General features: G+C 42.9%; 6 protein-coding genes across 22 annotated transcripts in view; 3 read left to right on the forward strand and 3 right to left on the reverse strand.

Moving 5' to 3' along the window:
• The first annotated feature begins 10,109 nt into the window (after positions 1 to 10,109).
• Positions 10,110 to 63,191, forward strand: SLC35D1 (solute carrier family 35 member D1). 2 transcript variants are annotated; one of them, XM_074265703.1, is made up of 12 exons: positions 10,110 to 10,420; positions 11,418 to 11,451; positions 11,553 to 11,639; positions 12,221 to 12,288; positions 14,691 to 14,762; positions 19,802 to 19,870; positions 21,485 to 21,587; positions 27,089 to 27,181; positions 48,032 to 48,099; positions 51,407 to 51,485; positions 53,658 to 53,740; positions 58,688 to 63,191. In XM_074265703.1, exons 1-12 carry the CDS (start codon positions 10,218 to 10,220, stop codon positions 58,794 to 58,796), a joined length of 1,068 nt encoding a protein of 355 aa, XP_074121804.1. In that variant the 5' UTR covers positions 10,110 to 10,217; the 3' UTR covers positions 58,797 to 63,191. The 2 variants fall into 2 exon arrangements, with proteins under 2 accessions (XP_074121804.1, XP_074121805.1); XM_074265704.1 differs by lacking the exons at positions 48,032 to 48,099; positions 51,407 to 51,485; positions 53,658 to 53,740; positions 58,688 to 63,191 and adding an exon at positions 27,566 to 28,189.
• Positions 63,192 to 64,651: 1,460 nt separating this feature from the next.
• On the reverse strand, positions 64,652 to 122,946 carry MIER1 (MIER1 transcriptional regulator). Of its 9 annotated transcripts, none has more exons than XM_074265695.1 (14): positions 122,807 to 122,946; positions 121,899 to 121,999; positions 112,928 to 112,952; positions 105,656 to 105,801; positions 99,115 to 99,273; positions 96,140 to 96,251; positions 94,546 to 94,610; positions 88,961 to 89,033; positions 81,293 to 81,444; positions 77,290 to 77,371; positions 75,692 to 75,786; positions 73,486 to 73,613; positions 68,930 to 69,066; positions 64,652 to 67,731 (listed from the first exon to the last, which is right to left on the reverse strand). In XM_074265695.1, exons 1-14 carry the CDS (start codon positions 122,838 to 122,840, stop codon positions 67,400 to 67,402), a joined length of 1,641 nt encoding a protein of 546 aa, XP_074121796.1. In that variant the 5' UTR covers positions 122,841 to 122,946; the 3' UTR covers positions 64,652 to 67,399. The 9 variants fall into 9 exon arrangements, with proteins under 9 accessions (XP_074121796.1, XP_074121794.1, XP_074121799.1 ...); XM_074265693.1 differs by having other exon boundaries at positions 96,122 to 96,251; positions 122,807 to 122,945; XM_074265698.1 differs by lacking the exon at positions 122,807 to 122,946 and adding an exon at positions 122,294 to 122,311 and having other exon boundaries at positions 96,122 to 96,251.
• Positions 122,826 to 196,356, forward strand: DNAI4 (dynein axonemal intermediate chain 4). Its single transcript, XM_074265692.1, has 17 exons — positions 122,826 to 123,187; positions 139,936 to 140,122; positions 142,783 to 142,970; positions 144,528 to 144,640; positions 148,978 to 149,131; positions 149,700 to 149,839; positions 150,972 to 151,118; positions 165,988 to 166,179; positions 170,299 to 170,507; positions 173,431 to 173,517; positions 174,979 to 175,130; positions 182,617 to 182,777; positions 183,815 to 183,936; positions 187,664 to 187,762; positions 191,015 to 191,241; positions 193,207 to 193,363; positions 194,903 to 196,356. Exons 1-17 carry the CDS (start codon positions 123,162 to 123,164, stop codon positions 194,948 to 194,950), a joined length of 2,409 nt encoding a protein of 802 aa, XP_074121793.1. The 5' UTR covers positions 122,826 to 123,161; the 3' UTR covers positions 194,951 to 196,356.
• Positions 196,357 to 198,387: 2,031 nt separating this feature from the next.
• Positions 198,388 to 199,885, forward strand: INSL5 (insulin like 5). Its single transcript, XM_074264606.1, has 2 exons — positions 198,388 to 199,014; positions 199,661 to 199,885. The coding sequence occupies exons 1-2, from the start codon at positions 198,843 to 198,845 to the stop codon at positions 199,882 to 199,884; spliced, it is 396 nt and encodes a 131-aa protein (XP_074120707.1). The 5' UTR covers positions 198,388 to 198,842; the 3' UTR covers position 199,885.
• Positions 199,886 to 206,910: 7,025 nt separating this feature from the next.
• Positions 206,911 to 222,605, reverse strand: DYNLT5 (dynein light chain Tctex-type family member 5). 4 transcript variants are annotated; one of them, XM_074265705.1, is made up of 7 exons: positions 222,431 to 222,605; positions 221,664 to 221,869; positions 221,137 to 221,276; positions 219,453 to 219,577; positions 211,669 to 211,760; positions 208,971 to 209,095; positions 206,911 to 207,949 (listed from the first exon to the last, which is right to left on the reverse strand). In XM_074265705.1, exons 4-7 carry the CDS (start codon positions 219,563 to 219,565, stop codon positions 207,746 to 207,748), a joined length of 534 nt encoding a protein of 177 aa, XP_074121806.1. In that variant the 5' UTR covers positions 219,566 to 219,577; positions 221,137 to 221,276; positions 221,664 to 221,869; positions 222,431 to 222,605; the 3' UTR covers positions 206,911 to 207,745. The 4 variants fall into 4 exon arrangements, with proteins under 4 accessions (XP_074121806.1, XP_074121807.1, XP_074121809.1 ...); XM_074265706.1 differs by lacking the exon at positions 221,664 to 221,869 and having other exon boundaries at positions 221,137 to 221,273; XM_074265708.1 differs by lacking the exon at positions 221,664 to 221,869.
• A 1,674-nt stretch (positions 222,606 to 224,279) lies between these two features.
• Positions 224,280 to 288,358, reverse strand: part of SGIP1 (SH3GL interacting endocytic adaptor 1) — a 280,603-nt gene continuing 216,524 nt past the window's right edge. For 4 of the 5 annotated variants that reach the window (XM_074265714.1, XM_074265713.1, XM_074265712.1 and 1 more), the window contains 9 exons: positions 281,959 to 282,089; positions 279,566 to 279,692; positions 253,747 to 253,858; positions 244,961 to 245,116; positions 240,225 to 240,357; positions 239,140 to 239,342; positions 237,623 to 237,687; positions 236,181 to 236,345; positions 224,280 to 234,032 (listed from right to left, as the gene is read on the reverse strand). In XM_074265714.1, the coding sequence (XP_074121815.1) occupies positions 234,010 to 234,032; positions 236,181 to 236,345; positions 237,623 to 237,687; positions 239,140 to 239,342; positions 240,225 to 240,357; positions 244,961 to 245,116; positions 253,747 to 253,858; positions 279,566 to 279,692; positions 281,959 to 282,089 (1,115 nt within the window). In that variant the 3' untranslated portion in view covers positions 224,280 to 234,009. Of the gene's footprint in view, positions 234,033 to 236,180; positions 236,346 to 237,622; positions 237,688 to 239,139; positions 239,343 to 240,224; positions 240,358 to 244,960; positions 245,117 to 253,746; positions 253,859 to 271,164; positions 271,225 to 279,565; positions 279,693 to 281,958; positions 282,090 to 288,358 lie in introns of all 5 variants that reach the window. The other variant, XM_074265710.1, reaches the window with a different exon arrangement.

Consider the following 288,358-nt stretch of genomic DNA (forward strand, 5'->3'; position numbering starts at 1 on the left):
ACTATTAGTTTTGCTGTCTATTTAAATCATACTTCATTTAGTTTTCCCTTTAAGTATTTAGAGATTGTCATTCATGTATTTGTATGTGTGTGTGAAGTAGGTGTATGTGTATGTGTATGTGTATGTATGTGTGAAGTATTAATATTGATTATTTATGGTATGGTTCAACATAATGTAATTTCCCTATATATTTCTTTTAATTAATTAATAACAGATAATATATTTTATATATTATATAGACATAATTATTTCATTACTTACAATTCGCTGTTGCCTTATCTGTGATGTGCCTTGTTGACTTGAGAGAAACTATAATAGATTTTGCCTAAGTCCCTTCTTTGAATATTGTGTGAAACTTTTATGTTTTAAGTATGTTTCATGTAAATATTGTTTGATTCTTCTTTCTAAAATGTTCTGCTTTTTTTTTCTTTTCCATTTTATGGATGATTTCATTCCACTCATCATTGTTACTATTGTTGAATGTATATCTGCCTCCATCCTATTAAAATTTATAGTTTTTGCATCCTATCAACTTTTTTTTGGCAAGGCAATCAAAATTAAGTGACTTGTATAGAGTCATGTATTTTATAAGTGCCAAATGTCTGAGGCCAAATTTGGACTCAAGTCCTCCTGACTCCAGGGCCAATGCTCTTTCTACTGCACCAACAAGCTATCCTCTATCTTTACAAAAAAGAAGAGGGTGGTAAATGAGGGGTGTGCTCAGTACTAATGCTATATGCTGATACCATCTTTTTCTCTATTCCTTTTTTTTTTTTCTTTCCATTACCCAGAATAGAGTAATAGGTTTTTACCTTTTCTTTTAAACCTTTTTTGGGGATCCACCCTCTGTGGTTAGGGTTTGTGTTGTTTATGACAAATCCCTTCCCAAATGTAAACTTCATTGATTTGCTTCCCTCTCATTTTGCCTGAAATGACTTTCTACACAGAACTCTCTGTGTATATTCTATTTTTCTTTAACTAGTTCAGACAAACATGATATTCAAATGTTCAGTATATTTTCCTCCTTTAAAAAAAAATCCTTCACGACCAGTTGATTTTCTGAGGCAAGCAACTAGCATAGTTAACAATACTTGTTTTAAGTCCTTTTCAATAAAAGGTCCCATCTTTTCCTTGTAAATTTTGATTTCCCTTAGGGTTCTTATCAACCATATGGCATCATAATAAATCATTTGCCTCTTGATTTGGAGATGATCTTAGTATATATATATATATATATATATATATATATATATATATATATATATATATATATATATATATATATATATATATATATTTTTTGGGGAGCTTGAACTCCAACACTACAAAATGTTTAGCCGCCCCCTCTGGCTCTTACACCACTGGAGAATGCTGAAGACTCTCAGCTAGTGTTTACAAAGAACCTTTCCTTCACAAAGTCCAATTCAAAGACTGGAAAAGTGGAAAGATAACCAGTTCAGCTTTGGAGGTTGAGGAGGGGTTTTCAGAGCACCAGACTTAGAAAGGATTTCTGAGATCATCTCGTGTAATCTCTCTGTGGCTTCACTGAAAAATTGGACAGCAGAGCACAAACCTTGAATGGAATACAGTGCCACATTGCCAACCTCTCATCAGGTTTCGTTAAAGAGTAAGTCCTCTCCATCAGCTCCTAGAGATTCAGAGTCAGAAAACCCTTCAGAAATCATCCAGTCCCATCCATGTCTGAAGAGGAATAACCTTCTCCACATGGCCAAGTGTTTGCTTGATTGCTGGATAGCAACCACTGTAAGACAGCTAGGTAAAAGGTCTATATTCTCTGGCAATGGCCCATTCTAGTTTAGGATTGCTCTGATTGTCAGAAAATTGTCTTTACATCAGGCATAAATCTGCCTCTAGGCAATTTCCACCCACTGCTCTTAGGCTCAGTCTAATTCCTTTTCAGATTCTTAACTATCAGTGTTGGGCTCCCTTCTCTCCCAAGTCTTTTCTCTACTAAGTACTCTCAATTCCTTCAACTACTGCTTATATTCTAAGTCATAAATGTCCTCACCATCCTGCTCACTCTCCTCCAGCCTTGGAGATTCAAGAAAGCCTGATTCCAACTTGTTAATGTCCTTCCTAAGATGTGGGACCTAGACGTAAATACTATGTCCCATATGTTGTCTGTTGAAAGAAGAATATATGATACTCTCCCCCCCCCCCTTTTTTTTTTTTTTTTTGGTTTTGTTTTGTTTTGTTTTGTTCTGGAAGTCTTGCTTTTGTTAGTTCAGCTTCAGAAAGAATGGAGGAAGTTTATTTCCTCCTGTATTCAAAGATTTAAAACCCCTAATTAGTAACAGTAGAAGGTAGAAGTTATTACATAAGTACGATTTTCTCTGTTTTCTTATAGGCGAAGTTCTTCCAAGGTGTGGTCTTCACGTCCCACTCATCAAATTGGGAGAAAAAAAGGGATCAAAATCAATGAAACCCAAGGTTAGTGGCTTATGTATAAGCAAGCTGTTGTTCTCTTGTGTCCGATTCTACCATCATTCATTGCTATTGAGACTGTAAGCTTGTAAACTCTTTTTTCAGAACAATCAGGTATTGAATCAAAAAACATTTATTAAGCAGCTACTATGCGGCAGGCACTGTGCTAAGCACTGGGGAGTGGGTCAATATGAGAGTGTAGAAGGGTGTCTGCTTGAGAGAAATTTTAAAGTGAAATTCAGAAGCATTGACATCATATTGGATATGGGAGAAGGGCAGTGAGAGAAAATAAGGAGTCCAGGATGACTCCTAAGTTGTGAGCCTGAGGGACTGGGGGAATGGTGTTTCCCTGTCTACAGTAAGAGAAAAATTAGAAAGGTGGAAAGATAACCAGTTCAGCTTTGGATATATTGAGCTTAAGATGTCTATTAGACATGTAATATGTCTGAAAGGAATTGGGGGGTGCAAGACTGATGATCAGCAGAGACTTTAGGGCAGAATAGGTGGATTTGAGACTCATCAGCACAGAAAATGGTCATATCGATAGAAACTGATGAGATCATCAAGTGAAGTCGTACAGAGGGAGAAGAGGAGAGGGCCCAGGACAGAACCCTGAAGAACATTCGTGGTTACCTCTAATCATATATATATTGCCAACATATATGTATATATATATATATATATATATATATATATATATATATATATATATATATATATATATATATATATATATATATATAGCCAACAACCTCCTAGACCATCTGTCAGGGAAGTAGGAGGAAAACCAGAAGAGACTGGCATCCTAAAAACCTGAGGAGAAGAGGGTATTAAGGAGGAGTGATGAAGGTTGCAGAGAAGTCAAGGAGAAAGAGGCTTGAGAAAGGCTGCTTGCTTCTGTAACAAAGAGCTCACGGGTGACTTGGAAGAGACCAGTTTATGAGGGGCTGAAAAGAGACAGAGGAAAATAGTGGAGGTGCCCATTGGAAATGACCTCTTTGAGGAGTTTGGCCACACAACTGAAGAAAACTAGGATGATAGTTAGCTGGGATGGAAGGATCAAGTGAGCTCATAATAAACATTGCAAAAATAAATTGATTGACTAATTAAATATGCCCCTGGGGTATTCAAAATGAATAATTAACAAGGAGGTTTATTTGGTTGCACAGACATTGAGTGTTAAACCACTATCCCTCTCTTCACAACTTTGTTTGTTTGTTTTTAAGAACTGTTATTATTGCATTTCTAACTGGTGTCTGAGTGTGTCCTTAAGAGTGAGTAACAGAAAGAAAGAGAAGACTGGTTGAACAAGTAATACAAAGGGATTGTAATTCTCCAAGGAATTTGGATTTGTATGCTTGTTGATATACTTAAGTAGAGTCAATAATTAGTTTAATCCAGATAGAAAAATACAAAACTTCTGTGTGTGTGTGTGTGGGGTGGAGACAGAGAGAGAGAGAGAGAGAGAGATAGAGAGAAAGAGAGAGAGAGAGAGAGAGAGAGAGAGAGAGAGAGAGAGAGAGAGAGAGAGAGAGAGAGAGAGAGAGAGAGAGAGAGATTGTAACATAGCCAGTTTCTGTCTTAATTTACACGTGCTCATTGGAAAAGTTTGTTCTTTGTAAATCTACGACTCAGAGGATTAACTTGTTTCTTATTTTTCCCTCTTACTCCTAATGACTTCCCCTCTTTCTTTTTCACTCTTGTTTTTTCAATTCAATTCAATTTCAAAACTATTTTCTCTTATTCTTCCTGATAGTTCTATCCATTTATTTTATTTTTGTGTAATCTCAAATATGTATTTATTCCATACTTCTTGTTATGGATTTATTTGTGTGTATGTATATACAAACAATATACATATGTGTATGTATATACATAGATATCTATTTATCCCTTTTTTCTGCCCCATTTCTTTGTACCTACTAAGCTGAACCCTTTGAACTTGAGTAAGCTGAGCTCTCCCTATTCCCCTATTTCATTCTGCTCTCTCTCTTCACTTGCTACTTGCCTCCAGCCTGCCTTGTTTGTAAGATTCTTTCCCCCCCCAATAACCTCCTGGACCATCTGCCATATTCCCAAGGTATCCAGCATTGTTGGAGAAAGTTATGGAACTATGCTAATTGTCAAGTTAAATTCTGCTGCTGAAAATAAATCTCTGTTATCCATCCCCTTTTTTTCCAACCCCCCCCCCCCCCGACATAGCCAAACCCTATTTCATGATCAGGTTGCTTCTTACCTGGAGAGAACCTCCACTATGGCCTCCCTGCCTCCAATCTTCTGTCCATCATAAGGAGGATAACAAGCCATATGATTCCCATACTCAGTGACTTTCAGTGGCTTTCTTGTCTCCATAAAATGTAAATTCCCTTACCTATGTCAATTTAAAGCCTTTCTCAGCCTGGCTTCTCCTATCAACCTTTCCAGGATTATTTCATGTTTTCCCTCTTCTGCTTTCTAGTCAAGATGGCTTCCCCCCGGATAACAGAGAATTATAGACTTGAAAATGGGATGGAATATTAGAGGCTATCCTACTCTTTTAAAGATAAAGAAACTGAGAGTTAACAAGGGTAAGCCACTTGTCCAGTGCCACACAGCTGGTCACTCTCTAAAGCTGATTTGAACTGAGGTCTGATCACTCCAGCTGGCGCCATGGAGCTCTGGTGACACTGGGCAAGTCCCTCAGTCTCTCTCAGCCTAAATCATAAAGCTGAACTCTATGGCCTTAGAGATCATTCCCAGCCCTAAATCTGTATCATGATGCTCCAATCTCCTGAATGAGGGCAGAAGGAAGAGGCAAGGCTTGGAAATGGCTCCTGTAGGGAATGAGAGAGGGATGGAGCCAACCAGACAGGGGACACTCGTTAAGTACTATTGAGAGCCCATCTGAAGGTCAGCTAAATTCAAGCCCAATAGAGGAAGCTGGCTTTGGGCAGAAGTGGGCAGAGTACTGTACTAACCCTCAAATCAGGAATGCCTGACACTCATTGTGTAACCCTGGAGAAATCACTTAACTTTAATCTGCCTCAGTTTCCTCAACTATAAAACAGTGATAATAATAGGGTCTGCCTCCTAATATTGTTGTGAGGATCAAAATGAGCCAATATTTCTAAAACACTTAGTGAAATTCCTGGTTCATAGTAGGTGCTTGCTAAATCTTGTTTCCTTACATATAGAATTTGAACCCAGGCCCTCTGATTTTCTTTATTGAAATCCAATAGGCATTTATTAAGCATTGTGTACAGTTGGCACTTTTTGACTGCTACCAAAATTACAATGAGGGGACTAAACCAAGGTTACGCAGCCCAACTATATCAACAGTAGAAATGAATCCCAGGTTTTCCTGACTTTGAGACCTGCTCTTTATCCACTACTTCTGGGAATAGGGGATGGACTCTATTTTTGTCATCCCTCATGTAGAGAAGTTCGGTTACATTCTGAGCACTCTGGTATAAGGATCTGGTGAGCTGCAGAATGTTTAGAGGGGCATAATCAGGATAATGAGGGCCCCTGGTTCCATGACATTTAATAATGGATTGAAGGAAGTGGGACTGATTTACTTGGAGAAGTGAAGACTCAAGAGGGGACCTGGTAGCCTCTAGGAGGGATAAGATTTGTTGTCCTTGGTCCCAAAGGAAAGAACTAGCAGCAATGGGTGGTTATTGAGGCTGTATTGATATATAACAATGAGGGGCATCTAGGTGATACAGCAGATAGAACACCAAGCTGGCAGGAGGAAGATGAGTTATAATCCAATACCAGTTGCTCTGACTGTGATCTTGGACTTACAAGGCCCTGCTTCCTCAGTTTCCTCATCTGTAAAGTGAGCTGGAGAAAAAAAAAAGGCAAATCACTCCAGTATCTTGCCAAGAAAATCCTAAAAGCAACCACACAACTGAACAACAAATGTAACAAAGAGCTGTCCAAGGTGGAAGAGGCTGCTTCAGGAGATGGGAGTTTCTAGGTCCATGTAGGACCTTCGGTGTCTGGTTGAATCAGATTGTTGAGATCTTGTCCAACAACATATTCTGTGCTATGAGAAATATATTTATGAGAATAATAATGAGGCCCTGTGAAGTTATCTGCCTAAGGTAACATAAGAGTTGAGTCAGGATTGGAATTCAAATTTCCTTATTTCGAACTTTCCTTTGGATTAACTGGCTAAGATTCCCAGTCCTTTGGTCAGAGCCAGGCTGGATCATTTGTTTCACAGAATCTTAGAATCTGAGTTTGAAAGGAGCTCTGTTCTAACCTATGCCCAAAGGAAGAAGCAATAGATGCCCTGAGTTCAAATCTGAATAGACACTTACCAATTATGTGACTCTGGGCATGTCACATAAGCTCTGTTTGTCTCTTTGTAAAATAGAAAAAAAAATAGTACCTACTTCCCAAGGTTGTTGGGAAGACCAAATGAGATAATATTTGTAATGTGCTGGCACATAGTAGGCTCTTTATACATGCTAGCTATTACTGTTGTAGAGCTAATACTTAGTAGTCACTGCTATATGAATGTTCCTCCTCCTCCTCATTATTAAAAGGAATCCCTACTATAATATACCTAATAAGCATTTACCTGTCTGTTATGCAGGTAGGTATCCCAAATTCAACATGTCCAAAACAGAAACCAACATTTTCCCCCCCAATCACTCTTCTTCCCAGCTTCCCTGTTTCTATGGAAAGTGCTGCCATCTTTCTTGTCTGCCAGTTTCCCAACCTCAGGGTCATCCTCATTTCATTCTCATTCACCCCACATATGCAATAAATCTCCAAAACTTGATTATTCTATCTATACCTCCCCCTCCTCTACCCTCACATAGTCTCCACCCTTGCTCCTACCTCCCTCACCTCTGACCTGGATAACAGCAACAGCCTCTTCATTGTTTTCTCTGTACTTTGGATCTTACCTACCCTTTGGATCAAGCTACCTTTCACCGGATTATCAGAGTGATTTTCCTAAAGGCTAGATCTGACCATATTACTCTATTCAATAAAGTGCAATGGCACTCATGACTTCTAGGGTCAAATGTTTGCATTTAAAGTCCATCACAGATGATCCTGACCTAATCTTCTAGTCCTATTAAACATTACCTTCCCTAATGACATTAAAGTCCAATGAAATTGGCCTCTATACATGGTGTTGATTTTCTCCTGTCTGCCTTTGTTTCAATTGTCTCCATGCTTGGAAAATACTCATTCCTCACTTCTACTTTTTAAAATCTCAACTTTTCCTTAAGGAAATTGGCCTTGGGCCAGTAACTAGCATTTATATAATACTTTAAAGTGTGTGCAATGCTTTACAGATATTTTGTCCTCACAACAATATGAGTTGTAGGTGGTATTATTTTTATTTTTCAAATTAGGAAACTGAGGCAAATAGAGGTTTACTGATTTGCTCAGTAGTCACATAGATAGCAAATGTTTGAAGCTAAATTTGAACTCAGGTCTTCCTGACTTTAATTGGAACCTATAACCTTCTGGAAATCAGGAAATTAGCCTTTTCTGATTCCTGTAGGGGCTTTTGCCCTTCTCTAAATTACATTGTGTCAAGGTATGTATATGTGCATGTTCTCTCCCAGTAAAAGCGTAACATCTAGCTACTTTCTTTCCTATAAGTTTGTCCTCTTTTAAGGAGTTGGACTGATGACATATTTTTAAAAGAATACAAATTGATGATCATTGACCTTGGGACTTTGGATCTTACGTAGAGGCTTTATCCCAGAGAGAACTCTCAGCTTTCTGGCTGCCTGACAAAGTCAAGCCTGTACCCATCTGTCAGAAACCTCAGGAGAACTAATCATGGGCCTAGCATGTACAGAGAAACTTGTCATCAACCTTCAAACACAGATTAATTCACTTGTTCTATTGGAATTGCAAAATTGTAGGGTGCTGGATACCCTATCGGCTAAGGGGAGGAGATGTACCTTTATTGGGGAGGAATGTTGTTTCTATATCAACCAATCCTCTCAAATAGAGGAAGAAGACCTTAGTGTTCTAAACAAGCCAGCAGATTTGTGGAATAGGATTCTCTTCCAACGTTACTTTTATCAGTTTTGTACAAACACACCTACATTTACAGCAACTCATAGCCCAAGAAACAGAATAAACTCCAACCATCTCCTTTTATAGATTTGGAAACAGAATCAAGGTGATTTGGCCAAAGTCATACAATTAGTAAGCATTTCCAGGCTCGATTTGAATCCAAATCTTCAGACTCCAGGCCCATCGACTAATCTACTACAGCAGAGATGTTGGACTTGGTCATAAGTATTTCCAAAACCGTATTAAAATATAATTGGGAACTATTTAACAAAATAAAGATCCATTACAGCATAGATAATGTGAAGTTGTGGTTTTCTAAGTCAATATTTGGCTAGCAGGAATCTCTTTTTTGAGTGGGACAATGCTGGTTATCTCTGGTAAGCCGAGGTCCTTGAGAGTAGGGCTTATTTTACTCTTTTCTTTGTATAACAATAGCTTAACACATTGTGTGACACACAGTAGGCACTTAATAATTGGTAGTCTCTCAGAGTTAAAGTGTGTAAGCCTGTCGGGGAGTGCACCTCATCATAGAATTGAGTTGAACAGAGAATCCCTTCATTTTTACAAATATGGAAATTAAGACCTAAGGGGATCTGATGCAACTTGTTCGATTAATTAATTGATCGACAAACATCAAGGTGTCAGGGATGTGTCAGGTAGTATGCTAAGATTGGGGCTACAAAGGAAGACAGCAAACCGTGCCCGACTTCAAGGAGCTTACAATCCAAAGGGGAAGACAATATGCAAACATATATATATATATATATATATATATATATATATATATATATATATATATATATATATATATATATATATATACATATACATATATATATATACACACATATATATGTATGTATGCATGTATATATCTATACACACAGATAGATAGATAGATAGATAGCAACAGACTAAATTGGAACCGTCCTCAGAGAGAAGGCCCTCCGGCTCAGGAGGAATGGGAAGAGCCACCTGAGGGAACTGACAAATTCTATCGGCTCTCGGGGCTTGGGTGTTTTCATTCGTAGAGGGAGGATTTGCTCTTAGCAGGTGCTGGCCAAATCTTCTTAGTTGACTGAGGGAATTAGACTAGATGGTCTCTAAGGCCCCTGACTTCTACCTAGGAGGGGGAGGAGGAGGAGGAAGAGAAGAGTGTGTTTGTGTAGGGAGGAGGAGGGGGAGGAGGAAGAGGGGAGAGGAGAGGCGGAGAAGGGTGTTTGTGGACGTAGGAGGAGGGATGCAGGAGGAGAGCGAGAATGCTCCAATCAGAAGCTTCCCTTCCTATTCTCCCTTCCCATCGGAGATTGGTCCAGAGGCTCCCCCTTTTCCGTCTCTTGGCAAATGAACTGCCGCCCCTGGGCCGCAGAGGGCCGAGGGAGCCCGACCCCGGCCCGAGATGGTGCGGGGGGGGCGGCCCCAGCCGGGGCGCCCAGGTGCCCCCGGCCCGAGGACGGCGCCGGCTCTCGGCCTGGTGGGAGCGGAGAAGCGGGGGCGGAGCCGGCCGCCGGGCTGGGGCGCGTCGGTCCCCGCCCCCTCGTCCTCCCGCTCCCCTGCTCCCCCGCCCCTCGGCGGCTCCCGCCCTCCCGGGCGGCCCAGGAGCGCGCGCCTCCCAGCGGAGGTGCCTTTGCCTAGGCGGCTGTGCGAGGCGGTGCAGCGGCGCTCTCCCCCGAGCAGCGGCAGCAGCTGCCTGAGCCACAGCAGCAGCGGCCCCAGCGGCGGCGGCGGCCCCAGCCATGGCGGAAGTTCATAGACGTCAGCATGCTCGGGTTAAAGGAGAAGCCCCCGCTAGATCCTCCAGTGCCAGAGATGAGGAGGAGCTGGGGATGGCGTCGGCCGAAACGCTGACCTTGTTCCTGAAGCTGCTGGCCGCCGCTTTTTACGGCGTCAGCTCCTTTCTCATCGTCGTGGTGAACAAGAGCGTGCTCACCAGCTACAGGTAGCCGGCGGCCGGGCGGAGGCTGCGGGCGCGGCGGGCGGGCGGGCGGCCGGCGGCCGCGGGGCGGGCGGGAGCCGCGGACTTTGAGCCGCCGCTGCCAAAGTTGAAGATTAACAAAGTTCAGCCGGAGCCAGGGAAGGGGATTTACCTTAACCCGTGCGCTGCCGGGCGCAGGAGCCGCCGCGGCGGAGGAGGCGGAGGCGGCAGCGCCCATCCCCTTCTCGGCGGCGGCGGCGGCGGCGGCAGCCCGGCTGCCATGGCTCAGCCGAATCGTGCCTGCTGCTGCCCGTGCGCGCGCGGGCGTGGGTGGGCACCGGAGGACCCCGAGCTCCCGCGGCTGCCGCTCCGCCGGTGGCACCGCGCGGGGAGCGGGGGGCGGAAGCAAGGAGGGAACCTTCATTTGGGGAAGCTCAGCGTCCATCGCCTTCTCTGCAGAGCCCTTTAAACGGGAAACCGCTCCATGGCGGTGGGACGGATCGATGGCAGGGAAAGTGATCAGTTACTTAGTACCGGGGCAAAGCTGCCGCAAAGGAGCCTTCGGTGTGCCCGGCCCCGGGAAGCGAGCGCAGCCGCGATGGGCATGGGAGTCCAGGGGACCTGGAACTACCGCCTCCCCGCCATTGCCTTTCTCGAGCCGCTCCTTGCGTGCCCGAGGGGCAGGGAGATCGATTCTCTAGTGATTTTCATCTGCTTTCTCGGGACTTAGAGGCGAGTAGATTTCTCGAGGCTGAGAAGGCGCTGAGCCAGCAGCCGTATATCAACTTCCCGAGGGCACCAACTGGCACCGCAGCCTCGCAAGCCCGGACTGGCCGCCACCTCCCCGGCCGCCGCGGTGGCTTCGCCCCTCGGGCCGGGCAAGTTTTTCGGCTGGAAATGCCTTGTTTGTCCTTAGCTGAAGGGCAAAACTTCTCCTTTGCTTACTATTGTGATTGTAATGCTCCCTGACGCTTTGCTGATGTGGTTTTTTCCCTTCTTTTCTTCCCCGCCGGGGGCACAGATTCCCTTCCTCACTATGTGTTGGACTTGGCCAGGTGAGTTGGAATCTCAGGAGTAAGGGGGTAAGGGGTTTGTAGACTTTTCAATGCCCGAGAGCTCTTTCTGCTTGAACAGTGAATGTCTGTTCTCTGCACAGATGCTGGCCACCGTCATCGTCCTCTGGGTGGCAAAGGCGCTCAGGGTAGTCAAGTTTCCTGACTTTGACCGAAATATACCTCGGAAGGTAAATACAAGCAAATGAATGAACAGTGCTCTCCATCTCGTTCCTAGCCGTCTGTTCTTTACATATTGAAAGCAGCCAGCTTTGAACACGTCTTAATTTAAAGTTGCTTTTAATCAAGGTGAAGAATTTATTTAAAAGCTTTTCAAAAAAGAACCAAGCTTTCCTTTTGGATGAGAAAACAAAATGGGAAGTTGGTTCTGTTTTTAATGGGCTCGAAGTTTCTCTAGATGTTTTATGCTTTAAAAAAAAACTGTCTTTTTCTCTGTTTTCCTAATGAAGATGGGATAGCATCCCATTTTATCTTGATATATATAAGCACAAGTTGGATTTTAAGTAAGTGATGAAATTGAGGGTTGTTTTTTTTTTTTTTTACATATTTTGCAACTTTTCACTTTTTCTTAGAGTTGGGGGGGAGGGCAATATGGATTTGTTGGCTTGGGGTAGAAGGAGGCTGAAATCATTTATGCACACTGAAAGGACTTGATCACATAATGAAACATGCTGCTCTTTTGAAAGGCTCCCAGGCTTTCAGCTATCTTACTGATTGATTGTTTTGTTATTCCTTTTTCATTTTTCCCTAGACATTTCCACTACCTCTACTGTATTTTGGGAACCAAATCACAGGACTGTTCAGCACAAAGAAACTGAAGTATGACTTATTTTTCTCCCTGTTTTTTAGTGAGATTGATATAGTGTATGTTCTTTAGATCCTATGGAAGTGGCCAATATGCCAACAGACTGTGGGGCAGTGGAGGGGAATCAGGATGGGAGCAGGATTAGGTGGTTCTTGGAGGCATCATTATTTAGAAAGGATTTCTCTGGTCATTTTTCACATTTGAAGGCAATGAGGAAGGGTGGACTTGATCATTGATCATAAAAATAGCTTTGGAATCACAGAGGTTCCTTTAGAGGGAAAAAACCCTTCTTCTACAGATGTGGAAACTGAGGCATGGAAGAGCACATAGAGGCCATCTACATCATTACAGATGAGGAAACTGAGGCCCAAGAATGTCCTAGAACTAGAGCTGATAGAAATTTCAAAGGCTGGATTATAGGCCCAAAGGATTTATTTATAGATGAGGAAATTGATAAGATGTCTTTCCCAAAATCACAAAGGGAGTAAGCAGAAAAAGTGGTATCAGAACTAGTACTGAACCTGAAATCAGGAAGACTTGAGTTCAAATCCAAGCTCAGACATTTATCAGCTGAGGGATTCTGAGCAAATCACTTAACCTCTGCCTCAGTTTCACCAGCTATAAAATGGAGATAAACATAGCTCCTATTCCCAGGGTTGTTTTGAGGATCAAATGAGTTAAGATTTTTAAAACACTTAAACTATACTCAGAAAACTAAGTGGCTTCACTCATCAGCTGATGAGTTTGGTTTTTTGTAAAAGGAGATTAGATTAAGATGGACTTTGAGGTCTCTCCCAACTCTAGCTCTAGAACTTGGCTTAAAATCTCAGTTCAGTTCTTTGTTGTAGTTCAGTCCTTTCAGTCATGAAGGTTCTATATGAATGCTAGATTAAAAAAAATATTATTGTAGAAGCTAATGTTCTTTCCATTAACTAAAGGTTTTTTTAGGGGAGGAGTGAGTAATCAAAGTACAGGACGATGGAGTTGAGACATTTTCCATTTCATTCTCAGGAAGGTTATTTGGAGTAGTTATTTATTATACTTTGGAGTTCTTGTATCAGTGTATAAAAATAACATTAGGGGAGAGGCTAGTGAAGCTAATCCTGCTCTCCCTTCTCCTCCCCTGCCTCCATAGGGGAATTTAAATGGCCTCATGCAAAGCCCTAATATAAATATCTAATTGCTGACTTATTCCTTACTGTCAGTACATTAGCAGAGACTGCTTGTCCTTGGTGGTGAAGAAAGAGTGTCCCTGTTCCCCCATAGGTCTGCCACACCCATCTGCTATTCCTCTAACTGAAAGGGGTCTGTATGGTTTTAAAGATTCTGGTATTGTGATAGAAAACTCTCTTAGTAAATTTAGGCCTGGGAGGAGCCCCCCAGGCCATTTAGACCATTGGTGTCAAATTCCGAGAAAACAGAGGCTACTAGTAAGGATCCTGATAAATTCGCGTTAAAAGTTTCCTTCTTCCTTTATCCCCTCTCCTTTTCATGGAGAAAGCAAGAAACTGCAAGTTGATTTAGAAAAAAAACATATATTAACATTTTTTGACTATAGTTTTATTTATTTTGCTAAATATTTCCCAGCTAAATATTTAATCTGGTCTGGGCTATATTTAGAGTGCTAAGGGCCAGATGGGATCCATATTTGATATCTTTGGTCTAATCATGCTTCTCAAATGACTGAGGGAGAAACTGAGATAAAGAAAGATGAAGGGACTCACAGATGTGGAAATCTCAGAGACCTTTTAGTCCTTCCCCTTCATTTTAGAGATTAGATGAAATAATTCAGAGCCCATGTTGTCCAATCTCCTTTTAGAGAAACAAAATGATGAAAGTGAAGGAATTTTCTGAGTTCAAATCTAGTACTGGTAATGTTTCCATAGAGTTAGACAGGGGCTTGTCACAGAAAGACCCCTGCATTTCTCTTGAGCATCGGCTGTTTGTAAAGCTCAGATAGGTAGAGGTGAAACATTTACCTGGAGAAGCTGGCCTTTGAGCTGGGGAATGGATGGGTAGATAGGGATTTGGCAGATAGAAGAGAAAGGACAACATTTTAGACCGATGGTATGCTGTGGTCACAGTCACCGAATAATTTAAATAAATGGACAAAGATTAGATGTCAGAAATGGATTCTTCCAGGTTAAATTGAGAGTTTCGCCCTCTTTTAGTACTTCTGACTAGGTGAACCAAATTTATTTTTCAGGTTTTAGGTAAAATTGAGTATGTCATGGGTAGATGGGGAGGGGCAGGAAGCAATATTAGAGTGGGGTACTTTGGGAAATGATTGGGGCAGTGGAATTGAGATTTCCAAAAGGAAAGGAGTCAGTCACCTTAGCAGAACCAGAGATCATTTGCCTTAAAGTATAAAAGAAAAGCACTGCATTTATTTTGGCTTATGGTTTTTCTTTTATAGTTTGCCAATGTTTACAGTCTTGAGAAGGTTCTCCATTTTGTTTACAATGATTGCTGAAGGAGTATTACTCAAGTAAGTTCAATTTCTAACATATTTTTCTGTGTCTTAAGTCTTCTACACATTTTATTGAAGCCATTTGTTTCTCACATCAGGAACTTTTCCCTACACACTCATTCCAGTCTGCCAAACTTGTTACAAAGAGATTCTTTCCATTCCCCTTGTTACAAAGAAAAACAGTTCAGATACACTTGATAACAGCAGCCACATCAGACAGTATATGCAACATTCAGCATCTGTGGTTTCTCATTTAGTGAAAGCAGGAAACTATATTTTATCATCTCTCCTCTGGAAAGGTTAATATCATCAGGATAGAAAATGTATCCATAGCGGTTAAGCTTATTGTTTTACTAGCTATTGCTGTAATGTGGATAAATGTGGATAATAGAGTATTTCCTCCTTTGCTTGGCTGATTTGATGCTGTGCTCTCAAAGTAGAGGTCCTCTGAAGGTCCCTGAGGCCCTTTCAGGAGATCCAAGAGTCAAGACAATATCAAACATTATATGCCTATTAAAATAATCCTCCCTTTCCTAACTATATATCTATGAGGTCAGATTTTCTTCTACTTCAACCAAAACAACTTATTGCAATAGAATGAAGACAAAAACAGATAAGATAATCCAACTGTCCTCTTCTGAGCCAGACATTAAGGAGATTTGCACAATTATATAAAGCCATTTTTCCCACAATTTTTTTTTTTGGAAATGAGGTTTGTTTTTATAAAAAGTATAGTAACATCTAATGAGTTTATTATTGTTTTAAAATGAATATTGATGGATATTTTAAAATTTATCAGGTTTTATGTCTAATGTGGTAAATATTGGTAGAGGTATTACCCATATATACAAAAGCTTATTGGAATCTTCAATAATTTTTAAGAGTATAAAGGGGTCTTGAGATCTCCCCCCAAAAAAGATGATGACCTCTTCTTCGGGCATTCAGAGTCAATGTCAGTGGGAGAGGGCCATAAATTTGGGCTTGAAGATATTAAGAAAGTAGGAGTTACTTTCTAGAGTCAACTGCTCAGAGAAGATGGGGATCATATTCTCATTTTTTTTACATAATTTTTATGCCCTGGCTTCTTTTCTTTTCTAAAAAACAGTATTTTATTTTTCCAAATATATGCAAAGATGTTTTTCAACATTCACCTTTGCAAAACCTTGTTTTCAAATTTTTCTCTTCCCTCTCCCCTTTCCCCAAGACAGCAAGCAATCTGATACAGGTTAAACATATGCAGTTCTTTGGCATTTTTCAATATAATTCCATACAAAAAGCAAGCAAACAACAACAGTGTTGTGCTCCACATTCAATCCCCATAGTCTTTTCTCTGGATAGAGATGGCCCAATCACAATTGTCTTGAATTATCTTATTGTCAAATAGAGTCAAGTCCATCACAGTTAATCATCACATAATTTTGTTGTTGCCATGCATAGTGTTCTCTTGGTTCTGCTCACTTCATTTAGCATCAGTTCATGTCTCTCCAGACCTTTCTGAAATCAGTCTGTTCATTTCTTTTCTTTTTTTTTTAATAAATTTATTTATTTTTAATTTATATTGCTTTATAAGTCATGTTTGAAGAGAAAAATCAGAGCAAAAAAGAAGAACCATGGGAGAGATTAAAAAGGAAAAAAAACAGAAAAAAAGAGGTGAACATGTGTTGACTTACATTCATTTTTCTTAATTCTTTTTTTGTTTCATGTTCTGTCCCAAGTCTATTGGGATTGCTTTGGATCCCTGAATCACTGAGAACCAAGTCGATCACCGTACATTCTTGCTGTTATTGTGTACAATGTATTCCTGGTTCAGCTTGTTTTGGTCCGCATCTGTTCATGTAAATCTTCCCAGGCCTTTCTAAAATCAGCCTGTTCATTGTTTTTTATAGACAGTAATATTCTATTATCTTCATATAGCACAACTTATTCAGCCATTCCCCAATTGATGGCATCCTTTCAGTTTCCAGTTTCTTGCCACTATAAAAAGCTGCCACAAATATTTTTGCACATGGGGGTCCTTTTCTCTCTTATGATCTTTTTGGGATACAGACTGGCTTCTTTTCTTAAACAATGCTTATAGCTTCTTCCCTCTGTCAACACATCCCTTTAAGTACATTTACTATACAAATATCTAAACTCATTTCCTTCGAAAAAGGGAAGGGATAACTCAGGTATTTGCCTTCTAAGAATTCATTTTGCACAAGGATTCACTCCAAGATGCCTTTAAATATTTGGCTCACTCAGGAAGATCAAATAAGCGAGGTAAATACATAAAAAAGGTAATTTAGTTTACCTAAATTCACTTTTCATACTATTTTTCTATAATGGAGCACATATACCTTGCTCAATCCCTCCCCTTACCCCAAATGCAGGAAGTAAAAACAATTCCAGGACCATGGATTTAGAATTGGGAAGACCAAATGGGCCACTGAGTCAAAGCTTCTTTTGTAGAGAGGAAAATGAAACCTACTGGCAGTTGGAGGCATCCTGGTAGTGTTGGAGCTAGTGTATATGGCGAAGTGAATCACTTGGTGTGATTTTTGTAAGTCTCACCTCATGGAGAAGTGCCATGATACTCTATAAAGAAAGCTGGCCTTTGACTCTGGAGAATCTGGGTTGAGATCCCCCCTCTGAATACATAGGCCTGTGTGACATGAGGCAACTTCCAAGACTCAGTTACAAAAAAAAAAAAAAAAAAAAAAAAAAAAAGTGGTCTCGGAATGCTAGGACTTTCTTCATTGGGAATGATGAAACCACAGATCTGGACAAAAAGAGGAATTTATATAACTTGTGAATCATCTTCCATTGACTTGCAACTCAACGCTATATGAGAAATCTCACACCAAAATTTATTAGTGGCCAGAGTAATATTTGCAGGTGGCCTAAAAACTGGGCAATTCTTAGTCTCCTCATGCCATTTCTGTCATTATATTGCAGAAGTGAAAGGACCTCATAAGTCCCCCAAATGGCTTATTTTATTTTATATATATATATATATATATATATATATATATATATATATATATATATATATATATATATATATATATATATATATATATATACATATATATATATATATATATATATATATATATATATAAAATTAAAAATATTTTGTTTTCCTCCAATAACATTAAAATATTTTTTAATATTCTAAAAAAAAAGGGGGGGCAGCTAAATGGTATAGTGGATGGAGCCCCAGCCCTGAAGTCAGGAGGACCCGAGTTCAAATCTGGTCTCAGACACAACACTTCCTAGCTGTGTGACCCTGGGCAAGTCACTTAACCCCAATTGCTTCAGCCAAAAAAAAAAATGTATATATATAATATAAATACATATACATATATATATATATATATATTCTTAAAAAAGTTTTGATTTCCAAATTCTATCCTTCCCAATTTCCTTCTCTCCCTCCTCCCCCTCCCTGAGAAGATATGCAATCTGAGATAGGTTATACATGTGCATTTATGTAAACATTTGTTCACTTTGTACAAGAAGACTCAAATAAAAGAAAAAGAAAGAAAGAAAGAAATTGAAAAATAGGAAGCTTCAGTCTGCATTCAATCAGTATCACTTCTTTCTGTGGAAGTGGAGAGCATTTTTCATCCTAAATCCTTTGGGATTGTCTTGGATCTTTGTATTGCTGAGAAAAGCAAGTCATTCATAGCTGTTCTTTGTACAACGTTGCTGTTACTGTGTACAATGTTCTCCTGGTTCTGTTCACTTCATTATGCATCAGTTCATGTAAAATCATCCTGCTTGTCATTTCTTATAGTACAATGGCATTCCATTATAATCATCTACCGTAATTTGGTCGGCCATTTCACAATTCATGGGCCTCCCTTTGATTCCTATTTTTAGCTACCTTAAAAAGAGCTGCTGTAAATATTTTTGCACAGATAAGTTCCCCCTTAGCCCTTTGTGAGTCTTTAAGTTGTAGATGTAGCAATGGTATTGCAGGATCAAAGACTATGCATAATTCCAAAGCCCTTTAGGCAGAGTTCCAAATTGCTCTTTGGAATGACTGGGTCAGTTCATAGCTCCTCCAACAATGTATTAGTGTCCCACATCCCCCAATCTTGAACATTTTCCTTTTTTGTCATATTAACTAATATAATAGGCATGAAGTAGCACCTCAGAGTTGTTGTAATTTGCATTTCTCTAGTCAATAGTGATGAGGAACATTTTTTCATATGACTAAGTAGCTTTGATTTCCTTGTGTGAAAACTGCCTGTTCATATCCTTTAACCATTCATCAACCGAGAAATGACCTGTATTTTTATTTTAACTTTTAAATGATATTTTAGTTTCAAAAATACATATAAAGATAGTGTTTAACACCTGTGCAAAACCTTGTTTTCCAATTTTTTTCTCTCTCCTCCCCAAGACAGCAAGCAATCCATTATGAGTTAAGTATGTAATTCTTGTAAATATATTTCCATATTCATCATGCTGTGCAAGAAAAATCAGATCAAAAGAGAAAAAAAAAACCATGAAAACGATAAAAATCAAGCAAACAACAATAAAAGGTGGAAATATTATGCTTTGATCCATATTCAGTCTCCATTGTTTTCTCCCTGAATGTGAATGGGTCTTTCCATCCCAGGTCTATCAGAATTGCTTTGAATTACCTCATTGTTGAATAGAGCCATGACTTGGATTTTTATAAATTTGACTTGGTTCTCTATATATTTGAGAAGTGAGGCCTTTATCAGAGGTACTTGCTCAAGGATTATTTTTCAGGTGATCAGGAGCAATTGTGATTATCGCATGACAGTGAGACAGATCTAGGAAGATGCAGAGTTTTTAACCTTTTTGTCTCCTGGACCCTTTTGGCAGGCTGGTGCAGCTCCCTCTTCAAAAACTGGTGTTTGTAAATGCATAAAGTAGGATTATAAAGAAAACCAATCAGGCTGAAATAAAGATGTAGTTTTGTGTACATATTATGGTACATATGTATTTATTAAGAAAAGTAGTAAAATGTCTTCACAAAACAATAGAAGTGTCTTGGACATATAACCACAACTTTTTTTTTTTTTTTTTTTAAATTCTAGGAAGACCTTTTCTTGGGGTGTTAAGATGACCGTTTTTGCGATGATCATTGGAGCGTTTGTAGCTGCTAGGTACGTTTCCTGTTACACAAAAAATAGTCCTTAGACTATCAGTCAGTCAAGAAACATTTATTAAGTGCCTATATGTGCCAGGCATTGTGCTGAGTTCTAGAGATTAGCACATATGACATTATCTCCGGGGGGAAAAACAAAAACAAGAATTTTTGGAGGGAGGAGAATCCTGTTTTTGTAAAGTACAACACACAGACTGTTTTCTAAGAACTAAATCTTATCAACTGCTTTGAGATCGAGGTCACTAAAAAATTTGAATTCACTTGACTCAAGGCTCTGAGAGCTTGGAGATTTAGAGAAAGAACCTGGATTCGAATCCCGGCTCTGCTGCCTCCTGCCCGGGTGACTAAGCTCGGTTCCCGCAAATACAAAATGGAGGGAGTGGAGTCCGTGGCCCTTGAGGTCTCTGTTTTACTCTGAATTAGAATTGCCCAGTATTTTCTTCTATTCCAATAAATTCATGGTGATTCTCCTAACTACACCTACTGGATTCTGCTTTTTGCCAAGACTCACCCACTTGCCACTGGCAGGGTAACGTGGTTTATAAATATGTGAAGAAAGCCTGAATTATAGAAATGGGAACATTAAAAATGAATGACAACAGGCCTGCCAAAAAACACATTTGAATGTGTGCAATTATTAATGGTATAATTTGGGCCCGATATAACTCTACTTCTCCAAATTCAATTATTGTTCATATGCCGATAATATTTGCAAAAAGCACTTAGCTTTCATATTAATTTTTTGTTGTGTTCACTTTGCAATATTCATTTAACTGGCATCTAGTCGGCACTTAATAAAGGCTTGTTGATTGATTGATATATATTCCCATGTATACATATATACACTCACTGCCCCCCATTAGAATGGAAGCTTCCGAACTAAGCTGTACATAAGCAAGATCATGGATTTCTTTTAATAGTCTCTGTATATGCAAATGCTCACATCTGGTGTTTGTCAAATACAGAAGAAAACTGTAAATTTAAAAGAGAGAGAGAGAATGTTAAGCTATTTGGGGGCAGAAATTATTTCCCCTTTGTTCTTGTACCCCAGCCTCTAGCACAGTGTCTGACCCTTTATATTAGGCAGAAAAACTTTACTTCTGGTTCTGCCTGAGATATTGACCATCTGTGGGACCTTTGGTGGCTTCTCTCAGCCTCAGTCTCCTCAACTGTAAAATGGGCATAATTAAGGTATCTACTTTCCAAAGTAGTTTTCAGCATCAAATGACCAAAGATGGGCAAAGAGTTTTTCTTTTTTGGACATTTATTTCAGTTGTGTTCCACAATTTGTGACCCTGTTTGAGGTTTGATACTAGAGTGGTTTGCTGGGGTCCTTCTCCAGCTCATTTTACAGATGAGGAAACTGAGGCGACAGGGTAAAGTGACTTGCCCAGAGTCACACAAATAGTCAGTGTCTGAGCTGGATTGGAACTCGGGCGTTCCTGACTTCTGTACCAACAAACTGTCCTAATTCTGGGAACCTCCTGAGTGTTCTGTGAATGGTTCCTCTTCTGTGATGATTCTGAGGGTCGCCCTGAAGGCAAGCTAAGTAGGAAGTATGTTTTCTTCCCTGGAAATGCCCTGCCTGCTGAACTGCTGTTTACATTTTCAGCTCCGACCTGGCCTTTGACTTGGAAGGATATGTTTTCATCCTGGTGAATGACGTCCTGACGGCTGCCAATGGCGCCTACGTGAAACAGAAACTCGATTCCAAGGTTGGTAGCAGCCCAAGGCCTCTCTGGGAGGGGTTACTGACCCTGGACATGTGTGTGGGGCAGTGGGCCTAGTTGGGGGGGGAGGGAGAGTAAAGAGAAGTGGGTTACTTATTGTCCTGAGAGGGGTAGACTGAATAGCACAGAGGCTCCCTGAGGGCAGGGATGCCTTCATTTTGTCTCTGTGCTCCTAGCTCCCTGGAACAATATCTGGGGCTTCCTAAATGCTCATAAATAGGGCTGGCTTGGATTCAGAGCGGGAGAGGCTGATTGCTGCTGTGATTTCACTGATATATGGAACTCCCAAATGAGAAATAATCTTTCTTTTCCCAGTATAGCTCAGCGCCTCCTGTGAAACAGGAGAAGCTTGGCAAGTTACTGGGGTTAGAGAGACATTAAGTGACTTGTCCAGAATATATGTCACATCACAGACAGGGCCTGGATCCAGGCCAACTCCTTTCCCTGTCTAGAGTGGTCTCTGGTTTAGAGTAAAAGAGGGGAGATTGTGATGACCACATTAGCACCCTGGATGCCTTAGAATCAGCCGGAGTCAGGATAAGCAAAAGTCCTTGGTCTTTATTCTTGTTCTTTAGCAGTAGAAATCAAGGGAATGGACGTGTAGGATCTCACCTCTTCCTCTCTCACCCAGAAGTGACTCTGGCTAGTCTCACTCCACCCCCCAGTCCCTCCTTCAATTCTCTGTATACACCAGCACAGGATAGTGGGAAGGGCCATTTTCCAAGCATATTCTAATAGAGTATTGGCCAATTGGTAATTAGCCTTAAGTGCTGGTTGTCTGACCTCAGTGCTTTAAGTTTTAGCCCTTACAAGAGATAAGGAGCTGGTGGAATAGAGGTCAGCCTCCTCCTCCTGTTCTTCCCTCTCTTGCTGTTCCCTCTCCACTTCCCCCTCTTCTTCCTTCTTTCCCTTCCCTGTCTCCCTCCTTTATTCCCCCTGCTTTCTGCTCTTCCTTTCCACCTCTTCCCTTTTCCTTCCTCTCCCTCCTTCCTCTCTTCTCTTTCTCTCCCTCTCCTTCCTTTTCATCCTCTCTCTCCCCCTCCCCCCCTGGTCTTGCTCTTTCCCTTCTCCCCTTTTTTCTTTCTCCTATCCCTCTTCCCCTCTCCCCTCATTATCAGCTAGCATTTACATAGCACTTTGAGGTTTGCAACACGAGAACACATTTTTTTATCTCATTTAAGTCTTCCATCAGCAGTATGAGATAGCTGGTATTATTATCCCATTTTAAAGATGAGGAAAATGAGGCAGGATAAATAATTTACTCAGGGTCACACAGCTAAAACAGAATCCAAGTTTGAGTCCTGTTTAATTCATGGCTCTCTGTTTCTCCCCCCAGCTGCCCATTGGCTTACCCTCACATTACAGATTGGGAAATTGAGGCTCACAGAGTTGCCCAAAGAAATAAATATCCGAAAGGGAATTTGAACCCAAGCCATCTAAGCTCAAACCTTCTGTTCTTTCCATGTGCCATACTCCCTTCTCTTGGGGGAAAATGAGGTACTTGATTGGGAGCTTGGATCTGAAGCAAGGTATTCAGGCCTTAATGGTTTTTAGTAGAAACCAGGGGATGGGAGGATTATTATTTCAAGCTGAAAGAAGCTGCAGGGGTGATTCCATTTTACAGATGAGGAAACTGAAGTGAAGGAGTCCAAGGTGGGGTGGGCCTTTTGGAGAAACTGAGAGTGGAAGAGCTGGCAAAGGGGATGGAGGTCTCTTGGAAGGTCTTAAGGCAGGGAAGGAGGAGACAGCAGAGAGGCAGCTTTGTGGGCCTGCTGCTGGAAACCCAAGCCAACATGCAGGAACACCAAGCTTGGGGTGCTAGAGTCAGGCCCCGGCTTTCCTAAGTTATGGCCCTTGTAGGGTGTAAGGGGGGGAGGGGGATTCCCACCAGTCCCCAAAGTAGAGCATGTGCATGAAGACGTGGGGGTGATTAGGATGGAGACTCCTCCAGGAAGCTCGCTTTGGGGTAATAAAGGCACATGCATGAAATGTCCTTTATGGAAGCAGTATCTCCTAATGCTTTCCCTCTGTTATTTTTTATTTAGCTTGCTTCATATGTACTTGTGTGCATCTTGTCTCTGCTGGTAGATTTAGGGCTCCTTTAGAGCAGGGAACTGTCTTTTGTCACTTTTTTGCAAAGTGGTGGAATGGATAAATTGTGAATAGATTTCCTGGTGTTTAGTACAGTGCCTGGTATATAGTAGAAGCTTAATAAATGTTGATTGATTGAGGTTGATTTGGTTGATTCTGGTTGCAAATTTTGTCTTTGACTATTACCTCTGGCAGCCTTCTGAGATAAGTACTAAGTTTGTAGCAGGGTTGCACCCCTCCCTGGAAAGGGACTTCCCTCTCCCAGGACCTACTTTTGGTCTTTCCAAGGTCTAAGGACCATCTAGCTGTGCTTGGGGGAGGGAGGCATGATGTATCTGTGTTTTGATGGCAGGATAATAAAATTTGGCTTGTTTTTACCAGCAAAGGAAGAGGGAGGGGCAGCCAAGTAAATAAATGAATGAATGAATTAACAAATGAATGAATGAATGAATAAATGAATGAATGAAGAGGGAGAAGATGAGGATTAGGAAAGATGGCCACAAGAAATATCCTGAGCTTGTCTGTTATCGGTGATAGAAAAGAACTAAATGTGGACCTTTCACTCCTCGAACAAGCAAGCCTAGCTATCTGGAATAATTCTCACAGTAGAATTTACTGTGGCACAGAAGATAGAGTACTGGCACTGGGATCAGGAAGTCCTGGGTTCAAAGATGGCCTCAGACACTTAACTAGCTGTGTGACCCTGGGCCAGTCATTCAAGTCTTATTTACCTTAGTTTCCTTATCTGTAAAATGATTTAGAGAAGGAAATGACAAATCACTCCAGTATCTTTGTCAAGAAAACCCCAAATAGGATCACAAAGAGCAGGACATAACTAAAAAGCAACTGAACAAAAAATTAGTTTACAAAGAATTACATATATATATACATATATATATGAACTAATATGTGTGTATGTATGTATATATGTATATAAAAATTTAGTTTACAAAGTTATATATACATGTTTATATATGTTTGTATATGTACATACATAGACATTTGTGTAGATATGTATATATATATATGTACATAGACGTGTGTTTGAGTTTTTAAGAGCTAAAAAATATATCTCCAAATCCAGGCAGTGTTTACAATTTCAGAGGAGACTCCCTCAAGCCTTGGACTCTTATTATAGATAAAATTCCCAAACAGGCCATTGCCTGCTTCTGGAACCTGCAAGAGTGTTTGTAGTGACTCAGGCTGGAGTGGGGGAAGAGGGTGCAAGAGGCAGGCCAGGTCTGGGAAGCTGTCAGGGAGAGCAGAGACAGGCACACTAGAAAATCAGACCCAGATCTAGGCTCCCTCCACCCAGGGAGCTCAGCATCAGCTCTGCCCCTTTAGTTGCCAGGGTCTCATAGCCTGTCTGCATCAGAGCTGGGACTTGAACCCGGGCTTTTCTGTCCTGAGGAGGCTTCCCGGCATTTCTTCATGCTGCCTTTCAGGTTTTTCACTGTTCAGTGCTCTGTAGAATTATCCTTGATTGGAAAAGTGCCTCTGAGTCATTCAGAAACATTTTAAAGGTCCTTTCTAAAGGTCAAAATGTTGCTGCTTAAAGGAATAAACTTTCAGCATCTGGAAAATTCATATGTGAATCTCTAGCCCATTTCATTTGTCGGAATCTTTTAGAAGGGGAGGGGATCCTCAACGTTGAGTCAGTGGACCCCAAAATGGGTGGGGTAGTTAGATGGTGAATAGGTTTCAGGAGGTCCATGAATTTGGATGGGGAAAAGGACTTATTTTCATTAATCCCAGACAGAAAGTTAGTATTTCCTTTAAGTATGAATTAAAAAAAAATATTCTGAGAAGGGATCCATAGGCTTTCCCAGATGGCCATGACCAAAAAATAAGACAAAACAAACAAACAAACAAACAAACAAACAAAAAAACCTTTTAGAACCTCTCTTTTAGAGGGACTTTTCCAGTAAGCATTGATCTAGTTGAAAAAGTGCTGAATTTTAATCGTGGCTCTGCAACTTATTCTCTCAGCCTCAGTTTCCCCATCTGTAAAATGCAAGCCTTGATCTGGAGTGATTTTGTAATCCAGTTAAATGGAGTTGTATTTCTCAGCTCCTCTGCTGGTAGGACTGGTTACTCTTGGATAATTGCCGTCACACTTTCTCTGTGGATTCGGAAAGTGTTAGGATTGGAAGGAATTTTAAGGGTGTGGCCCCGGAGGCCAGGGCAGCTTCTCGCCTCCTGTGATTGTGGATTGAGCTTATGCTTTCTACCGGTGAAATCCCTGGAGTGCCCGCTCTGCTGAAAGGCCTCTCCTCAGCCTTCCTTGCGCTGGTGGCCAGTGCTGTGTGTGGGGGGATGAGTAATAACAAAGACCCGTGGGATGGAGCATTTCAGAACCGGAGGCTGAGGTTATGGTGGTCATTTTGTTTGGAGTCTAGGGTAGTAACTGGGCAGTTCCTGTTAATCAGGGAGGAGGCCTAGGCTAATTAATGATCACAATCTTAGTCAACAAGCATTTATTAAGCACCTATTGTGTGCGGACTCCATGCTAAACCCTAGGGGTGCCAAGAAGGAGAAAGTCATACTCCCAACCCTCAGGGAATCTCACGTTCTGTGAGGGGAGACAACAAATATATAGATGAATTGTTATTTTTCCTTTGTTCTCAAAAAGGACTCCGACGTCAGGGAGATGAGACCATGACGTGGGAGTGACTTGGATTTGAGGGAGAGAGGGCTGGGCAAGGTCACCTACCTCACTTTCCCTTCCAGAGAGCTCTGGGTCCAGTGGCCCGATGTAGGTCAGGACAATGGAGATGGCCCTGGACAGGAAATACAGATGTTTGAAATAAACAGGGTAATTTATGGTGGGAGAAGGCCTTTTCCCCGCACAGAAATGTCTTTTCTGCTTTGAGGTTTAATGAGCACAGTTCAGCCACCAACTCCTTTTGGGACACCTTTTCTGATCCCTCCGGAGTACCTCATGAAATGACTCCGTATAACTCAGCTGCATCCCCAGAAGCCCAGCTGAGAGGGTCGAGCCTATTTATTTCCACTTAATTCAATGAGCTGCCCATCGTATACCATGCCAGGAAGGGAGACTGCCTCAGGTGTGTGTGTGTGTGTGTGTGTGTGTGTGTGTGTGTGTGTGTGTCTGACTGTGAGTGTGTTGTGTGTGTGTGTGTGTCTGACTGTGAGTGTGTTATGTGTGTGTATGTGTGTGTTATGTGTGTTTGTGTGTGTGTGTGTGTCTGACTGTGAGTGTGTTATGTGTGTGTATGTGTGTGTTATGTGTGTTTGTGTGTGTGTGTGTGTGTGAGTGAGTGAGTATGAAGAGGACGGGAGACACTGGGGGAGGGAGCTTGCTGTGGAGCTGCTCGGGGAGAAGCCCTGGGCTCTGTGGGGCCGAGCTCACCCCTCCCCGTTTGCTTTCCCAGGAGCTGGGCAAGTACGGCCTCCTGTACTACAACGCACTGTTCATGATCCTTCCCACCGTGGTCATCGCCTACTTCACAGGGGACGCGCAGAAGGTAGGACGCTTCTAATCGTGGCCAGGCCCCGGGTCAGGCTTTGGAGGGTTTCTTTCCCAGCCCTGTCCCGTCCCTCTGTGGGCGACCGAGCCAGAAAGCCTCAGAATAGCTGCTGCTGCAACCAGAAATAGCGCCCTGGCTGCCGGGACACTTTGCAGGGGAGGAGGAGCAGGAGAGGGACGGTTCTCTGGAGCTTGAAACACTCACACTGAACTTCTCCATGCCTCAGTGCCTCATCTGAGGGAAACGAAATCAGATTAGGCTGCCCCTGGAGCCTTTTGCTTCTAGATCTGTGTTCTAGAAGTTGTGGGATTATCCGAAGCCCAGCTTCCTCCTATGATTATTTTCTGTTTTAACTGCTGCCCCACAATGCATTGTTTACAGAGCCCGAGCCCCACTAGGTGTCCCGACCACACGAGCGGCAGCAGCCCTTTCCTTGTAGTATCGAACAGTCCTGGTCCCCCGCTGCAGACGTTTGGCTGGCTCCTCACCAGGGCCTCCATAGCAAGGCTGCACAAGGCAGGCAAAGGCCCCCTCGCTGGGAAGGCTCCAGGGTACCTCGGAGGAGACCGAAACTCCGCCTTATTTTGTCTTACCGATATGGCTTGCTTTTTACACTGAGATCCCCCTACCCTTGCCCCTTCCTTGCTCTACCTCTCAATAATATCTTCATTCACAAACTAGTAAACCCTCTGTTCCCTCTTTCTGCTGAGAGAGCGGAAGTCTATTCCATCATCTCTTCTCTAGAATCATCATCTCCCCCCTCCTCCCTTGTTCCCTCCATCTCTTTGTTTTCCTTCACCTTCTTCCCTCAGCCTTTCCTTCTTCTCCCTGTCTTTCTTCTTTTCCTCTTTCTTCCCTTCCCTTTCTCTTTCTCTCCCTCTCCCCTTTTTCCTCATTCATTCCCCCCTCCTCCCCATGCCTCCTCACTGCTCTTGTCTCCAGTCCTTCCAGCTTGATAGATGTGGAAATTCTAAAATATTTGGTGAAGTAAAGTAACAAACCATCTCCTCAGCATCTCCTGTGTGCTATGGGAGAAAAAAATTGCTCTTTAGACCAGCGGGAATTGCTCCCAAGATGATCTGGAGGCTTGTTTATGGAATGATATCTTCTTATATGGAGGCTCATTTGTGGAATTACTTTGGTTTGTTTTTGAAAGCACCATCATAAAATACTCTTAAGACTTTTTAAAATGTGACAACCAATTGGCAGTCAGTCAATCAACAAGCATTTCTTATAAGACTAAGCCCCATTGCTGGGTATAAGGACAGAAATGCTTTCAAGAAGCTTACGTTTCTGTCAGGGAGATGGGAACTACATCTATAGCTATATAGCAATACAAGTGCAGATGATTTGGATGGGAAGGGGCAGCTGGGATTGGAGCCGGATCCAGGAGGGCTTCTTGTAGGAGATGGTGCTTAACAAAGTCAGCCTTTGGATGAATCATCTGAATTCACAGGAAAATGGTCATGGTTGCTCTGGCCAAGGAAGCAGAGACTCTAGCACCTGGCCTTTGTCAGGTACAGTCTGAAGGGTGGCCATTTACCGAGAACAGCTGTTTCCTCTGGCTAGGGGAACTAGTGCAACATTTGAAAATTACATTTGCTGCAGATCTTTGGTTTCTCTCTCACCTCTATTTCCCTTTGATTCCTTCCTGTCTCCCCTCCCGGAAAGCCATCCATAGAACAAAGAAGATTCATGCTCATATTTTTGTGAGACTCTTAAGGTTTGAGAGGCACTTTACATACATCATGTCATTTGATGCTCACAATTATAACACCCATTTTAGAGATGTGGAAACTCGAGTGACTTGCCCAGAGTCTTGAAAGTGAAATGTGTCAAGAGGAGCTGGAGGGTCAAATACTGAAATATGGGCCCCACGAAAGCCTGGGATTTGCCTGTGGGAGTTAAAAAGGGGCAGGCACAAGCAGGGTGTCCAGCTGCCATTCCCCGAATCTACTGGGTTAAAAGTCAGCAGGGTAAAAAATACAGAAATCTCAATGTGCTTATGTGTGAATCGTAAGATGGCAGCTATAAAGGGGATTTGTAGTCAGTCAAGCAATGAGCATTTATTAAGCGCCTGTTCTATACCAGGCATCATGCACGTGCTGGTGAGGGAAAGAAAGGCAAAAATGGTTTCTGCTTTCCAGGAGCTTACAGTTGAAGGGGGTGGGATGGGGAGACACCATACAGCTGGCAGTGGACAGACACATCCAGGTGTTGGAGATGATCTCGGAGAGAAGGCCCTGAGATTCAGAAGGCCTGGGAAAGGCTTCCAGGTGTTTGAAGGGAACCGGGAGGTAGAGAAGGGGAGGGGCAGAGAGCCAGGAGTCACAGAAAATTTCCAGAGCAGAGAGATGGGGGTTTTGGGGGAGCAACAGCCAGGACGTCAGGGTCAGTAGATCCAAGAGTGAGGTATGAGCAGATTTCAGCATGTTGGGGAGGACTTGAGAGCCAGAGGATTGTATTTTTGATCCCAGCAGTAACAGAAAGCCATTGGACTTTATTGGGTAAGTCGTGACTTAGGAAGATCAGGTTGGAGCAGAGGCTGGGGTGGACAGGGACAGGACTGGAGGCAGCCAGATTCCCTTCCACCCTTTCATTATCACAATAGCCCAGGGGGAAAGGGCCCTGCACAGGCTGCTGGGTCAGAGGAGAGAAGGGGGCGGGGGGAGACATGCTAGGAAAGCAAAATCAGCAAGACCTGACCCCAGATTGGAAATGGGAGCTAAGAGGGAAGTGGTGGGCCTGGAGTCTGGAAGATGGAGGTGCCCTCCTCAGAAATAGATTAGGAAGAGGGGAATGGTTTGGGGGAAAGAGAAGGACTTCGGTGGGATGTGCTGAGCTTGACCCGGCTGTGGGATCCCTGCTTGGAGGTTCCAGTTTGGAGTCTTAGAGCCCAACTGGGAGAGGTGAGAGGCAGCTGCATAATGTCCCAGCTCCAGTTCTTAGGAAACCCAGCTTCAGGGCAGCCTTCCCCATCTCCTCCCTCTCTTCACAGGTGCTCAGTGCTTCTCCACCCTCCCTAGGAATTACTGGCTTCTCCTTTATCTGTATTTTGTATTTACTTGTCTTGGTAATTGTAGTCCCCCTCCCCCCTGCCCCCCAGGAATTCAGACTCCTGAGGGAAAAAAATGTGTCTCCTATTCCCCGGCCTTCCGTCCTGCTGGGTACCCAGGGGCTATTTCGTGGATGTTTGTTGATTGATTGATTCCATCCATTTTTTGTGTTTAAAGATATAGAATCATAAGGGAGATGCTTGTGTCTGCTAATAAAATTCCCCAAATTATGGCGGATTAAAAGTTTGTTTTTAAAGAACTAAGTTCAGATAAAAAGGGAGGAGGCTAACCTCTTATCTAGGAGAGCACATGGCAGTGCCAAGGGACCAGGTCCCAAAGCCAGTAAGCACGTTGGCAATCTGTGGTGGGAGCTTTTGTTTCCTTGAATTTCTAGGGGGAAGCTGCCAAGAGATCTCTTTTGTGTCCTTGGGGTTTGTGCTCATAGGTTAAGATTTGCCCCTGGCTGTTATTTTGTGGGCTGTTTGTGGACTTTGGGCCCTGGGGCTGGGAGAAGGGGAGACAAAAAGAAGTGAATTTCACTGACACATGGGGAGACAAAAAGAAGTGAATTTCACTGACACATGGGGAGACAAAAAGAAGTGAATTTCACTGACACATGGGGAGACAAAAAAAAGTGAATTTCACTGACGCGTGGATGTTATTTTCATCCTCCCTATCTTCTTGAGACCTCATTGAAAACTAAGATTGTGATCCACTTTCTATAAATAATAGTAAGAATAATAGTGGCAGTAAGAGCAATAATGTGTATTGGGAGTGAATATAGTATGGGGAAAAGGGCTGAAGTTAGAGGCAAAACACAGGAATTCTGAGCTAAGGGCCTCTGTTTTATTATTTATTATTATTTTATTTATTTATCTGTATGATCTTGTCACATAAATTTGCTGTCTCTGTGATCTCATCTGCAAAATAAGAGTGGAAGTCAAGGATCTTGGTGGTTCCTTTCAACTTTAAAGCTTTGATCTGTTGGGTTGTAAAAAAGAAATTCTCTCAGGTTGATGAGAAGTTTATTAATTAGCTGTCACATGCGGTAGCCATAATGCAGGCAAGGGACTACAGAATTCCCCTCAATTACCCCAATTTCTACCCTGCTCAGACAACACTGGCTCCTTCCCTTTACCAGTCATTGTTCCCCACTTGACATGATGTTGCCATGAGACTTTTTCCTTCTGCTGGAGATATTGTTTTCTAGACCATCCAGAGGTCTCCTGTACACACAATCCTGTAGTTTACCAGCAACTTCCTTGCCTCCTTTTTCTGTTTTGCAACCTTGTAGATCAGTCCAAATCATTCTCCCTTATTACAATATTCTGTCATACCCAGATGCAGAAGTTTTACCCTTCAGATCCTAAATCCTGCTGAAGTGAAGACTACAGGATCTCCCGACCCTTTCCACCTCTAAAATCTCTGAGCCCGAGAGGCAGTGTGGGACAGTGGGATGTGCCATAGATTTGGAGATAGAGGACCCAGATTCAGCCTCAACTCTACCTGGCTTGCTTTCGAGCTCTCTGGGCCTTAGTTTATTCTCCAGAAAATGAGGGTGTTGGACTGGATCATCTCTCAAGTCCCTTCTAGCCCTGACTCCGAGATCCAGGCAGATAAAATATAGCTCTGTACTCTAAAGAAAGGAGAGGAATTTTAAGGCCTGTGAATTCTCCATTTGAACTGACATTGATTTAGGGTGTGCTTATGGGACAGGGTCCCCAGACAATTTCCACTTTATTCCATTCTTAGACGTCTAATCTTGCCACGACTGGTAAATTTGTCCTCCTAAATCAGGCCCCTCCCCAGCTGATGGAGTTGCCCCAAGTTTCAAGAAGCCAGTGTAGACTCCTTAGGTTGGTTGGCCTTTAAGGCCCCCAACAAGCCAGCTCTAACCTCTGAACCTTCCAGCCTTGTTTCACTTTCTGCTTGGGCTCCCTCCCTTTAGTTCCCCTGGCTTGGAGTTCGCCCTCTCCCCAGCTCAGCCTTTTCAAAGACTCTCTTCCTCCAAGATGGACCTCTGGTCTCAGGTGTTGTTCATCCACTGGCCTGGCTTTCATGTACATAATAGGTTCTTGACAAAATTTCAGTCTTATTCCTGCTCAATTAAATATTAAGTGCCTAAGCCAGGGCTGTAGAGAGAGATAGGGATTGCAACAGAAGCTTGAGACGATGTATTTGTTATACAAAGCAACGGGTTTGATTGGGGCTGATCACATGGGATTTCTCCTATGCCACAGGATTATCCACGCGCCATCGCAGAGAAGCCCCTCGATCTGGGCCTAATGCTGGTGGCCTCCCTGTACATTTGGAAGGCGACTACCTGGAGTATCCCTTTCCCTTCACAAAGGAAGAAACTGAAGGGTAGAACTAGAGACTTGGCTTAAGGCCATAAGCAAAGGACTAAGTGTCAGAGGCGAGTTTTGAAGCCTGGCCCAGCTCTTTCCACACTTGCTAACTTGGGGATTCCAGGCAAATTACCTGACCTCTCTGGAAAAGGAGGCTCCAAACCCTTGCACCCCGCCCTTGCCCTGCATCATTCCATGCCCTGGAGCAGTGGTCCTCAAACTTTTTAAATAGGGGGCCAGTTCCCTGTCCCTCAGACTGTGGGAGGGCCGGAATATAGTAAAAACAAAAAGCTCACACTCTGCCTCCGCCCCTCAGCCCATTCGCCACATAAATGTCCTCAGCAGCCGCATCTGGCCCGAGGGCCATAGTTTGAGAACCCCTGCTGGAGTATTCTGGGCTTCAGATGATCTATTTGCCTTCAGTAATTCTTGGGTAAAAACCAGTCCCCTGGGAGATAAAAGCAGATAAAAGGCACCTGTATCAGAAGACAAATCAGTTCACCAGGAAATTCCCTGGAGGCTCTGAGGAGGCCCCTGCAAAGTCCGAGAGCTCTCTTTAAAAAGAGCCCAAAGGGCACCTTGAGGCTAGATCAGCCACCTGGGTGGAGCGATCCCGAATGGGTCTGGATGCAGGGCCCGAGTGCCCTGCCCCGGGGGCCCACCACAATCCTAGTTGATGGGATGGGGACCCAGATCCTCCCGGCCCACCCCAGTGCACTTTGTAATTCCCTTTCCCGAAATGCTGTGGGCAAGGAGTGATTCCCTGAGTGGCCTCCCGCTGGGGCTGAGCCACTCTGCTTCTGTCCGCTGTTCCTTGGAAAGCTGACTCGATTCCTCGTCCTCCAGACTTTCCGAAAGCTCTTCCAGCTCGTCTGGCCTAGATCCGGAGATCCGGATTCACCTCCAGGCCACAGTGAGCTGGGGAGGAGGAGTCCTTGGGAAACAGCCAGAGCCGGGAATGGGGAAGAAAAGGCCTCCTGGACATGAATGGGATGGGAGTTGAGTTTGGGCCCCTGCCGAGCAGAGTCCGGGGGTGGGTGAGAATGGGCCGCAGAGCGCCGGGAAATCCACGCTGTGTGGCCGGCCTGGGCCGTCTCAGGGTGGGCAGCGGCCCGGAAACAGCGGAGGCAAACGGGCGACTGGAGGTTTCCAAAAGGCAGGCGGACAGAGGCCTGGAGCAGGCAGCCCGCTCGCTCGTTCCAGGGGAGACAGGTTACAAAGTAACCCATGGGGCGCTTGGGGAGCGCAGGAAGCCTGAAGTTCCAGCCCGGCTGGGCGGGGCCTTCTCTGGAAGGAGGCTTCCTCCCCCTGGGAGCTCCCACACACTTTCAGCCCCAGACGCTGGAAACTGACACGTTCAGGTGATACAAAGTAACTCCTGCCGCGCGGCTGCCCCAGCTTTGTTGTGGGCTCATGTACTCGTGCAAAAATCGTCCTTCGGAAATCTAGTGCTTACATGTTTATTCTAAGTAAATCAATTTCTTACTCGTAAATATATGTTTATTACATGTAACTTGCTAATACACATGTTGATTTTATAAATATAGAATTGCACTTCATTAGAATTAGTTTCCTTTGTAATCTTGGGCATTTATTTTATGCATTTGAAAACCTGATTCTGAGGAAGTGTTACATGTATTAATTTTATAAATAGATAATTGCACTTCGTTAGAATTAGTTTCCTTGGGTATTTATTTTATGCATTTAAAAACGTGATTCTGAGGAAGTATTACACTTGTTAATTTTATAGATAATACACTTTATTAGAATTCGTTTCCTTTGTAATCTTGGGTGTTTATTTTATGCATTTGAAAACCTGATTCTGAGGAAGTGTTCAAAAATTCCATCAGGAAGTCAAAAAAGTCAAGTCCTCAAAAAAATAGTAATTAAGAAGTTTTCTCTTAAAGTACTTACAAAAACCTCAGCAGTTACATAATTTCTGCTTCAGTTTCCTTATTTGTAAAATGGAGACTAATAGCCCCTCCCTCCCAAGATTGTAAGGGTCAAAGGAGGTAATAGTAAGTAAAGTGCTTAGCATGGTGCCTGGCACACAGTAGGTCTTGTTGTTCAGTCGTGTCCCACTTTTCATTACCTTATTTCAGGTTTTCTTGGGGAAGATACCCGAGTGGTTTGCTATTGCCTTCTTGAGCTCAGTTTATAGAGAGGGGAACTGAGGCTAGCAGGGTGAAGTGACTTGGGTATGGTCACCTGGTTAGTGAGGGTTTAGGGCCAGATCTGACTTCAGAAAGATGAGTCTTCCTGACTTTCTCGACTGTATCTCCTAACTGCCCTGTGCTTTATCAACATCAGGATTTATTATTATTATTGGTAATGGTGATAATGGTGATAGTAGTAATAGTAACAGTGGCACTCATAACACTCATAAGTTTTAATCATTGGCTTATAGATTTAGTGCCATCTAGTCCAAGCCTCTGACTTTTACAGATGAGGAAAATGAGAGTAGGTGACTGGACTAGGCCAGATGATAAGTAACAGAAAGTTACTTGAACTTGGCACCTTCTAACTCGAAATTTATTTACTTTTCCACAGTCCTATGGGTTATTTTGGAAAAAGAAATATTCTGCTTAAGAGAGACAGACACACACACACACATACACACACACACACACACACACACACACACACACACACACACACACACACACACACTCTCTCTCTCTCTCTCTCTCTCTCTCAGAAAGTAATGTGTAGAATTTATTCCATACTTTTGTAACCAAAAACCCATCACAAGCCTGTGAGAACTGTGTTGCCAAACAGAGCAAGGGGGAAAAAATGGCATCCTCCTGTCAGAGGGAATCCATGTGTGTGGAATTTGTTTTCCTCCTGTTTAATTTAAACTTAACTTTCAGAAAAGGGAAAAACCCTCTTTTTTGCCAGGAAAAAAAAGCTTTCCATTGAAGTGATTTCCCTTGGAGTCGTTTCTGACTGTGCTAGACAGTTGTTAAGTACTTAGCTGGGATCCGGGTTCCGGTGTGGGACTTACTTTCTGCTACATTAATATTTTCCGTCTTTGCCTAGGACCTGGGGCCTTAGAAGCTAAAGAAGAGGTCTGGGGCTTCTTGTTTCGTTTAGACGGGGGCGGGGGGGTCTGGCTCATTGGACTTCTGCTACCCTTTCAGTAGGTAACCCTCAGAACAGCCGAGTTCTGGGCTCTTGAGCTTTCTGTCTGAGCTGAGGGAGGTGGAGCTGCATCTGATGCTCCCCTCCTGTATCCCCATCCTTGAAGCTGGAGATTCTTTTTTGGCTTTAGGTCAATTCCTCTTCCAACCTCACTGTCTCTTTTAACCCTGAATCCCTTTGAAATGTTACCTAATTGGAAGGATTATAGGATTGTAGCAGGATCCTAGAATTTGGCTAGCCAGGGACCTTTAAGATCATCTGGCCCCCACCCCCTCATTGATGATTGAAACCAAGACCCAGGTGGGTTCAGGGACTTGTCCAAAGTCTCACTGATAACGATCTTGAGTTTTCTCTAAAGGAGGCAAGAACTCAGTTGATTGAAGTCTTGCCAAATTGGCAAGCATTTATTAGGCACTTACTATATACTAGGCACTATGCTAAGTGTTTTTGAAGGACAAATAGAAACAGAAAGAAAGTCCCTACCCTTAAAGGGCTTATGGTTTATTGGGGGAAAGACATTATTTAAAGGGAACTGAAAAGCCAGTATTTTCCTGAGCTAGAGGCATCTTCCAAGACCAGAAGGCTGTGTGTGAGGAATGGAGGGGAAGTCTGAGGAGGAATGGGGAGAGGCTGGAAGGAGTGAGCCAGGAAACCTGGAGTTCTAACCCTGCCTCTGAATTGCCACAGCTATGACTGGATCTCCCCGTGTTATGGCCAAAGGTGTCAAACTCACACCCCTGAGTCCACAGACCTCCAGACCTCCAGGCAGAAACAGAATAAAATGGAATTGGGAAGTGTTTAGCAAAATATACACTGAAAAAAATATAAGTAATGGGCTTTCTAAGTCACTGTGCTGCCCTCCTGTTCTTTTTGAGTTTGAGCCTGCTGCTTTAGGCAGCTATTAGGCAGCTTATTATCATCTCTGGCTGTAATGGAGGATATTCCTTACTGGGATTTCCTTCTCGACAAGAGAATATAGTAGATATAGTATAGTAAATATACTATACTATAATATACTACACTATACTATACTACACTGTACTGTACTTTAAATATACTATACTACACTACACTATACCAAACTGTACTATATTATAAATATATTATACTATACTGTACTGTGCTATAAATATACTATACTGTACTATAAATATACTATACTACACTGTACTTTAAATATACTATACTACACTACACTATACCAAACTCTACTATACTATAAATATATTATACTATACTGTACTATACTATATACTATACTATACTACACTATACTATACCAAACTGTACTATATTATAAATATATTATACTATACTGTACTGTGCTATAAATATACTATACTGTACTATAAATATACTATACTATACTACACTATACTTTAAATATACTATACTACACTACACTATACCAAACTCTACTATACTATAAATATATTATACTATACTGTACTGTACTATAAATATACTATACTATACTACACTATACTATACCAAACTGTACTATACTATATACTATACTATACTATATTATACTATAAATATGCTATACTATACTATACTATACTATACTATACTATACTATACTATACTATACCAAACTCTACTATACTATAAATATATTATACTATACTGTACTGTACTATAAATATACTATACTATACTACACTATACTATACCAAACTGTACTATACTATATACTATACTATACTATATTATACTATAAATATGCTATACTACATATATAGTATAAATAAATATATAAATATACTATTCTATACTGTATATATACTACAGAGATATAGTAAAAGGAAAAACTTTCTCTTGGCCCAATGCTAGGTGTGGGGTACACAAAGACAAAATTAAACAGAGTTTGCCCTCAAGGAGTCCATATTGGGGGTGGGGGACGAGGAGAGGGAGACAGTGGCAGTCAGTGCATAAGTATAAAATGTCAGCGGCGGGCAGGGCAGTGGAAGGGAGGGGTAAGACATGCGTTAACACTTGGGAGGGGGGGCCTCCAGTGCTGGGTGCCCCTTGAGCTGATAAGGAGAGCTGGGCAGGAAGGAGGAAAAATTGGCATGCAAATGTATAGCCCTACGGAGTGGGCAGAGAATGAAAGCCTTGTAATTGGCTTTCTATTTACCTTTAAAAAAAAGGGGGGGGGGCACACATTTTTATTCCAGGTTCCTAACCCTAACCCTAGACCTGCCAGGAAATAAATCTTCAGTTTCTACTTACAAAATGTCCTGTATTCTAGTCCCGGAGTGTTAGAGGGAGGCCAGCCTGCTTTGTGCTCGGAAGGAAGAGAAGTCACCTGGGCTGACAAAGCTGGGGCAGGTTCACTACACTACACAAAGCTGTGCAGCTTTGCTGAGCGTCAGTTAGTCCAGATTAGCTGCTCTTTCAGACCACTCTCCTTGCCCACAGTCAGTGGGTGTCACTTACCAGGCTTGGGGGGCTGCGTCTCCTGGGCCTGCTCCCAGCAGGATGGGCTGGAGAGGTGTTCTCCAGGAGCCATCAGAGAACAGAGCCCATCTGTCCTGCCGCACAAGGGCGGCCCTGTAGCCTGCCAGTGTGGGATAATGCCTCCATTATGCAACCTTATAAATTACAAGCCTTGGATGAGTTTTATGGGAGCTGGCCGCAGCCTGAATTCCATACCTGGCGGCTGCCTCCTAAGCTCTGGTGACTGAGAGCAATGAGTGTTCTTGTTTTTATTTGTTTACTTAAACCTTTTCACAGCTCCTGTGTCAGGGCCAGCAGCCTCGCAAGGGCAGCCCTCACAGTCTCTGAGCCTATAAATTCCAGTGACCTGATAACTGCAAAATTGTAAGCCGATTCCTTCTCCTTTGATGATTAGGCGGGCTTTGAAGCACTCCAGCTATTTATCTATTCAGTTGGCAAAATAAAGTCTCTTGGCCTTCTAGGAGAGGTGTCACTTTAAAATTTTAAGAAGGGAATTCAATCCTGTTAAATTTTTAAAAAATTAATATTATATTTAATTATGAATTTATATTATAACATAATATTTTATATACAAATTATATATTATATAATATTATATTAATTAATAATTTTATTTTTACATCACCTTCATTTTTGACTTTATCCCTCCTCCTCTTCCTATCTGATATCTATTGTTACAAAAATTTGTTTCAAGTAGAGGGAAAAAAAATTCAGCAAAACTCACCTATTTCAACTCTAACTGTATTTACAGTTTAGCAAACAAATATAGGAGACTGACTCACTTAATCTCTGCCTCATTTTCCTCATCTGTAAAATGGGTAATACTAGCATTTTCCTCCCAAGGTTGTTGTGAGAATCCAGTGAGATAATATTGATAAAGTAGTTGGTAAACCTTTTAAAAAGCCATTTAAATATGAGCTCTTATTATTAATAATAATAGTAATAATCAACCAGATTGGTCTAGAGCCAAGTTGTGTTCCATATTACTATCTTTATGTTCTCAGAGTTAGGAGAGAACCAAAACCCACCTTTGTGGGGGTGTTTGAGGCACAAAGATAAAATGTAATAAGTTGATAATGAAAGTCATCATGTATTGAGGGCATCATCTGCAAAAAGGATCATTTTCCTGCTCCTGTGTCTTCGGATGATTTTGTTATAAGTTTTTCAGGCCATTCTACTACATGAATAAACCAGACTTTAAGGATTGGAAGAGACCTTAGTAAGAGAGCTGTAGCTTCCACTACAGGAGGCCCATTGTGCTCTCCCCTTCTCACCCCAAGACTGAAGTATTGGGCTCAGTCAGTTCAGCTCAACAGAATTTAGGAAAGTGACGAGAGGCAGGAGAGCTTCCAGAATGGAGCCCCCACGCGGTAGAGCTAGGGTTGGGAGAGGCCTTCTACTGGATGGCCAAACTGGAAGGACTGGAATACTTTGTGATGTAATTCTCATCCAGGGGTGGGTTGCTAAGGTCTCTTCCCACTGTGATTATCCCAACTTGCCCAAGGTCACACAGCTGATAACTAGTTAAATAATAAAACGGGAGATTTGGAAGGAACTCAGAGGTCATCACTAGGGGCCATTTAACCTAGAGAAGAAAAGTCCTGGATGTATGTATGTATGTATGTACATGTGCTGGGGGAAGGATACTGGGAATTGTCTCTAAGTAGGTGAAGAGCTGTCAGAAGGAAGAGGGATCGAATTAACTGTGCTCCTCACTTTGTCCATCTTGGAGGCGATGAGGGACTGGCAAGTGATTTGGAGTTAAGGGAGGGAAGGTGTGTAAAGTCATCAGTCTTACTCTCCTCCGGAGCCATTTGGGTCCAGTGGCAAGATACAGATCAGGCTGAAGGCAGAACTGGAAGAATAATAATGATAAGAATTTCCAGGAAGCACATTTATGCTTGGAGTAAGCAAAGACGTTCTAACAAGTTGGGGCAGCTCAAAGAGCTTTGGAAGAGTTGCTGTGGAAGACAGAAGCTTGCTCATTGCTGGAGGGTTCGGCTTGAATGACCACTTGCTAGGAATGTTGTTGGGGGAGGGGATCGGGGGAATTTCCTAGATACTGTGTACTCCTCTTGTCCTGATAACTCAAATCCAGGACTTCTGACTCCTAAATTTATGTCAGACTCTTTCTGTGCTGCTGCCATTACTCAGGCATCGGTCAGTTGGGGAACAAACTATGTGTCAAATATGATTAATGTGATTGCATATATATATATATATATATATATATATATATACATATATATATATGTATACATATATATGTATATATATGTATATATATATATATATATATATATATATATATATATATATATATATATATATATATATATATATATACACACACACAATCTCAGATTACTTGCCATCTTGGAAAGGGCAAGAGGGAGAAAGAAAATGTGAAACTCAAATCTCTAAGATGGTAAAAACTATCTTTACCTATAATTGGAAAAATAAAATAATGATTTACATAATAAATGGAGGGCATGAGGGCATGAGCTATGAGTCAGGAGCTTTGCTAAGCATGATATGGAGAAAGGCAGAAGCCAGTCTGCTGTCACAGAGTTCATGAACATTTCTAATAGATGAGAATAACCAGGTAAATACAACATATAGACACAGTAGAGGAACCGTCATCTCAGGGGATGACATTAGTACCTGGCTTGTTGGGGAGGGGTCTTTTCTTCAAGAGGTCAGGATTGGAACTGAATCTCGTAGGGAGCTGGGCATTCCAAAAAAGTGGAGGTGAATAGGAGACTGAGAGAAGTGCCAGTGAGTCAGAGCTGCTAGACTTTAGAATACATAGATGGGTATCAGGTTTGGGGGTCTGGAAAGGTGGAAGGGACCTTGATATGAGAAAAACTTTTAAAACTGAAGCCTGCTAGGGGCAGCTAGGTGGCACAGTGGATAGAGCACCAGCCTTGAAGTCAGGAGGACCCGAGTTCAAATTGTGATCTCAGACACTAAACACTTCCTAGCTGTGTGACCCTGGGCAAGTCACTTAACCTTAATTGCCTCAGCAAAACAAAACAAAAATAAATAATTAAAAACCCTGAACCCTGCAGCCCTTGGCTGTAGAAAATTTTCTAGCATTTATTTCCAAGATGGCAGATTGGAGAATCCAGGTTAGAATTCAATTCCTTTCTTTGGATTTCTGGTGAGAGAATCTGCAGAGACCTACTGCATTATTCTCATTTAGCCTCTCTCCTTTCCACCCATTCAAAGATGACTGGTTCTTTTTTAGATTTACAGGGAACTAGCTCAAGGTCAAAGCTATGATTTTGGATTGAATCCTAAAGTGGACCAGCAGTGGAAATGGCTCCACTTTTGGAGATTCAGATTCCTCAGTCCCTCTGTGACTTATATCCCTGGAGACAGCCCTGAGAACTCCCCTTGGAGATGTTTGGGAAAGCAGCCAGAATTGGCAAAGATTCAGGGAAAGTCACTGAGGTAACATTTTCAATAGAAAGGATCAGTAAATTTGGAGGCAGAAGACCTGGATTTAAATCCTGCTTTCTGTCACTACTTGTTTGTTCTTAGGAAAGTCATTCTCCTCTTCACCTCAGTTTCCTTATTTGTAAAATGATTTCTAGATTTCTTTCTATTTTTAAATTTTCTCTATTTATCAGTGTTTTTTCCTCCTTGGAGGTCGATAGAGACTTTTATTTCAAACTTATTAAAAAACCTCTTATCTTTATTCACCACCAAATAAAATTTCCACACGATAGGATAAAGAAGGAGGAGGTTACTTGAAATCACAAATGTCTGTTATCTGCAGGTTGGTTTTCTTTTGTAAATGTATATTCATTTTAAGTTGTCTCTAAGAGAACTCAAGTGTACCTTGGAAACTTCCCATGCTCATGAGTGAAGTGTTCGGTCTCCAGACCCCGGCTTCTTAAACTATGGGTTGTACCCCCATAACGGAGGGTCTCATAACTGAAGATGAAGGTTGGGAAACTGAGTTATTAGCAGTAAATGTTTGATTTGTATGCCTATTTTATATACCTATATTCCCTGGGTCATGCACAAATTTTTCAGGCAAAAAGGGGTTGCGAGTAGAAAAACTTTAAGAAGTTCTGCTCTAGACAATGAGCCCAGCTTCAGCACCCAGGAAAAGCAAGGCTTCTTCCTACATCTCCTAATTCAACTACAAAGCCTCTGTATGAACAGTGCTCCTCCTTTCCCCCCTCCTCCCTCCCATCTTTAGCCAGGAAGTAGCAGATCCAAGATTCTGGCCAAAATTTAAACTTAAAAACTTTAAGAAGCCCTGCTTTAGATAATGAGCCCAGCTTCAGCACCCAGGAAAAGCAAAGCTTTCTGATTCAACTACAAAGCATCTGTACAAACTGTGCCCCCCCTTTCCTTCCCCCTCCCATCTTTAGCCAGGAAGTAGCAGATCCAAGCACTTCTATCAAATTTAAACTTAAAAACTTTAAGAAGCCCTGCTCTAGACAATGAGCCCAACTTTAGCACCCAGGAAAAGCAAAGCATCTTCCTGTGTCTCCTAACTGAGCTACACAGCCTCTGTACAAACAGTGCTCCCCCTTTCCCTCCTCCCCACTCCCATCTTTAGCCAGGAAGTAGCAGATCCAAGAGTCTGGCCAAAATTTAAACTTAAAAACTTTACGAAGCCCTGCTTTAGATAACGAGCTCAGCTTCAGCACCCGGGAAAAGCAAGGCTTCTTTCCACATCTCCTAACCTAACTACAAAGCCTGTGTACCACCAGTGTTCCCCCTTTCCCTCTCCCCCACTCCCATCTTTAGCCAGGAGGTAGCAGATCCAAGCAGCTTCCGGCCAAGGCCGCCTGGCTCAGCTCCCCAGCTAATTATGCCGCGTTCCTTTGAGCTGGGTAGGTGTGCAGGGGTTCGCTGGGTCATGTTACACTTTGGGAACCGGAGCCCACATTCAGCCTGAGCAGAAACCTCAAACCAAGCCCTTTGTGGACTTTTTCTGTAATCACGGCCCCAGCTCAACCCAGATTTCAGATTGTGGCCCCTGTGGCCAGGAGTCTTGCCAATTCTAGCTGCTCTGGGGCTCACCGGGAGATGGATGTCTCCGGGGGAAGTTCTTCTCAGGGCTGTCTCCAGGGGCACAAGCTGAAATCAGTATTCTCTTTGAATAAATGAATGAACAAATGAAAATTCATTTGTTTTTACTGAGTTTACTGTGCTACACGGAGGGCGTGAGTCTGGAGGCAGAGGCAGACCTGCTTACAAGAAGCCTCTGTTCCAATTGGCAGGGGCTGTTAGCCCTTTTTTTTTTGGGGGGGGGTCCTGGATCCCTTGTGTGGGTAGTATTTTGGGGAAGTCTATGGACTGCTTTTCTGAAGCATGTTTTTACATGTAGAAAATAAAATGCATAGAATTACCAAGGAAACCCTAGTTATCAGAATTTTATTTTAAAGTGCGTGGATCCCAGCTTAAATCTGGTAACAATAGGGCACGTCTCATCTAAAGAACCAGACCAGAGAAAATGGATATCAGAGAGAAGGGAATAAATACCCAGAAAGATGATGGGGTACCCTGTGGGCTTGGGGAGAGCTCCCCAGTCACGATAGCAAGGAACCCAGGGCTGCCAGGAGACACATTTTAGACCACTGAGTCACAGAGCTGGACTGGCCCTTGGAGACAGCTGAATCCCCTTTTACAAGGGAAGAAACTGTGGCCCAGAAACATTATGTGATTTCTGTGGTGCTTGCCCAGCAAGATCCAGATGGTCCAACCAAGAGCCGTCTTGTTCCTGGCCCAAGGTTTTATGCGTGTCGCCGAGGAGTCTGCCTCGTATCTATCTGTGATCAGGAAAGGAAGGGAAGAGAATAAGCCTTTTTAAGTGCCTACTATGTGCCAGTTACCAGAAAATGGGAAAATAGATTTTCCCCTCTGCCATGCTGACTCTTTCACTTATTTCCAACCTCCCTGTCTACTGGCTCCTTCCCTGCTGCCTCCAAACACGCCGTCTCCCCACCCTGAAAACCCCCTTGATCCATTCTTCTCTCGTTCTATTTTTTCTTCTGCCCTTTGCAGCTGTCTACGGTGAGCAGCTCCACTTTCGCTCCTCTTCCTCCCTTTGTATTAGGAATCTAACCTTCCCTTGGCCACAAAAATAAAGATCAGGTCTGACCTTGCCTCTCCCCACCTCAGTAAATTCCTGTGGCTCCTTCTTGCCTCCAGGATTAAATACTGCTTGGTTAGCAAGCCCTTTCTAACCCCTCCTCCTCCCTTCCCAGTCTTCCACCTCATTCCCGCTGCCAGGTTCTTGGATCCAAGACACCGGCTCCCTGGCTATTCCAGCAACAAGAGCCTCTAAGTCTCGGCTCTGGGCGTCCCTCAGGCCCTCCTGGCCTCCCAGGATTCCTTTAGGGAATCTCTCTCCTCTAGGAAGTCTTCCTTAACCCCTCTGAATCCCAGCCTGGCATTTGTTTCCTATTTATCCTGGGTTTATAGACCTTACTTCTATAGATTTGTCTGTCCCCTGTGACTAAGAGCTCCTTGAGAAGGAGGGCCTGTCTCTTCTGCCTCTCTTTGTATCCCCAGTGCTTAACACTCTGCTTGGAACACAGTAGGTGTTTAATATATGCTGATTAATTGATAGACTTTAGCCTCCCAGGACCACAGTTTCCTTACCTGTAAATGAGAACATCAGACTCAGGAGGCTCTTCAGTCTCTCCCAGGTCTAGGATTCCATGACCTCCCTGAGCCCATTTCTCACATCTGTAAAATGGAGCTGGGAACCCTGTCCTGTTTACCCCCCAGGTGGTGGCTGGCTCACGAATGCCAAGTGCTTTGTGGGCTTTAAAGTGCTGTTATCACAGCATGAAGCAGAAGGGGCCTCCGGAAGTAGCCAGTCCCACAGACCAGAGAAAGAGACCTCTCCCCCAGGTTCCCAGGTTAGGGAACTTCAGCCGGTGTGATCTGAACTCAGGCCCTCCCTGTGGAGCCAGCCCCTTTCTGCTGCCCATCGGAGCCATTCTCCTTAATGTTCTGCCCTCCTCGGTGCCCCAAGGCCCGGTCTTTTGGGCAGGCAAGTTGTCTTTCTAGAATCTGTCACCATGACTCAGGGCCCAAATCTGTTGCTGGAAGGAAGCCTTTGAGTTCCCTCCTTTCCCCCCCATTTTACAGATTTGTAGATGGAGGGATTTAGCCAGCGTTCCTTAGATAGCAAGTGACAGGGGAAGGTTTGAACCCTGGTCCTCTGACTCCCAGATCTAGCGTTCTTTCTGCAGTCGATAATAGCTAAGCTTTATCTAGCACTTAAAGAAGTGAAACGGACAGCGTGGTGGCTAGAGCACCAGCCCTGGATTCAGGAGGACCTGAGTTCAAATGTGGCTTCAGACACTTCCTAGCTGTGTGATCCTGGACAAGTCATTTAACCCTCTCGTCCTCTGTTTCTTAAAATGATCTAGAGAAGGAAATGGTCAATCAATATCTTTGATAAGGAAACCCTAAATGGGGTCATGAACAGTCAGACGCAGCTAATAGACTAATCAACAAAGGGTCTCTCTCTCCTGCTCCTCTTTTCTCCTCTTCCACCTTCTCCTCTTCTTCTTTTCCTTTTCCTCTTTTCCTCCTCCTTCCCCCCATCTCGCTCTCGCTCTCGCTCTCTCTCTCTCTCGCTCTCGCTTCTCTCTCTCGCTCTCGCTTCTCTCTCTCTCTCTCGCTTCTCTCTCTCTCTCTCGCTTCTCTCTCTCTCTCTCGCTTCTCTCTCTCTCTCTCGCTTCTCTCTCTCTCTCTCGCGCTTCTCTCTCTCGCGCTTCTCTCTTTCGCTCTCTCTCTCTGGCTCTCTCTGGCTCTCTCTGTCTCTCTGTCTCTCTGTCTCTGTCTCTGTCTCTGTCTCTGTCTCTGTCTCTGTCTCTGTCTCTCTCTCTGTCTCTCTCTCTCTGTCTCTCTCTCTCTGTCTCTCTCTCTGTCTCTCTCTCTGTCTCTCTCTCTGTCTCTCTCTCTCTCTGTCTCTCTCTCTCTCTCTCTCTCTCTCTCTCTCTCTCTCTCTCTCTCTCTCTCTCTCTCTCTCTTCTCCCCCACCCCCCCCCCCCCCATGCTCTCTCTCTCCCATGCTCTCTCCCACTCTTTCCATACTAGGTGCTCTTATCCCCACTGAGGAGGTGGAGTCTGGGGCAATTTAAATTACTTGAAGTGATAACATATAAAATGTTTTGAAAATCTTAAAAGTTAAGTCGATTGGTTAACATTTATTAAGATTAATTACTGTATTCCAATATTGTGCCTTAACCCAAAGTTAGTTAATTCCTTAGCTAGGAATTATCACATATTATTTCAAGCTGCCGTTATTATCCCCATTTATCAGATGAAGAAACTGAGGCAGGCAGCAGTTAAGTGACTTGTTCCGAGTGACCCAGCCATTAAGTATCCAAGGTGGGATTTGAATCCTACTCCAGGTCTGGCACACTCTTCTTTGTATCTTTCTTTTCATGTCTTTCTGTGTGGCTTATTTGCATTTTATTGTGATTATCCTATAGATTGTTCTTAGTTCTCACATCTCTCTGTATCAGCCTTACAAGACAGTTTTGTGAGGAAGACTTTTCTCTACTAGTCCCTTGACCTTTCTGGGCCCTCTCAGTTCCCTCCCCGTCCTGCATTCACCAGTCAGAGTCCCCCACATCCATGGGGACTATTTTCCCTCTCAAGCCTTGATGACAGTCTCCAAAGTGCTGATGCCTTGATTTTTCCACCCCTCCCTCATTTCATTTTGTACAGGCTATTTCATCAAGGCGGGTCTTCTCCGTGAAACCTGGGCCTGCTCCTTGGCAGCCATCTGGCCTTTAGGACCGACTTTGGCAGCAGGATCAGGGCCCTGTAGCCGCACCTCCTGGTGCTTGCCATCTGAACCCTCCTGCAGGAGGCTTTGGGCCGAGACTCCAGGGAAACCAGAGCGCTTTAGGGGTGAAGGCTCAGGGATGTCCCCAGCAGCACAAACAGTCCATCAACACCTAGAAAAGCTGCCGGTGGGCTCGGGGTCTAGAGCTCTGAACTTGGAACCAGGAAGAGCAGTGTTGGTCCTTCACACATAGCTTTGTGGCCCTGTCTGCCTCAGTTTCTTCACCTCTATGTATTATTTTGTGTTTGAAAGCATGATTCTGAGAAGGGTCTCCTAGGCTTTCCCAATCTGCCAGAGGCGACCATTACCCACAAAAGGTGGAGAATCCTTCTGGTTGGTCTTTGAAGGTGCAATCATCTCATAAATGAAGAAACTGGGAGCCAGGGGAGGGAGGGCACTTGCTTTCTGCCATGTTCTTCCCCTGGTTTGGTGATCATTTACAGTGGGGCCTCTTCCGCCATCTCCCTGGCAAGGAGACTCCTTGCTAAGATCTTATTTCAAGAACTTTGCTTCTTAAAATTGTTGTCGTTAGTGAGAACGGATGCTGGGCCAATAGCTAGAAAGTATTAAGTGCCTGAGGCAGGATTTGAACTCAGAGCATCAGCCCTGAAGTCAGGAGGAACTATCTACTGCGCCCCCAGCTGGGGCAGCTAGATGGTCCTGGATCTCTTTTGCCTGAAATTCCTACACTCTGCTGTGGGTGGAAGGAAAACATCATTTTTTCTGCTTCTGAAAACATTTCCTTCTTGCACGTTGGACGCCATCTGGAGAGGGACGATTAGGGAGATGAGCCAAAGATGCCTTTGAGTTGGCCCAGGAGCAGGTGCCCTCAGCGGGTCTCAGGTTGTTTCCCTGTGGGGAGGAGACAGGAGGAATCCAAGCTCTCCCAGCTGCTGATGGTTCGGCTGTCCTTGGAATATCCCTGGGGTGCTCGGGGGGCGGCCGCCGGGCACAGGAAGGAGGTTCGTTCGACAATCGAGTGTTTGGTTGTGTTTTACAGGCAATAGACTATGACGGCTGGACTGACAGTCTGTTCCTTCTGCAGTTTACACTGTCCTGTGTGATGGGGTAAGTGTTGGGCGCTTTCTGCTGCTCTTGCTGCCTGTTGGGAAGCTTGCTTTCTTGGGGGAATGACAGCCTCTTCTTCCTGCGCCCCATTGGTTGTATCATAGGAGCTTGGTTTCAGAGCTACCTGCCAATGGCTGCAGGGGGTTCTGGGAGCCCCCTGCCAGTGGCTGCTGGGGATCTACTTCTTATCAGCAGAACAGATCATGTGAGAGGATGATAACGGTACTAGGAGACTGGGAGGCAGGTACAGTTTCTGGCTTCCCATTTGTTTCATTCCTGATCCACAAGCAACATCTGGTCAGGAAAGGCTGGTTTCCAGTTCCTTCAGGGGCATTATGATTCCCAGCTGGTTCCGGCCCCTTCATGGTACAGTCCCCTTTAGCCCCTTACAGGCTTTCGCACTTAGGCATGGTCCTCAGAGGGGCGGAAAGGTCCAATCCCATCATTTAATAGATGAGGAAACTGAGGCACAAGAGAGAAAATGACTTGCCCCTTGTCACAAGGAGCCAGGATTCAGACCCAGCTTGTTGTCTGCGGTGGGTCACGCTGCTCCTCAAACACGGCGCTTTGCAGAGGTCCAGCCTTCCTGCTCTTCAGATCTCTTAGAACTCTGTCAGTGGGGAGATTTACTCGAGCTCCTTGGTCGTGTTTCATGGCATGTACTGACATGGCTGTTCCTTTCAAGTCTGTAACAAAATTATCATGCAATTTTTTTCTTTTTACCCCCCCCCCCAATAAATGGCTACCATTAGCCATATGTGTGTGTGTATATGTTTATATAATATGTATATATGTATGTATGTATAATACATATTATATATGTAAAATTATCCTATGCATACTTCTATTAATCAGTTCTTTCTCTGGATGCAAATAGCATCTTTCTTCACATGTCCTTTACAGTTAATTTGGGTATTTATAATAGATGAATTAACCTATTTGCTCAAAGTCATTTTGGGGGGGTTAAGTGAATTTTTTAAATTAATTAATTTAATGATTTCCCCCAGTTATATTCAAAACAATGTTTTTTAAATTTTTTTTTTTTAAGATTTTTGAGCTCTAGGTTTTTTCGTGTATCTCCACCCACAATTAAGAAACCACACGTGAAGTTAGGCAGAACATTTCCATAAAAATCAATTTGTTGGATTCAGATCTTACCCAGATAATTTACAATCTTTGCCATCTTGGACTTAACCTCTAAACCTCATTTTCTTCAACTTTAAAATGGAAGGCTTGAGTGAGATGACCTCAGAAGGCCCCTTTCATTCCTAAATCTCCAATCCCGTGAACTTCCCTGAGCCTCAGTTTCACCAATTGTAAAATGAAAAGCTTGGACCAGATGATCTCAGAGTGCTTTTCACTCTTAAATCTGTGCTCTACAATCCCGTGAACTTCCCTGGGCCTCAGTTTCCCCAATTGTAAAATGAAAAGCTTGGACCAGATGATCTCAGAGTGCTTTTCACTCTTAAATCTGTGCTCTACAATCCCGTGAACTTCCTTGGGCCTCAGTTTCCCCAATTGTAAAATGAAAGGTTTGAGTGAGATGACCTCAGAAGGCCCTTCTCATGCTAAAACGTACATATTTGATATTCCTCAGGGAGAACACAGTTGGGTGGTGCAGTGGATAGGGCTTAGACATGGACTCGGGAGGACCTGAGAGAGCCACTAGTTGGGAGACCCTGGGCAAGTCACTTTATGCTGTTTGCCTCAGCTTCCTCATCTGCAAAATGAGCTGGACGGGGTCACATGGTTAGGAAGCATCTGAGTCAGGATTGGAACTGTGGGCATCCTGATTACAAGTACAACATTCTTATCCACTGAACCCCCAGAGTTTATAGTTCACTGAAACCCCCAGATCTGGGAAATGCTGCTGTTTGGCTGGCCATTCAGTTAATATTTACTATTTGGGACATGCTACTGGGCCATGGTGGATACTTAATGGTCCGGAAAGCCCATTGTTACCCTCCCAATGAAAGCACCCTGAGGCGGCGATTGGGCCTTGAGCCATTTCAGCCCCAGCCCCCACAGAAGTTTTGCTTGCTCCTTTTCCCCTCTCCCTCTTTTCTGTTTGTTCTGACCAATTCAGAATCCCCCCAAGGTGAGTGTGGGCGCCCTAGATGGGCAAGACTGGTTGGCCCAGTGCAGGCCCCATGGGGAGACTTGGCTCTGAGCTCCCCCGGCCGAGGAAGTCAGACTCGGGGTGCAGACAAGCTTCGTGTGCAGGAACCGTGGAGGGGATGGAAGGGAAAGAGCGTGGCTCTGCTGCTGGTCTAGTCTGGGGGTGACTCTGAAGGGACCCCCTCGGCGGAGCCACTGGCTTTTCCATACTGAGTCTCTTTAAAGTCTCGTTTTGCTCCCTACACACATACAAAATATATCATCATAATGATAGTTAACCGTATTAGATTATAAATACTTATAATTATACCTTTCTTATAATTATATTTAATGTTACATGATTACATTTAACTTTATCTTATTACAAGTAGGTATAGGGAAAATATGTAATATATATGAGTGAATATACACAAACACTTCTTTGGGAGGAGCTAGTGCCTTTGACACTAGTTGTGTGACCCAAGGCCAATGACTACCTCTCTGGACCTCAGTTTTCTCATCTATTAAATGGGGACAGTGATATAACCCATCTTCCAGGTTTATTGCGAGAATCAAAGGAGGTACTATGTATAAAGTGCTTTCCAAGCCTTTAAGCTGTAGGTTTGTACACACTATTAGTATTACTTCACTTTTCAGAGCCCCAGAAAAGTCTTCAGTAAGGTTAGTGGCTGATCTGCCTTGAGGGATGGAGTTTCCACACTGGGAGCTCTCCAGTCTGAACTGTACACATAACTAACCTCACCAACAAGTCCACGTGTTGCAGAATGGCTAACACACCGTCTCCTCGAGTTCAGGCGCGAGACCAGCCTGGCTGGCTCTGGAGACTCAATTTCGAATCCCCCATCCCACTGTGATGCTAGAAGAGTGACTGTACTTCCATAAGATACATTCATTCAGAAATCATTTATTAAGTGCCTACTGTGTGCCAGGCATTGGGCTAAGCCCTGGGGGTACAAGAAGAGGCCAAAGACAGGCCCCACTTATAACCCAAGCAAGCAGCTTACGACCTAAGGGGAGAAACGACCGCAGACACGTTTGTACAAAGCTCACTTAGAGGCAGGAGTAACAGGACATAATGAACGGAGGGAAGGGGGGGGGATTAAGGGGGCTGAGCTAGGATTCAAACCCAGAGCCTCCCAGTCGGCTGGACCCCCCAAAGGCTCACGCGCTCCCCTCTTTCCCCCTCCAGGTTTATCTTGATGTACGCCACGGTGCTCTGTACGCAGTACAATTCTGCTCTGACAACCACCATAGTGGGCTGTATTAAGGTGAGTTGGAAAAGCTCGATTCCCTCAGGGGCCAATCCACCGAAAATCTTTTTTGCTCCAAAACGGCAGCCTGGTTACCTCCTGAAAGCTCGGCCCCAGACCTGCCCACAGTTTTGCAAATATCTGCTACTGAAATTTGTTTTCCATACCCATTCTCAGAGGTTATGGTTAGAATATAGGAGCATTTACTGCTTTTTCTTTTAAGTGTCTTCTCTCCCTCCCTCCCTTCTTCCCTTCCTCCCTCTTTCTTTCCCTCCCCCCTTCCTCCCTCTTTCTTTCCCTCCCCCCTCCCTTCCTCCTTCCTCCTTCCCTCCTTCTCTCCCTTCCTGCCTTCCTCCCTTCTTCTATGTCTTCTTCCCTTCTCTTGCACCTTCTACTATATCACTTATTTTTCATGACTCATCCCCACCATTCTTGTTTTTCCTTTTCCTTTTCTTTTCCTTCACCTTTTAAAAGTCATGAATTGGCAATTTGTGGCAATCCTCCTCAAAGGGCAGAAGGAAGGATTGCTTAGGGAACCATGAGTCTGCAGCCACATCTGACTTTCTGTGGCCCCATTTTTTTTTTTTTTTGGTGGAGATACTGGAGTGTTTGCTGTTTCCTTCTCCAGCCCATTTTACAGATGAGGCAGCAGAGGCAAACAGGGAAGTGACTTGCCCAGGGTCACACAGCGGGGACACAGCTAAGGTTGGATCTCCTGCTCCAGAGCTGGTGCTTTATCCACTGTGCCACCTAGTGGTCTGATGGAGTATATAATTCAACGTTTGGGAGTGACCCTGGCCAAGTGACAAGCTCTCAGCTTTCTAACCTGGAGAGAAGGTGCCAGCCTGTACTGTGGAGGGACTTTCCTCCTGTGGGAGTCCTCTCTGCCAGTGATACCCTAAGTCTCTTTCTCTGACCCCCCACTACTTTTAGCCTGGCAGTGCCAGCCGTGCTCTAGCTCGCCCCTTTCTGAGCTCCCTTCTTGTGGGCATGTTTCATTGATGATGTTTTTTCCCCTTCCATCAGTATCAGTATCTAACCTTTCACCTCCCCCAGCACTTACTACTTCAGAGCCAAGGACGGGAGAAGTGGGGAAACACATGATTGAAAGACAAAAAAAGAGCCCCCCCAAGCACTTCTCCACCCGCTCTGGGGACCTGGGGTTAAGACAGTCCATTCAGAAGATAACAAAACTTTTTTTTAAAAGAAGGATTATTCAGTTACCGAGGAGAGTTGTCTGGACCTGCTTGGGGGTTCTTAGGGTGAGGAAACTTCGTTCCAATGGCAGCTCCCCAAACTATCATGTAGAGACACAGATATAGGAAAACTGGGGGAAATGTCTTAGATATTCACAAAGGGAAGTGGCCAGAGCGACTTCCGACAAATCAGCCGGGCTTTTCCTTGGAAAAAACCCATTTCCCTTAGTCGCTTGGGCTGCCAAATCTGGCAGGATGTCCTTGCCTGTGGGCATCCGTGCTGCCTCAGTGCAGTGGGCAGCGTCCAGGGGACCTTGGGCAAGGGAAAGTTTGGTGTCTCAGAAAGGTTTTGTGGGCCACTGAAAATAACTGCAACGGAAATGACCAGGGGCCTTCTTCCTTTAGCTCTTGGGGGGGAGGGGGAGGAGAGAGGGAGAGGGAGAGGGAGAGGGAGAGGGAGAGAGAGGGAGAGAGAGGGAGAGAGAGAGAGACAGAGACAAAGAGAGAGAGACAAAGAGACACAGAAACAGAGAGAGAGAGAGAGAGAGAGAGAGAGAGAGAGAGAGAGAGCAGAGAGAGAGCAGAGAGAGAGCAGAGAGAGAGCAGAGAGAGAGCAGAGAGAGAGCAGGGAGAGGGAGAGGGAGAGCAGGGAGAGGGAGAGGGAGAGGGAGAGGGAGAGGGAGAGGGAGAAGGGGAGAGAGGGAGAGAGAGAAGGGGAGAGAGAGGGAGAGGGAGAAGGGGAGAGAGGGAGAGAGAGAAGGGGAGAGAGAGAGAGAGAGAGAAGGGGAGAGAGAGAGAGAGAGAGAAGGGGAGAGAGAGAGAGAGAGAAGGGGAGAGAGAGAGAGAGAGAGAAGGGGAGAGAGAGGGAGGGAGAGGGAGGGAGAGGGAGGGAGGGAAGGAGGGAAAGAGAGAGGAGTGTATTAAACACAAGTGTATGAAGGGATGATGCGATGAGACCCTACACTAAGAAAATCTTGATTCTTCTTCCTTTCAGAATATTTTAATAACTTATATTGGAATGGTCTTTGGTGGAGACTATATTTTCACGTGGACAAATTTCATCGGCTTAAATATCAGGTAAGCCATCTTTGTTCCCGAGCCTCTGTCTTGACACTTGGGGCTTTGGAGGCTAGGCGCCTGTCAGGAGAAACAGTTGGGCCGAGTTCCAGCCCGCTTTGGAGGTTTGCTGGCTGTGTCCCAGAAGATTTTGGCTCTTGGATGAGGGGCATTGCAGAGGCCATTTAGCCCAGAGACCTGGCCAAGATCAGGCTGTCATTAAGTGGCAGAGGTGGGATCTGAACCCAGATCCTCGGAGTCCTTAGGTTTGTTCTGCTTGAGGAAAGAGAGAGGAAGAGCAGAGAGAGCTTCTAGCCGGGTCCTAGTTTCCCCTGATTCAATTACTCCCCCCTCCTTGTCCCCTTCTGGACCTGGGCATCTTCTTCTGTTAATGTAGACTTCTGACGGATTATAAGGCCACTGAAAATATTAAAAATATGATATAAAATAAATATAAAAATTTAATTAAAGTCTTTATAAAATATGAAATAGAGCCTTTAGGGAACGTGGCAGCAGGGCCAGATTTGGAGCCAGAGCCTTGGATTCAAATTCTGCCTGGGTCACCATGGGGAGGGGATGCTGCCTCCTTGGCTTGAGTTGTTCATCTCTTAAGAAAGGGGTGGGATGGACGATGTCTTCCAAGGGCAAGTAAGATAATGTTTGCCAAATAATAATAATAATAATAATAATAATAATAATAATAATAATAATAATAATAATAATAATAATAATAATAATAATAGTAATAATAGTAAAGCACTTCGTGTTGTGTTTGGGGGGGGGGGTCACAAAAAAAGGGCAGAAATCTGCATTTGTAAGTGAGGGATAGTCCGTAAAGATTAAATGTGCGTCCCGGGATAGAGAAGAACCAAACAATTCTTATTGTCAAAGAACTTCACTTCTAATGGGGGATGGCACCGACACATTTTTCCATTTATTTATTTCCTAATTTAATTTTATTTTCAATGAGCAAAAATTGATGTTCTCGCACTCCATGAATGGAGGGAGGGAGGGAGGGAAGGAAGAAAGGAAGGAAGGAAGGAAGGAGAGAGAGGAGAGAGAGAGGAGAGAGAGAGGAGAGAGAGAGGAGAGAGGAGAAAGAAAGGAAAGAAAGAACAGGTGCCGAGGATGACATTTGCCTGGAACAGCAGCCTCTGTTGGTATCTTCCAGCTCCCTTTCCTCCTTGCTCGCCTCAGTCCCTTCCTCTTTCATGACCTCCTTCCTTCCCTTAGGCACCGTCCACTTCCCGGACCCCAGATTCTCAGGCTCGGGTAATGTCCTCTCTCCCCCCATTCCCTCCCCATTCCTAATCGGTTTCTCACGTCCTCCTTTCTCCATCCCCAGCCCTTTCCTGAGCCTCCTTTCTCTCGTTCTCACAGCCGACCTCCTAGGCCGGTCCTTCCCTTCTCGGCTCTCGGCCGGACGCTGCTCTGGCCTTCTCAGCGGCCTCCCTGCCTCCGCTTCTCACTCGGCTCTTTCCTCTGATTTTCTTGCTGTGCATCCCCATGGCCTCCTGGATAAAATGCAGCCCCTTCTTGGTAATTTGAAGGCTCCTAATCTGAGAGCAGCTTCTTCCCCCTGCCCCCCATTTTCTGAATAGCAGCTAGCCGGACCGGACACGGCATTGCTCCCCAGAACGGCCCCTTCTCCTGTCTCCTTTCCTCCCTTACTCTGCATTCACTCCGGGTCCTCCTTCTGACTGGTGGGAGGGGGAGGTTCCTCCCCCCTGGGCTGAGCTTCTGAAGCCCTTTAACTCTGGGGCTATTTAAATTCAGCCTCACACTAGAGAACTCCAAGAAGCTTTCCTTCCCCTGAAGGCGCTTGCATCCCAATGAGTATGTAGAACAGGCTCCCTCCCTTCCCAGAGAAGGATCCTCTGGGGCTTGCTTTTTGAAGCCCTAGTCAGTGAAAGAGCCCCCGAGGTGGGTCCTTTGGAGAGACCTGGCGGGATGCCCCAGCTTCTTTTGCATGCCAAGAGCCTTGGGCGGAGTCTCTTTAGAATGCTAAGTCACTTTCCTTAGGAGGCAGTTCTCTAATTGCCCCAGACTAGAGCCCGGGCTGAAGATCCTTCCCTGGGAGCCTCTTTCTCACTTTTCCCTTCTTTTTCATTGTGCAAACACTGCAGCCGTGGGGGTGCTCAGCACTGGGGGGGGGGGGGGGGGACTGCCCGGAAGAAACAGCATTTCATGGGGGAGAAGGTCGTCTCGGCTCACGAGGCAGGAGCACCTGGAGGCAGAGGGTGGCTGGGCTTTGGGGGCTTTTCGCATCTTCCGGCCCATGGAAGGGCGTTTATTAAGCGCCATCTGTGCGCCTAAGCCACGTGCGGGACCCAGAAACAAACCAGACTCCTTGGGACTGGAAGGAATCGAGGAGCGCGTGTGCAAGTGGAACTGTCCTGCGCCAGACGGGGGCTTAGCTCCGAGGGGCAGCGTCGGGCCGGTCTGGGGGCTGCTCGCCTTTGCCCCGCCCGGAGCTTTTTTAGTCAAAGGGCTTTGAGGTCATGGTGATCCGAGATCTCGCTTAGAACAGTTCCTGACGCGGAGGCCGAGGGGAGACGCCATGAGAAAGCATCGAGTGACACACTATGACGTGACACGTGGTATGACACGCTAAGCCCATCTCTGGCTGCAGAAGCACCCAGGGGGGGCCTGGGAGAGGGAGGGCGGCTCTCTCCGGCTGGGGCCTCCCCCTGCGGCCCGCTCGGTACCATCTCCTGGACGATGGCTCCTTCGTCTCCACTTTCAGACCATCGGGACCTCTGGGGCTCCGAGATGGTTCCTCTTTCCATACAAATCCCAAGCCGTCGGTCATCGTTTGTCCTTAGTTCTGATCCATTCTGTCAGAAGGGTCTATGTTTAGGAAAGGTGAATCATTTAAAGGGGGCGGGGGATCCAGGGAGCCCCTCCCCAGGACATGCAGAAGAAAACAGGTGCTGAGGAAGGGCGGCCCTGGCAGGGGGGGTGCTCTGTGCCCCATGTAGGATGGGGGTGGAGTTCTAGAAGGGAGAGAAGGGGAGGTCTGGAGGGAGTGAAAAGGGGGAGGGGACGGAGTTGGGGGCAAGTGGGGGTGGGAGTAAGGCTGGGAAATAGCTCTGGGTCAGGTTTCGGGATTTGAAGGTCACCTAGGAGTTTTATTTATTTTATCCTGGAAACTAGAGGGTTATTGAGGGGGTGTGCGGCGTGCTGGGACCGGAGTTCTTACAAAATGACTGGTGGCGGGAGGGATGGAGCAGGGGGAGACTGAGGCGGGCAGTCCCGCGGGCGCCGGAGGGTCAGCGTCAGGGAGGCGGGAGGGGGATGTTCCCGAGACCCGCTTGACAGGCCCGGATCGTGTAGAGAGTGAAACAGTGAGGAGGAAAGTATAGGTAAAAAATGGGAAGTGCCTACGGGGTGCCAGGCCTTGGGCCACCGAGCTCGGATGGGAAAAAGGAAGCCCGGCTCTGGGTTGGAGGAGCTTGCCATCTACCGGAGGAAGCTCCCCGAGTTCCCCCCCCCCCCAGCCCTTCTTCCAGGCTCCCGCTGTCTGGAGGGTGCCAGCCTGTAGTGCACTGGGAGCGCTTTGCACCAATGACGCCACAGGCCCAATTACCGTCCCCGTCCCCAGCACGTCGTAACCACGCGGCTACAAAGACCACCTGGGTCACTCGCAGCCATACGAGGTTGCCAGACTTAGAAGCCGGGAGAAATGAGTGCGAATCCTGACTCCTGGCCTGGCTAGCGGCGGGCTGGTTTCAGAATCCCCCAGCTAGCAGCGTCCAGGGCCATGCTTGAACCCGGGAAGCAGCTGATGCTTTTGGGCAAATCCCTTTACTTTCCTGAATTTCAGTTTTCTCTCCTGTAAAATGTGGATGCTGAGGCTGTATTGAGAACAGTCTACTTCACGTGCGTGTTGGGAGACAAGGAAGCCAAGGGTTACTTGAGATTTAGTCAGAGGCTTTGTGACTTTGGGCAAATCCCTTCATGCGTTTTAGCCCCAGTTTCCTCATCTGGACTTGATGGGCTCGGAGGTGCTTCTGGCTCCCGAGCTGGGATCTTTGTGTGGCCCGGACTCCCATCATCCCATACTTGATGCTTCCTTTGGGTCATTTTTGTCCCCAGGGCTCGGCCCAGATCGGCTGTGCCAGGTTGCATCCCTAGTTCCCGCCCACAGCGGGTGATGGCGATCGCCATGGGACGCAGTCGGAGACAGAGCGGCGTTGTTGCCCTTTGGGGTCTGCCCTTGTGCATGGTGGGAGGCCGGGCCAGCATCTGGTCTGCCCTCGGGTTGGGTGACCCTGGGACCTCCTACTCCTCTGAGAAATAGGGATCCAAACTGCACCTCAAGTTGTGGGGAGGATGCAGGAGAGGGTACTTTTGCTCTAGACATGGCTGTGGCCATGGACATTACTGGGGAGTTTCCCGAGAACCTGAGAGAGTAAGTCACCTTTGATTAAGGGCGGTGGGGGGCTGGGCACCGGGACTTTACCAGCATGCGTCAGGATTAGAACCCGAGTCCCAAAGCCCTCCGAGGCTGCCTCTGTCCACTAGAACCCGGGGGCCCCGCTCAATGAGGGCCCTCAGTTGAAATGAAACTGCCTCAGTTTCCTTATCTGTAAAATGAGCTGGAGGAGGGACCAAGCCTTGCCAAGAAATTCCCAGTTGGAGTCACAGAGTTGGACAGGGCAGGGAGTGACTGAACAGAATAGCAACAACGGGTAAGATGAGAGTGAGATTTCGCTCCTGGCCAGGTGGGCACCTGCTCTGCCAGCATCTTGGAGAGTGCCCAGAGCTCCGGGACCACCAAGTAGGACCCCAATCTTCCTGACTCCACAGCCAGCTCATTTTACAGATGAGGAAACTGAGGCAGAGTCCCACAGCTGCTAGAGTCTAGGGCCCTAGTGGACCTCGGGAGAGGCGTCTGCTCCGAGCCTGGGGCCCTAAGCCGGGCCTTGCTGGTCATTGCTCACTGCCGGCCTCCTTCTCTTGCAGTATTGCGGGGAGCCTGGTGTACTCCTACATCACTTTCACCGAAGAGCAGCTGAGCAAACAGTCGGAGACGAGCAGCAAGCTGGACGTGAAAGGGAAGGGCGCCGTGTGAGCGCGGCTCGGCGCCCTGAGCGGTCCACCTGCACGCGGGCAGTGCCGACGGACACCTGCTTCGACGGCCGGCGGCTCCTGGTTCCGGCCCTTGCACGATCTGGAGATTGCTGCCTTTTTACATTTTTATGACGAATCTTAGAATCGATTCTATTTTAATTCTGCAGTTTGCATTAATTTATACCGGACTGAGAGACGGCGTATCTGGCTTTTAATTTATTGTTCTTCCCCGCTCCAACCATGGGCCTCCACGTTGTTCCATGGGCCTCTGTCCACAGCAAGTGGCGTCCGGCCTCCGCCTTCTCTTCCCGCAGACGGGGCCGCGATCAGACCTGGCGCGCGCCGAGAGCCTCCGGGAGTCCCTCGTGCTCCCTGCGGCCGGGCTGGACGCCCCTTCCTGCCAGCTCCCTCAGAGTTCACCCCCTCCACTTTCCGCCCCACCCCCCAGGCTGGTCACTACAATCTGGACTTTTCGCCACCTTCAGAGATGACCTCTTCCTCCCCCCAGAGGAAGCCACGTGTGGAGTCGGGACCTGGGAAGCGTCCGGGAGACTTTCGGTTTTTCGCCCTTCCCTTGGGCGGCTCTACGGGAATGAGGCTGGAATGGCAGAGCCGCTCCAGAAATCCCTGGGGGAGCCGGCCCCGTTTCTGTTCTGGACACCCCGGGCACTGTGAGTGACTTGGAGGAGGGAGACCCCTCCTCCAAGAGCAAGCCCATCCCCCATCTGGGCTGGTGGGGGTGGGTGGCCCCTTTCCTCCCTCTGCTTTCCGGGCCCATTCCCTCTTTGCCTCTTTTCCTCGGGAGTCTTCATCTGAGTCTCAGTACTCCGTGTGCAGAGTTCCTCAGGGGCCGGGCAGTTCTGGGCTGTTCCCTGGGAGCGCCCACCTGTAAGTGGCCAGGAGTCGCCGCCGCGAGCTTGGGCGAGCTGCCTCTGAGGGAGTGCAGTGGGGCCGAGGGAAAGGCCCCCGGTACAGCCGGGGCATCCGGGCACTCTTGGCCCTCCAGACTCGAGCTAAGAACGGCTTTTCCACGTAGGAGTATTAATCTGAACACCCAGTAAGACCACTTTGATATAAAAGCCCTTCTTAGCTGGCAGATGGTGCAAGAACAAGCCTCGCTCTGATGCTTCTATTGATAATGGGGGGCAAGTTACTCATTTGGGGCCTTATGCTTCTCTGAGATGAGATGGGCGACCTGGGTCAAGGACGCGATGAGGGGGATGTGGTGAAAGCTCTTCCCTGGGTCAGCCCGCGGGCTCTCTCCTGGGTCTTACACCAGAACTTGGCCCTTCTCTGCCCGACTCCGAGTCCCGGGCCCCGCTTCGAGCTCTGGGAGGCCGGCCTGCTGACCCATCAGGGACAGTGCCGTTCTTTATGGCCTGATATTAGGGGCGGGGCAGACGGGGGCTCAGGGTGGCCGGTGCCGTGCTGGGCGGTGGATCTTCTCCTTACGCATTAGGGTGGTCTCCTTTAGCTTTAACAACAGGACTGCCGGCTAGTGGACCAATTTCATAAGCTTCTAGATTTTAGGAGGTTTGGGACGACGGTTGGACTTGTAATTGGGGAGCCTGGGATTTCTATGGAGCTCATCTATGGAGCAAGTCGCTTCTGGGCCTGTTCACTCAGCTCCAAAATGGCCGGGTTTGGACCTCAGAGAGCCCTTCTTAAACCCGGAGATTGTGTGACTCGAAGCATTTCCAGAGAAGGGAAGCCAGGGTGGTCATGGGAATGGAGAGCCTGCTAATGAGCAGTTAAAAATGGAAAACTGAGCGAAAACTTGGGGAGAGACTGGGAAGCATCTGCCCGTATCTGAAGGTGGAAGGTGCAGGAGCCTGGGCTTTGACTTAAGGTCAGTAGCCGCTTGCTAATAATTAGGCCTGGCCAGGAGGAGTCTGGGAGAAGTCTGGATTTCTGAGTTCTGCGATGAATCTTAGGGTCTGAGGGGGTTTATCCCAAAGGGCCTCAGCCTCCCTTTTTAGTAAGAATGGAAATTCCCCAGCAGCAGGAGCGCGGGCGAGCGTGTGCACTGGGAGTCGAGGCTCTCGGCGGCGCGGGGTGATAGTCATCGTGGCAGCGGCTTTTCGGGCATCTGAAGGGCTGCCCGGCACTTTGCATTCATGTCATTTAAGCCTCACGATGCCCTGTGGGGCAGGTGCTGTTCTAAGTTCTCACAGATGTGGGGACTCCGGGCTCCTTATCTGGAACAGGGGAGACCCCTGCCCTGCCGGCTTCACGCCGGGCTCTGGCGCCACATCTCCCTGGCTGGTGGACCCTCACCCCCTTAACACCAGTCAGCGTGTCTGTGGGCGCCGGGCTCTCGGACCACTGGTTATGTAGGAAGGGGATCGCCTGCATTCAGTTCTAACTGCTCTTTCTCCCTGCTGCTCCTTCCCATGACCCACGAGAGGCAATTGGGAGGGTGATGGCGAATGGATTAATTGCCATGTGCAAACAGGGGTCATTTCACCATAACTTAGGGAATGAATGGCCAGGACTGACATCATATGTGCCTTCTAGAATGTCTAGACCTTAGCCCGACAATACACCACGTTGTGACCTGTTAACTTTCTCCTTTAGCAGGTAGAAGCCTTACTGAATTTTACAACTGGGAAACTGAGGCACAGAGCGGGCCAGGGATCCATACGGAGCTAAGGCGAGGCGTGGGCAGAGCTCTGAACTTCTATCACTGTAACCGGTGAGCAGGGTCAGCCCAAGTTTGGTTCAGCTCGAATCAATCCTCTTGGGGCAGGCCTCGCTGCCAGCAGAGGATGGAGACGCTAATCGCCTAATTCAGGGTGACCTGCTCGGAATCGGTCACAGGGCTGGAAAAGACCTCAGCAGCCATTTAGTCCAGCTGCCCGCCATCTGGGCTCCCACTTCTGGCCCCATCTTTGGCGGCCATCTGCCAAGAAAGCCCCAAGTGAACTTGAGCAACAAGCTCCGCCCGTTTCCATCAAACTTGTTTCTTTCCTCATGCTGGTTTTCAGGACCACGAGGCTTCTACACCTTCTCTTGGGGCTGCTCTCTGGTCCTTTTCCTTATGTGGCCACATGTGTCTTTGAAGAACCGGATGCAAACCCCCCCCCTTGCCCCTCTCCCTTTCCTCCACTTGTCTGTGTCCCGAGAACTTCGTCTGGGAAAACCTGCTTTCCTTCCTTATGCAGCGTTTAGCTCGTGGCTTCCTGGCCTTTCTCTGAGACCTCTGGGTAATCAGCTACACGTGCAGATGACGACACGAGTCTGTGGCCTCTCTCTAGACCCTTTCCGTCCAGTAAAGCGCGGGCTGTTGTGGTCAGTAAATGGGCCAGGCCTCTCTCTCTGAACTTTAGCTGTGCTGAGTGGTTGGAGGGTCTGATGCCCAGAGCTGGCTTTGGGTGGGCACGAAATGGCCTCTGGGGCTTGGAGGGAGTTTTAGTCACCAAGATGGGATCGCCGGGCCCACTCTGGCCGTGCTCCGCTTGAGTTGCTTAAATGGCTGCCACCTGGAAAGGGAAGCTGTCAAATACTTTGAGAGTGGGGGGGCCTTGGTGAAGTCGGGGTCCTACAGGATTCATCATCACGGCTCATATCTTAAGGTTTGCAAGGGGCATCACTTAGATCCCCTTTGGTCCTTACAAATACTCTTGAGGTAGACGTCCCCATTTTACAGATCAGGAAACGGAGTTTCAAAGGGGAAGTGATTGTTCTGGGGTCCCACTGTGAGTGCAAGGCACAATTTGACTTGGGTCCAGGGCTCTGCCTGGAAGCTCCCCAGCCCCACTCAGTTCTAGCTGAGCTCTGAATCTGCAGGACTCATTTGTCTCTCTGTTTGCCCTCTGGAAGACTCCAGGCTCTCCATGAGTCTGGCTCTGCCAGTCTAGAACCGTCCCATCCGGGCACAAGGCAGCATGACCCGGTAATGCTTGGCTATCACTGGACAGAAGTCAGCTGACGAGCATGGGCTTTAGAGGGGGCGGACATTCAGGTCGGGCTTCTGGTTGGCTACTGCCCTCTGGGGTCGGAAATTTGCGTCACTTTACGTTTTTAAGGATCTCTGCAATGTTGTCTTTTTGTCCTTAAAGAAATTGCTAGTTTGATTTATCTTCCCTGAAAAATGTTTTTCAAGATGATTTTGTTCTTAAATAGAGGCTTCTTCAGTGCCAGAAACCAGATGGTATTGTCTACACTGGGAAAGTGAATAAAATGGATGCCATCATATGTTTTCTATGCTATCGATCTCCTGGAAATATTTTTTTCAATATAGATTCTATTTACAAAAATGACCATTTTGTGTTTTAAAACAAAAAGGTATTACTGCAGGCTAGAGATTTGTAAATCGGGTCATGGTGAAAGAAAATTACTAAGCCTGCTTAAGTATTTTTGTATGGGCTTCGAATAAATACTTTTCTCCTGAAAACACATGTTTCGTTTCCTTTTGGGGGAAATCCAGGCCGAATGGAGCATGAGGGAGCAGCAGTGTGTCTGCCCGCGTGGATGAGCAGGGAGTTACTGTAACGTAGAAGTCATTTCTGAATGAATCGAAAAAGGCCAAATACAGTGCGCTGGCCAGAGCTGGTCCCTACATCAGTCAGCAAGGAAACAAAATGTTATTTGTTCTGGCCATTTTGTGGGCGTAATTGTTAGAGACTGGTCAAGGAAGGGAAGCATCTGAATACACGTTCCAAGTCAGACCAAAGAAAATAGACTGAAGAAATTCAAAATGATTTCCCACTTTCCTTCCTCCCCCTCTCCCCGCTCCCTTTTCAGTTTGGGGGCAGTGTTAGGAGTCACAAGGAAAGGGTTCAGTCTCACCTGCACGTTGGTTCAGTGAGAGCTTCTGAGATCCCTGTAATCCAGCCCTCAAATTCCCCCTTCCTATTTTCCCCTCCATCCCCTCTTTCCCCCCCCTTTCTCTCCCTCTCCACTTCTTTTCCCCTCCCTGCCCCTTGCCCCAGTGCATTTTGGGAACTAGTCTTTTACATCTTCTGACATGTTTTGATCCTCTGAGCCTCTAGAAAGACGGGGTGGGACCAGGTAGGTTCTGAGAAAGCCACCCAATAGGGTAGAGGACTCCAAGGAGGGCAGGAGAGAATCCCAGGCTGAGCTGGAGAGGAGGGAGGCAGGCCCAGGAGCCAGGTGGCCCACAGGCAAACCTAGGGGTGAAGTCTAGAGATGGACTCTTTGCTGACTAAGGGGGTCTTCAAAGGTGTAGAATGGACCACCTTTTCCCACTCATGATCTCCTTTTCACTTGAGAAAGTTTTAGCTCCATCTCAATCTGTGCCGGGGTGTTTCTGGCAGCGTTCTATGTTCAGAACAAGACACGACACCAGCTAGTGCTGCCAGAAACGCCTTGTTTTCATTATGCGTTTGATTTTGGGTTAACTTTGGGGCATTTTGAAACCTTTTACAGTTGCCAATTTTTTTGCGACCCTCACCTTCAGTCACGTGATCCCCCACTGAAGTTGAGCCCCACAGTTTAAGAAGCTTGGGACTAGGGGGCTGTGGACTTAGTTCCTATTTGGCCTCCACCCTCTCCCTTTCTTGTTTTCACAGTTTAGCTTTTGAGGTCACCCTGCTGATACTGGGGCTCCCCCCCAATACTGGAGACCATAAGATCTTAGCTTTCCTTTTCTTGGGATCCGCGAGGGGCTCCTCTCCTTATCTAAGAGGTCATGAGGCGTCAAGGGAAAGGGGATGAAGGAAGAGGGACGACACCTTTCAAAATGAACTTCCAAATAAAGAACACCAGTAAAAACCCAAGAAGGGCAAGACCAGAGAGATGCAGGTGGATCCTGGTCGCGACCTCACATCTACAATTAAACCCTCTTACCGTCGACTGAAAAATACAAACAAGAATTTAGTTAACACAAGGACATGTTTAAAAAAATATTTTAATAAGTTTTTTCAGAATTGCAGACAGGGATTGGGGCGAGAACTGGAAATTACTTACAGTGCAAAATTACTATGCAGGAATTTAAAAAAATCTAATCCATAATTTTTCAATGCCTAGTCTTTCAAAATATCCCTTCAAATCTATTTTAAAGCTCAACCAAAGATTTCTGTTGAACCGAATTTCTGATTCTGCAAACATTTCAAAGAACTCCATAAAAGAGAACATCATTTCCTGGCCCTTATCTGCCCGGACACCGTGCGCCACGCCAAGGTGGAACTGGTTCTGGATCAGAGTGAATTTTACTTAGGCAAATTAAATTCATGACATACTAAAAATCTTAAAGTACTAATAGTGCAATGACCTCTCAAGTTATAGTGGCTGTATGCTGAAGAACAAGAAAAAAAATATATCATGTAAAATACCTGTAATAAACACAAACAGGAAAATACAATTCAATTCTTCTTCGGGAAAAGCTGAGCCTCCACCATGAGAGCACCTCATGGAATGTCGTCCCTTAGGGACGCCTTCAAGCTGTGAGATTGAAAAGCCACCTCTGAACCCGGGCCCGACAGCCCCAGCTGTGGACGGGCCCGAGAACAACTTATCAGATTTTCCTACCAAATAAGTTCGCTGTTCCCAAACTTGCAAAGAAAGATGCCTTTGATTCTTAAAATAAAACAAAAGTGACCATGGGTCTCTGACACATAGCACCAGCCTTCTCTCGGAACCCTTCTTTAGACCATCTTTGGACTTGACGAAGAATATGGATTGCGACCCCTTTGCTAAAGCTACCGCCATTCCGGAGGAATGGAAATGTTAGGTCGCCAACCTCTCGAGAACTCTCCTCCACACACGCTACCATTCAGACTCTGGGGAAAACCTGCAAACGTCCACCGTGGGAAATGAAACTGTTCTAAAATGGCTTTTAACACTGATCTGGGGCAGGAAGAAGAAAGGGTTGTTCACCCTGGTGAGGGAAGCAGCCGTGACGGGGGGAGCAGGAGCTCTGTCGTAGGCTCAGGTCTGGGCAAAGACAGAGCCATTCCAAGGCCCTCAGACTCCTTGGCTGGGTCATTGGTCCTGCCTCCTGAGCTGCTGACCACCAGAGATAAAGAGAGGAGGGGTTTATAATACATCGGTGTGGTACTTAGCAATATTACTTCTAAAAGTCTGTACAGGAGTGTCTAGGTGGCCCCCCATCCCCCGCTGCCTAAGACTGTTTTCAGCAAGAATCCCGTGCGTAAAGCAGACAGACCTAGCTGCCTTTTCAACAAGCCTCCAAGGTTCCTCTGTTCTCTGTCATTCTGTACTGATGGCTACTTAATAAAGTCTCTGGATTTCAACGGCAGGAAAAACTCCTCCCCAAACCGAAGATGGAGGAGTTGTTTTGGGGAAGGTCGGACGCTCTCTCCAACTACTATTTTCCTGCGTAAAATCAATGACGTTGAGGTCACCTACCCACAAAAGATTCACACTTCTTCCAATGACCAGAGAAGTCTTTTCATTCCCACCAACAGAACCACTTCTTCTCATTCCCTCCGTGCTCATCTCAATGCAAAAAATGGGGTCCTTTTGATATGTATATAAAAATAACTGAGCAGGACTCTGGCCAACACGTTTGAATTAAAGTTAAGCACTTAAGCTGACATTAAACTCTTGTTACTGCAAAAATAAAATGGAAAACAAATGCAAAAGTCTGTGCAATACAAGCATCATGCATCACTTCAGAATTCTCGAAACTCACGATTTGTCCTAAAGTAGAAATTAGAAAAATCAGATTCCCATAATTCTCTATGAATGCTTTAACCATCTGAATAAGAAAAGATGACTCAGATACTACACAAACACTTAAAAATTCATTAGAAAAAGACTTTAGCAAAATAAAATGAAGCTGACAGACTCAGAATATCAACTCTTCTCATAAAAGTTTACCAACTGTACAAGTTAAGAAAATTATACAAGCTTTTGTATTAAGAAAGGACAGCTCAATCAAGACATAAGTTCTGTAAAAATCTTCCAAAGGCTACAAAGAATCTGGAAAAATACAGCATGTATTTCTTAAGCCCAGATAAGAATATGAAAGACATCACTGATGTCAACAATTGTACATACACAAACCTGACTTGGTTTATTTTTTAACTTCTATATATAAAAAAATCATGCTAGCATAACTTTCAGGATTCATAAGGGTTTCCTCGGTAATATGACACCCAATTCGTATGGAAAGAAAACTGGCAATGTCTATTTTCTGGTCTACTAGACATTAAAAAAAACAAAACAAAACAAAACAAAAAAAAAATAAAATAAAACAGCAGAAAAGCTGGTGTTAAGCAGAAGATTTTTCAAATTAAATACAAACCAACCTTCCCCACTTTCCCATATAACCCCGCCCCTCCACCCTCCCCAAATCACAATCTCAGAATAACAGGGTTTTTGGTATTAAAATATGTCTCTAAAATTCTGTAATAGGATTCTCTGTTGTTAAAGATAAATGTACAGCCTTCACTGACTACAAGAGTTCTCAATATTTAAAAGGGTCTTTAAAACAGCTGAAGTAATAAAAAAGTCTGCCCAAGGCAGGAATACGAACTCACAAAAAATTAAAATCCAATTTAAAATGTCAGATTTCAACTGAGTGCTTCAAGGAAATCAACTTAAGGTAACCCATCAACCCTGAAAATTTTAGTCGCACCAGAAATTACTCCAAAGAATAAAAAACAGCCCTCACATTTAGTCATCTAGATTTTCCAGTTCCTCAAACTTCCCATGCGAGATCGCTTCTTGGAAGAACTCCGAGGAGCCTGGGCTTTCTCTCCCGTTGCTGCTCACCCTTCGCCTTTTGGCGGGTCTCTCGCTTTTATCATCAAAATAACTTTCACTCTTGGTGGCCACGTGAGCGAGCTTAAGCTCGCCGGCCAGGCTGTCGGCGGCGTCGTAGCCGTTCGTATCCGCGTCTGCATGGACGGGCTTCTTGTTCCCCCCAGTGGGCCCGTTCATGTGCAATCCTTCCACCTTGACTTCATCCTTGCTGGAGACTTCGGTGGGGCCGTTTGAGGCTATGCCTAAGCAAAGGAAGCACAGGAGAGGTCATTCGGGAAGGTCCCTTTGACCACTGCACAAGTCCCTGAGAACCTGCAGAGCCGTAAAGTCAGAGCTGCGTCCAGCTAACCTCCAAAGTCAGGGGCGCTTAATCTCGCACCCACGTACCTCTCTCTCTAACATTGTACGGGAAAAGCCCTTTCTGCAGCCTGACATGATGTTGAGAAAAAAAGGCCATGTTTCCAGGCCAATCAAGGCCCTGGATGAAGTGGACTTTAAGCCCATCTGATGTGTTCAAGGCCGCCAGTGTGGACAAAGAACAAGCGTGGCCCCCAAGCCCGCCAATGAGGCCTCTTCCAACAGGGGCCCGACTGCCATTGGCCAGGGCCACGGCCTGCTCTCTGGAGCGCCCGACTTTGGGTGAAGGCCTGCAGCACCGGCTCTGGGAGCCTGGCCAGAGGGCCCAGCTGCCCACCGAGACCGTGCCCACGGGCGCCCAGAGGCCCAGGAAGAGTCATCCATGAGGCGGTGAGTGTCCAGGCCCAGAACGAGGCTGTCAGAACTCAGGACACAAACAGAGCGACACCGTCATCACAGCGACCCTTACATCGCTCAGTGAGATCCATCCAGGGTTTTACAAATGTCACCTCACTGGAGTCTCATGACCCCCTGGTGAAGGGGGTTACATGGGAGGAACCTGAGGCTGGGAGGACTCTGGCTACCTGCGGCTGTATTTGCACCCAGGCCCTTCTGACCCCAGCTGAGGCCCCGTGAGTCACCTCGCTGGGGCGCAAGGGACTGGGAAACCAGAGCCTCCCATGCTGGTGGGGCCAGCCCTCAGCTTCACAGTCCCCCCTAGGGTGGGGGGGAGAAGGGAGGGGAGGCTTTGGGCCTTCACACCCACTGCCTGATGCAGAGAAGCAGGCTCTGTGTGTATGGGGGGGGGAAAGCTGTCTCCTCCAGGAGCACACTGAGACGCACCTGAAAGGTTCCTGATTAGAAAGTGTTTCTACAGGCAATGAAATCACCTGAGGATCAGCACCCTGACCCCTGGCCATAGAGTCTGAGCGCCTGCTCTCAGTCAGGGCCCCCAGACTTGGGGAAGGCCTTCCACTAAGGGTTCTGGTCCCTACATCAGGGCCACAGGGGCCCCCGTGACCTGTCTGGGGATCCAAACCGCCCCTCTGAGCCCAACTGGACGTGGACACCTCGGCTGCTTACCGTTCTGGTTACTGTTATTTGTGCCGTCTTCCTTCTCTGACTGGCTGGTGCTGCTGTTGGAGGCTGTTGGGGGTGGCGAGGGGGCCCGGCTGGAGGCAGCGCTTTCGCTTTCGTCTAGGAGCCGGTCCATGTAATCCCTTAAAAAAAACCAACCATGTTTAAAACACACGGCCCCTCTTAACAAGGAGGCCGTCTGAGGACCAGGAGAGCCTGCCACTATGCCTTCCAGTCCAGACCCCACCAAGGGCCCGGGCTCGGCCATGGGCAGCTTCTGCTGCTGGGGGCCTGCGAAAGCCCCTAAGTCCCTTTACTGATGACAAGCCCTGCCTGCCTCCTGCTTCTCTAAGGCCCAGTGACGCCCAAAGAGACCCTGAAGTCTGCTCCCCGCCTCCTCTGCCTCAGGGGACAGGTCTCCATGCAGAGCTCATGGCCCTCTCTTACTGAACCCTAAGGTCTGTGAGGGCACCGTGAAGGGCACAGAGCACCAGAGCCATTCTGTCTTCTCTGCCTTCACTTCCCTCGTCTCTATAAAATGGGAATAGAGGACGAGGTCATTTACTCCAGACCTTCCAGACCTAAAAATCAGAGAAAAGAACTCAAGGCAAACTCTTGGATTCCTGACTAAGTACAGGAGCAAGGCAGAAAAGAGAGACGGAGGGGCCACTGTGGCACCGAGCTGAGCCCTGACTCATGGAGATCAGCGGAACAGCCAGGGAAGATGGACCCAGGCCACGGACAGAATGGGGCCCAAAGAGCAGTGGGGAAAACAACTGGGGACAAATGCTGGAGGATCCTATGAGCGATGATGACCACTGCTCCAATTCTGTCATTTAGGATGGAAAAACTGTGGCCCAGAGAGCTCCCTCTGTGATCCACCGGACCTGCCCCAATTTATATAATTCTTATATATATATATATATAATGTCTATTTTATTTTGTGCACTAAAATTATTATTTAGGGAGGGTGTGTAGGCTCCCCACTGCCCGAGAGCTTCCTGCTGGCTCACTGGACCCCGACATGGACCCAGGTGAGCTGGCCCGCTGCTTGACCATCAGGCTAGAAAGATACATAGATCTCTGAAGGTGAAAATTAGGGGGAACACATGTAATGTCCTACACTTAGATTAAAACGGGATCTCTGACTTGAGTACCAAATTAGCGAGGCAGGAGGCAACATTTCCCATCAGAAAGGCCCAGCTCAATGCAAACAAGTCAAAGCCTGCAGTCCCACCACTGTCGGGTCTTTAAGGCAAGTGTCGCCCCAGAGCCCACCCCAGTCAGGTGACATCTAGGACGCGAGGCTCGGGGCAGCCCCCTCATAGCCTGGAGCACGTCCAGGAGAGCAGCAGCAACAGCCAAGAGCTTCGCCATTGCGCCACGTGAGGCCGGGGGGAGAAAGCCTGACATGATTTGACTAAAAAGAGATCTGATGAGAGAATTCTCTGACCCGCCACAAAAGGACGAGACCGGCCACGCTTAGCCCTAAAATGGGCAGAAGTGAGCCGGAGGCAGCACCAAGTGGCGCAAAGGCAGCCGAGTTCCAACCCCACCCTACTGGTCCCTGAGCTCCCCGAGCCTCTGCCTGCTTGTCTGGAAGGTGAGAAGCGTAGCGGCCTGTCCACCTGACCCACCCAACCTTGTCAAGCTCAGACTACCGTGGGCACCCACATTCCCCGGCTCCCCAGAGGAGCCCATGGAATGTCCAGGTGTGAGGCGGCAAAGGTGGGCGGGAGGGGCCGGAGTCACCCACGTGAAAGGACCGGGATGAGGGACTCCAAAGGAGGAAGGGGCAGTGGGTGAGGAGAATGACAACGGCTGGCATTTCCACAGTGCGCCGCCACCACGATCCCGTGTGAGCCTCATGGTCCCCCACAAGGTGAAGGACTTATCCAGACTCACTCGGCGAGAGAGTGTCTGAGGCTGGGCGCGAAGGCCAGTCTTCCCAGGCGCAGAGCTTCTGCCACTTCTGCCACTGAACCACCATGGGGAAAAACACCGCAATCAGACATTTCTCTGAAGAGCTAAAAATAGCGGGACCCCTCAGAGACCTGTGATGAGGGAGGACACTGAACACTGGGTAAACGATCTGAAAACTAGCTCCACAGGGTATAAACTTCTCTAGTAGTCTGTTATGGGCAGCACTGCCTCCATACGCTCCCTCCAGGGCTCGCCACTGCCCTTTGGGGTCTACACAGGCCCCAGGCTGTAATATAATGACAACACACCTATAATATGTACCCCCAAACCTGCTCCCACAAGACTTCTTCAGAGAGGGGGAGGCAAGAACAACTGAATTTGCTCAGAGGTAACGAAAAATGCATTTAGGGAGAACACACCTAATTATTTAGGATGAAACGATATGAGAGAATGACCAGTCGCCCTAGAATCTTGCCCACCTCTGCTGGCTGCTGCGGTTAAAAAAGGCCAAGAAAGGGCCGGAAGGCCTGAGATGTTCTGTAAGGCCCACAGGATAGAGTCCAAGCAGAAACTCCTGGGGGGCTCACGCTGGTTGCACTCCCCTCACATGATGGTGAGGGTAATCACTGAGAGGACATGTGACTGCAACGAGTGTGGGCCGGGGAGGATGCCGTGGGTCAGCAAGGCCGGCCTGGCCGGGAGGAAAAGTGCAAGCTCTCAGGGAGGCTCCATCCCAGCACACAGACAGAGGGGGACAATCTCCACCAGGGGAAGGGGCCGCCCCAAGCATCAGCCCCCAGACGCAGGGAAAGACACGAGGCGGCGGCTGAGGGTGACGTCCAATGTTGTGGCTTTTCACTACGGCCACGGGGGTCTGGCCCTCGGACACGAGGGTGTGGGTACTTAGCCAACAGGGCGTTTGGAGCAGCCACAGGGAATGGGGCAGATCCTCCTCCCCAAGCCTGGCCTTCTGGCCTCACCAGCTTGCACTGATCACATGATTATCATCAGCATCAGACAAGAGGCTGAGTGTGAAATCCCCGGCTCAAGTGATTCCTGGGAAATGGGTTCCTGGGGGAGAGGGGGCTGGCGGCCTTTGTTGGATGAGCTGGAGGGCTTTGGGGAGGCTCAGGTGACATTCTGCTCAAATAAGTCATATGTTTGTAAATAAACAGAGGTTCGAATTTTGTAATTTCTGGAAAGTAAGTAGGCAGGCAGGGACCAAATGAGGCTCTTCACTTACATTTTGAAATATTCCTTTGGAACAAAATGTCCCATGTATTTATAGCAGCAAAGAGCCAGCATCAAGGGCTCAGTCCCAGAGACGAGGATGAGAGAGCAGCACAAGGCTTCTGGGAGCAGCGGGGCTGCGCAATTCCACATTTGAAAAACAAAAGGCTGCGGAGCACAAGGGACTTGGGTCACCCAAAGCCAAACCTCCTCTCACACGGGGCACAAGTGTACACCGCAATGCAAAGGGCCATCTCAAACACTGACCGAACAAACTGAAGGGCAAAATCTCATAGCCGGACTAATTTCCAGTACGGTTCCTGTGGGCAAAGAGCTTCAGGAAGTCTAAGGGAGGGAGAGCACCTTATGGAAGGCTCAGAAATGGTCTCCGTGGCCACAGACCACAGGGTTTAGAAAACCACCAATGGACTAAGACTTGATGCTACTTTTACTTGTCTGGACATTTCGGATTTATATTTCAATGTGTGAGCCCAGGAGCTGCACGAGCAGAAAGGCCCACGTCCATTTCTTCCTTCGGTCAGTCGAACATCTGGAGGCCCCTGGGAAGTGCCCCGGCTGCAGGACCACCTCCCCGCCCACTTCCTAGCATCCCCTTGGTGAGGCCTTCACCCGAACAGGGGAGAGTGGGGCTCTGCTCTCTACTTGCCACTTTCCAGCTCTAGGATCTGTCTGTCTGAAACTACTTCCATAAGGAGAATATTAGCACCCAGAGGGAATTCCACGAAATATTCCAGTCCAAGGTTACAGAGTGGTTTGTGAAGGATCTCCCCGAGTACCACGGGTGCTTGGGAGAGCCCTGAAAGCCTACATGTGAACTGTTCACATGACTGCGGTGAGACCCTCATCCCTCCACTGAGCCCCCGCAGTCTTGGGGCTCCCAGCTGACTTCTCTGCTTTTCTTCCCTTTCTTCAAGGATCAGTCCATACATTCATCCTCTTTCAAACTGTCCAGATGTTCACCCAGGTGACATGGCCGCTGCCTCTGCAAAGCTCCCTTGGCGCCCAAAACACCCCCCCCCCACTTCTCCCAAGGGCCCGGAGCGACTTCCTCCCCGGGACAGCTGCCCTTGCGCACCCCAACGCCAACTTCTTCTTACTCCTAACTATTGCTTCTTGTGATTTTAAGTCATCTTTAGACCCCCACTCCCTCCCAAGGAAAGCTGACCAACTATCAAGTTGTCCCCGTTCAATGGACTTCTCCCCATGGCCTTAAGGTTTGCCAGCGCCTCCAGCTTGGGTAAAAACTCGACGCGTCTTCTGTGACTCATGTCGGTCATTAGAGCCTCGTGAGTCACTCGAAGACACAATCAGTGACATCCACGCTGACCCCGATGAATGTGGAAACACCCCCTCTCCCCGTCCGTCTTCTGCAGAACGGCAATACTCACGTCACCCCGGGGTGAAGATTGTACTTCTTTTTTCCAAATCGGGTTTGCTGAGCAAAGAAGTCGTAACGTTCGGATTTTTTCCACATGTAATAAAAGGCGACACACTCCCCAACTGACCTCGTTCGCACCTGGGAAACAAATGGGATTCAAACCTTATTCGTCTTCTGCGAGGGCCAAAGAATACATTTCTTAAGGCAAATCTCTCTGGCTCTGAAGGCATTTAATTACCTTTAGTTCCTAAAACAATGCAATAACTAATAACATTTCTGAAACTATTTTTCTTACAAATCTATTGAAGGGGCCGCTAGGTGGCGCAGTGGATAGAACACCAGCCCTGAAGTCAGGAGGACCCGAGTTCAAATCAGGTCTCAGACACTTAACACTTCCTGGCTGTGTGACCCTGGGCAAGTCACTTAACCCCAGCCTCAGGGGAAAAAAGAGAATATATTGAAAAGCTTGAAAGTTTCACATTGTAATATAGGACCTTCAGTTTTCAGGAAAAGTACATCATCTCTTCAGTTCAATATTACTATTACTAAATAAAGTAGAATATAAAGGTTTTTCCCCTCATCTGTCAAGGGATTCCAACTTTCTCTCATTCGGAAGCATTTTTACTAACAAGTGACTGCTCTAAATTCAGTTAATTTGTTCTCCAGAAGGAAAAGGGCCGGGAATATCCCAGAGCAATCTGAACCGTCTCCTAATCAGGGGGAATGCTGGGCTCCTAAGCCACTTCTGTGGCGAGTGTTTGTGCACGTCTGTGTCCTTAATCCCCACCCTGGACAGCATCCCCTGGGACTGGGCCACAAAACCTCCTCACGGCCTTCTTTCCTTCTCATCTGGAGGCCTCTACGCACCCGAAGGAGCCCGCTCCCTAACCGGAGCTGGCAGCTGCTGCAGGGTCGCCCTTTCTGTCTGACCCAGCCAGCCCCCGCTGCTCCCCACACCTCATGCGCTCTTTCCCCTCTCGATGGTCCCTTCTGCTTGCCTCAGTTCCTTCAGTTCTCAAAGTAGGGGTTCCTAACTCTAACCTATGTCTCTTATTCCTCCCTCCTCTCCCAGCCCGTCCTCCCCCAGGGTGATCTCCAGCCTGGGCCCTGAGGGGAGACCTTCCGGGCCTGTCTCACTGGGCTGCCACAGGGTCCTTACTGTTCTTTCCTTGGGTGAGAAGGGAGACTAAATCTCTGTCCCCCATGCCCTCTAAGAACGGGGGCTCTGCAAGCACAGTGAAGAAGCTCAGAGATCCCAAGCTCCAGGCGCCCTCGGTGTGAGGATGCTAAGGAGGACCACTCACTGACATCCAACTCATGGAACGCCACAGGATTCCTCATTCTGGGAACTTCAGTTTTCTGCCTGGATTTTAGTTCATATCATACTACTCAGCTGGGCACCTCGCTGAACCTCTCTTTGCCTCAGTTTCTTCTCTGTATAATGGGGATAGTAACACCTCTCCCCAAGTTTCCTCCAGAGATAATAAAGGGCCGAGCGCAAAATCTGCTACATCACGAGAATGATAGAAATATTAGCCATTACAGTTCATTTTCCAGGAGACAAGTGATTCAAGAGTTTCTTCCATTTTGAAAAATGGGTAGTTACTGCAAACTCTCTTTATAGAACAGCGGCAAGGAGCCCAGACTAAAAGGGCACACGATCTCTTTGGGGACCATGTGCTTAATGACCGCCGCTGACAAATAACAAGTGCATGTTAATCCAGCTGTCCCACTGTGACATGATGCTGATCTACAGACTCACGAGCTGGCCCCGGATCACTTATATATATCTATAACCGAGTCCATCTTAACTTGTTTTCAGTTCATTTGATGTCTAAGTCAACGCATGAACAACGTCTTCTAATGCACCTGCTGTCTCAGCTCTAAAACCCCTCATTTATTCCCAATACAGTCCCAGAAGAACCCTGCACAACTCTGAGCATCAGCAACACAGACAAATAAACAACAGAAAAGTACATTTTCAGGAACGTGATCAACATTCCTACAGAAAAGGCCGTTTCGCTGCCTTCTGAGCTAGAAGGCCAAGCACTGGCGAGCAGTGCCAGCCACGTAAACACTAAACATGCTCATCCCCGCGGCTTCCCTGTGAGCCAAGAATCTGCTCTTATCCAACCCCCATTAAAGAAAGGAGGCTGATTAAAGAAAAGCAAGAGCAAACCCAGTGCACGTGGGCAGAACGCTTCCTCCTCACTCACCTTGTTGGCCTGAATTAAATGGAAATCCTTCCCGTACGCTTTCAGGCCTTGTTCAAAATTCCGGCATTCTTCCTCTGTCCAGACAGACAACTCTTCTGCAAAAGCAAAAACCGCGTTGGAAGAGGTTTCTCTAACAGAGAAGAGTCCAGTGAAGGCACTTTGGCAACCATGGGGCAGATATCCCCAACAAAGCCTATTACCGAAGCCCTGGGTGCCAGGACTGAGGCTCCCTGCGTCCCTGGCAGGGACACCCCGAAGGGCCCAGCTGAGGGACTCTATGGCCCGTCACCAGCTAAGCTTCCGCAGGAGGTAAACGACAGAAAAAGGCGGGAGCACTGCCAGTGCCCACGGGAATCCCTCCTCTCTTCTCTCTGGCCCCTGGCTCTCTGGGGCAGTTACCTCTGCAGTGAATGAAGTGGGTTAAGGAGACTAAGTTGGGTGTGCAGAGCCTCTCTTGCCATCTCTCTCCCCTCTGACACTCTAGGACCCAGCCACATGCTCTAACAACTGACTCCGACACTGATTACGTCCATTCACCAGGTCTGTCTTGGCAGCTCATTCGGCCTCCCTGTGCCAGTCCCTGGGGCACAGTCTGCTGCCACAGGGGATGGCGCAGCTCTCCTACCTCTGGCTGCTCTGAAGAGCCAGGCCCACACCACCGAGTCAGGCTTTGTCTGTGCCGTGGGCCCGGGCAACAAAAACGAACAATCCACGGGCCCTGTCCCCCAGCACTTCTCATTCTATTGAGATAAACAAAATGTCTCCAAAGAGGTGGACAAACTGAATGCAAAGGATTCAATGTAAAATCTGATAATGTACAAAGAGGGAAGGGGTTAGCCAGGAGTTCTGAGAAAAGATCTGGCTGTTTTAGTGGACCACAAGTTCCACGGCTCTTGGTTTCCACTAATAAAACTTAGCCCCCACGCTCCTTTGTGGGCTGCTCCGGTCAGACTCGGGGCATCTGGCTTTTGTCTGCAGTACCTTGAGTACGATGTGTGGTCTTGAGTCACGTCCCGGGAAGACAGGCCGTGACAGGGGGAGCCCACAGGACCCTCCAGGTGCTTCTGGGACCCAGGAACAGAAAGGGAAAACCAGAAAAGGTGTTCCTGACCGGAAGACCAGGCCATTCTATTGGGCAGACAATGGTGCTCTAATAAGCATTCTCCCAGGGGCTGCTGACCACTGCCCATGTCGAGGGACGAGACCAGGCCTGGGCCAGTGTCTGAGGTAAGACAAGGTGCGTGTGCTTAAACAGGGACAACAGGTAAACTCGGGACCGGAGTCTGTGAGAGACGGAAAACCAGCCCAGGAGGGATCCCAGGTGTCCTTCAGGCCCTGGATGCCTTGGGGCTTACACCCCTTCTAGCCATTTGTTGGGCACAGTAGCTCGCCAGGGTCAAGATGACACTGAAAGTCTCAGAACGAGGGTCTCTGACCACTGTGGCAAACAAGATGGCTTCTGGAATCTTTCAAGCTATCGATACTTCTCTTATGGCCTGCGATAAGACATCCCCCTCCCCCACCCCGGCGCTCAGCCAGCCTCTGAGGAAACAGTTCTGTGTCTTCTTCTGGCCTGTATCTAGAGAATGCGTCCTCACCTCGAGCTGCTTTCACATTGAACCTCAGTCTTCTCAGGGCTTCTTCTGTATCAAAATTGCATTTCACCAGTTCGTACAGAGCCTGCAACGACAAAAGGCTCACAGGTAAGGCTTGGCTCGGAAGCAATAGTAGTTCAAGCCAGAGCTGCTGAGTGACCGGGGACACAGCCTGGGGCCAGGGAGTCCAGCTCTCCTGGTGAGGGGCATGGCGAGAGCGAGGCCCCCAGCCCTGGCTCTAGGCACAGCCAGTCATGGGAGCCAAGGAAGCAGCCACCAGCCTTTGCTGGACAGTCCCAGCTCCTCCTCTGACCTCTCACACTCTCCACGTGCGCTTTCTATTGGACCGCGGAGGCCCTGCCTGGACAGCTCACAAAGCTAAACTATCGCCTTTCCCACTTCTTAAAAACAAGCTGGAGAAGCTGAGGAAGAAGCTTGAGGGAGGACGGTTGGTGAGGCAGCAAGAGGAGGAAGCAAAGCTGGCTGTGGCCACCGAGGGCCGCATGGGAGAGCTCTGCAGCCGGCTTCCCTCGAAGAGTGCTATGGGTGCCCTTCGGCGAGAGGACTTGGGAACTCGTTTCAGCAAAGTGTGAAAAGCAAGGAAGACCCTGCTTACGACAAGGAGCAACACCTGTGTGTCAGGCTCAGTGACGGCTTCACGTAGAAGATGAGTTGTGTCTTAAAGGAAAAAAAATTAGGAAGCCCATCCTAGGCCTAGAGGTAGGAGAAGGACGGTTATGACTGAGGGCCAGAGGGAAGGCCAGGGTTCCTGGATGGCAGCAGCATATGGGGGGAGGAAAGGGCTGGAAAGGAAGATTGGAGCCAGATTGTACACAGGGCTTCAAAAGCTAAACAGAAGAAACTTAATTTTATGCAGGAGACGATAGGAAGCTACTCAAGTGGAGAGAATAGGGGAGTCACACAGTCAGAGCTGTGCTCCAAGTCAACCATTTTGGCAGCTGTGTGTAGGATGGCCTGGAGAGACAGAAGACAGGGGCACGAATTTAAAAAAAAAAAAAAAAAAGACAACAGGTGAGGAGAAAGCACAGACGGGAGAGATGGTGCACAGTTCTGCCAAGATGGTCCATTTCCCTCTTTTACAAATGGAAAAACTGAGGTGAAGGCAAGGTGACTTGCTCAGTGAGCTGGCTGGGATGCGTTGGTACAGTGTGGGGCTTCTCAGCAGGGCTCTCTCATTTTTTACTTCTGAAACCTGTTTTCTCTAACATGTATTTCACTGAATCTCCACATCTGTCATAGGAAGCTCACAATCAGCCAAGTATATGCTGATTTTATGCAAAGACTTAACCAGTTCTTCAAAAATTTCTCTCCATTTCTATCTCCAGCAGCCAATGCTGGCGCACACGCTGCAGTCACGTGAAAGGTGGGCTTCCACTCTGCCGATTCTGAGTGTGAGTCCCGACTCCTAAGACAATCAAATGGCCCAAGGACGTGGCCTCTTGCTGCCTTTGGAAGTCGGAAGGCCAAGTCTGCTCCTTCCTTCCTTTGCACCCCCAAGGAGAGCCTGGGAGAGCTCCTTCCATTTGGCTGCAATTTTCTCCTGTCTTCAAGTGGAGTTTCCTTTATGGTAAGAATGTCAAGATTGACACAAGAACTTCCCCCCATCGAGCGTGTCCTTTTTTTGCTAGACACTGGACAGGGATCTCACACGTAGAACACAAAAAAGCCAAGTTAAATGTCCAAAGGAAGGACGGGGTGTAATTCAAAAGACTAAAATTCCATGGAGGACAGTCATCCTGGAAGGATGGTCAGCTCTCCAGAATAAAACTGTGAGTCAGAAAGAGACACAACGCCCCTGAACAATAGTGTTGGGTCAGGAAAAAAGTTCCGTTCCAGGCAAAGGGGGGGGATTGCTTCAAGGCCTTACATGAAAACAGAGGAACTTATCAAAAAATTTAAAAGGACATGAGCAGAAAATAAAGTACAAAAAAGGATGCTGAGCTCCTCACCAAAAACAAACCAAACCAAATCCCCCAAATCCTAGAGATCTAGAAATTCACTAGTCTAAATCCGAATTGAGAAATTAAAAAAATAATATTACAGTGAGTCATTTTTCCAATCTAGGTCAGCCCAGGCAGATAGAAAAGCTCCCCTCGATTCTCTCATCCACACTATTGACCTCCATACTCTCCCTGAAAAGGCCACAGTAGGCACCTCCACTCTCTCTCCTCTCATTCTCCTCTTAGTCCCATACAATCTGGCTTCCAGAACTGCTGTTCTTAGTTATTAACTTCCTATTTGTCATGTTTATACTAAATAGAAGCAAAATAGCATTTTTCTTTATTCTTTAAAATTTTTTTTTCAATCAGCCAAAAAAACCCTTCTCTTCCACAGTTGAAAAATAAAAACAACCCCCCTGTTACAACATGGATAATCAAGCAAAAGGTTTTTCCATACTGGCCACGTCCCCTGAAAAGGTCTCATTCTGTCCCTTGCGTCCTCTCTGGAACTCCTCAGTCCTTGGAAATCATCATTGTGCTGCTAAAGGGTTCCTGGAGATGAAGTGTATTATTAGAGTTCTAAAAAAGTAGCTGAGGTGATCATAGATCAGAGAAGAAGTACAAACAGCATTGGAAAAAAACAAAGTCGTGATCGAAATGTAAAAACAAAGGGCCAGTCCCAGAAGGCAGTCTGCAAAGCACAGGTCAGTGAATCTGAGGAAGACTCCAGCCAAGTTCTAGAGGGTTAGTGAACTTCCAAAAAATGATGTATGATTACCAAGAACCTCCTTAGTTTCACCAAGAACAGTCAGGCCCTGGTAATCTCATTTCCTTCTGTGATGGGGCTACTGGACTGGGGAGAATTAGAGGTTATCAGATAGGAAAATGCTGGAGACATAGATTTCCTTGACTTAAGCAAAACATTAATACAGTCCCCTTTGACCCAGTGATCACATACATCAAGGAAGGCAAAGTCACAAATAAGGCTCTAAGATATGTCACAATATTCAGAGAAACACTTTTTGTGAACGCCAAGAAGTAGAAACCAAGTTTACTGGGAAACAGTTCAAAGCAAGTTGGAGCTGGGAATCTCAGAAATATTTGTCCACCTTTATAGATTTTTAGCCAAACTTTTCAATATGTCAAAAAAGTAGAATGTTTGTTAAAAAGTTAACATGCCTGGGCTGGGTTAAAGAGCTGACAGAGCATCATGGGACAAAAGTAACTTTGGCTTCTCTTTCTCTTATCAGTTCTTCATTTGAAATCCCAACTAAGAGAGGCAGACTCATCAGAAAGGCAAGGCTGAAGGCCTCCTCAAGGAGGACTTACACAGCTAATGGGAGCTGAGGACAGCCTGACCCTCATGCTTTCTGGAGGTGAGAAATGAGTAATTCATTCTGTGGGTAGAGTGCATTTCAAGGTGAGGAGTTCCCTATTCTAAATGTGAATTACAGGTAGGGAATCATAAAAAACAATGGGATTATCAACTGCTTTTATGTTAGATATTCTTAAACTTCCATACTCACACACATTTATTAAGTACCTACTATACAAAGGGCACTGAGTTTAAAGTGTGACTTCATTAAGCATGATACAAGTCTGAACCAAGAGTTTAGTAATTTAAAGATTACATAGGATTATCTTGAGAACCCACTATTCAAACTCAAAAGTTTGTAATCAAGACCAATGCCCCCTTCTATGGAACTGTGTACTCCATGAAGCCTATTAGTTTATCAAACTATCCTTAAACTGAAGATCAAAACAAGAACAGCCCCCCACCTCAAAGCCAGACTCTTAAACCACTTCCATGTGTGACGTGTATTACCGCTATTCTACCTAAACTACCAATCATCTCAGAGTTTTAGTAATCAACTTCAAGTGAGTCCATCCCCAACAGGCAGAGTCCTAAGCCAATGATTCCAATTCTTGGCCCAGAAGAGTACTGTTTGGTTATATTACTGTTGTACACTTCAAAGAAAACCTGAAAAAGGCCCCCCAAAAACCATTTAATGGCTGTCAAGGGAAGGGGATAGTTATTCAGTTACCTGCTCATTGTCTTTTATGTGACAACCTTCGGGAATCGCTTCTACGCCCTTTTCATCTCCTGTTCGTCTGGATGCTTCATTAAGAAATTCAATCACTTTATCTTCCAACAAGTAATCAGGGTTCCACAGAAGCTGGTCATCATTTTCATAGACTAAATTATTGAGACATAAAAAATAGAAAAATAATTGATTTTCACAAAAAAAAAAAAAAAAAAGAGACAGTCTTATACCTACCTCACACTCTGACCTATTTCTAAGCTCACATTTGTAATCCCACTCCCAATTCTCAATGTTATTTTCAGATTAGTGCATCAGAAGCAGAGCTAGCCCACATTCCTGTACCCACCTCAGGATTGCTCTGGTCCCCACACTTGCCTTCTATAACCTGAGCAGGAGAATATGAACTCAGAAAGTTCCTTCAAATCCAACCATGTCCAACCATGTCCCTCCAATACTCCAAATACTGCCAGCATCTCTCCTCCATGATTCTTTTACCTCACATTCATTCCCAAACATATTCCCTCCCCTACTCAATGACCTTTTCCTTTGTAACAAAGATGGAAAACAAAAACCCAACAAAACAACATCGAAATGGGAATTGAGTACCTGCAGCTTCTGTCACTGGTTCTCATTAGCAACCCATCCAATTCTAGGCAATGGCCCAATCACCTTGCCCACCAATATATTCTACAGGCCATGACTTGCCTTTTGCTTTCCACACCATTTTCTTACTAGTGTAGAATGACCTTCCTTTGCTCGGCTCCAAATGAGATTCTTCTTCTGCTTAAAATGTCATTCTAGGCCTGCTCTCCATCAGTTTTCTAACCTCCAGCACAATCTTGAGGGCACTCCTTGTTAGGTTCTTACTAAGTGCTAATGAGATAATGAGATATTAGGTTCTTACTAAGTGCTAAGTCAGTTACTTAACAATTCTCTAGTTCCGGCCTTTACTGGGAGTTTTACTTGTGAATTCCTGGGGAGGAGCTTGCATGCTTAGGAGGAGCAAGTTCATTGGTTGAAGTAATTTATCCCAGAAGCCCTTGCATTATTCCACACCCATTCTCTGGGAGGATAAAAGAGGGAAGTCACTACTCTGGATGAGAGTTAACTCGTGGAGACAACAGTTCTCTACAGGAAGAAGAATCTGTCTGAGAGATTTGAGTTGACACAGCAGATCTCCTCCCAGAGAGCCATCGGCAGCTTCTGGAGACAACAGCACATTACAACTCCTAAGTTCGAAGATACCTTATTTGTAGCTACAAAGTTTATTGTGCTTTACTGACCAACTGAAATCAATGGGCACAGCTCTTTTTAATATCTTATAACAAGCCAGCATTCTCCCCGATTCAAAGGGCACATTAGAGGTGATGAAAAAAGCCAAACAAGTATATCAAGGGGTTATTTTTACAATAATGGTGATGATGTAAGAGGAGTAAACTAAGGGCCAGCACTATTCCAGAGAATAACTCCCTTCCCACAGCACCTTTCTGGTCCCAGAAATTTCCAAATAATGTTTACTTTTGATTGTATACTAAAAGCAACTAACATTAAAAAATGTCAAAATGGCTGACAAGACATCAAAACACTAACGAAGAAGATAAGAATATCCCAAAGAAGAAATCTACCACCCGGCTCTCCTGGTAATCAATGCTACCTAGCTGAGGGCTCTCTAGCTAGATGGCGCCTATGACCGTATGCTGAGCTCTATCAGTGTGTGAAATGAATTCATCTGAATTATGGCAGAGTCTCTTTCACTTGTTCAGGAAGCAAATTATTCTTATGCTTTTTTTTTTAACTGAATTAGATTTAACTTCTGTTTCTGGCAATGAGATCCAAAGGCAAAAAGCAATTGGTCCTTACTCTAAAAGGGGTTCTACTGAAAGGAAAAACACATTCAAAGTGAAATAACTACAAACCTCTGGGGTTTGGTAAGAGAATATCAACAAGTGAGGGGACCGGAAGAAACTTCCTTAGAAAACAGAACTTGGGCGAAGTCTTGAAGAAAGCCAGGAGCTCCTAGAGATGGCCTAAAATCCTGGACTTGGAGGCAAGAAGTTTTGTGTTCAAATTCCACTCCTTAATCATATGACTCTGCATAATAAATATGCTCGGTTTTATCTGTAAAATGAGCAGCAGAGCAGCATCTTTCTCCACAGGGCTGGGGTGGGGGTCACATGAGACAGATGTGCAAAGTCTTCTGGAAACTGCAGCAGCAGAGAGAATATCAGGAAGGGGGAACAGCAGGCAGGCAGGCCAGCTGGGCTGATGTGGTTAAGTATCTGAAAAGACGCAACCCCATTTATTTGGGAAGAGAGGCTGAAGCCTTTGGAGAGACAGGATTCTGAATACCAGAAAAGCTTTTCTTTTCTCTGGGCACTAGGGAGCCCAAGAAAGCATCAGAGCTGGATCCATGCATGAGGAATAGACTTGGCTATATAGAAGAGAGAAATTTATGGAACAAATTTAGGCCCCAAGACTAAGAGAATAGCAATCTCACACTCTTTCAGTGGGATAGGACATCCCTGCATCCTTGTTCGAGAACAATGCAGACTCAGGGAACTCGAACAGTTTTGGACACAAAGCCAGGAACAGGATGAAGAGAAAAGCATCACATATTTCAAAGTGTCAGGAGCACTAAGGATGAGAATTTGAAGAAAGCTAGGGAAAACAGAGTATTAAACCTTGTCGAGGGGAAACAGGAGTTTCAAAGAAGGGATGGAAATGCTTTGCTGCTTTGGGAAAATAGGATATTAATACAGTAAGACAGAAATAGCTACTTATCTCTTCTCTGCCAAAGAGCACAAGTCATTGTGCTACAGAGCCTTGGTAGGAAATTCAAAGAAAAAGGTTGCTGCAGATTGACTCAGAAAATCACAAATTAATTTGAGCTACTTTTCACTGTATTTTATTATATTAATATTTCCCAATTATATTTTAATCTGGTCGGGGCTATCCCTGAGCCTGTCACTTATAGCATGAAAGGTAAAAGGAGGCTAGATGGGATGTCAGGTCCAATTCTGCCATGGGCTTCTGGCAGCTGGGTAAGGCTGGGGAAAAAACCTAAGCCCTCAGAATCATCAGGTGCAGATGAATGTGCATCTGTACAATGGGAAGAACAGCACTGACTGCAAGGGGATGTGAGAGAGCACATGTAAAAAGGCTTATGGTGGGCTGCTTTTCCACTCCAGGAGAAAGCAAGTGCCCTGAGGGCAGAGCCTTTGGTTGGCCTAATTACAATCTCATAAACTGCCTTTTACAGGGAAGTGCCTTGTTCAATGATCTTTTGGAGCAGAAGTAAACAGAACAAATATGGCTAAAAGGAAAATGAAAGATAAACAGGAAGAATATTAATCAAGAGACTAGCTAACCAGATCGCGTTTAGGTCAATATGCTCAGATGAATATATGATAGGATTTGGAGTGATCTTCCTCCGATAACGGAGAAAAGCTGAGGTGTTGGAGGGGAAACAGAGAGGGGCAAATGTTTCCAAAAAAATTTCCAAAAAGGGAAGAAAAGGCATCAAGGAACTATGGGACAGTGAGTTTGACTTCAATTCTAGGCAAATTCCTAGCAAGCATTATTAAAGGGAAAGTTAGAGAATCTTTAGAAAAGAGAAATTATAATCCTAAGGAACCAACAAGGCTTTGTGGAGAAGTTGTGGGCTCAAGATTTAACTTACCTAGCTGCTAGCAAAGTATCTCCCACTGAGTTCTGTGGGCTAGATGACTACACATCGACAATCCGTGGATCTGAAATTAGCTGAGCTGAAGGATCCAAAAAGCAGCCATAAATGGCTTTGAAAGCTGCTTGGCGGTCCAAGGATGCAAACTCAAAACTGTGCATCTTTATCAACGACTTGAAAAAAGCACGGTTGGAGTGCTTATCCAATTTGCGAATGACACAAAGTTGGAAAGGATAGCTAACAGATTTATGTCAATCAAAAAAAAAAATCTCAATAAGCTGGAACCATAGGCTCAATTTAATAAAATGAAATTCAAAATTCCACCCAGTCTCAAAACCCCTCTTTACAAATATGAGATAGTGGAGATGAGGTGACATTAGTACAAAGTAGGAGAAATACAGTTAAAAGAGCACGTTACCCCAAAAAAGTTTCAGTAAACTTTGGGGGTTTCAGTGGACTGTCTGCCCACTCAGCAGGAATCACAAGTGTGACAGGGCAGCCTCAAAGGGCAATAAACTCTCTTTTATGAGACATAAAGACAGATAGAATTTCTAGGACTAGGGAAATGAGAGTCACTGTATGGACCTCTTCTGGTCAGGGCCTGTTTTAGAAAGATCACGGACAAGTTCGAGGTTTATGTCTAAATAAAGGCACCCAAGAATGAGACCAAGCAACATGAGGATCACGGGAAGGAACCAAACTTATTTAACCCAAGAAGAAAAGATGGAGGAGGGAAAAGAGGATAATCTCATGCAGAAAGGTTGTGGCAGCAGGAGGAGAATGGGGGCCCCTAGAAAGATCAAGTGACTGCCTCAGGTTACTGCCCACTCCCATTAGAGGTCTGCAGACAAGGTGGAGCCTAGGAGATGTGGTGGAGGTGCAATTACTTGTTAAGCTATGGAGGATCTACTGTTCACGTTCCTGTTGAAGCCCCATCCAACTGAAATTGTAGTCTCCTGACACTGATTATTCTATTAACAAAGAAGGAGGGATTCTTCCAACAAATATTTATTCAGCAATGCTATATCCAGGTCACTTTACTGATCCTATTTTAGTGGCTACTTAAGAGGAAAGCTTCTGAAATAACTTGAAATGTTTTATATATATATATATATATATTAACATCCTTCAAAATCACTGTGTATGCACACCCACAGATACTAATTCCCAAGAAAATGTTAAATGAAACAAAGTTACTGGAAGCTGTTAGTTCTGTAGGAAGGGAGTTATAAACAGAACAGTTGTTTTACAAATTTAGGGTGGGATCTGGTTATATTAAGTAGTTATTGTGAAACAATGTTGAGTAAGACAAGAATTCTTAGGAGATAAACAGTTTACAAACTAGGAAGAAGCTGTAAATCATCAAAAGGTAAAATGGACATCTTCACTAGAAACTAAAGAAAAGCATATTTAAGAAACTTTAAGGTGGACTGTCAACAAGAGTGCAGCATCTGGAGAGAAAGCTGGCCTTGAAGTTAGAGACGATTGAGCTCAATATCCCTGCTTCTGAGACCACACAAGCTATATATACGACAGTGGGCCAATTATCTGACCTCTCAAAAGGTCAGATGAGCTTCTCTAAGGGTGTAACTCAAAGAGAAATTACTGATTTTCATCACTGAAGGGAGTTTTCCTTACTGGATGCTCCCAACAGCAAGAAAATCACAGGTCCAAGATTGAGGAACAAAACAAACACAAAACAACTCAAAGAGAGTATACAATTGCAATGATAAAAAGATACATATTTAAAGTTTCATCTCTTTTTTGAGATATGAATACAGAAATAATTTCTAGAACCAGAGAAGGTTTGCAAGGCTCCCAATCCCTAGAACTCTGTGACATTCTTCTCATTTTGAGGAAATTGAGCATGAACCTTGCCCATGATCATATGATTAGGACACATCAGGATCAGAATCACAGACTTTTGAACTCAGTAGAACTCATTGTTGATGGAACTGCTGACTGTAGAAAGAAGCCTGGAAACAAACTACAAGCAATAATATTTGGTATCTTTTGATTCAATGAATAATAGAGAGAGCCTTTCTCTATCTACTCAATTAATCAAGTACTTAAAATAACTTTTTAAATAAAATAATTTTTTGGATTTTTAAAAATCTACAAGAAACAATTCCAGTTAAAAGAAGAAATGGATAAACTTTACTATAATAAGCACAAACTCATACTGCTAGATGATATTAAGGAAAGCAAAATTAATACATGGAACATATCGGTGAAAAAAACAACATGAAGTAATCTCTCTGTTTACATGCAAATACACATATATACAGAATCCAACTGCTATGAAAACTCACGTATAATTTACACATTAATAAAGACTGAAAGGAATATGAATTGTTTAATATTCACAAGAGTTAAAGTTCACAAAAAAAAAAGCTGTTTTAGAAAGCTAGAACCAAGTTAGAAATTGATATCAACTCAACTAAGATTTAAAAATTTTACCTTTACTCCAGGCCTCACCTTGTCTGTAGACTTCTAATGGGGATGGGGGGATAGAAATCAACTAAATGCTTTGGGATCTCATTTTTCAATTCTGAGAATTATCTAATCTACTTACTAATGAGGTTATAAAACTGAAGTCATGTTTACACTGAACATATGAAAATCATCACACACATAATACTCAAACTCTATAAGAAATGTAAAAAAGAAACAGAATCTATACGGCAAAACTACACTAAGTCTGGTAAATCTTAAGAGAACCAATGAATCTTCAGGCTCCATTTTCTCATCTGTAAAATGGGAATAAACTTCTCTCAGAGCACTGCTCTGAGAATCCAAAATGCCTGATAGTCTTTAGGATCTATCCTAACCTTCAGAGAAATCACAGGGGCTGTTTAAGGAAAAACTGTTTTTAACATCAGACTAACAATGGGCAAATTACAGGCAAGATGGCAAACCTGCTACCGTGGCCCTTCTAGGTACTAGGGAAAACTTGGCCATCTTAAACTAACTTACCTAGTACAAACATCAGACACAGGCAATGAGTGCTTTGTGGTCAGTAACTTAATCTGATTCAGATGTGAATAATGACAAAATGTAGCCAGCCTTCTAAAGGTGGTTTCAAGAAATAAGACCACAAAGAAAATTAGTGTCAGAGCCGCCTCCTTTATACATGGTAAAAAAAAAAAAAAACAAACAAACCTTATGGGTTAAAGATGATTTGTTAATAATATTATGAAACTTTGTGAGCACTCTACCATTCGGATCTGTGTGGAAATAATCTATTTCTTAAGAAAACCTGCAAATTGACCAAATATGTAAATTGCAAAATAGATTTCTGTGGGGACTGCTTGGAGAAAGGAGAGAGGAAGGTGAATTCTGCAGGGAAGGCAGGAGACAGAGGCAGCTGTGGCTTAGCAAACACCCCTACAGATTCATCAGGGCTTTTGGCCAATTACAGCGGCTAGTTCTCTCATAAAGACAGGACTTTGCTAGAGCAGCATAAAGAATTCTATAAAGATCTTGAGATGAAACCATGATTAGGCAGCAAAAGAAATTTTAAATCCAGCATATCACGTTATGCTCACAGCACTATCAACATCTCCCCACCACTTAATTCCTACCATACTCAATATTTCTAAATAGCCAATAAACCTCTAATAGCCTTTATTTCGGACAAAGAAAATTTTTGGAAAAAAATCTAATTGTTTTTATTGAAATGAATAATCCAATTTGAATCTAAATCACAAAGTAAAAATGGTTTCCTTGCAATTTAAATTTAAGGAAGAAAAAGAGATGATTAGAAAACCTGTTTCATCCTTCTTAAATCCCATAGGCAAAGCTGAAAAACAGTGGATCCTTTTCTACTTAATAGAATAATGCAGCTATGATTCTTCAGTCAACAATTAATTTAGGAGTCTGCCCTCTTCCCATCTGATTTCACATGTCAGAAAATTATTTTCAATCTTTACAAAAGTAATTTTATTTGTCTAACTTACTTAGTAATTACTCATGCTATAACTCACCTTTTTCATTCTCCTTGTATTTACAAATGCCAACTGGAATTTCAGCTTGAAATACGGAACCCACCATAATTTCCTGGTTTAAAAAAAAACAAAGTCTTACTCAAGTCCAGAAGCTCAGTTGTCATACACATTATTCTCTACCCTAACTAGTTTCTTGGGTAACTGATCTGGTCCTGTTTCTTATGTTATAAAATGTGGATAAAACTACTATTTAACACACACATACCTCCCTCCCCACAGGAATATTGTGAGAGTTAATGAGTTAATAATAGTTAAGTGCTTATAGAGGATTGGATGAAAACATTGGGAATAATGAGGCGAGGGTAAGTCAAGGGATTACTTACAAATAATATGCAATTTTCAACGGGCAATTAAAAAAAGTATAAATATGCCTCCCAAAATTGACAATTTGTTTTTAATGTTGACAAATTCTTATAAAACTATGGAAATCAAGTATCATAAACTTAATTTAACTTAAATACTCTATTGGGGAGGGGGAAAATAAGAAAAATAGAAATACACGAATATGAACAAAGGAGAATCTGAATATATACAGTCATGCTTTTTTATCAACACTTGAATACATCCACTGATAGCCTTCAAAGAAATGCCAGTTATGTTATGACTGCTTTATTAAAAACATAGACATTAAGAGTATGCTGGATTCTCTCCTTTGCAGGCTTTAAACTGCAGAATGCTCTTACTCGTATTGAAGATATTTTTAGACAGTCAATATAATGAATGAGTTAGGGCTAGAATTTTACTGAAGGAAGACAGCAGGTTGGGCTGCTTTTGGGAAATTGCAAGCTTTCCCTTGAGACAAAGAACCAGTATTTGTGTATATGCCGTGAGACGTAAACATTAGAGGCTCCAAATAAAAAAATTCGAGTATTCTGCAGAGGGTGACAGAAAGGTGCAAAGTGGGTGTGAATAAGTTGCAACACATTATAAAATAGGGAATTATGAAGCAGCAGTGGAAAGGCTGTCATGCAAGACAGACTAGAAGATGGATGGACTGGTCACAAAGTGAAAACCAAGGCTCAGGGATGGCCAGCTTTTAAGCTCAGCAGTGTCTTTTCCCGACGGCCTCCAGGGCAGATCTGGTAGAGCCCCGGCTGGGTAGCTTCACTGGATGGTTAGCTGTCATGGATGAGCAACACAGCGTGCTAGACAGACTCTACTTTGCTGAGATCACAGAGCCATGTGAATAGTGGAATACATCCAAACTCACTAGGCAGGGTGTCTGTTCTACTGTACTAAGAAAAATGTGTCTTTGAACAAGAGTTCAAGTGCAAGGAATTTGGAGAAGGGGCTAAGCATTCTAAGGCTGCCAACAGGAATAGAAAATGGCTGCATTGCCACCATTCTGATTTAATCAAAGTAGACAGGGAGATATGGGCTCTGGTGTTGACAACCAGGAAATGGGCAGCCAGTGGAGCTCTTGGTCCCATTTTACACGAGCTGGTAACTTGCTTTGTGGTTCCAGTCTTCTCTTCCAACAGAACAGGGACATGTGGACCCTGCAGAGCACCACTAACTGGAGCTGGCCACCAGGGCAGGTGCTTAATAATTCCTTAATAGAAAAATGGCCACATGTTCTCTGCCACTGAACTGCTCCAAACCTGAATGAAACCTAGAATTCACTCAGACTGGCTTCTGTCCAATCCACGTGTAGTTTCCAACAACCAACCTACCTGTTACAAATCCCAGGGTCTCTTCCCCCTTACCTATCAATCTGTCACTGAAAATCTTTGAATGAGAAATTTAGTCTAATTTTAGAAAAGATTCAAAATGTCTACCTACCTATACACACATACACCTGCATTTTTGTATAAAGACTTATTAGTGGAAACCTATCTTTGAGAAATTTTCCAGACATGCATTTTCCAGAAGGCATTTGAGACATCTGATTAGTGAAAAGGGAATGGGGATCATAAAAAACATGGCTTCAACAAGTCTCATCAAGGTCAGACTAAGGTGCTAGTTTTTGGGGTACAAGTTTTTAACTGGTATAGAGGGGGAGGAAAATGTCCTTTAGCTGGATTTTATTTTTTTATTTTTCCCCTGAGGCTGGGGTTAAGTGACTTGCCCAGGGTCACACAGCTAGGAAATGTTAAGTGTTTGAGACCAGATTTGAACTGGGGTCCTCCTGAATTCAGGGCTGGCTCTCTATCCACCTAGCTGCCCCTCCTTTAGCTGGATTTTAGCACAGTATATGATATAGATAATGTTACTCTTGTGAGAAAGATAGACCGAAGCTAAAAGAGAGTAGTCAAATGGAACTGGTCTTGCCTGAATGACAGGACACAAAGAACTGTCATTAATAGTGTCACCTTGGTAGGGCTCCAGGGGAAGCCAAACCAAAGCTAGGAAGGGCAGCCATCACATCACCCTAGTTGAGAAGTTAGGATTTTAAAAATTCCTGACAGAGTAGAGCAGGGGTTATTAAACTGAGAAACACTGACAACTTTTAAAGTAAGTGGTCTCCTTTAGAATCTTATGTATTTTAAAAACGATTCTGAGAAGCAATCCAAAAGCTTCCTCACTGGTCTGCCCAGAGTGACTGCAGTACAAAGGGTGTCCTAGGCTAGAACATTGGGCTGAATCTATTTATTTATGAGAGAGAACTGTAAAATCTCCCACTGGAATTCAAAAACTTGCTTCCTCAATACAAGACAGACAAGGCTTCAACAGACAGAAGTCTTTTTGTTTATTTATTTATTTTTTATTTTTTCCTGAGGCTGGGGTTAAGTGACTTGCCCAGGGTCACACAGCTAGGAAGTGTTAAGTGTCTGAGACCACATTTGAACTGGGGTCCTCCTGAATCCAGGGCTGGTGCTCTCTCCACTGCACCCCCTAGCTGCCCCCCAGAAGTCTTTTTGAAAAAGATCTAGTGGGGTGGGAGTGGGGGCTGCTTATAGACTAAAACCTCAAGATGATCCAACAATGTAAAGTGAGGCAAGAAAGCAAATTCAATTTGTGGCTGCATTAAGAGATCTTGCTTAAAAACAAATAGGATTCACAAAAAAATATTTTTTTTTTAAAGAAAGCTTAAGTGACAGCTCTGCAATGTTTGATCAGACAGGCTAACGTATCTGGTCCAGGCTGGGGCATACTGGGTGATGGAACAGGAGATGCTCATTGGCTGAGGGCACATCATGGGAAAGAGAAGTGCTTGTACTGGCTAGCCCAGGCCAAGGCATAGCCATTGTAGACAGGCAGTTTCAGGCCTGTAAAGTAAAGTAAAGTAAAGAAACCATGCTCCCCAGAGAGGGACTTCACTACATAGGGAGCGGGCAGGAGGAGAAGTCACTGTGCCTTCCCTGAAGGTCTTCCAGCCCAGCCAGGGTAATCACTGCCCAGATGAGCAGAATCCTTTCTAGTTAGGGGTGAGAGTGGGTGGTTCCCAGGATCACTCCTACTTCTGATTTTAACTTTGTGAAGATTTTGCATCAAGGTACAAAACACCTCTCTGAATTTATAGAATCCAACAATTCCAACAGATTTTTTAGTCTGGAATCCCTCGCTTCACTGCGACACACAACTGAAATTTCTCTTCAGAATTCTCAAGACAGGGTCACTTGTGGCGGGAGGAAGCCCAGGAGTATCTGGCCAGTCTGCTGTTCCTCTGGGCAAGTGACTTCAACCAGCAGAGGCTCAGGGGCATCGGAAGAGTCCCCGATGATACCCACTTTTCAGCAACAAGGGATGACTTGACTGGTTCTCTGGGATTCCTTTAAGTGTCCCAGGAGCTCCTGGATCAAACTACACTGAACTGAAAACATAAAGGAAGACCAGAATTTCCTGGGTCAGTACTACACCCTCAGGTCTACTAGACAGATGAGGACTGTCAGACTGATCCAGACCCAAATTCAAGTGACTAAAGAATATTGTGGCTCAAAAGCCATTCAATTTACTGCATTTAACTAATAATTTCAAAGTAATGAAAACTTGTGCAATAAGAGGAAAAAAAAAAAAAAAAGACCTTTCCAAACTACCTTTAACACAAAAACCATTTTTTTTTTATTCTGGCACCTTCATTTATGGGCCCAGTACTAAGCCTTGTTCTCCTTACCACCAATTTATGTAATGAAGTATCATTCAAATAAAACTAAAATATTTTCACAAAAGGGAAGAGAGAAGGAAGGTATACCAATATGTTTAAGGGACACTGTTAAAGGGTTTTCTTTATGGGTCACAGAAAGGTGCCACCAAATGTTCCTGTTTCTTACACATGGCCTGGTCCTTCAAGCTAAGATGAAATTTTATAAGGATAACGGTTAACCGTTACATCTGGGTTCAAGGAAACAACTCTGGCAGTACAGTACCTCAGGAAGCCCAGGTGGCGGGAAGTGGAGCCATGGACAAAGCACCCGGTCTGACATCAGGAAGGTCAAGTTCAAACCTAGTCTCAGACACTTCACATCGTTTCACTTGTCTCAGTGGGGATAGTAGCATCTACCCCACAGTATTGTTATGAGAATCAAGTGAGATGGTATTGGTTTAATAAAAAAAGAGAGATTGTGCTCAGCACAGAAGCTGGCACTCAGCAGAGGCTTTGTGCTTATTTCCTCCCTTACATCCTTCCATCCCCCTTACAGTCTGACTCTGTACCTTTCTGTGCCTCAGTTTCTTTATCTATAAAATGGGGATAACAACTGCACTTACTGCCAAGGCTTCTGTGAGGGTCAAATGGGACCCTCCTTGTAAAGCGTTTACTCAGAGCAGTGTTGGGTGCAGAGCAGAAGCTAGATAAAGGAAGGCTATTCTCATTATTGTTGGTGGTTTGCTGTAGTTAGGTTGCAAAGACCTGAGATTTTAGGGGGCTCGATGCTACGACCCAGCACATAAAGGGGAAACAGAATCCAGGGCTGTACGGACAGGCAGAGCTTTCATGGACAAGACTCAAACCTGGAACATCGAGTCACAGATTCAGGACGGTGCCGGGCCAGCGTCCAAAGGAGAGGAACCAGGACAGTGAAGGGCCTCCAATCCACACCAGGATGAAGGAACTGGGGATGGTTAGCTCTCACAAGAGCAGGGAAACAAGAGGCCCTCATGAGGCAGAAAGATGGGATTAGCTGGGGGACCCCTCTGTGGGGGTCTGGCAAGAGTGGGGCTTCTTTTCTGAGGATGACCTTTCAACTTTCTGATGTGTGTTACCTCTTGGAGAGAAGAAGCCCTTAACCATAACAACCTTGTTTTCTGTATTAAAAATTGGGAACATCATTCAACATTTAGTTTCTTTTCATGAAATTGGGCCAATACCAAAAAATCTATGATGTCTCACCATCCTACTCATGCATGTTATGTTCCTACATCCAGAACCATTTGCTTCTTTTAAAATGTGTTATCTGAATCTCCAATCTCAACTGGAGCTAAGGGGTCTCTGGTATGGATTTTTACACTATCCCTGAAATAGTGTCACAGAGAATGGTCTTTCTATGGAAAGAGAGAGGAAACTGCTTGAAGTTAAAGACATTCTAAAACCAGTTTTATTCATGCATCCATTTTGAAAAAAATCATGATCATAATCTGCCACATGATTGGATAGTTGGCTTTAAGGCAAGGTGGACCCAAACTACCTTTTTCCAGTCTTCTGATGGAATATAGTCTTCATCTTCTTCAGATTCTTCTTCAATTTCACTGTCTAGAACACATAACAAAACAGCTGAATTTCAGAAATGGTTTTCTTTAGGAATTTCCACCTCTCTTTTTGGCAAGATCAACTTAATAGACTTCTAAGTATTTCTCCATTTACTACCAACTATTTGGATGTACCCAAATTGCATTTTATAACATATAAAGAGTCGTTAAGGAGGGGACAGGCAATGTGGCCGTAGACAAACACATGCACCATTATCTCAGGAAGAATGAGAGAAGGCTGCATTTGAGCCTGGTCTCGAAGATGAGGGTTCTGGGAGTCAAAGTTCTATGAGAGAGGAGGGGTTCTGTCTGGTTGGCAAGGACGGAATAACCAAAATAGGGCTGGAAAAGTCGCTCAGAGCCAGACCCTCTGGCTGGAGTTCTGGCCTTAAAAGCTGATAGTCAGGGGCACAAGAAAAGGAAGGCAGAAACAGGTCTGGTTTTCACACACACACATCCTAGAATTAGCTAGAAGCACAGTCTCCCTAACCAGCCTGGATGGTCCCTGCACACTCTCTATGAGCATGTCTAATCTCACAGACCAGGTGACCTTCCGAGGCCAGACCAACATCCTCTTCCCCTCCAGCCTCCGCCATCAGAGAGGTCCTCAGGGGTCCGTGCTCCCAGGCCCCAGAAAGCTGTGGCACCCACCAGAGGAGTTTCCTATTAGGTGAATAAGTGACTCAACGCATGACCTCCACACCTTGAAGGGATAAGGTCTGTTCTTTTTAGCCCCAGACAACAAGAACAGGAGGAAGAGGCGGCTTCAGACCACATCCTCCCATGGGGCTTCAGGTTTTTAAACAAATGATAAACACAAACTCCTTACGAGGGGACCCAAAGCCCTCCACAAGTGCCTCTCATACCTTTCTAGTCCCATCCCCCTCTTTGCACTGTTCATCCATTCCCTTTTTCACTGCCGGGCACGTCCACACAGCCCACTGTGCTTGGACTGGCCTATCGCTCCCCAAACCACTCATTTTCTTCCAACACCTGCTGCTGTGTGCCCTCACCGGCTGTACTCACCCAGAGCCAAGCTGTCTCTGTTCTCCTCTGTTTCCCCAGTCCCTAGCACGGGGCTTGGAGAGCAATAGGAACTTAAGTTTTTTGTTGTACTGAACTAAAAGGATGAAATACGATCCCTTTAGAGCAAACAGCAATTCAACGTGACCATCTCTTCTCAAATATTATTGAGAAAGTGTCCGGCTGGCCCAAGCCTTGGGCCTATGCTCCCAGCAGGGCGAAGGCAGAAAAGCACAAGAGAGAAAACCAAAGAAGGGAGAGGAGAGAGAAAGCCAGAGGGAGAGTAAGTGAAGGCACAGGCAGCGGAGGAGGAGCTGAGTGACTGCCAGCACAATGACAGGCTCAGCTAATGATCTGGACAGCATCAGAAACCCCCCAAATAAGCAAATGGCAACTGAACACAACGGTTACAACAGTAGAGGTCTTTACCTTATTAAAACACGAAGCTGTGAATTACTCAAGCCAAAGAGATTAGCACAAAACATCACCTACTTGTATCAAAATATTTACATCGACGCGGGCGGATGATCTCCTGGGCATCCTGAGAAGCCGCGGACTGTGCTGGGTCATCGTTGGACGACTGAGTTTCATCCTCCTGGCCCGAGGAATCCTTGATATTCTCCTATGGAACAGCAAAATCAGGACGTTATTTAAAATGTCTGGCTGTTGGACACACGGTTGGAATTTTCAAGAAAAAAAGAGCCCGTCTGGTTTATTAGACACCTAGCTCAGACAGCCCGCTGGCTTGCCCCACTAATACCACCCAAGTCGGCAGGACAGACGTACAAATAACAACATGCTTTAAAAGACATCACTCTCACGGGTCCTAGCTACAATCAGCCACAAGTCATAAAAGTCTTTTGTAACACCCAGACAAAACTCTGCTCTGAGAAGGGAGGGCTGAAACTGCCCATACGCACTCAATTTCTGTTCCCTTATTTCTATCTTATTTTCAGACGTATGCTGTCAAAACCCAGGGGAGGTTTGGGATGTAAGCCCTGAATGCCTGGCAGTCCCCATCCTCCTCCTCTCTGAGCCTGTTTTCAGGTTGTCCCATGGAAGCCACCTTTTTTTACTGTGACATCTAACAAACAAGGTTTTCTCAGGTGAGTCAGTGCCTTTATACCCATCCCGCCATCTTTTCAAGAGATCTCACTCTCTGACAGGCTTAACAACCTGCTCCTCCACCTCTTTCTCTGGCCAGTAGCTGCATCAAAAGGACCGTATCTTAGAGAAAGGGGACATCTCGTTCTGCAGCGACTCCTCCCTTGGCTATCACCTTTTTCCTAATGGAAGCTCCTGAGAGAAGTCCTTAATAACTGTTTCTTCATGCATAGTAAATGATTTGAAAAGTACCAGGAAATTTTCAAAGTATGAAAACAAAAACAAAAAAATAAAGTAATAAAAATAAAAAGTAAAAAATAAAGTAAGCTTTACTAAATGATACACATGCTTTATATTCTAGTACTTTCCTCCCCAAATCAGGAAAGCAACAATTTAACTAGTATCAACAACCATCATATGAGAGAGGCCAGAATATAAGACCATCAAGGATTCGGGTCCACATTAGCCTTGCTTTTTAAGCTTGGCCATGATGTTCTTTTCCCGCAAACTGTAATAATCTTCTTCATATAATAAGAAGTAAGGATCAAAAACAAAACAAAACAAAAACAAAAACCAAGTGTATGTTATTGATCAGCCAAATAATTAAAATTAAAACAATTTTAATTTAAATAAACAGCTGCTGCATAAAAGCTAACCTGAAAGGGCTTTCAGATTATAAAAATAATTTTAATAATATCATCAGGTTTTTAATTTTTATTATAAAATTACTCTAGTTTTTTTGAATATAAACAACTAAATGTGCTTTGAGGAAAATTTCTCCAATATTTATTACCTGAAGAAGAGATGACATATTGTCCAATCCATTTTAAAGGGGAAGAAAATACAGAAAAAAATTTTTTATGGTAACTAAGCAAGGCAGGAGGCCAGGACAAAACTTAAGTATCTACTACATGCCAAGCACTGGGAGGGTCCAATGAAAGGTAGAACGTAATACACAGACAAGATAAACTGAGGGGTGATCCCAGAAGGCGGGCACTGGCATTAAGGTGGGTCACTTGGAAAAGACTTTATGCAGAAGTGGGACCTGAAGGAAAGCAGGGGAGCCAGGAAATGGGAGAGGGTGAATCCCAAGAACGGGAAACAGCCAGGGAAGATGCCTGGAGTTGGGAGATGGTCACTTTTGTAAGGGGGTATAAAAGGACTGCAAAGGTGGAAGGAGCCTGGTCAGAGGGCTTTCCCATCCAAATGCAAGGGTTTGTTTTGGGGCCTTCAGGCAATGGGGAGCCCCAGTAGTTTACTAACAAAGATCATCAGTGTGAGAGCCGAGCAGCGGATGCACTGGATGCACCAGAACGAGGAGAGAGAGGAAGCACCCAGCAGCTGCCAAAGGGCAGGGTACAGTGATGGAGGCTTCCAGCAGAGCAGAGGCAGGAGAGGAGGCTGTCATCGAGAGATGGGGCAAAGGCGGCTCAACAGGTCCACAAGGGGACAGACAAAGGGTCATCAACACAATAATTCCTGTGCCCTCACAGCCACTTCACAAGACCAGATTACACACAAGTATTTCCAGCACCCCCACCTAAAAACTGAAGAGGAGGAAGCGGGCTCAGGCCAATTCCAACTCACACCTCGGGCCAGGCGCTGCCCACAACACTGTTAGGCCAGGTGCTGCCAGGCCGGGTGTTGCCCAAGCTGCCGTCAGGCTAGGTCTTGCCCAACCTGCTGCCAGGCCGGATGCTGCCCAAGCCACCATTAGGCCAGGTCTTGCCCAAGCCGCTGTTAGGCCAGGCTTTGCCCAAGCTGCTGCCGGGCCAGGAGCTGTCCAGGCTGCTGTCTGCACCACTGCCAGGCCAACAAGTCTGCCAAGCTCCTCAAGATGCCCTCCGGTTTCTGTCCTAGCAGAGTTTACAAGAAAAATATTGGAGGAAGGTGGCTGGGGATCCCTCCCAGAGGCAGCCCAGCTCTCACAGCCCACGGGGCCCGAGCTCTCCAAGGTGCTGTTTGATAAGAGGCTGAGCAGTAAAAGGTTAAGAGATGAGTTGGGCCAGGCTAAGCCTGTAAGTAACGCCCTCTTCTGGGAGGGCTCGTGGGATGGGGGACCGAAGGAACACAAGACATGCTCCTGAGGGGGGCGGCGGATCCCGTGGCTTTCCCGAGCAGCCTGGAGGCCCTGGCTGTGACCTTCCCCCTACTGCCCCCCAGCCCAGCACCACCAGGCATAGGCTGAGCTGAAGCTGGGTTTTTTCACCATCACACTAAAGGCAGCACTTCCTCATTATCAATCAAGTTAAGTACATATTCCATCAATACTTAATAGTTTATACTAACGCTATGCTCGCCGAATCCATTCTTAATTTAAACATCAGTGTCTGGCCCGAGATGGAACAAAAGCCGCCATCGCTGCACACACGTTTACTCACTTTGTTTTCTCCGCTACATCCACTGTTGTCATCGTTGTCGACATCTTCATCATCTTCCCCTTCCTCTTCCTCCTCTTCCTCCTCCTCTTCCTCAGGCAGCCGGACAGCACTATCATAGCCATAAAGGCTCAGGAGCTCATGAATCGGCATATCGCCTTCCTGTGGAACATTCCCCAAAGTTAGTGTCTGAGTCCACAGCGCCCAAGGCCACACGCTAAAAGACATTTGTTTCCAAACTTCAATATTACAAAATAAGTGGAAATTAGAAGGGCTGTCTTAATATTTAAATCATCAAAAGTCTATCCCCCAAATTTTTGCAAGCTTTGGGAAAAAAAAAAACTCTTTAAATTTTTTAAACGCAAGGAAGTCTGTGCCATATAGTTGTCAAAATTTCTTAATGAAAAACTCTGTGGCTGGTGATGGGTGAGGAGGCAGAAGAATGAAAAGGCGTGAGCCCCTGCCCTTGCACAGCATAATCTACTCAGGAAGAAAGAATTCACTTAGAGCACATAAGGACAGATTTGCAGGGGGAAAATGAATGAATCAAGGAATGAGGTAACCTGGGATCAAAATAGGCTTTGGTGAATATGGAAAAGAGGACAAGTAGCAAAGGTCTGCTATGGCATTCTTTTTATTGATTTCTGAGGAAGTCTTAAACAGGGCCGAGCTTTTTGGGGGCCTTCAGTAGTTGGATGCTACAGAGCTAGCAGCCAGGTAGCCTGTTGTTCTAGAACAGCGGAAAGGAGGCCTGAGGAGATGGGTTTCCGGGGTTCTGGACTGAGAAGAGGTGACGCTGGCGGTTTGGCCCACTTGGCTCAGTCACATTTCCCTCTGCCCCATGGGAAGATATGTTGTCACAACGAGTTGAGGTTCTATCATGCTCATTAGTGGTTGCCAGTCAGTAGTTACTGTAGGGAAGCCATAAATGCGGTTGCTCCCATAAACAATGGCCATGGGGCTTGGGCCCTTAGACTGCCTCTCCTAGAGCCTGGATGGAGATAACTGTGGTAGTTGACACTAAAGAACAAGAATCCAGAAAGATCTGGGAGATAACCAATCAAGATGGCATGTGACTCAGGACTACAACCTTTGAAGGGGCCACGCCAGCGTGCTGCAGAGAAAGGACCAGCAGGGCTTTGGTGATGGATCGGATGTGGAGGGACCAAGGCAAGAGTGATTATTTTTGGAAACCCACACTCCTGCAGCCCTGGCAGACAGGCTTGCTTTCAAGTCAGTGAAGGACCAAGTAGCGCTATCTCACAGGCAATTGTGGGTAATGGGCCAAGGAGAGGTTCTCAAGTCAGGGCGGGAGATGTCAATGGAGTCAATGGGCAATTAGTGAAAATCAGAATAGAAGAGGAAATATGTAAAAAAAAAAAAAATGGCATTAAGATCAGGGCCAGGAGAAGGAATGAGAAGGGGAAAATGGGATTAAGATATCAAAAGACACAAAGGACAGAAGAATCAAAGTCATAAAACAAATGGGAAAGAAAAGTTTTAAGGAGAAAAAATTCCATGGAAAAGAAAAAACGAGGTCCAAGGTGAGGACAACTAAATGGATTTAGTTAGAAAGTTACTGGTGACTCAATCAGCTCAGATGCCAAGAGCGTGAAACCCTCAGGCACAGACTCTTCCAAGGCCTCCCAAATTGGAAGGGATGGCACAGTGGCAGGCTACGTGTGCCACCAAAGAGCCAGAGTGGGCAGTGAGAGGAGGAATTCTTAGTCTGCACAGCCAGCCACAGTGAACGGAGTGAAGGCTTTTCCAGTAGGAAGGAGACTTAAAAGATATTACAAAGGAATAAGGGCCCTAATAAAAAAAAAAAAAAAAAAAAAAAAAGGAGAAATAAATGAAGAACTCTTCTTATACAAAAAATAGATAATGTTTCAAGTGAGTTAAATGAGAACAAATGCTTGAGGGTAAGGACAGATAAGCTTTTGATTAAAAGCCTTTGTCCCTGGGATTATAAATCACTACTTGTCAACTTTTTTCAGGCTCATATATTCCTCCTTTTTCCCAGATCCAACATCAGAAGGAAAATAAAAGTGCAAGACAGGAGAGTTTTCACAAAACTGCCCATGTAAGGAAGTATAATAATAGCCACCATGTCAACAGAGGCTTTCAAATCTGCAAGTGCTGCATGGACATTACTCCTCTGGTCCCTACCACAAGCCTTGGGAAATGGTATGCTCATCTGACAGATAAGGAAGCTGAGGCCCTACATCTAGAGTAGTGCTCTACTCTTAACCTGGCTACTCCCAAGTTCCTTCCCACTTCACCAAACTGCCTTTTGTGAAGAGTTTCATGGTAAAGCAAGGTTGTGCTGGGCAGGGAGTGGAGAGAGTCATCCACATCTAAACTCTTATCCCCTAGACCTCAGCTCACTGAAGGCCGCCTGACTGAGGCTCCCTATGATGGTCTTGACAGGATGGGCCACTTTCCCTAAGTCCTTAGGACAAGCCCTGGGAGATGAAACAGCTCTTGCCTCTGCTAAGAGATGCTCTCAGTTAACAGCTGGGGCAAAAGGCAGGCAAATGCTTTGAGTCAGAAACATTAAGTACACACACATTTCTCTATCATTGACTATGAGGCAAATGGCCATTTTGAAAGACAGAGAGAACAAGTAACTCTCTGACCTTGTAGTTGCATTAATTCCCATACCAGGGGCCTCTTTCCCACAAGGCTCATAGCTCCAAGCATTGCCCAGTGACCAGCAGCCTCCAGTAGTTACAGTGAGAAGTATCAGTGAGAAGGCAGAGCTTGTGCCATTGTCCATCCAAGCACTCCAACAAGGAGAATATAGCAAATAGCAATGGAAAAAAACCCAACCCAAACCAAACCATGCTGGTATCACTGCTCTTCCCATAACCCAGAATTGGATTTCTTTACATCCTCCTCAGAGTAGAAATCCCAATCAGATGCATAAAAAGAATGGATAGAAAGAGGTCTGCAGACTTGAAGGGTGACAGAGAAATGCCCTTGGTTGGGGTGGGTAAGGGGGGAACAGGGACGGGACCCCTGCTAAATTTCAGATGAAGGGAATAAGTTACCGGCTTTTGATTTTTTTTTTTTTTTTTGGTGAGCTAATGAAAACAAGTATCAGTTCCAGTCAACAGTTCTAGAACTTGACATTTTGAAAACAATGAATTTGAATTCATGTAGAAAACAGAAAGATTTCAAATGAATTAGCAAATTATGCTTTGGAAAAGCTCAACTGATTTCATGATGAATCTTAATTTTCAAAATTTGAAAAATGCAAATAAAAATCAATTGGCAATTGGAGTTTAACAACATTTCCAAGCATTTCCACATTTATTTCAAACTTATCCCCCCAGAACTTAAGTCAAATTGTTTTTAAACACAGATGAAATACTGTTACAAGACCAACATTAGAATTAACCACCAACTCTCCCAGACCCTCACTTCCAAGCCTGCTTGCTAATTCTTACAACAGAATGTCTCCAGGAAAAGAGCAGCAAAAGAAAGTTCCGATTCCCGAGGAGCCCAAACTATCAAATGGGTTTAGGCTAAAAGGGATATCGTGAGGGAGACAGTGTTCTGGCCACCTATTGCTCAATCTAAGTCTCCTTCATCTCTACAAATGGGCTAGTATGTGGAAATTCAAAGATGTAAATAAATACAAAGCATTTCCTATTATTCCTAATGTTTTCTTTTTTTTAATCCTTCACTATAAGCTATTTATATTAATGAAAAGCCTAGCATTAAGAAAGCAAAACCCCTCGATGCAATGGACACAGAAGTTCGTAATCGAGCCCTTGTGTGGCCCTGAACCAGTCACTGACCTCTCTGGGTCCATTTTCTTTTTTTAACGAGCCCTTCAGCCCTGTGTTGTGAGGATCAAGAGACCATGGAGGTGACACTGACAAGATCTATTTTATGTAAAAAACCATCCTTTAAAAATGCTAAAGCCATCAATTCCATTCTGACAAAATTAAGTTTGTTACAGCTAAAATTTGTGATTCATCGTCCAACCCCATTATCCGCACTGAACTTCTAGGGAAGATCACGTGGTTCATCGGAACCATTTCAAAATATATAATGAATATACTTCAAACCCCAGAAAATGATCGAACAGCCATATGTTTTGGCACTTAGAATTATGAATTGAAAATTTAATTATTCATGGCCTTCTTAAAAGAAAAAAATTGCAGATCTCAACATCCTTTTTATTGCCGCTCAGTCAATTTCACTCCCATCCGATTCTGTGACCCCACTTGGGATTTTTTGGGCAAAGATACTGTGATCGTTTGTCAATTCCTTCTCCAGCTTGATTTATCAATGAGAAAAGTGAGGTAAATGGGAAGAAGTGACTTGCCAACCATCACATGGCTAGGAAGTGTCTGAGGTTGGCTTTGAAATCAGCAAAATCAACCTTCCTTACTTCAGGCTCAACACTAAATGGCTGCGTCCCCTCGCTGCCTTTTCAATATTACAAAAGACACTTTGATTCACAAAAAGAATGCAATCAGTCACCTGGAGGCTGAAATCTAACTTTGCCTCCATCTGATATTGGGCAGGAAGTAAGCCCCTGGCCCTTAGTTCTGCCCTCCAGAAAATGGAAAGACTGGATCAGATGACCTTGAAAGGTCTTTCAAATCCATACTACATCGGGGCCCGGGGTTAGGAAGCTGTCCCTTATTTCTGAAAAAGGAGAATTTACTAGTTTAGCTCTTGCTCAATCTAGAAGGCCAGTGTTCTCCTTCTTTTGAAGCTTTTAGTGGGTGGAGCTTGGGGATTCCTTCTCAGAACCATGTTCTTAAAGCTTTTAAACAATGTTTATATAGGAAGCCTAGTACGTACTGAAATAGTTACCAAAATTAAGAAAAAAAAAAAAAAAAAAAAAAAGAATCTGGATTCCAGGTGAGGGCCTCCCGCTTTAGAGGTCTGGTGACCCAGCCAGGAGAGGCAGGGCAGCGGCAAGATGCCCATCTTGGGGTGAAGAAGTTAGACCCACCCCCTCATCTTTTCCTCTCGGTGGACTCTGCCATCCTGTCCAGAATCATTCTCTCCTAGGAAGGGCTGGTGGGATGGGTGGGTCATTTGCAAGTAGTCATGGAAATTTAAAAAAAAAAAAAAAAAAAAAAAAGATGGATGAGAATATGAATAACTGAATGCATAAAACCGACTGTCTGTAAAACGGCCAGTACGTGCAGTTACACATGTTATTAAACAAAGTAAATTATATTATGAAATAATGCACCATGTGGATATATACCTTACCATTTTTACATAGCTATGTCTTTCCCACATTTTCCTTCCTTCTCCCTCCAATTTCAAAGTGAGATGACTTCCTCAAATTATTTTCATTCCCACCTTCTGCCATTGTACTGTGGAAGCCCTTTGGGGCAGAGAGGATTTAAACATTTGGCAGGACAAACAGAACTGCTATCATTTCTCCAGTTTCTGTAGCCTCTTTTGGATGTCACCGAGGTGATGGTTATAGGGCATTAAATCAATCTGCAGCTTTACTCTCCTCTTGTGTGGGTCATCTGAATAAATTATCACTATTTTATGACAGGCTCATTAGCTTTCCCAACAGTATATTTTATAGAAGAGCCTTTTCTGAACTGTTTCAGCAAAAACTCCGGAAAATGACTGGGCCTTTATTTTCATTTGGAAAAAAAATTTTTTCCTTTAAGAAGCCCTTAATTCCTGAAAGATATTTTTAAATTGCCAGTAGGACCAAAATAAATTAAAAACAGATTTTCTTTTTTCAAGGATTGTTACAATGAAATGTGACCGGTGCTCTATGAGGCACCATGAAGCACTGGGAAGGGAAGGCAGCCATTTATAATCTCTCAATAGCATCCTATTTCCCCCCAATGGAAGCAGCTGCAAGTTTTTGGACTTTCAGGAAATAGCTCTTCAAACTGACTGAAAGCATGGAACCAGCTCAGTGGGAAAATCATTTTCTTGTGAAGTCTGAGGACATCCCTTCCCCACTTTGGTCACTTGCTACCTGGGTGAGCTCTCTGGCCCGGTTTCCTAATCTGTAAAAAGATTAGATGAAATGGTGCCCAAGGTCCATTCCAGGCCCAAACTGACACGACCTCTATAATCCCAAAATAAAACTCTTCACTGTAAAGGATTCCTTCCCATACTACAAACATTGCTCAATTTCTTGTTCAATAAACATTGCCCTCCTCTCTCCCCGTGAACTCCGTAATTTTAATATTTAATTAATATTTAAATTTTAATATTTAATTTAGACTTCACTCTGGCTACCGTTTCCTTTTGTAACCTCAAGTGTGGCTTGTGCCTGGTTCTTTCCTAGTCTGGGCACAGAATTTAGAGCAGGGCGGATTATTTCATTCAAATGGATATTAATGTGAATCTTAAAAAATATATTAAAGCTACCATTTTAAAGTGCTCAACTTCTGCTTTTCCCTACTTCAGGGACTCCATTGCCCAACCCAATTTCAAAGGATTTCCCCACACATATCTCACACATATGAGCTCAATGTTTTTCAAAGCAAAGACACAAATCTCTACATGTTAACCAGGCCTCCATGTAATTTACCCTCGCAAGATCCTCTATTTCAGAACTGAAGTTTGTTTCTCCTTCCATCATTTCTTCCTCTTCTAATGTCCGTTCATCATCAAAATCATGAACCAGCATGTCAGCTGATGGATCAAATTCATGGTCATCTGATGTTGCTGAACCTCCTGGCAAAGAACATTTTAAAAGCTCTTGGTAAATGAAATCAGGTACATGTGAGTGACAACATTAAAGAGGAGGGGATGGGTCTAAGGCAAAGGTAGGAAGGGCTTCTATCAGGAGCAGCATGGGGTGGGCTGGAATGGTAGAAAAAGCCTGGCCTTGTCATCAACACCGGTGGGACCTCGAGCACATCAGTGTCCCCATGTCTACTGGGAGGGAAGCAGACCGAAGTGCTGGACAGGGCCTTCACCAGGCAGTCTGGGAAGAGGTCTGAGCATCTCTGCACGGATGACTTTTTAGGGTCACTCTACACAGGGCCAGCAGCAAAGGGGTTTCAACATCAACAAAATGATTAAGTTACAATTTTGGCACATACCCTAGTATATTCTAAAAATAGTTGGGATGTGTGTGATAAAGAATACCCATTGTGATTTTATGAAATAAGAATGTTACTATTGAAGGAGATGATTAAACTATTTTTGATGTTTATACTAAGATCACAATCTGGACTGATTTTATTCGTCTCAGATATTCCCAATCTAGGACTCTAGGGACTAAGAGGAATTCTCATTCTGGAGATTTCACTGACCACTAAGGAAGAAAAAGAAGGAAGACGATTATTCAATGTACAGATGTTAGAAATACCCCAGTCACTCTCTCTCATCTTTTAATCCAATTCTCTATTCAGTCGCTGCCTCTCCTCAGCCTTAGAATTATGAAATCAAAATGTATTCTAACCAAGAGCTGGATTTTCTTCACACCAAAAGTACCTAAAAATAGTGTGATCTCCAAATGAGATTGCAGCTGTCGTTTTTAGCACTGCACATCCAGGAACAGGTCGTGGCAAAACCTTGGGGAAATAGCATTGATTCATTATATCTGGCTCTCCCCAATCCCACAATGTTTAGCACAATTTTGGTGAGTAAACAGCCTCCAGGAGAGATCACCAGTTGAAGCAACGACCTATATGAGAGGAAGAGTTCTGATTGGGCCCTTCCAGAGCCAGGAGTCTCCTGTCTGGCTCCTAATTCTTAGCCACGATTGGTGCTTCTTTCTCTCCCTTTCTGCCTCCTCTCTTGGATCGTCTTCTATATATTTGAAAATTTTCTCTTTCTTCCTGTGAAGAGCTCTGGAGTTTTTTGCCTCTTGTTCCTTAGCTTCTGACCATCCTGGCAGTCAGCATTCAGGCCCCAAGTTTTAACTCTTTTATTTCTGAATTTCCCACTCTGGGACTTTGCAGCCTAGATCAGAGAGGGCTTCATGTAGCTCATTATTCCAGGCAGGTCCTACATGTTCTCCCACTCTCCTAGCTCTTCAGGTTTGAAACATGATCAAATGAAGTCTGGAGAAGGCTGTCCAGTCTCTCCCTTTCACCACCCTTTTAATTTTTCCCAAGTGGCCCTTCTTTGGACTCCCCTACCCTAGGTGCATTGTCTCCTGTATTAGAACTGAAGGGCAGGGCCTGTCACCTGGTAAATGCTTAATAAATGTTTTTGCATTTACACTTACAGGAACTTGACCAATCAGGAAACAGGGAGCTCAAAGGAACCAGCTTTCCCAGTTCAGAGAGTTGCCATAAAGCCATCATGTTTCAAGAATTGCATGTCTTTTTCTAAAATTTCGGAGGTGTCTTCTTCCAAACATTTAGTGTAGAACAAGTCATTTACTTCTGAGACCAGTTTCAAGTAAACCTTATTTCTACCTTCTAGCCTCTGCATCTGAGTTTTCCTGACCCTGGGTTAGCGGCAATGTTGTCTATACTGAATCATCTAAAAGTAATTACTATTACCAAATAGCCTTGTTTTCATTGGACAGAATCACTGAAAACTAGTTAGCATCTAAGTTAACCCAGTGTTTAAATGCTACATGGCAGCATAGAGACCCCCAAAACAGAACCCATCATGAGAACTCTGCTCCCTTCTCCATCCCACTGACAATTTTCATAATTATTTCTATAATGTAGCTGCAACGACTATAAAATATCTCCTTGCCTGAAATGGGTTATTATGGAGATGTTCTGGCTCAAGAGCTTTCGGGGCTGAAAACATTCTGAATCCTATTTAAACATTGAAATTTACCATATAAAGCATTAAAGTGAGGACTGTAGAAGTCCACATTACCCATATTACCATTCATCAACCTGTTCTCTTTTAGCTATAGATGGATGGTTCAAGTGTCGAGGAACTCAGGGAAAAAATTTATTAACCTTTGATTCATCCTGTTTAATGTACCCATGTATTATGGGCCTAATATACTCATCAGCTGAAAATGATGTGCTCAGCTAAAGAAAAAAAGAAAAAAAAAGGCTGATAGACTAAAAGGAGTTCATCTTTCAGTGTTTGAAATAGAGTGATAATGGATTTTAATTCAATATTATTGGTTTAATTGAAAAGAAGGATCTACTTGAAATGATTTCACAAAGAGATAACTACAATATCTCAATAATATCTGTCTTCTAGAAACCTCAAGTCTAGCTACAAATGCCAGAGTACGTGACAATGGCTGTGGGGTGCTAAGCTGTCGCAAAATGTATTCCCTTGACAATCTTAGAAAGTTGGGTGTTTATCTAGGAAACCGTTTGGAAAAAAAGATAGCGCAGAAGCAACACCGACCCAAGAGAGGAGATCCAGCTCACAGGGAAGAAGGCAGAGGAACCAGGAAAAGCAGACAAGAGGACTGGAAAGTCACAGGCATTTAGTGCACAGGCAAACAGGCTTGGGAGGCAGTGCTATAATGTCTCCTAGTTCAATACTTGGTCATATGAACTGTGCTTCAAGCTACTAAGAAGGCAGGAAATAAATAGTACATTTGGAAAGAATTTCATCCAAAGAGTGAAAATTAAAATCTTCTGGTATCTCAGTGGATAAACTTTCATTTACCTGGAAAATATATTCATATGGAACACCTCTTCCTCCAATAGTAACACTGAGCCAGTGAAATGTTACTTATATCGTCTATCCATATTTCAAACCTTTATTAGAACATTCTAATCTTATGCCATAATTGCCAAAAGCAGTTATATAAAATAATCAGTTTGAAATGTGTTACTCTCTTAACAAATTCAAGAAAATAGCCTCAATCTAGTGAAGCACAACAATTTTTGACCCCAAAAATCTAGAGCAAGGGGTCTGTAAATGACTGCCTGCTTTTGTAGGACCAACAAGCTAATAAGGATTTTTTATTTAGAGAGTTTAAATATCTTTAAACACACAAGCCACCCTTCTTAGTCTGGGAGTCCCATCCCTGCCAGTGAGTGGCTGGTGGACTTGGCTCAAGGGCCATCGCTGATCCTCAGTCTAGAGGAAAAAGGTAAAGGACAAAGGCTTAACAGAGATGTAAACAATGATGCAAACTCTTCACTCTTTTACATCTCACTGGAGAAACAAGTAAAATGTTACCAACATAAAGACTAAAGTAAAAGCAACCAAGATGCTGGATTCTAATGTTCATTTTGTCATGATTTTCATTCTCCAAGAGAACATAGGAGTGAAAGAGAAATTTGTTACATCTGTCTGAGGGGGGACCCTGCCATCAGTGTCACGGGGGAGGGTGAGCCTATATTGGCTCAGGGGCCAGGCTGAAGCAAACTCAGTAAGCATGACCTTCCGTTTAGCTGGGGCTGGGTCTGCCCACAACAGGCTGAGATTTGAGACATTACCAGCATTAACGTTCTCTTCATTCACCACTGCCACCGAGCTCTTGTGTCTCTAGATCAATTTGGTCATGTCTTTGTTAAGAGAACTTGGTTCCCCAAGGATTTTTCTAGTCAAGGGACTGCCAGAAATGTCAAACATCATGGCTGAAATACCCTCTCTCTGGTTCATTTTGCCCTCTAATCTTTCATAGCAGGCTGCCCTTTGTTCTATAAAAAGAACAGAGTAAGTGGACAATAAAACCAAACCAAACCCGTCTTAACCTCACCTAAAGGTGGCAAGGAAAGGCCTCATTCCTTAAGTCTGTCCAACACTGACTCAGAACCTACCGGTCTGTATTGTTTCTTACTTGCTCCTAACCCAAGTGTCAACAGGGGGAATGAGGGCAGGGACTCTGGCTGCCCAGCTTAGTGCGGACATCCCACAACGGTTTCCTTTGATTGGTAAGGAAGGCCCTTCAGTTGCTTCTCTGAACAGCAGAATGGGCCTAAAACAATTAAAGGCAAACAAGTGGCTCCTTTTCATAACAACAGGTTGTGCCTAAGCAACAAACAGGTACCTGTTCCAAGTGTGTTTGTGAGAACACAAACTCTCACTGAAACATCATTAAAAATGATGGCCAGCAATCACAATAGACTTGGCATGGACAGGCATCTGCATCCAGAGGAGACTATGGGGATTGAATGTGGATCCCAACATAGTATTTTCACCTATTTTGTTGTTGTTTGCTTGTTTGATTTTTCTTTCTTATCCCCCCCCCCCCTTTTTGATCTGATTTTTGTTGTGCAACATGATAAATGTGGAAATACGTATAAAACAATTGCACATGTCTAACATAGATTGGGATTGGGGAAGCTAGGTGCTGTGGATAGAGCATCAGAGTTCCAGTCTGGACTCAAGACACTTAATACTTCCTAGCTGTGTGTCCCTGGGAAAGTCACTTAACCCCAATTGCCTCAGCAAAAAACCAAAAACATATATTGGGATTACTTGCTGTCTAGGGGAGGGAGAAAAAAATTGGAACACAAGGTTTTGCAAGGGTGAATATTGAAAACTATCTTTGCATGTATTGTGAAAAATAAAAAGCTATTATTTTTAAAAGTGTTGGCCAGGTTTCCAGGCTAGCGCCAGAAGATGAGGATGGGATCACGGTAACAGCTAACCTTCACCTGCATTTGAAGGCTGGCAAAGTGTTTGTGCACTTCAAGTATAGGACTGTACTTCTATCAGGAGTAACAATTCACATTCACAAAGTGTTCTCAAAGCACTAGCCTCATAAGCACCTTGTGAGCTAGGTAGGACCAAATGAGCCCCACTTTCCAGACCAAAAAGCTGAATCTCCAACAAAGACTTTCCCCCCAAGTCCCTAAGGCTCATGGCCTTAGGAAAAGGGGATGGGCTGGGGCAGAGAAAACAAGACATGACTTTTAGGATCCTACTTCACAGGGTTGTTGTGAGCTTTAAATGAAATAATCCAGGAGAACCACTTTGCAAACGTCCAAATGCTTTCTGTCAGTTATTTCTACTCCTGTTATAGTTGTGATTAGAATACTACAGTGAAAATCATCCCACAATCTACTATATCATCAGTATTCAACTGACTCAGCTTTCCAAAAACCTAAAAAGTAGTGGAATAGGCAGGTCTAGACCTATCTCTAACCTCCTGCCCCTGCAGGTGAGCAACGGTCTCCGAAGGGAGAAGTGCCACCAATCTGGGAACATTCAAGAGAATCTAAAGGGTTCCCAAAGGTAAGAGGTGGCCCAGCCCTCCCAGGAAAATGGCCCATCCCATCCTGAGGAAGCTTTTAGGAAGCTGCTCCTGGCATTGTATCTCAATTCAAACTTGCTTCTGTGACTTCCACCCACTGTTCTTAATTTCTATTCTCTGGGATCAAACATAACAAATCAAATCAAATCCATTTTTAAAATAAAAATTTCTTTTTGGTCTTTCCTGAAACTAACTTGCACAATCATTAGTTATCTAGTAGATAAGTCAGTTGTGCAGACTGCCATGCCATCTATTCTTGGCACTTGTGAGTGACTTTTTCACCAGAGAACCATCACTAATAACATGAACATTAGCTAAGCTTAGAATGAAGCAAGACATCAGCCACGTGTGACAAACATAGGCCTTAATCTGTGGCTCGTGTCTACCCATCTCTCTACAGCCCAACAATATCTCTCATGTCCTCCTGAGGTCCCCATTTCTTCATCAGTCCTCCTACAGTGTGATACCCCCAAGTCCCTTCTCATCTGGTCCTTCTGCAGGGTGATTAGGAGGGCTTTGAGTACTTTTTTGCTTGCTTTGTATCTTCACTTATGCTCCCTCCTTCACTTGATCTTAACTGTAGTCTCCTACTGGTAGCCACTGTCTTCCAAGGCTAACTCTGGGAATCTATCAGGTAAAGGGCCGGCTCTGGTTCCCCCCCAGTGTTTCCAGCACAAGTTCTCTCCCACACAGACCAGCCAGGAAACACTGAAGCCAACTTTGGGACAGCAAGAAGCCCCAAGATGGGCAGTGATGCTATGTTCCTGTGGCTCGCTTTCCAAAGCTGTCCTCACACCATCTCCGGGAGCTCGGCTGGGGACGTATCTCCCTCAGATATGGCTGGGGGGGTCCCTCCCTGCTCCAGCGTTAGAACTGGCGCTTGGCTGGCCTAGTTCTAAGGGTCCAGCATCAGCCCTGCCACCAAAACAAGCCATGAGAAAAGCACTTGGGTGGATGTAACTTGGAGAAAATTGCAGGTACTGAGAGAGCGGCGCTCAAGAACGGGACAGAGGAACAGAGAGGGGCATCTTGGCTTTGCTTTTTCCTCTTCTGCAGATTCTACCTTTTCCTTAGGGAATGTGGCGAGATGAGTGGGAGAACTTCTTTCCAGATTTTCCCAATTTTCGCTTCCTAAACTTCTAAGTTCAGGCTGGAGCTAGGGTCAGGGTAGGAATCCTTAGGAAGCCTGAAAGCTACAAGAGGAAGAAAGGTTCTCGTGATGCTGGGGGGGGAGGGGGGGGAGAGAGAACAATCCAAGTTACAAGGCCCTCATCACCTTATTGAAGACTCTTTAGATGATCAGATCCTTTTTCCTTTCCTCCCATCTTGGGTTAAAAAAAAAATTCTCTCTGATACTTCATGCATTATAGTTCCAAGTTAACCTATTTTATATTTTTAGTAATTTAAGTGTCAGAAATTTGGATCATTATTTAGCAAAATAAGTGTGGTTGCAACTACATGGAGAGACATCATATCCAAAAGTAATTAGGGGATGAATTGTTGGAAGCCTCATCTTACCTTTCATACCAAGGATCTTTTTAATGTTATTTTTCTCTATATGCTAGGTCTTTTTCTATATATTAACAAGAGAAAAAAGAAGTGCAAAGCAAGAAAAAAGGCAATTTAGAGGATAATCATTCCTCTGGGTTTTGGTTAAATGTTATACAATATATTGAGAAAGTTAAATAAGCAGGATAAAAAAATATTTACCTGGGCTTGAAGACTCAACAGAAGGCTAAGGGAAAAAAAGGGAAAAAAATTAGCATTTTTCTATATACATATGTGTATATAATATATGAAAATATATATGGGTGTATAAATTTTTTTTTTTTTTACAAATACAAATACTCTAGGATGTTTTTTTAGTAACAAAATTACAAGACGTTATATGAGCATTACATTTCTTTCCAAAGCTCTGAATAGGTTAAGAAACACTAAAACCTCTTATGTAATTGTATCCTAGCTACTATATTTAGCCAGCAGAGGGAAAATGCACCATTTTGAGGAATTTAAAAAAAATTCCTGAGTCTAGAAACTAAGACAAAAATGTAATATTGTTTCAGATTATTCAAGAAGCAAAGAAAAGATTCCTCAAATGATACAGGTACGATATAAGATATTACAATCTAAAACCATAAAGCTGCCTATGAATTTTTTGGGGAAAGGAGATTTCTGGCTCATTAATTGGGGGGGGGAGTACTCAATGTGAAATATTTTATCTTAAACAACTGTTAACTGATAGAAAATCTGGAAAAAAATGAGAAGTTGGTTATGAAATAAACAAGTAACTACATTTCCCATTAGGTTTATTAACCTCGGTTGCTATGCCCATTATTTTAGTGAATTATAATCTAAATTTACATCCTACTTATTAGCATACTTTTAACAATGCAAAAAATATATATATGTATATATGTAATATTTATATATAAAACTGAACAGCAACATATAGAGTAATTAAGGCAATTAATGGGTCCCAATCTTTCTACCACGTTTTAATCTATAATTGAGGTTAAAATAAAATCTCTTTCAGCAGGTGCCTATTTGTGATGATTACATTTATTGCTCTGCATTTGTTATCAGCTTTTGTTTAGGAAAGACAAGCACAAAATGCTAATAGTAGAACTGTCACCTTCAATTTGTACTCTCGTGGTATGCGTTTTGTATCAATTTTTACAAGAAAATCACAGGCAGTTTGAACTAAAAGCTGTTTTTTCACAAGAATTTGGCAGAGAGAAGGCTGAAGGAGGATGGTGGATTTCAATCTGGAAAGGATCCCGAAGCTGTATCCCCCAGCCCATTTTACAGATGAGGAAACAGAAACACAGAGGCCGGTGTCTTGCCTCGGCCACCCAAGCTCTGAGGAGACAGGCGCATTACCTGTGGAAGGCTGGCCTGTCCAGCCACCCACTAACGCGAGGCGTGTCTTTCCCGCCAGAATGCTCATAAGGGCACCTGACCTTTGAGGCCACTAGCCCACATTCCACATTACAGGCAGCTAGGGAAAGACTCAATGTAAGCTCATTCCATCCTCAGGACCTTGGGAGGGGAAAATGAAGCTACCATAGCTAGCTTATGAAGCAGGACTTGAACTCCGATCTCTGGGCTAACAATGACCCCCACTCTTCCAAAGTAATGGTCAAGATCAGCCCCCTCCTCTCCAGGGTGCATGGGGATAGTAAAAAACCAATCCTAGAAACAATTTTAGAAGAGGCGCCACATGGATGACTGTCATCCCGCCAAATAAGCATTTCAGCCAGTAAGTCAGCGCTTGTTTCATGCATTTAGACCGTGCTGGCCTGGCACCTCTCTCTGGTTTCAGACCTGTCACCTACCAAAACAAGGTAATTATGGGGTTTTTCCTCTCTTTTTAGTCACTTTCCAAGAAGCTCAAACTCCATCAATAAGAACACTGGGGTTTTAGATAAAGTGGCAACTTGGAAAAAACCCAAGCTTCTAAAATAATGGGTGTCAGCCCCTCCTCAAGAGTCCTTTAGTAGGAGAGGGAAGCCACAACCTCCAGGAGTAGCTGTGCCCAGATGTTACACACAGAACATGACGCAGGTCTCACATGACAGGTGGGGAACTGGCTCCAGCTCTGCTACAATAGTATACAGTTGTAAATAACCACCAAGAAGTTCTAGGGTGTTTGCAAATTTGTTGGGGGGTGGATGGGGCCTCCCTGAGCCTCAGCTGCTTATCTGAGAGCCGGGACTCCCTCTCAGGTGGCTGTCTTCCAGGGCTGGAGCGGCTGGGAGTGAGATAACAGCAGCAAGAAGCAGTTGTAGCGAGTGCTCCACCAGCCCAGCATCGCCAGCTCTGGCGGGAGCCAACAGAGCAGAGGGGCCCCCACGTCCTCTTTGCTCTGAAGCTCTGGTTTGCTAGAGGGGAGCCCAGGGAGGCAGGGAAAGGAGGCTTGGGCTATCTGGATGACCCTGAAGCCCCCCCTGCCCTGGGTTCTCCTCCAGCTCCAGCGTGGGGGGTTCTAGCACATCTTTGTTTCTAGCAACTTTTTTGCTTGGAATTTCTCATTATGTGTTCTAAGTGCTTAGGAGAGCAATTTGCAAAACCATTTGAGTTTTGAAAAGCACACATGCTTGCTGCACCCTCCTCCCTGGGCAGTCCGAGATGAGCACCCTCTTCCCGTGGTTCACATCACGGCCCACTCACGTTCCTCCATCCTGGCTGTCTCCTTAAAAAAGGACAGCAGCGTTTCCTAACTTTTCTTTCTTATGTTTAATTTCGGGCCTAGCACGTAGTATGATGAACCCCGTATGGGCTGGCCCAACAAGCCTCCTTCCCTCGGCTGTCCCGAGGTGCAGCCCAGAGTCAGGCCCAACACCTGTGGGATCCACCGGACCACGCTTTCCTCAAGTTCCTTGGGGGGGGGGGGGGTGTCACGAGAGCCGTGGAGGATCTGGATCAGTGTAATGAGCCGCCTTAGAGCAGTGACCCATTTAATACACTGCCATAAAACTAAATAAAATTGAATTGTCAGGTGAGTGAATCAATAGGTTTGTGCCTACTATCTAGCATTTAATTTAAAACCACCAGGTTTATCAAATTCAACCTGAGTGGTATCCTGATTAGTTAAAAATCAGAAATAGCTCTAAGCTCTTCACTTCACAAAGGTGATGCTTTCCCCAGAAGACAAAAACAAATGCTCCTATCAAACAGAATTTGGGTGAATATCATCATAACCTTGAGACCGAAATTCCACAAGGTTTCTTTTTTCCTCTTATGTTTAAAATGGGACGTCCAACGCCAGCCCATGGCATTTGCCAAGGTTAAGGATCTCACAGTGGGAACCGATGCCTGTCTCCACTCCCAATCCAAAATCTAAGCTTCCCACAGACGTTACAAGCAGAAAGGAAAGGTTCCATTGACAATCTTATGTAATTACACATGAATTCTGGTGGTAAAACATTTCCCCTTCTTAGCTGAAGAACAGGACCAAGAAAGGGCCACTGTGGAGGGGTTAAGAGCCTTCCCCTTAACAAGCAGCCCTGGGTTCTAGTCCCACCTGTGTCACTGAGCATGGCCTTTGTCCTTTAGGCAGAGAACACAGGATTCCAGGTATAACCAGGATCCTGTTGCTTGCCTTCCCCATGGGTAGGAGAGGGAGGGAGGGAAACAATTTGGAACTCAAAATTGGAAAAAAATCAGTGGCAAATTTTTACATGTAATTAGGAAATACTTAACGAAACTATCGACATATCTGCAGAAAAGATGCCAGTTTGCACTGAGAGGGAGCCGGCTAACGGGAGCCGGGGATGGGGAAGACCCTATTTCTGTGATGCAGCCCAGGCTTTGGATTTCGGAAGGCTATTAGACATTCCCAAGGATGTTCCCTTAGTGACCCGTGACCCCGGAGCCCACAGCTCCTCCTGGCGTGGCAGGGCCCGAGAGGGCCACCGGAGCCGTCCCTGGGCCCAAAGTCCTGCCAGAGCTCAGACTTTTCAAATGCCTCAGGGGAAATGTTTCCGATGACAAAAGGCATAACTAGCATTCACTTAATGTATATATATATTGCTTTTGTGAATGATAAATGCAAAATGAGAACAGCCCAAATCAAGGGAGGCAGTCAGTGGTCTGGAATCTGTTTCTCAAACCCCGTCTTGCCTCCATCCCCATTGTCAGCCAAGCTCAAAAATCAGCCTGGACTGCTCTCACTCGCATTCCCTTAAACAGCTGGGATCTCAGGGGCAGCTGGTTGGTGGATAGAGTGGACAGAGCACCAGCCCCGAAGTCAGGAGGTCCTGAGTTCAAATCTGGATTAACACTCCTAGCTGTGTGACCCTGGGCAAGTCACTTAACCCCAATTATCTCAGCAAAAACAAAAACAAAAAACCAAAACCAGCTGGGATCTCCCTCCTAAAGTGGGCTCCAGCAACAACTCTCACAAGAGCTTGAAATGCAGCAGTGGCTCCAACCATTCCTCCACTCCCCCCGGAGGCCATTCTAAGGGCGGGAAAGCCCAGCTCGTCTGCCCGCCATCTCTTCCGCTGCCAACCTGCTGGGCCCCGACAGCTACAGAGCTTCGGGACTTTATCATTTCTTGCCCGGCCTCCAGAGCCACCCCCTCAGGAGGCTCCCAGGCTCAGGTCTCTGCAATCTGCCCCTTCCACCAAAGCCCCGAAGGGGCTCCCTCCCTGGCCTGGAAGGCTTTGCACTTCCAGAACCGCAGGGCTGCCCAAGGTGAAGCCAGATAAGGCTCTACACTGGCCGGGGAGGGTCCCCTGGAGGCGGACCAGAAACCCCCAAATCACCTTTCTTCAGGAAATTTTGGGGGGAGGTGTTGATGAGGGCTGTTGGATAATCTGGTTCCAGCTGAAGCAGCTGCAGGTTTCACCCTTCTGACTGGGCCCCCAGGAGCCCACCCCCGGGTTTTCTGGCATTCATTCCCCTGCAGGGAGCCAAGCCTCAGGCCTCTTCCTTCAAGTCCGGGCCCTCCCAGAACTTTCCAGGGTTGGGTCCGGCTCCAGAGAACTTCTGCCAGCCTTGCCCTCCCAGTCCTTCCCATGCAGGAGGGCCCTGCCCGCGGCCAGACCCTAGCCCAGAGCCGCGGTGAGGATTCCCGCAGAGCCCGCGGCTCCAGCTCCCCGATACTGTTGCCTCCTCTTTGCTACAATTACCGAACTTACTCCTCTGGAGGAGGGAGACTTGAAGCGATCGCATTTGCGCTGACTTCACAGAGACCAGGTCTGTGATAGGAAACATGGCTCCCCTAAAACCAGGCTCCCTTACTCTCTGGGAGAAGCTGAAAGTCGTCTCAACTTTTTTTTGGCATCATGGAGCTCTTGGGCAGTGGGCGTCTCCTCGTTCTCAGATATTTTAAATGAATAAACAAAATCCAACTTGAAAAACAAACTAAGACTATCATGGAAATCACTTACAAAGTTATCAGAATGTTAAAAAAACAAGAAAGCCTCTAGGTCCAATTTAAGATCTGCTTTCTCCCTCCCAGTCCCCCCTCCCATTCTCAAGCAGCCGCATGAGATGTTGTTTAACATTCATTGTTCCCGCACTCTTTGTCCTACACCCCCCCCCCGCCAGAATTCCCCCCCCCCCAGCGGTTCGGCCCGGGTTCCTCCAGCCCGGGATCTCCAGGCCGCGGCAAGGAGCCGATGCTCTTCCGAGTGCCCGCAGCTCCGTTCGGGGCTTGGGGCGCCCCCTTTCTGGGCTTCCCCGCGCAGCCCAAGTTCTGGTAAGGCCGTCCACAGGAGCATCCCCGGGCCGGGCCGGGGCCTTACGTAAGGACCGGGGCCAGGGGGCAGCCGCTCTCCCGCCACCTTCCTCCCCGGGGGTCTCCCGGCCCTCCCGGGGAGCCACCGGGCCAGCCGTCACTCTCCGACGTCAGAGCCGTTCCCGCTGAATCCCCTAATGCTTCTCGGAACCCCCGCTCCCCGGCTGCAAGTTCGGTCTTGCTCCGACGGACGAATTCGAAAGGAGCCGCTCCAGGAGGGCCCCCGAGGGAAGGGCTGGCCCCGACGGGGGGCCGGGGACTGCTGACCCAGGCCGCGGGAAGAGCCGGGGGTCCTCGAGCACCCCCCTCCCGCTCCCGCCCCCACCCCCCCAGTCCCAGGGGCAACTTTGCTCGGCGGCCCGAGGGGCCTCCCCCGCCCGGCCCCGCCGCCGTCCGTCCGTCCCAACTAAGTTCCGGGGGCGGCCGGAGCGGGGCAACAGGTGGGCGGCGGCGGGGCCGGGTCGGCCTCCCTCCCTCCCTCCCTCCTCCGGCCCGGGCCCAGCCTCGGCGCGGGGCGCTCCGGGCGGGCGGGCCGGGCCGGGCCGGGCGGGGGCGCCCGCTCCCTTACCTCCGCCATGTTGGCCGCACTGACGGGTCACATCTCCGCGGTGGCGGCGGGGCGGGGGCGGCGCGGGGGGGCTCCGGCCGGAACCCGGATGTGAGCCGACCCAAGCCAGGAGGCGGCTCGAGCTGCGGACGCGGACGCTGCCGCCGCCGCCGCTGCCACTGCCGCTGCTGCTGCCGCCGCCGCCGCCGCCCGGGCTGCCCAGGCTGCTGCCGCGGCCCCGCCGAGCGCGCGCGCGCACGAGCTCCCCCACCACGGAGCGCGCGCACCAGTCCCTCAGCCTCCTCCCCCCACCCCGGCCCCCGCGTGCGCGCACGAGCCTCTCCCCCCGCCGCGGGTTGCGCGCGACCGAGCCGGGAGGGGGGAGAGAAAGGGGAGGCAGGCGGCGGGAGCGCGCGGGGCCAGGGGGGCCCTTGCCCGACGGGTGGACTGGCCGGGATCGGCGCCGGGAGCCCTGCGCCCGTCCGAGCTAGACCCCCTGACGGGCGGGGGCAGCGACAGCGTAAATTCGTGCGCTGTTAATTGGGGAGCCAGCGGGGTTTCCCCGCTTTGCCTCCCGTCCCTGCGGCGGTCCGAGCCCAGGGAAGCGCGGAGGCAGAGACACGAGAGAGGCTCGGGCCCGGGGGCGAGACACGGGAGGGGGAGGCATGGAGGCGGAGACGAGACGGGGTGAAACATGGGAGGGGGAGACAAGATGGGGGGGGGAGAGAGGCGGGAGGGGACAGAAGGGGGGGGAGAGAGGCGGGAGGGGACAGAAGGGGGATAGGAGAGACGGGAGGGAGACGAAGACGTGGGGGACAGCGGGACACCTAGGGAGGAGACGGAGGGGGAGGAGAAGGTGGCACAGGGGTCGGGGCCGAGCCCCCCGTGTCTCTGCTCCCGGTCTCTGGGCAGTGAATACTGGTGTCCGAGTACGGCCCGGGGGGGGCATTCCTCAGTCCCCAATTCCCCCGCCCCCCAGTATCCCTGCCAGGCATTTTGAATTCGGTTTCTGGATGGTCTCCGTCTGTCACCCCCTCCCCCCCCGTGGGGTCCTGCGGGGAGCTCCCAGAGGACTGAGAGGGGCAGCTTGGGGGGGGGGCTCTGCTCCCCATTAAGCTAGAGACTCGCCATTCGCCTCACTCAATTTTAAACGTATTTTGCTCGAGCGAAATTGATAGCCGAGGAGAGATGACAAGGGCCGTCTCTGGGAGAGCGCCCCCCCTCCTCCCCCAGGGAAGCGAGCCGGAGTGGGCTTTGCTGGCGCATCGATGAAAAGTGGGGCGCTGTCTCTGGAAGCCAGAACGCAGCATCTCCAGCAAATGACAGCGCTCGCGACCATTCCCCACCAGATGTCAGATAAGAACAAAATGGAGGACAGGAAGGGCTTTTAACCCGCAGACCGGCGTTCACATTCAGCCCACGTCCAAGGGACTGCCCGAGAGCAGTGTTCTAACGCACGGGAAAATGTAAACATTAGCAACTCCGCTTTCCGGATTGATTAAAATGATATTTAAGGTACAGCTACCAGAGAAGTAAGCTGGCTTTGGTAAAATGGACAAAAAAAGTTTGGGGGCCGACATGCCGTGGCGGGAATTACAGAATTCAGTTCATTCGGTCAGCACAGCTTTGGGAACTTCTTTGCAAAGTCCTTTCTTCACTTGAGAATATTTTATGTGGAAGGACATGTTTTAGCACCATGACACACATTAGCAACACGATCTACATGTGAGCACTCATCACCCCCACCGTCACAACTTGGGACGAAAAGTCCTGCCCCGACCGAGCTCTTTGCTAGCAACGACTTGTTAAAGGCAGCAAGACCGAGGAGATGATGTAAAAATGACAGCTGGCCCTGCAGTCCGGAGGCCCCGAGTTCGAATCTGCCCATGGCACTTAACACTTCCTGGCTGTGGGACCCTGGGCGAGTCACTTAACCCCAGCCTCAGGGAAAAAATGACACCCGGACCCAAATTAAATGGCAAACTTAAAAATGCAACAACCAGAACCCTAGAGATGTCAAAGGACTCTTCCAATTGCAAAAAAGAAAGTCAGGAACAAGTACTGAAGTGCGCCCCAGAGCTCCAAGATGCCCGGCAGCTACCCGAGCAACAACACAGCAATGCCCAGGCCAGTTTGGGGAAATTCTGCTGCTTTACAACAGGACTAACTTCCCCAAGCACTGAGGAAAGGGAGTCCTTCTCGGGAGCATCACTGCTCACAATTCCGCTGTGCAGCTCCCCGGCTGCGACGTTTCTGAGGAGCCCGATTCTCCTCTGGGCTCATCCCCCCAAAAGGAACGAGCTCTAACAGTGTCACCTCTAGACACCCCTTTTGTAACGGCAAGGCTCCAAGGGCTTTAAAACCAGGGCGACGTGGATGCGGGGCGGAGTCCGAGGGCCCAAAGCCAGAAAGCCCCACACGGGCATCGCCTGCGTCGCGTTTTGGCCCATTCCGTCCCCTTGCCCAGGACTGCGCCCTCTAGCGCCCAGGCGCGGGAGTCGGACTCCGGCTCCCCAGACTCGAGGGCCCGCAGCAGCGGCCCCGGGACGCCCGGCCGGCCTCAGGAGCCCGGGAAAGGCCCCGGGGCCGACTTCTCCGCCCCTCCCCCCGCGGCCACGCCCAAGGGGCGCCGATGGCCGGCTCCGGCCGCAGGCTGGACCCCCGAGCCACGACCCGGCCTGCTCCCGGGGAGGCGAGCCCGCAGGGTCCCCGGCACTCCCCGGGCTCCGCAGACCGGCCTGCCCGTTCTCGGACCCGCAGCCCCCTCGCCGGGCAGCCACGCTCAGCCACGAGACGCGCGGCTAGGCACACAAATAACGAACCCGCCCGTGACCCCCGGGCCTGGGGCGCTCCCCCCTCCCGGGGCGGCCCAGGGTGCCCCAGCCTACCAGCATCACTTCCGGCTTGTCGGGGTTGAGCCTCAGCCAGTTGGTTCTTAACCACGCCCGAAATTCCGCCAGGCACTGGGAGAAGCGGGCCACCACACCATCTGCGCCGAGACAAGACAGGGGCTCAGGGGGGTGGCGGCCCGGCGGCCCCCCGCGGAGCCCCGGGCCCCGCCCCCAGCCCCGCTACTCACGGGCCGGCCTCCGCCGCGGGGCCGCTGCTCCCGGGCCGCTCCCCTCCCCCACGCCCTGCGCCCTCTCTTCCTTCCTCTTCCCCCCACCAGACCCTCACTCCTGCAGCCCCGCAAGCTTCCGGCCTGCCTGTCCCCCCCCCCCCGCCCGCTCCCCGAGCTCGGCTTCTCCAGATGAACAGCTCTCCTCCCCTCCCCCCTCCTCACCCCAGGGCGTCCCCCCCCACCCCAGTAGCGCTCCTCGCGCCAGGAAAGGGGCGGGGCCTAATCGCGCGGCGCCGATGTGGGCAGGGCGGGGGCGCGGACTGCGCGGCGCCGCCGGCAGGCGGGGCGGGGGCGCGCGGCCCCACCCGAACGGGCTCGAGACTCTGGAAGCCAAAGACAACCCGAGCCGCGCGCGCAGCCGCGGGAGGGCGGGGAGGCGGGGGAGGCACCGCGAGCTCGCGCGCCGCCGTCGCGGCCGGGACGTCGGTGACAGCTCAGCGGCGTGCCCGCGGGGAGGGGGGGGGGTGAAGAAAAGCCCGGCCGGAGTCGGGAGCGCGCATGCGCGTTCGCCCAGCCGTCACTCGGCCGCCGGGGAGCCGGGCCGGGCGGGGCCCCTGGGGCGGGCGGGGGCACGGTCCCGCTTCGTCCTCGCACCCCGGAAGCGGGGAGGGGGCCGGGGTCCCGGGGCGGCCGGGGGAGAGGGGCAGGGGGAGGGTCCCGGGACGCCGCACTTACAGCCGCCGCCGCCGCCTGAAGGAGCCCCATCCATCCGCCTGCAGCCCCGGACGCTCGCCGCCTGGGAGGGGCCTGGCGCCCGGGCCGCCCGCCTCCCGCCCGTCTGGCCCGGAGCTTCCTCCGCCTCCGCCAACCGCGGGCCCTGCCCTCCGCCTGCGCCCTCCTCCCGGCGCGGCGCCGCTGCCGCAGCCAACCGCGCGGCCGCTGGTTGGGCCCGAGCGAGCGGCGGGCGGGAGGCGGGCGGGCGTCGGCGTCGCCATGGCGCCGGGGCCAACAGAGCGCCCGCGCCCGAGCCCCCGCAGTCCTCGGAGCCGCCGCCGCCGCAGGCCGAGTCCCCCGACCCCCCGCCGCCGCCATGCCCAAGCCGCCCAACGCCCTGCAGTAAGTCTGGGCCCCGCGGGCCGGCCGCCGCCCTCCCCTCCCCCTCGCCCCGCCGATCCCGAGCTTGCGTTCCACGGGGAGGCCTCCCCGGCCCCGATCGCCCACGCAGGAGGGGGGAGGCGATGCCCGGCGCCGGGCGAGGCGCTGGGGAGGCCGAGGACGGCGGAAGACACCCACAAAGCGAGCGCGACCCTCCCGATCCGTGGGGAAGGACGGAGACCAAACAGCTGGGCTCCGTGGTGGGCGCTAAGAGGGGAACAAAGCCCCGGGCCGGAAAGCGGGACGTGGGTTCTAATCCTCCCTAGTGGGACCTGGGCACCGGCCCCCGGCTCTCAGCTTAGCATCCTCGCGTGTAAAGTAGGGCGTTTAAGCCGGGTGAGACTCCAAACAACCACGGACTGCCGCAGGGAGGCCTTCCCCCGGACCCTGGCTGCAGAATGCCAGCGATGCAGAGGCAGAAATAAAACTGGACGCGGCCCTCCGAGAAGCCCCAGGGGAGGAGGGAGACGCGCGGGCCGGAAAGGGCTCTGGGCCAGGAGGCCCGGGCTGGGGGAGCGGGATCCTCTGTGGACAAGTGCAAATGCGCCGCGCCAGGAGGCCTCCGCCGGGACGTGGGCCACGAGAGAACAGGGCCTGCTTTATGAAGATTCGGGGGCCAAGTGTGCAGGGGGAGTGCAGACGAGCTGCCACCTGGGTCCCAGTCCGCAGAGGGGACCAGGCCCGAGGGTCACAGCTCCGGGGCGGGGGCTGGGGGGAGGATAAGGAGGGAGGCTCTGACTTACCTGAGCTAGGGCCAGGCTTTGAAGGAACAATTTGGGATTAGCTCAGGGGCTCAGCGGGGGTGGCTGGGGAGAGGGGCACTCTGGGAAACCGAGCGGTGATCTCTGCCCCATGGTGAGCCCGGCCGCTGCCGAAGCCCAGGGGCCCTTTGGAGTGCCAGCGCTTGTTTGGTTTGGGTTAGGAAGAAAGCTGGCTTTTGTTTACAGTTTGTGGGGGAGGGTGCAGGCCATACGGTGAGGGGGGTAAGTGGGAGTGGGAGAGAGGCTAGGGTCCTGCAGAAGGGGGAGGCAGGGCCCCAGAGGAAGGAGGAAAGGACCTCGTCCCCATGCGGGGAGATCCAGGTGGGGAGGCGGGGAGGGGGCCACTGGCTGGGAAAGGCATAAATTATGCCGAGGAGGATAGACCCCTTGGTCTAATCCACTGAGCTGGAGGAATGGAGCCGGGGAGAAGAGGCCATTTAAATGACAAACAGAGGAATTTGTCTGATGTCCTAATGGCCGCTGGGAGCTGAATGAGTTTAGTTAGACCAGTTAGAACATTTAAAGCCCTGCTCATTCCCTCGGGCCTGACTTTCCAGGTTAATTACAAATCACTGCCTTTCAGCCATACATATTCCCAGCTTTTCTCTCCCCAGTCTCGGGCCAGTCCGGCCTGGAATGTTCTCACCTAGGCTCTGGAAATCCCTTCTTCCCAGGGCGCCCTATCCTGGTTCTCAGGCTTTCCCTTTAAGTTTACTTTCTTTTTCTATGCAGTGTGGATGGGAGCTCCTTAAAGCTCAAACCCTGCTTTCCTCCTTTTTTGTGTCCCACGATGGATTAGAGCGTTGGGCCCGCTGCAGGAAGTCTCTCATCTTCCCAGTTTAAATCTGGCCTCAGACACTCTGATGCTGTGTGACTCTGGCCAAGTCATTTCGCTGTGTTTGCCTCAGTTTCCTCACCCGGAGAAGGACACAGCCAGGCCGCTTCAGTGTCCTTGCCAAGAAAACCCCAGGTGGCAGACTGATGTACCCTCCTGAAACAACCCAGTCACAAGGGAAGAACAGAGCTCTGGCGGCCTGAGCCTCCTTCCTGGCTCTCCTTCCGACCTGGCTCCCCCCAGGAGCACGAGCACTGCCCACTCTGCCTTTTTCTTCGTCCTTCCCTGCTCAGAAACGTTCTGAGGGGCGCTGCTCCCGTTGCCAAGCTTTGTCTCTGGTTCGCCACAGCGCCGGGGAAGTCCCCGGGCAGCTTCATCCTCCTCCCCGACATCATCCCCTCTGCTCTTCCCTCTTGCTCTCTACATTCCCACCCTGTCAGTCTGCTGAGATTCTCTCATCCTAAATGCTCTGAAACACATCCCAAATTCTCCTAAATGCTCCAAGGCCTGGGCCAGACGCTGCTGCCAGGAAACCTTCCCTGGTGCCTTAGCTCTGCCCTGGAAGTGCTCTAAAACTTGGGGTCTGTCTTAGGGAGCCTGTCCTGGATTGCCTTTTGTTATGTACAGGTCTCAGTTCCTGTCCTGAATTGCAGTTCCTTGCTGGCGGCCAGGATTATGTTTTTTCTTCTCCTTTTCCTGCCTTTTGCAGCAACAGATGATCAATAAATATTTTTGAATTTAAGTATTTTGTAAAGGTTACAAATAGGATGTTCCCGGGGCAGCTGGGTGGTGCAATGGATAGAGCACCAGCCCTGAAGTCAGGAGCACCTGAGTTCAAGTCTAATCCCAGACACTTAACACTTCCTAGCTGTGTGACCCCAATTGCCTCAGCCCCCCCCCCAAAAAAAGGGGGATGTTCCTGAACTGTGTTACCCATAGCACTGAATTGTGGGAGGGTCTGGTAGGTGCGATTTGTTAGTTCGGACTTGAGTTTGTTGGAATAAAGCAGATCAACAGCTCTTCCCTAACTTGGAGATTTTAAAAGCCGTGTGGGACACCCAGTCCCATCCTCCATCACCCAGTAAGAAGGGAGAGCCATGCTGGATCGGTAATGGCTTATTAATGCGGCCTATGTTCTACCTTTCAGGCCCAAACCACTGCGAATGTGGGGTGGCAGGCTTTGTGGAGAGTATGTGAGAGAGGTGAATTCACAATTATCCACCCACTCTGCATGGATCCAGCATGGATCCGGAAGGTTGAAGGGGGCTATGGGGAAGGGGGCTGTGGTCTGCCTGCCTTTGTCCTTCATCACAGATCATTGGGCTGAAGGTCCTGGAAGAGATCAGACAATAGATTAGATCCCTATAAATCCCCCACCCCCACCCCTCTTACACTCCCCCAACCCACTATCCCAGCCTTCAAGGCCTTTACCTCAAGGGGCCTGGTAGAGAGACCCTGGCCCTGGAGTGCAAGGCCTTCATCTTCTCTCTCTTGCCTCTCACCTTTTATCTCATCAGTAATCCAAAAAAAAAAAAAAAAAAAAAAAAAAGAAAGAAAAGAAAGGAAATCGGGAGCTCTTCTCCACCCCAAGAACAGTCCCTTCTCCATTATTCTTGGCTGCCTCTCAGATCCCCGGATGTTTCCATTCAGTACTAGAAGCAAATAGCTGCATTTGCAAAATGCACCATTTCTGCTCAGAACAGGAATGATAGAGTTTCTCCCTGGAAGAAAATGGGAGTATTCTCCCTGAGAGGAATTTCCAGGTAAAACGTAGCTATTTTAGCCTGGAAACTTGGCCTTTTTAAAATTAAACTCCCATTTGTAGTACTCTGGAACAAACACTTTGCATAGCAATACATTGGCCACGTTTCTGCTGTGTTTAAGCTAAGCAAGTTGTCAGTTGACTTTTTTGTTTTTGTTTTTGTTTTTTTTAATGAAGTCAGGGCATTATGTTCATCAGGATTTACAAAGTAGACTGCCCCCTTCAGTGTGGGGGGAGGCTCTCCCTTCAGCCTCCCCCTTCTAGCAATCTCAGGCTTTCTTCAGGATTCATCCTCAAATGTCTGCCCTCGGCCCCACATCTTCTGCCCGGGGCCTTCCCTGGAGCTTCTGCTTCAAAATAAAATCAATTTTAAAACATTTTAATGTTATACCAGATTTGAAGAGTATGATGTGTATTGATTGCATAATATCTAACACTAGTCTAGTACCTCCTATGTGCTGGGCACTTTTTGGAGAGTTTTAATATTCCACAATCCTGGGAAGTAGGGCTATGATTATCCCCGTTCTATAGTTGAGGAAACTGAGGCACACGGGTTAAATAACTTGCCTTGGAGCACACAGCCCGGAAGTGTTTGAGGCAGGGTCTGGCTGACACGGGCAGCAGGAGTTCAGGATCTGGAAAGCCTGCGCGCTCTGCAGCTTGTCTGGTGCCTTTCTCGGGGATTCTTGACATTAGCAGGTGTGCAGGAGCAAGGTCAGGCCCCTAGAGAAGTTCTTTTTTATCTACTGACAATTCAAGATCCTGAAATGAGCAGATTTGAAGATTCATCTTGGGAGTTGTCATTTATCCACTGAGATCACCACGGGTTGGCCCAGGCCCTTATTGCTTCTCCCTGGACCTCTGGCATGTTCTCTGAGGCCTCTCCTGCCCCTTCCAGCCTCTGTTCTGCCCCACATCAGGGATCCTGGATGCAGGCCTGAGAGGGCACGAGCTCGTCGGCATAGGAAAGTCTCTAGGGGGCCTCTTCTGAGAGATCACTTTGGGATGACCTTGGATAGGTCATTTCCTCTGTGCCTCAGTTTCCTCCATCTGTACGCTGAGGAGACTGAGCTTGATGACCTTTGATGGCTCCTTTGGGAGCCTAAATCTTAAATCTTACCTCTGACCCCAACTTTGCCCATGAGCAAGTGTCTGAACCCTTGACGCTTCAGCAACTTTCCAGGATTTTTGCCAGTCTGTCAGTGGAGAGTGTTTATTTACCTGCCAGCCATGAAGTAATAGGTCTGGAACCTCCTCCGTGGGGCCTAAGAACAGTTTCCTAATTGGTCTCCCTCCAGTCTCCTCCCTATTTGTAGAATCAGAATGCCCAGAAGTGCCCTCCTTCTGGAGCCCTCACTGGCTGCCTCTTGGCTCCAGGGCATTTAAAGCCCTTCCCCTCGGGGGCTGCCAGCTGGCTTCCCCACCTCATTGCCCTTGAGCCACCTCTGCATCCTAGCCTGCCCAGCCTGGTTCCCTTTTGACACTGAGACACCCCAGCTCCCGGCTGCCTCTGCTGTGACAGTCTCCCATGACTGCCATCCTCCCCTTGTTCCTTAGATCCCCGTCTTTCACCCGGCCCTGCTGCCAGTCACTCTCCTGAGTGATCCTGTCTCTTTTCTGTGCATTTGGTACATGTTGTTCTTTCCTTTCAAATGTAATCTCCTGAAGGGCAGAAATCATTTCTGCTTTTCCTTTTAGCCCTGTCTCTCCACAGTGCTTCTTATGTGCTACAGACTTAATAAATGCTTTTCCATGGCTTGGTCTCCGAATGCCTAATCCTTTTAGGCCTCAGCTCCTGCACAGATATTCCCAATCGCCTCCACCTACCTTCCACCCCCCCCATTTACTTGTATCTTCCTTGCATGGATTTATGTGTATCCTTGTCCCTCTTCCCCATTTTAGTCCCAGTAGAACGTGAGCTCCTGGAGAGGAGAGATTGCCTTCGCCTGGCAGAGTACCTCCTAGACAGGAACTTGGCCTAAATAAAATGCTGGTGGAATAAATGAATCAATGGACTTTCTCTTTGACTGCTGGGATTTTCTGTCCGAATAGCTTTTTTACTCGTCTGTAATGATTCCCCACACCAACCCACATCCCACCGGAATCATCTGAATCATGTACATGTCAGCATCCTATAGGAGGGGCCCCAGCTTACAGACCAGACCTTCAGGGCTCTTTGCAAGACCATTTGAGAGCATAGTCTGACATTCAGGGCTTTCTGCAACGTATACTCCCACTGCTACCCTGTGATGGCTCCCGAAGAGAGTCAGTGGGTCCAGCCCAGCATCTTCAGGGCACCCATGGTTCTCTCAGATCCTGGATTCTGTCCCTTGGAGTGGCTTCTGATGAATGGTGAGAAGGGACTCAAGGAAGGCCAGCTTTTCTTCAGAACCTCTGCAGCCTTCCTCTCTGGAGATGTTTACAATCTATGTGTGGTTAATCCCCTTAATGTACTCCCTTGGGCACAGCTTCATCCTGCCCTGCCTTGAAACGTGCTGCTCCTCATCTATTAAATGGAATTACTCTGTATCAGCCACAGGATTGCCTTCCTCGTTCTGGATACAGTAACTCTTAGCATAGGCTAGATGAACAGCTCTTTAAAACAGTCTGCTCTGATGTTGCCAGAGTGAGCAAGTAATCATTCCCACACCCAGATCTTTTTCATAGGAACTAGCTACCTTTCATTCTATATTTCAGTGATTTCTATACCAGGAACTGCTTCCTTATTGCTACCAACATGTCCAGAATTGGAGTTCTCATAGCTAGAGCAGGTTCTCCAATTTTTAAAAATTATTTTTATTTTTTTATTATAGCTTTTTTATTGACAAAACACATGCATGGGTAATTTTTCAACATTGACCCTTGGAAAACCTTCTCTTCCAACTTTTCCTCTCCTTCCTTCCAAACCTTCTCCCAGATGGCAGGTAGACCAATACATAGTAAATATGTTAAAGTATATATTTAATACGATATATGCATACATATTTATACAGTTATCTTGTTGCACAAGAAAAATCGGATTTAGAGGGTAAAAATAACCTGAGAAGAAATAGAAAATTGCAAGTGAACAATAACAGAAAGTGCAAATGTTATGTTGTACTCCACAATCATTTCCCAGTGTTCTTTTGCCAGGTGTAGCTGGTTCTGTTCATCACTGATCAATTGGAACTGATTTAGTTTATCTCATTGTTGGAGAATTGATCATCATATAATATTGTTGTTGAAGTTTATAATGATCTCCTGGTTCTGCTCATTTCACTCAGCATCAGTTCCTATAAGTCTCTCCAGGCCTCTCTGTATTCATCCTGCTGGTCATTTCTTACAAAACAATAATATTCTATAACCTTCATATACCACAATTTACCCAACCATTCTCCAATTGATGGGCATCCATTCAATGTCCAGTTTCTGGCCACTACAAAGAGGGCTGCCACAAACATTTTTTTTTTGCACATACGAGTCCCTTTCCCTTCTATAAGATCTCTTTGGGACATAAGCTCTCCACTTTTTGAGGGATGAAATTTACTAAGTCCAGTCCAATCAAATCCAGCGAAATCCAGCCAGTTTTTTGTAACTGACTAAAATGTGCTGGACACGGCTAGGAATACAAGAAAAAAAAAAAAAACCTATGAAAACTAGCTCATATCTTCAGGGAGCATCGCTTCTACAAGGGGATATAAGAAGTAACATTTAAGCCTATCAGTGACTAAGGAAGGAGAAAGGTGGTTCTCCCATGCAGGAAATGGCATACGAACCTGGCAGAAGCAGGAATGCCTCAAGGTAAAGAAAAAGCAGGTTCCAGCCAGAGGAAATGCAGTTTCAAATCCAGTCTATAGCACAGAGGCCGAGTTGGCTGGAATTGGAGAAGGAAGGATTTAAATGAAATAAACTTAGAAATTAGGAATCTAGAGTTAGATTGTGAAGAACTTTAAATGCCAAACAGGAATTTGTTACTTCTCCTAGGGTTAGATGATCAATAAGACTTTATGTTCTAGGCATCGGGGTGAGAGATGGAGATATTTAATCCCACAGTCAAAGGATTTTCTAGGATCCTCCAGTTTCATGGAAATAACATGAACAATTGGGACACTGATGTACTGTTGGTGGAATTGTGAACTGATCCAACCATTCTGAAAAGCACTCTGGAATTATGTCCAAAGATTTACACTCTGACCCAGCAGCATCATGATGAGGTCTGTTCTAAAATGTTTAGAACTTTCTTTGTGTTGGCAAAGAACTGGAAATTGAGGGGATGCCCTTCAACTGAGAAATGGGTTGACAAGTTGTGGTATATGATTGTGATGGAATACTACTGGGCTATAAGAAATGATGGACTCATTGTTTTTCTTAAAAAGCGTGGTAAGACTTCCCTGAAATAAGAGCAAAATGAACACCAAGAGAAAGTTGCATACACACGGTAAGAGCAATATTGTTTGTACATGACTTGAGTTACTTTGTGTATTATAAATACTCAATTACAAAGGACCTATGAAGGAAGATGCTACCCATCTCCAGAGAAAGAACTACAGAAAGGATAGTTTTACACACACATATCTATGTCTAATGGTAACCTTCTATTGTGCAGAGAGGGGGGGGGGAGAAAGGCACAGCAGAAAACAAAAGAAAACTCATAAAGAAACACACAACAGCAGGATAGCTTTGAAAATGATGGATATATATTTCCAAAAAAGTGAATAGTGTGAAATAGAGATTCATGATTTCATATTGAATTTTTGTGTGTGTTGTGTTATATTTTGGTCTTTTTGTAAATTTAAAGTAAATAAAAATTTAAAAAACCAACATATATAGTGAGAATGTATAAAAGCAGACATAATAAGGAGCCATAAAGTGGAATTCATGAGCAGAGGAATCTCAAATTTACCATTATTATTAGCTGCTTTAGTTTAAACCTTCCCTTCTCATCATTACAGTATCATTCTTCTGTGTCACATTTGTCACATCTGTTCACAGATCTAACACTTTTTGTCCAAATGGTTCATAATATAGCCCTACAGTAGTATAATTTAATTTTCCTCTCAGTTAATCCTCAAACAAGAGTTCACCATGTTTCTCTCCTGGTTTCCTTCTAGGTCTTTTTGTTATTGTTTCAACATTCATTTTTCAAAAATTGAGTCCCAAATTTTCTTCCTTCCTCCCTTATTATATACATGTTATTTACATGTATAATCATGCAAAATATTTTCATATTAGTCATGTTGTGAAATAGATACAAAGGGAAATAAAACATGGAAAAAATAAAGTGAAAATAGTATGTATGCTTTACTCTTCATTCAGACTCCATCAGTTCTTTCTCTGGAGGTAGCTAACAATTTGGAATTGTCTTAGCTCATTGTACAATGAAGTACAATTTTGCTATTACTGTGTACAGTGTACTCCTGGTTCTGCTTACTTCACTTAGCATCAGTTTATTTAAGTCTTCCCAAGTTTTTCTGAAACCATTTCCTCATCATTTCTTATAGCACAATAATAGTATTCCATTACAATCACATTCCACGATTTGGTCACCCATTTTCTAATGATAAACATCCTGTCAATTTCCTTTTTTCATCACTACAAAAAAGAGCAGCTATAAATATTTCTGTATAAATATGTGCTCTCCTTCCCCCACCTTTTTTTGGATTTCTTTGGGATACAGGGCTTGTGTGATATCGAAGAAAAGATTTTCTTAATACTGTTATTCCACTGCTCCTTTTAGTTCTTCTATTCCTTTTGAGTTAATCATAGCCTTTCAGAGCTAAATTCTAATCAATTCACCCTATTATTCATATTTTGCATTTTTATATAGTTATAATTGGTGGCTTAGAACCAGAGATTTTCTGGATTTATGTAGTCTGTATTCAATCTCAAGAGCTTTTTAGAAACTCTCTGAAAGGTGAGTGAACTCCCTTTCTCTCCGTTGGGCTTGGTCCTAGAATTCCTCCATGGCCTCCAGCTATCATCATTGCTGTTCCTTTTTTCCAGGGAGAGGTTTTGTGAAAAAGATGGCAATCCCTCCAAGAAACCATGTCCAATCAGTAGTCCTTCTCTTTGAGTTTCTGCACTCTGATTCTCATTCTGTGTCTCTCCTAACTTTTTAAAAGATCACTGATAAATCAGTCAGAGTAGGGTGTGTAGACTGATTTGGGATCAATTAGTCATCTCCAGTGATATCAAAGGGCCATTAATCACAAAAACAATAATAACCACTCACATTCATTTAATGTGCTTTTCAGATGTTTAAAATGAGCCTCATGTACCTGTGAAGTAAGTACTGTTGTTATTCCCATTTTAGAAATTCGGTAGCTGAAACAAGATCCAAGACCAGGATTTCTCCCATCATGCCACACTGCCCTTTTCAGCCCTCAGTTTAACCATTTCTAAAATGATAAGACCAAAGGAGATGTCTCTGGAATTTGGTTGACCTTCTTCCTTGCTGTCCTGAGGAATCAGAGAAGTACAGCTTAATCGCATCTCCCTGTTCTAGCCATGTTCTTCTTTCCTGAGCCCATAGATACCTCTCCTTTTGCCATAATTATCACAGAGCTCCTGACACCAAGAGGAAGAAGAGTTTTTACATCAAGGCGACATCATTAGTTCAGTAAGTCTTCCAAAGATGGTTTTTATCCTTTATTTAAAGAGTCATCTCTTATTCCAGTACAGGAAACTATGTTTTCCCCCAATCCTCATTAGGTCAGCTTTACCCCTGCCCAGGAGCCCATCATTTTTGTATTTTAAGTCATTGCCCAAAAAATCAGATCCCATGCTCTGGGAACCCCCCCCCCCCTTGCTTAGCCATGACTCCCCCGATCTCCTCCCGCTTTGATCCAGCACATCGCCTCTGCCCTTCCATCTTCAGCTTTTCCTTGGGCTGTTGTTTGGCTCTGCGTGGGTCATGGTTGGCAGGTTTGGGAAATTCTCTGTCATGAGCTTGACCCAGCTCCCAGGACAACAGCAGATCTTGAGCCTCAAATAATGGCCTCCAAACTCTTCCTCAAGAAACCCCAATCATCATTACTTTCCTTTTTCTTTTATGGGATTACCTTTCACTCTTCGGGACTTGTACCTCCCAATCATTGTTCCTTGCTACACAATGTTTGGCTTCCTCCAGAGATCACAGGATCAGGAATTTAAGAGTTGAAAGAGACTCAATATCTGGGTACATAGACAAAAAGAACCTTTATTATAGTATGTACAGCAAGTGGGATTGGTTTTGACTATGTAACCCAGAAGTTAGCACAGTGCATAATGTACATAATGGGCATTTAATAAATTAATTATAGCACTAACATGATTTAATTAAATAGAGCAATTTTGACATTCACAAATGCTGGTTGACTGATATATTTAAAGACCTCCAAGGAGGGGGAACTCACAATCTCTCCAGGCAGCTCAGCCCACTTCTGGACAGCTCCACTGTTAGGAATGTTTTCTTCCTATTAAGGCACAAAGCCTGAAGCCTAAATTGTCCTCTAGGGAAAGAATCATATACCTCTTTCGTAGTTCCATTCATTTAATACTCCTTCCTTTCCTTTGTCATGTTCTCCCAAACACTTTTTCCCCCAAATACTTGCTGCAAGTCTGCATCCCCCATCCTTTTTTGCCTTTGTTTTTTCCTCAAAGCACTTACTGTCCTTTCTCTTTTTATACCTACTTAACATGACCTAAATGGAAAGGAATTGGGGAATAGCATCACATGGAACATTTTCACCCCTGGAAATGGAAGAAAATCACCAAGCAAAGACAAAAAGGGAGCTCCTGGGGACCCAGTGCAAGGCTGTGAAAGACCATCTTGACAAAGGAGTGGGAGCCATCTGACTTCTCCATCTACCTCCCACTCAATGCTGCATTGTTTCCCTTTCTGTTTTCCCCCAAATCAGCTCCCCTTCTCATTATTTACCCTGTCCTGACATCCCTGGTCAATCTCTCATCACTACTACAAATGATTTAGGGCTACAAGTGTCTCCTGGACCATTGTAGGGTTGAGGATAGTGTTTCTGAAGCAGCAGAAAGAATACTGGATTTAGGGTTCAGGAGATCTAACAGCAATATTTCAGAGCAAGACTCTGAACCTCAGTTTCCCCAATTGTAAAATGGGAATAGTAATCAGATTATTTCATAAGATTGTGTTTGAGAAAAATGTTTATTGAGGAAAGACTACAAGGGTGAGGTGGGGTATGTGCCCCACAGTTAATTCCTTCCACAAGGCCTCTTCCACCTTTTCTTGACAGCCCAATGCCCTATCTTCCAATGGATGTAGAGACTCTTCCAAGAACAACTCTCTCCTTGACTCCAGGTCCCCCCACTCCTGCTATTCCTATCCTTTTAGGGAGAGAAGTGGTTCCTCTACGAAGTGATAAACATTCTCACACGTGGCTATACCCTTCCCATCCCAGGGACTCTACTCCTGCAGCTCACCCTCCAATCTCCATCCACAGCCCCTCATTCCTATCCCTTTTAACCCTCCTGCCCTAAAGTTTCATCTTAACTCCATCTAGCTCTTCCTCAGTGCCCTCGCCCTTTTGAAGTCCTGTTTTATAGGTAACAAATTTCATCTAAAGTCTATTTAGACAAAAATCCTTTCCCATGCTTAATGTCTTCTAGCTCTGCTAGATTCTTGACGAATCTGCTTCCCTGACTACCCTTTCCAGCACTGGCAGCATCTTCATTCATTTTCCTGAGCTCCTGCTTGAGGCAGGGAAGGTGGAATCCTCTTTGCTGCCTATTGCTACTTCCAGGTTCTCCTTCATCATTCAGCACTTTTTCTTCCTTTGAGATCAATGCTGTTCCTACTAATCAGAATTCTGGTAATTGCTGCCTACAGAAGCCCTGATCATTCCCCTTCCTTCTCAGTGAATGGAGGCTTACAATTTTCCTATCCTTCCCAAATTCTACCTTCATAATAGAGAACTTAATACACACTTACATGTATGTATACTGTGTACAATGTTCTGATTCTTCTCTGTTCACTTTGCATCAGTTCATCTACATCCAGATTTTTTTCTGAAGTTATCTTGCTTGTCATTTCTTATAGGACAATAGTATTCCATTTTTACCATATACCATAACTAGTTCAGTCAGTCCCCAACTGATGTGGAACACTATATCCAAGAGCAAAAGAATTGGGGTTGCAGCTGAACACATCGTACCCACGAAAGTTAAGCATAATCTTATCAGAAAACAACAACAACAACAACAACAACAACAACTTGATTTTCAATGGATTTTCAGAGTTTCAGGATTTTTGTTACAAAAAGACCTGAACTTAATATAAAATTTGACTTATAAAATCCAGGAGAAATATCAGGTAAATATCAAAAAGGATTTCTAATTCTTAGCTACCAGAAAAAGTATATATATATATATATATACTTTTTCTGGTAGCTAAGAATTAGAAATATGTACTATACATATATAAATACTATATATATATAAATACTACATATATATATGTTAAACATGGTAAAAATATATGTTAAATCCCATATATGCATACATATTTATACAATTATTATGCTACCCAAAAAATCACATCAAACCAGTAAAAGAAAACAGAAACAAAATAAAATGCAAGCAAACGACAACAAAAAGTGTTCTTTCATTCTCTTTAAAAATAACTTCTCCCAATTACATGCTAAGATAATTTTTACATTCTTTTATTTTAAGTTTTGACTTCAGAATTCTCTGCCTCCATCCTCCCTGAAATGGTGAGCAGTCTGGCACAGGTTATACGTGTGCATTCATGTAAAACATTCCCATATTAGTCATTTTGTGAAGACTTTAATGAGAAGTGACAACTGACATTCTCTGATCTGTGTTCGGACAACAACTTTCTTGGGAGGTGGACAGCATTTTTTATTCATGAGCCGTGGGTTGAAGTCATTCAGAGTTTTTCATCAAACAATATTGCGGTTCCAGGGTACAGTGTTCGGGTTTTTCTCTGTTCACTTTGCATCAGTTTATTGAAGTCTTTCTAAGATTTTTTTCTGGAATCATCTTGCTTGTCATTTTTTATAGCACAATAGCATTTCTTTTTTTTTTTTTTAATCATATACCACAATTAATTCAGCCATTCCCCAAATCTTGGATATCTCCTCAATTTCCAATTTGTAGGTACGACAAAAAGAGCTGCTGTCAATATTTTTGTCCGTGTGGAGTCCTTTCCCCCCCTTTTTTAGGATATTTATGGGATACAAACTTAAAAATAGTACTCCTGGATCAAAGGGTATGAACAGTTTAAGACTCTTTGCTCTTCAGAATGGCTGGATCAGTTCACAACTCTACCAATGGTGCATTACTGCCCCAGAATTCCCACATCTCCCCAAGCATCAATCAGGTTCCTTTTTTTTTTTTTTTTTTTTTTTTTGGTCATATTGGCCAATCTAATGGGTGTGAGGTGCTCCTTCAGAGTAGTTTTAATTAGCATTTTTCTAATCATTATCTCTTTCTCCTTAAGCTACTTTCACTCTCCAGTTACTAAGGCTCTTTTCGTTGCTAATCCCAGTGTCTTTTTCTCAGTCCTCATTCTCCTTGACCTCTCTTCCCTTTGATACTTCTCTTTGATAATTCTCTTCTCTCTCATTTTTTGGGGGGCCACTCTCCCCTGGTTTTCCTTCTACTTATATGACTGATCCTTTTCTGTCTTTTTTGTTGAATCCTCTTCCAGATCACAATACTCTAACTGCAGATGTCCCACAGGGTTCTACCCAGGCCCTCTTCTCCCTGTATATTTTACGTAGTGATCTCCTCAGCTCTCATGGATTTCTTTAACTACCACCTCTATCAAATTTACCTTTCCTGCTCAGTCTTTCCATTTTGTATCTCGGACTACCTTTCAGACATCAAGAACTGTCCAGTATGTGGCTCTCTTCAACAATGAGCTGATTCAGACCAGTTCTAATGATCTTGTGATGAAGAGAGCCATCTGCACCCAGAGAGAGAGGACTGTGGGAACTGAGTGTGGATCACAGCACTGTATTTGCACTCTTTTTGTCATTTGCTTGTATTTTGTTTTCTTTCTCATTTTTTCCTTTTTGATCTGATTTTTTTTATGTAGCATGATATTTGTAGAAATGTATATAGAAGAATTGAACATGTTTAACATATATTGGATTACTTGCCATCTAGGGGAGGGGATGGGGGGAAAGGAGGGAAAAATTTAGAATACAGGATTTTGTAAGGCCGAATGTTGGAAATTATCCATGTATATATTTTGAAAATAAAAAGCTTTAATTAAAAAAAGAGACATCTGAAATTCAATATGTCCAAAATGGAACTCATTTTCTTTCTCCTTAAACACTTCCCCTTCCTTACCTTCTGTATGACTCTGTAGGGTACCACCATCCTCCCAGTCCTTCAGACTCAAAATCAAGGAGTCATCCCGGACTTCTCACTATTTCTCAAACACATTCCATGTCCAAGAGATTCCCCCCCCCCCAGGCTGGGGTTAAGTGACTTGCTCAGGGTCACACAGCTAGGAAGTGTTAAGTGTCTGATGTCAGATTTGAACTCAGGTCCTCCTGAATTCAAGACTAGTGCTCTAACCACTGCGCCACCTCACTGCCCCTATGTCCAAGAGATTATGGCCTCAGGATTCCATCTTTCTCTTCTCTAACACTGCACACACCCTGGGGCAGACCCTCATCCTTTCATACCTGGCTTATGACAGTTATCTGCTGCTGGGTCTCTCCCCTTTCAAATCCATTCTGCACTCAGAAATTAAGGAGATTTTCCTGAAGTTCAAGGCTGATGGTCAAGTCCCTTACTCCAGTGGCTCCCCCAGGCACAAATACAAAAAGCTCTGTTGGCATTCAAAGCTCAGAAACCAGCTCCTTCTCAGCTAAGATGAGTTAGTTCTGAACAAATGTCACGATGCTAGAGGAACAGTAGTGAATAGCAGAGAGTAAGACAAGGTAGCCAGTTGTCAATTCAGTAAAAACCAACTTGAAGTTTATGTTTGTATTTCAAAGTCCCTTGATCCAGAGAATTTCAGTTCCACTGGCTCCTGGCTTTGGAATATGGCCACACAAATAGCTTCTGATGACCTTTCCAAATCTGAGATTGTGGGATGAAATAGAAACCCCCCAAGCATGGCAGTTGCCCTTCCTGGAGCGTAAGCTCCCTGAAGGCAGAAACTATCTTTTTTTGTATACCTAATGCTCTTATGTGGAGCATCATGTAAACTATTGTATACTTATTGTATACCTAATGCTCTTATGTGGAGCATCATGTAAGCTATTGTATATTTATTGTATACCTAATGCTCTTATGTGGAGCATCATGTAAGCTATTGTATACTTATTGTATACCTAATGCTCTTATGTGGAGCATCATGTAAGCTATTGTATACTTATTGTATACCTAATGCTCTTATGTGGAGCATCAAGCGGGTGCGTGATGGGTATTGAATTAAATTCTCTTGACATATAGATGCTCCTGTTCTATCTGACCTTAGGGCTGGGGTTAAAGTCTAGAGAGTTTTCCAGATCTTGGTATTCAGCAAACCTGTACAAACAAAGGTTGTATTATAATGTGCTACAGGCAGGCAAAAAATTATATACTTATATGCTATGGCAATATAGACACGCAGGTTTGTCCCCATGGATCCAAGAGACTCACCCACTCAAGTTGTGTTTAGGAAAAGTATATACTCAGAGCTCGGTTTCAGGTGCAGAAGTTTCATGAGAAAGAGTAATCAGGGCTGCACACATGGAAGGGAGTGTTCCTAATCTGACCCAAATGTGGCAGAAAAGTCCTTGGGATCACTTGTCAGTGCCGGGTTGGGAATGGGGGGAGTTTCTTTCTCAGGATCACAAATGGGAAGAGGGAAGTTCAAGCTGGGGAATGTCTCCTGCCTCCTTCAATCAGAAGCTTCAAGAAAGAACTGCTTGTTGAGGGACTGACATTGGCCAGAGTGATGGAGAAGCCCATCTTTGTCTATGCGCTTGGTGGACATTGGGACCTCTTAGCATAAGCATTAGCATCAAACAGTAGAATTATAATTATTGCCTTAGCTTAGATAGGATTTTGTACTCTTTTGACTATTTCTTTCGAAAAATCATCATATTTCCTGGATCCTTATTCTCAAGGTAACAATTATATTTATTCAATCAACAGATATTTATTTTATTCTTGTTCTGTGCTATAAATAAAAAGCAAAAGCAAAACCAGTTCCTGCCCTCAAAGAACTTACATTTAAATGTAATCAAAATGAAAAATGCTTGGATACTTCCAAGCCCCAAAGTATGGGGACAGAGGGTTTATCTCTGTCATTGAGCATCCTTGTTTTGCATTCTTACCTCAATCCCACACAAAGTTTTGTTCTTATTTATTTATTTTTGCTTTGCTTTTGTAGGGGCAGTACCTCCCAGACGAGGAGGATGTCCACCACCCGGAAGGTCAGCCTCTCCATCAGCAAAATGAGCGTCAATCGCAGTAAAACCAGCTTGAACTTAAGCAAAACCGTGCTGTCGAGAACTACAAGCGTGCTTACAGATGGCAAGGAAAAGATGTACTTGCATCGTCCGAGGCAGCAAATTCAGGCACGTGCTTGGCTCTGAAGCCGGCCCTCACTGTACATGAACTTTTAAAAACAGAGTGTTCAAGGGAAATGTGTGCTGTGCTCGTGTGCGGATCGGCCACAATGGTGGAAGCAAACTGTCTTATGGAAATCTTGGGACTGGCCGTTGCTCTGGGGTCTGTGTGCATGTCCCATGGAAGGAAACGGGATGACCGCTTCTGTAGCACAGAACTGCTCTACAACTACTAGAAAGCTTTAAGAAGCTTTGTAGGTTATTTGGTCATTTTGAGGCCTTCTGAATTTGGAAGGGCTTTCTTGACATCATGGGGATGATTTTTGTCCCTTGAAAAATCTCTAGGGAGGTTTGAGCAGATCCCTTCTCTCTGCAGGGAGGTTTGAACAGATCCCTTCTCTCTGCAAGGAGGTTTGAGCAGATCCCTTCTCTCTGCAGGGAGGTTTGAACAGATCCCTTTTCTCTGCAGGGAGGTTTGAGCAGATCTCTTCTCTCTGCAGGGAGGTTTGAGCAGAAGGGAGGTTTGAACAGATCCCTTTTCTCTGCAGGGAGGTTTGAGCAGATCCCTTCTCTCTGCAGGGAGGTTTGAACAGATCCCTTTTCTCTGCAGGGAGGTTTGAGCAGATCTCTTCTCTCTGCAGGGAGGTTTGAGCAGATCTCTTCTCTCTGCAGGGAGGTTTGAGCAGATCCCTTCTCTCTGCAGGGAGGTTTGAGCAGATCCCTTCTTCTCTTCAGGGAGGTTTAAACAGATCCCTTTTCTCTGCAGGGAGGTTTGAGCAGATCCCTTCTCTCTGCAGGGAGATTTGAGCAGATCCCTTTTCTCTGCAGGGAGTTTTGAGCAGATCCCTTCTCTCTGCAGGGAGGTTTGAGCAGATCCCTTCTCTCTGCAGGGAGGTTTGAGGAGATCCCTTCTCTGCAGGGAGGTTTGAGGAGATCCTTTCTCTCTGTAGGAAGATTTGAGCAGATCCCTTTTTTCCCTCAGGCTTTTGCAGGCAGAGACATTGTGCATCTCCTTGGCTTCAGGGCGGCCTAAGCTGGCAGCTTTCCTCTCCAAGGAGCCTTCACATAAGCTCCATATCAAATGGTCTTCATCTCTGCAGACTCAGGAAAGACGAGGCCTTCAAGAGGTTCGTCTCTCGGGCTGCCTGACCCCCCAGATGCATCTTCCCTTAGGGGATCAGCCCTTCAGCGGCCAGGCCTTCCTGGCAGCCCGGCCTGGGGTGAGTGGTCCATGCCATCCGCTCAGCCTGTGTGCCGGGAGCCCATGTCTAGGAGCCCTGTCCGGCCGCTTCGGCCATGTTCTGATAATAAAGAACCTCAGTGCTCTGATAGTGCTTCTATAATGCCCTCATGGTAACATTGCCCCAGCTCTCCTTGCTGCCCCTGCGGGGATTTCCTTTACCAACTTTGGCCTTGACCGGGCCCAGTACAAGCCAAGAGTTCTGCCCAACTTTGGGACTCTCCCAGCTCCTCCTCCCCCCATGAGCATGCACAAGCACACACTTATACACACACACACACACACACGTACACACACAGGTATGGGCTCATACGCACTTACACTCGCACACAAGCACACACTCATACAAACATATACATTACACACTCACATGAGCATGCACAAGCACCCTCATACACACATGTGTGCATTTATGCCCAGATATACCCAGGTACACATACATGGGCATGCTTTCACACACACACACACACACACACACACACACACACACACACACTCTGCCCCTCTCTTCCAGTTTCCCATTATAGACAAGCCTGAAAGGGGATGACACAAGTGGAGACACAATGAGAAATGATGTCCATGGATATGCATATATGTATGTATATAACACATTTGTAAATGTGTTCTTCCTCAGTGAGTGCAGGGGAAAGAAAGTGGGAGAGAGAGAAGGCTGATTTTTGAAAATAAATTTTAGGAAAGACTCCTGCCGCTTTTGAAAATTAAATTGTATTTAAATTCGGTGTGGATGGCACTAGACTCTTGAAGCCTTTGATAACAAGGCACATATTCTGGGAAATCCCAACAGGCGCTCAGAAAGACTAAACGTTTGCATCCAATGATGGATTTCTGTTTCTTTCTTTCTTTCTTTCTTTTTTTTTTTTAAACTATTTATTTATTTCCTGAGGCTGGGGTTAAGTGACTTGCCCAGGGTCACACAGCCAGGAAGTGTTAAGTGTCTGAGACCAGATTTGAACTCAGGTCCTCCTGAATTCAGGGCTCATGCTCTATCCACTGCGCCACCTAGCTGCCCCCTGGACTTCTGTTTCTCTCAGGTGCTGCCACGCCCAGCCAAGTGTAGACTTCCTCCCTGAGTGGAATCCAAATGATGGTTCTTACAGATGGAGCAACTCTTGTATCCTCTGAGGAAACTCAGACTCCTCAACTGGTCAGTCCTTAAAGGATTGATTATGAATTAATGATTGAAGTCAAGTAGTAATATTCATTATACTGGAGTGATTCGAAACTTTGTCAGAGGTTTTCTTAAATATTGACACCTACTGAGTGGAAATTTTAAAAGGAGAACTTCAGAAAAAACCCATCTAATTCCATTTTTCATCTTTATCATGCTCTGTCGTGCAGTTATCCATATGTTTTCCATTCACATTTTACATGTTTTTAATGAATTGCCTTTGATTATTGTCATTTCTAGGTCTGGGATTCAAATGGGAATGATGTCACTCCCAAACCCCTTTTCCATCCCGATCCCCATTTTGCCGGATCCAAGAAGCCCAGTAAGCTGCTCGTGTCCCAGGATGTGTCTCTCGCCTCAGATTTTACGGGCTCCTACACCATGTTTCAGAATACCGTCAACCCTAGTTTCGTGGGACAATTCACAAGGTAGGGAACGGCACGCTGCGTTTGAGATTCTTTTTGTCACAGAGAACTTAATAGATATGTATCTGTACCAGTTTATAAATGATCACTTAAAACATTGACATGTGTACGTGTATCGGGATAGGTTTTTGTTAGGGTCTGGGGCTTATGGGATTAATTTCTTCTTCTTTGAAGAGGCTTTAGATAAAAAGGTGAGGATGTGCTTAAATACTTGTGAGTTATTGATTTTTTTGCTACTTTTATTTTAAGGTAAGTTTTTGTTTCCTATTTAAGGTCTGCACAATGGCTATGGAGCAAACATAAAAGGGGTTAATATAGAATGTGAGAACATACACATACACTTAAACACTTCCTAAAGAAAAGAACATTTCCCTGGGTTTTGGTTCCACATATTTTGAGCACATGTCCTGGTGTCTTTGCCATGCCTTTGCTTTCTTTTCTCTCACTTTGTTTATATGGAATATGACTTGGGCAATGGTTTTATCTGCACCTCCCCTTATTCTTAGCTCCCACTTTACAGATGAGGAAGCTGAGGCTGACAGAGGTGAGGTAACTGCGTGGGTTCTGAGGCCTCCCCCAGATGGCTGATAGGCAGCCACGACTGCTTAAAATCTGGGGGATGTAAAGATCTGGGGGAGACATTGCTATCGGGAGGGCACCAGAAATGGGGCAAGCCGAGCTATATGACACTGAGGCAGACAATGAATGCCAAGAGAATAGCATCCAGAGGGAAGGGCCCAGGGCAGCATGGGATGGCCTCCACAGTCAGTCAGCAAAGAATCTCACAGCCGCCATCTTCCTCATTGGCTTTTTACCTTCAGAATAAGCTTTTCTCTTTTTTAATTTTTAAAATTTTTATTATAACTTTTTATTTACCAGATATATGCATAGGTAATTTTTCAGCATTGACAATTGCAAAACCTTTTGTTCCAATTTTTTCCCCTCCTTCCCCCCCCCTCCAGATGGCAGGTTGACCAATACATGTTAAATATGTTAAATACAATATATATAGATATATAGATATAGATATAGATATAGATATAGATATAGATATAGATATAGATATAGATATAGATATAGATAGATAAGCTCTTCTCTTGAGAAACTCTTGCCCTGGGAAGGGGCCCCGGTCCGTGTGCTTTCTGAATTCCTTCTGGTGGTCTCACTTGTTCCCCCGGGAATGACCAGAGATGGGGAATAATTATGAAATTTGAAGTTTCAAAAACAAACAAGCCAACACCGACTTTCCCTTGCTTCTTGGGCTGTCATCCTGAGAACACTGGCTAGAGAGGCTTGAAAAAAAGAACTTACATATTCCACAAAGGAGTCCTTTAGACCCTCATAAAGTTGGGTTCTTAACACTTGTCTGTAAAGCATTGTATTTCTAAAATAGAAGTTTTCTTCACAGATTACAAGAGAACACTGTCTCAAGCATGATATAATTCAAAGTTAATACAGTTACCTCCTCATGTTCCAGCTCGTTTTTCTTTCAGCACTCACTTTGGGAACATACCCATGTATACTTTCCTTCTTCTGATAAGTATTTCTTCATCATTAAAGGTCAGCGTTAGGAAGCAGCACTGTCTCTAAATCCAGCGCGTCGACCTCGGAGTCCATCGGAGAAGACCTGGAAGAGCCCTCGTATAGACGAGAGACAATGTCCAGTTATATTGGTAAGGAAAAAAATAATGCACATATCAGCACTTAGACAGATAGACATGGAGCAAGAAAGAGAGGGAGACAGAGAGACCCACACAGAGACACAGACAGGGAGAAACAAAGAGAGACAGAGACAGAGACATGGAGAGAGACAAAGGAGAAACAGAGACAGAGAGGAGGAGAGACAGAGACAGTGGATAAGTGGATGGTTGACTAGATAAGATAGATGATAGATGGATCAATACCTGTGTAGACATAGGACCTGCAAGGAGAGGAAACTCCCTCCCCCCCATGCAGCTCAGCCCCTTCTTTGCACTTTATAGCTTCAACTAGAGAATTTCCAGGTCCGCTGAGAAGTTAAGGTTCCATAGCTAGGATTTGTCAGAAGCAGAACTTGAATTCAGGTCTTCCTAGCATGGAATCCAACTCTCTACTATAGCTCACTGCCTCTAATAGATATGAAGATGCAATATTCTGTAATTTATAATAAAATTTTAAATGAACATTAATAAAAATTCCTAAAATACTGCAAAGTTGATGCATTCAGTAGATGGACTTGGAGGCAGCTAGCTGCTGCAGTAAATAGAGCATTGGCTCAGGAGTTCAACTGAAGCCTCCGACACAGACTAGCAAGTGACTACATCTATCTGCCTCAGTTTCCCCAGATGTAAAATGGAAATGCACCTATTTCCCAGGGTTATTAAAAGGATCAATATTTCTTTCCTTCATATATATATATATATATATATATATATATATGAGTACAACGTATATTTCAATGAAGCCATTTAAAAAATAAATTACAGGGTATTGTGGAACTTTGACTGTTGTCTTTACAGGAGCCAGGTTTCTAAAATAAGTCTCACATTCATTGGGGTTCTGCGCTCAGAAGAGTAGTTGTGAAAACACCTTTTTTTTTTTTTTTTTTTTTTTTTTCCTGCTTGGCTCCCATTATACCCTCATGGCATACACACACAAAGTGTAAATGAAAGGGAACGGGCAAGCACTTATTAAGCACCTACTGTGTACCAAGCACCCTTTACAAATAGTATCTTATACAACATCGGGGAGGGGGGTGCTATTATGACCCCCGCTTTGCAGCTGAGGAGACTGGGGTGCACAGAAGTTAAGAGGCCGCCCCAAATCTCACAGCTAGTGCGTCTAAGGCTGAATTTGAATTCTGGTCTTCCTGACTCCAGGCCTCCATCCGCCGTGTAATGGAGCTGCTCCCAGGGCGCACAAAGTTTCTGAAAAGTGATGTTAAACCCAGCGAAGGCACTCCTTACCCAATGGACTTAAGGAACCCCGAATGAGTGGAGTGGCAGGGCTGGAAGGGCCCTCCTTCTTTGCTCTCCCACCGCTTGAACCCCCTCCCCATGTGTCCATTTCCAAAGGGGCTTAAAGAAGGGAGCTGGGGGGGGGGGGAGGGCGGCCTCTGAGGGGCTCCAGGGAATCCAGCGGAGGCAGCGGCCTGGGGGCGGCAGCTCCAGGTGTCCTTCCCCTTCTGCTGCAGCACAAACGCCCGGTGGGCCTCGGCACAGACAGGGGTGAGCAGGACCGGCCATGCGGGCCTCCCTGAGGCTCTGGACCACAGCCCATCTTTCTCCCTGTCCTCCTCACCCCGTCTTTGGGGCGATGGCCGGGGGTGGGGGGGGTAGAGCCCTCCCCCTCCCCAGGCAGACGTTCTACATTGTACGGAAGCCTAAATCAGCCTTTCTGTAACTTTCTCCTGGGGGGTCCTGAGCCCTCTCTTCTCCGTCCCCCTCCCCCCTCCAAATCCCTGGCAAAGATCTCGAAATAAGAACCGCTGGGATCACGCCAATATATTAAGGTCTGCAAAGCGGCCCGGAAATGGGCCTGCAATTGTTCCCGTCGCACAGATGAGGCTGGGAGGCAGAAACCTTAGTTACTCAGCCAGGATCCCACGAGGATGGGGACCCCGGCCAGACACTCCGGTGCCCCTCGCGGTCCCATCTTCTGCCTGGCCATCTCCTGGCTAGATGACTTTTTTCCTCTAACTCATCCTTAAACATGTTAGTCTGTGATCCTCTCCCTCCTCCTCCTCTCTCCTTCTTTTTCTCTCCTTCCTCCCTTCCCCCATCTCTCTCCTCCGTCCCTCCCTCCCTCCTTCTCTGTCTTCCTCTTTTTCTTCTTCCTCCTCCTCTTTCCCCTTCTCTTTCTGTCTCTCTGCCTCGCTGTCTCTTTGTCTCTCTCTTTTCCTCCACCCCTCCCCCATCCTGATTGCTCACTACTGCTTGGGGTCTTGCTGCCCATGTCCTAAAGCAGGGGTTCTCAAACTATGGCCCGTGGGCCAGATGTGCCCACTGAGGACGTTTATGCCACCGCCGGTTATGGCAAATGGGCTGAGGGGCGGAGACAGAGGGTGAGCTTTTGTTTTTACTATAGTCCGGCCCTACCAAAGTCTGAGGGGCAGGGAACTGGCCCCCTGTTTAAAAAGTTTGAGAACCACTGATATAAACTAATGTGACATAACTCAGAGGAAACCTCGGTCTTCCCGGTGTGGATGGGCCAGGCCCCTCTAGACAGCATCCCCTTCCCTCCTGGAGTGCGTGCATCTTAGTATCTGTAAATCACAGTGTAGAGCTAGAAATCCACGAGCTGATCTAACAGGAGCTGAACATTTCCTCTTAGCGCACATTCATCACTTTAAACAGAAGATGGGAAAAAGGCATTGAGATTTCTGAAAGTCTCTGACCGCGGTCCTCAGCTGAACATCAAGCACTTTGCCCATTGCCCCCCTCTTTAGTGGTAGTTAATAAGAACATTCAAGTCTCTGGTAGTATTTCCAAACCATTTTGAACAGAATACATGAAAAGAGCATCAGAGGAGGAATTAAGGCACTGGAATTGGGCAGCCTCATTTTGACCTTCCTTTTTATATGACCTCGGGCAAGAACCTGAGTATCTCTGGGAGCCAGATGGCTCAGTTCCTTTTCACTTCTCACTCCTTTGACTTGAATGAGAATCATCCAAAAAATTCTCTTTTTGCAGCAACCTTTATTTTCCATGCTTGATGAACTCTTTATTTTCTCTCTATTCTATTCATTTAAACTTATCAGAAGAAACTTTGTCTTTTTTTTTTCTTTTTTTCTGGAGATCTGTTTCCAAGCATGTCGATACTGCATTAATTCACCTGAGACCTCCTGGAAGCCTCACTCTCTAAAAATACCTGGCTCAACCACAACCACTGGGCACATTTGTTAGAGGCTCTGGAGATGCATTTCCTCACCCTTGCCTAATGGCATTTACGTGACACAGCCATAATAATCATGTGATAATAAGGAACTATTTTATAATATAATATATATTATAATATATATTATATTATATTATATATATTATTATATATTATATATAATATATATATATATATAAAATTATAATATAATAAGGAACTATTTTATTTAAAAAGTGCTTTGAAGGTGGCAAAGGGCTTTTTGTAGTATTTCTTTTGGGGAGCTTTTTGTATTATTTTGTGTAATGGGCCTTGGGACCAGCCTTGGTCTCAGCAGAATAATCACCAGGAGAATAGTCAGGAATAAAGTCCAAAGTCTTTATTGTTTCCTTCAGTCTCCCAGTCCGAAATAGTCTGCTCCACAGTTTCTTCTAGCAGTCTGACTGACTGTCCCCAGTCTCTTCCAGCAGCCTTCCAGTCTGCCAGTCTCCCCCATAGTGCAGCAGGCAGGAGAGCCACCACGAGGATAGTCAAAGATAGAATGTCTGTGGCTGATTTTGTCCTCAATTTAAATACCCTATTACAATTACATCAGCTGTAGAACTATTACATCACCCTGCTAAGTACTAAGTATATGTAAACTAGATAACCATTGTCTCATCAATTCCACTGTACTTCTCCAAAGTCCCACCCTCTACAATCTTATCTTTAAATATATTTGTTTAGGCCACAAAGCAAAGGGCATAGAGAAGTGGTCTCATGGGGTACAAATCCTGCCTTTGAGGCTCACTGGCTGCATGAGCCTGGCTGAAATTATTTGACCGCTCAGTGATCTGGGCTAGTCTCTAGGACTTAGAGTTGGGAAGACCCTGAGCGATGTTGGTAGCACTAGTGAAATCAGAGTTATGGTCTCTATCCCCACCCCTGTAAGTGTGCTAGCCCTCAGTTAATGAGAAAATTTGATAAATGTACTCATTCCATCTGCCCGGCTAATCTTAAAGTATCCTGACTCCATTAGAAGGGTAGAGACTACAACAGAAGGTTCCATTCATCTTATCCGTGGTGATGAATTTCACCTCTATCAGTGATCAGATAAGTAGAAGTAAAATTATAAGTTGAATTGTGCCTTAATGTGTTTTGTTTGATCATTTCAAAGATCTCCAGCTTAAGAAAGAAGTGCCAAAAATCCTAACAAAAGAAGAATTAGATGCCAAAGTGGACATCTACCTCTCAGAGACCGAAACGCTGTGGCTCTTTAATCTGCCAACCGTCTTACATTCTATAGAGTCTGAAGATGCTGAGAAAGTGAAGTATGTTAGGATCTGTTCCCTCTTTCTGTAATTTAAATGCTAAATTATTATTATTAATATTATTATATTAATATACAATATTATTATATTATTCAAAATACAGGGAGCTATTAAGGAGCATCAAGGGATAACCATTTTGAGGATGTTTTTATTCATATTTATTTTTCTGTATATTTGCTACATTTTTTATCATTAGCAAATTTATTATTAGTGCATTATCTTGTCCCAAATAAAACGAATTGTAGAATAACATCATTATTAAAACTTAATGTCAGTATGGATCTTTCTGAAATGTGGTTTTCATGAAATAGCCTTCTCTTCCAAACCCTAAAAGTGAAAATCCTGGCATCCTGTTGGTAACCAGGTGTAACAGAAGCTCAATAAAGCTGGTAGGGACAGTGTTTTCTAGAGGATTATACTAAATCTCTTTTCTAGGAAAGAATAGGATAGAGAGTATACTCCTAAGGAAAATAGCCATAATGGCAGGTGGCATGTGTGACTTAGGAGTGCTTTGTGTGATCGCAGTCACTGTGTTATTAACAAGTAGCATTCACCTTATTTTTCAAAGGAATCGGAACGCTCTTTATGAGAACCTTTGTAAAAATCGAGCTGGCAACGACTTATACGTTGAAAGAGTAATGCAGACTTTTAATGGCGCACCCAAACACAAGGAAGTTCAATGTGATAGAATCTTAACGGAAGAAAAAGGTAATCTATGGATTAGTAATATCTGATGAAATCCCAGGTTCCAGGATGATTGTGTGTGCCCTTGAATGGCTCAGCAGTCAGTCATTGAGCATCCAGTGTATTTCTGGCTCTATTAGGATGGAATACAAGGAGTTTATGATTCAGTTATTCAGTTCAGAGGGATAAAAGTAGATAGACCAGAGTGTATATGTGATTATATATATATATATATATATATATATATGCATATATATATATACATATATATATGTGTATGTGTGTGTGTGTGTGCATTTATATATATACATACACATAATATTATATATATTCATGCATGTGAGAAGGAGAGAAAAAGATACAGAGAGGGAGGAGAGTATGGAAAGAGAGAAACAGGAAAAAAGGGAGAGAGAAAGAAAGAGAGAGAGAGAGATGGAGAAAGAAGGAAGGAGAAAAAAAGGGTTAGAGAGGGAGAAAGAGGAGTGATGTGACAGAAATGTCAGAAGGGAAGGGATCTGTTTAGGTTAGAATCATCAAGGAGAACCTCATAGAGAAGACATATGTTGACTTCAGACTTGCAGAAGAGATAAGATTTGGAGTTTGCAAAGAGTTGAACTTTCCACAGAGGGGAGAATCAGGGCAAGAGGGTGATAAAGGACAGTGAGGAGCAAGTGAGCTCTCCCTAGGGCAGAGGAGCCACATGGAGGAAGAGGAGGGGAGAAGGAGGAAGTAAGGTGGGATAGAGAAAGGAGCATCAGATTATGAAAGGTCTAAAATGTCAGATCAAACCATTGAAGACCATCTATTTTTATATTATATATATGTATGTATATATATATATATATATGTATATATGTATATATAAATGGATTGAATGGAGAAAACCAAAATCAATGCTCTTTAAATTATTAAGATGATGGTATACAAAGGCCTCAGGGTTGATGGACCTTTGAAGCTACATTCATAGCAATTAGTAAAGACAATTATGTTGTTGGTTTTTCCTCCCCTTTTAGTCTTATAAGTATTGCTGACACCTCCCAGGAAAGTTGCTCCTGTAGTAGCTTAGTAAACCAGGGGTGAGATGTTGCCTCCAATAAACTGGCTCTGTTGTTTTGAGTATGGCAGTTACCAATGGCTTTTTTCTCTTTCTTTCTAGGCATAATGACCACCGCCTGGGCTTTGTATGACGCTTACAATGCCTTGGAGCTTAGTGTTTCAGCAACAAAACTGGAAATGGAAAAGACAGGCAGTATGCAGGAAGGGAAGAAGAAAGACTCCAAATATCTGAGTGCCACAGACAGAAGTACGTTCCAATTGGCTTTTGTTCATGATTTTTAATATGCTTTTAGAAATCAATTTTGTGCCAAACGAAAACTTTAATCTTTCTTGAGAAATCACCCTATTGATGATAACTATCCAGTTATATTAGATCTTGGATCATAATTTTAAAAGATGCAAATCATCGATTTTTGTCTCTTTCTACTAGAAGTACATCAGTCCAGTTTTCAAAATATCTCATTTAGGGGGAATATTGAATCAAGTCTCCTATCAAAAGAGCAGAAGACTTTGCCCCTAAGACTTAAGTGATAGTGATAATGTGTTTCATAAATGTTTATTGATTGATAAATGAACTGATGGTGACTACATTTGGGAATATAACTGTAAACAAATAGAGATCCTTTAGAGCATTAGTTGTTAACAACTAGGGCATTAGTTAACATTTGATTCTGAAACAATGGAATACTAAGAAATGTCAAAAAGTCTCAATAGTATGAAAAGTTCACATCTGCTAAATAGTCATGGTTTCTATTAGTTTATTCATCTATGTTCTTTTAAAACCTCTCAGTGCCAGATTCTTCTTGTGGTCCTTAGCAAAGAGATGGCCATGTCTCTTCTTGACGCCATTTCTACTTCCTGCCATTTCTGATGATGAATCGTGGACAGGACCAAGGATTTCATTTCAGGGCCTTTGGTAGCAGTGGCTGCAAAACCACTAGGAGCCGTTGCCAGCTGGCGTCTCCACGTGGGCTGCTTCCCAGGACAATGGTCAAGGGCACTTAACTGGAAGCAATGCCATTCTCCAGGCTCTTGGGCTGGCTCTGTCAGGGTCCAACAGCCTGGTATCTTCTCCCTGTCTTCTGTTCCTCAAGGGAGATGTGCACGATGTTCTCAACACTCAGAAGAACCAGTTGGGAAACTGGTGCTAAGAGGAGGTTTGGGATGGGGACTTGGACTTGTCTATGTTACTTGAAAATAAATAATATTAGGGAGCTACAGATGGCCACTCTCAGCATCTTTGGTTTTCAGGAGTCTTTACCAGGTAGGACCAGAGGAAAAGAAATTAATGGGCACAACCTCCCCAGAGCAAGTTCTTGGGCTTTCTGGTTGTTGTTGGCTTTGCTTTTTCAGCCTTCAAGCTGTTTCTTGTAATGCAAGAAGTGGGGACCTGTATTGTCCCTTTGAGTTAGTTAGTGTGGGGAGCTCTTTACCAGGGCAGTTGGGTATCTTCCATGTGAGCATCTTAGAGAATCCCCTTGGGCCTTGAGAGAGCTTGGGACTTAGCCAGAATCACTCAGATCTTTATTTCTGTAAGATAAATTCTAAACCCAAACAATCCAGGCAGCGTTTTATTCTAGGCAAGTGTTGATCCTTTGGGGCTAATAACATGGATATCACTTGGCATCCCACACTCCTTCCCTTCCCAGAGGCAAATAAAAGAGAGATGAAGAAAGCAGCCAAAAATAGAAAGATTACATTCCCTAGTCAGAGAAACTCAGACTCCTCCCTCAGTTTGAGGTTTCCCTTGCTGCTCTCACTTGCAGCTATAATCCTCCTCCATCTTCCCATACACAAACACAAACGGACTCCTCAAAGGGATGAAGAAAATGAGGGGCTTTCTACACTCCCCTACTCTACTTGCCCAAAGAGGAAAGGGTAGACCTTGCTCCAGAAACTGCTCTTTTACTCTTTTTACTCTTGCTCTTTTACTCTCTTGCTGAATATTCTCTTCCCATTTCTCACACACGCAGTGGCTGGAGAGACAGAGTCCTAGGCCTGCCCCAGTTCATTCTGGCTCTGTGATCTTGGGTAAATCACTTAGCTCAGACTCAGTTTCTTTATATATTAAATAGGGTGGTGGGGTACTGAAGACCCCTAAGCTCCTTTTCAGCCCCCAATCTCAGTTGCCCGAAAATCCAGTTTCTTTCCAGGGAATGAAAAGGGATCAAGGCTGGGTGGGCTCTGGATGCTTTCCCAGTAGTAGGTTTTCCTTTTGTCAAGCTCTATGGTCATTGGTTTCCTTCTGAAAGGAGTTTTCCTCTCCAGCAGACAATATTTTATATTCTAATCTCTAAAAATTCTCTGCCACAATTTTTTTTACTAGACTGTCCTGAGAACTTCCTGACTTCTGAGACTTCTGCCTCAGGAAGCAACTTCTGGACATGGCTGACTCCTCTAACAACCAACATCCTTTTTTATTTTTAAAGAAATATTTAAATTTTCCCCAATTATATGTAAAACAATTTTAATTATCTATTTTAAATATCATTTTGAACTTAAATATAAAAGACATGAAAAGCACTTCCTTGTACATAGGACAACATAAAAAGATTCAATAGAAAACCATGACGTTCCATTTTTCACTGTTTTACTTTAAAAAAACCCCAAAACCACATAATAATGCCACACATAATTTTCAAGCTACTCTGCTTATTTGTGCTTCTTTTTAAGTTTTCTTGTGTTCTCTGCTCAACATTTTAAATATTTTTCTCCCTCCTTCTCTACCTGCACCAGAGAAATCATTTGACACAGATTTAGAAATATATGGAAACTCTTTCTTCATCGAAAAAACTACCTCCTCATATCCTTTGACAATCTAAGAACTGGGAAATGATTCATATTCTTACAAATTTAGATATGAGTCTTTTGTCTGAGAAACTATCTATAAAATTTTTGCTCTCAATTTTCCTCAAGAAAATCTTGCCTATATTGATTTTATTTGTACAAGCCATTTTTAATTTAATGTAATCACAATTATCCATTTTATATTTCATTCTTCCATCTCATAATTATTCATAAATTGTTCTCCTCTAAGTCTGATAGGTAATATGTCCATGTTCTCCTAATTTTCTTATGTCTATCTCCCTTTATATCTAGATCCTATCTAGATTTATTTTGATTTTATCTTTCCCAATTTTTGCCAGAGTACTCTCCAGCTTTCTCAACTATTTTTGCCAAGTAATGGATTATCCCCAAAGCTCAAGTTTTTACATTTTTCAAACAACAGGTTGCAATCCTCATTCACTCCTGGTTATTGTATGTTTACTCTGCCACTGATCTTCCTGTTGTTTTTCATCTGACATCAGACAGTTTTGATAATTATTGCCTTATGGTATAAGCTCTGGTATTGCTAAACCTCTTTTCTTTACATTTTCCCCCTTAATGTCTTGGATATTCTTGACTTCTTTTTTTCTTCCAGATAAATTTTGTTATTATTATTTTTCTAGCTCAATAAAAATAATTGATATTTTAATTGGGATGGAATTGAATAAATAGATTAGGTAAAATTGTCATTTTTATTATATTTTCTCTCTCCAGCTAATTAAATTTGACTTTATTTATGTCAAGTGTTTAATAATTATGTTCATGTAGTTCTTGAGTTTGTTTTGGTACTCCCAGTTATTTTATACTGCCTATATTATTTTAAATGGGTATCTCTTACTGTCTCATCTTCCAGGGTTTGTTGGTGATATATAGAAATGATGATGAGTTATGTGGATTTGATAACTGCTACTTTGCTAAAATTATTGTTTTAATTAACTTTGTGGTTGAAGCTTTAGTATTTTCCAAGTACATCATCATATTGTCTTCAAGAAGACTTCATTGCCCATTCTGATTCCTTCAATTTCTTTTTCTTCTCTTATTGCTATTAGTAGCATTTCTCAAAAATATTTTATTACTGATCACTCCCTCCCCCAGTATGCCTTCTTTTTTTATTACCCTCCCTGCTTCCTGTACCTTATTCTCCTACTATTTTCCTGAACGGTAATATTGATTTCTCTTCCCACATTGAGTAATTAGTAGTATTTCTAATGCAATATTGAGTAATATTAGTGATAGTTGGGCATCCTTGTTTCATTCCTGATCTTATTGGGAAGGCTTCCATTTTATCCCCATTACAAATAATGCTGTTGATGGTTTGGGGCAGATACTTCTTACCATTTTAAGGAAAAATGCATTTATACCTATGTTTTTAAGAACTTTGAATAGGAATGAATGTTGTATTTTGTTAAAAAACTTTTTCTGCATCTATTAATATAATCAAATGATATTTGTTACTTTTGTTATTGATATGATCAATTATGTTAATAGTTTTCCTTATATTAAATCATCATTTAATGACGCTGCATTGCTGGTATTAATCCCACTTGGTCTAATTTATAATCTTTGTAATATATTGTTGTAGTCTCTTAGCTAGTATTTTATTTAGAATTTTTGCTTCCATATTAATTAATGAAGTTGGCTTATAACTTCTGTTTTTGCTCATCCTGTTTTAGATATGTATACCATAATTCATAAAAGGAGTTTAGTAGGAGTTCTTTTTTGTATATTGTTCCAAATAATTTGTTTCATATAGATATTAGTTGATTTTTAAATGTTTGGTAGCATTTACTTATAAATCCATCCAGTCCTGCTGTTTTTTTTTTTCTTTTGGCCACATTTATGGCCTCTCAAATTCCTTTTTCTAAAAATAGGGTTATTTAGATATTTTATTTCCTCTTCTATTAATCCAGGAAGTTTATGTTTTTTATAAATATTCTTCCATTTCACTTAAATGATTAAATTCATTGGCATACAATTGGATAAAATAACTCCTTATAATTTCTTTCTTTTCATCATAATTAGTGGTATTTTTATCCTTTTAATTTTTATTACTAGTGATTTGACATTTTTCTTTGTTTTCAAATCATATTCATCAATAGTTAATTTATTTTATTTCTTCACAAATCAACTCTTATTTAATTTCAGTTTTATTAATCCCACCTTGAATTTTTCAAATTTCCAGTTTGGTGTTTAATTAGGAATTTTTGCTCTGTTATTTTTCTAATTTTTAAAAATTGCATACCCAGTTCTTTCTATTCTTTTATTAATACAAGCATCTAGAGATATACATTTTCCTCTGATTGTGGCTTTTGCTGCATCCCATAAATTTTGGTATGTTATCTCATTGTTGACATTCTTTTTAGTAAAATTATTGATTGTGTCTATGATTTTTTCTTTAATTCACTTATTTTTAAGACTAGGTTCTTTAGTTTCCAATTAATTTTTAATCTGCATTTCCATGGTCCCTGATTGAATATAATTTTTGTTGCATTATGATTTGGAAAGGATGGATTTACTAGTTCTGCTTTTTTGTATTTAACTATAAAATTATAATATATAATCAGTTTTGTAAAGATAAAACATGTACCACTGAGAAAAAGGTATATTCATTTTTATTCTCATTTAATTCTTTCTGGATATCTATCATATCTAGCTTATGTAAGATTCTATTCACTTCCTCAACTTTTTTTTATTTATTTTTTGGTTTGATTGATCTAATCCTGTGAGGTGAAAGTTAAAGTCCCCTCACTGTTATAATATTACTATAATTCCACTTATAATTCATTTAACTTTTCCCTTAAAAATTTAGATTTTTATAGCATTTGGTGCATATAGATTTAATACTGATATTATTTCATTTTATAGTATCTTTTATCATAATTAGTTTCCCTGTATATTTATTTTAATTAATCTCTTCTAACTTGCCTGAGATCATGATTGCCAACCCTGCTTTTTAAAAAAAAATCTCAGTTGAAGTATAATTATAATTTAAGTATAATGGCAGATTTCTATTTATGTGCATCTCTTATTTTTAAATATATTTCTTGTTGACAACATGTTGTCAGATTCTGGTTTTTAATCCATTCTGCTATCCAGTTATGTTTTATGGACATTCACATTCAAAGTTAAAATGACTAGTTATGTGTTTCCCTCCATCCTATTTTTCATCTCTTATTCTTCTCATCCTCTATTTTTACCTAATTCCTCCTTATATATCCGATTTACTTTTAACCATTACCTTCCTAATCCATATTCTCTTTGAGAATCCCTCTCTTATTTCCTTCTTTTCCCTTCCTACTCTTTTACATACTCATCCCTCTAAAAAGCCATCCCTTGTCCTGTCCCTCTACCTTTCTATTTCTTTATAAATTTAGAAGAAATTTTAGAAGATAAATCTACCTTTCTAGATGTATATATTATTCCCTCTTTCACCTAGTTTTGATGAGAGTACTACTAGCCTTCTAACCCCACTTGCTTCCATTGTAACAATTCTTCTATTCATGCCTTATTTGTATGGAATTATTGCTCTATTTTATCTTTCCCTATCCATTTTAATTTTTAAAGATTCATTCTATAATACTCAATTCAGACCCAAACCTTCTATGTACATATGTTCTTTCAAAATACCCGTATTGATAACATTCTTAAGAGCACAGAAGGCAGTTTTCCTCAGTAACTTCTTGTAATATCATATCTAAAGTATTTTTTTCCAGAGCTTTCAAGTAGTTCAACAATTCTTAAATTGTCTTTCCTCAATCTGTTTTCTATATTAGTTTTTTTCTAAAGAGATATTTCACTTTCTCTTCACTTTTTGTTCATTTTTAAAATTTTGTTTTATATTTTGGTATCTTGTGATGTCATTACCTTCCCTTGCCCAAGTCTAGTTTTTAAGAAATTATTTTCTTCTTTTTAAATTTTGAGTTCTAAATTCTCCCGCTTCCTCCCTTCACTCTTACAGGTGATATATGTACAATCACGCAAAATGTATTTCCATATTATTCATGTTGTGAAAAAAACCACAAACCAAAAAATCATAAAAAATGAAAAAAAGTGAAAATTAGTTTGCTTGATCTGCATCAGTTCTTTTTCTGAATTGGATAGTATTTTTCATCGCGAATCTTTTGGAATCATCTTAGATCATTGTATTGCTGAGAATAGCTAAGTCATTCACAGTTGTTCATCATGCAGTATTTCTCTTGCTATATACAATGTTCTCCTGGGTCTGTTCATTTCACTTTGTATCAGTTCATGTAAGTCTTTGCAGGGTTTTTTTGTTTGTTTCTTTTTTTGTTCTGTTTTTTAAAGAGAGAAGAGCAAAGAGAATGATGTAAGCAAAAGCACGGAGGTAGATTATTACAATGTCCCCATTTTCTGTTTAAAAAAACTCTGTATTTCATGTGTCAATTATTTAGAAGAATATATAGAAGAATTTGAATAGCTTTTGTAATTTCTTTCTGATGAAGGCCAACTTAATCTTTGCACACAGAGAGGAATCAAATTCTGTTAATCTAATACTATTTTTAATAGTATTGTTTCTTCTCACGATTTTTCTTTTTGCTGATATTCTTTTAGATCCCACCAAAGCCTGCTAAGAAAGGTATTATTCCAGCTTTGCAGGAAAATTTATGAGGGACTCTTATTGCCACCATTGCTGCTAGCATGTAATTAGGAGTGGGATATTTTTTGTCTTGGAAAAACTTTCTTTAGATCAATGAATGGTAGCCTTCCCTTAATCTTTCATCCTCTATCTTTCTTCCCTTTCTTAGTCAAACTCTTAGAAAAAGTTATCTATTCTTGTTGCCTCCATTTCCTCTCTTTTGTCCTGGTTTCTGACTTCATTATTCAACTACAACTATTTTCTGAATTAAGTAGGGATAAGAGACTTGCTTAGGGTCACATAGATAGTAGATGTTCATCTCAGGATAGATTTGAATTCAGGAAGAGGAGCCTGGTGTTCTATTCACTGCCCTCCTAAGTGATCTTTTAATCATCACTTCCAATGGCTTTTTCTCCGGCTTCTTTATTTTTGACCTCTCATCAGTCATTAACCCCTGCTCTCCCAGAACATCTTCTCTTCTCTAGATCTCCATGACCCTACTCTCTTCTGGTTCTCTGCTTGTCTGACTGTTCCTATTCAACCTCCCTTTGGTTCATCATCCAAGTCCTCTTTAACTAAGGATGTCACCTAAAACTCTATGATGGGCCCTCTATTTTTTATACTCACTCATCTCATTCGCTCCCAGTTCTTTCCATATAGATAATTTCAACATCTATTTAGCCTCTCTCCTGTGCTCCAGTTACACATCGCCATCAGGACATTGGGTATTTCGGTCAGATGCCATGTAAATGTTTCAAACTCAAAGTGACTAAAGCTGAATTCATTGTCTTTTTCTTAGGACTAGAATTTTGTTTCTGCTGAGGGTACCACTGTAACGAGCTGTCGTCTCCAGAAGCTGCTGGATCTCTCTCTGGGAAGAGATCTGCTGTGTCTTCTACTCAAATCTCTCCGACAGATTCTTCTTCCTGTAACGAACCGTTGTCTCCAGGCAGTTGCTGTTAACTCTTGTCCAAAGAAGTGACTTCCCTTCCTGCAGAGAGCCCCGTCAGGCCTGATGTAATGCAGAGAGTCTTCTTCTTTCTCTGAGAGTCCTCTCTTTTATTCTCCCAGAGAATGGGCGTGGCATAATGCAAGGGCTTCTGGGAAGAACCACCCCAGCCAATGAGCTTGCCCCCTCTATCAAGTCAACCTGAGTTCTCACCTTGTAATTGTCCAGAAAACCTGAATTCTCACCTTGTCACTGTCCAGACAACCTCAGTTCTCACTTAGTAATCCTAACATCTCCCCCTTTCTTTTGATTTAGAACATAGGACAGTCATGACCTTGAAACATAAATCCATCAATATGGGAAGTATTACAGATAATTACATAAATGACCTTGAAACATAAATCCATCAATATTACAGATAATTACATAAATTACATAAGCATATAGTAACATAGTAACATAACACATGCTAGAAGTATGTAACATAATCATAAATTGAAAATTTATAAATGTCCATAAGTCCATTGTCCATTAGTCTCATCTTGTGTGAGGAAGTCCAATGATTCCTGCTGGTTTTAAAGTTCTTTAACAGTCTTCTTATTATCCATGCTCTTTCAGTGTCAGATGTTTCTTAGATCTTCTCCTTTATTTTGAGGTCTTTCTCTTTTTCTGTCTCTCTCTGATGGACAAGGCGAATATGACTTGTTGGCACCCATCTGATTCCTTCTCCTGCTGAAGAAATACAAGCAAACCCTCTCTCCCAGGCAGTTAACCGCTTTCTAAATCTCTTCTCATCATCTGACAATTACATTGGAGTTGTTTGCACTGGGCACAGCCCTGTTGGTTTAAAAGGCCTGTATTCTCCCCAAGTGTAATCCATTTTTGCAATCTGATTGCCTTTTGACTGACTTATCAGGTAATCCCTTTCTGCCATGTGATTGCTTCTCTGCTGATTGATTAAATCAGAGTCCTGACCTTCTAAAGGCTCTTTAGGTGTAACATCAGCTGCCATCATGCCCCAAGTCTTTTTTGCCTGGGGCCCTGGACCTGGGCCCCTCGTCCCATTTCCCTGAATTATTCTACACTCTGATGCCCAATGGAGTCCTCTGTTGCATTTTGGACATGGGGTTTTAGGTCTTCTTTCACCCTGTCTTCTCACTGTATCTCCATACCTACACTGAGCTCTTAGATGTCCAATTTTTCCACATTGAAAACATCTCCGAGTTTCTCTAGAAGTCCCTTGCCAGGAGGGACCCTGTCTTTCCACATTCATCATTGTCTGGGTGTAAAAAGCATTTGTTCCCACTGTAGCACAGCGTCTTATGATCTCCTCTAAAGGAGCATCTTTGTCTAACCCCCATATAATTCTTTTGCAAATCTCATTGGCATTTTCCTTAGCCAGATGTCTGGTCATTATTTCTGTAGCTGAATTTTCTCCAATAGTTCTTTTGACAGCAGTTTGCAAACGTCCCACAAAATCTGCAAAAGGTTCATTGGGACCTTGCTGTATTTTAGTGAAAGCCTCTCCACGATCTTTCTGTCCAGGAAGGACACCCCAAGCTTTTATTGCAGCCTTAGCAATTTGTTCATATATTGTCATGGTATAATTAATCTGTTCCGAATTCTCTCCATACCGACCTTCACCAGCCAAGTGCTCAAAAGTGAATTGTGTGTTAACTCCTATTTCCAAATTGCATCTGACTTGAATTTTACATAATTCATGAAATTCCGAAAGCCATAATAAATTTTCTCCAGGTTCCAGGCATATCCTTGCTATGGATTTCCAATCATTCGGGGTTAGGACTTCATAAGACAAACCATCTAGTAACATTTTAACATAAGCTGATGTAGCCCCATAAAGGGTACAACCTTTTTTCAAATCCTTAATTTTATTCAAATCTAAAGGTGCATATCTTCTCCTTTTTTTACCTACAGAGTCAATATTTTCAATCACAGGATATGCATGTATAAAATCACTTATATCCTGTCCTTCTCTCTTAGCTTTAACCAATGCTTTTTCTAATCTTGTCATAGGCTTAGGCTGCTTCACAGGCAATTCTGTTTGTGTTTCTGCCTCTTCCTCTCCTCCTTCTTGCTCCACCCATGAAGGGTTAATTGAGGGAGGAGATGGGAGGTGCTCCTGTTGCTGTTGCTCAGAATTGTACTTAACGTCATTGTTATCTGATTCATCCTTTTCACCTAGTTTAGTTGACACCTCCCCATTTTGCTCCTTCATCTCTTCCTTTAGAATAACATTTTTTAAAGCCATTTGGATTAAATTGTAGGTATGAATTGTATCTTTGGAAACTGAGTTTGGTCTGGAACCAAAGGGTAAAATGTCACAAAGGTAATTGTACTGTTCACCTAATTGCTGTCCTACTAATTTCCACTCATCTGGATCCAATTCTTCTTCCAGAGAAAAAGAAGGACATATGACCTTCACAGTTCTTAAAAGTTCAGTAATCTCCTCTAAAATTATAATCAATCCTTGGCTTTTCATAACCTTGATGATGCTCTCTAAACATTTTCCTTGAACAGAAGGTGTTTGCCCCATTTCACTATAAGAGATTCCTGGTTTAGCCCTTAACAAGTTAAGTTCCTTATTTATCTATTAGCACACTCACTTAATCTTTAACAAAGTTTCTTCCTTACTCACGGTTCTGGGTCAGAGAGACTGAGATCTAGATCGGAAGCTTTTCCACTGGAATCAGGACTGTGTCTGTCCCTGTTCGGGCGCCAAATTGCGAAGGTCTGGTCTAGCTCCTCTTGTCAGGATAAGCAAAAGTCCTTGCCCCACGTTGGGCGCCAAATGTAGTGAGCTGTCGTCTCCAGAAGCTGCTGGATCGCTCTCTGGGAAGAGATCTGCTGTGTCTACTCAAATCTCTCAGACAGATTCTTCTTCCTGTAGTGAACCGTTGTCTCCAGGCAGTTGCTGTTAACTCTTGTCCTTAGAAGTGACTTCCCTTCCTGCAGAGAGCCCCGTCAGGCCTGATGTAATGCAGAGAGTCTTCTTCTTTCTCTGAGAGTCCTCTCTTTTATTCTCCCAGAGAATGGGCGTGGGATAATGCAAGGGCTTCTGGGAAGAACCACCCCAGCCAATGAGCTTGCCCCCTCTATCAAGTCAACCTGAGTTCTCACCTTGTAATTGTCCAGAAAACCTGAATTCTCACCTTGTCACTGTCCAGACAACCTCAGTTCTCACTTAGTAATCCTAACATACCACCATTTTTCTTGAAATAGAGATTCACAGCATTTGTGTTGTCCTTGTGTTCTTGCTTCCCTCATGGCACATTATCCAACCAATTTTCAGATTCTATCTCCATGGCGTTTTGTGTCCAACTCTCTACTCATACAACTACTATCTTAGCTGAGGTTTCCCCCCCCCCCTCTCACCTGGTCTGTTGCAAGGGCCTCTGGATTGCTCTCTTAGATTCAAGTCCCGCCTCATTGCAGTTCATTTCCCACAGTTTCCTGAGTGATTTTTCTTAAGGGTGGATCTGAGCTCAGTGGGGTTTACCTTGTCTCTGGGATTAAGGGTGGGCTCCTGCAGAGTTTGAAGCCCTTTGCAGCCTAGCTTCTGGCTGCCTCTCCAGCCTTTTTAGACATTGCTTCCCTCAAGTTCTCCCCAGGCCTGCTGTTTCGTATAGTCCTGTCTTTGCATTCACTATTCCCCATGCCTGCAATGGGCTACCTATTTATCTTTGTCTTTTAGAACCCCATTGCTTTCTAAGGAATGACCCCACCATCTCCAAGAAGACTTTCCTGTCCCCAAATGTTACTGTCCTCTCACCAAAAATTCTGCCTTATATTTATTATTTCCCTTATTGATCTGTGTCCATAAGTATAAGATAAACCCTTAAAGACAGAAATAATTTTGATTTTTTCTTTATGTCTCCACTGGAACATAATGGGAACTTAATAAATGTTTATTTATTGTTTGATTGATAGCTGTTGTGTGCTACTATAGAAGAATAATTAAGGAATATATAAGTAATGAAATAGATTAGCTTCCTATTTTCCTTTTTTTTCTTTTTAAAGGGATAAAATAATTTATTTTAATAGTTTAAAACCAAACTGGTATAAATAGCAATAAGAGTCTTAGGTTTTAGATCTCTTTTTGGGAATGTCAGTAAGTGAATGTAAGTAATTTTCTTTCTTTTCAAGGGAAAGCACCATCTATTTTTAAAACAAAGAATAACATTCCATAAAATCTATTCAACAAATAAGCTTATTATGATAAAGTAAGGATAGATGATAGGGAATGAAAAGGAAGAAAGGGACCTAACAAAAGGGGACAGGAAGCTAGCAACTAAAAACATAAATTGCTAAATAATGCTGCACTTAGAAAAACAGTGTCATATAAATTTGAAGAGGAGAGAGGATTTACTACTCCTAAAAAGGAAACATTTTTAAAAGCTAGTTTTCTTGAAAAATCCAACAAAACAATCTCCATTTTCTCCAAGGCATGCTTCTGCCCTAGTTTGCATCCATAGGCAAACCCTGGGCTTCTGCTATATTTTTCTATTCTTAAATAAGAGAGAAATGTTGTCTTGGGATAGCAGATTGTCAGATATTCTCTTAGAGAGCAGTAATCTAGTAGCACTACTTAGACTGGGCTGGGATGTCTATGTCTGTGACATTTATTGCATAACCCTTTTGTTGGGAAGCCACTGGGACAGGGTAAGGGCCCCAAAACTTGTCTGGGTTGATATCTGCTGTTTACTTAGTCTGTCCCTGTGGGGCCTTTCTGCTGCTTGTTCTACAGTCTTTGAAGACTGCTTTCCACCACCAACCTAGGCCCCAACTCCCCTACCATTCATTAAATGGTCACTAAAAGCTGCAATCACCAAAAAACGAACAATGAGCTTCTCAGGTGAGAGAAGCCTCGGGTGGGGGTGGGACAGTCCCTGTCCTGGCCTGGTCCTGAGCCTTTCCAGCTTGTGGAACTTGTCAGAAATATCACTCTGGCCAGCCTTAGTCAACTTAGTCAATGAGAAGCCAACTGAACATCCTTATTTAATTGCTCTGTACCAATCTAGTCTCTTCTATCTGTACTTATTTTATATCTAATCTTATTTATATCTATTCTAGTTATATATTGTATCTCTTTTATTTATACTTATTTTGTATCTAGTCTTGCTATGATTATATCTTTTTAATTTTATTCTATTTATATTTACTTTATATCTAGTCTAATTATGCTTCTCTCTTTTCTATTACACTTATTTTGCATCTAGTTTCACTATGGTTATATTATATCTTTTTTATTTTATTCTATTTACATTTACTTTATATCTAGTCTAATTATGCTTATATTGTATCTTTTCTCTTCTATTTATGCTTATTTTGCATATTATATTTTTCTCTTCTATTTATAATTATTTTGCATCTAGTCTTGTTATGATTATATCTTTTATTTATTCTATTTATATTTACTTTATATCTAGTCTAATTATGCTTATATTGTATCTTTTCTCTTCTATTTAGGCTTATTTTGCATATTATATTTTCTCTTCTATTTATAATTATTTTGCATCTAGTCTTGTTATGATTATATCTTTTATTTATTCTATTTATATTTACTTTATATCTAATCTAGTTATGCTTATATTGTATCTTTTCTATTCTATTTATGCTTATTTTGCACATTATATTTTCTCTTCTATTTATAGTTATTTTGTATCTACTCTCACTATGATTATATCTTTTTTATTTTATTCTTTTTATATTTACTTTATATCTAGTCTAGTTATGCTTATCTCTTTTCTAGTATACTTATTTTGCATCTAGTCTCACTGTGATTATATTTTTTGTTTTATTCTATTTATATTTACTTGATATCTAGTCTAATTATGCTTGTATTTTTCTTTTCTGTTTATACTTATTTTGCATCTAGTCTCACTATGATTATATTATATCTTTGTATTTTATTCTATTTATAGTTACTTTATATCTAGTCTAGTTATGCTTATATTTTTCTTTTCTGTTTATACTTACACATGTATTTGCTGTCTTCCCTTTGGGAAGAAGGTCTTATTACATTAGTTGTATTTGTAGTTACAGCACCCAGCCCTTGGTACAAAACAGGCACTTAATAAATGGTTCTTTGAGTAAAATAGATGAATGTAGACATTTGGGGCATTAGGGACCACCAGAGGGCCTGGAACACTGGGGCTGGAGTCAGGAGGACTCATGGCCCAAGTTCCAATGTGTGGCCCCAGATACTTCCTCACTGGGTGACCCTGGACAAGTCTGTTTGCTTTAGTTTCCTTCTCTGCTTAGAACAGGAGAAGGAAGTGGCAAGCAGCTCCAGTGTCTCTGACAGGAAAATCCCAAATAGGGCAAGAAAAGTGACTGAACAAGAACCCAAGTAAACACTTAAAGGCTTAGTGCTTCCCCTACACTTCACAGTCAGATTCTTTGGATGGAATTGAATAATAAGAAAATTTCTTTCACTAGTTTTTCTCTAAAGCAATCCTTGTGTATCTGACTTTTTGAGAGACTGCAAATTATCAATTAAATTATCAATTATCAAAAAATTATCAATTATCAATTAAAAAACCAGGTTTCCCTGTCATCTACATTCAATCTTACTTGTAGCTCTTGAGAAATGAGTTGAAAATTCATGATGTTTTCCACCATCATCATGAAAGTAGAAAACTAGCTTTCACTAAATCTGAATGCCATCTTGTGGGTTATTTTTCATTAAACACGATTTCATACTGTTCTCTTGATATTTTACAGCAAGTGAAACCAGTTCTACAATTGATATCGAAAGCATCATTATGGCTAAAATTCACGAGGAAGAGGAAGATCGTTCAGAACTGATATTGAAGTCGGAAAAATTTCAAGAGAATTTATTTTTCATGGAGAGAGTTCTCATGGAAAATATATTTCAGCCCAAGCTGGCAGCTTATCGACAGCTTCCTATCCTAGGTATTTCTTTTAAATATAGATCATCATGTTTCATTTCTACAGGAGAAAATGCATTTTCTCTGATATAGGGACCCTACTTATCCAGAGTGTTCCAAAAATCTGTTAAGAAATAGTCATCCCTTCCACATCATGGCAGTCCCCCATCTGGAAAGCCCCTGTACATTTTTTTGGCCTTCCCTTCATTGCAAAGAACTTTGAATTTTTTTCTTCTTTTTGGGGTGTTTGTAATAGCTTACTCTAAAACTAGGGTTAAGCATTTGGTTATAGGTTCTGTGTCATCTTCTGGCCTTTGGGTGCCTGTGGCTTCCACAATCTTCCCCAAATTTCCCATTTTATTTCTTCTCCTGACTCGTAACATATCAAAACTATGATGGGGAAAGTCATGATGTGGATGGGATTACTGGATAAAATCATAGACCTGCTTGGTTGGAGGGAGTACACTCAGCTTGACCCATATCCCAACCTTGAATCCTCTTAGAAAGGAGTCAGCAAGGACTGATTAAGCCCTTACTGCATACCAGCCACTGCACCAAAGAAGGACCAAGAGACAGTGTCTGCTCCCAAGAGCTCACATGCCAGTGGGGAAGAGAAAGAATTTATATAGCTCTTTATGCTAAATGAAGGACATCAGTAGTTCCCCAGTGGGAAGAACCACTGCAAGCCAGCTGGGGAAGGATTTGGTGTGGGGACATGGACAAGTGTGAGCCAGGCCCAGAAAATAACCCAGAGTGAGGAGTGCAAAGGCAAATGAGCAGGCCCAGAGTTGGAGCACCTACAGGGAGCGGGAAACACCCCCAGAAACAAAAATGGCGCACGAGGGGCTGGTTGGTGGGCGAGGCAATCTGAACTTTGACTGAGCAGCTCTACCAGGAGGGCCCCCAAATTCAGTTTTTACAAGTTCAGAATTTTATGATTTCTCCAGGGATGGCCAGGCTCACACAACAACAAACCAGATACCTGTGGGAATGACATCTACAGCCTGAGGGCCAAGGCATTGGCAGTGGGCATCCTAGTATGGGCTGGGGAGAAAGCAGGGACTCTGGGCTGGGAGGAGCCCTGTTCTTGTCCTGCCTCCCACACAGCATTTTTGGTCACTTCCTCTTCTTAGGTCTCAGTTTCCTCATCTATGAAATAGTTTCCAAGGTCCCTTCTGGCTCTGGTTGTAATTAGTCCATCCAAGAGGCCGAATTGCAAAACATATCATGGGAAATGCACCTATCATGCCAGAAAATAGTGACATGTCTGACAGAGAATAGCCATTTTTATAAAGGACTATTACAAGTGTGGGATTGTCCGGAGAAGGAGAGATTTCTGGAGCCTGCTAGGAGGGCTGGCGCTGGCCCCCAGCCAGGTGATTCCCTCCATTCCAATGACCAAGTGGCAAAGCTACTTGTGGCCAAGAGCGTAGCTTGGGCATCAAGAACACCCCAGGAGTTCCCAAGAGCCCATGGGCAGCTCCCTCTCTGAAAGTTTGGCTACAGAGGCCTGTTCTTCTGGCACAAAAACACAGGCTTCAATCCTCCAGAAAGGTTGTGACTTACTGTGACACAGCCAGACTTGGGTTTGAAATCACTATTGTCCACCTGGACGATTTCTTACTCTTTGCTTTTGCTTTTTCTAGACTTCATTCAGCCCCCAAATATATTCTATTGTTATGGTGTGGCCTTGACATGGGTTCACTGAGTGACACCTGGAAGGGATTCATCTGATCCAATGTCCACACATTATATGTGTGGAAACCGAGGCAAGAGTAGCTACGCAGCTTGCCCATGACCACAGAGCCAGGGAAGGGGCAGCCTTCATTTGAATCCAGGGCCTTGGACTCAAACCAGTGTTCTTCTCATGATATGGATAAAAATTAATGAATAAAAAAGCATTTATTAAGTACTTGCTCTGTGCCAGACTTTGCAGAGGTGGGGTGATGGGGATGGGCTCCTCCATGCCCCCGGTGGGACCTGGGCATACAAGCACCGGGGAGGCCCAGAAGACTGGCAGCTTCACATGGTGGCAGCAATGGCGCACTTGGAGTTAGATGTGAGACCCAAGGCCCTGAACCTCTCTGAGTCCCTCTACAACGGGGATAGCAAGACCCGCAGTCCTGCCACATGGGCTTGTTGTGAAGATCAGCCAGTAAATAAGGTGGTCCGTTTAAACTGTCCTGCACACCTTAAAGTGCTATTAAATGCAAGCTATTGTTATTATTGTTTGAGGGAGAAAGTAAAAAAAAAAAAAAGCTTTTTAGGTTATAATTATAATAATTCTACCATAGTTATATAGCTTATACTTATATAACCCTATAATTCCTCAAATGGCTTCCTCCTTATCTTTTAGTATAATGTGATATATCACAAGATGTTTAAATAAAATATATATTCATGTTTATTTTCCCTGGTAATGTGTGTAAAGACCAGGCTTTGAAAGAGGGATATAAAATGAAGAGGATTTTTAAAATGGAGATTTTTAGGTCCTCAGTGGAGGATCTTCCCCCATCTCCTCTTCCCCCATCTCCCCTTTTGTTTTCAGTTGAGAGATGCTGGTTCACAGGAAAAATGATCAGTTGAAACCTATGTACAACTTAATTTTTGGAGATCAGGAAAACAGCTAATTAGTATATATATATTGTTTTTCATTTATATTATATATATATATATATATTTACATATATATATAATATACATACACATGTGCATGCACACAGAATATACATAAGTGTGTATACATATGTGTATACACACGTGTTTATATATACACACAAGTATTTTTAAGCTTTGCAGTGCACTGTGCATCACTTATCCCCTTGGAGCCTTATCACCCTGAGAAATAGGTGCTATCATTACCCCCCTTTTACAAATAAGGAAACTGAGGTTAAGTTTCTTGGCCAGGGTCACAAAGCTAGCATCTGAGGCCTAACTTGACTCCCAAGTCTAATGTTTTATCCATTATGTCACCCAGTTGCCTAAGGAAAAAAAAAAGATAAAAAAATTAGCTTGCTTTTGAAATATAAAACAGATGGCCTAATCTTTTATTAAATAAATATCATAAATCACAAAGCCAGATAAACAAGAGAATAAAACGATAGGCAACATCCCCAGCTGGGGGAGGGAGGGATGTCTAGGACATGTGGCAAGGCCTGCTGAGAGCTGCCCCAGCAGCCCCCCTGTCTTCCAGTGTTTGTGTCTCAAGTCTCCCTCACTGACCATAGCTGATCTTGCCTCTTGCAGGCTTGCTGTCCATTCTCTCCCACCGCCTAGATCTGCTGACTCCTGCGCTATTGTTTGGCTTTCCCACCCAATCGGCCATTGCTTCCCTGCTCTAATTGGTTGCCAAGAGTATTGGCTCCCAGTGGCTTGAGCCAGGAGAACCCTTTTCCAGATGTCCCTTTGAAACTTGCTAAGTCTCCAAAATGACCATGGGAAAAGAGGGATCCGGGTCCATTGTGTAAGGGATGGATACATCCCTGGAGACCGCTGAGTAGCTTACACATCCCTGCCTCATTTGGCATTTTCTACACAAACTGGCCCATTTTAATAGAGTATAAACATTTGCCAGTTTGTGGTTAGTCTTTTTGTCCTACTTGGAAACCTAACAAGTGAAATGATATTTTAGCAATAGAAACAGCTTCTGCTGTCTCTTCAAGGGGACCCTATTGGATTTAGGGAGAGTTGCAGGTGTCTGAGCAGTGACTTTGATATCCAAGCTGACTTAATTGAGTTAATTACAGTGTGGGGATAACGCACACCAGTCGTGTTTCCAGGGAGCATTCTTTATCCAAGCTGCATTTCAGGAGGAGGGAACAAAAATTCACACATTAAATAAATGTCTTTTGGTTAATTCCATCCAACTAATTATTTTTGTAAAACGACCTTGTTGGAATCAGTAAAAGAGGGGCTTCTCATTTGTGGAGAGTATTTGGCGCAGTGTTGGGTTTTGGCAACCCCCACGGCATAAAAATTCCATATGTATATATATATATATATATATATATATATATATATATATATATATATATATATAAGAGAGAGAGAGAGAGAGAGAGAGAGAGAGAGAGATACATATATATCTATATATTTATGTGTGTGTGTTATAAACACATTAAAAATTCTTTTGTCTGTGCCTTAGGCAAGGACATGGAAGAAGAGGACAGTTATCGCCAAGTGCAAAAAATCAAACTCGTTGAGGAAGATGAAGATGCAGATATTGGTGAAGGAGAGACTCTGGAGACTTCCGAAGAACCCATCCCCCCCAATCTTGAACGACTGTGGTCATTTTCTTGTGACCTAACAAAAGGGCACAATGTGAGCAGTATGGCCTGGAACAAAGCGAACCCAGTGAGTTGGCAAGCATGTCTTGGGAAATCTCCTCCAAGATGGAGCTGTTCCAATCAAGGACGCTAGCCTTGAGCAGGAAGAAAGACGGGTGAATCCCAAGGACTAGAACCCCATAAAATAGGAACCTGTGTTTGTGTCCAGCAGCATTTTCCCAGCAGGAGGTGGAGGCAGCCATTGCTTGGGAACTGTCCAGTCACTAACAAGTTCTGCTGCTGGAGACCTTGGCTGTTCCTGGACAGTTGGAGAATCATACCCATCTTTCTTATCCTTTTCTATTCTTTCTACATTTCATTTGAACATTAGTCATCATTCAGGCGAGGTACCAGAAAGTTGGTTTAAATCGGCTCCTGTATTAGATTCTCAGATTATATCAAGTAAAACAACAAAATAACATGATTTATTTAAAAAAAAACATACTACATTTATACATCCAAATGATTTGACTGTCACCGCTTTCAAAGTAGTCCCCTTAGAAGGCAATAAACTTATTCCAGTAGTGTTGCCCTTACTCACATTACAAAAACATTTTTTTAATCCCATAGCCTTTTTGGAAACTCTTTTCTTCTATGTGATGGATGGCCCATGTGCTAATCTTGGCTCATTTCATTTCTCTTCTCTGAGTTTTTGTTCACATTGTCTGTTGTGTTTGAAATACCTTCCCTCCCCTTGGATTTCTGGCCTTCCTTAGAAGTTCATCCCAAGCACCATTTGCTGCGTACCTGAGGCCTTTCAGCTTGTTTCTCCCTGAGCCCTTTAACCTATCCCCATCCCAATATTACTTTGCATACATCTTTACTTTTTGTGTCCCTTTCTGGTGGAATATATGTCACTTGAGGACAAGTAGTTCACTTTTCTCTTTGTATTCTTAGTCCCACACTCAGAGTAAAAGCTAATTAATGTTTATGGAGGATAGAGTTTACAAGCCAGGGCTGATGAATGACACAGGTGAGAGAGTTGTGTGATTCTGTTTTTAGGGGTGACTCCAAAGATAACCTGGGCTCTGGAAACTAAAAAAAATTTATACTTGTATTTTAATAACATTGATTTTCTTTTTAAAAACATTTATTTATTTTTTAAATGCACATTTCTTTATGAATCATTTTGGGAGAGAAAAATCAGAGCAAAAGTGAAAAATCATGGGAGAGAAAACAAAAACCAAAAAAAGAAGTGAACATAGCTTGTGTTGACTTACATTCAGTCTCCTTAGTTCTTTTTCTGGATGCAGATGGCATTTTCTATGCAAAGTCTGTTGGGATTGCTTTGGATCACTGAGAAGAATCAAGTCTTTTATGATCAAGTTGATCATCACACATTCTTGCTGTTATTGTGTACAATATATTCCTGATTCTGCTCATAATATTGATTTTTATCATCTTCTATATTTTATTTTATGCATTTAGAATCAATATTCTGAGAAGGAATTCATCCTAGGTTTCCCAAGATTCTTGTCAGAAGGTATATCCTTGACAAAGAAAGATGAAAAACCCTCCCTTGAAAGCAAAAAAGTTCCTCCAATTTATTTATGATTTCGTTCTTTATGCCTAAATCTTGGACCCATTTTGATCTAATCTTAGTATGTGGTGTTAAATGTGGGTCCATGCCTAGTTTCTGCCATACTAATTTCCAGTTTTCCCAGCAGTTTTTGTCAAATAATGAATTCTTATCCCAAAATTTGGGATCTTTGGGTTTGTCAAAGATTAGATTGCTATTTTTATTCACTATCTTGTCCTGTGAACCTAACCTATGCCACTGATCAACTAGTCTATTTCTTAGCCAATACCAAATGGTTTTGGTGACTGTTGCTTTATAATATAGCTTTAAATCAGGTACACTTAGACCACCTTCCTCTGACTTTTTTTTCATTAGTTCCCTTGCAATTCTCGACCTTTTATTCTTCCATATGAATTTTGTTGTTATTTTTTCTAGGTCATTAAAATAGTTTCTTGGGAGTCTGATTGGTATAGCACTAAATAAATAGATTAGTTTGGGGAGTATTGTCATCTTTATTATATTCGCTCGGCCTATCCAAGAACATTGAATGTCTTTCCAATTATTTAAATCTGACTTTATTTTTGTGGCAAGTGTTTTGTAATTTTGCTCATATAATTCTTGACTCTCCTTTGGTAGATATATTCCCAAATATTTGATACGAAAGCAAAAAAGTTAAATGCCTTAGAAGGTGAATTCAAAAGCGAAGTCTCAATTCTGTTTTGTGGCATGGCAGCCCATTTTTAGACTTAGTTCTCTCCCCAAGGTTTCTCCAGTCCAGGATTTGGGGGGCCACACTGCCTTTCTTTTGGGTGGAAGGACTAGCACGCCCCAAAACATCTGCCTTATTTTTAGTCACATAATAAGGCACCTTATTCCCACAGAGTCTTTTCTTATGGTTATCATAAATTAGGAACTCATCTTTTGCGTTGAAATCCATGTAACAAATGTGTATACTTTGATCAGGCATCTCCGTTCTACATAATTTATATGGATTTTTGGGTATACTACCTGTGATATCTAATAAGGCCCTAGACACATTTTGAAGCTGTTCAAATTTAACTCTTAGATATTTCAAATAAAAGTGATGAAACTGAAAGTCTGAAGATGCATGTATGTATACAGTAGCGTGTGCTCATGGTTGAAGGGAGGGAATGACTTGTATACATAGACATTCTAATTCTGGGATTATTTCTTTAAGTGATTTGCATCATGTTTTCAATTTATATTACCAATAATTTTGTTACACTTACAAGCCCATATGCTTCTATCTTTATCTTAATTTAAAAAAAATTATTTAGTTGGACTTATTTATTTACTTATTTGGCTTGGCTTAAGCCAATGTAATTGGTCAAAACGATTCTCTAAAAGAACATTTGATCACATTTCTGTGACATCTGAGTCATGATGCTAAATGTCTCCTTCTGGTTTTCAGGATCTGCTGGCTGTTGGATATGGCCATTTTGGCTTTAGAGAACAGAAGAGAGGACTGGCTTGCTGTTGGTCACTAAAGAATCCTATGGTAAAACTGGGGCAAGAAGAACATTTTTTAATTTGCTTAAGTAAAAGTCATTATTTCTATAATCAAGACATTAAAAATGGGGACTTTTCTCTATTAATATTCTGAGGATTGATTCTCTAATAATTGAAATAATTGAATCTCTAATTATTTTTCCTTAAAATACATTGTTTATTTCTGTGTTAGTTGTGGAATTTGTAAATATATGCTTGCAGGAAGATTTCCCTAGTAGACTGTAAGCTCGTCTAGGGTAGGGACCTTTATTTATTTATTTATTTTTACCTTTTATTTTTATTTGTATCCCCAGTGTTTAGCACAATGCCTGGCACAGAGATAGTGCTCAGTAAATATTTATTGACTGACTGGTACGAATGTCCTATCACAACTCCACTAATAAGAAGTAAATAGTACTTTCCTTCCCTGTATGAAAGATGTTTGCTAAAACAAAGGCAAAAAGAAATTTGACTAAGCCCATCATTTTATTTTTATGCACAATGACATTTAAAATAGAAGCACAATTTCTCAAATGCAATGCATTTTTTCTTAATTTTTCCCTTATTTAATTCTGGGCCTATGAAATTTATATGGATTGGTGTATTCACTTGCTAAAATCTGACCATCCATCCATTGATTGTCCAATTACAGATATTATTTATCCGTTTGGCTTTTCCTGGGTGGATGGTCTGAACAGGAGTCCTTGTGGATCTCCTTGAAGAGGCTCTGTGGAGGTCCATGTGATCAGGACACTGTCATCCTTAAACAGGAGGGTCTGACTATCACCAGAGAATCCCTTTTCCTTATGAATCTTATATACACAAATTCTTAAACTAAGGTCTGTAAACTCTTTCTAAAACTTTTTGTTAACTTTTGACATTTGGATTAGTATAGTATTTCATTATTATTTCATAATGATACAAGAGGAAAATGGGAGTAAACATTTATACAGCTCCTACTATGTGCCAGGAAATGTGCTAAGCACTTTACAAATATTATCTCATTTGATCTTCACAACCTCTCTGGGAGGCAGGTGCTGCCATTGAGGATACTGAGGCAGATAGTAGTTGAGTCCTCCCTCCCTCCCTTCTTCCTTCCTTCCTTCCTTCCTTCCTTCCTTTCTTCTTTTCTTTCCTTCCTTCCTTCCTTCCTTCCTTCCTTCCTTCCTTCCTTCCTTCCTTCCTTCCTTCCTTCCTTCCTTCCTTCCTTCCTTCCTTCCTTCCTTCCTTCCTTCCTTTTTTCTCTTTTTCCTTCTTTTCCTCCCTCCTTCTTTTCTTTCTCTCCCTTCTCCCTTTCTTTTTCAAAAAGTGAAGAGGAAAGAAGAACAAATAGGTTTTTGTTAATTTTTTAAAAATATGATTTTAAAAATTGTAGCAATTGCTCATCTACCAATTTTTAAAAATTCAGCTAGTAGTTTAGTGATAAGAGAATACAGTTGTATTAACCAAAGCCTTGTTTTCACTTGCTCAGTGGCCAGAACGTGTTTATCCAAGTCTCCATGGGGTGACATCTGTGGATTTCTCTATATCATCCCCGAATCTTCTAGCTGTTGGATTCTACAATGGTACCATTGCCATCTACAACGTGCAGAGCAACAATAGTATTCCCGTCCTGGATAGTAGGTGAGATTCCAGGAAGTTTACTTTTGGTTTCTACAGCAGAAGAAGTTTGTTCTATCTACATTTAAATGTATGATTCAGCATTTTAAGATCCCAAACAAAGGATGTACTTAGGTTATGAAGGTTTTTGGACACATAATACATATTTTATATTTCCCTCTGTCAAGCCTTCTTAGCACTACCTAAAGAAACAAAAGGTAGAAGGTGTCACCCACTCTGTCAGTGTCCCATAAGGCTAGATTGCTCAGTCATTTGACAGTTGTGTTTTTGCACTTGATAGAATAATTTCTGCCTTGATTAATTTATTCATCTGAATATATCTTAAGAAAATAGAGAAGATATCATGAAGGGTCCCTGTGGAAGATCATGAATCTATGGACAACAAATAGATCCAAGGACTATTTGAGATCTCACCTAGAATCTTATGAGGCAGGCCAGAAAGTCACGTGAATTCAAGGAGTTGAATTGATTGAACATTAATGGATTTTTGGAACTAGCCTAGAGTCTACACTGACCATCATTTGTCCAGTGGTTTTATTAGACCAGGAACCTGAATGGTCTTTGCCAGAGCTGGAGATCAAAGTTCTGAGTCAAATGCCAGAAGTCCGACCTGAATCCCCCAACCAGGAGTCCTAACCTGTTTACATATAACAGAATTTGAAGTTGAGGGAAAAACTGAAGGAATGAGAAACTTTTCAAAATAAGAGGAGAAATGGAAGGACTGATTGGTTGATTTGGAGAACAAATTTTAGTAAGAAGTAATGAAGATAAATCGTGAAAAATAATTTCAGGGAAAGGAATAAAGGAGAGGATAACCTCTGGAAGAAATACAATGAGTACCCACTTCACCCCTTAAAAAAGATCCAAAAAAAGATCTAGAAAATGTACCAGACTGAATCTTATGGTGAAATTAGAGAAAAAATAGTGAGGGTCGGAAGCAATTGCAGTCTTGGGCCTGGGGCTGTTAGTAAGAGGAAATGGTTTACAAGCAAGCAGTAGCAGAATGACTCATAATACCCCAGAAACAAAGCAGGGCATCTCAGTTCCTTCTTCTAGCCCTGGCAGCAGGGCAGCAAGGCCAAAGGGAAACCTATACTTCTGATACTCTGGTGGCTGAATCAAGCAGCAGTCCAGTGTTATGCAGGCCCAAACCCAGGTCAGGAACTTACAGAACAGAGAGAGCAGTGACCATTTTTTTTTTGCTCAGGATCATACCACATTGGGAGCACTGAAAGCTTATGGGTCTTCAGAATGAGCTGGCCCTGAGAGCCTGAAATAATCCAAAACTCACTACCTCCAGAAAACAACAGCAGGACCAGCCCAGCACTTTTCTTAAATCCAAAGTCAGGAAAGAGGCTGGAAGAATGAGAAAACAAACAAAAAGGAATCTCACCATAAGAATGGTTGTGGTGACAGAGAAGCTCAAGACACAAACCTAGAAGAAAGTGATTTCAAAACATATGTAATTCTTCAAAGAAAAAAAGGCAATTATGAATCCAACTAAAATTCCTGGAAGAAATAAAGAAGAATTAAAAAAAACATTCTTTCAAAATGTTTTTTTTTTGGTGAAATGAAGAAAAACTGGAAAAGAAATGAAAACTAGGTCTAGAAAGAGAATTAACAACTTGACATAAGAAATACACAGCCTTGCTCAAGCAGCAAACTTCCTGAAATTAGAATGGATCAAATAGAAGTTCATGACACCATGAGATCACAAGAAATATCAAAAGATTAAATCAAAAGAAAAAGATATGATATCTCATAACAAAAGTAAACAACTTGATAAACAGATAAGTGAAAAGAAAAAAAAAGCATTATCGAACTACTTGAAGGCTATTACCTGCCCACCCCCAAGGAGCCTAAACATTATATTTTAAGAAATATTAAAAGGAAATTGCTTAGATCTTTTAGAACCAGATGCAAAGTGGAAATGAAAATGATCCATCAGTCACCTTCTAAAAGAAATCTTTAGACACTGTAGCCAAAATCTAGAACTTTCAGGTAAAAAAGATTACCAACAACCAGAAAGAAAAATTCAAATACCAAGGAGCCAAAGTTAGGAACACACAGGATTTAGCACCTACCACATAGAGAAGCAGAGAGCTTGTAATATAATAATCTAGAAGACAAAGCTTATAGGTTTACAGTCAAGGATAATTTGCTCAGTAAAATTGAATATAATCCTACAAAGGGGAAGTGGATTTTTAATGAAAGAAAGGACTTTTAAGAATTCTTAATGAAAAGATTATAGCTTCAGAGAAATGCTGAGATTGCAATACAGAAGCCTGGAAAAAGATTAAGAAGTAAACTTGAATAAACTAAAATGATCAAGAACTAAACAAGGATAAACTGTTTACATTCAAACATGGGAAGATGATCCCTACATCCCCTTTGAGCTCTGTCATCATCAAGCATCATGGTGGGAATTTCATTAGACTGAAAGCCTAGAAGAAGTTCTGTCATGTGCTGATTTTAAAACAAGAATAGATTTCCAAAAATGCTGGGAAAAGGAAAATAATATGTCAGAAACTCAGTATAGAACTACATCTCACACCCCATATCAAAAATAAAGTCAAGATGGGTACATGAGTGATGCTCGGGGGCAGCTAGATGGCACAGTAGATAGAGCACCAGCCCTGAATTCAGGAGGACCCGAGTTCAAATCTGGTTTCAGAAACTTAACACTTCCTAGCTGTGTGACCCTGGGCAAGTCACTTAACTCCAGCCTCAGAAAAAGAAAAAAAAATAAAGAGTGATGCTCTAAGCAAATTGGGAGAGCAAGGGATAGTTTGCCTATCAGATCTTTGGAAAAGGGAGGAATTTATGGCCAAAGAAGAACTAGAGAACATTATGAAATACAAAGTGGACAACTTTGATTACATTAAATTAAAAAGGTTTTGCACAAACAAAACTAATACAGCCAAGATTAGAAGGGCAGCACAAAACTGGGAAAAAATTTTACAGCTAGTGTTTCTGATAAAGACCTCATTTCTAAAATAAGTAAAGAACTGTGTCAAATTTATAAGAATACAAGTCATTCTCCAATTGATAAATTATCAAAGGATATGAACAGTTTTTCAGATGAAGAAACCAAAGCTATCTCTAGTTTTATGAAAAAAATACTCTAAATTATTACTGATAAGAGAAATGTAAATTAAGACAACTCTGAGATACAATTTCACAACAAACTGGGATACTAATGTATTGTTGGTAGAATTGTGAAATGATCCAACCATTTTAGAAAGCAATTTGGAACAATGCCCTGTGCATACCTTTTGACTCAGCAGTTCCATTACTGGATCTGTATCCCAATGAAATAAAAGAGGGAAAAGGACCCACATGTGTGAAAGTGTTTGTAGCAGCCCTTTTTGTAATGGCTAGGAACAAGAAACTTATTGAAATTGAGTGGATGCCTATCAATTGGGAAATGGCTGAATAAGTTACAGTATATGAATGTTATAGAATATTATTGTTCTATAAGAAACGATCAGTGGGATGATTTCACAGAGCTGTATTTGGGATACAGGCTTAGTAGGAACACTGCTGGATCAAAGAGTATGCAATTTGATAGTCCTTTGGGCACAGTTCCAAATTGATCTCCAGAAAGGTTGGATCAGTTCACTATTCCACCAACAATGTCACAGTTTTCCTACATCCCCTTCAACACTGATCATGATCTTCTCCTGTCATCTTAGCCAATCTTAGCTTTGGGAGATGGTACTTCAGAGTTGTTTTAATTTGCATTTCTCTAATCAATAGTGATTTGGAGCATTTTTTCATATAAATAGAAATGGTTCTAATTTCCTCATTTGAAAATTGTTCATATCTTTTGACTATTGGGGAATGGATTGTATTCTTATCAATTTGGAAAAGAGATCTTTATCAGAAACAGTGGCTATAATTTTCCCCCCAATTTTCTGCTTCCCTTCTAATCTTGGCTGCATTGGTTTTGTTTGTACATAAACTTTTTAATTTTGTGTAATCAGTATTATCCATTTTGCATTTCATAATGTTTTTAGTGCTTCTTTGGCCATAAATTCCTTCATTCTCCACAGGTCTGAGAAGTAGCTTATCCTTTGTTCTTCTAGCCAGTACAAAATGGTTTTGATAACTGCTGTTTTATAATATAGTTTTAGATTTAGTATAGCTAGGCCACTTTCCTTTGTATTTCTTCCCCCCATGAATTCCCTTGAAATTTTTGATCTTTTGTTATTTCAGATGAATTTTGTTATTATTTTTTCTAGATCTATAAAGTAATTTGGTAGTTTGACTGGTATGGCACTAAATAAGTAGATTAGTGAGCACTTTATTTTCTTCCAATTGTTTAGCTCTAACTTTATTTGCATGAAAAATGTTTTTTAATTGATTTCATACAGTGCCTGGATTTGTCTTGGCAGGTAGATATTTTATGTAATCTATAGTTATTTTTAACTGAGATTTCTCTTTTAAATTCTTGCTACTGGGGCTTTTTGGTAATATATAGAAATGTCAATGATTTATGTGGGCTTATTTTATATCTTATATCTTGCTGCTTTGCTAAAGTTGTTAATTATTTCTAGTAGTTTTTTTTTATTTGTTAATTATCTAGGATTCTCTAAATATACCATCATAGCATCTGCAAAGACTGATAGCTTTGTTTCCTCATTACTTACTCTAATTACTTCAATTTTTTTTCTTCTCTTTTTGCCAAAGCTAACATTTCTAGTACAATGTTGAATAATTGTGGTGATAGTGGGCACTGTTGTTTCACCCTTGATCCTATTTGGAATGCTTCTAGTTTATCCCCATTACAGATAATGCATGCTCTCTAGAGTTTTTAATAGGAATAGGTGTTGTATTTTTATCAAATTATTCTTCTGCATCTATTTAGATTAGTCATATGATTTCTGTTAGTTTGTTTACTGATATGGTTAATTATGCTGATAGTTTTCCTGGTTTTGAACTAGTCCTGCATTCCTGGTATAAATTCTATTTGGTTATAGTGTATTATCCTAGAGATAAGTTGTTCTTTGTTGATATTTTATTTAAGATGTTTGCATTGATTTTCATTAGGGAACTTAGTCTATAATTTTCTTTCTTTGTTTTGGCCCTTTCTGGTATATGTATCAGCACTATATCTGTGTCATAAGAGGAATTCTTCCCCTGTTTTTCCAAATAGTCTATATTGTATTGGAATTAATTGTTCTTTAAATGCTTGATAGAATTCATTTGTAAATCCATCTGACCATGGAGATTTTTCTATTAGGGAGTTCATCAATGGTTTGTTCAATTTCATTTTCTAAAATGGAACTTTTTAAGTAATTTATTTCCTCATTTGTTAATCTGGGCAATCTATATTTTTGTCAGTATTCATCCATTTTACTTAGATTGTCAGATTTATTGGAATACAGTTGGGCAAATAATTCTTAATTATTAGTTTAATTTCCTCTTCATTAGTGGTAAGTTCACCCTTTGCACTTATGATACTGGGAATTTGTTTTTTTTTTTTTCTTTCCTTTCTAATCAAATTAATCAATGTTTTATTCATTTTGTTATTTCTTTCATAAAATCATCTCTTCATTTTGTTTATTATTTCAATATTTTTCTTACTTTCAATTTTATTAATTCTCTGATTTTTGGAATTTCTAATTTGATATTTAATTGAGGGGTTTTAAATTTGTTTTTTTTTTCCTAGCCTTCTTAGTTGCATGCCCAATTCATTGATCTTCTCTTTTTCAATTCTATTTATGTAAGCACCTAGAGATGTAAAATTTTCCCTAAGAACTTTTTTGTCTGCATCCCATAAGATTTGGTATATTTTCTCATTATTGTCATTCCCTTGGATGAAATTATTGCTCATTTCTCTGATATGTTGTTTGACCCACTCATTCTTTAGGATTAGATTATTTAATTTCCCATGAATTTTTGGTCTATTTTTCCACAACCCTTTTATTACACATAATTTTTATTGCACTATGATCTAAAAAGAATGCATTTACTTCTGTCTTTCTGCCAAAAATGTAATTTTTAGAAAATGATACTATGTTCCCTCATCAGATGGAAAACTATATAATAAAAAAGGCAAAATCTAATTAGTGGACAGAAATAGTCATGGTAATACACATGATAAATTGATGTAAACATTTCTGAGATTTTTAATCTAAGTAATTCTAAGTAAGAGGGAACAAAACCAATCATACATTTTGAATCTGCAATTCCATTGTAAGACTCTTCTGAAAGCTCCCATCTGAACACAACTAATTTTGGCAGTTCTATTTACAATAGTAAAACTCTGTCTCATTCTTAGAAGATGGCAGGTTCAGTTGTAACATGGTGCAGAGGAGGGAAGTCAGCAGCACCACATTTTTGACATATTCACTACGTCTGCATTTTTGTGAAAAATAAAAAAAGAACCAAATTTGAGAGAATTTATATGACATAAAGCATCTTCTTTTCTTACATGTTGTTGCTTTTGATTCTGTCCTGGGTGATTGAGGCTGAATTTATCTCTTGTTTTGTGCATTTGTTTAATTATTTTTCTGTGGAAAGTTATTGTTTATTTTAAATGTCATGGCAATTAATTAAGTTTCAGTATTTAGCAAGGAATAGGCATTTATCCAGGCATATTGCAAAAGACTGGAATCTCAAATCAAGCAAAGGGGAAAGACAGCTCCTTTCCTCAAAGTGTTTATGTTCCAAAGGGGGACACAATATATAAAAGGGAGCTAAAAGGGCATCAAGAGAAGGGACAAAGGTAGGGAATAATAGAGAAAAAGGCTACAGAGTCAAGAGAGAAATGCAGGTATAAACATGGCTGCCTGGGTCATTTATGTTAAAATGGAAGGTCTAAGGAGAAAGGGACTTCAGCAGCAGAGTGATCAGAGGGAGGATGAGATTAAGTCAATTAATTAAATTCAGAGAGACTTATGTCTCCCCCCCAAAAAAAATACCCCAACTAGCTACCTAGTGATGATTTCTTTAAAAAATGGCCATAGTGACCCATGAAGACCTAATAAGGAGGGATTGCAATTTGCCTTGGTAGAAGGAGACCTCTTGCCCCATAGCCCCTGTAAAATCACAGCTACCTGAATTTTGTCCATATCAAAGTAGAAGCTAAAGAAAGTAGAGACATAGGATCTGATAACTGTATAAATATGTATACATATATTGTATTGAACATATACTTTAACATATTTAACATGTATTGGTCTACCTGCCATCTGGGGAGGGGGTGGAGGAAAGGAAGGAAAAAGTTGGAACAGAAGGTTTTGCAAGGGTCATTGCTGAAAAATTACCCACGCTTATGTTTTGTCAATAAAAAGCTAAAAAAAAGAGTAAGAAATAGGATCTGAGACAGATGTCGCAAAGTGATCCGTATTCCTAACCTTCACTTATTTTTCTCCAAAATGCTTCTTCATAATTTAAGTGCGATATTATTTTCCAGATTGTTGCCCTAACCACGTTTCCTCTAGGGTTTATAACTCATATCTGATCTATTCTTTTCTTCTAGTGAATCTGTTCATAAGCACATTGGACCAATCTGGCAAGTCCAATGGGTAGAGCAGGACAAAGGAACTGTGGCAGGTGAAGAAAAAAGGGAAATACTTGTTACCATAGGGGCTGATGGAAAAATCTCCAAGTGGATGATACAGAAAGGACTGATTTGTCATGGTAAAAGGAATTTCATTGTTTTTACATTGACTAAGCTCAAAATTACTAGTCTGTAAACTGAGCTCAAAATGACTGTAATTGGCACTGAGACCTCTTTTATAAAGTACCCAGATGTGGTTCACTGAAATTTACTACTGTCATTTTAACTTAGCCGCTCGTTAAAAATGATAATTGTATGTTGGTGTATTCTAAGCATAGGTGTGATATTTCAGCCTTTCACATAGTAACTGCCATTTTCTGATTTTTTTTTACATTTTTATTATTGGATTGTAACATATAAACATAAATACACAAACCACTGAGCATACTTCCTGGAAACTAAGCTAAGCAACCACACAAAATGCTGTTTATGACTTTCATCATATGTAGTTGTACACTTTTTGGTATTTTATTTATTGGTTGATTCATTGAAAAGAGCAGAAAAGCACTGAGTCTCATGTGAACAAAGTATTCCCAGAAATGTTATAGAATTGTTAACGGGAGAGACTTTGGGTCATGGGGGCCAAGCCAGACATAAAACGAATCGTTACCATAACCAGTCCAACAAGCCAGTGTTCGTCCTCTGCTTGGAGCTCTCCAAAGTAGGGGAGCCCACCCCTGCTTCTCCATGACTAGGACTGTTGGGTGGAGAATCACTTCTCTGACTCTTCCCTCATTCCTGATTCTGCTCCCTGGAGAAACCATCCCTTTACTCCATGTCAACCCTTCCAGTACATGGACAGTGCTCACATCCTGGTTAGTCTTTTCTTCTCTAGACTTCCCATAGTCAGTTTCTTCAATAGATCCTCTCATGTCATGACCCTTCATTCATGTCAAGACCCTTCACAACATCCTGGTTACCACCTCTGGTTCTCCAGTTCATTATTAAACCATTCCTCCCATAATGGAACACAGTCCAAATGAGGTTCAACACGGGCAGAGTAAAGTGGGACTATTAATTTAATCTAAGATTATCTTTGAGTTTGGTTGCTATTTACTGTCATTATTTAAGTATTGTTCTTTTGATCTGCCTTCTTCATTTTATTTTTTCCCCAAAGATCTGATGAAATTGAGGAGAACGGCAAGTGATAGGCAAAAAAAGCAAAATGAGAGAGACAAGAAGGGTGAAGCTTTAATATCTCGGCAGGCTCCTGGAATGTGCTTTGCTTTTCACCCCAGGGTAGGAGTTCTTGGTCTGTTTTTATAAAAGTTTGCAGTTAAATAGGAAATTATTGGAAGAATTAAAGAATATGTATATCAATGGCTATTTTGGCCTCATAATTCACAAAATCATTGACCAGCCTCAGGTGGATACAGTGCTCAAGGACCCAGATATGCTCCTCCTTCCCTTTCTCTTTGTTGTGAGGAAAGGATGTATCTATCCGAGTAATAAAAGAAAGATTCCACAATCTCCTTCCTTGTACTAGTGTCTGCAGCCTTTAACAGTCTTACCTGCTTTGTACCAACAAACTTATACCATAGTTAATTGGCTAGACTTTAGCCAAAGTTGAAGACTGCAAAAATCAGGGTAACTTCCTAAATTCATGGTGAGTATTGGCTGGAGACAAGTTAAGGGAGTAGATAATGAATACCATAGCCTCTCTCTCGGTCTCTCTGTATCTCTTTCTCTGAAGATGTGCCCAATGGAAGTGGACCTCTTCTCCCCAACTCATTTTCAACTATCCCGGCTTTCCCACCTTGAACAAGTACTCCTTGAGTCTTGGTTCGGTTAGATGGTCTCTGAGGTCCTTCCAACTCTTGATTGGTGATCCTCATAATGATCATAATGATCCCCTTTTTCTAGTCTTAGAAAGATCCCACATACCGAGAGGTTTAAGTCCCTTTTTAGGGGTCACATACAGTTCAGTAGAGCCAAGTTAGCAGATGACTAGAGCTGGTCACAGCAATTCAGGAAATTGTTTTCTAAGGTGTGGAAGAGTTACCCACTCTGATGAAATTACAGATTTCCTAACGTCCTGAAAAAATCTTTTTGGTATCAGGGAAAATCCACTTTCTATGAATGAACATAAAGTGTCTTCCATATATGCTTTTCTAAGAAGGGAATGCTCTTACTGGAAAATCAGCAATCTGAGTTGCATAATTTTTTAATCTTCTTTTTAATCCAATTAAACATGATCTTAGGGTATTTTATGTTTAGGGATTTCAGAATGTGTGGGTATAATTGGAAGTATTAAGATAAATCAGTGCAATATCTGCAATACCCTCCCATACTGGTTGGACCATTTCTAGCTTTTATTTGTATCTAAGTATGTTCACCAAGAACAAATATTTACATTACATTGATGTCTGTCTATTTTAAGAATAGACTGCTATATTAAAATTTTACTGTTCTCATCTGGGAAATTACTCTTGGATGGGTTGAGCTGTATCCATCAATATCTAGGAAACCAAAAGTTGATTTAATAGGGCTATCAGTAGTATTCTAGGGATGACTGGGTTTTTTTCCCCTGCTACTAATTCAGACCTGATTTGGATTAGCAGCAAAGTGCATATTTGTCCCCTTTTTGTGATTTATTGTCTAGTTTAATACTCAACATAACCCTCTTCTCCTTTCTCCCTTTCTCTCTCCTTTCTCCCTTTCTCCCTTTCTCTTTCTTTCTCTCTTTCTCTCTTTCTCTCTTTCTCTCTTTCTCTCTTTCTTTCTTTCTTTCTTTCTTTCTTTCTTTCTTTCTTTCTTTCTTTCTTTCTTTCTTTCTTTCTTTCTTTCTTTCTTTCTTTCTTTCTTTCTTTCTTTCTTTCTTTCTTTTCTTCCTCCTTCCTTCCTTCCTTCCTTCCTTCCTTCCTTCCTTCCTTCCTTCCTTCCTTCCTTCCTTCCTTCCTTTCTTTCTTTCTTTCTTTCTTTCTTTCTTTCTTTCTATTCTTTCTTTTCTTTCTTTCTTTCTTTCTTTCTTTCTTTCTTTCTTTTTTCTTTCTTTCTTTCTTTCTTTCTTTCTTTCTTTCTCTCTTTCTTTCTCTCTTTCTTTCTCTCTTTCTTCCTTCGTTTCTTCCTTCCTTCGTTTCTTCCTTCCTTCGTTCTTCTTCCTTCGTTTCTTCATTCCTTTCTTTCTTTCTTTCTTTCTTTCTTTCTTTCTTTCTTTCTTTCTTTCTTTCTTTCTTTCTTTCTTTCTTTCTTTCTTTCTTTCTCTGTTTCTTTCTTTCTTCCTTCCTTCGTTTCTTCCTTCCTTCGTTTCTTCCTTCCTTCATTTCTTTCTTTCTTTCTTCTTTCTTTCTTTCTTTCTTTCTTTCTTTCTTTCTTTCTTTCTTTCTTTCTTTCTTTCTTTCTTTCTTTCTTTCCTTCTTTCTTTCTTTCTTTCTTTCTTTCTCTGTTTCTTTCTTTCTTCCTTCCTTCGTTTCTTCTTCCTTCGTTTCTTCCTTCCTTCATTTCTTTCTTTCTTTCTTTCTTTCTTTCTTTCTTTCTTTCTTTCTTTCTTTCTTTCTTTCTTTCTTTCTTTCTTCTTTCTTTCTTTCTTTCTCTGTTTCTTTCTTTCTTCCTTCCTTCGTTTCTTCCTTCCTTCTTCCTTCGTTTCTTCCTTCCTTTCATTTCTTTCTTTCTTTCTTTCTTTCTTTCTTTCTTTCTTTCTTTCTTTCTTTTCTTTCTTTCTTTCTTTCTTTCTTTCTTTCTTTCCTTCTTCTTCTTCTTCCTTCCTTCCTTCCTTCCTTCTTCCTTCCTTCCTTCCTTCCTTTCTTTTCTTTCTTTCTTTCTTCTTTCTTTCTTTCTTTCTTTCTTTTCTTTCTTTCTTTCTTTCTTCTTTCTTTCTTTCTTTCTTTCTTTCTTTCTTTCTTTCTTTCTTTCTTTCTTTCTTTCTTTCTTTCTTTCTTCTTTCTTCTTTCTTTTCCTTCCTTCTTCTTCTTTCTTTCTTGTACTTTTAAAAACTGTGGCTTCTAGCTTCCATGTGAACCCATTTTGTAAAGGGTCACATACAGCCAGAGCCATGAAAGCCATGTCTTTTAACCAGTTCATTCCCCTGTTAGAGCTGGAACATTAGGAAATCATTTGGAAGAAGCAGAAAATGAACCCTCTGCACTAAGATGCTTCTAATGTACTATCTCCATTACCAAAGAACTCGAAATAAACAATGTGCCCAGTGATTGGAGGGTAGCTACAGGGAAGGCAAGCTATCCAGTTGAATGAGATATTGTCTTAAAAATGATCAATACAGAGACTTTTTTAAAAAAGGAAACAACATGTTTCCAATGGCTACCTCTATGTAAAAAACCCAAATAGGAGAAGAGACTTAAAGTTCTAGGTGTTAATGGAGTGTCATGGATGCTAATATGCATAAGTTCTTTTTTCATGCTGATTGAACAGAAAATGTTTTCAACAGTATTATCAGTTTTTTTCCATTAAAATTCTATTCTTCATGATATAAAAATGATTCTGGGTTATCTAAAAATATATATTTTTAAAAGACTTGTAACAGTCTTTTACACATGGATATTAAACCTGTCTCACAACCATGACTCTGGGTTCTTGAAGATGAGGATAGAAAAGAGGAAGGTCTTTCTGAGTTACAGAGGCTCTGGGACCTGCCTCTTATGGCTGAGGGTAAAGCTTCTTGAGAGCAGGGGATATTTCATCTTGCCACAGTGCTCTCAGTGCCTCACACACATTCTAGGGATTTGATCAATGTGTTGCATTCAATTTTGCTAGAGTCTTGCCAAGTTCAGAGAGATTCATTGGCATTTGGACTGAATTTGGAGGCCATATCCAGCCACTTTCACAGGCCAGTTCCCAAGTTAGAGGGATGAGGGCCAGCCTCCATTGATGAAGACAGTAGCTGCGTAATTCCTTGAGTTCTGGTGAATCAGGGAATCTCTGCTGGTTGACCTTCTTTAGCTTGGGCTGTGGCGGTCAGGGCTCAAGGATAACGTGCAGCCAATAGATCTGTTTTACTCTCTCCCTATAGGACACAAACATCTATCTGGCCGGAACAGAAGAAGGTTTCATTCACAAATGCTCTTGTTCATATAATGAACAGTACTTGGAAACCTATAGAGGTCACAAGGTGAGTAGAATTCTATCAGAGTAAAATGGTGGAGATTTCTAACCAGCCATCTGACAGGAAGCCTCCCCAGCCCTTCTTTGAGAGGCAGCTTTAGGGCCTGGGCCAGGGCTGATCCCTGGTCAGCCTCCATTTGAGCTCTTGGGCCTCTGGTTGCTTTTTCTCTCTCTATTCTAGATGTTCTGCACATGTCCATCAGCCATGGCCATCTTTTGGGAAACACTTAGTGACCTCGTGTCCCTGGAAATCTGCCTCAGGGGCTCCTCCCAGGGCCCAGGAGCTGCCTTTAGCCATCTTGGCGTGGTATGGGAGTCAGGAGGCACATAGACTGCTGGATGATCTGTCCCTTTTCCTGCTCATTCATCCCTCTGACGACCGCCTTTGTCTCCCTTCTCCTGAGCTTCCTTATGTGTGATAAGGCCCAGTTTGCTCTTCTCCAGTGCGTTCAGGTGAACCTCAACATCCTTTCTAGGTAGACATCTCACCTGGTCTGGGAGTGACTGCCTGTGGCAGTAGGGTGGATTGAGAGTCAGGAGGCAGTGCTTCGCTCCCAGACTGGCCCACGGGGTCAGGAAGGCCATTCCTTACTAGCTGAGTGACTGTGGTTCAGTCATTTGATCTCTGTCTGTCCTAGTTTCTTCCTCTATAAAAACTAGGATCACTTTTATGATTGTGACCAGTAGCATGCTAGTGGCCCTGCAAGTGTTGCCTTAGACCAGTCAGGGCAGGGCACTTAAAAAGGCCACTTATGAACCTAAGAGACACCTATGGGTGACAATCAGTGTGTCTCATTCTTCTGAGCTGGCAGATTTCCCCACATCATCCTTACCAAGCTTGACAACCTTCCAGTTACCTCAGAATAGCCCTGGGCTCTGCCCTTTATTGTTATTATAACATATTTTAAAATAATCACATCTAGAGTTATTGAAGAAATAAGTTGATTTACCCTAGAAACATTACAACAATTTTGAATTTTTTTTATAACATATATCACAAAGATTGAGGGCTTAGAATTTTCTCCTTTTTCCATAGGTCTTCAAACCCTGATTTCCCAACTGACACTTTACCATTTTACTCTCACCAATTTTTGCAAACTGTCACAAGATAATTACATTTTACAAAGTGACAAAGTCAGACAGTGTCAAACTTGAAATTCTCTAAGAATGGATTCTGTTAAGAATATTATTAAAGGGTTTTAAGTTGGTGAGTTTCTTTTCTTAAGATAAATAATAGCTTTTTAGTTTTCAAAATACTCAGAGATGGTTTTCAACATCCACTCTTGCACAATCTTGTGTTCCAAATTTTTTCCTTCGCTCCCCTTGATAGCAAGTAATCCAATATAAATCAAACATGTGTAGTTCTATACATATTTCCATATTTGTCATGTTGTGCAAGAAAAGTCAGATCAAAAGGGGAAAAAACATGAGAAAGGAAAAAAAAGAAGCAAAGCAACAATCGCAACAACAAAAAAAGGTGAAAATGCTATGCTTTTATCCACATTTAGTCTCCAGAATCCTCTTTCTGGATGTGGCTGGCTCTTTCCATTACAAGCCTACTGGAATTGACCTGAATAACCTCATGTTAAAAAATCATATAGTCTTCTTGTTGCCATGTACAATGATCTCCTGGTTCTACTCACTTCACTCAGCATCAGTTCTTCAGGACTCTCTGAAATCATCCTGCCAATTATTCTCATAGATCAATTATATTCCATAGCATTCAGATACCATAATTTATTCAGCCGTTCTCCAACTGATGAGCAGTCACTCAGTTTCTAGTTTCTTGCCACTACAAATATGGCTGCTACAAGCATTTTTTGCTCCTGGGCATCCTTTTCCCTTTTTATGATCTCATCGGATACAGACCCAGTAGAGACACTGCTGGATCAAAGGGTATATAGTGTGGTCATAGTTCCAAATTGCTCTCCAGAATGGTTGGATCATTTCACAACTCCACCAACAATGCATTAGTGTCCCAGTTTCCCCAAACCCCCTCCAACATTCATTTTTATTTTTTTCTGTTATCTTAGCCAATCTGGAGGTGTGAAGTTGTACCTCAGAGTTGTCTTAATTTGCATTTCTCTAATTAATGCAAAATTTAGATATGATATGGTCCTGTCCCTTAAGAAAGATGACACAAATAGCTAACTATAGCACTATTTTGTGATGTTTTTGTGATATAAGTGGTATAATATTACAAATCTAAGTGCAATGGAAGATCAAAGAGAAGTGATTGCTGCCCATTGGGAAGATGATCCATGTAGCCTACGTGGAGGAGTGAGCATTCCAATTGGACATTCTAGACTCAAGGAAAAGGGAAAAATGTAAGACCTAAGAAAAGCCCAGAACTGTGAAAATGCAGGAATTCTGGAGGGATCAGGAAATGTCCAATTTATTAGCAGAAGAAAGTACAAGAACAGGGAATGATAATACCCAAATTTGGGGAGGCAAAATGGTGCCAGATTGGGAAGGTACTTGAATATCAGGCAAGACTCAGAAGTTCTTATTAGAACTGAACCCATTGAGTTCATTTTGAGTAGTATATGCACCATCTGCAGACTTTATCCAAGTGAATGACCAGAGGCCAGATCCCCCAGGCCCCTCTCCTGGAAGCGTCTTTGGGGGAAGGAGGCTGGACATGACCTCGCTCCTCAGTGTAAAGTCTGCTGACCCAGACTGACCTCATGCTTCTCTCACATGTCCATCTATAGACATTTCTTCCTTGCTCCACAAAGAGCCGAGAAATGCCACAGTTTGTTTTTACTAGTTCCTGTGCCCACCTCACATTTTTCTATGATTCCTCACTTTTTTCTAGCCCAGAGCTGGCAGAGCCAGGGATGGGGTCTGTCCCTCACCTGCCCGGCCCATGGTCATTCACTTGAGGAAGGGCAGTGACCAAGCAGGACTTGTTTCTCCTCCAGTTCAGTCACAGGACAATTCCTAAATTCCCGTGTGGGCCTTTGCTCTGGCTGTAGGGTCCCCAACACTTCTCACCCTGCTCCAGGCCTAGCCCTTGGTGCTTTGATAACCATGCAGCCCCAAACGATCCTTGTTTCAAGTAAAGCCAGGATGCTTCTCACAAGGCTTTTAGGTCAGGGTCTGAGGCTCTTTTGGTTCAGAAAGCCTGCTCCCTTCCATCCTTTTTCTTCCTTCCACTTCCGTGACCAATGACTGTTCCTAGATGACCCTTTGCAGGGGCGTATGTAAGTTGGGTTCTGCCTGTTGTGGTATTGGACTGTATTTATTTCATTTCTAGGGTCCTGTGTATAGAATAGCATGGAACCAATTCTGCCATGATGCATTCCTAAGCTGCTCCGCAGACTGGGGTGTGAATCTCTGGAAACAAGACGTCTTTAAGCCGTATTTGAGTTTTTATAGCACCACGCACGTGATTTACGATATTGCTTGGTCTCCAAAGTCAGCCTACATTTTTGCAGCAGCAAACGAGCATAGAGTAGAGATCTGGGACCTCCACTGCAGTACGTAAGTGACTGTTGCTCTTGATTTGGGGATGTTTTCAGGACTAATAGAATCCCTTAGGACCATGGAACAATTTTCTGAAAAAGACACCTGTGTGTTTGAACCTTTGAAGTTACATTCTGAATATGTTAGGGGGGTATTTAGAGGAAGAACTATCCAACAAGATCTTAACATTGCCAGACAACTGCAATGGTGTGGTTCCTGATCTAGAGCCAGCCATCCTACAGAAGGAAGTCAGATGGGATATAGGAAGCACTGCCAACTAAGATTTGTAGAGCAGCTGAAATTCTAGCTGAGTCATTTAAAATTCTCATAGGTGATGCTATTAAAGTGCTCTACTCAATTTGCCAGCAAATTTGGAATGGAGGCCACTAGTTTAGAAAATATCACTTGATATCCCAGTCCCCCAAAAGGATAAAGCCAAGGAATGCCCAAATTACAAACATAATTGCACTCATTTCTCACGTCAGCAAGGTTCTGCTTAAAATACTTCAATCTAGGCTTTTGATTACAGATATATAGTCTGAGAAGTACCAGAAGAGCAGGCAGGTTTTTGAAGACTGAGGAACCAGAAAGCAGATTTTCAATATTTGCTGGATTATGAAGAAAGCAAAGGAGTTTCAGAACAAAATATTTATTTCTGCTTCTTTGAATACATTAAAACCTTTGACTTTGAGGTTCACAACAAAATGTGGCAAGTTTCTAAAAAGATGGGAGTACTAAATCATGTTATTTGTCTCCTGAGGAACCTCTGTGAGGGCCAAGAAATAATGATTGGAACCAAACATGGAATGACCAATTGGGATAAGACTGCAAAGGGAGCATGGCAAGGCTGTGTATTTTCATCTTTTTATTTAACTTATACGCAGAATACTAAATGTGAGATGCCAGGTGAGGTAAATGCAAAGCCAAGATTAAGGCTGCCAGGAGAAAAATCAACAATCTCCTATAGGCCGAAGATACCGCTCCGATCCCAGAAGTGAAAAAGAATGAAGAAATCTCTGGATAAGCACAAAAGAAGATGGTGTAAAAGCTGGCTTGAAGCTTAACCTCAAAAAATTAAGATCTTGGCAACTGGTACCTTCGTTTCCTGGCAAATAGAGATGAAATGAACTCAGAGTCAGATTTTATACTCTTGGGCTCAGAGATCACTGTAGGTGGTGACTCAACCATGAAGTTAAAAGATACTTGCTCCTTAGAACGAAAGCTACAGCTAATCTGGACAGAACACCAAAAAGCAGAGACCTTGTTGACAAAACTCCATGAAGACACAGTAACAGTTTTTCGAGCTTGTACACTGACGCTCGGGCCATTTTGCTTTACTTTGGAGGATGGAGAGGGATCATTTCCAAGCCTGGGATACTTGAGGGAGGGTAGAATAAGGCAAAACACTGCCATGGGGCCTTTGGGACGGACCAAAGATTAGGAAGAGTTGGTAAAGTATACCAGGATGTAATAGAGGGATGAAATGGAAAGGGTAACGACGGGACAACAAACGCAAACTTTGTTCCCTTGGAGGCCTTTGGCAAAGATCTTAATTAATTATGGAAAGGAAGTCTACCTAAAGCTATACTTTCTAGGAAATACATTCTTCATTCCCTTAACTTATTCAGCCCCACTTTGTGCATTATGAAGGCTATTTGGAGAAGACATAGACCCTGCCCTGAAGAATCTTATCAGTTTGTGGGGTGGGAAAAAGCCTGTCCATCAGTAAATAGAATATGAAATTTAGTATGTATGCACAAAAGGATAAAGACCTATACAATCGGATGAGGAAGAAGTCCCTTCCAGCTGGGAATATAAAAAATTAGGCTGAACTAGAAGAGGGAACTTCCATGAGACATTGAAGGGTGGAGATGGGCAAGGGGAGCGCCAAGAGGGAAGTATCCCAGGAACTGGGGCAAGTGTGAATAAATGCCTGTTACAGTGAGTGTGCAAGTTATTTAATGCTTTTTTTTTTTATTACAGTTTGGATCCTATTATTGTGAATTTGGCTATCCCAGGAGTGAAATTTACAACCGTCCTGTTTGCTAAAAACACCGATTGTATTTTAATTGGAGACAGCGAAGGGCAAGTGATCGTGTATGAGCTGAAGGACATGCCCACTTACGTGGACACTGGCCGGGTAGGACTGACCCAGAGTCAGGCGCTGGCTCTGACTGATGACTTCAGGTTCTCAGCAGAAAGCTCAGGGCTCTCGAGGATGTTTTCTGTGCCCCCCAAAATGGCTTATTTATTGATGAATGTCTAGGGGCACACCAGGATTCATTCAAAGGATTTCCAATCACTGAGCAGGGTGGATAACGGTCTCTTTGAGCTCTATCTTTCTCTTTACTGTTGCCCAACTAAAGGGAAAGATCCTGTTCTATTAGCTTAATCTTTATGAGGAGCAACACAGTGGTACAGGTCTTGGAGGCAGGAAGAACTGAATTCAAATCCAGCCTCAGATACTGACTGGCTGTGTAACTCTGGGTTCTTCATCCTGTTTGCCTCAGTTTCCTCATCTGTCAAAAGAGCTAAAGGCCAACCACTCCAGTATCTGCCAAGAAAATCCCAAATTGGGTTACAAAGAGTCAGACAGGATGGAAAGAGTGAACATTTCCTCATTAAAGATTTTGAAAAGTCTCCTTCTATATTGCTAAGATTTCAAAAATAAATTATTTCCTCAAACATTATTTTTAGTTAGATTTTATCACTTGGGATTAGTGGGGTCAAATCAGATTTCAGATTTCGTTGGATGTCACAGTTTTTTAAATGACCTGATTTTAAAATTGATTTTTTTTCTTTTGTGAGGCAATTGGGGCTAAGGGACTTGCTCAGGCACAGAGCTAGGAAGGGTCTCAGGAAAATGAGTCTGTGTGATTCAGGCCTGGCTAGCTTTCCACTGCCACACTTACCTGCCCTTGATAATATAGTAGCACTTTTTTTTCCAGTCAAGCATGTATCAGGTGGTTACCACGTGGTAAGCACTGTGCAGAGACACTAAGAACAGAAGGACAAAAATGAAACATTTCTTGTCTTCAGGAAGCTTCCTTTCTGTTATAATGTATTCATGTAGAATATATAAAACTATATATGCATTTTACATACAATATGATTTGGGAAAGGGAAGCACTAGTAGCTGGGAGGTAGGGAGAAGCTATAAATAGTTTTTAACATAATTAAATTTACATAAAATTATTTAATTTATTTGAGAATTTAGCATCTCAGTATCATGTCTTGTAAATTAGTAGAATTATAGCGTTTTGGAGCTGGCAAGGACTTTTGTGGCATGTGTACACGTAATTTATTTACTCCTCCTCCTTCCCCGACCATTTTACAAACGAGAAAGCTAAAGCCTTGTGAAAGTTATGACTAACTCAATGGCATGAACACCAAATTTCACATACAGAGAAATTCTTGTAAAGTTATTTAGTGAGTATCATTAAAAGGAACACTTATAGAAAAGAATTAGTTTATAATAGAAAGCGTAACATTGATTTAAATTAAATTAAGTCAAGTGAATTGATTGAAAAACCTTATTGGCTAGTTGATATTTTTCATTTTTATTGATTGACTAATTTATATTTAACACTACTTCATTACCTGTGAATGATGTTTTAGAAACAACTTCACTTGGATTTTTCTAGCTTTGTAATTGTGCGCTTTCTTTTTCTCTTTCTAGGAGGATGCCATTAACCTTTTGCTTGGACCTGAGGCACGCAGTGTTTAGTAATTTGTTGATGCTGATCCTTTTTAATAAAGGATTTTGATATCAAACAGCAGCTATTTTCTATACTTTAGATGGACTCTTTGATTTTGGTTAGGCAGAATATTATGTCTATTTTTACTTTACAAATCAATTTTAAGATAAATCAGACAAAAGGGTTATTAGTATATTTTTATGTGATTTAAACTGATTATTGCAGAAATTTTTCTAGGGAAACCCCAGAAGATGATAGCTGAAATTGCCTATCATTTAACTGGCATAGCTACAAAGCAAATTATAAGAAAAATACTCTGGCTTTAAGAACATAACTTGACAATTATCTTTAGATTCCAGGCTTTACTATGTATTAACAAGGTAAAAAAAAAGTCCCAAGGGCTCTGAATGAAGAGTAATTCTTTATCTGGTGTTTACAAAACTCTAATTATTTTCCAAAGTGCTTGAATTAGGATTCTTTCTGAATCATTAAGAATAAATAGTTTGGGCACTTGATTTCTCCACTTACTAGGGATGGGGATTTTCTCCATGGCTACGTTAAACTGTAAGATTATGTGACAGTAGCTTCTCACAAGTTACATTGATTACTTGGCAGAGGCTATTCCAGAGCATGTCAGATGAGCAGATTCCGATTGGTCTCATAATCCTGCTCTGTAACTCATCTAGAACAGAGACAGTTCTGGGCGTTCCCTCAGCCTTCTCAGACTTGAGAATCCAGACTTGGATGGGCAGAGAGGGCTTCCCAGAATAAATCCAGTGCAACCAGTATTGAAGTGGAGAACCCCTGTGAAGTTAGGTTCATTTTGAGGGTGATTCAGAGGATATCTGGGCACAACTTGGCTAGTTCCTTTTTAAGGGAGTCCCAGAATTGACACAACTTTCCAGGAATTATCCAGGATGTGGCAGGCTTAGGGCCTCACAAGCTAACCTCTCTAAAGACCTGAACATCCTGGGCCCCCAAACGAGCTTAGGCCACCAGAACAGGGACAGCAGTGTTTGGGGTTCATGTGTAGAGTTCACGGGAACTTCTGCAAACAACATTGCTTTTTATTCTGTTGAAGTGGAGATGAAAAGATTGGGCACCGGTGACTCAGTAAATTCTCTGAAAAGCTGGGTTCCATGAACATAGACTCAGTGCAGCTTGAGAGCTATTGCTGTCTCCCATTGTGTTCAGTTATTTCAATCTCAAATAATTATTAGCATTCTTTGATTCTTTTGGACTCATCTTTTAAACAAACAGACCACTGACAAAAAGTAGCTTTTGAGCTTTGTTAGGATAAGGCATTTTAAAAAAATCTCTTAAAAATGTAGGCGATGATTTGATTCTGTGTTGTATTATCCTAAAAGCCAGTTTTTCCATGAGTTTGCTCATAAATGAATAAAAGCTTGATGCATTTGGTCCCTTGTCTGGAGAAGTTTTATTGTATTTTTTATGTACTTGATTGTTCTGACCTTTATATTTCTCAATAATTATGATCATTTTGCCCACCAAGGAATACTCTAGTCTAACTGTACTGGTCCATTTCCTTACATCTCTAGCAGTCTCTCCTAAAGGCAGAATGGTAGAAGTATATACTGTAGTGGGGATGGGTGAGGAAGAAGTCTTAGGGACTTCATTTCCCATGATGCTCATGGCCAAGAGAGCATCACTCACTGGGAGAAATTTTTGCACAAGGCGATGGAGTTGGCTGCCTTTCTGTGGCAAGCATTGGGATTGGTGGGGAGTCTTCTCACTAATAACAAACCTGAAAATATATAGGTTGGCCATGCTCCATCCTTTAGGAATTGGATATTTTGGGTAGGGGAATCACAGCTATCACCACTGGAAATGTGGTTGGGAGACAGGCCCTGTGCCAAAGAAACATTGAATTGTGGGAACTCAACTGATATGTGAAATAGGCCACAGTGTGTAGTGGCAAAGATTTCAGCTGCCCGGCTAAATGATGCTCTCTGGAAAGTGTCCGCTTGCACATCCGGAAGCGTGGACTAGACAAGTCAAAAATAAAATCTTACCCGACAATCTGACCATGAAAGACTTTGAGACTGGGTGCCAAACAGGGACAGGTAAAGGAGGGAAGAAAAAGAGCAAGTATTTGATGCTCAATAACAACCTTGCAAAAAGATGTTATTATCCCTATTTTACATTTGTGGAAATTGGGGCAAACATAGGTTAAGTAGCTTGCATATGGCCTCACAGCTGGTAAATTTCTGATTCTGGGTTCCAAACTATCTCCACTGGCACAGATTAAAACCCTTCGTACGTTAGATTATTATGATCTTTGAGAATTTCTGCCCCAGAATTATAAAAATTGCAGCAAACCAAGTATTCACATGATTTTTAAACAGAATCAGAACCTCTAGGAATAAAATCCATTTTAATTTAGCATTCACCCTATATGTGTCCACTATATGTCAGGAAGTGGGGGTAAAAATATAAAACAACATATTTTATACATGAACCCCTGAATTTAAGGACAGTCCAATGGTTATGGTTTAATTGATCACAAAAAGAGACGTAGAGAAGGCTAAACCAAGGGCAAAAGGAGAAAGGGGAAAATGTTGATAAGAACAATAATAGTGGCAGTGTGGAGTTGTAAATAGAGAGTGGGCTCTCCCCACTGCCCCACCTAGCTGCTTGTAATGGAATGCTCTGCATTCCAGTGCCCCCTGCCCCTGCTTTTCACCTCAGGACTCATGGCATTGTTTATCCATACTATTGGTAGGCTAATGGTTGATAAAATCAAGGGCTTGGCCTCCCTTTTGGGGACCCTCTATATCAGAGCTTAAAACTTAACATAGAAGGAAGTTCAAACCTGGGGTGCCATGTTGGATTTTAATGAACTAATGAGTGTAAGAAAGGAAAGACTAACCCTTTCCCTAGGAGGCCAGGCTCTCCTCTCCTGTGAACTGAAGCCAGATGCTTTGGGCCAGAGCTGAGTGGCCCCTAAAGTGAGGGAGATGCTTCAGTGTCCTGGTCTCTGCAGACCCGGCCTTGGTCTTTCAGGCTTTAGTCCAGAGCCCTCATCTGATCTTAGAGGGACCGATTCCAACCAACCTCCTGTGCTTCTTTTTTTCTGGGAGCCCCTAAGCCCTTATTTTTTTGTCCTTTGGAACGAAGCCTGCTCATCACATTGCCGGATGAGTTGTAGGTTCCCAAACTGACAGGGGTCCAGAGGAAACTTGTTCTTCTAGACTTGGAATGGAACAACAATATGTATAAAGATGTCTCTGGAGAAACTATGTTTGTTGGAGAGACAGAGCTGTTTCACACACTTGGCTGACCTGAACCTCTGTGCTGAAGGGAATTCTGGAAGAATTTTGATCTAATCAGGAAAATTTGTTTTCTCAGTGGAGGGTAAAGTTGTGATTTCCAGTTGACTCCAAATCCCTAAGTCCTTGTGAGCTGAGTCTCCCAGCTTCTGGGACATAGAGAAACTAGAGTTTCTTCCTCTGAAAGGGGAAGCTTGATTTTTCCTCTATTTCCCTCTATTTTTCTCTTTCTCTTTCTCCATTTGCTTGGGTTGGGACAAGCCCTTTTCAGGCCTCAGGCAGGCAGAGTGACCTGGGCTAAGACTTGTAAAATGTCCCTTGTTTAACACACATCACTTTGTGTTCCGGAAGTGACTGTGATCTCTAGTCCTACCAGCCGCGGGGGGTAGTCAGGATCCTCCCCGGAGCCCTCAATCGGAAGTACTTGACACTAAGAAAGAGTATCATTTACTGGTGACCTAAACTTAGAGCCATAAAACCCATTAGCCGGCCCATGTGTGCTCAACAAACATTCTGTGGTGAGCATCCACCCACCAGCTATAAATGAGCCTAGAGGACCAGCATCCCCTCAAACCCGTGTCCGCTGCCCTTGCTGGTTCTCCTTGTGGATTCCCCTTCAGCCGTCAGCAACATGAAGGTCTCTCTCTGGGCTCTCCTCTTATTGTCAGCCCTGGTGGCCATCTCCGGGGCGAGAGGCAAGGAGGTCCTGAAGGTCTGTGGGCGAGATTTCATCAGGGCTATTGTCTACACCTGTGGCAGCTCTCGATGGAAGAGGGACCTGCACAATACCTTGGAAGACGGAGGTGAGATGAGGGGGTGCTCTGCTGTTGTTTAGATGGTCAGGGAAGGCTGGCAAGAGTACAGGGCCTTGGGAGCTCTGCCCTCGGAGGCTGGGCATGTTTAGCAAAGGAGACCTGGGAGGGATGAGGGTTCAGACAGAAGTCGGACCCGGGGACAGGGGCCCCGGGTCCCATTTAGACTTGCTGCCCCCAAGGAGAGCTGCCTCAGAGCGGGGGCTGCCATGATGTGGCAGGTGGGCCTCGGGATGCCCATGTGTGGGCTGCATTCATTCCCTTTGTGTGAGGGGTGGACTCGAAGGCTTCCTCGAAGCAGATGGGGTGGAAATGACTGTGTATCTCCAGAGTGGGGGGAGAGTCCTCTGGAAAGGGAGCGAGAGCCTCTGCAGAAGGAGGGCTTCCAGCAGACCCGATCACCAGAGCCGCTGGCCGGCCTTTACGGGGAGAGCGGGCTCCTTACTCCCATTTTACAGATGAGGGAAGTGACTGTTAAGGTAGAGTCAGATAATTTGCCAGGCTGGCAGCCAGTAAATGTCAGAGGCAGGATTTGAACTCACTTCTTGCTAATATGAAACCGTCCAGGATTTGCCATGATTCCCTCTCTAATACAGTCCTATATGGGTATGGTTTTTTCTTTCTTACTGTCACACAGCCGAAGGGGAAAAGCACTTCGAAGAACTGAACGAAAATGGAGCTTCTGAGGACCTCGTGGAGCACAGCCTCTTCTCTGCCGAGTCCGCTGCTCACGAAATCCCCACCCTGAAGCACCGACTCGGGGGCACGGCGCAACAGAAGAGGCACACGGACATGGCGGACCTGGCCGCCTTCTGCTGCCGGACGGGCTGCACCGCCTCAGAACTGAGCAAGCTGTGTTAGGGCCGGCCCCGACTCCGGCCAAAACGAGGGCTTTCAAACCAATAAACAGATGCGCAAGCAAAGAAGTCCGTGCCTTTCCTCTGTGCGCGGCCTTCCGGAAAACGGAAAGCCCGAGCATAAAATCCAGATTTGGTTTCTTCTTCTTAGCTATGGGGTGTGTGTGTGTGTGTGTGTGTGTGTGTGTGTGTGTATGAGTGTGTGTGAGTGTGTATATGTGTGTGTGTATGAGTGTGTGTGAGTGAGTGTGTGTGTGTGTTTGTGTGAGTGTGTGTGTGTGAGTGTGTGTGTGTGTGAGAGTGTGTGTGTGTGTGTGTGTGAGTGTGTGTGTGTGAGTGTGTGTGAGTGAGTGTGTGTGAGTGTGTGTGTGTGAGAGTGTGTGTGTGTGTGAGAGTGTGTGTGTGTGTGAGTGTGTGTGTGTGTGTATGAGTGAGTGTGTGTGTGAGTGTTTGTGTGTGTTTGTTTATCTGTGAGTGTGTGTGTATGAGTGAGTGTGTGTGAGTGTTTGTGTGTGTGTGAGTGTGTGTGAGTGTGAGTGTGTGTGAGAGTGTGTGTGTGTGTGTGTGTGTGTGTGTGTGTGTGAGTGAGTGTGTGTGTGAGTGTTGTCTGAAGCCAGCACTGTAACACAGTGTGTACTTTACAAACATGGAGTTTAAAAAGTGAGCTTTTGGCTATTCCAATGACATGAAAGCTTGGGGTGTGGCTACTTATAGAACTTGTGATCAGTAACAATCTGCAGTAGGAGGGGAAGGCCCTTGGCCGCGGATTATCACAAGATACACGCTTGGTACAAATTCTAAGGCTATTTCCACAGATCTCAAGATTTAAGCCCATGTGACAAAGCAGGGACTTCCAGCTCTGGTGTCAACCACCAGCCAGGCTGAAGGAACCAGGCATGTCTAGCCCAAAGAAGAGGAGAGCCGGAGGGGACAGGGCAGCTGTCTTTCCCTGAGAAGTGGCAATCAGACTCGTGCCACGTGGCCATATTATGGCCACATATCCCAGACTCTCTTTGTTTCGGTCTCTGTCTTTCTCTGTCTCTTATTCTCTCTCTGTCTCTAGATATCTATAGGTATAGATATCTATCTATAGAAATACATACATACACATATATATATATATGTATACATATAGATAGATATAGCACAAACACATGGAAGTCGAGAGAGGGAGGGCATTAGCAGTTCAAAGTATCAAGGAAGGCTTCATGAGTGAGATGGTGCTGGTGCAGTCAATCAATAAGTATTTATATTTATAATATATATGTATATATTATATTTCAGAGGCTATGCAAGAAATTGAGGATTCAAAGACAAAAATGAGAAAATCTTTGGATTCAAGGAGGCTACAAATTCTATCAAGAGGGAACAATTTGTACACATGAAAGGATAACTTGGGAGAGCTGAAGGGACTAGGAAGAGTTTCATGTGGGAGGTGGCAGTTTAAATTTTTTATGCTAATAAAGAGTCTCATTAAATGTTTATTTCAACTTCAAGAGTACAGACCATCCACTCAGTGAAAATTTAAGACAAATTCCAATTTCAATCTCATGAAACCATCACCATTCAATATGAAACTAACATGGACTTCATAAATGTGGGATTCAAAAAAAGCTTATTTTCAATTTCTCTAATGATCTGAAACTTTGTGGGTAGGGATACTGTCTTCATTGGCACAGATTAAAGTCCCCCCCCAATAACTGAATAGTCCCTGTCTTCAAGAACCACAAAATAATAAGAAGAAAAAAGAAAAAGAACAAGGGAGTGTGGAATAGTGAATATAGTTCTGACCTTGGAGCCAAGCAATTCTGGGTTCAGATCTTGTCCTTGACACATATTAGTTATGTATTGACAATGATGATTGTGGGTATGAATGGGTAATTTTTCAAAAGTACTCTTGCAAAACCTCCAATTTTTTCCCTCCTTCCCCCACTCCCTCTCCTAAAGGGTGAAGCATACTTTTTTAAAACTTTTTTTTTCTTGAGGGTTTTTTTTTTTGGGGGGGGGAAATCTATGTTTTCTTTTGCAACATCTAAGGAGGAGGAAGGGAGAAAATCTGGAACTCATAGTTTTAAAAACAAATGTAAAAATGTTTTATATGTAACTAGGAAAATGAAAATATTAAAACGAGAAAAAATTTTGAAAAATTGTCAGAGCAGAGTAATACTTGGTGATGCTAACTACCTGGGTTTTTTTTCAAATTAAAGACTCTTCTAATGTTCTTGTGGAAAATATAGGAGTGGGTCAAATGGAAAAAGGAAGTACAAAAATTCATTGAAGAAAAGAACTCCTTAAAAAGTAGAATTGGCTAAATGGAAAAAGAAGTACAGAATCTCACTGAAGAAAATAATTTTTTAAAAATTAGAATTGAGCAAGTAGAAACTAAGTGATTCCAGGAAACATCAGGAAACAATAAAGTCTGAAGAATGAAAAAGAGATACAGAATCTCACTGAAGAAAATAATTCCTTAAAAATTAGAATTGAGCAAGCAGAAACTAATTGACTCCCAGAAACATCGGGAAACAATAAAGTCTAAAGAATGAAAAAAAATAGGAGAAAATGTGAAATATCTCATCAGAAAAACATCTGACCTAGAAAATAGATTGAGGAAAGATAATTTAAAAATTATTGGACTGCCTGAAAGTCATGGTCAGAAAATGATTTCAATATATTATCAAGAAAATTGCCCTGATATCTTAGATTTAGTTGGTAAGATAGAAGTTTAAAGAAGTCATCAGTCATTTTCAGAAAAAGATCCCAAAATTAGAATTCCCAAAAATATTATAGCCAAATTCCAGAGTTCTCAGATTAAAAAGAAAAAAAAAAAAAACTTCAAGCGACCAGAAACAATTAGAATATCGTGGAGCTATAGTCAGGATCACAGATTTAGCAGCTTCTAAGTTAAAGGGGTAGCGAATCTATCTGGACTATAATATACTGGAAGGCGAAGGAGCTAGGATTATGACCAAGAATTATCTACCCAGCACACTTGAGTGTAATCTTTCCAGGGGAAAGTTGATATTTAATTAAATAGAAGACTCAGGAAAAAACCTGAGCTGAATAGAAAATTTGACAGTCAAATACAAGACTCAAGAAAAGTATAAAAAAGTAAATATGAAAGAGTAATCATGAGGGACTCAGTAAAGTCAAACTGCTTACATTCTTATATAGAAAGATAATGCGTGTAATTGAAAAAACTTTATCATTATTAGGACAATTTAAAAGAGTTTACATAGAGGACATGGGTGTGTATAAATTATGTTGGAATGATCTCAAAAATATGAAGAGGTAAAAAAAAGGGATGCATTGGAAGAAGTGGGAAGGGAAAGGTATAATGGAGAAGTTGTTCTCATATTAAAAAAGGAACTCAAGAAGGAGCTTTTACAATAGAGAGGAAAATGAGGGGGTGATGGGAACTATTTGAACTTTATTCTCATTGGAAAAGGTTAAAAGAGGGAAGAATATAGCCAGTTGTTTATAGAACTGTAACTTACTTAATATGGGAAATAGGAGAAAGGGATAAGAGAAAGGAGAAATAATAAAAGAGAGGGTGGATTAAAGGAGTCAGTGGTTAGAAGCAAAATATCCTTTTGAAGAGGGACAGGAAAAAAGAAAGAGAGAGAGGAAGAGAGAAGAAATGGGATGGAAAGAAACACACAATAATTATTATAACTGAATGTGAATGGTTTGAACTCACTCTTAAAATGGAAGTGGATAGCAGAATGGATTAGAAACCAGAATCCAACTGTAAGTTATTTATAAGAGATACATTTGAAACAGAAAGACACAGAATTAAAATACAGGGTTGGAAGAGAAGCTAATAAGTTTTAGCTAAAGTAAAAGGGGCAGAGGTAAAGGTATCATGATTTTAGAGAAAGCAAAACCAGACCTAATTTAAAGAGATTATCAGGGAAACTAAATTTTACTAAAATGTTCCTATAAGGAACTCCCAGTAAGGAAATGACATGTATCAATGGAGATCACTTCTTGCCCAACGTTTATAAGGTATGAATGAATAGCTTAGGCCAAAAATAATCATGATTTCCTTCAAATAAATTTAATTCAATAAGCCTTTATTAAATGCTTTGGGGTATAGGAAAGTTGAATAACTTGCCCAAATTCATACAGAGATGGAACTTGACCCAGGTATTCCTTCCTTCCAGGCAGGCTTTCTAGCCAGCATACTCTACAACTATGCATACAGACCAAAGCATGCTGGCCCTGAGTTTGAATTCTGCCTCAGGCATTTCTAATCTATGACCCTGGACAAGTAAATTAACTTCTTCTTGCCTCAGTGTCTTCATCTGTCAGATGGAGATAATAATATTAACTACCTTCCTTTTTGGTGAGGATCAAATAAAATATGATTTGTATAGGGCTTCATAAATGAGAACTATTTTCCTTATCATCAGCATATGACATTGTGAAATAATAACCTTTAGCACAGTTCCTGGTATATAGTAGGTGTTCAATAAATGCTTGTTGGCTGGGGAATGTTTTTGTCCTAGCACATGGTAGATATCTAAAAATGCATATTGCATTGAATTAAGTTAAATCAGGTTTTGAATGATTGATTGAGGGGAGAGGAGGGAATCCCTGTCCTTTGTGAAACTGTCTAATAAGGAATGGAATGGAGGGTATTATGGTTCTATATTTCAAGGACAAAAAGCTCTCCTGATCAATCATAGATCCTTAAGCGATATTAAGATTAGTAGCCTTTTCTCAATAGGTGAGAACAGTGTTTGTTAAAAGCTCCCTAAAAGAAAAAAAAAAAACTTGTCAATTTTTTAGATATTACCCAGATTAGGAATTTTGTTTGCTGACACTTCCAAAAGTGTCACAAGTGTGACTTGTGGGTAACAAGTTTCCTAATATGTATTAAAATGCACAGAAGGCAGTTAGTACTGGGGAAAAAATTCTAAGCTCATACTCTGAGGATCTGAGTTTCGAATCTTGATCCTGTTCTTATTACATTCTATGATCTTAGTCTTCACCTCTCTCTCTATATATATTTCCTCATTTATAAAATTAGAGCCTTGGATTTCATAACCCTTACAGCCCTTATAGCTCAATAGCTAGGATTCCAGGTTGTGGGAACCTCACTTTATCGGTGAATGTCTCAGGCACGAGGGTCAGTATCACTCTTCCATAGTTCTAAGAAGAGCGATGGTTGCCAGCAAAGTGTTGAAAGTACCCGGCTCCTTTCCTTCTTTTACTTGGGACCACAAGTAGAATGGCTGAGTGAATAGAGATCTGAGGACAAAGCAAACCACTGGCTTTATGTGCTGCCTTTGACACTGGCTAGATGTATGACTACAAGTGGTATAAGCTTTCAGTGTCCCTAGGCAGCTCTTCAAGACTATAAACCACATGGAGGGCCTATCTGATATTTGCAGAGGGAATTTCTCAGAGATGAAATCAAAGGTTTGCTTTAAATCACACACACACACACACACACACACACACACACACACACACACACACACACACACACAAAACCCTTGAGATCTAATCCAGATGTCAAATTGTCTTTTCAAAATTAACTAAAATTTGTAGAGCTAAATTACGACCCAGATACTTTCCTATTTAATAAAGAAATGAAAATTGGACTTTGCCCATTTGGAAAAATAAAAATGATTTTAAAAGTCGTAGCAGGAGCAAGGATGGAATTAGAATACATAAATTTCTGATTGTATATTTCACTGGAGAGAGCACAGGCCATGAATAAATCCTCAGAGCTATAAATGCAGCTTTCCATTTGTGGAGTTCTTTGTGCTTAGAGCCTATTTTCCTAATACCAACACTTGGCTGCTTTCCTTCGTCTTGTGTGCACAGTGTGCCTTTGACCTTCAACAAATGTCCTCTGGCCTGTCTACCTCTCACCGGAGAGCAACGCCAGAGCATCACTGGGCATAAACAGGGAGCTGAGAGCTCCATAAAACAGATGATCCATATCCTAAGCTACATTAGCCCACAGAATAACAAGCCACTTCAGCGCTGTAAATGTTCAGGCTCAGACATTCAAAACCCACACTGGGTCACTTGGGGTTTTGCGTCATAGGAAGAAAACAGTCTCAGTAAATAAACTCTATTTGTTAAAGTGCCAACAATATGTTTGTTTTAAGTCATTTGGCTTGGAGAAACCAATTTGAGAGCTCATCTGAATGTGGCTTTTTAAGAGTCCCATCCATGCCCAGATAGGTGGTTTTATATGCTGGAAATGTATTTACTACTTAGCGCCATGTATATTTAATGCCGCGGGGCTCACTTTGGTGCCTTACAAAGCCACTTATGGATTCCATTATTGAAGAGCTGCTACCCAACATTCAGAATATTTTGTAAAAGGCACACAGTCCCCGAGAGTTTCCAGTGGCAGCTCGGTGACCACGAGAGTCAGATGCGGGCTGATGGTCACGGGTCTTGCCTCAGCAGTTTCTCCTGTCAGGTGCGTAAGACTACGGTTAGTAAAAGTTGCCCAATTCATTCAGTGGGCAACAGGGAAGCCAGGACCATCGCCAGCACAGCCTGGAGTCACTGTAACATTTGTCTCCAAAATTAATGGTTTCAGCAGCCCCACGCTGGTTGTTTGCTGGTGTACGAGTAGTACACACTATGGTGTACTTCCCCATAATGAAAAGTGGGGTGATGGTTCTTGGAGTCTGGTCAAGAATTAAAGTCATCTGGTTTAAAGAGCTCTTTTCAGTAGGAACTCCAGGCTGTGAAACATACAAAAATATCAATCTCATCAAAGGAAGACTTTTAGAAAGTCAAGCCCCTCCTTCCCACTCTGCACAAGCATCCTCCCAAGACATTGCAAAAAAGAGAGCTTTAAAATGGTTTATTCACTCATTATCTTCTGATACATTACAAAAAAAGAGTGTTAACATGGTTTATTCATTCTTATTTTGTGATAGATTACAAAAAAGAGAGCTTTAACATGGTTTATTCACTCATTATCTTCTGATACATTACAAAAAAAGAGTGTTAACATGGTTTATTCATTCTTATTTTCTGATAGATTACAAAAAAGAGAGCTTTAACATGGTTTATTCATTCATTATCTTCTGATACATTATACAAGTTAACATGGTTTATTCATTCTTATTTTCTGACACATTACAAAAAAGAGAGCTTGAACATGGTTTATTCATCCATTATCTTCTGGCGGCAGTATGGTGGAGTGGAAAGAACATGGGATTTGGTCACAATAACAATAGCATCCATGTACTGGGATTTTCAAAAGGAGCAGACTAGATATATTTGTAAAACACTATAGAATGTTAGTTATTGTTGTTACTATGATTTCTCAGTACTCCTAGTAGAATGCAAACTCTTTGAGGAAAGACACTTAAAAGGTTTTTTTGTTTGTTTGTTTGTTTGTTTGTTTGTTTTTGTCTCTATATCAATGGATAGCACAGAGTTCAATCCTCCAACTGGATCTATGATTTCATCAATTTGCCTACTCTCTCTAACGATGCAGATTGTGACTCTCATCCACGTCCTCCCATATGTTTACATGGTAAGAGTCCTGGTGCGCCTTTTCCTTTTCTTCTGGCATAACAAGAGCCATCGCCATGTGAGTGGTCCATTTTCTCATTGATGATTAATCCCATTGATTAACTTTGGAGTTCACTGTTGGTTACATGAGGCTGCCTGCACCCCATTGCTCAGGGTATGACTGTTTGATTTTCTGGAGACTTTTACATCCAAAAATCTTGAACCAGGATCCAGGAATTACACAGCAGGTGCTTAATACACATTTGCTAAATTGAACTGGCGTGTGTACAGTCCCAAACCGCATATCGATGTCTTCACTGAAACATGTCACTCAAAGCCTATTTTTTAATCCATGTAGAGGCTCTTTGTCATTCAAGATAAACAGCATAGACAGTTGCTAGAGCAAACAGGGATGTGTTTCTGAAGACGAAGGATGAGAAGGTGTCACTGGCTTCATCCCAGAGACATCGGCTCCCGATGTGCAGGCTCTGATTTTCAAGTGGTCCAATGTAGATGATCACAACGAGTTTGTACCTTGGGATCATAAGCTCTTTCACTCGGGCTTTCACGACCTACCAAAAAAATCACAACACAGGCAATCACTGAGCCAGCAGCAAGCCCGCCAGCTTGGGCTCTTCCTGACATTGGGGAGCCAAAGTCACTTCAGCCCTATTGCCATAGGCAGGATGCCAAATTGGAGAGAGGTGAGCAATGTTCACACTAATACCTGACTTGGATACAGGACTCTCTTCCCCCTCCCTCTCTCTTTCTCTCTCTCTATCTCTCTCTTTGTCTGTCTGTCTCTCTGTGTCTCTATGTCTCTGTTTCTGTCTGTCTTTCTGTCTCTGTGTGTCTCTGTCTCTCTGTCTCTTTCTCTCTCTGTGTCTATCTGTCTGTCTCTCTCTGTGTCTGTCTGTCTGTCTGTCTGTCTGTCTCTCTTTCTGTCTGTGTCTCTCTCTCTGTCTTTCTCCCTCTGCCTATCTCTCTTTATATACATATTTCTGTGAGATTTTATCCCCATCTGAATACAGACCATACCTCACTTTAATGTAATAATTGGTTTTGGTTTTGAGAACTGGGTCTGAAAAACCCACCACACACAAGTGCTCTGCAGAATGGATATAAAAGGTAGTTTTGGGGAGAAGCACTAGAAGTGGGGTGGGTGGGAAAGGCATCAAGGAAGGCTTCCTGGAGGAGTCTACATTTTTTCTGAGCTCTGTGGGAAACTGGACCATAGGCAGTCTTCTTAGCAAAGCTGAGTCTCTTCCCCCTATTTGTGAAATTTTTGTCACACAAATAAATTTTAGAATGAAGTTATTATAGAATTTGCCACTCTAATCAGTGATAATTTTGTAATTCAATACAGTCTAAGACATTATCTTCTTGACATTGGTGTAAGTAAGCTCCTTTAGGGAAGGTGTGGCTTCTGTGTCTCCACATCCCAGAGCCTAACCATGATACTGGCCCACTTAATAGTCCCAGGTGATTGTTTGATACTTAATGAATAGCTGTTAATTTCCTAAATACCAATATTGGCTCCTCTGGAAGGCCATCCTCAGTTCTGTGCGCAGCTCGTACAGGCTGGTTACCTACCTCAGCTATGGTTTTAGTCATCTGTCTACACAATTCAGGCTCATATTTTTCTTCTTGCAGATAATTTGTCAGTACATCCTTCAAGATGTCATTGACAACATTCACTGGAAAACATTTGCTAGGGCCTGAAAAGAGAGACGTCGTATTAATATGTGAAGCACATCATTTCCCACCATCATTTAAGGGATATTTTGAACATTTTCTTCCCTCCCATAGAGTAGTCAAAGGATTAATAAAGTATGAGCAGCAGAGAGGAGCTGGAGCCCCAAAGGGCACAAGTTTGCTTCCCAATCCCAAGCTTTGGGCGAGGCGGTATGGGATTCGGATGGGAGCAGGGCAGAGGAAGATGTAGTGTGCGCACATGTTTAAGCACCCCAAGTCCCAGAATCAGTGTGAGCATTAAAGATACGAATGGAAAAATGAAGCCCATTTGGTGCCTTAGTGGGGGAGTCCAGGTATGGGAGTGGGGAAGTCTTGCCTTTGGAATCGCTTCATTTCTCTGGGCCTCGGATCCTTGAGCAGTGAAATAAACTCTCTTAAGCCACAAAACAGCCAAAAGTTTACCCGAGTTTGTTAACTCCAAATCCAGTCCTATTTTCTATTATACCAAGATCTCTGTGCTCAGAAATCTGGGGAGATCTGGGCTCTGTCATTTGCCTAAGAAATGTCGGTCCTGAAAGGCATATGAAATGCCTGTTTGGCCCATAAATGGTCTTTACCCTCCTGGAGAAGGAACCATAATGAATACAAGGTTCTTGAGAGCTTTGTATTTCTTGTGTTTGTCCATGCACGCTTTTGGGTCTTGTGCAAGCAAGTCCTGGGGCCCGGGAGGGGGTGGGGGGAGAATAAGTAGCTGTTCTACCTGGCATGTTGACATTGTATAATGAATACCTTTTTTTGTGAGGGGGGAGAACCTTGTAACCCACCTTTGGAGGAGAACTTAGACATGAGGTATACCTAAGCTTAGTTTTAGAGTTTTCCATGAAATTTTATTCTAGATAAAAGACATTTTTGGAGACCTTCTTTGGGATCAATCCCCACCCCCCAAAATGGTTCTAAGTCTCTGAGCCCAGAGATTCTTCCTGAGATTCCTAGGGCCTCGAGGTATATTTAAATAGAGAGAACTGGGCAAAATAACGGAAGCAGCTCTCAACCTCTGGCCTGGGCACCTTTAAGAAATATTTAACCGTATATAACCAATACAATTGTATTATATAGTAATCCTATATATTTTTATATGTATTTCATTTTATATACTTATTTTATACACCTAAAAGTTCATATTTGATTTAATATAATATATTCTTAAAGTATTAAATGTATATAAAATGTAAAAATACATTTTAAATGTATATAATAAAATATTTAAACACATTTATATTTTTATGTCAGTACTGACATGCTTTTTTTTGAGGGCCTATATCCAACAAAAATGACTATCCAGTAAAAGTTTTAAGAGAAAAAATGTATTTCACACATATACTCACACACATATATGTGTTTTATTTTATATGTTTAAAAACATTATTCTGAGAAGTTATCCTTAGGTTTCACCACACTGCCAAGGGGTCCATGACACACAAAAAGACGAACTTTCACCCTAATATTCCATCCAGTTCTGAGTCAATGCTCCTGGCAGTTATTAAATGCCAGAAATTTAATAAAGTTAATGAAGGCTCATTGACTGATCAATTTTCAACTATGTCACCAAAAGTGTTCCTTCCTTTTCCACGTAGAGTGAATATAACCAAAATTCTTTAAATAGAAAACTTATGTTTATGTGATACCAACACAAATCAGTGGAAAACAATTTTTTTTAATAATTGGTCTCAGTTTTCCCTTACACAAATATCTAATCAAATCAGTTTCCTTTCCATCGAATGGGCCAGTTGCGCCCCTACCAGGTAGCTGGAGTCCTCAAGAACCTTTCTGACAGGCACAGCATGCTCCTCTGGTTAGCAGAAGCAAAAGAGCATGTGTAAAATGAAAATAGAAATGTGTCTATAAGTGAAAATATAAGATTTAATTTGGCAACAAAAAGATAGTGGAACAAAACACTTTTTTAAAAAAGTCCACACAGCAGAACTGAGCTCTCATAAAAGGATTAATTCAAGAGAGATTTCTTGTGAGATGCTGTGGTATAATTTAACTCTACAGATAGATTTCTCAAATGAATAAGAGATCTCTTTAACTTATATTCAATTTTTTTTCAGAGAATGAACTAATCCAGACATACATTCTAAGAGAAATTTGAGTTTCTTTCTGACTGCTTTTTGTAACTTATTAAATGATTGATATCAAACCTCAATATGACCAATCTAATTTTGTTAGTTACCATTTTATACATGAATTAATTCCCAAATCCAAAGTTTTTGAGTTCTCCCTCTGGGTCCTTGGCAGGATTCATTCTCTTTTTCTGGATGTTCTTTTCCCTGGGAAAGACTCCCACATTCCTGGGGTTGGCTCCAAAAAATGAGCATGCTCTAGGCTTATAGATTTAGAGGGAAAAGGTGGTCATCTGTGATCAGTTTGCCTTGTATCGAGATCTGGACTGTTTTTGATGGGAAAGCCATTTTGAGTTTCTCACAGACCCACTCAGGATTATTTTACATCCTCATCAGGGGCAGTTAGCCCTAGGTAACGTGGATGGTGCAAAATAAAAACCCAAGTTAGGGAGAGGGAGAAGGATGATGCATACCCAGCTGATAAGTATTTTCCAATTGAAGCGCAGGGCGGGAAGCATTGTCTCGGTGGCTGGGCTCATCCGCATAAGATACTGTACTCATTGAGCTAAAAACAAGAAGATAAGAGTTTCTCTCATTAGCTTGCCAGAAGAAAGCATCTCCAAATTGCCAAAGCTCCCACTTTAGCTAAGAAAGTCCTAGGCAAGGACGGCTCACATTTCTATCTGCCCTGAGACTTTCCCCACCAAAAGTATGACCTGCAACGATTCATTCCATCTGCCATGAAACGAACAGGACCATAATCCCTTCTTCAGGCATCGTTTCTTCCTATTAGAACATGAGCTTCCTGAGAACAGGAACAATCTCATTGTCTATTTATAAGCCTCCTGCTCAGCTCAGTGCCCTACCCACAGGAAGCACTTAACAAATCCTTTTCTGTTCCACTTGCACAACGTTCCATCGTATATTGCAAAAAAGATGGCAGGAAAGGATGTCATCAGAGAAATGTCTGATGCAAAAAGCAGATGGGTTGTCATGTGGTGAGAGCAAGAGATAACTGCTGGATGGTCTGCGTGCTTCATTGATGTAATTAAATGTCAGGAGAGATTCAGAAAGGCAAACTTGCCTGTTGGATGGATTTTCTGTGTTGAATACATGGGAAAGCCCAAGGAAGAGTCTGCCCAGAGTGGGCCCAGAGTGGCTTGTGATTCACATCATTGGAAAGCACATCCACTCTGATAAAGCACCAATTCATTATATTATTTGAGTATTTTTATTATTTATAAAGAAAATAAGTTAATAGATATAGAAGGTGTTTAGGGAAGAGATCATTAATAACATTAAGACATATAATGGAAGACACAAAATAGCCCCAAATCATCACCTGGGAACAGGGCAGGAATTAAGGATATAAAACCTTTGCAAAGATTCTTTGGTGCTGAAAGAGCCAGAAACGCCCCCAATGAGAAGCCACAATTCAACTCAAATCAATAAACACCCAAGACCCTTTTCATCGCTGAGAAAGGCCAGTTGGTTGGGCAAGTGAGGCAATATGAGCAAACCCAGGTGGGGATCTGGAAGGGCAGATCCGAGGATGGAGGCACTGAATGGGTTTCCCAACTCCGCCCAATTCAGGTGAGCCTCAACGGACACAGCTTCCCAGGAGCCTCTGAATGGGCCTTATTGACCTTGTTCCACCTGTGAGGCAAGCTAGGGTGTCACTTCAAAAGGGGCTGAGATAATAGAGAGGGCATGGTGGGAAAAGGGCTCTTTGAGATTGGTAAAATCTTGTGTTTTCATTAAATAGGAGGCAGGGGCGATTATTCTGTTATGCTCAAGCACACTTAGCCTTTGGAAATGCAAAGGACTCATTTGCTCTTTATGTTTTGTATTGTATAAGATGATTTTGAATGAACTCTTAAAATTATAGGATTTTTTGTCATTCTGTTAAACATTTCCCAATCACATTTTAATTTGCTTCTCACCACAATGAGGTCTCTATACCACACTATTACAAAGGGCACAGGACAAAAACAAGTTAAATAAAATTAAAATCGAAGTCCCTATGATGTGTTCAGGGTAGCAATTCCTAATCCCAAATAATGCGTTTGAGGTTTAGCACCAAATGTTGGGGTTCAGTCATATGAAGACTTCACAATGGCCATTCTCTTTGGCAAAAATAGGTTTATTTATGAGAAGTTACAGGCAAAATGAAGACATCATGAATGGGAGACAGGAAATAGAGTTGGGAGAGCATAGAGTTAGATGCTAAAGTGGTTTTAATAGTTAATGATGGGAAATACAAGTTCCCCGGTGGGCAGACTTTTGGGGAAATTGAACTTTGGGGATCTGACGTAACTTGGATTTCTGACTGGACACAGCCAAATGGCGCTAGCCTTGATCTTCACAGAGCATGGGACTAGACGGTTGAACTGATCCCCATCAGTGCCCTTCCCTGAGTGCCTCAAGGAGTAATTGTATCCACACTTCAATCTTTCTCTGCCAACCCCACCTTCTTACCCAGACCTCATCACCTATATGCTACATACCACTCCAAGAATCAAGACTCTGAGGCATGTTTGCAAAAGAACTAACATGATTATGTTTGGTAAATCGCTATGATCCAGGAGTTGATGTTAACATCTATCAGAGGAATTCTTAACTCCTTTCGTTTTTTCCTTTAAAAATCCTTAGCACACAGAGCTACAAAAGTGTCAGTTCCATCTGAACGTATTTAGTGATCTATCTGGATGAGCACAATTAATCCAATGAGAATCAGCAAGTACATATCAAGCCCTTGCTCTGTGCAAAAACCAGAGATACAAGGACAAGACCAAGACAACTCCAACCCCCCCTTCACCCCCCCTCCACACACACAATCTATGTGAATGGCACATTTATATATAAGCATGTACACATATAAAATACATACATTTATATCTATACCTATCCATAAATATTCAACACACTGCCCATGTGATGCACATTTGCTTGAGTATTCATATAAAACATTTACATCCACATATACATGTATATGGGAACTTTGGAATCTAATATGCATTTCTATACAGTATACTATAGGGGAAAGCTCACTGGATTTGGAGCGAGAGGACGTGGCTTCTAATCCTGTCTCTTTTAGTGGCTACCAAGGGATCTTGGACAATTTCCCTGGGCTTCAGTTCCTTTACCTGTAAAATAAAGGGGAAGGTACTCTGTGGCCTCTAAAGTCACTTCCAGAGCCTTTGACAAACACTGATGGAATTGAGGGTGTTTTAAGGACCTAAAGGTTATTTTTATATTTGTAATGGTATGGAGTTTGGACTTAAGGTGGATGTGTGTGTTTTTACTAAGCGTTTATTTCTCTTTTATTCTTATGCCATATCACTTTCCAATTTTTAAATAACCAGATTATAATAAAATATATTTCATGCTGAAAATTTACTAAAGCTAAATGGAATAAAAACAAAACATTAAATATGTGTACTTCAAGACAATGAAGGTGTCAATGAGGAATAGGGGGGGTTGGAGGGAGGTATGGGACTTGAGGTTCAAACCCAGCCCCACTACTTAGAACTTGTGTGACTTTGGACCTATTTTCTCAACTGTGAAGAGAAGGGATTGGCCTTGGTGACCTCCAAAATGTCTTTTAGCTCCCAAGTCATCACCTATGGATTCACCTCCTACTTCCGTCAACCTTGAACAGGGGAACCTTGGCCAAGGTTTGTTATTCTGTCTGGGCCCTAGTTTCTTCATTTATAAACTAAAGAGGGGAGACTTGGTGATGTCAAAGCTCCTTCTGGCTCTACATCTTGGCACCCAACTCCTCTGGCAGCCCCTTCTGCTTGGGAACAGCTCTGCTCTTAGAAAGCCTTGCCGGCTCCCCAGCTGTTGCTGCCATAACCTCCAAGGCTTCCCCCTGTTCTGTATGGATCTTGCATATACCGATTTGGACTTCTTGGACTTCTTGAGGGAGGGGGCTGTGTTGGCTTTCTCTTTATATCTCTAGATCCAAATCTGTTATTAATAGATGCAGTTAATTAGGAAGACCTGTGTTCTTAATCCTACCTCAAACACTTACTGTCTCTACATTATCCCTGATCTTCAGTTTCCTTGTATTTATTTTATTTTTACTGAGGCAATTGGGGTTAAGTGACTTGCCAGGGTCACAAAGCCAGGACCTGTTAAGTATCTGAGGCCAGATTTGAATTCAGGTCCTCCTGACTTGAGGACGGATGCTCTATCCACTGCGCCACCCAGCTGCCCCAGTTTCCTCATATTTAAAATGGGAATAATTAACATCCTACCTTCCATTCAGGGCTGTTGTGGAGATCAAGGAAGGCAATATGTGCCAAATGCCTTGCCAAACTTAAGACAAAAATATAGAAATATTGGCTATTATTATAACAGCTGAAGTGCTGGGTAAAACAGGCAGGGTGCCTTCCTGGGAACCTTCTCCACAAAGTGCCATTCATTGACTGTCTTTTCCCGAATGGCGGCCTTGCAGACTTTGGGCAGGGCTTACAGCTCCCAGAGAGATGCTGCCACCCAGTGGACTCACTTTCTAAAACCATCCAGACTCCTCAGGGAAAATGAGACTTGGCCACTCAGGGGGATGGCTAGCCGGCTCTTTGAGGACTTTGTTCCGGGGTAGGGTAAGAAAATTTTGAATTTTTTAAAAACCTGGACAACCAAGAACTTTCCGATCTATTATTTACAATTCTGTTAAGGAACAAATCTATTTCTTCTTTAAGTTCAGGGATTTGTTCAAATATTCCTTCCTGATTTTATCCTAATTACTAATGCTCCCGTCTCTAAATGTCATATTGATTTCATAGTTTTCTCTTTATGCTTATTTTCCATGGACTTATGTTAGAATTTAGGATCTTTGCATATGGGCATTCTTTCTTACTTTATATTTCTACCACCAGCACCAATCTCAATGCCTGACATATTGTATAAAATGAGCAAATGTCAGTTTATTGGTTGATTGATTAATTTGGTTTATTTGAGTTGTCCCAGAGCAATATTAATCCAAGAAAGACCTTTTCAGGACGCTTTATTCTGGTTTTAGTGACCAATCTCCCATTGGGAATCGGATGAGGAAGAAGCAGAGTTCAAAGGAGATGAAACGTCTCCTAAAAGTCTAAATGTGTGTCAAGTGCTTTGAAAACGAAAGGCTTATAAAAATGTCTATTGTCCTTATGTCGTTGTTATGGCAACTCCCTCCAAACAAAGCATCTTCAGGTCTAAGGGAGGCTTTAGAAAACCTTAAGCAATAGACTTAATAGGACCATAATAAAAGTTTGTGGAACAGCTTTTCTTTCTTGCCTTCTTCAACAACAAAGTAGTAAGGGTGCCTGGCTATTCCCTTTGGGGTCCAATTTCATTTTCTCTGAGGGATTATGATTGACAGCTAGCATATGTTCAGAGGCAGCTCACAAAACCAATCTTTTCTGAATTTAAAGGTCAGTCCTCTATTCTCCATGTTCTGCTACTTCTCAAGGTAAGTATTGGTTAGCCCAATCTTATAGACATGAATGACTAACAGTAAAATAGGTTGGGTTCAAGCAGTAGGGAAAAAAAAAACTCCCAACATGTAGTGATCTGACCCCAAGTTTGTGGAAAGAATCCCGGCCTAAAAGTCAAGGTACCTCAGTAAAAATCTCTGATACCTGATACTTTTGTTACTGGGGCCCAGCCCCTTGGTAGCAGTAAAGTTAAAGGGCCTCTAAATTCCCTTGCAATTCTAAGGGAGGGTATTCAAGTAAATTTATTTATTACCTACTCTATGTTAGGTGCCATGTTAATTCCTGGGGATACAAAGAAAGACCAACCACAGTCCCTACATTGAGTCTCTCTCATTCTAATGGGGGAGACAGCAGGCAGACAACTAAGTACAAACAAGATATACAGGGTGTCCCAAAAGACAGTGCAAATCTCAAACTTTAAAGCTTCAAATTAACTGAGACTTTGGGAACAGTTTTATGTCCAGAGTAAATTTGAAATCATCCCAGAGAATGATAATACTAGGATTCTAATTCCATGAAACCAGCTGATTCAACCCAAGACTTGTTTGACCCCTCAGCAATCTATTCTGTCTGTCATTCAGATACTGAATGTTGGCCAGGTATAGATGGGGCAGTGCCAAGGAGTCCCGCTCCTTTTTGTTAGTTATGTGACACTCTTGGACTATCCTCCTGGCCAGCCTCAACTGACTGTCTGTTTACAGTCATTCACTTTAATCTGGCCTTGTGGTAAACTCAGACTTGGCAAAGTCAGCAGGCATTCTCTGGCCCTCTGCAATTTCATCTTGGATTACTCTAGGAAGGTAACTCAACCTCTATGTTTCCGACTCCATTCAAGATTATGACAATACCATGGACAGTTCCTGCAGTGTGGAATCTATGATCCAATGTTGGCCAGAGATTAAACACTTATCTCCCGCTTCTTTAGAAGAGGTAGGGAATCGAATATCCTAGTCAACAACAACAATAATGATAACAATAAAATAATAATAATAACAACCATCACAACCAATGATAGCTAGCTAGCAGTTATATAGCACTTTTATATTAGCAAATACTATAATTTATAACACAGCAGCTCTGGGATGCAAGTGTTAATTACTTATAGATGGCAACTGAAGCACAGAAAGGTTTTAATTTTACCCCTTTGTTACTAATAGCTAATAAATAACAGTGCAGGCAAGCAAACCTAGGTTCTTTACTTTTAAATCTTTTATTCTTATGCTGTGCTACCTTCCAATTTCTAAATAACCAGATTATAATAAAATATACTTCATACTGAAAATTTACTAAACCTAAATGAAAATTCTGTAGCACAGCAATATCTCTGTGAATATCAGTTATATCAACTGTATCATTGTCAAGGACAGAAACTTGAAAATAGGGCTCTTGGGCTATAATAACGCTATGGGATATCCTGGAAGTACTTTCCTGGGTAATGCATTTTATCAGATCATTTATTTTTTTTCTTATAAGATCATAAGGCAAATCAAACCCCATGCCTCTAAGTCAATATGTGGCCAGTGGGGAAGTGTCTTTTCTATTTGAGTTTGCTTCCACCCATCTTTACAACATCACTGCCAATGTGATTTTCCCAAAGCTCAGTTCTAATCATGTAATTCCTCTGCTTAAGAAGCTTCTGAGCCTCATTTTTGTTTCTAGGATAAGATGAAAACTCCTCAATTTAGTGTTTCACAACTTAACTCCCATTTTTCCTTAAAGATTGCTTTCATATCACTCTCAATCTTATCCCCATTTTTCCATGTTAATTTCTAATTTTCCCATCACTTTATGTCAAAATATCCCAGGAGCTGGGATCTTTGGATTTATCAAACACTGGATTACTATAGTCATTGACTATTGAGTCTTGTGAACCTAATCTATTCCATTGATTGACTACTCTACTTCTCAGCCAGTACCAAATGTTTTTGATTACTGCTGCTTTATAATATAGTTTTAGATTTGGTACAGCTAGGCCACCTTCATTTGCATTTTTTACTATTTACTTTTGAAATCCTTGACCTTTTGTTCTTCCATATGAATTGTTATTATTTTTTCTAGCTCTATAAAATACTTTCTTGACACTTTGATTGGCATGACACTGAATAAGTATATTAATTTAGGTAAAATTGTCATTTTCATTATATTAGCTCAGCGTAACCATGAGCACTTGATATTCTTCCAATTGATTAGAAATGACTTTATTTGTGTGGTAAGTGTTTTATGCTTTATGTAATTATGTTCATATAATTCCTGTGTTGGCAGGTAGATCCCCAAATATTTTATATTATCTATAGTTATTTTTAATAGAACCTCTCTTTGTATTTCTTCCTACTGGACTTTATTGATAAGATAGAAATGCTGATGATTTATTTTATATCCTTCAACTTTGCTAAAGTTGTGAATTGTTTCTAGTACTTTTTTAGTTGATTCTCTAGGGTTCTCTAAGCATATCATCATATCATCTGCAAAGAGTGATAATTTGGCTTTCCCATTACCTATTTTAATTCCTTTAATTTTTTTCTCTTTTTGCTAAAGCTAACATTTCTAATACAATATCAAACAGTTATGGTGAGTGGGAAGCTTTGTTTCACCCCCGATTTTATTGGAAATGGTTCTAATTTATCTCCATTACATATGATGTTTGTTGACATTAGACCCATTTTTCAATTCTTAGTATGATCTACCTGTGGAAGGAAATACACATATGATCAACACTCTGATCCTGTTGATTTAATACTGGAAATGGAGAAATGAGAGACTTGGCTACTTACTCTTTGGTCCGGCCATAGATCTCCTTCATCTTGATGTCAGGGCTGCTCACTGATGATATGCTGCCTCTTTTTTTCAGTAACTGAGAAGTTTTGTCTTTGGTGACTTCAGACATCTTGACCAGAACCTAAAGAAGTATGATAGTATGATAAAAATATAAAAATAGGTGTGTTTTAAACTCAGAGGTGTTGGTGGCATGGTAATAATGATAATCACCATTTCTATGGGACCTTAATAAATTATATCATTTTATTTTTGCAATAGTCCTGGAGATAGGAGAGAACCTGATGCAACTATTTACGCATAAGTTGTGAAAAGAAAAAGCTTTAAAAAAGATCAATAAAAAAGAAATACATGGTATTATTCTGGTTATATCAAATATAAATATTTTTAAAGTTGAAAAAACAGAATTGACATTCCTCAATTCCTGTCAACTGTAAGATAGAGGTAAAGATGTTAAGTTTCTGTGCAGTAGCTTTGTCTCTAATTATAATAGTGAATATTCATATAGTGCTTTACATTCATCTCTCTGAGCCTCAGTTTCCTCATCTGTAAAAGGGGGAATTTTGACTTAATGTCTCTCTAGCTATAAATCTTTGCTTTCATGATTTTATCTGATTCTCATAACTATTCATTGAGATGGTTATACAAATACTAACAAGCTCATTTTACAATGTCTGAACAGCTGAGACATAGAATATAATTTACTTACTCAAGAGTTAGGATGTAGCAGAGACAGAATTTAAACTCAAGGCTTCTGACTCTAGTTCTAGAATTCACTTGACTTCTGAATGAGAGTGAATAGTCTACTTGTTGATTTGGGGTACTTAGGGGCTGCTTGCTTTGGGGAGCTAAAAGGACTAGAGAATGGTGCTTGAAAGTTCATCTAGCCATGACTCCCACTTCCTGAAGGCAGGTATACCTGTTAACGGGGGAATCCCAGAGCACCTGGAGCATAGGTGCCCCCTACTGGGTAAAGAAGTGGCCTGCACCTCCCTTAGCTGATTACTTCCAACTTTAGCAGCCAGTCAGCATATCACATGATACACTGTACATCTCCTCTCTTCCTAGATCACTATACATCTCATGTACAGTGCCAGATGAATTTTGAAGCATATTTTCACAGAATTTCAGAAATGCGAGGGATTTCAGTAGCTGTCTAGTTTAATTTGTGTGAAAATAATAATTTTCATGCATGCATTATCATCAATATCACAGCATCAGTATAAGTGGACACTCAGTTTCTCCAGGAAGACGTCTAGTGAGTGGGGATGCCATGACTTACTAAGATGACTTGGTCTTCTTTTGAAGATTTCTAATTTGGTAGGGAAGCTTTTCCTGATATTAAGCTGAAATTTGTTTCTAAGGTTTTTTTTTTTTTCTTTTTTCTTTTTTCTTTTTCTTTTTCTTCTTCTTCCCTCTGACAGAAGAAATATCCTATCCATTCCCACATGAAATTCCTTCAGGGGACTTGAAGAGTATTATTATGAGCCCCCAGTTTTCTCTTTCCTCTCATTGCAATACCCTCCATTCCTTCAACTAATCTTTGTATGACACAATTTTGAGGTATTTCATGATCCTTGTTGCCTTTCTTTGGACATCTTCCATTTTTATCAATGTCTCTTTCTAAATGGTCCTTATGAGTATTTAGGGAGGAAGGGGAATTTGGAGATGAACAAATCTCACCTTGTCCTTTTCCCGCCACAGTTGATTTTAGGCAGCTGGGTGGTGCAATGGATAGAGAACTGGACCTGGAATTCAGGAGGGTCTGGCTTCAGATGTTAATTACGTGATCCTGGTTAAGTCGTGTTCTGTTGTTTCTTCTGCTGTAAAAGGAGGATAGTAATAGCTCCTGCCTCTCAATGCTGTTGTAAGGATCAAATTAAATATTTGCCAGGGGCTTTGTAAAAATCATAAGTGTCAGGGATTAGGACTCCCAATACAGTTTTCTTTCTAATATTCTATTTGATCTTCATGAACAATCACATCTTTTTTTTTGGGGGGGGGGGTCCAGAGAGTATATGCATTCTGCTAATCCTATGCAACCCAAATTTCTACGATTATATTTAAATGTAGTTTTCTTCCAGACTTCCCATGCTTGGTATACAAAGGGAAACTAATCACTCAATCATAAGCTCATGGAGTTAGACCCAGAAGGGAACTTTCAAGATTGAGAGAGTTCAACCCCATCATTTCCCAGATGAGAAAATCACCATGTCGTGAGGGAGACAGCTGGGTGGGGAAGTTCAGCCTGGAGTCCAGAACTCAATTCAAATCGATCTTCAGGCACTTCCCAATTGTGTGAACTTGGGCAAGTCACCATTTGCCTCAGTATGAAGAGCTAGAGAAAGTAATTTCATCCCACTCCAAGATCTTTGCCAAGAAAATCCCCAAACGGGTCACAAAGAGTTGGACATGACTGAAAAAAAACCGGATGAACAACAAATGAATGCTGACTGTCGGTAAGGGGGCTGAGAAGGGTTATCAGGCCCCAGCCAGGAGGGGAGAGCTGCCCTGCTCCGCCAGGGTCAGATCCCAAGGATGCTTGGCAGGAGTTCAGTTCAGCTCACGTTCCCTGCTCCCTGCTGGGGCAGACAGCAAGCGAGAGCATCTCGGGGGACAAGCTCCACCGAGGTAAGTGAGGGCAGCGGGGCTGGGGGCAGAGCTTCTAGTTTCTGAAAGAAGGGAGCGTGATGGGAGGGGGGTCTGAGCTGGGGGAAGTGATCGATCTAAGATTCTAAGGGCCACAGGTGGCCCTCTCTACCTCAGCCGGGTCCCCCACTCTGTTTGCACAACTTTACCCCTTTCCTTTTTCCCCATTTCCCTTGGATGCGCCTCCAGCCGATCTCCCCCCCCCCCCCCCCCCGCTCCTGCCCCGACTTCAGCCGATCCCCCGCCCCCCCCCACCGCTCCTGCCCCGACTTCAGCCGATCCCCCGCCCCCAGCCCCCATGGCTGGCTTAGGAAACAGGCTCACTCACTCTGTGTCAGAAGTGCTGGGCGAGGCCAGGAACGCCTCCCATTCAGCGCCCAGTGCTTCGCCAGGCCCCAAGCGCCGGGGCTGCGGACTTCTGCGGGGCAGCGCCCCTCTTCTGGGCACCTCCAGCGGGCCGGCTCCAGGTGGATGGGCGCTCCAGGCTCCCCGCTCCCGGGCGGGCGCAGCAAGCGCAGAGCGGAGCGCTGTCCAGCGTCTCCAGGGCTACGGGGCCAAACAAGGCCCTCGGACCCGCCCGCGGCAGTCAGGTGGTCCGCCCTGGGAGCCGCCCCCTACCCCTCTCCTCCCAATCCCACACCGCCTCTCTGTGTCCCGGGGGCACAGCCCGGGAGCAGCCAAGGGCGAAGCCCTGGGTCTGGGGGGTGTAGCCCGGAAAGCTCCCCTAGAACCCCTTAGACTTGTAACCTGAGGCAATTGCGCCTGCTCTCTCTTCTTCGTTTGTAAGATGTTGGGGTGCTGCAAGAGGCTCGGCTTAATGGGAAGAATGCTCAGTTTGGAGCCAGGAGGTCCAGGCTGGGAAGCTAGCTCTGCTATTTACTAGTTCTATGAACTAGGATTCGTGATTTTATTTCTCTAGATCTTAGTTTCTTCATTTGTAAAAGGACAGATTTAGACTCTGGATCTCTATGAGCAGATTAAATTCCCCCAATTCATTTGTGAATTAGCCTAAATCTCTCTCTTTTAACTATAACCTCTTTTACAGATGAGCAAACTGAGTTAAAGAGTCGCTCAACTAGTAAGGGTCTATGGCTGAATTTGAACTCGGGGCTTTGTGATCAGTGCACCACTGCTGCCTCCGCTGAGTGTGATCTCTGGCAAATCATGTAATCTCCTGGTCCTCAGTTTCCTCATTTACCTGTAGTGAGATAGCATTGGAATGCTCTTCCCTATCAGGATTGCTCCTCACTCCCCACCCCAGACTTGCTCCATGGGATGTATTCCAAACCTCCCGAAGCTATACTTAAAATCAGGGGATTGGTTGAGATGGCCAGCTTTCAAGCCATGACCTTCAAACATGGGGGCCATCTTATGAATCTCCTGTGCTGGTTATTAATAGCCCATGCTATAACTTCTGGTCTCATTACCATCATTTCCTGCATCCCACTCTTAGATAAGTTAATTATTTTTTTCTGGGTCTAGTTTCCTCATGTCTGAAATGAGAAAGCCGATCTGAATTTCTTTTCAATTCTAAAACTCACCCTATGGGTGAAAAGAGGTCAGAGATATCCATTCTCAATGGTGTCACTTTCCCTTGATTATAAGGACCTGGTGATGCTCCCTAAGGAAGATGACTCAATGTAAAGGGTTGAAACTCTGAGTAGGTGCACTTGTACCACCGAGCACTTAAGGCTAATTACCTACTGGACAATACTCGATTAGAATATGCTTGGAAAATGGCCCTTCCCACAATCCTGTGGGAATTTGGTGTAGACAGAGAATTGTAGGAAGGATTAGGGGGTGGAGTAAGATGAGCCAGAGTCACTTTTGGTGGTAGAGAAGAAGGAAGGTCGTGGAGATCGTGTGTCTATTCCCTTCACTTCTACCCCTAAAGAACAAGAATAAAGACCAAGGACTTTTGTTTATCCTGACTCTGGCTGATTCTAAGGTATCCAGGGGGCTAACTTGATCTTCACAACTAAATAAGGCATTTTCTTGCCTTTTTTATGGTATTTGGGGCACCATGTCCCTTGTCCAGCACCATTAGTGGTTGATCATTGTCTCTATCATTTCCATCTGGCTACTTGTCTGTTCATCCAAATATTATTCTATATTAGCATAAAATGCATAAGTTTCTATTATAATAATTAAAAAAAAAGAATCCATAGCCCAAATACACTGTTCTCATAGTTTTCATTTATTTTCCAGAAAAAAAAATCACATGTAAATTACAACTTATTCGGACCGTTCCCCTTGTTCTTCGGTATAGAATGATTCCACTTTGCTCTGAAATGGAAACCCTCCCCGCAGTAATGTGTCAGGGGCAAGAATTGCATAATCAGTATTTTGTGACATGAGAAAGGGGGTGGGCGGGAATATGGAGGAAAACATTTATAAAAAACCAGTATTTACCCAAAAAAGTGATAGCCACAGATCGGTATCCTAATCTATAAGGCAAGTAACATTAAAATATGTCGTTTCGTGATTATCTTCAACAACTCAATACAACACCTTCATCTCACCACGGTCCAGCACTATCGGATGCTGTAGCCAGTTAGATGCCGAAGGTTGCCCCATGTCGCAGACAACATGCTGCCTGCCCACATGGACTTTTCTCTGAGAACACTGGCTACACAGTAAAGCTTTCGTTACAGACTGAGCAGTTCACAGGGTATCATAGAAGAAATTGCACACGGAGGCAAAAAGGCCAGGCATTGAACTTAAACTTTAAAAATATACTTGTGTGTATTTTCATCCACAATTCTTATAAACATTTTATACACAAAGTATTTTATAAAATGATAAGAGCTACTCGATACAGGATCAGAAAGGGAGAAATCCAACCCACTTCTGCTCCAAGGGGGCAGGGGACAGAAGGATGAAGGGATCCCGTCCCCTGGATCAGAAAGTGCCCTAGACTCCCAAGCTGCCAGTAGAGCCTCATTTCCCACTTCACTCAAAGTACATGGCATTTGGAAGACAGCAGTTTTCCCTGGAAACACCCTAGTTTGGATTTCATTTTTTTTTTTTTTTTCAGAAAGACACATTTGTTTTTTCAGATTCCCTTTATCGTTCCTTTCCTGTGAAATGAGAAGTAGTTATTTTTTAAAGTGTTCTATATAGCCACATACTGGGGGCCCAAGCTAAATCTGACCATCTGATTTCTATTTTCTGTGCAAAATGAAAACAAGATCAATAATAATAGCAATCACGACAATAAATCTCTTCCATAGAAACACAAGAACAGACCTCAAACACTTTACAAAGCAGCGGGTCCTGTGGTTGAACTGCTTGACGTACATCACAGCTAAAATCCCCAGAATCCCAGAATTTTCAGAGTCGGAAGGGACAACGGAAGGGTCACCTGATCCAACTCATACCTGAATAAGAAACCCCTCGACAGAGTGGTCATCCAGCCTTCGCCTGAAGACTTCCATCGAGGGGGAACCTGCTACCCGCTGAGGCAGCTCACTTTACTTTTCGAACAACTCCAATGTTAGGAAGTTTTTCCCTTTCTGAGAACGAAATCTGCCCCTTTGGACCCCACCATTTCTCTTCATTTTGCCCTCAGGTAAATCTGAGCCCACTTGACAGTTATTGCCATACTTGACTTGGTTAGGGAGGGAATGTTCAGCGGTAATATTTAAATCTTTACTGGAACAGTCACCCCCTTCCCCAGTCCAATTTCAATCATGTCAGGATTAAAAAGCTGACTAGCAAAATCAGCCTCCAGAAGAATCCAATTATCATCCTGGCAACTTACAAGGAAAGGAAAGAATCTGGCTTTGGACTTGGGCAGAACTGTCCATGGGCCCTAGCAATTTGGTGGGTCACTGAAAAGTTTCTAAGGATGGGGCATTGGTAATCTTCGGACTTAATTTAGGCAACAAAATAAGAAAAACCTGCTCTTGATGTGCATACAAGAATAAAAAAAGAGATGAGATCTACATTTGTATCCTCCCTGTGCTGAAATGAAACATTTAGATAGATTTGTTTTTTCTATAACAAATTCATTACAAACTCTGGAATAGAGGGTAATTCGAACTGTTTATAGAAATGCCAAGTGATGCAGTTTTGCTGTAAATGAAAGCTTATGTACTGTCTATAAATCCTTTAGCAGAGTATGGAGTTTAGAGATACTGAGGGAATCGCAGAACTGGTCAACTCTCTCATTTTACAGAAGAGCAAACTGAGGCACAGGGAGGTGAGCTCACACAGGAAGAAAGGGAGGTAGCCTTGGTGTTATGTAGGTTCTTAAGAGCTATGTGACCTCGAATAAAGTCACTTTACTCATCTGAGCCTCAGTGTCCTGAAATGTAAAATGGGGGGATGACAAACATTTCCTATTTCATGAGGTTATTGTGAAGAAAGAGCTTTGTATGCCCTAAAGAACCATAGACATGCCAGCTTTTCTTTTTCTCAGGTAGCAGAATCCAGACCCAACTTGGTGCTCTTTTTCACATTCCCCACACTCAGCTGACTTTCCTATATAACCCTTGCGAAGCCCCAAATGATGAGACAGTTCCTGGACATGTTCATAGGATGTTGATTTTACTCTACTTTATTCACTGATTTACCTTTGATTACATTTTTGCTTTTTTTCTACAGTACCAAAGATGTGGTTCCGGATGATTAAGTCATCACCTTCCAATCATGAGTAAGTAAATTCATGGCTTACTTCACACAAACCTGGAGACTGATGCTTATTGATATGAGTGAGCTCTAAGTTGGAAAAAAAAAAAGCACTTTCCAGGGAAAAATCTAAGAATATTCAATTAGCTACTTTTAAATTGGATTTCCACAATTTTTGGATTTGGGGGGAAATAAGTCATTTTTTAGAGGGAACCTGCCATTAGTAGAATCAGAAGGGACTTTCAACTGAACCATACTCACAAGTCCCTGCACCTTTGGGCCTCTAAGGCTATGAGGGCCGGTCACGTCACTTTGTCTGCCTCTGGAGTAGAATATGGCCCCAGATACTACCTTTTTAGCATCCTTTCCCATCCATTCCCTCAATCTCCCTTTCGGGACTGATTTCACTTAACTGTCTCTCATGCTCTTGCCAATTTGGCTTCCTCCATGTTCCCTGTACTCAGTAACTCTTCCCCTGGGGCTCTTTGCACGAACAGGCTCTCCTCTATCGTGGAATGTGCTCCATCCTCATTTCTGCCTCCTTCCACGATCACTCACCAGGGATTTCCTGGTTCCTCTAGCTCTCTGTGATTAACCTAACTCCTCCCATCCCATCCCCACTGCTTATTTATTTATTTTTAAAAATTTACTCATCTGTACATGAGCTCCTGGAGAGCAGGGACTCTCATAAAATAGGGACTTTTTGCTTTTCATTGTACCTTGGCACTTGGTATAGTGCCTGGCACTTTTGTTGTTCAATCACATCTGCTTTGTTGTAATTCCTTTTGGCAAAGATACTAGAGTGATTCGCCATTTCCTTCTCCAGGTCATTTTACAGAGGAGGAAACTGAGGCAAACAGGATTAAGTGACTTGCTCAGGGTCACTCAACTAGTGTCTGAGGCAGGATTTGAACCCAGACTCCAGGTCTCGAGCTTTATCCATTGAGCTACCTACCTGCCTGTTGAGGGACTGACTCCTTGTCTCAATCCTCTTATTATAGAAAGTAAACACCTTGAGGCTGGAGACTATCATTTTTTATCTTTGCATCCTCAGTACCCAACATGGAGTCAGGTACTCTGTTGGTGCTCAATAAATTCTTTTTGGGTGAACGAACGGATAGATGAATGAATCTCAATCCTTCCACCCAAAGTCATCTAAAGACAGAGACTTAATTACATCAAAGGCCACATTCTATTCATGAATGCAAGAAGGCTTTCTCCTGCTATTGTTTGCTAAGTAGGTGACAAGGTAAGCAAGCAGAGAAAGGGAGAGTAATGTAAAGTCTTAAGAGAGTTTTTCTGTATTGTAGAGGGGAAAAAAAGAAAAACTTCCCATCGTGATTGCCAGGGACTCATTAAGCAAGTGCCTAATAGATAGCTACAGACTTTCTGAGTCTTGTTTTAGATGAATATATTTATTTTGATTTGCGCTTCATTTCAAGCTGATTTTTTTAAGGAAATATCCTATGGATTTTTGTTCATTCCATTTATCTGGACGTAAACCAGAAGTGCTTAACTTAACTCTCTGGAGTCCTGGACCCCTCCTGGCAGTCTCGTAAAGCCTGTGGATCCTCCTCTGAATAATGCTTAGAAATACAGAAGGTAAAATATTTAGGATTAAAAGGAAATCAATTATATTAAAATAGTTATCCAATATATGAAAAAAAAAACAGTTCCCTGACAAACAAACTCAAGTGAGCTTTTCTTGCTTATTTCTGCCCCAGAAATTGTAGAGCAAACAAGCCCTAGAGTCTAATCCCTTGAGGACAGGAGCAGTTTTGTTTCTGTCTTGCCATCTCCTCTCCCACACAGTAATTGCTACATTGTGGTGATTAATAAGTGCTCATGAAATGAGTGCCTGAATGAATAAAGTTTTGCTAGCCTGTGTAGAATTCTGGATAGACAAGATGTCAGTCTTTGGGAAAGACTTAAAAAGTACTTAAAAACTCACTTCTTCCTTAACAACCTACATGCTCCATCCTTGCTAAAACTGTTTGTTTTTAAGTGTTTGGATCCAGAATGCTGAAACGGAAGTGGGTATTAAAGTGGCTATTGAGACTCTTTTCTCTCCAGCCCATCTAAATTTGGGGATGTCCCCCCCCCAAAAAAAATATCACTTCCAAAATCTGTAAGGCTACATTTCAATGATATAGAAAGCCTCCATTTTCAATCTTCTGTGCTGAGTGATCAGTTATGCTTCTTCTACAGATTTGACAGCAGGGAGCCTCCTATTGCTTTAAAGTCCTTTTTCCAAAGAAAATAACCTGAGTGTGAAATGAATTGACAGACTAAATCTCATATTTGCGGCTGAGCCTGAGGAACTTCTGCAGAGAAAGAAAAAGGACAAAAACACTTACTTCCCCTCCCCTTTTAACGTGGTAAGAGAGTTAAGTAGATAAGAAACCATAGCTCTTTTTCTGAGAAAAGAGATGTCTATTTGGGGGTTTGGGGGTGTCTAAGCTTAGGCTAACAATGTCAGAACTGGGAACGAATCTGAGAGGTTCATCTCATCCTATAACCTAAGAGGGGATATAATGACTTAATTGTCCATAGCACTTTGAGCTTGAGGTTTTCCTAAGAGATGTGGACATTTACTGTCCCATCGTCCTCCTCTTACCAGGAAGCAGTTTGGGTAGGCAAGGCTTCCTGGTCTCCACTGACAATCTCAACATTCAATGACCACAATATGCTCAAAACAATAGTGGAGACCACAAACGAATCCTAGAATTTCAGAGCTGCAAGGTGTCTTAGAGATGATTTAAATCTCCAAATAATTTAAATTAAATTTATTTAGATTTAAATCATTTGCCCCATCCCAACTGTTAGAGAAGGAAATTAAGATATATTCAGAAAGGAAGTGACTTTCCATGGTTATCCAGCAAGAGTTAGCAGCAGAGCAAATTAGAGCAGTTTGGAGCTTGTAAAAAGTTTACGTGTGTGTGTGTGTGTGTGTGTGTGTGTGTGTGTGTGTGTGTGGTGTGCACATGCAGAAAATGGATAGGGAATCAAGACCTGATTTGAGATTTCCCCAGTGCAGGGAGCTCCTTGCTAAGGAAGCTCCCTGTCACTGCAGGTTGGCACCTTTTCTACAGGTCACAGTGTTGGAGAGCTGGCTAGGATTGTTGGAAGTGAAGTCACTTTTGTCCTGGAGCATTTACAACAGGACTGAGCCCAGTCTTCTCTCGTCCAAGGTCAGCTCTTTACCCATGACAGGCCCTATTGCTTCTCATGTATGTAGATATACACACGGAGATGCATGTAATATATAGACATACACATCTATTTACATATGTCCCTATCCTAAATAGAAATATGTGTATATGCTTAAAGATGAACTTTATCTGAGGTGTTCTTACATAATTATACTAATTTACTTTGAGCACAGAGAGATCTTTTTTTCCCCCCCTTTAATCAACCCAACATATCGCCCAAAGTGTTGCAGTGGATTTCTCTTTGGGCAAACTGCAACTCTGGTAAGAGAAGAATAAGACTTGAAAAATATATATCTCACTTTACAAAAAAATCCTAAGATGAAAATTATAGTCATTATTAATTTTACTTACTGAGATAAAATGTACTCTTACGGATAATAAGAATCCATTTCAAAAAGCATTCGTCATGGAAACATGGGATTTATTTGGAAAAAAAAGAAGACAACCTTTTTCTGTCAGAGAGAGCAGACAAGATTATTAGGCAGCACTTAAAAGCTGCTCAAATGCCATTTCTTGTCTGTTCCAGATCCTGGGATGTCTCAATGAATGGGGATGTTTGGAGGGTTGAGTTGATGTGGCCGATACTTCTTATCGATAATCTTTTGGGAATTGGACACAGAGATACTAACAATGGTTCGAGTATTCTTTCATGGCTGAGGACCATTGCAGTCTCTCTCGGGGTCGTCATTTGAACATGAATTCTCATTTTAAACTGCACTAGGTAGAGTTGTGGAAAGTTGGACTATGTGTTCGCCAAGGCCAAGCCTGAGCCTGGAAGTTAAATAAAAACCTAAACAACTAGAAATAAACCCACACACATACACACAATCACACATCCATGCACACACATGTATATACACGTACACACACACAGACACACACACACATCTCAATCCCTGATATGAACTTGTTTTGCTGCTATTTTTCTCTTTTTCCTGAAAGCTAAATTCAAGTAGAATGTAAGCTACTTGAGGGCAGAAACTATTTTTATTTTGTCTTTGTACCCCCCAGTACCTAGCACAGTGCCTGGCACAGAGTAAGTGTTTCATAAATGCTCGAGGAGGAAAAAAGAGAAGGATGGAAGGAAAGAGGGAAGGAGAGAGAAGGAGGAAAGCAAGGAAGGAGGGATAAAGGAAGGAAGAAAGGGGAAAGCAAGAAAACAAGGGTGGAGAGGAGGGTCTGTTTAGTTAAATGAGGTTTTAGTGTATCTAGAAACCTATGATTCTCTGGTACAGGGATTGTAGGCAATATTAATTCTTTAAAATTTCATAACTAGAGATGTCTGAATCACATTAGGGATCCTTGTCATATATACTTTAAAAATTACATTTTTACAATATCAACAAAAGAAGGCATCCTTTTAAAGAGCTACCATATGTTTATATGACTTAATTAACTCTAGAGCTGTGTAAAGGAAAATATAAAGAGCAAGATGTGAGAACCAGAAAGAAATATTTACATATATGCTTTCTGAGTGAGTACTAAAATCAACTGCCTTTCATGGAAGAGTTATTCTAGATACTTTTAATGGCTCCATTCCTACCAGATAGCTCATTTTCTGACTTGTATCTCTTACTGGTTTCAGTCTTTCATATTTTAAAAATGGTATTTCCCTTTTTTCATTCCCATATTTGGGATTCCTTCCTATCTCTGAGCTCCTTAATCCGACGAGGATCCCATTTGTCAAAGTGGACAAGGGACTCCTCAGTAACTCTAGTGTCTTCACTAGGACACTAGGGTGATGAATCCTCTGGACAATGAGAAGTAGAGCGGCAGTGATTCTTCCCCAGTGAAACCCGTTGTCCATTCCCCATGTTCACATAAATGGTCACCAGAGCCTACAAGTACAAACAAAAATGCTCACGTTCTTCCTCTTGTGGTTTTAGGTTCTGGAGGATCTTCTTAATGGATTTTTAACCCCTGGCCCCCAAATTTGTAGTTGCCAAAGGTCATTGCAGTGGGTGGTAAAGAAGGACAGCAAATTGATTATCTATGGGTATGATACAGTTATTTTAAAATTAGATGAGGCAGGAGACTGTACAAGAACAGAACTGTAATTTTAAGGCGGGTAAGGGATGAGGATAATATAGCCAAGACGAGGATGCTGGATAGAGAGCTGAGAGACAAGAAGGCTTGGGTTGAGCCCCCCTGACTCATCCTGGCTTGGTGAACTTGGTGATGCCCTTGAACTTCTCCCTGTCCTAGGCAACTCTTTTCAATGGGACATTTCAGAGCAGTTACAGATCTGCTCTGGTGGAGAGAATTTCCTTACTGGTTATTTGTTATACTGGTGAAATCACATCTGGTTAAAATCATGCATGCATGCACACACATGGATATACACGGGCATGTATGTAGGCAGCAATACATATACATGTATGTATACACACATACATACATGTGTGTATATGTGTATGTATAGATCCAAGATAGGCAGTGTAATCTATTGGATAGAAGGCTGACCTTAGAGTCAGGATGACATTGGTTTAAGTGCTGCCTTTGACACATATTAGCTGTATGAGCCTGGCCTTCAGCACTCAGTGCCCCAGGTAATGCTTAAGGATGATGAATTTCTGAGAAGTTGGATCAGTGAAGGGGATCTCCACAAAGGAAATAACCTTCACATATACAGATTCCCTCCCACCTCTCCAAAAAAAGTATCTAAATACCAACTGGGTGGTGTGCCGAGGGGTGGAAAGGCAGGTTCTTCCATAGAAAAGCTGGACCAGAATTCCTAGGGAGTGCCTCCCAAGAAGGATTTCTCCTAGGGGAACCTGCATTTTGCTGGTCAGATCTAGAGGACCACATCCCCCCTTCTGCCTCATAGCAAGGGAGGTCAATGATAGGAGCCACGGATTGCACCATCTTATTGGTTCCAAAGGAATGGCCGATATTTCTAGTTTATAGCAATTCAGATTTGGAGAGAACGGAGAGGACATTTATTTCCCAGAACTTTGGCCACACAGCCTAACTTGGTTTCCCCATTCATCAAATGACTTTTGGTCAACTTTCTCCAACAAGGTAGAGGGAGGGGACTTCAAAACTCCCTCAAAGACTGGCAGCCTCCGTGTAGGGGAAAAGGCCAGATGATGCAGGTCAGTTTAGCCTGCAGAGTTTCAGAAATACATTAAGTCCACAATCAGGTAGCCATTCTTAATAAAGAAATTCTCCTCATCTTAAAATCCCAATAAAACTGCCTTATTCTTCAGGAATCTCCAGATCTGCCCAGTTTGGGGGAGAGGTGGTGAGTGTAGGGAAATGACCGCGATCCCAGCATCCTCTGGAATCTTAATCATAATTTCATATAATTTTAACTTTAAATATCCCCCTTTTTTACATATTATAAAAATAAGAGGCCCTGTTTACATGGCGTGCATTTTTATGAAATTTGCAGTTTGAAAAAAAAGCGGTTAAAAAGTGGTACATCTTGCCTTCTTGAAATAGGTCGTAACCTTAGAATTTACTGAAATCTTTTAAAATTGAACCCCGCCAGATGTTGGAAGGTAGAACTTTTAACATCACGCTCTAGAATGAGACCTAGTAAGGACTGGAGGAGAAAAGGAAAGCTTTTTCTTGGTTCTGCGAATCCTTCTTTGCATGAGGCACCCCCTTTGAAAGCCGCTACCGAGATTGTATTTCAACTTTATATATTGACAAAATGCAATCTATCTCCGTAAGCCTTGCGCCAATCAACAGGACTACTAGTAAATTTATATACCATAGTTTAAATTACACCCATTTCATGAATGGTCAAATGCTAAAACTCAAGTTTGTCTAACCGCCTGAAATACAGTCTTACAGGAATGAATACAATTTACAAATACAATAATTACATTTTAAAACCATTAACAATGTTACACCTAGAAGTAAATACTGTGGGACTGGTCGCAACACGGTGTTGTCCACGGAGGGAGAAAGGTCTCTGAAAGGAATGGACACTTCCGGTGGAAATGTCCCCAGAGCAGGTTTTACTTTGTTCTCATTAAAACCCCAAACAAGAACCTGTTCCATGTACCGACAGTCCTCCGCGATATGGGTTCTCCATATGCTTGCTGAGGTTCTATTAGTTATCTGCCAGGTATTTGCCTGAAAAACAGAAGGTCATGGGGACAGGGTGAGGCAGGGTACAGACATGGCGGCTCACAGATGACCACTGGTCCATCCTTGATCCTGCTCCTCACTATCTGTGGCTAGACGGGAATGTAACCATGTGCTTTTCTTCTCCTGAAACATTATTGCACAGTTGCTCGAATGTCCATTTCTGTAGAGTAACTATTTTGCTTGCCATGGCTTTCTCAAACCAAGGATTAGCCAAAATCAGGAAATTTGGCATCCATGACATGACAATTCAACTTCTAAAAGGAAATTCACGTGGAATTCTGGGGACCTGGGAAACATTATACCGTGGAAGGAAAGATACATACACTATCCCATGATAGTTGAGGCAGAGACCCAGGATTCTGGCTTCCAGAGGTTGAGGGCATTGCAACTGGGCAGGGGGGTCATTGCTGGAGGGGCAGTGGTAGTTAGTCTTAGGGGGCACTCATTTGGGGTGCAACAAGTACGCCAGCTGGCAGCTTCCTGCCTTAAACCAGTTGTTTTTGCTCACTTAGTGCTATGCTCAATTGTTGGTATCTACTGGACAAGAGTGTAAGAAGGGGTCCCAGTACCCTGAGAATTTAAGCATGCTGGAATGCTTTAGTGGTTATCTCACCCTACTTCCACTATACATTTAGCTCAGCAAGCATTTATTAAGCACCTACTCCATGCTGGGAAATGTGGTAAATGTTGAGGATATAAAAAAAAGGCAAAACCAAAAAACAAATACTCCGTGAATGGTGCTTTTTCTCAAAGAACTCACAGTTTAATGGGGGAGATAAGGTACAGATAAGCAAACACAAACACTATCTATCTATCTATCTATCTATCTATCTATCTATCTATCTATCTCTATCTATTTAGCTCTCTCTCTATCTCTCTCTCTCTCTCTCTATCTATCTATCTACCTATCTATCTATCTATCTATCTATCTATCTATCTATCTATCTATCTATCTATCTATATCTAGGATAAATTGGAAAGAATCATGGAGGTTGAGAAGTCCTGGATAAACAGAAAGTTTTTATATTGTCAATGACCTTGGAGGATCAGAACTGGCTGTTGGTCAACTCTGGTCTGCGGCTCCCAAGGATGCCAGGTCTGATTGAGCCCCACTTACAGGACTTCAGATGGAGCAAGAATGCCCCAAACTCTTGTCCTTCTCTTGAATGCTCCAGACTTTTTTTTTGAGCTTTCTTGAAATAAGGAAACTAGAGATCATTCAGGATTTTCTGAGAGATGGTTATAAAGGAAATAAACTTTCCCCAACTACCTTCCATTTTTATTATTCACATTTTATATATGCTATATATACAGATGTATATGTTCTCTTCTCTGAACCCAGTTCTCATTAGAATAGAAGAACCTTGAAAATCGGGACTGTTTCAAAGAGGCTTTCAGTTGGCACTATAATGCAGAGTTCTGGATTTGGAACTGAATTCAAATCTAATCTCAAACACTTACTATGTGACTCTGGGAAAATAAATCACTTAGCCTCCATATACCTCAGTTTCCTCATCTGTAAAAGACAGACAATAATAACATCTCTCTTACAAGGTTTGTTGTGAGGATTAAAAGAGCTGATATTTGTTAAAAAAAGTGCTTAGCCCAGTGCCATTCAATATAAATATAAATGCTTATTCCTTCCCTCTTTCTTTGTATACCCAGTGCCTAGGATAACTATGGACATATAATAGAATTTAGATAAATGTTTGTCAAATTGAATTGAAATGTCCATCTTCCAGCAGAATGGCAAGTTCCTTGGGGGCAGGAACTATTGCATTTTTGTTTTCTGTATCTCCAGTGTTTAGCATAGGACCTGGAACACAGTAGGTGCTTAATAAATGCTTATAGACTCCCTAACAGCATAAGATGTGGGGTCTAGAGCTAGAAATATCCCTGAGCAGCAAGCCACTGCAATGCTCTCATCACACAGAAGGAACCCGAGGCATTGGGAAGATAAATGATCCCTTGCCCAAGGTTATTCAGGTAGCAAACATAGGAGGTAAGATCCAAAGCCAGATTATCTGGTCCAGAGTCACATCTTTGACCATTAAATCATAGAAACGAAGGACAATCTGGAGAGATACGGCGCCTTCAAAACCAGAAAATGATTGGAGCCTCCTCTGCACTTACCTGCTGCGAACCTTTTTTTAATGAGCGAAAACCGGTACCCTGCTCCCACGAGCTCGATGTCACAGCCAGAAAGGGTGCTCCCCTCACTGGTGAACTGCACGACCAACGGAGAAGGTTTGCTAGGGCCTTCAGATAACTGGAATCTCGCCAGCAAAGAACCCACCCCTCCAAAAGAAAAACAACAATCTATTAGCAGAGGAAAGCAATCATGTAATGACTCCACTGACAAGATAATAAATCTTAAAGTTGAACTTGGCACTTAAAACTCATTGGGAAAATGGTGGATTTCAATTATAAGACCGATGATGAACAGCATTATTATTAAAATTCTAGGCGCTAGATAAGGGCGTGCATGACGCACTGGAGTCACACAGCAGAATTGAGGGCATGCAGGCTATTTCAGAGCAGGTTATTTATTTATTGTTCTCACCAGTGGCAGATTTAAGTCAGAGGGAAAATTAAAAATATTAAAATGATCCAGGAGTATGCAGGTGTCCAAACAATGGGAGAAATGCGCATTGGCTTAAGAGCTCTTTTCTGCATAGAAGATTGTTTCTTATTGGGGATGGGTTTGGGGAGGGGAGAGAGAAGATGGAGAATGAGAGAAGAGTTCTCTGGGATGAGAGGAACCTATAAGAAATAAGCCAAAGTATAAGCAAGATGGACTTTTTATTTGCTGATATAGACAACCAGAATGTATGAACTTTTTATACCTGGTGATAGATATCTTTGTGTAATAATTGACTATTCAAAGAAAAGGTTATTTCAGGTTTTTTTAGGAAAGAGGAGAAAAAGAGGTATGGGAGAGTGTCCAAAAATCTGTGCAAGGAACTCCCTATGATTGCCAGAGAAGATATGGATCATAGGTCAGAAAAGGAGATCATGGAGCTAGTAGGGACCTCAGAGGCCATTTTACAGATGAGGAAACTGAGGCGCAAGGAGGTGTCACGCATAGGATCATAGATCCAGAGGCTGAGTAATCCAATCCCCTCATTTTACAAATGGGGAAACTGAGGCTCAAGGAAGTCCAGTGACTTGCAGGTAGTATTGGAGGTGGAATTTAACTTGGATTCTCAAATTCTGAAGTCAGACCTCTTTAATGCGTGGGCAGCTCATATAAGTCATTGGCATCTCTACTAAATTGAGGAAAAATAAGGAAAGCCCTAAGCCCCTTGGGTATCCCTGCCTTGAGTCAGATTTATGGGATGACACAGACATGAGTCTCACTGGTGACCGCCTCAGATGCAGACTTGCCATTCAACTCTGACCATGTTCCTTAAAGTCTCAGAGCCTCAGTTTCTTTATTTGTAAAATGGATCTGAAAAAAGCACCTACTTCCCAAAGCTGTGAGGAACAAAGGCATTGATGGATATAAAGTATGTCATAAACCTTAACTATTTTAAAATGCATTATTAATATTATCGAATAAACCAATGAATTACCTCCATTTTCCGATTTTTGAGAGATGTCAGGGATCTTCCACAGTATTCTTTGCTGTTCAGCATTCCTTAAAATAAGATAGGAAACTATTGGGATGTACTCTATTTTTCAGAAATCTAAAATGTGACACATTGAACACCGAACTCATTGTTTTTTAGTCTAAACCTCCCTTCTTCCAAACGTTCCTCTTTCTCTTACAGAAGCCACCAGCCATTGCCAATCTTGGGTCAGTTGCCATTATTTCTGCCCCCTTTCTGTCTCTCCTCCCATTTGTTGTAGATCTTGCTATCATATCTCCCATCCTTCTATCTCATAGCCCCTAATTTAGTTCTAGCCCTCATCAGCTTACTGAAAATCACTTACTGCAATTGCCTCTTGATAAATGACTTTGCATGTCTTTTCTCCTCATTTATTCTACTCATAACTGACAGCCTTTTTTTAAGCCTAGATGAACATGTGACTCCTCTATTGCCTCTAGGGAACAAAAAGCAAGTCCTTTGTTTAGATTCTAAAGCCCCTTAAACCTGGCCCCCGGTACACCTTCTTTGCCACCTCAGTGGACATTTCTTCAGAAGCTTGGAGCCCAGCGGACTGGCCTTGTCTCTGTTCCTCACGCGTGGGCCTCCCTCTCCCTTCTCCATTCCTTTGCCCTCACCTGGACTGCACTGCCCCTCACTCTACCTCGCGGAGCCCCCTTTTCTTTAATGTGAAAATCAGGTATCATCCAGAAGGGGCTCCCTACCCACTAAGGCAGCGCTGACTCCCTCCCTTTCTGGGTGATTTCCAGCACTGCTGTGGATCACAAACCCACTGTCTGGTGTCCAATCTGCCCTTGAGCCTTCCACAAATTAGCCAGCACGGTTCTTGGGTAACAGGAGCCAGCCCTGGGCCAGTACCTCGGGCTTTCCTGCTTGTGTCCTTATTACAAATCCCCAGAGTCAGAGAGAAGCTGACAGAATCCCAACGCACATTCTCCTGACTTGAAGTCTGACAGATGTCAATCAATCAACATTTATTTAGCACCAGCTCTGCCAGGCACTATTTCCTGTGGCTTTTGCCAAAAAAAAAAAAAATAGAGACAAACTAGCCTATAATTCCATTGGAAAAAAGCGTTCTCCCTGAAGACATGACCCTGACCCAGTGCATGGCCAACGCTCTGAAGCTAAAAGGTGTTAGCGCATTTTGGGGGCCCCGAGGGCTCCCCCGGACCGCACATGGCAGAGGCGGGTCTGCTTGGTCGGGGAATGGCCCAGACTCTTCCTCAGAGGGACCCCCGCCCCCTCCCACATCCCGCTGGTAGATGGAAAGTCCGGGCTAAGACATCGGCTAATTCAAGAGATGGATGAGAGAATCTTAAGAAGGCTCTAGTTACTTCTGCTTTTGACCAGCGCCCAGGGGACGGGAGCCCGATTGCCGGCACATTCTGGGTGGCCGTGACCTAGACCTTCCGGCCCCCCAGGGGACGCTCGGTGCGGACGGAGGGGGGCACCAAGGGTCTACAAGACTCGGCGCTTCCTACCAAACAGCAGGGGGCAGCACCGCTTGAAGTTTGGTGACTCCGCCATCAATGGGGACGAGGAACTGGACGTTGTTGAGGGCCACCGGGGTGGTCATGGCGTCCGTGTTGTACTTGTAGTCGATGCGCAGGTCTGTGCTGGCCGGCTCACACCTCCAGTTCACGGCCAAGTTCAGCGGGGTGGACTGGATGCCCTGGGCAGAGACCTGGTCCAGAAACAAACCCATCAGGGACAAGGGGGAGGGTTTCCTTCACACCTCCCATCCCCATCTTCAAATGGCAAGGGTCTGCCCTGGAGGGATCTGCCCAGGAGGGATCTGGCAGGAGGGATCTGCTCAGGAGGGATCTGCCCAGGAGGGATCTGCCTGGGAGGGATCTGCCCAGGAAGGAATCTGCTCAGGAGGGATCTGCCCAGGAGGGATCTGGCAGGAGGGATCTGGCAGGAGGGATCTGCTCAGGAGGGATCTGGCAGGAGGGATCTGCTCAGGAGGGATCTGGCAGGAGGGATCTGGCAGGAGGGATCTGCTCAGGAGGGATCTGCCCAGGAGAGATCTGCCCAGGAGGGAATCTGCTCAGGAGGGATCTGCTCAGGAGGGATCTGCCCAGGAGGGAATCTGCTCAGGAGGGATCTGCCCAGGAGGGATCTGCCCAGGAGGGAATCTGCTCAGGAGGGATCTGCTCAGGAGGGATCTGCCCAGGAGGGATCTGCTCAGGAGGGATCTGCTCAGGAGGGATCTGCTTGGGAGGGATCTGCCCAGGAGGGATCTGCCCAGGAAGGGATCTGCTCGGGAGGGATCTGCCTGGGAGGGATCTGCGCATCCCAAGACTGGAAGACAATTTTGTTTAGTTGTGAGGATCAACTTTTGTTTTGTTTTTTTAGACATTAAAGTGGGACATGAGCAGTAGTAGTTACTGTTGAGCCAAAAAGTGTGATCTTTAGCTGCCCGCTGGGACCCCATTGGGGATCTTGTGCTGGTTCTGGGAACCAACTTTTTTATTTTTTATATTTTTTGAGGCACTTGGGGTTAAGTGACTTGCCCAGGGTCACACAGCCAGGGTCCTCCCGACTCCAGGGCTGGTGCTCTCACCTGATACTTGAGCATGTCCACGTTATAATACGTCGCCTGCGGCTTTTGCTCAGACACTTTCTTTAGGTGAGTCATCAGATTTGGCATGTTTACCCAGAATTCCTTGGTGTTGGCATCACATTGTGCATCATCACTGTGCCAAGGAGAAAAGCCTGAGTTTCTGAATGAAGCAGAATAAAAGCGCCCTCCATTTCCCCCTCCCCCCTCCCCCTTTCCCCTCCCCCATGCACACAATCCATCCAGAGAAACCCATCCTGAGGTGAATAACAAGACCTGTCTCATAAGGATCACCCACTAATTTGACAAAGGTTTTCGGGAGTTGACTGAGACAATAAGAAACAGTTGCAATTAAAACTAAATCTCTGAGTGATCCCAACTGAACCCAAGTGGTTCAGGAGAAGCTAAATTCTGCGGTTAACATTGTTTTGTCCCTGATCTTCTGGGAAAATGTTTCTTCAAATTTACAGTTTTGTTATAGTTTAATAATAATAATAAATAATAATAATAATAATAATGATAATAATGATAGCAATAACAGATGTTTCTATAGTACTCCAAAGTTAGCACGCATAAATGATGGGAGCACGAAAGCTAAAGACCACAGAGATAGTCACCGAACTCATGAGGGTCAGGAGTAGGAGTTAGGTTCTGGTGGGGAATAAGAACTGAAATTATGAGTAGGATGGGACCAGCCTTCTGGCTCTACTGCACCACGTTCTTCAAAGAAGAAAAGAACAGTAGTAACTACACCACAAATAGCTACTATATGGTAAATAGTAACCAGTCACCCTCCTCAGTCCATCCGGATTCTACAGTGTTGAGTCATCTCACTTGCCAGTCTAGAGGGAAGGAGGGAAGAAGAATGTCTAGAGCCCAGCACAATCCCTGGGGAGCTCACATTCAGTTTCTCCCTTGATCTAGCCCCCAGGATCATTCTAGAAGACCAGTTTTAGAGCTGGAAGGGAATTTCGGAACCATTTTGTCCAAACTCCTCATTTCCCAGATGAAGACATCAGGAGATGTGTCCAGAGTCACAAAGATATGGGGTGCACAACAGGACTTAGTCACCTGACTATTTCCTTAGACACACGAAAGATAAAAAGACATAAATAATAAAATAGAAAATATGAATAAAAAAGATGAAAATAAGGTGCATAGGATCACTGTTGCTCATCACCCTTGAAAGAAAAACTCTGAGACCATGATGGTCAGCAGTCTCTTCCTAGAACATGACGACTGTTTGAACATCTGCCTGGATGAGATTGTGGCACACTTGTGTCCCTATCAAGAAGGTACCCAAAAAGCAGAGGCAATATGGCTTAGTGGGTAGAGAACCACCCTGGGAATCAGGAAGAATGGGGTCGAATTCTACCTTGTACATTTACTAGCTGCATAATCTTTACTTCTCTGCAATTTAGTCTCCTTATTTTTAAATGGGGATGACATGAACACCTTCCTCCTAGAGTTAGTGGGATGATCAAATGTCAAAACAGATGGAATTGTGAAGCTTTTTGCAACTGTTAGTGCTATAGAATTCTGTACCATCATTACCATCATTATTATTATTGCTAGAAGCATTGTATGATAATCCATATATATATATACATACACACATACAGTAAAATAACAATAAACACATCTATATATCAAATACTCAGTAAAACAATTTAGTTTTAGCTAAGGGCAGGCCAGTCTAAAATATCCATGACAACATATCTGTATATATACATACATAAATATGTACATATATATGTATATATATGTGTATATACACACACACACACATACACACACACACACAAATAAATAAATGAATATGCATGCAATTTTTATTATTTTCAAACATAATAGTTCCAAGCATGCAAAAACAAGGTTGTCAAGGCTAGGCTTTCAGGGGATCTGTTTTAATAAACATTTGAGAATGTTTTGAAAACGGTTAATCTCCACACAAGTATCTCTAAAGCATTTGAGGTTTACACCAGATGACCAGCACCTTGAGGTCAGGGGCTGTCTTTGGCCTCCTTTATCCCCGGTGCTTAGAACAGCTGCCTAATGAATCTTTACAGATTGATTGTTATGGACAATTAGAGTCTTTTTCTTACTCTATTAAATACTTCTATTTTCCCTCCTTTTTACATTATTAGCTTATTGAGTGGTCATTTTCCTTAGCCATTTGTACAGAGGGAACCTTCTGTTCAGAGAAATGACCAATCTGCTGATATTTAGAGTTCTCCAAAAGCAGGAAAGGCTGCCTTGGAAACGGATGGATTCCTCTTCCCTGGAAGTCCTTAGTCTGAGGTTTGACGACCAGGGAGCCTGGGAGGGGATGTGCAGAATGACAGGATCATTCATTTAGAACCTGGACAGACGTTAGTGCAACAGCCTCATTTTAGAGATGAGGAAACTGAGCCTCACATTGGTCTGAGGCAGGGCATCCTGATTCTCGGTCTAACTCGCCAAGGGTCTGGGATCCCACCCTATTCCGGTTTTTTATATTGTGGCTTGTGGAAGCTTTGCGCACTGAATGTGGCCTCTGAGATCCCACTGATCTAGCAGGAACTCATGTATGGATGGACTTCATGTCTTCCCCTTGAAGGCGTGTTGAGAATATACCAAGAGACTGGTCCCCGAGGGGCCCACAAGTTCATGGATGGGCCCTACCAACTCATGGAGAACATTTCCCAGGGCAAGGATTGGGGTACAACCTGTGCTGAGGAGGTGCCAACTTAATGGAAATGCCTTAAAGGTCTGCGTTAAAGTCATTATTATTAGAGAATTCTAAAATAAGTCTGGCACCTGGGGAAAGGAACACCCATTTGTAAGAAGTGTGAGTGTGTGTGTGTGTGTGTGTGTGTGTGAAGAAGTCCTGTGGGATACAAGATCATGTGATTGAACAAACCCTTGGAACATTCATCTTACAGAGAAAAGCCAGAGAATCCCAGCCTCAGAGGCCAAGACAAGGGAAGCAGGCAAGTTTGGGAGAATATAACTATGGAACTAGATGCTGAAAGACTACAAGTTTTCTTGAAATTTGGTGCCCTAGGACAAGCCCCAGCAATCCTGCCCTAGTTGACTTTCTGCTTATTAGGGATTTGAACAGGAGCAGAAGTCTCAGATAAGGAGACTCCTTCTAGCAATTCCAATTGGCACTCGGTCTGTCACATAATAGCCCCAAGGGGAGGGTTGCACTAAGGTGGCAAAGCCTGTGCCCATTGACAAGAAGCACTCCAGTGCCCCAGGAACCAGATTAAGCCGTAATTGGGAAATGCTTAACAAAATAAATAAAAACACTGCAGAACACAGCTACTGTTAATACCTGTGGTTTTCTAAGCCAATGTGGGCTCACCCGGATCTCTTTGTGTTCTGTGGTTTAGTGGCCCCGTTTCTATTGGAGTCTGATTCACTGGACTAGGACACCAAGAGTGTAAGAGGCTGGCCCTGGATCACACTGCAGTAGTGGTTAGAATCCACATTTCCCTCGTTCTATGGTCAGTCTTCCTGGAAATTTAGGTTTCTGCCCCTGGATAAGTAATCACTTAATAAATGTTCTCTCTCTCTGTCTCTCTCTCTCTCTCTCTCTCTCTCTCTCTCTGTCCCTCTCTCTGTCTCTGTCTCTCTGTTTCTCTCTCTGTCTCTCTCTCTGTCTCTGTCTCTCTCTGTCTCTGTCTCTCTGTCTCTCTCTGTCTCTCTCTGTCCCTCTCTCTGTCTCTGTCTCTCTCTGTCTCTCTCTCTCTCTGTCTCTCCTCTCTCTCTCTCTCTCTCTCTCTCTCTCTCTCTCTCTCTCTCTCTCTCTCTGTCTCTCTCTCTCTGTCTCTCTCTGTCTCTCTGTCTCTCTCTGTCTCTTTGTATCTCTCTCTCTCTCTCTCTCTGTCTCTCTCTCTCTGTCTCTCTGTCTCTCTCTGTCTCTTTGTATCTCTCTCTCTCTCTCTCTCTCTCTCTCTCTCTCTCTCTCTCTCTCTCTCTCTCTCTCTCTGTCTTTGTCTCCTTCAGTCTCTGAATCTGTCTTTGCTTTCTCCCCACACCCATTCTTTTCTGGCTCCCCCTCATATATACCCAAACTATGCCCAAATTTTTTTATTTTAATAACAAAATAAAGCATTTCTAGTATCCTTACCAGATTGTAAGATGAATGGGAGGGGGCAGGGGCATGTTTTATAGCTATATTCCCCTGCCTTGATACAGTTGGTATTTACTACATTTTTGTTGCTGCGGTTGTTGCTAGTAAATGACTTGCCCAATCCATTTTAATCTTAGCATTTCCCCTTACTACCTGGGGCTCTAGAAATGCCATTTTGGGGCCTCAGTTTCCTCCTCTGTAAAATGAAAGCTTTGCACCAGATGACTCTACGCTCCTTTTCATCTCTAAATCTGTGATTTGAATCTGAACTGTACAGGAAAAAAAAAATATCCCAGGCAACATCATTTCCAAGAGTCACTTTTCTGGTTTTGGGTAAACACAATTTCCATTGAGTATTTATTCATTTGTTTCTAGTGTTTTATTTACTTATTTTTTTAGTTCTCCAGGAGAAGGCAGGCTGTTTAAACACACACACACACACACACACACACACACACACACACACACACACACACACACACCTTAGTATTTCTCCCTGATCTGAAAGCCTTTGTGTCAGCTGCTACTCTGAGCAACAGCTGACCCCCGGCGGAGCTCCCCAGTGCTACCCATTCCCACCCACCCCCACTCCAGAAGAGCTGTAGAAAACAGTATTTACCAGCAGAGAAGTTGGGGGTTTGGCAGGACGTGTTCTAACCTGTGGAAATTCACCACTCGGAAGGTCAAGGTGGCCGGGGAGGGATTGTTGGCAAAGTGTCTGGTGATGCCGGCGGGGAACGACAGCACCATCTCCCCCGTGATCTTTACTATGCACCTGGGGGGGGGAACATAAGGGGGGGGACAATGAGAAGGAAAGGCAGGTTAGAGCGCGGAGCCCCGGGCAGCAGAGGGGCCGGGTGGACGGGCTGTCTCTCCCCCAGCTCGCCGTCCCAAGGTTCTCCAAGCTGGAAGGGGCTCGGGAAGCAGCCGGCCCGACGGTGGCTCAGCGTCATTCAGCCTGTCACGCACCTAGTGGAGGGTTTTCTAGACTTCCCGGGAGAGGGAAACTCCTTCTTCCGGAGGCAGCACCTTTAGAGTGACCTGTTCGAGGTAGCTGCCATGTCCTGTCCCAGGATAAAGGTCCTCCTTCAGTGGCTCCTCATGTATCATGGCCTCAATGCCCTTCATCTTTCTGGTGGCATTTCTTTGAATTTCAATTCAATTTGGAGAAGCCGGTCTCCAGTTTATCAATGCTCAGCAAGTGGCAAGGGTCTCATGCCTATTTAGTAGGCAGCTGATTGGCTGCTGTCCCTCGTTCTCCAAAAGGACCAAAATAACATCACTGTTAGAGCTGAGTTACCATGTGTCCGACCGTGGCTGATCAGCCCAGTAAGGCTGGAATGTTCTACCACAGGCCTTACACAAACATCTAGGGGCGAACATTTGGGATGGTTTCCTAATTTTGTGCTTCTCGAATCTCCTAGGCAGTAAGCACTTAATAAATGTCCATTTTATTGACTGAGCAGGTTGACTTTCCAGTTTAGTCTAATATACTCATTTTGTTTTCTTTCTTTGATGACTTAAATTTTTTTCTCCCAGTGACTTTCCATTTATTTAATTTCATTAATGGAAAGAGAACCCCAATTTAGTCTTTTATTGTTTCTTGGGGCATTGAGAAGTTGAACACTTTGCCCAGGCTCATAATGGGTCAGGGATGGGATTTGAATTCAGGTCTTTTAGAATTCACCAGCAGCAGTTGAGGCTGTCTCAAAGTTCCCTGCTTGGTTTTTGTCTGAAAGATTGGCCTGGAAACAGCCCATGGGATCACTTCCACAAGTTAATATTTACACATTTAGAGTACTTATCCTGCCCTAAAGGGAGTCAGCATGGAAGGATGAATAAAGAATTGAGACTTCTTTCTATAAAGTAAGTTGACTCCAAAATATGAGGACTAAGAACTAAGCTATAGGCCAGTGAGAATGTAATTGCTCTGTGAACTTTGTGACCTGGCTCAAGCTAACAGATATGGATAACAACTAGCCCTCCTGGAACTGTTTATGCTTGAAGAGACATGGCTACTCCCTTTCTGCAAAACATTGTCAAAATATGATCTAAAACAATCTGTTTCCTTGCGCCAACTCATAAACCTTTCACGTAAACATTTGATGAATTGACTTGTCTTGCATCCTAAGTCCCATAACTGCTATATGTGCAGAATTCTATTGTTAAATCAGTTAGCCAAATGCCTTCTTTGTTTAAAGTCCTATATAAGCTAGCAAGCCCTAAATCTCCTCGGACCTCACCCACGGAGAGGACGATCTGCCGGGGAAATTTTCCCTATTCGAGACTCAAAGGCTGCTAAAATGGGGTTCCCAGCCACGATGGTAAGAGAATTGGTGCTTCCTTGAATGGGTGATGTTTTCTTTATCTTTTTCTACTGTCCTTATTATTAATCCTTTCTTTAATATTTTGTGTTATTTGTTGTATTGTATGTTATTGGAAGCAATCTATTCCTTGCACTCTATGATTAAATTTTACTTTTACTTTTGACTATTGTGTGAGAGCGTCATTTATAGGAGTGAATCCAAACTATATATTAAAATAACAAAACAAAGGATAACCCAGCTTTCTTGAGAACTGAGAGAATAATTATTTTGTGATGATTTCATGACCTTGTGTAGCTGGCATCTTATAGCAAAATGCATCTCAGCCTGCCCAGGGTCCAAACAGGCTTTTTAAATGAACAATTCAAAATAATTGGCAAATTATTTTCCAGTTACATCTGACTCTTCATGACCCTCATTTGGGGTTTTCTTGGCAAAAATACTGGAGTGGTTTGTCATATCCTTCTCTGGGCTATTTTATAGATGGGAAAACTGAGGCAAACGGGGTAAAGTTACTTAGCTAGGGCCACATAGTAGAGCAGAAAGGGTTGGTGCAGGGCCATATGGCAAGCACAGGAGATAGCATGGCATAGTGATTAGAGTGCTGCAGTTAGAGGGATGTGTGTCCAGATGCTGCCTCTGACACTTACTAAACTTACAATTAGGTAACTTTAATTTTCTCCCAGCTTCCCTATGGTAAAATGCGGGGACCACACATTTAGTAGAGATTTCTGCCGGTTGTTTTGGGGCCCAACTGAGACAATGTAGGTGAAGTTCTTGGTGAACATTCAGGTGCTATATTAGAGCTGCCTCCACCGAAAAGGAGACCTTGGATTTTAGTCCCCAGCATGGTGCTGTTAATAACATCAATGATATCTGGCATTTATGATATACATATAGATATGTATATATACACACAAAAATCTATATATCACAAAAGTCTCCTCCACTACTATGTAAATTCTTTCTTTGTTTTCAGCACCAAGAATCCAACTGAGAACATGGTCACCGAAGTAGAAGGAGGCTGGTCCAGATGCTGAAAAGGGCAATGATTCAGAATAAGTTTGGCTGATGTGTGTGGACATCCAGTCAGGAAAGAAGGGAAGGATCACAACAGCTGTGTTTGAAGTCACTTTCCCTTGGGACCAGCCTTCTGCCACTTCCTCATGACCCATGAGACCGTCGATTTCTCTCTGCGATGGGCTACAGAGCAATTCACCCACGGTGTTTAGATGGGAATCATGTCAGAAAGATTCTGGTGCAGAAGATGAATGTAATCAGGCCTCTAATGAAAGGCTGCTCTTCTTGAGTTAGTGAGCAGCCCCGGCCTTTTACCATCATTCCTTATCCCTCCTGCTAGAACTATGCTGCAAGTCACGTATGAGGGGCAGTATGGTATAAGAGTAAAGGCACTGGATCTGGGTTCAAATCCTCCATTGACCACTTGCTAACTACTGACTAGGAGAATTAGGAGAATCCCTGTAAGCTTTAAGCCCACCCTTCACAGTTTGTAGCTAATGGAGAAGTGATTTGTTCCAAGTTACATAAATGTTAAATGTCACCTGAATCAGTCTCTGAGAAACAGCCACTCGGAGAAAAGTACTTGGGGAGAAAACACCAGTTCTGAGAGGACCAGAGAAAGCAGCTCCTCAGAGGAAAAAGACTTCCTGGAGGCAAAAAGTGACTAAATATGTCAATTCCCAACAACTACCATAAACCATCCAAATGAATTTGGCAAAACTTAAGTCGTCTTTTGATCAAGTCTGAATATAGATGTGTCACAGCTATGTAATATGTCTCTATCGTGTCTATATATGTCTATGTATGTGTGCACATGTGATGTCCATAGTCAGGAAACCATGGTAACGCCAACTTTTTGGTGTAGATACATTTGAGATGTGACTGACAGAAATCTGAACGCTGGTTTCTCTCACCCTAAGTAGAGAGAGTTGCTTGACACAAGAAAAGTCAGTTTTGTAACTTTGTCCTCTGAAGCCGCAGGCTGGGGACAGAACCAGAAAGGACCAAAGAAACAAGAGAATGAAAGAAATCACAGAGCTTGTCCCCCTGGTTCTTGAAGAGAGACAATGTCTGCTCAGCCCAGCGGGGAAGATGGCTTATAGAGCAGCGGGCCAATGGAGAGCTGAGAAGAGAGCTCGGCTCCCTGATGATCTGGGCTCTGCGCTTGCTGTTGGGAACTGAGCTGACTAGAGGGGAAAAAACTGGGAGCTGAATGGAGGGAGAAGGGTACTTTGTTGCTTCATAGTGGTTGAGGAAAATGAGAAACTCGTCTACTTTGCTGTTTCTGCCATTACTATAGACTTTGCCATTCCTGCCATTAGTATAGACAGATAGACAAGCTTATATGTAGTTTCAGTAATGGCAAAGTAGGGGAATGATTTTTTTGGTGATGAGTTGGATGAAATGGCCATGAAGGACCCTTGTCTATCAATTTTATCAACATCTTAATCAGATTGAAAATACTGTGATTTTGAGATTTCCAAATGCTTACCCAAGCCTTGCTTGTGGATTCCCAGCGAGGGAGAACCCCCGGCCTCCCGAGGCAGCCCATTAGATTTGGGGACAGCTCTTTTTATCAAGAAATTTTTCCTGACATCAAACCTAAGTTTTCTTTTTTGCAAGTTGGACAGGTACAATTTTTTTTTACTTCAAATGAGCTCGCAGAGGTTGAATATCCCCATATAAGATATGGATGAAACTGAAGCTCAAAGCCAGTTGCTATTTCAGGCAGTTCAAATGTGGGAGCTGTCGGAGGATGCCGGCTTTTCGTTTTATCAAAACCTGTATATTTATCTGTCTCAAACAGCCACGAAGCTTTGAAGATTAAAGAGCAAAGTCAATAGGCTGAGAAGCAAATGTTGTTTCTCAAATACCTTTTCAGGCTGGGGATCAAATACAGATATTATACATAGAGGTTTGACATTTATGGATAATCTGTGTAGATTAGGCTGCAACACTGAAGGCATCATTCATGCTGGGTGCCCAGGGGAATCTTAAAACTGAAGCCAGACGTTAGACACTCAAGGCTTCAGAAGAAAGAGAAAATATGTAATGATGGGCCACATAACAAGAATTACCAAAAGTATATAGAGGCCTCAATCGTAATTATACATAATCAGTAAAATTCAAACAAACAACATGGCTAAAAGAGAAGTTGTCCGTCATTTTAGATTCTTTGGGACTTTCTTGGAGAGATATTGGAGTGGCTTCCCATTTCCATCTCCAGCTCATTTTATAGATGAGGAAACTGAGGCAAATGGAGATAAGTGACTTGCCCAGAATGACACAGCTAGTGTCTGAGGCTGGATTTGAACTAAGGAAGATAAGCTTTTCTGATTCTGGGGCCAATACCCTGTATACTATGGCACTATCTAACAGCCCCAAAACAGACAGACTCCACAAATAAATTTCAGACTCTCCACTAAGCAAATGAAGAGAATGATGTTTTCGTGTGTGTGTGTGTGTGTGTGTGTGTGTGTGTGTGTATGAGAGAGAGAGAGACAGAGAGAGACAGAGAGATAGAGAGAGACAGAGAGACAGAGACAGAGAGAGAGACAGAGAGATAGAGAGAGAGACAGAGACAGAGAGAGACAGAGAGACAGAGAGAGAGACAGAGAGAGAGAGAGAAGAGACAGAGAGAGACAGAGAGAGAGAGACAGAGAGAGAGACAGAGAGATAGAGAGAGAGACAGAGACAGAGAGAGACAGAGAGACAGAGAGACAGAGAGAGAGACAGAGAGAGAGAGAGAGAAGAGACAGAGAGAGACAGAGAGAGAGAGACAGAGAGAGAGACAGAGAGAGAGACAGAGAGAGAGAGACAAAGAGAGACAGAGAGAGAGAGAGACAGAGACAGAGAGAGAGACAGAAACACACAGAGAGAGACAGAGAGAGAGATAGAGAGAGACAGAGAGAGAGAGACAGAAACACACAGAGAGAGAGAGAGAGAGAGAGAGAGAGAGAGAGAGAGAGAGAGACAGAGAGAGAGACAGAGAGAGAGAGACAAAGAGAGACAGAGAGAGAGAGATAGAGAGAGACAGAGAGAGAGACAGAGACACACAGAGAGAGACAGAGAGAGACAGAGACAGAGACAGAGACAGAGAGAGACAGAGAGAAACAAAGACAGAGAGAGAGAGAGAGAGAGAGAGAGAGAGAGAGAGAGAGAGAGAGACAGAGAGAGAGACAGAGAGAGACAGAGAGAGACAGAGAGAGAGAGAAGGAGAGAGGGGGGGAGGGGATGGAGGAGGGAGGGAGCAGAGATGAACAAACAAAACCCAAACTGCATCCCTTCCTCCCTCCACACACACTTGTGTGCCAGGAAAATTCACTGCCTAGGATGTCATTAAGTCCACAGCTGTAACCTAGGCTCGCCTGGCAGTGCATTTTTCCTGCTAGGATTTTTAATTGCATTGCAGATTAAACCCACACTATTCTGAAAACAAATACATTTGTGATGCTGGGCACAATATCTCATTTCTGATATGAGGGAAACAAATTCATGGGAGAAAGCAGCACCTTGGGACCCATTGGGTTGGGTAATGGTGCATTTTTAGCAACCTAACTGTTAATGCTTTCCTTGCTCCTTAAGAGACCTGGGATACTGGACCTGGAGAGGAGATAACTTGGGCTGGGGTGGGGGCAGGGGGGTCATAATTGCCCTCTTCAAGCATTTGAAGGGAAAACCAGGGAGAAGGATTAGAGTTGCTTTGCTTATCCCTTGAGGGCAAAACTTATTGATGTTTCTTCACTCTTGGTCTCTTGTAATCCTCACAGAAGACCAATGGGGATCAGGAGGGTGATGCCTTGATTTTCTACCGAAATGGATTTAAAGGAGTCAGAGTTGCACAAAGTCATCATTCTGATGGACAAAGAGGTAGGATGATGTGTAGAAAGGACACTGAATTTGAGAATATCGAAGCGGGGAGAAGGGAAGAAATATTAATTAAGCACCTACTACATGATTATTTTATAAATGTCATCTCATTTGATGGTTGGAATCTTGACTTTGCCATGATTTCTTGGGGAATGATGGGAAGGCATTTAACGTTTGCCCTTCTGGAAAACCCCTAAATTCCCTTTCAGTTTGAGCTCATGCTTTAACCAAATTAATTCATAAACAAATGCGCTGTGCTCTGCAAACTATAAGGCCTATACAAATGCTGACTGCTGTTATTGCTATTTTATTTATGATCCTTTGACTTTATGAGGCTTCTAAGGTGCAAAGGAGCATGTCAAGAAATAAACACCCCAACTTTCTAACCATTGGAATTGTCCCAAAGTGTCCTGGGCTTCTTGAGAGCCTTGGAGATTTTTAGGTAGACTGGATGGAGGATTGAGGTTAAGAGGATTCTTATTTTATTTATTTTATTATCTTTATTCAGATAACCAATTGGATTAGACATTCGAAATAATGATATCAAAATCTTAGAAGACAGATGTGACAATGAAGATTATGTTCTTTGTTTAACCGTGCACAGAACATGGACCTCATCAAGGGATCTGTCAAACAGGGAGGGCAATGCTTCTAGCTGGTATGGCTGTCAGGGGAGATGTTTCAGCCAGAATCAAGGAGTCCTTCCTTTTAAGAAGGATGCTCTGCAGATGTAAGCTTATCAATGATAGGGGGAGAGTTCTATGGAACTCTGGAAGGCAGAGCTACCATCCACATCGATCTCCTTCTTCCATTACTGTCACTTGTGGCTTCTCCACTCCCAGTTCCTCATGACAATATACTGGAGTTATATGAGGAATGGGTAGAGTAATAGCCCCTAAGGCAGGAGATGTGGGTTCAAATGCTACCCTCTGACACATACTAGCTTGTGTGACCATGGGCAAATCATGAAGCCTATCTGGGTCTCAGTTTCCTTACTTGTAAAACATTAAAACATTGTTGGACTCAATAATTCTTTCTAGCTCTAAGACATATCACAGAGACCAAAAGTATTTTTTGTTTTGAAAATAAAATGCTATTAAATTTTTTTAAATGTGTGACCTCGGGCAAGTCACTTAACTCCAATTGCCTCAGCAAAAAAAAAAATAAATTAAAAAAGCAATGTCTTTGTTCATCATGAAATCCCCTGACCTTGAAATGCAGATTAAAACAACTTGGAGGTACCATCTTACACCTCTCATTTTGACTAACACAGTAGGAAAAGATAAAGATAAATGTTGGAGGGGATGAGGTAAAACTGGGACACTAATACATTGTTGGTGGAGTTGTGAAATGATCTAACTGTGCTGGAGAGCAATTTGGAACTATGCCCAAAGGGCTACCAAACTGTGCCTGCCCTTTAATTCAGCTTTGTCTCTACTGGGTCTGGATCCCAAAAAGATCAGAAAAAAGGGGAAACACATGTGCAAAAATGTTTATAGCAGCCCTTCTAGTAGTGGTGAGGAACTAAAAGTTGAGTGGGTCCCCATCAGTTGGAGAATGGCTAAGTTATGGACTATGAATGTTAGGGAATTTTATTGTTCTATAAGAAATAATCAGCAGGAGGATTTCAGAGAGACCTGCGGAGACTTACAGGAATTTATGCCGAGTGAAATGAGCAGAACCAGGAAAATACTGTACATAGCAATAGCAAGTTTGGGCAATGATCAACTATGACAGACTTGGTTCTTCTCTATGGTTCAGTGATCCATTCTGATCACCATAAACTTTGAATAGAAAACACCATCCACGTCCAAAGAAAGAACCATGAGGATTGTAAATTAACATATGCTATATTCACTTTTTTTTTTACTTTTTCTTCTGTCTTTTTTTCTCCTGTTTTTTCTCTTTTATTTTAATTTTTCTCTCCCAGCATGATCCATAAGGAAATATGCAAAAGAAAGAAATGTATAAGTATAACCAAAAGATGTTTTTACATGTAACTGGAGAAAGTAAAACGTTTTTTAAAATCCTCTCACCTTTGCTAGCTAAGCCACCTATTATTTGACTAATAAGATTTTTTTGGAGCTGGCTGTCAGGAATGCCATATAAACATCCAAAGTTAAAAAACAGGGGCCATGCAATCCTCCCGAATAGAGCTGACTTAGTCAGGATAGGTAAGTTTGGAGCTTACTTGCTGGGGTCCGCTCCTTTGAAATAAGCATTGACCGTTTCCGTGAACGCTGCTGCCACAGGGAGGGTGTCCTGAGCTCCCATTGTCAGAGGGCTGGGTCCCCGAGAAGAGCCTGAAAAAGATGGGAAACTTTCACTCACTGTGAGTGCAGAAAACATGTACCAAAGGTTAGGCTAAAACACTGACTTAGGAGAGAAATATGCAAATTTGCTAAATATTTGACTGTAAGGGTAGGAACTCCCAGCATGGAAATGCCTTCACCACCACAGATCACAAACCATTTATGATTTAGAGTCCCAGAAGTTTGTTTGAGAGACCGAGGGCTATATATCCATTAAGTGTCAAAGGTGGATTTGAACTCAGGTTTCCCTGGAGTCAAGTCTTGCACTCTATCTATTATGTCACATTGTCTATTTAAGTAAAGAAATACACACTAAAAAATCAAGCACTTTTTTGAGAAGGAATGGGGAGAAAGCAGGTCTAAGAATCATGAATTCATCTTCAGCGCAGGCTTGAATATTTAAAAATACTTGGCTTTTTTCCAGATGAATGTAATTTCAGTATTTCAAGTGTGTGCTTTAGAAGTGCACTAAAAATACTAATCGTGATCAGACTTTCCATGCCCTTCCAATAAGATGGTAACTGCTCGAGACGTTGCACAACACAGAATCACTTCTAAGTAAAAGGTTCCTTTTCCCTTGGGAATTACTTCTCCAAACATGCTTCTTGACTTCATTATTTTGTTTTTTGTTTTGGGAAGGGCGAACGATATCTTATGATGTGGTACTTTTTCTAGGTAACTTCAAGGTCAAAAGAAACTAAATGACTCATGTCTGGTGAGTTGGGATTTGTTACCGGACGTGGTGGCAATCTCTTGTGATCCCTGCCGCTGAGGCTGCTGGGCCACTTGATCTTGGGAGTTCTGGCAGGGGGTTAAACCAACTGGATTTCCAGGCCAATGTGGGGTATACCAACAACAGGGAACCCTCAGGCTGCCAGAGCAATAGAAAATGGACTCGGGTTGAAATAGAGCAGTTTAAAGGATCTGTACTGATCGACATTGGGATTGAATCTGTGAGGAATAGATGCACTTCCAGCCTGGGTGAGAGAAGGGCCCTGAATCTCAAAAATCAACCCAAAGAAACTCAGATCTGCCCATTCAAAAGCACACACAATGAAATTAAGGATCTTTCGCATAGAGGGCACACATACCATTCACACAAACATGTGGCAATAGTCAGTGGCAAATATGCCTGGGAATCAGTCATAGTTTCTTCATGGTTAGGCCGCTCTGAGGGCTTCCTCGTACTCTGCTGTGCCAGCAGAGAGCAAACTTTGGTTGTTTTGAACAAAATGGAGATTATTTAAAGGACAAATTTGGTAATAGACAGGATTGGTTGTCCATGGACTCCAAGAGGCTCATTTAACACCAGAAAGATGGTCATCAGAGGGTAGTTTTCTTGCCCTCCATACTAACCCAAGAAAAAAGTGTGAAAAAAGGAAATATTTTTATTCTTATTTGGTTCCCTTCCAACTTATACAGTGAATGGAGCAGAACAGTAGGAAAAGGGTGTTAATGAAATATATTCCCTTTTGTTTGAATTCCTCATCTTTTTGCATTTTATGATTCCGCCATGTTGGATAATCATATTCCCATCTCCTATTCCTATGTCTTTGCCTCCACCATCTTTCATGCATGGAAATTATCCCCCTGTCTATCTCTCTCTCTTAACCTTTCTTCAGGATGTGACCACAAATGCTGCCTTGTGCAGGAGGATTTTTTTCAGAACTCTACCTTATTATGCCTTCTCCTCTATGGTTATCTTCCACCTACTATGTATGTGTTTTGCATGTTTCATATATATATATGAATAAATAATATATATATATATATTTGAATGCAATCTCTTTGAGGGCAGAGAATTAAAAAAAACACAAAACTTTTCTATGTATCTCTAACACCCAGCACATTGCAGATGTTTGATACATGTTTGTTGATTGATTAAAATCTTAATTTTTAGATTGTGTGTGGACATCTGACTGTTCATATTCTCACCGTAAAGTCTTTTATCCAATTATAAATGAAGTAACCTTACAGCAGGCATGTTCTCTGACCTTTCCAGACAGTTTTAGGCTCACAGGGCCATAGTTAGTGAGCTGGAAGGGATCTCAGATACTGTCTAATCCAACCTCTTCAATTTACAGATGAGGAAACTGAGGCCCAAAGATGGTCAAAGCCCTGTTTAGAATCATAGAGTTACATTTTTGTTATTCAAAGAGGGACTTGTTTATTTAAAAAGGAGACAGTGAACTGCTCTTTTGGAAAATAGCTCTGAATTTTATTTTCTTCTCTCCAGAACTATTAAATGCTTGAAAAAAGAATCATAGAGTTAGTAAGAATCTGAGTGAGGTCCTCTTCTGGCCATTTTTCTTGTGTCTATCATGAAAGATAAATAAGAGTTCTTTTTTTTCTCCTGAGGCAATTGGGGCTAAGTGACTCACCCAAGGTCACACAGTTAGGAAATGTTAAGTATCTGAGACCAGATTTGAACTCAGGTTTTCCCAACTTCAGGGCTCTATCCACTGCACCACCTGGCTGCTCAATAAATAATAATTCTTTAAAGAACTTGGCCCACTGGCCCAAAGTCGACATAATCTTTGACAGTTGGTGGTTTTATTATGGAAATGAGCCATGGGGAAAGATGGCAAAAATCTTGAGGAAAAATATGGTTTCAGGTCAAGAAGGGAAGCTTATGAAGTTCAAAGTTTATGACTTACAACTGCACACCACCACCACATGAATACTTTCTCCATGGACAGAGTCAGAAGCCCTTAGATATGGTGGACATTGAATGGTGTCATCAAAAGGAAGCTGCCTATATTTTAACAGACAGAATACAGCTAGTTGGTTATGTAGTTGGCCTGTTAACTGTAGAGATCAAAGTCATCCACACATAAGAATGATAGAGTCTCAGAGGGAGAGAGGACCTCAGAGGTGTTTCTCTGCAATATTGCCAACACATGGTCACTCACCCCGAAGCCCTGAAGGCTACTACTTTTAGCACCTATTCCACTTTGGGGCAGCTTTAACCATTGAAAAGATTTCCCTGCACTGAGCTTAATTTTCTCCTCTACATCTTCCATCTCTTTCGCCTTTCTGGAGCCAAACAAAAAAACAACCATCTCTTGCTTTTGCTACGTGACATCCCTTCAAATGCTTGAAGACAGAAATCCTGTGCTGCTCTCCCCCCAGCACCAACTTTCCCGGGTTTTCTCCTTTCTAAGATCCTTTCCCATCCAGGCCTTCATATGCCACACTTAGTTCTCTCACTGCCCTGCTTGTTTTTCTTTAGGCAAACTTAACTTTTCAATTTTCTTCCATTATGGTGCACCTCAAAGCGATTAAAGAACTGGCCAAGGTCACAGAGTAGTAACTGGCCCATTCCAAATCCACCAATCTGTTCAATATTCCATGAGATAATATGATGGGGATGTCCCTCTCTTATTCTTTCTACAGATGTGCCCAGAACCGAACACATGACTCCAAGAGTGGTCCAAGCAGGAAAGAAGTCAGTGGGACGGCTGCCTTTCTTGTTTTGGAGATCACTCTTTTGCTGAGAAAGCCTACATTCACATGGGATGTTTTGATTGTCAGTCACTGTTGACTCTTAGATTGCAGTCCTTAAAGTCCTTAAAGAGTCCTTACAGAGAGTCATGGAACTAATTTTTTTAGTCACGCCTTCCTGCTTCAATTCTGTAACTATATAAGATTTTTGAATCTCATTGAAGGACATTATATTTATTTGAATTATATTAAGTAGCTATGGTGCTTTCTTGACATCTATGAAATATAAAAAGATACCCCAAATGACCATTAGCCCAATAGATGTGCCCACTGTAGATGAGTGATGGAAAACTACAGATAAGAATCACTGTGGATGAGAAGTCAATGATGGGTTGCAATCTGTACCAGTGGAGGGATTAGCCACACTGATAAACTCACAGATCATAAGTCCACTGAATCATGCTACAGAGGGGGAAGAGACTTTAAAAGTCATCAGCTCAACCTCACCCATTTACAGATGAAGAAAGTCAATGTGTTTAAGTGACTGGCACACTTAATATAAGTAGTAATGGCAGAGCTGGGATTTGAATTCAGTGATCCGGCCCAAGCCCAGGATTCTTGCTGCCTCTCAAGGACTCTTGAAGCTGCACTCTTGCCTGCTCACATGAGCTCAGTATTCTGGTCTAATGAGACTTCTGGGAAGTCTGACCTTGTTATCCATTGTATCCAACTATTCCTTCTGGCTTTGTGTCTCCTAGAAATCATATACATTTGCCAATTGCACCTTGATCACTGATCTGAATGTTAAATAACATGGGGGAAGAAAAGACCCCAGGGGAGATAGTAGGATAAAGATGAGAAGACAATGATCCATATAACTATAGGCTCCACCTGTTGAATAAGTTGTCAGCTGAAAAAAAGGAGGTGGGAGAAAAATTGCCATTATATAGAGCTGTATAAATGATGCAAAGTGATTATCCCAATGAGAAAGTCAAAAGAGCCTGAGCTGACTTATGCTTAAACATCTTAAACAATGAATAGAGATGGCAGCCAAGTAGATTGGAGTCAAGTTCATGTGTAAATCATCAGAGACTAAAATAACAGGAAATGAAAAGCAATTTTATCCTCTTCTCCCTCCTCCCCCAAAAGTAGATGATGAAAATAATTTCTTAGAAAGCTCAGACTGAGATCCAACTCAGCAGAGACATCCTGAGAGTAAATGCAGGGGAAACCGCAGAGAGATCCAGTGAGTCAATCTTCTCACAGATTTTTTAGAACAGCAATCTGCTTACTGAGAGAGACCGTGATCTTATTGTCCAGTAAGAGGTGTGGAAGAGTGGGAAAAGCACTAGCTTTGGGCTGCTCTTGTGACCAGATTCTGCCAATGACGTGTGTTCCTTGAATGATCTTGGCAAATTATTTTATGTCCCTGGTCTTCGGTTTCCCCATCTGCTAAATGAGCACGTTGGACGAGTAAACCTCTCATTGTTCATTCAGCCACATCCAACTCTTTGTGACCCCATGCACTATACTGCCCACGGGGTTTCTCTTGGCAAAGATGCTGAAGTGGTTCCTTCTCAGATTAATTACAGATTAATACAAGCAGGTCAGATGACTTCCTTGGGGCCACACAGCTAGCTGGTAACTGACTGAGGACAGATTTGAATTCAGGTCTTTCTGCTCCAGGGCCAGCACTCAACCACTGAACCATCAGACTGCTTCTAGTATCTCCCTGCATGTCTGTATCTATATATGAAGCTAAATAAAGTGGCAGAGGGATTTAAGAAGATGAAACTGGAGGGAGCTGTCCAGCCATCCTGGAAAGCAATTTGGAGTGAGGGCTCCTGAAAATGAGTATACGGACAGCCAGCTTTGACCTGGGAAAGCCATTGTGGGCTCCTACCCCAAAGATATGGCTGCTATCCAGAGATCTAGAGTAGTTCTTTTTGTGTAGAGTCAAAGAACTAGAAACTGAGGGGGTGGGAAGTGGCTATTGATTGGACAATGGCTGAACACGAAAAAGCTAGTTGTAGAGGGATTTAGAGACCTCTATAAGCTCATAGAGAGCAAAGTAAGAAGAACGAGATGATAACACCAGTTTATATGGTGACACTAATATTAGGAAGACAAATGGTTAGGGAAGGTTAGAGAGATGATCGATGCAATGACCAAGTATGATTCAGAGTCATCCTGAGGTGAGCTACGCACCTCCTGATGGGTGACGGGCTCAGATGTGGGACGAGACACAACGGGCTTGGATGGGAGCAAAGTCGAAAATTTCCTTTTTTCTTTTTGGCTTGGCCAGACCTATCGTTACAGAGTTTATTTGTTTCTCCAATGAGGGATGGAAGAGAGATGCTTGTTAAATATAACAGAACTAGGATAATTTAAAAAAGGAATTCTGTTTTGGAGAGGACAGAAGCCATTCAGGGATTGATTTGCAAGATGCTTTCAAACAAAGGATGTTCCAAAAGAAAAGGTTATAGAGTGCAAAAGATATATGAAAATAGGGGGGGGCTAGGTGGTACAGTGTAAAGGGCTAGAACTGAGCAGATGCACTTGGATAATGGAGCACGTGAGACTCATTGCCAATTGGACAATTCTCTATTAACATGTTTGAAGGATGACAAAGGAGGGGAAGTGACATGACTGGGTGGAGGAGGAGGAGGAAATTGAGGCATTCTCCTGGCGGTGGAGAGAGAGGAAGGAGATGTGGAGATTGCTAGATCTAATTCCCTGACTGCAACTGCAAAGACCAAGAATAAAGACTTTTGATTATCCTGACTCCGGCTGATTCTGGGAAGACGGGTTCCAACAGTAGAGTGGTTAGAGCACTAACCCTGAAGTCAGGAGGACCCGAGTTCAAATCTGGTCTCAGACACTTAAGGCTTCCTAGCTGTGTGACCCTGGGCAAGTCACTTAACCCCAATTGCCCCAGCAAAAAAAAAAAAAAAAAAAAAAAAATTATAATATATGCCTCCTGACTTCAGGGCTGGTGGATAGAGCACCATCTATCCACTGTGCAACCTAGCTGTCCCCATGTATTATAATCTTTTACAAAAGAAATAGCCCCTCTATGCTTTCAGCAGTGAGGTCATTGGGGACGCCCATCATAAGTGCAAAGGAAAAGGATGCTTTTGAAGCAGTGAGGGTCTTTGAATGTTCCCATTTATACTAATTGCATGGCAGGAGGAAGGGGAAAAGAGCACCCATTTATTAAGTGCCTTCTATGTGCCAGGCCCTGTGCTAGCACTTTATAAATGTTATTTTGTTTGAGCCTCAGCACAACCCTGGGACCCAGATGCTGTTATTTCCCAATTTTAAAGTTAAATCTCACCCTCCATCTTGTTGATCATGTGGCCTGGCAATGTGGGCTGTCTGAAGAGGTGAGAAGAGGGGGAGGGGACTTCAGGGAGGGAATTGTCCTGATAGATGGAAAGATAGGTGGCCTGCCCGCCTCCAAATGGGCATTTCGGTCACTGTGTAGGGAGACACTCTGCTCCGCTCTGGAGCACACCTTCTTCCTTACCAGCGAGTAAGAGGGAGCCCCATGTGGTCCATTATTGTCGGCATCAGCAGGACCTGCTGAGCTGTGTGGCTTCCCTATTCTCCTCATCACAAGCCCTAGCTTTCATGTAAAAGGAACAGCTTTACTTTTGTCTATGCAATTTGAAGTATCAACAAGAAGACAGGGTTTTTTCTTTTCTTCCTTCCTTCTCTTTTCCTTTTTTCTTCCCTTTTCCTTTCTGTCTTTTTCTTTCTTTCTTCTTCCATCCCTCTTTCTATCCTTCCTTCTTTTTTCTATTTTTCCTTCCTTTCTTCCTCCTTTCTCTGTCTCTGTCTCTGTCTCTGTCTCTCTGTCTCTCTCTCTCTCTCTCTGTCTCTCTCTCTCTCTCTCTCTCTCTCTCTCTCTCTCTCTCTCTCTCTCTCTCTCTGTGTCTCTCTGTGTCTCTGTCTCTCTCTCTGTCTATCTCTCTGTCTCTGTCTCTCAGTCTCTCTGTCTCTCTCTCTCTCTCTGTCTCTGTCTCTCTCTCTGTCTCTCTCTCTCTGTCTCTCTGTGTCTCTGTCTCTCTCTGTCTATCTCTCTGTCTCTGTCTCTCAGTCTCTCTATCTCTGTCTCTCTCTGTCTCAGTCTCTGTCTCTTTCTGTCTCTGCTTCTCTGTCTCTGTCTCTCTCTCTCTCTGTGTCTCTGTCTCTGTCTCTCTCTTTTTCTATCTCTCTCTGTCTATCTCTCTGTCTCTGTCTCTCACTTTCTTCTTTTGTCCTTCGTTCACCTACAAGCTGGCAGCCGACTACTGCACTTATACATAAGACCAGCCTTGCAACGGCTAATGAACATGACCTGAGGCGAGGGGTTACTGTGTAGGTGGGAGGCATGTGAGGTGCCAGATGGAAGGAGCAGGGCAGAGAATAAGATTCAAGTGCCATCTGCCACAGAAACCATAATATCCACAAAAGACTAGAAAAGCCTCAGGTTACACGGAAGGAGAGTGAAGAAATTTCAAGCCCCAAAAGGCTTGAAATGGAAATGGCCTCGGAGAAAGAGAATGGGGTCAGGTTTGTGGACCTTGCCCAAGTGGCAAAGAAGCTGGAGCCATAGAATTGTTCCCAGAAGAGATCTTAGCGATCACAAATCACAGAATCTGAGGATCGGAAAGAAGCTTGGCCGTCGTGGACACACAGAAAGAGGATTTTGGCTTCAATATCATGGACAAGTAGCCCGCCACCGCTGCGGGGAACGTTCCAGAAAAGTAGGAACCCGGCAGCTCTCATGGTTCCACTCTGAGCCAACTCTCACCAAGAGAAATTACCCCGACAAAAAGTCCAAATTATTCCTGTTCCTGGAGCTAAACAAAACACCTGACTCGCTCCATGACAGCAACAGATGGAAGTGAGAGACTCCACTCCATCGGTGCAGATCATAAGCCCATTCGAACCTCCTTGTCCCTGCAATCCTCACGTGACTTTCTATACATCGCCCATTGAAGGTCCCCAGTGTTGCAGGGGACTATTCCACCTCTGAAGGGGACCAGTATGACATTTGACCTCTTCATCCCTGTTCCCCAACATGTCAGCCTGCTTCCTTTTCCAGCTCTCTATGGTGGAAGCTATTGGGAGCATCATCGAGGAGCCAACTCATAGTTAACATGTCTGCTCTGTCGTCTAGGATTCTGGTGTTCCACAATTTGGAGCCATAGAGCTTCCCATGGAGCAATGCAGCTGTGGATGAAGTCGAGTAGCCCATCAGGGAGTGAGCACTGTGGAGTCTCCCAAATGCAGGAGCAAGACGAGCTCCTCCTCCTGGGGGAGATCTGTGGTGCGGTTGTTATGCCCTCATGTTAGTCAGGTCCGACTCTCCATGACCCGATGTGGGGTTTTCTTGGCAAAGATACCGGAGAGGTTCACCGTGTCCTTCTCCGGCTCACTTTACAGATGAGGAAACTGAGGCAGACAGGGTTAAGTGCTTGTTCAGGGTCACGCAGCTAGAAAGAAAGCTAGAAAGACCCAGTGCTCTGTGCACGCTGGTGCCCCTTGGCCACCTGATTTAAACACATCAACACTTGGGATTAAAAAAAATTCCAACCAAATAGACAGAGGATGATGGGAAGTGGAGGGAGATATGGTGGAGATGTTGGAAATTAATTAAGATGAAAAAATCTCCTACGTTCCAGTGATCCGCAAGCCCAACCTTCCACAGGTGCTCCTGCCCTCTGATAGTCACACTCTCCAAAACAAGGGATCCGTTTTCTCGGAAATACTTTGGACAGTTCTGGCGACTTCATGTTAGACAAGCTGGGACATTGCTGGGAGAGGGATGAGGAAGATGAGGAGATGCAATTCTGTGCAATACCAGAGAATCAGGCGATTTTACCCTGAAGAAGGGAGACCATGGCTGGGACGTGAGGGGTGGGAGGGAGATACGACCAGAATATGTAACTATTTCAAGATCTGCCACCAGAAAGACAGATGATACTCATTCTCGCTAGCAAAAAGGGACAAATTAGGACCAATTAATCCATCAAAACATTGATTGAGACCCTTCTGAGGATCCGTCAGGCACAAGCTACTTAGTACTAGGGATTCATGGACAAAGAATGAAACAATCGTTCCCTCAGTGAGCTTACGTTCTAATAGGTTATTGTCAAAGCTGAGGTAATCTCTCTCTGCACGTCAGTATATGTAATATCATAAACACTAATACATACAAAGTAGTTAAATCTTGACTTGTGGGAGGAAAGCCACTGTCATACTGGGGGGAGAATCAAGACAAGATGGTAACTTGAACAAAAGAGATTTTGTGCTCAGTGGCTCAAAGGGGTAGGGAAGCCTAATTTGACTTAACATAAGGAAGAAAAAAATAACAATAACAATAGGATGTGCCACATCTCTGGGGGTGTGAATTCCCAGGCACTGGAGGAATTTAAATGGAAGTGGGAGGACCACTTCCTAATGAAGGTTTTAATTTTTTTGGGGGGGGGTTTGGGATTCCTGCTCTGGGACTGAGCTGGGCTCCATGATCTTTAAAATCTCTCCAAATTCCAAGTTGATAAGCCACACGGATAGATTTAGGTTAATCATTTCCCAGGCTGACACTGCTCGAGATTAATTGCTTTTTAAAGTAAATCTGGGATTCCCCAACTTAGCAATTTTGAACCGATTTGTCAAAGACTGCAGCAGGCTTGCCTTTCATTCGCCATCTTCAAGGAGAGGCTGCTTGATTTCCTTGCCCCGTTTCCTTCAGAGGCTGCTACAGAACCCTGGAGGTTTCATCAGCATGAACGTCAATCTCTGAAACGTGCTCTAATAACACGCCTCCGCAGAGGCAGGAGGCTGAACCTCACGGATGTGCTATTGGACTCATTTCTATGCTCTAAAATCAACTGAGAAAAGGCTGCGTGGCATCCCAGTGGAGAAAACCTGCGGGATACTCAGATCCTGCAGCTGACATTGCATAGGCAACATTTATTATAACTCAGTTCTTTCCAAAACAAACAAGGTCCAAACGCAGTTCAGCGGCATCCCATGTTTCCTGAAAGATTTGTGCACGTCCCGGGGGAAGCCCAAAGCCCATTCTTCTATTCTATTTCTTCTGCTCCACTCCCTCGATTTATTTGTCACCTATTTATCAATGAGGTATTGGGAAAGAGCTCAGCACAATGCCTGGCACATAGTAGGCATTTAATAAATGCTCTGTTCCTTCCTATCTATTGGTAAAAGAGTGTGGAATAGTGGACAGAGAGCAGATAACAATAATGATGGATAGCAATCATGAAGCACTTTAAGGTTTCCCAAGGCACTTTATACATACTACATCTCATTTGCTTCTCACAAGAATTGTTATCCCCAGTTTACACATGAGGAAACTGAGGCTGGAGGATGGAACTTGGCTAGGGTCAGAGAGATAGGAAGGGGCAGTGAAGGCAAGATTCAGACTCTGGGCCACCTGACTCCAAGGACAAATATCCAGACACGCAAACAGTGAGTGGGCCCTTACTATGTGGCCCCTTCCTTTGGGGAGCTCCCAGAATAATGGAGGAAGGCGTACAAGCTCAGCCACGCGTGAGGAGGCCATTCCTGTCCCTCACCACATTCTTGAGTTCTGATGAAGAAAATGGTCAACTAGGAAGTAAGGGCTCATGAAGATTTGGAGACATTACTCAGAACATGGGACCCTGAGAAAAACCACTTGGTTCATATGTAGGCAAGGAAACCTGGGTTCAAGCCTACTTTTTCATCAAGGAAATTTGCTTGATCTAGGTCATCAGACAGGCTTAGAATTAGGAAGGCCTGGATTCGAACAGCTTAGCCATATGGCCCTGAGCATTAAATGTATACAAAGAAAAATGGAAAGAAAAGGTAATAGAGGAGGGGAAAAGGAGGAGAGGAAATGAAAATAAAATAAGGGCAGTGATTTCTAATGTGACTTTAGAGATTACAAATTTGGGTGCTTCAGACCTATAGGGGATGACTACTTCCTGTGAAGCACCATGCTTGTGATCTGAATTGCAGGTGCTGAGTGAGAATGGCGCATTTCATTTTGGGTGGGTCTCTGCTGCCAAACAAGTTAGGCCTTTTCTCTAGTTATGAATAGCAGAAAACACAGATTGGTGCGTATGTCAGTCAATTATAATTTTCTATAAAAATATAATTATTAAAATGTTATAAATTAAAAATCTTACTAAGCACATGATTATGTTCAGTAGAAACGCCAGAGTATGATCTATAGAAATATATAGGTTAGAGTCTAGTAAATGAAAAAAAATCCCACAAAATCCTACACACCGACGATTAGCTATCATTGGCTTTCCTTTGGGGGCTTTAACTTTCTCTTAATTACAATCCAGGTGCCAAAACATTCACACACAGCACACTTCCTTTGAGGGCTTGGAAATTAGTTTTCTTTGGCTATTGTCACTGTCTTGTCCCAAATCGATTACAGAATCTTGTGATGCTCCAGAACCTGAAATCCCTCCCCCTCTTCATATGGTAGAGAACTAACTTCCTTATTTAGCCAATTTCTTTTTTCTTTCTTTCCTTTCCTTTCCTTTCCTTTCCTTTCCTTTCCTTTCCTTTCCTTCCTTTCCTTTCCTTTCCTTTCCTTTCCTTTCCTTTCCTTTCCTTTCCTTTCCTTTCCTTTCCTTTCCTTTCCTTTCCTTTCCTTTCCTTTCCTTTCCTTTCCTTTCTTTCCTTTCCTTTCCTTTCCTTTCCTTTCCTTTCCTTTCCTTCCTTTCCTTTCCTTTCCTTTCCTTTCCTTTCCTTTCCTTTCCTTTCCTTTCCTTTCCTTTCCTTTCCTTTCCTTTCCTTTCCTTTCCTTTCCTTTCCTTTCCTTTCCTTTCCTTTCCTTTCCTTTCCTTTCCTTTCCTTTCCTTTCCTTTCCTTTCCTTTCCTTTCCTTTCCTTTCCTTTCCTTTCCTTTCCTTTTCTTTTCTTTTCTTTTCTTTTCTTTTTTTTTGCTGAGACAATTCGGTTTAATGACTTGCCTAGGGAAGTGTTAAGTGTCTGAGGCTGGATTTGAATGCAGGTCCTCCTGACTTCAGGGCTGGTGCTCTAGCCACCGCACCACTTAGCTGCCCTTATTGAGCCAATTTCTTATCCAGAAAAAGAGGGATTTGGAGGCAACCTGTGGTTTTTGAAAGAACATTCCTGCCTTCTCCCAATCTCATATTTGAAATCACTTTTTACTCATATCTACACACAACCAGAGTCTCACCAGCATAGGACCAGATTTTTTTTTCTAGCTTATTTTTGTTTTAGAAATAAACTGCTTTCATATAGGGCAGAAGTCTCCTTTCAACACTTTAAAACATATCTGGAGGGATAAAGAGGCAAAGTGCAATAGTAGTAGATATATCCCTGTGCTTGGCAGTCTAATGGGATTGGATTGTGCTAAGTGATTCTCCCTGGGACAGCTACCACATACCTTAAAAGGGATCGGAAGTGGGATTGTCAGGAGACATGAGCATCTTTTTGTTATTTTTCTACTGGAAAACCATACCTCAAAACACAAGTGTGCTTCTTACTTCTTGCAGGGTTTTAGAGCTTTTAGCCAAGCCCAGAGACCTCAGTGCTGCTGTTCATCTCTCCATTCCCAAACTCTGCCCACCTGATTCTGCCTCAAGTGAAAACATGCTTGGTGACAGCTCCGTTAATACCACAAGACATCTATTCAAGTCTCAGAGAAGCACTGGCCAAGACAGCTCCTTTTGGACCATGTGACAGGATTTTCAAATTGAAATCAAAGATCTTGTATTTGAGCACCATGTAAAATAGCTCAACAGTAGGGGGCAGTGATACCTTGGAAATACTCCCTTTGGCTCACACAGAGTACAATTTATGTTATTCATTACTTAGCACAGGTACCTAGAAGGCACTTAAGATTTATTGACTCTATCGAAGTGGGCTTTCACTGCAGCAAGGCAAATACTCTATTCCTTTCTAATTAAGTCTACTCTCCGCAATGGGTATTCCAAAAACTTCTCATTGTCAAATTTCCTATGACACCCTCTTCCTTATCCTGTCAGTTGTGGACATGTCATTAAAAATAAAAGACCATTCACCAAGCTCTGCCCAGATCCCCTTCCTTTCTCATCATCATCACTCAGGCATCTTCCTTTACTGTGTCCTCTTCCACTCTGCCCTTGGGAAGAAATGGTTCTTTTCCTTGTCAAGGCAACTCCAGTCCTTTCCCACCTTTCTAGCAATTTGATTCCATTATCATCCCCACTTTACTTCACAAATTTTTAGTCTCTTCCTATCTTTGGCTCTTTCTCTGCTGACTAAAAATATGACAATGTCTCTACCACCCAGTCCTTTAAAAAACCCCTTCATTGTATCTGACCATCTCTGATACCTCTGGTCCATATTTCTCCTTTTTTTGTGTGGCTACACTCTCTGATGAAGTTGCAAACAAGTGGTTCCTCTATCTACTTATTTTTTACTCTCTTCTAACACTCTGGACCCCCACCAACTGTTCTTTCCAAAATCACCAATAATTTCTTTGTTTTTTTTCTCCATCCTTATATCTCCAGATTTCTCTGTAGTTTGCTAAATACCTTCTTTATGGTATTTTCTCCTCCATTTTTTCAGGAGACTGCTTATTCTCCTGGTTCTCCTCTTGTTGAAGTTCCCTCTCAGTTTCTGTTGCTGCTTCTTCATGACTATCATGCTCTAATTCTACATATTCCCTAAGGTACTATCCTGCCCCCCTCAATCTCTGTCCTCTATACTATATCAATTGGTGATTTCATCTGCTCTCAATATTATTGACTGTAGATCGAATTCTAGTTTCTCCTCCTGAGCTATCATCACAATTTTCTAACTCTTTCTTGGACATCATGAACAGGATGCATGATAGATAGCTCAAATTTAGGATGTGCAAAACCGAACTCATTACCATTCTTTCCAAGCCTTTTCTATTTTGAACTTTTCTAGGACTGCCAAGGACACCATCATTTTCTCTGTCAACTGTGCTTGCCATACTTTTTTTTTATACTACACAGCCCATTCATTGCCCAATCTTGTCATTTCTACCTTCACAATCTCTTTTGTATACTTCCCCTTCCATCTGCTCACACAATCACAATCACATTTCTGATCACCTCTTCTTGGATTGCTATGATAGACTTCTACTTGGTTTCCTTGCCTCGAGTCTCTAACCATGCCAGTCCATTCTTTATTCATATTTCTTCCTATTTCCTGGTTAGTAGTACCTTAAAAACAAACTCCAAGAAAAACTGGTGGCTTCCAGGATACCCATCTATCTCTGCAGCCCCAGCCAAGGTGAAATATGACCAAGAACATTTTCCTGGGCTTTATCCTGGCTAATGGATCTTTTATTAATTTTCTAAAATTTCACCATGCTTTCCATATTTAGAATCATTCATTCCCTAGGGATTGGAAATTAAGGTGATTATTACGAGTCCCATTTTTCTGGGGGGAGAGGGTTCTATAGTGGCTACTGGAAAAGGACTTGGGGAATAGCAAATAGAGGAAACAGCAAAAATAACCTTAGGATCCTTCACAGTCAGTGGATCCAGAGTATTCCACTCCATCACCACTATGTTGTACAAAAATGCATCTATCACTTCCAGATTCATAAAGGGCTTTTTCCCCCCAAATTCTGCAAAGTCATTATGAGATGTATTATAATTTTTACTTTATAGATAAGGAAACTGAGAAAAGTCAGTAAATGTGAGAGACAGGTTGCCAAAATTCCTCTTTTCTGACTCTATGATGTCAAGGCTCCTTTTCTCTTTTCCCATACTCCTTCCTCCTGACCTCATGCTATCTTGGTGTGCCTTCAAGCTAGACTTTATGTTCATTTTTCTTGGTTTCGTCTGAATAAAAATCTTCTTGGTAGAGGGCAGCGGAAGACCCAAGAAACAACGAGATTTATTTGGCCTCCTTCCTCTCAAGACATAGCCAAGGTCACACACTTACCAAAGTTGAGTCCAGGTACCAGATGTAAAATAAAAGTGCCATTTGTCAGTATTCATTCAATTAAGTTTTAACAGTAAGATTTCTGTTGGGCTCTAGAGGAGTGACTTTGAGGTGTGTGGGATCATACATGCACTGAAATGATTTGCTAGTATTAACCATTATTAGGTAATCAGAACTTTTTAAACCGTTGTCTAAAAAGTTTAGTATATTTTAGGAGACATGGAGATCTCCAGGGTGGTTGTGAAAATCAAAAAAGATCATCTTTGTAAAGTGTTTAGCATAGTTAAATACTTGTTCCCTTTCTGTCTATTCATCTTTTTATCTATCATCTCCCTCTCGTGCCTACCTATTTATTTTTCTTTCTGTCTGTCTGTCTATCTATCTATCTATCTAAATACTTATTTGTCTATCATCCATACATCTAGATGTCCAAACATCTGTCTGTACATTCTATCTATCTATCTATCTATCTATCTATCTATCTATCTATCTAAATACTTATTTGTCTATCATCCATACATCTAGATGTCCAAACATCTATCTGTACATTCTATGTATCTATCTATCTATCTATCTATCTATCTATCTATCTATACTTATTTGTCTATCATCCATACATCTAGATGTCCAAACATCTATCTGTACATTCTATCTATCTATCTATCTATCTATCTATCTATCTATCTATCTATACTTATTTGTCTATCATCCATACATCTAGATGTCCAAACATCTATCTGTACATTCTATCTATCTATCTATCTATCTATCTATCTATCCATCCATCCATCTATCTATCCATCTGTCTGTCTGTCTATTTATATAGACTTTAAGAACTTCCCAGAGAAAAGCATATTAAACTATGGGTCATGATCCCGTATGAACTTATGTAACTGAATGTGGGGGTCACAAAATTGTGATTTGTTATTACTAAAAGTTTGATTTGTATACCTTTGTACCTGAGGTTGTGTAAAAATGGGTAACAAGTAGAAAAAGTTTAAGAGCACTGAGAATTTCCCCTGGTCACATGGCTATTTTGTACTAGAAAGAGGACCTGAGCCCAGTATTCCCAGTACCAAGCCCATCACTGTGGCCACTATTGCTCTATCTCCTCCCATTCATAAAGGATATTTTGTCAAACATTTATAGAAGATGGTACCTTGATTAGATGAAATTTCCTCTTCCTTTCCCTTTTCCTCTTCTCTTCTACAAATAGTGAAGTTACAAACTAAGCCCTGAATTTTGTACATAGTCTCAGTTTCCTAAAATGGACTGGTAAGAGTTATTCGTTGTCCCAAAGTTATTCAATGAGTTCAACTTAGTGAGCCACTGATACCAAATCACAAAATACCATTTTTACCATTAATATAATCTCAAAGAAGCATCCCAGATCGTGGCCATACAATAATGCTCAACTATAAGAAGCAATTTTTTTTTTCTGGAATACAAGCACTCTCCAATCACGTGTGAATTCCTTTTACAAAATCAAAAACTGTTTTTGAACTTGTTACATCATCTTTATCGTCAATGGATTGCAGAAAAATTTAGAGAGAGCCCTGGTTGACAGAGTTAAGTTCCTTGGCCAAAAAATGCCCAAAGTGGTTTATTGTCTTTTCCCCTCAAATTTTCTGGAATTTTAACATACGATCAATTGTTTTGCCAAGAAAATCTCAAGAAGATTTTTTTTTTGATTTTTTAATACGAGAAATTGAAGATCATATATCAATCCAATTCAAGAAATTCTTATCAAACTTTTAATCTTTTCTAAGTAGCCATAGCATTTTCATTTGAGAAAGAGAGACTAGGTTTGTTTTTAAAGGAATCTCTGGGATTTCAAAATGGAATTGTGGAGAAAAGGGGCAAGGATGGGGATGAGGGATTAAATGGGAGTTTGGTATGCTATGTCCTACTTACCTTCAAAAGTCAAATAAAACTTTCCTCTGTCAAACCAAACGAGGGAAGGCTGGTCATTCTCTGTATGGTCAGGTGTTGAAGCGGGATGGGGAAGGTTAAGGAGAGGGAGAGAGAAGGATACAGTGTGAGTCACAGAGCAGCTCATTATTCTAATTACTGGGGTGTAGGGTGAAGGAACTGCATGGCATTAACATGCAGGAAAACAGGCCCTGGAAGTTCCCATTGCCTTGAGAATTAGGGGAGCAGAAAGCAAAAAGCAAAGCTTATGGAAGACTTGAGGGAGGGATGGCGGAGTTGTTGACTGCTTGACACTGGATTGCTGGTGTGCATGGAGCAGGAGGAGGCATCTTGAACATGCAAGTGGTATTAGTATATTTTAACTGCGTTAGTTTTGGCAAGCCCATCCAGCAATTGCCATCCCCGGTTCACCTCAAATAGCATCCCCTCCTGTGTTTTACTGGTTATAGAGAAATATCAGTGAAGAGAACAGACATTAATTGATTTAAAAGTAGCTCAAATCTGCCTTTAAATGACATCCAAATTGGAGGAGTATGTGGCAAATGAATAGTTTGTCCAAGATGCCTTTCATCTCCCATCCCTTCTCCCTAGGACGTGAACTCCAAATTCCCTTTATGTACTTGAGAAAAAAAATCATCTGACAGACTATGTAAATCCCTGCACTAACTCCAGAGCAGTTAAATTATTCCTTCCTTCCTCGGTCAATTCACAAAGCCAGAGCATCTCGCCGTTTCTCTGACCTTGTCACAGAGAAACTGCCATGCAAGATGGGGCTTTGTGATTTACAAAAGAAAAAAGAGAGATGTCGGGGGCTTGGCCCCCATTGCAAACAGTAAGTAGAGGATGTGTCTGAGAGGCACTGGACACTCATGGAGTGGAGAGCATGTCCATGACAGTAGGAGCATTCGGATGACGGAATGGCTTGGGTCATTACAAACGGAGATTTCTGGGAGTCTCTCGGCTGGCACCGTACCTTCGGGAGTTTCACCGTGCCTTTCAAACGAAGGGAGCTTGCCATTAAAAACATCATCTTCTGACACCCGGAACCAAAGGAACATAAAGGAATGGGGGAGAAACAAAATAAAAACAAAACAAAAAACACAAACCCAAGTGAAATCCAGTCACACACACCATATCTCAGCAGACCACAAGGGAGAGTTTGCACGGAAAGACAAACGGACAGTCACTGGGATGTGCTAGGTAACTAGGGCACCGGTCACGAGCTGACGAGACTGACACTCAGGAAGGCTGCTGCCCACCCCCGGCCTTCCCTAACTGTACTGAAAATGGCCCTGCTTCCCCATTCCTGAGTCCCAGCAAATGTCTGTCGGCCTCATCATGTACATATCACATCAACTTCTAGAGCAGGTTGTTAAAGGGATGGCTCAGGCATAATTAACTGATGATTCCAATCTCTTTTTCTGCCCTGATGTCATTCCCAAGGGGTCAGACAGATGCCCATGTACAAGAACATCAGGCTCCAGAATGACAGCTCACCAGGGTGAACTAGCATGCAAAGTCCACACCCCCACAGACATATCTATATTTATATATCTATAGATATCTATAGATCATATATTGATAGATAGATAGATAGAGACAACAAAAATCCATCACAACAAAGCAAGAAAGTGACGTGACTGAGGCACCATAGGCTTTGTGGGAAAAGTCATGGGTCTGAAGTCAGAGGACCTGGGGTAGAATCCCCCAATTCCACCTTTCATTAGGTGGTTCTCTTACTTCTCTGGACTTCAGTCTTCTCATCATTAAACTGAAAAGACTGGACTAAAATTTCTATGTTCCAGCCCCCGATTAGAGGATTTCTCCCCTTTCCTCCCCCCCCCCCTACACCATTTGGTGACAGTGGAATTCTGGGATAGGGAACTCTTGGCGTGGAGACTTTATCCACATATAGACTGACATGCACCTGAGAGTGTTGGAGAGCTCCTTGGGGACCCTGAGAGGTTAAGTGACTTGTCCATCTTCACACACTTAGTATGTGTCAGAGGAAAGATTGAACCCAGGTCTTCCTGACTCCAGTTCTTTCCCTACCACACAATGTCACCCCTCACAGGTGACAGCTTATACAATCCCAATTCTACCAACCTCAAGCAAAGTTAGCATAAAGTCTTTCTTTGGCTTATTTAGAATTCCCTTCCCTATGACTCAGAGGGCTGGAGGGTAGAGTGGAAATGACCAGAAATACAATCAGGAAAGGTTGCATGGTGTAGAGGCTAGGATGTTGAACCTGAGATTGGAGGGGCCTGAGTTTGGATCCTGTCCCAGACTGACTAGCTGTGTGCACATGTGACAAGGGCGATCTTTCTGTCTTATTTGTTAAGGGAGTGTCCCTTTCAGGCCTCAGTTTACTCATCTATAAAGCAGAGATTTTGGACTAGATAGCCTCCAATGATTCCTTCTATTCACCCAGCTTTATAATCCTAAGTCACTTAAATTTTCTGGCCTCCATTACCTTGAAGGCAAAAAGAAGGGCTTGGACTAAATCAGAGGGGTCAATCTTGTAGCCCTTTCAGTGGCAAAACTCTGGAGGGGGCTTGGATCATATTAAAATGTAATAGGGGAAATGTTTAATTAAATAAGCAAGAATGTGATGCAATGCATGTGATGTTTGCGATTATCTAAGTCTGTATTTGAGTTTGACAGCATTGGATTAGACTTCTCAATTACCTTCTAGCTCTATGACTCAGCTCCCTCATCTGTAAAATGAGGCTACTAGCATCCCTTTCAACACTTATTGTTTAATGAGGTTAGATACCCCCAAATATATAGGTCTCCTGGTTCTGTTTTCCCTAGAACTCCTCCTTTGCTTTCCTCAGTCCTTCTGTGGAATGGTTTTCTTGGTTTTTCACTTTCAATAAGTGCTGACTTGCTTCTATTTTTTCAATCAATCAACAGGACCAAGAGCTCCCCCAGCCACCTCAATCTCCCTGCTGGAGCCCTGGCACTATTTATTAGAACCCTGAACACCATCAGCACCCATCACCAGCAGCCCCTGCTCCTGGCAGACATACAACTGGACACTCTAGCGTCAAGGGTGGTGATGTACAACAAATTGAACCCCTAGTCTATATTCAGATAGGTTATGAGGGGAAGTCAGCTTCCCAAGCCCAGGATGACCTCTATGCTTTTCTTATCTGTGACAATTAATTAAAATTGATCACAATTGGACTACACGTTGGGGAAAAAATGTGCCCCACGCGTGAACCAGAAGCCCGTCACTGGAATTCTCCAAATGAGCCATGAGAATATTCTCTAAATGAAGTTCTTTTCTGGAAAATCTCCTAGAGGCTTCTAAATATAAACATGGAGACCAAGTAAGACTCTTGAAACTGGCCTGGAATGGTCTTGCGATGAAACAAGCAGATGACTAACTTCTCGAGGGAGGCAATATCAGGGCTATAAATCAGGCACTTTGGGGATTTCTGCAGGGTCTTTTGGGTTCTTGGGTAAATGATTCCTAAATTGCACCAGATGGGACCCTGGCAGTTAGCACAAGGTTGATTTTCCAGAGGTATTATCTCTGGATACTCTGGTATTTACTCTGGTAATACCTCTGGAAATATCCACGGAGTACTACAGCTTCCACTGAAGTTGGCCTAAAAGGTCATAGAATTCCTGAGCGGAAAGGATCCCAGGGACCATCTGGTCCAGCTCCCATCTCATCAAGAATTCCTCTGGCAAGATACGTAGCCAGTGGTCGCCTAGTGGTTTGCCTGCAACCTCTAGTGGACGTTTGGGCTCCTCATTCTATTTGGGGCCAGCACACGTTGGTCTGACTAACATCAATCTTCAATTTGGGGCCACAGAATGTTCTTCTCCTTTACCAGCTTTTCAACATCCTCATTAGCTTCTTCTGTGGTACATCCACAGCTTTTACAAAAGTGCTTTATGCAAATATCTCAATTCATCCTCACAACAGCCCTGGGAGGTAGGTGTTCTTTTTATCCTTAGTTTATGGATAAATATAGGAAGACAGAGATTAAGTGACCTGCCTGGGGATCAGCTAATCAGTTTCTGAGACTGAATTTGAACTCAAGTTCAGCAGTCTATTCGCTGATATCAGATTCACTGATACTCTTCTAAAATGTGATATTTAGAAGATAATGATCCAAATTGCTGTCTGACAAGAGCTATTATCTCCCACTGTGACCCACTGGAAAATGATGAACTTGAGATAAGAGAACCTGGGTTCCTAGGGCTACCTGTGTGGCTTTGTGAAATCAGGCCTCCCCAGAACTCAGTTTGCTCATCTGTGAAATGAGAGGATTGAAAGAGGTCCCCTCCAGCAAAAGATCCAAGAAGCTAAGATCATAGGACCCCAGATCTAGGGGCTTATCTCTCTTAATTCAGCTTTATGCCTACAATTAGGTTTCTTAGCTTCTGCATCAACCTGCTTAACGAGTCATGGTCAAATGCAGCTGTTTTCTGTCCCAGACAGAAGCCCTAGTGGACAAGAATTCTCAACATTTTCCAGGATGCAGGAAGGCCACTGAACTAATGCTCACTACATCCCTCTCACCAGAATGACTAGGGCCACGATTCTCATGTTTGGCCCACTAGGGTATGATAGGTTGGTTGCTTATAGGATCAAAGTTCCAAGACTGGAGCCACTGGATGTTGTCCATTGCTTGAAAGATGCAAAGATAAATATGGTGTTGTCCCAGCCTTAGTAGAAAAGTAAGAGTTCTGAGCGTGTTCAGTGTGGAGGAATAAGAGCCTTTTAAACTTGGCCTAGGAAATGACAGCAGTGAGAACACCGTTTTCAATTCCCTATACGCTAATCCAAAATCTGAATTCGTTTTTTATGAGGCCTCATTGCTAGGGAAAAATAAGGCAGGAGCCAAGTTCCATTACATTTACCTTTTTACAATTAATAAATACTGGTTGTTAATTTCCCATTTCAGAGACTCCTGGCATCCCAATTGGCACCATCCAGATGCGTATTAGGGATTCTTTCTCATCCATTGCCAGGACAATTTGTCTACCCAGAAGGAAAGAATATGGGGGGTTTTATGGAGAGTGGTCCACTTCAGAGTTCCTGCCTCACCTTATAGATGTAAAAAAATCGAGGTGGGGGAAACTATCAGAAAACGTGGCCAAAGTCCAGCCTTAGAAACTGGTTGGGAATTCCTATCAAATGAAGATTTCTGTTGCTTATTGGTATGTTTCCTTTGATGCCAAAAAAAGAGCTCCCCATCACGGGAATGCTTTTATTTAGGGGTTAAATGACAATTTCTGGGGATAGGGGCTAGGGAAGGTGACTTCTAACTTTGGAATTCTTTGAGCCTATGAAATGATTCATGCTTATCATAGGATCCTGGAAAGAGGATGCAATTTAAATTGTAGATGTACAAGAATCCGTTAATAAAAGAGATCCATAAATATCTCTATCTTTTGGCACTGAAGTCATGAGAGGAGATCTGGGGATCACCAACCAAACTATTAGTGATCATAACACATGGAGTCCAGCTACAAGGGAACATGATTCATGAGCTCAAGATGAGGGGAGAACAAGGGTCAAAATCATTGGAAAGAGAGGCCAATTTTTTAGAGCAGAATTGTTTTACTTTTTTTTTAATAATTCTATCTCAGAGCCTATGAGTCTATGGGCTGGAAGAAACCTTTCCAGAACAACTCCTGTCTAGACCACAATTCCCACTACTTGACAAATCCAACTGTCATTGAACTCCAGTAAAGGGGGAGCTCACTACTTCTACAATGGGATTCTTCTAGCTGTTCAGGAAAAAAGAAATGTTTTTATATCATTTAAAATATTTTATATTCACCATGCCTGTAACTTTCCAAACTGAAATACCCCAACCAGGATACTTCCTCCATTAGAATGTAAATTCTATATAAATAAATAAGCTCTTAAGGCAGAGATTGTCTCTGATTTTGTATTTGTATCAGTAGGTACTTAATAAATGTGATTCCATTCATTCACTCATGCATTCATTCATTTATTCCTTGCTAAATTTGTCTCTTTTTATCTTATATCCATTCCCCCATTTATTCTATTTTTAGGAGATTATAAGTGTGATATAGTAGAAAGAACATGAGTTCTGGGGAAAAAAAGGGTCCAAATCTTGCATCTGACATTTAAATCTTTTTGCGAATAAGTTTGCCCTAAAATGAGGGTGTTAGACTAAGTGATTTCTGAGAGCTTTGATTTCATAGTTATATCTCCATGGGAAAAAAGCCCCATCCTTTGCATGAAATAAACAGATTTTTAGCAACATCCAATGCCATGAGGAAATGCAGGGGTAGCATTGGGGGCTTAGAATTCTTCATTAGACATGAAATAAAAAGCCTGTCTCTATAGACTCCATTTTAAACTTTACATTCATGTCTCTCATACTAGAAGCATTTCATCTGCCTGGCTCTTTAAAGGCTAACCCAGTTTTCCTACCTAGATCTGAAACATAACACCCTCAAATTAACTTCTTCTTTGCTTTTTTTCCTTTGGTTCCCACTGTGTCCCTTCTGGTTTTTGATTCCATTGTCATAGTCAGTATTGGAAAAAGATTATAGGGGTAAGAAGAAAAACATACATATATCCACGTTACATACACACATACACACACAAACACGTCCCCATCATTTTTAGAAACATTGCTAGAAACCTTCCCAATTTTACCCATCTCTGTCATTTAACCATGAGAAATGGAGTTTGCATGAGACCAAAATCTATCCTGAATAGGGTACTTGTTGCCAAGTCATCCAAGCCCATCCTCTATCTCCAGGGAGATCATGCTGCATGGGGAGCTGCTGAATGGTCAGGCAGCTGATAGAGAGTGAATTTGTTGCCTTAAGGTGACCCATCCATAGCAGGAAGAAATTAAAAAAAAAACATGGCGGGGAATGCACGAGGAGAATGGAAACGAAACCAAAAGCACAAAGTAAGAAATGGAACCAAATCCAATCCAAATACTCCTCAGCAAATAAAGCAAGGTGACACCTTCATGGTCCATTGCTGTTGTTTTTAAAAGAGGGAAAACTGACCACATTGAGAATAAGAACAGATCGGCACAATTTGGAGTTCTTGCTACAGGGATGATAGAAACATATTGTGTACATTTTGGATAAAATTCAGCCCCAGAACTTGCTATTAAAAAAGTAAAAATTACTATTGCTCTCAAATTTTACATCAGACAATTAATCTGAGGTTACTCTGGGTAGGCATTCTGAGTGACAGTTCCATCCTTCTTTTCCTCTCCAACCAACAGGGCAAATTAGATGGAGTGGGTAGAACAGCTGATGCCAGACAAGATGGTAAAATTGGGGAGGGGGCAAATGGATGGGAGTAGCAATCGAGCAAGGAGTATGTCGGTGGCTTAGCTGGATGATGGAGATGAGATGATATGGGTCCAAGGACAACGGAAAGGAGCCAAGAGTACTCTAGGTACTGCAAGCTAGCCAATAAAATTTGAAGTGTGAGGCTAGAATGAGAATGAAGTTTAAATGTTGGGAAGGGTGAACACCTACCAAGAAAAGGAAAACAATAGATGCAGTGGCTCTGGAAGAAAGGGAAAACTATATCATGCAAAAACAAGGAAGACAGGGAACAGATGAAACAAATGATGACCAAGAGGCTTCCTAGAGTCTTAGCTTTGGAAAGAGAGAAGAGCAGAGCAAGGAAAAGTCAGGATATCAAACACTTGGGAAAACTGTCTGGCTCATTGCCTTTATCCCATTCATAGCACAATATGAATGGTGAACCATCAATAGCACAAACAACATGGATGATGAAGTGTTGCAAATGGTTTTGTTTCTCTTAGCAAGTCTAGGATGTGTCAATAACACTTAATGGTATTAAAGAGGAAAGTGCTTAATATTCAGAATACCAAAGTTTCTACCATCCATCCACATAAGGATGAACAAATGACTTAAGAATGAATGAAAAAATAATAAAAAAAAGATTCCAAATATTGTTATTTCTAGCAGGGTACACTGTTGGAATTTTAATAAACATTTTTCTAAATGAAGAATGTTTAGGCAAGTGTTATGGAAAATAAAATCTATATTATAGAACCTTCTTTGGACACTTGTACTATTTTTCCAAGATATTAGTAAATTTATGTGTGATATGTGATAAGGTAAGAAAATTCCTGCAAAGTACAAGTGTTAGTTATCATTTTTTCTTGTATTTTTTTTTCTTGCAAGGGGCAGAGGATGGAGTGGTTAAAACACTTTGCCTTCTTTGCTGAGAAGGAAGAGTCAGATGAGATTGGCAACACACACAGCAAGACAAGTTTGATTATAATCAAGGGGCTTCAGAGACTTTCAGAGTTGGAAAAGAAAGCCAGTTCAACCTAGAGAGAGATGAAAAGAGGAGAGATTGGTTTTGTTTTTGTTTTTTTACCAACAGTAGGTGTTGTAGCTGCACTCAGGGAGTTGGTGGACGATATTGATGACGTACTCTCTGCCCGGGCAAGGGGTGCGATTGGAGGAGGGCTTGAGGAATGTATGGGAGGGCTAAAAGGTCTGGACTGTAGGAAAAAGAAGAAAAATGGCCAAAGTTAGATTCACAGGTCATGGTATTTCCCTTGAAATAGTGTGCTATAATGCCATTCATTTGAATATTTCTCTTTCCTCACATTTTGCAACTTGACCCCTCAATCTTTCAATAGCAGTTAAGTATATCATTCAATCCCAGGGTTGGAAGGGGCCAGATATTTAGCCCAGTCTTGACAGGTTAGTTATCCCATCTTTACCTGAAGATCTTTAGGTACTGGGGGCAGCTAGGGGGTGCCATAATGAATAGAGAGCTGGGCCTAGAGTCAGAGGACTCTTCATGAGTTCAAATCCCGCCTCAGACACTTTTTGGCTCTGTGATTCTGGGCAAGTCACTTCACCCTGTTTGCCTCAGTTTCCTCATCTGTAAAATGAGTTGGAGAAGGAGAAGGCAAACTAATGCAGTATCTTTGCCAAAAATAATTCAAGTGAGATAATGTGACTGAAATGACTTAATAACAACAAAATTCTTATTATATTAGATGGAGGATTCCTTTTAAGATAAGACTGAACTCTCTGGTCTTTAAGGTTTCTTCCATCTCAGTTGGAATTGGAGATCCTATGTCTGTGAAATATGAGCAATGGATAAAAGCTACTGGCAACCACATTTTGGCTCAATACCAGGAAAGTGTCTTGATAATTAGAATTATATGCTCATTGCCTCATGGAAGCAGGGAGGCCCACATTCTGCATAGAGCCCTAGCCTTGGTGCTAAAGAGATATTGTTTTTACAATAACACTTGCTGTGTGCTTCTGGGTAAATCAATCACTTAGCTTCTCTTATCCTCAGTGTACCTGTCTAGAAAATGGGGGCAATAATAGTACCTAGCTATTATGGTTGTTGTGAAGATCAAATAAGCTAGTATATGTGTAAAGTACTTAGAAAGTTATGTAAATGTTAGGCACTATTATTGTTTTCATAAAATAGTTATCTTGTTTTTTTTTCTTATAGGATATGCTCAAGCAGTGGCTGAACAAGAACTTGTCATTAATGTTGTAGAAAGGATTCATGTTATATGTAAAGTGAGATATAATGATGATGATGATGATAGTAATAAGTGGCATTTATTAGCTTACAAATATTATCTCATTTCAACCGCACAACAACCCTAAGAGGTAAATGCTTTTGTTATTGTTACTTTACAGATGAGAAGATTGAGATAGGCATAGGTAGTTTACCCAGAGTCCCTTAGCTAGTAAGAGATAGGATTTGAACTCACATCTTCCTGACTCTAGCACAAAAAGGCTAAAAATTGTTAACTGGAGATCAGTCTTAGGAGAGTTGATGACCCAGCAGTGGAGAAAACAAATACCTAAATTTCATAGGATCTAAGTCACTGAGGTGTGTGTGAATTTAAAGAAAATCTGTTCTGTCTTTCATATGACAAATAAGGAAACTGAGGCACAGGAAGACGTCATATGGAGACTAAGTTGTGGAAGCCACAACTGAGCCCAGATCCTAGGATGCCAGATGCACTCTATGATGTGGTCTTGTAAGATGAGATACTTACAATTTGAGAGGGAGTCTCTTAGGAGGAACTAAGAATAGATTTGGAATCCAGAGACCTGGCTATGAGGCTCACATCTGACTCTTAGAAGCTATGAGATCTGGGCTAGTGCCTTCTGAGCTCCCGTTTATATAATGGGGATCAATCAATCAATCAATCAATACTTATCCATTAAGTTCCTACTATGTCCAGCCACTGTGTATACAAACAACACAGTTCTTAATTAGAGTTGTCAAGGAGATAAGGATGCTGGGGATGGATGGAAATTCACATCTCCTTGGCAACACTAAGGAAGGGGGTCTCAAAGTCAGGAAAAAGACAGTTTTTGTCCTCTATGGAGCTAACATTCTGTGTGGGAGATACAATATAAGGTTTATAAAACACTTCACAGACCTCATTTGATACCAACAGCAACCTTGAGAGGTGTTTGCAGTGATTAGACCCATATTCCACATGCAGAAACTGAGACCAGGTGGAGCTTAATGATTTTCCTGGAGTCACACAGAGTCTGAGGCAGACTCCCCGTATTCTACTGCCTCCCTATCTCCCAGGGCCTCTTGTGTTATATCCCTGTAAAAATGCTATTGATGGTCAGACTAAAAATCCAGACAGTCCTCCCCCAATCACCTTGTTTTGTCCACTTGTCCTCCCTTTTGGAGGCTCATCAGCTTTTCCTTCAATGGAGATAAACCAAAGATTAAGAAGAGAATAAAGGAAATTGATGGGAACGTACCACGTCTCCCACTGGAGGCTTCCCAGGAGGCAGCTTGGGTCGAGACGGAGGCCGTGGAGGCGGTGGCGGCGGCGTGGTCCCGGTGGTGCAGTGGGCTGATGGTGTGGCGGGCCGGGCTGGGGAGGACGCTCCTAGAAACAATCAGATGGCTTTAGGTTGGGCAGCACGGTCCCCGCCTCCCCCAACAAGCAGCCGAGCATCCTCCCTGCATGCAGGCCCCCAGAGCCCAGCATAAGCAGAGCATGACATTGAACACCAAACTATGTCACATGTGTGTTTTTAAGGCAAAAGTCCCGTGGCTGAATTATGATTGATGGCTGAGAAGCTCATCACCTGCTACCAAAGGGTTGCAAGGAGACTGGACTTTAGTGTTCTCATCTGGCAAATGGGCACAATTGCAGTACCTCCCTCAAAGAGCCCCAAAGAGTCCATGAGGTGGGATAGAAAATACCTTGCTGGACAGCCTTGGGCAAGGCAATTCTTCCTGTGCTTTCTCTTCAGACAGAATAGTCTCATTTGGAATTCTTTTCCTTTTCTGTCTCATACTAAGGCCGCACATGCTCAGTTAGTTCCCCTCTGCTTTCACTGATCTCATTATGTATTTCCTTCTTTATACAGTGGGGTGTTCAAGATCTTTCAGTATTTGCCAGGAAGCAAAAAATCCTATTTGGGGGGGACAGTCAAGCTGGTGAGGATCTTTCTGGGGCCTCATTACTGACCTCCAATCCATGGTCCAGTCTAGGACTTGCTAGAGCTTACGATGACCTTGGGATCTTAAAGAGCCCTGATAATTGAACTAAGTATTTACACACACAAAGCCACTCTGATTCTGAGGCTAGCCCGTTCTTAAAGCTGGTTTTCTCAGTCTTTTTCAGTTTCTAGACATCTTGCCTCTCTATAAACTTGCCCACATTCTTCTCCCCCACCCCTTCAATCAAACAAAAGAAAATATATTCCAGAGTTGCTAGAGCTGACTGTGGAAGTCACAAAAGGAATTAAAGAGCTGAATACGTTTTTCTCTGACGGGACATTAAAAAATTGCCTCACTTCATTGGTTGGAAACTGATATGGGATTTCTATAATCTTTCAATAGGATACTGCAGTCATTATTTAGCAGAGTCACTATAACCCAGACAGGTATACCTGACAAGGTTCTGGTGTACCAAGAGCACAGGCTTAACCCCAGATTCAGATGATTGACTGATTGATTGCAAACAATGTCAGTTCATCAGAGAATCCATCAACTGACGTCTCCCTCCTTCGAAAGAGTCCTGCTATAATTGGATTTACCTTTTAGGATGCCAAGGACAATTCGATTAGGAAAGAAGGAAGGCACAGAGCAAACCAGAGACGTGTACAGACACACGCTTGAATTTGTGGAGTTGGAAATCCAAGTATTTTAAGTCCCACCTGAGTGATGCAGGCAGAGATGTGCTGCAGGCAGAGATGTGCTGCAGCCAGCTCATACTGGTTTGAGAGAGCTGATTGTTAAATTTTCAGGGAGAGCATTTATACTTCTGAAACTGACAAATACTACAAACCAGATGTTATAGCTTATTCTCTTGTTGATTGTCTAGAGTCTAGAAAATGATGAAGAAAATGTTAGTAATTTGGATCGAATGTGAAAGTGTATTGGGCATACATCCCTGCCTGTTTCAAGAGCTGGTTGTTAAATACTGACCGGGACCAAATATAGAAAACATCCATATACATATTTATAAACATAAAACATGTGTGCGTGTGTGTCTGTGTATATATATATATATATATGAATGTACATATTTGATCTTCCCAACAGTCTATGTCAACATCCCTATCCATATATACATGGTGCTCTGTAAACTTTAAAGACCCATCTATGTATCTGGGATTTTCTTCCTAGATTATTGGTGTGATTGGTGCCCACAGTGAGCAATGTCCTTAACAATCGAGATGTCCCCCTTCCCTGTAATTCATGCATACAGAGAGCTGTCTGGAGCCCCAAGAGTTTAAGTGAGCACATCATGCTTTGTTCTAGGGCTCTAAACGTAGAGTAATAAGGGACCCCAGAGTTTGCCATTTTACATAGGGGGGACTGGGGTACTGAAAGATGTTGACTTTCCCAGAGTCACACAGCCAATAAAGTTGTGAAGGATTCAAATTCAAGTCTTCCAGATTCCAAATCCAAGTCTTTATCATGCTGCATATACATGTAAACTGTTATTATTGTTACTATTATCAATTATTCTTACTCCACAGCTCTTTCTTCATTCCGACCCCAATGCATCATTTTCCCAATTTAACTGCACTGACTTCTCTTGTCCCTCTGCTCTAGAAGGCCTGCTGCTCTGCTCAGTTTACCTCCTCGAAACTGGGAGGCACAGTCCTGATTGTTTGGTCCTAATTATCCCTTTGCTTGTGAGAAATCACAGGGAAAACTTTATTTCCAAGATTTTCCTAGACCAATTCCTCTTGGTCCAGATTTATAGATTGAGAAAAATGTTCTGAAGCTAAGCTCCCAAACTCCTTGTGCTCTAGATCAGTGGTTCTCAATGTTTTGTTCTCAGTATTCCTTTATACTATTGAAAATTATTGAGGATCTGTCCAAAGAGTTTTTATTTATGTGCATTGCATTTATAGATATTTATCATATTAGAAATAAAGAAAAAACTAATTTTCAATTTGAAAACCCTCTGAAAGTGTTTCAGAGACCCCTGGGGTTCTCCAGACCACAATTTGAGATCCACTGAATAGATTGTTTTATTATGTATATATATATGTATGGAGAGAGAGAGAGAGAGAGAGAGAGAGAGAGAGAGAGAGAGAGAGAGAGAGAGAGAGAGAGAGAGAGAGAGAGAGAGAGAAAGAGAGAGGAAGACAGAGAGAAAGAGAGAGAGAGAGAGAGAGAGAGAGAGAGAGAGAGAGAGAGAGAGAGAGAGAGAGAGAGAGAGAGAGAGAGAGAGAGAGAGAGAGAGAAGGAGAGAGCGCCTGATAGAATGAAAGCTCCCTGGAAGTAGGGGTTCTTTCATTGTTGACATTGCGCCAACTACATCCAAACCAATGTCCGGCATATAGTTATATCTTATATTGGGTGATGGTCCAGACCAGATATTTGGGAGCATCAAAACTAGTGTAGAAACTCCCTACTCTCCAAATACCGACTATTGTACTTTCTCGACGTGGCTGACCTCCAAGATTCACTGAAGAGATCAGGAGTCCCCCAATGTTGCTTTTCACCTCTTCTGGCCTGAATTACCTTCTTTGCATCTTTTTCTCCCCTGCACATCCTCGTCTCTGGCTAATGGCTGAAAATTCAGGCCTATTTGCCAATGCCTGATGCAAAGCTGTCCTTGGCTTTTATATTAATTGCTTGATGTGACGCAGCAAATGTTTTCAGCTGACAGTCAACAGACAAAGACAAGGATTGAATAAACTGCAAAGTCTTTGTCAGGAGGTGTCATAATTTGGTATTTTTGTTTCTTTCTTTCTATTTTGTTTTTTTTTATAGAATGAATTCTCTGTATTCTCTCGCTTTTAAGAAATGATACTTCAAAACCCTGCCAGAAAAAAAGGACTTCAATTATAAGGCCTTTTCTCAAATGCTCCCTAGATAATGACATTTTAAAATGCATCTCAATAAAGCCCTGTTGAACACTGAAAGCTGGCTCTCAATGAGAAGGCTTGTTTGTGGGCTGGATGCCAGCGCAACCGTTGAAAAGTAAAATCTCAGGCACACAGTTTGCTAGATTCTGAATCCCACTCTTCTTCATCCCTTCTTCCTTAGCTGACCTGCTGTTTTACTATTGGGGAAACACATAATGAGATTATTAATTGGATCAGGAAGACCCTTGTTCAAAACTTCTGCCCCTCCACCATACACTTATTAGCTGTATGACCTCTTTGTATTTAGTTCCCTCATCTATAAAGTGGACTCATGAATTACAGGGTTGTTGTGAAGTTCAGAAAATATAATGTGTATAAAAAGATATTATATTATATTAATAATTATTATTATATTAAGTATTATTACAATATATAATATATACTATATATATTACTATTATATAGTATATAATAAATAAGTATATTAGAGTATATACCGCATATAATATACTGTATATGTTGTATATACAGTATATAATACTGTAATTAAGTATTATTACAGTATATAATACAGTAAGGTACTATATTAAGTAGGATAAAGTATCCCCAAAGGAAAATATTACATAGTAATAAGGTAAAATATCCCTAAAGATATTGAGATATTAATAAAAAAGAATAAGTTCATTAAGAAATTACTTTAGAAGCAGTGGGAAAGTTCATGGATAAGATGCAATCTGCATTGATGGAAGGAATTCCCAAATCGGTGGGTTCATAGATCCCTTTGGGAGCTGAGAGTAAATTTAGAGATCAGGGCTTTTCTCATGGAGCCAGAGCAGTCCAGGGCTCTGTGGGGAACATTTCACAAGGGTTCCCTTTGGTCCAGGTCTGGGGAACACAGTTCTAGGACAGATAGCAATAGGATTGCTGGGGCAGAAAGTTGGAAGGGATGTGAAAGATGGGCTGAGGTCAGTGAGACAGGAGGGATTAGGTAAATTTGCATCCACTTAATTTTCCTGCCTTGCCAGCATAAAAGGGCATGTGGACCAAGTATGCCATGGCACTATTTCCCATTTCTATGATTTCTCTGACCACTATTGCCATTGAGGTGATGTCTCCCTCCATCAGAGTGTCATTTATCTGAGGAAAGGGACTAGGACTTTTGCATTTGGATCCCTGTACAATGTTTAACATATGGCCCTGAAATACTTTTTATTCATTCAGATGTAATTAGAATTTGCATGTTCCTTAGAAATTCTGGATGTTTTTTCATGCTTTCAGTCTAAGATACTATTATTTCTGTGTCCAGTTCCTTCCTCATCTTCTACCTTTTCCCTGGAGCTTCATTCCCAAGAATCTTCTCAGATTCAGCGACCAGGATGCTTTTTTCCGTTGATTAGATTTTGGTGTTACTTTATGAGATGAATGAAGATCTGGGACTTGCAATAGATTTGGAAATAGCCCTGCTCTAGCTAGCTTGCAGTCCTTTAGATTTTACCAAAGCCTGTGATCCCAATCCTTATTTCCACGGAAATTTTTGAGAACTCCATGTTGACTCCAAGCTTCCTCACCTAGGATCCCATTCCTTGTATCAGTGAAACCATGGGGCCAGTCCGTACCGTGGGCCCCAAGGCACCTTTGCTGATGTCTGCTAGCTGATGCTATTTCCACCCTCCACTTACATTTCATTCAATTTTGCATGGGGTTGAGTGATGTCCCTAGGTGTCTCCCCTGGGAGAATGTAAGCTCCCTGAAGACAGTCTATTCCAGCTTTATGTTTGGAAAACTTCCTCAGTGTCTGCTTCAGGAATCGGAACTACAGATTAACTAAGTCTTAAGATAAATGCCTATAAATTAATTGAGTCTTAAGAGTTCTGTGGCTAAGGAAAAATGATTTAATCAGTGAGGATTGTTTCCTCCACAAACCTTTGTCCTAGTAGAGTGTCTCATGTGAAAGGACATTTGTCACTTTGGGACTGTGTCTAATAATGAGTCTCTTTGTATTTTACTAGGATAGTCCTTGAAGATAGGTGTGTGATCTGTCACCGGCTCATAGAATCATAAATTTAGAGCTAGAAGAGATCTTTGTGGTCATCAAGTCCAACCTCTTTATTTTACAGATGAGGAAACTGAGTCTGAAAGAATTTAGAAGTTTGCACAGATAGTATGTATCAGAGGTAAAATTTGAATCTCTTCCCGACTCCAGGTCTAGATCCATGCGATCTACTCTACCATGATGTTTGCCCTTTATCTTCACAGTCTTTCTATTTTGATAGAACCTGCCAATGAACCAACACGCATATATAAAGCCCTACTATGTGCTACATTGTGCTAGGTAACTGAGGATATAAAGCAAAGAAGGAAACAATCCTTCCAGACCTTACACTAGGCTTGTTTGACCTCCAAGAGCCAAGCTTCTCTTTCGCATCCCCGTAGCCCCACAGCAGCCGATGATAAGAATCACAGTAACAAGTTTCTTCTGGAAAAAGTCCTATCTCCCCAGAAGGCCTTTACCAATGGCTTCCTTTCCTAGTTCTGACAGTGCTCGTACATTTGCTCATCACCTGCTACCTTCCTGAGGAGTTAGGTGAAATAAACACATTGACATTCAATTAATTCTTGTTGGAAAAGTATGTGTGTGTGTGTGTGTGTGTGTGTGTGTGTGTGTGTGTGTGTGTGTGTGAAATCAAATGCACTCAATTATACTGTCCTAATGTCGAGCAGCATGCATTTCAATCTTTAAAACATGAGGCTGGATCCTATTGCTTTAGTTGAAAATTTACATTTCTGTCAGCTCAATGTATGTTGCATCAATAAAAGA

Source organism: Sminthopsis crassicaudata, chromosome 4, assembly GCF_048593235.1.
Source record: "Sminthopsis crassicaudata isolate SCR6 chromosome 4, ASM4859323v1, whole genome shotgun sequence".
Lineage (NCBI taxonomy): Eukaryota > Metazoa > Chordata > Mammalia > Dasyuromorphia > Dasyuridae > Sminthopsis > Sminthopsis crassicaudata.

Excerpts from the sequence above, each read along its gene's own strand:
- SLC35D1 (XM_074265703.1), top strand. The coding sequence starts at position 10,218 with ATGGCGGAAGTTCATAGACGTCAGCATGCTCGGGTTAAAGGAGAAGCC. Across the intron at positions 11,640-12,220 it reads ACCGAAATATACCTCGGAAG|ACATTTCCACTACCTCTACT; the intron begins GTAAATACAAGC and ends ATTTTTCCCTAG. Across the intron at positions 19,871-21,484 it reads GGAGCGTTTGTAGCTGCTAG|CTCCGACCTGGCCTTTGACT; the intron begins GTACGTTTCCTG and ends TTACATTTTCAG.
- MIER1 (XM_074265693.1), bottom strand. The coding sequence starts at position 122,840 with ATGGATGGGGCTCCTTCAGGCGGCGGCGGCGGCT. Across the intron at positions 99,274-105,655 it reads AAATAGAGGATCTTGCGAGG|GAAGGCGATATGCCGATTCA; the intron begins GTAAATTACATG and ends AATGTTCCACAG. Across the intron at positions 73,614-75,691 it reads ATTTAATTCAGGCCAACAAG|GTGCGAACGAGGTCAGTTGG; the intron begins GTGAGTGAGGAG and ends TTTGTTTCCCAG.
- DYNLT5 (XM_074265706.1), bottom strand. The coding sequence starts at position 219,565 with ATGTCTGAAGTCACCAAAGACAAAACTTCTCAGTTACTGAAAAAAAGA. Across the intron at positions 209,096-211,668 it reads GGAAAATACTTATCAGCTGG|GCCCTAGCAAATGTTTTCCA; the intron begins GTATGCATCATC and ends CTCTCTTTTCAG. Across the intron at positions 207,950-208,970 it reads TGACTAAAACCATAGCTGAG|GTCGTGAAAGCCCGAGTGAA; the intron begins GTAGGTAACCAG and ends TTTTTTTGGTAG.
- DNAI4 (XM_074265692.1), top strand. The coding sequence starts at position 123,162 with ATGCCCAAGCCGCCCAACGCCCTGCA. Across the intron at positions 166,180-170,298 it reads TCGACAGCTTCCTATCCTAG|GCAAGGACATGGAAGAAGAG; the intron begins GTATTTCTTTTA and ends TCTGTGCCTTAG. Across the intron at positions 175,131-182,616 it reads ATTCCCGTCCTGGATAGTAG|TGAATCTGTTCATAAGCACA; the intron begins GTGAGATTCCAG and ends CTTTTCTTCTAG.
- INSL5 (XM_074264606.1), top strand. The coding sequence starts at position 198,843 with ATGAAGGTCTCTCTCTGGGCTCTCCTCTTATTGTCAGCCCTGGTGGCC. Across the intron at positions 199,015-199,660 it reads CAATACCTTGGAAGACGGAG|CCGAAGGGGAAAAGCACTTC; the intron begins GTGAGATGAGGG and ends ACTGTCACACAG.